The sequence below is a fragment of the Phacochoerus africanus genome, chromosome X, assembly GCF_016906955.1.
Source record: "Phacochoerus africanus isolate WHEZ1 chromosome X, ROS_Pafr_v1, whole genome shotgun sequence".
Lineage (NCBI taxonomy): Eukaryota > Metazoa > Chordata > Mammalia > Artiodactyla > Suidae > Phacochoerus > Phacochoerus africanus.
Window position 1 is genome coordinate 9114487 of NC_062560.1, and position 284717 is coordinate 9399203.

At 51.0% G+C, this 284717-nt stretch overlaps 2 protein-coding genes and 1 pseudogene across 2 annotated transcripts; 2 read left to right on the forward strand and 1 right to left on the reverse strand.

The window, feature by feature from the left end:
* The first annotated feature begins 31683 nt into the window (after positions 1-31683).
* WWC3 (WWC family member 3) lies at positions 31684-147192 on the forward strand. Its single transcript, XM_047764347.1, has 23 exons — positions 31684-31982; positions 76129-76238; positions 79764-79967; positions 87288-87364; positions 88446-88525; positions 98152-98281; positions 101435-101581; positions 105700-105773; positions 117320-117562; positions 119355-119444; positions 120572-121146; positions 126512-126632; positions 127366-127440; positions 128223-128309; positions 129405-129597; positions 130409-130573; positions 131240-131391; positions 132491-132656; positions 136957-137121; positions 139519-139611; positions 142460-142687; positions 142991-143118; positions 146052-147192. Exons 1-23 carry the CDS (start codon positions 31699-31701, stop codon positions 146116-146118), a joined length of 3654 nt encoding a protein of 1217 aa, XP_047620303.1. The 5' UTR covers positions 31684-31698; the 3' UTR covers positions 146119-147192.
* A 10326-nt stretch (positions 147193-157518) lies between these two features.
* Positions 157519-223867, forward strand: CLCN4 (chloride voltage-gated channel 4). Its single transcript, XM_047765251.1, has 13 exons — positions 157519-157685; positions 158743-159001; positions 179454-179608; positions 184065-184164; positions 187175-187362; positions 190766-190888; positions 198919-199125; positions 199238-199318; positions 200808-201353; positions 203551-203737; positions 205222-205620; positions 212385-212601; positions 221791-223867. Exons 3-13 carry the CDS (start codon positions 179465-179467, stop codon positions 221879-221881), a joined length of 2283 nt encoding a protein of 760 aa, XP_047621207.1. The 5' UTR covers positions 157519-157685; positions 158743-159001; positions 179454-179464; the 3' UTR covers positions 221882-223867.
* Positions 223868-236070: 12203 nt separating this feature from the next.
* LOC125118806 (60S ribosomal protein L26-like) lies at positions 236071-236504 on the reverse strand (annotated as a pseudogene).
* Between the last annotated feature and the right edge of the window lie 48213 nt (positions 236505-284717).

Below are 284717 nucleotides of genomic sequence, written 5' to 3' on the forward strand. Positions count from 1 at the left end.
TGGGGGATCCCCAGAGAGAAGTGGCCGATGGGAAAGGGTGATCCCCTTCGGCTCCACTGGCTCCTGCTGACTCGCTCTCCCGAATTACTGCTTAGAATTCAGCCACTGGTGAAGGAGTCCATTCCTCATGGCCTCATTGGGGTAGGAGGCGTGGCGTTAAAAGCCACTTGATTCAATAACATCTATCTTCAAGGAACACGGAACTCTTTAAAGGGTAATGGAGTTTATCCTGGCCTTAGTGTGGTGGGGCCATTTCTGAATCGCAGGTGGGGCTTTGACAAATAACAGGTGCTCCCCACCCCCCCCCCGCCGGCCCCAGCAGACCACCCACTCCACGGACCTTGGTGTCCCCTCTAGGGAGTCACTGCCCTAGAGGAATTCCCTGAAAATAAGGAACCAGACTCAAAAACTCATCATTCCCACTGACACATAAGATGGTTCCTGAAGTACGTTATGCAAGGGAGTATTACTCAGCCAGAAGAACAAAATCATGACATTCGCAGCAACATGTATGAACCTACAGATGATCCTACTAAGTGAAGTCAGAGAAAGACAGATACCATATGATATCACTTTTATGTGGACTCTAATAAAAAAAATGATACAAAAGAACTTACTCACAAAACAGAAACAGACTGGTAGATTTTTGAAACCAAACTTAGGGTCACTAAAGGGGAAACCCTGAGGGGAGGGATAAATTGGGAGTGTGGGACTGGCAAATACACTCTGCTATATACACAACCAGTAAGTAACAAAAATCTACTGTACAGCACAGGGAACTCAATAATCCGAACGGGCCAATATGGGAAAGATTCTGAAAAGGAATGGATATATGCATATGGATAACTGACTCACTTTGTTGCACACCTGAAACTAACAACACTGTAAGTCAACTATATTCCACTGATTTTTAAAAACGGATACAAAAGAACTTATTTACAAAATAGAAACATACTCTCAGATCTCAAACTCACGGTTACCCAAGAGGAAAATTGGTGGGAGGGACAAATTAGGATGAATCGAACAGCCAAACCAAGTTCTAGGTTAGCACTCAAAGAGCAGGAAAGTTGACTTAGCACTGAAAGTATGCCTGCACCCTGATCTTCAATCTCCCCTGCTCCTGAGCCAATGGGAAAGGGAGATTAGGAGTAACTTTTTTCTTTCTTTGTATTTTTGGGATCCTCTTAGTTTTCTGTAATGAGCATGGATTAATTTTTAATGCAGTTGTATAGTATCAACATGTCAAGAACACGCCTGGGTCTTAGCCATGACTCTCCAAGCAGACGCATTCTCCTACATCTCCACAGGAGGGCAGCATAAGGACAGTCACTAGCAGGAACAATTTCAAATGATTTGGTCTCAAATTGAAATTGGCTGTTTAGTGGTTCATTTTGACATGCTGCTTGCACAAATTATTCATTAGATAATTTGTTTTTCAGGAAAAAAAGGACTATATATTCAGTGTAAAAACTAACAGGAAAAAAGGCAAGTCACCTATAATTAGGGGACAATCTGGCATTTATACATGAGACAGAAATAGGAAGCTACACATTTTTAAGCAAAGTGTGCGCCCCTCATACAATTGTTTCCTAATGTACCTTTCGCATCAAATGTCTCTTGAGCATTTCCCTGTTTCCCTAAGTTCTCTGACACGGTGGATATTAAAGGCAGCCTGGTGTCCCAGCCTATGAATTCTCTGTACTTACCTGATTTAAATTGGTCCTTTCGGTGCTTTAACTGTCTTTAAACTATAAAAGATTTCCCATGTTTAAAATATACATGGAAAAGTATTTCACCCAATTCATCACCACGCAAAGCAGTGATGAATTTGATTCTCATCTATCAATTTGATAGCTGTCATTTAACATGATGATGGAGATTTATCCCTATTGACTGAGATCCCGTTGATTGTAACTGCGCTAAGCTACTGTAATTTAGATATAGGATTTTTAAACATTTTATTGATTTAGTAACGCCTTTTATTAATATACTGATAACCATCCGGGTGGTTTCTAATCACTGAGAATCGCTGCTCTTGTGCTGGGGCAGTTGGTTTGTCCAGGGGCTGGACCTACAGAAGAACTGAGGAGCTGGGGATGCCAGGAGAGGAGCAGCTGATTGGAAAGGGTGATCCCCTCCGGCTCCACTGGCTGCTGCTGCCTCTCACTCCTGAATTACCCATTTAGAATTCACCTGTGGTGAAGGAGTCCATTTCCTCGTGTCCTTCCTGGGGTAGGAGGCTTGGCTTTCAGCATCTGAGATTAAGGATCTCTCCGAAGTCAGTAGCAACACAGTTTTGTCTTTTGTGAATTTCCTATCCGAAGCCTTTGCATATTATCGGCTTGGGTTCTCTCTCTATATTTTATCTGCAGATATTTTATTCCAGGTTGGATTCATGAGGGGTCTCTAGAGGAAGCACGTGTAGAGCATAAACCCGGCAATTAAGGGAAGCTTCCTGGGAGGACTGGTTATCAAGGAAGGAGAGGTGGGGGGCAAGCTGGGTGGGCGGGTGCGGCGCCCAAGCCGGGCAGCAGAGGGCGGTGTTCAGCACCTCGGGCCTCAGGCAGCAAGGCCAGGGAAGGCGACCATTCTCCCTGGGTTTCTGGGCGTTTCTGCATGGATGGCGGGCCAGCGGGCAGCCCGGGGAGCTGGAGGGAGGGGGCATAAGAGACAGAGAACGGGGCGCTCCAGGAGCCCTCCAGGCCCCTCCACCTTGTGCTTCCTGGGCTCCCCTTGCAGGGTGACAGACACAGGGAGCCTTCCCCTGGGTCCAGGGAGTGTTGCTGCATCTTAGGACGTAGGAGGATGGCCACCAGCAGCTCAATGAGAGCTGCCTCCTAACTGAGGGCTCCTCTGCTCTGCTGCGTGCCCCACATGTGCAGGTGGACAGCGCCCTGGTCATGTGGCCCTGGGGGGACCAGGCAGCTGCTCTCAAGTCCAGACCCTGCCCTGGCTGCTGCTTTGGCTGGAATGCAGTCTGTGTCTCCACGGCTCGGGGGCCTCAGCCAGGACGTGCCCACCATACTCGGGCAGGCAGACCCCTTAGCCTGCAGGAGGAGGCACACACAGAGCCTTCGCAGTTTGGGATGGGACAGGAAAGAGCAGAGCCCAGCTCAAGCCAGCTGTCCTCCCAGGAGCTAAGCTCTGGCGCAGGCGGGAGCCAGGGCCCTCAGCACACCCCCTGCCTTCAACTCTCCCCTGGGAGGCCCGCCTGGAACCAGGGGGTCAGGAGGGCCCACCTCCGCCATCCTGGTCCCGAGGGAATGGGGGATGATGGGACCGGACAGGGCCCAGGAAGGGCATCGGGCACTGTGCATGGTTTGTGCTCTGTTCAGGTCTGCTCTCACCACGAGCCTTGTCTCTCCCTCCATAAGCTCGGTCTGTGTGATAGTGATGTTTTGCTGTGTGTTCAGACTTGCTTTGAACATTCCTAATGAGGCAGAAGCTCAGACCTTCCGTCATGGGGAGTTGCTTCCTAGAGCAAGAGAAGGAGCTGGATTTCCCTTCCCGAAGCACTCCGAGCCCTGCAGGGCTGGGTACCTGACCAATGTCTGGGTTCCCTCGGGTACCAAGGAGGCTGAGGGAGGCTGGGGAGGCAAGCCCAAGCCTTCACCACAGGGGAGACCAAACGAAAGCAAACGCTCACAACTCAACAGGGGAAACCGCACCGTCCAACCGGGAAGCAGGCAGGCGACACCAAGAGACATTTCACTCAAGAGGACAGACCGATGACAAACACATGGAATGACCGGCAACGTCACTGGCCGTATGGGAAACACAAATGAAAACCACAAGGACAGGCCATCACACCCCTGCTACAAAGGCCGAGATGAAGAACAAAACCGTGACAGCGCCAAGTGCTCAGGAGGATGCGGAGAAACCCGACCTTCCAACCATGAGGAGGAGGAAACGAGAAGAGCACAGCCCCTGCAGAAGATGCTCTGGCGGGGTCTTAAAAACCTGACCATACACTCACCGTGTGCCCAGCAGCCCCAGCCTGGGGGGTCCCGAACCAGGCTGGTTTGCCCGACGACGCGCAGGAAAGCAAAACGCTGAGACGCCGAGGTTCGCGGCCAACACAGGGGTCCCCCCCAAAGCAGCCAAGCCAGGAGACAGGAAAACCGGCGTCAGACCCACCTCCCCAGAGGCACGGGGGTAACGGATCAAGCAGCGGCGCGTTCTGAACCGTTGGAGCGCGGGGAGCGCGGAGACAGGAGCGATGCTGGGAAAAGGTGTGGGAACCCTCGTCGTGCGCAGGCGTAACTAAGCTACAGGCCCTGCAAGGGCCAAAGGGCCCTCGCGCATGCCCGGTTGCAGGGGCCAGGACCCTCTCCCCCCTGAATTAAGCAGCTCAGCTCTAACTAGACACAGCTGACTCCGAGTCCTGGCCAACGACTCAGGCAAACCCCTCATTGTTGAGGCTCCCTGCTGCCTGGAGACCCTGCAAGGCTGTCTGAGCCACAATTAAAACGACCTCGATCGCTGAAGGCAGGTTACAGGGGAAGGGGAGTTAAGGCACAGTTACACACAGGTTCCTGGACATTGATCCCAGAGAAAGGAAAACTTAGGTCCACATAAAACCTGTATGCGATTACTCATAGCAGCTTTATCTGTGACACCTAAAACCTGGAAACACACGAAATGGTCTCTGACCTATGGATACTGAAACTGTACTACATTTATACCATGGATGGGACTTAGCAGTAAAAACAACAATAGCAAATGTGAACTTCTGATACATGCGGTCACACTGATGGATCCCAGGGGCATTATGCTGCACGAAAGAAAAAATCCAAACAGTTACACGTGACGTCATCCCATTTATATAACACTCTGGACATGAGAACATCACTGAGCTGGAGAAAATAGCAGTGGTGGCCAGGCGTTAGGGATGGGGCGGGGGGCCGGTGTTAAGGGGCAGCAAGAGACAGATGTCTGTAGTAAGGGAACAGCTCTGTATCTGCTCGTGACCACACGCACGAGTACGTGTGAAGGCCGAGGATTATACACACGCACTGTAGCAATGTCAACGTCCTGATGTGAGGGTCTACTGTGGTCACGTGAGATATAACCGCGGGGGGATCTGGGACTATGGCAGGGGAGAGGCACCAGCAATTTTTCTTCCCACCTCAACAGCAATTGCACTGGCAGAGTCTATCTGATGTAGCTCTTTGGAACTCAGGTGTAGTCAAGGCTTGCCAGCTCCAGTGGACGACTCGGACGGTAAACTGTGGTTAAATTCAGTCACTTCCAGCTCTTAGTGTAGTAGCAGCTATGGGTCTCAACCCCTAGCCCCAAGGCAGGCAGCTGAGCCCAGGGTCCTAGAGCAGCTTGCACACTCATGAGGATGAATGGGTAAAACACATGATCCAATTAGATGCTGTCTCCCCTTGACTCACTTTATTTTATTTATTTATTTAGTCTTTTTTTGCCATTTCTTGGGCTATTCCTGCAGCATATGGAGGTTCTTAGGCTAGGGGTCGAACCGGAGCTGAAGCCACCAGCCTACACCAGAGCCACAGCCACTCGGGATCCGAGCTGCGCCTGCAACCTACACCACAGCTCACGGCAACGCTGGATCCTTAACCCACTGAGCAAGGCCAGGGATCGAACCTGCAACCTCATGGTTCCTAGTCGGATTCGTTAACCACTGCGCCACGACGGGAACTCCCCCTGGCAGTTTTTAAAAAGACTCAGTTTTTTTTTTAATTTTTTTTTTGTCTTTTTGCTATTTCTTGGGCCACTCCCTTGGCATATGGAGGTTCCCAGGCTAGGGGTCGAATCGGAGCTGTAGCCACCAGCCTACGCCAGAGCCACAGCAACGTGGGATCTGAGCCGCGTCTGCAACCTACACCACAGCTCACAGCAACGCCAGATCCTTAACCCACTGAGCAAGGCCAGGGATGGAACCCGCAACCTCATGGTTCCTAGTTGGATTCGTTAACTGCAGAGCCATGACGGGAACTCTGAGACACACTTTAGATCCAAAGACACAAAGAGATTGAATGTGAAATGGAGTAAAAAGATATTCCCTGCAAATAACCAAAAGAGAGCGAGAGTGACTGTATTAATATCAGACAAATAGACTTTAAATCAAAAAATGTATAAGAGGTAAAGAAGGACCTTATATGAGTTTACTCTGTGACCCTGTGGGTTAAGAATCTGACTATAGCAGCTTGGCTTGCTGAGGAGGTGGGGGGGTTTGATCCCTGGCCTGGCACAGTGAGTTAAAGGATCTGGTGTTGCTATAGTGTAGGTTGCATTTGTGGCTTGGATTCAATCCCTGGCCTGGGAACTTTCATATGTCATGGATGGGGCCACTTAAAAGGACATTATATATTAATAGAAGTTTCAATAAAGCAAGAAGATATAACAATTATAAACATTTACGGATCTAATGATAGACTATCAAAAGGTATGAAGCACACACAGAATTGAAGAGCGGAATAGCCGTTTCCATGATAAGAGTCATAGACTTCAATACCCTACTCACAATAATAGATCAAACGACCAGACAGAACATAATAAGGAAGAGGAGGGCGTAACACAAGAAACCAGCTAGATCTGACAAACCTAAATAAAACACTCCACCAAACAACAAGAGCATATTCATTCTCAACTGCACATGGAACATTTTATAAGATAGACCCCATGTTAGGCCACACATTAAGTCTCAATAGATTTGACAGTGTCACTGCTGTGGCTCAGGTTCGATCCCTGGCCCAGGAACATCCGAATCCCACGAGTGTGCCCCCCCCCCAAATACTAGCAGACTGATTTCAGCAGCATATTAATAGGATTATACACCAGGACAAAGTGGGATTTATAGCTGGGTTGCAAGGCTGCTTCAACGTATTAAAGGGAAAAAACTCCTAATGATCCCAGCTGAGGCAGAAAAAGCACTGACCAAATTCAATACCCTTTAATGAGAAAAACACTCAAACTAGGAACTGAAAAAACTGCCTCAACCTAGTAAAAGCCATGTATGAAAATTCCACAGCAAGCATCATCCTCAATGGTGAAAACCCAAAAGACTTTCCTCTTCGATCAGGAACAAGGCATGGATGCCTACTTTCGCCACTTTTTTTTTTTTTTTGGCCTCCCCCACAGCATGTAGAAGTTCCCAGGCCAAGATTCAAAGCCAAGCCACAGCATTGACAACACCTGATCCTTAACCTGCTGCCCCACCAGGGAAATCCCAGAGAATTAACTCTTTTTGTTTTTTTTTCATTGTCGTTGTTGTTGTTTTGTCCTTTGTCTTTTTTAGGGCTACACCCGCGGCATATGGAGGTTCCCAGGCTAGGGGTCAAATCGGAGCTGCACCTGCTGGCCTACTCCACAGCCACAGCAATGCCAGATCCGAGCCGTGTCTACGACCTACACCACAGCTCACGGCAGCACCAGATCCTTAACCCACTGAGCAAGGCCAGGCATCGAACCGGCAACCACATGGTTCCTAGTCGGATTCGTTTCCGCTGCGCCATGACAGGAACTCCAGAACTGACTTTTTTTGAATGAAGTAGCGTTGATGCACAAAACTGTGCTAGGTTCAGGTGTAACAGCACAGAGATTCAGTTACGCAGAGAGAGTAGAATCTGAAACTGTGGCTCTTCAAAAGCCATTAAACAGGCTAGGTCATTTAATACCACTCCTCTCAATTATTCGAAATGTTAATTATTCCTGGGCCAGAGATCGAACCCGTACCACAGCACTGTTAATGCCAGATCCTTAACTGCTAGGCCACCAGGGAACTCCTACTTTCGTCACTTCTATTCAATAAAGTACTGGAAGTTTTGGCCAGTGAAATTAGGTAAGAAGACTTCCTTCCAAATTAGAAAGGAAAATGATCTCCTTCGCAGAGGATATATGTTGAAGATTTGCAAGTTTTGTTCCAGACCACCACAGTAAAGTGAATATTGCTCAGACATATGAATTTCTGAGTTTCCTAATGCATATAGAAGTTATGTTTGCACCATACTGTAGTCTATTAAGTGCACGATAGCATTATATCTACAAAGCAGTGTTAATTACCTTAAATCAAAAATACTTTCTTGCTAAAAATGCTATCACCTGAGCCTTCAGCAAGTCGTAGTACTAACAGCGATCACTGATCACCACGAAAAAATATACTAACGGAAAAGTCTGAAATATTATGAAAATTACCAAAATGTGACAGAGAGACAAAAAGTGAGCAAATGCTCTTGGAAAATGGCACCAATAGACTTGCTTGATGCAGGATTGTCACGAACCTCCAAAAACCACACAATAAAGCAAAATGCAATAAAATGAGATCTGCCTGCATGTAGCAAACCCTGTTAGAACTAATAAATGAATTCAGCAAAGCGGCAGGATAAAAAGTCAAGTTGTGTGGTTCCCGTCGTGGCTCGGTGGTTAACGAATCCGACTAGGAACCATGAGGTTGCAGGATCGATCCCTGGCCTTGCTCAGTGGGTTAAGCATCCGGCGTTGCCGTGAGCTGTGGTGTAGGTTGCAGATGCGGCTCGGATCTGGCGTTGCTGTGGCTCTGGCGTAGGCTGGTGGCTACAGCTCTGATTGGACCCCTAGCCTGGGAACCTCCATATGCCGAGGGAGCGGCCCTAGAAATGGCAAGAAGACAAAAAAAAAAAAAAAAAGTCAAGATGTTATTTCGATACACTAATTAACCATCGGAAAGGGAAATTCGCAAAAGCAATTCCATTTGCGATGGGATCAAAACGAATAAAATACTTAGGAAATGACTAAAGAGGTGAGAAATGTATGCAATAAAAACTACAAGACACTGCTGAAAGAAATGAAAGAAGACGTGAAGAAGTGGAAACACATTCTATGTTCATGGATTAGAAGACCTGATGTTGTTAAAATGTCCCATCCCCTTCCCTGGAGGGTCCGCAAGAAACAAATTTCCTCACTGCTTCCCTGGGAGGCTAAGACCTTTCCCTAATCCCCCCCTTTCATGAAGGAGGCAGGCCGTCCTTGTCCCAGCTTTATGCAGGGGTCTCAACCCCAGCTCCCTGTCTTGGTGGGTCAATGCCATGCCTTTTTCTTTCTCCTTTTCCTTCCTTCCTTCCTTCCTTCCTTCCTTCCTTCCTTCCTTCCTTCTTTCTTTCTTTCTCTCTTTCTCTCTTTCTCTCTTTCTCTCTTTCTCTCTTTCTCTTTCTCTTTCTCTCTTTCTCTTTTTTTTTCTTGGTCTTTTTAGGGCCACACCCACAGCCCATGGAGGTTCCCAGGCTAGGGGTCGAATCAGACCTGCAGCTGCCAGCCTACACCACAGCCGCAGCATTGTGGGATCCAAGCCACATCGGTGACCTACAGCACAGCTCACAGCCACGCCGGATGCTTAACCCACTGAGCAAGGCCAGGGATAGAACCTGCGTCCTCATGGATGCTAGTCAGATTCATTTCCACTGAGCCGTGACAGGAAATCCTGCTTTTGCTTTTTAGGGCTGTACCCGTGGCCTATGGAGGTTCCCAGGCTAGGGATCCAATTGGAGCTACAGCTGCCAGCCTACGCCAGAGCCACAGCAACACGGGATCCAAGCCACATCTGCGAACTACACCACAGCTCATGGCAATGCCAGGTCCCCGACCCACTGGACAAGGCCAGGGATCAAACCCGCATCCTCACGGATACTAGATAGATTGTTTCTGCTGTGCCGCAGTGGGAGCTCCCCATACATTTTATTTCTATGCTGGTATTAAAACCCCACCCCCTAAGGGTGAGGGTCAATATGGGTACAATCCCCTTCTGACCCAGGAAAGTGATGCTTCTTCTAGCTAGTCAGCGTGTTTCGTATTTGTATTATATTTCATGCAGCATGTCATGTGTTTCTAGAAATATGAGGAGCATGGGAAGCATTACGTCAATCTGCCCAATTGCCAGAACTGAAAGTTGGAGTCTGTTTCCAATTTTTCAATATTACAAATAATGCTATGAGGAATATCTTTGCCCATTAATCTTCATGCACATCTCCGGTGATTTTCTTTGGATAAATGCCTAGAAATGGTCAAAGAGTCTGAATGCTTTTAAAGTGTTTGATATATAATGCCCCGTTGCCAACCCCAAAGAATGCACCACTTTACATTCCCTGAGAAGTCCTGTTTCCCTGCATCCTCATCGACATTTGGAAACTTAAAAAAAAAAAAATTTGCCTTTCTTCTTAGATTAAAAATATAGCATGGGGAGTTCCCGTCGTGGCACAGTGGAAACGAATCCGAGTAGGAACCATGAGGTTGTGGGTTTGATCCCTGGCCTCGCTCAGTGGGTTAAGGATCCGGCATTGCCATGAGCTGTGGTGTAGGTTGCAGATGTAGCTCTGATTTGACCCCTAGCCTGGGAACCTCCATATGCCTCGGGTGTGGCCCTAAAAAGATGAAAGACAAAAATATATATATAGCATGGACAGTTCCTGCTGTGGTGCAATGGTATTGGGGGCATCTTGGGAGCTCTGGCCACAGGTTCAATCCCCGGCCCAGCACAATAGATTAAGGATCAGGCGTTGCAGCAACTGCAGCTCAGATCTGATCCCTGGCCCAGGAACTCCATATGCCTCGGGGTAGCAAAAAAAAAAAAGTGTATATATATATATATATATATATATATATATGGCATGAAAACTGTCTTTTTTACATTTTTAACTAGTTTGAAAAAATCAAAAGAATTGTATGACATATGAAAATTACATGACATTCAAAATTTAGTATCAGTTGTGGAGTTCCCATCATGGCTCAGTGGTTAGGGAATCCGACTAGGAACCATAAGGTTGCTGGTTTGATCCTTGGCCTCGCTCAGTGGGTTAAGGATCCGGCGTTACCCTGAGCTGTGGTGTAAGTCCCAGACGCAGCTTGGATCTGGTGTTGCTGTGGCTGTGGCGTAGGCTGGTGGCTACAGCTCTGATTCGACCCCTAGCCTGGGAACCTCCATATGCCGTGGGTGCAGCCCTAGGAAGGACAAAAAGAAAAAAAAAAAAAGACAGTTGTGCTTTTTTCAGTGGTCATTTTTTTTGTTAGACTATAGTTGATTTACAGCATAGAGACAGTTTTATTGATATACAACTCTATCCATTTGTTTACATATTGCCTGTGACTGCTCTCGAGCTGCAGTGGCAGAGCTGAGACGTGGTAGCAGAGACCTATGGCTGCAGGGCCTGAAATACTGACCATCTGACCATGCAAAGAAAAGGTTTGCTGACCCATGTTTTAGATAAAATCAGCCTATACACAAATACACTCTGGTTGAGTCATACGATGACAGTAACCCAAACGGACCAAAACAACTACAACTATACACAACAACATGAATGAATCTCGCAAACACAAAGTTGAGGAAGAGAAGCCAGAAACAAAAGAACATGCGTGCCACGCATCCTATTGAGAGAATGTTTAAAAACAGGCCTGGAGTTCCCGTCGTGGCGCAGTGGTTAATGAATCTGACTAGGAACCATGAGGTTGCGGGTTCGGTCCCTGCCCTTGCTCGGTGAGTTAACAATCTGGCATTGCCGTGAGCTGTGGTGTAGGTTGCAGACGCGGCTCGGATCCCTCGTCGCTGTGGCTCTGGCGTAGGCAGGTGGCTACAGCTCCAATTAGACCCCCAGCTTGGGAACCTCCATATGCCGTGGGAGCGGCCCAAGAAATAGCAAAAAAAAAGACAAACAAACAAAAAAACAAAACAGGCCTAACTGGGAGTTCCCGTTGTGGCTCAGTGGTTAATGAACCAGACTAACATCCATGAGGATGCGGGTTTGATTCCTGGCCTCGCTCCGTGGGTTAAGGATCCGACATTGCCATGAGCTGTGGTGTAGGTCACAGTCGAGGCTCAGATCTGGCGTTGCTGTGCCTGTGGGGTGGGCCAGTGGCTACAGCTCCGATTAGACCCCTAGCCTGGCAACCTCCAAATGCTATGGGTGCGGCCCTAGAAAGACAAAAAGACAAAAGAAAGAAAGAGAAAGAAAGAAGGAAGGAAGGAAGGAAGAAGGGAGGGAGGGAGGAAGGAAGGAAAGAAAAGGAAAGAAGGAAAGACAAAGAAAGAAAGAAAAATAGGCCTAACACCCCTAACACCCAAGCCGACGGAAGACAGAGGGTGGAAGCGCTGGAACCTGTGAGGGTCGAGTTAGCGCCGGCAAAAGGCCAGCATTTCCAGTGCTGATCTGAGTGCCCATTAAATGGACAAGTTTCCTTTGTAAAAATTCACTGAGCTTTACACGTATGCTCTGGGCACGTGCCTGTAGGTTAGCTATGCTTCAGCAACAAAGGAAAAAAGACAATTTTACAAAAGCCAAAAAGTGCTGGGGGTGGGCACATCTGGTAACAAGTAGTTAAATCAAAGCAGGCCGACCGTCTGTGGTCTTTTCTCCCTTTTGTTTTCTTAGCTCTTCTTTTTTTTTTTTTTTCTTGGCTGCCCCAAAGCACAGGAGGTTCCCCAGGGAGGTTCCCAGGCTAGGGGTCCAATTGGAGCTGTAGCTGCCGGCCTACACCACAGCCACAGCAACTCGGGATCCGAGCCGCATCTGCAACCTACATCACAGCTCACGGCAATGCCGGATCCCTAACTCCCTGTGCCAGGCTGGGGATCGAACCCGCATCCTAGGGGTCCCAAGACGCCACCAATCCTGTTGCGCCACACCAGGAACTCCATTCTTTTTGTATATATATTAACAGACATGATCATGCAAATTGTCTTCTTTTGTTATTATAGTTGATTTACAATGTTGTGCTAATTTCTGCTGTTTTTGTTTATATTTCTGTCACCCTCTATCCCAGAAAATTGGATACAGTTCCTTGGGCTCCATGGTGGGACCTCCTTGTCTATCTTACCTCTTCTTCTATGGCTCAGTTTTTTTGTTGTTGTTGTTTGGTTGTGCCTGCAGCATACAGAAGTTCCCGGGCCAAGGATCAAACCCGAGCCACAGCATCAACCCTAGCCACTGCAGTGGCAATGCCAGATCCTTAACCCACTGAGCCATCAGGGAACTCCCTACATAGCTCAGTTTTCATTTCTTTCTTCGTTCCCTTCCTTCCCCTGCTTTAGGGCAAAGACGTCCTTAGCTCAGCAGACCTATTCCATGATGAAGAGGAAGAAAGTGGCTGTCACACAGGCCTGTGCCTTTGTCGCAAATATTTATTGCTTTCTGACAAATCACCTCCACGATCAATGGCCGAAACAATGATATTTTATTATCTGCTCATGATTGTGTGGGTCAGGCAGGACTCAGCGGGTTGATTCTTTGGCTGCACATAGCATTGGCTGGAACTTACCAGACGTCTGGAGCTTCCCGTGCATTAGCACTTCAGAGGATTGCAGCAGGCACCCCCTGCCCCTTTCCGTATCATGGGAAACTTCTGCCCAACTATTAATGTGACACGTTTATGTCCCAATCACCCAAGTGCCATTTGCGATAACTCATTAACAAATACATAATTTAATAATTTGTAGAGCCAGTTTACAAAATTAACCGAATTGGAACTTAACTTTTCACTTAAAGCCAACAATTGCTCCTAGGTACTCTGCTGAGCGTGAATCTCAAGGCGCACATCACTGCCACAGGGGTTTCTGTTACCCGAACTCTTGTCTAGATCAATGCTTCCTAAACATCAACGTGCAGAGGTCTGAGTGAAGCCGAATGGGTGCTGATCTGTGGACCAGAACATGACTCTCACTGGCAGGGGGGGGTGCAATTGGACCAGAGTGGGATTCGACCAATCAGAGCTCGGTACCTTCCTAAGCACACACAGGCAACACATCAGGGTGTCTTCAGACCCTCCATCGTCACTCCTTAGTCAAAGTGGCATAGTGTTAAGCTGGTCCTTTAGAAAGGACATACATCTGCTGGTTAGGAATGAAATCATTTATTCAGATGACAACCAGTCACACACACACACACACGCACACACACACACACACAAATTCATAAACAGGTTGAGAACACAACAGGGGCAGAAGATCAAGATTCCGATTATGCAAAAAACAGAAACATAAACACCTTAGGAGGAATGCATTTTGAATCATATCAGATCTTAGCTCTACCAGGCTCTGGAAGGTGGAGCAAGGTTTCTGAGTTTGGGTGAAACGTATTTGGTCAACAATGTTGGTACTGGATGGTATTATTGACATAGCGTTGCCAAAATGGATTTGTTGATTTTTTAAAAATATAAACACAGTAATTTGGACGTTTTACAGCCCTTCAGGAGTGATGATTATAGCCCTCAAAAGCGGTGTGCACACACAAAAAAGACCTATTCAGTTTATAAATTTGAGAGTCGATTTATGTGTTCCCAGTTCAAATGCCTAGTTCTCCCTTAACCCCTTTAAAACATTTTTTATTCAAGTACAGTTGCTGAGCAATATTATGTTACAGGTGTAAGTACAGTGATTCGTGATTTTTAAAGGTTAGACTCCATTTATAGTCATTATAAAATATCGGCTATATTCACTCTGTTGTGCAATATCTCCCTGTAGCTTGTAGCTTATTTTATACCTAATAGTTTGTACCTCTTACTCCCATACCCCATCTCACCCCTCCCCTCTTCCCTCTCCCCACTGGCAACCAGTAGATTGTTTTATAGATCTGTGAGCCTACTTCGTTTTTGCTATGTTCACTAGGTTGTTGTGTTTTATTTATTTATTTATTTATTTATTCTTCTTAGGGCCGCACCCGCAGCATATGGCAGTTCCTAGGCTAGGAGTCCCATCAGAGCTGCAGCTGCCAGCCACAGCAACGCCAGATCCGAGCTGCATCTGCAAACGTTGTCCCAGATTGCGGGCAACAAGGGATCCTGAACCCACTGAGCAAGGCCAGGGATCAAACCTGAATCCTCATGGACACTGTCAGGTTCTCGATCCGCAGAGCCACAATGGGAACTCCTGTTGTATGTTTTAGATTCCACGTGTAAGCGATATTATACAGTGTGTATCTTTCTGCCTGACCTATTTCACTTGACATAATGCCCTCCAAGTTCATGTATATTGTTGAAAATGGCATAATTTCCTTCTTTTTTTAGGCTGAGTAGTATTCATATGTCTGTGTGTACACACACACACACACACACACACATGTATATACATGCACACCCCTCATCTTCTTTATCCATTCGTCTGATTTGTTTTGGGTTTTTTTTTTTTTTTTTTTGCCATACCCTTTTTTTTTTTTTTTAAGTTCCTGGCGCAGGGATGGAACGCGTGCCACAGTAGCAACCCTAGTTGCTACAGTGACAATACCAGATCCTCAACCCGCTGAGCCCTCAGGGAACTCCTATGTGGTAGTTTTATTTTAGCTGTTTTGAGAAAACTCCATACTGGCTCCGCACTGGCTCACCAATTTACATTCCCACCAACAGTGTAGGAGGGTTCCCTTTTTTTCACACCCTCTTCAGCATTAGTTAGTTCTGTTCTTTTTGGGGATAGCCATTCCAACAGGTGTGAGTTGATACCTCATTATCGCTTTCCCTTAACTTTTTAAGTTCAGCCTAGAAAACTTGTTACTCTTTTATTAAAATTCATTTTTAAGTCTAGCAAATAATAGCAACCAAATTTAAGACACTTTTGGAAAGTACTCGATCCCACTTGCAAAGTTAAACACTTTCATGAATTTTATTTATTTTTTTTTGTCTTTCTGTCTTTTCTAGGGCGGCACCCATGGCATGCGGAGGTGCCCAGGCTAGGGGTCAAATCGGAGCTGTAGCCACTGGCCTACATCACAGCTCACGGCAACACTGGATCCCTAACCCACCAAGTGAGGCCAAGGATCGAACCCACAACCTCATGGTTCCTAATCAGATTCGTTAACCACTAAGCCATGACGGGAACTCCCCCTCATGAAATTTAAAGTACATTTAAAATCCTTAGTATACTGGGAGCTCCCTTTGTGGCTCAGCAGTTAACGAACCCGACTAGGATCCATGAGGATTCGGGTTCGATCCCTGGCGTCATTCAGTGGGTTGGGGATCCGGCCGCTGTCATGAGCTGTGGTGTAGATCACAGACGTGGCTCGGAGCCTGTGTTGCTGTGGCTGTGGCCGGCAGCTGTAGCTCCGATATGACCCCTAGCCTGGGAACTTCCATGTGCCGCGAGTGTGGCCCTAAAGAGGAAAAAAAAAACAAACAAATAACCCCAGAAAAACAAAAAAAAACCTCTTAATGTACTGCACACAGTTCCCTTTTTAATGACGTCAATTGTCTCAATTAACAAACACATTCCCAAATATACAAATAACTTTAAAATCGAGTAAGTTAAACTTACAGTGAAACTTCAGTTCTCTTAAAATATTTCAATGCCATGTAAAATGAGCTTTTAACTAAAATCACAAGTTTAGGTGCATTACCCAATGAGATGTTTTACAGTGGTTTCCAAAAGTCAGAAACTCTTTGAAACTACAAATGCATAAAAATACCACCTGTGCCTGGATTCCTTCTTTCCCCCAAATAGGAATTCTATCGTTTTGATTCTCTTAAAAGTCTACTTTTCCCACATGCTCCTGGAGCAGAGAGCTTCATTCCATTACAGATGGTAATTAGCATCCCATGATCAAGCCTGCATACATTCCCACGATTCAGGCTGGCCCCTGGCTAGATTCTTGTCAGTGACCCTAATGAGACGCTTGAGGCCTGTATATGATGCTGTGTCCAGGATGCTATGCTTCCCGGGAGGTCCTCTCGAGACCCCGACCCTCCATTTAAAGCGGTACCCATTACTGAGTCTTCCATGTACCATGGACCAGGACGCTTGTGGGACTGGCAGCTGGATCCTTGATTGGATTTTGCTTGTCTGTGGTTCTCAAAACATGTACTTTCCTCTCTCTCTTGCTCCAAAGACCTTTGCACTTGAGGAATCCTAAGATATGTAAATACCCCTTTATCTGCTAATAAGATCTTTGGAATCCATGGAATCTTTCCAGAGGCTTTGATCAGATTGGGTTCAGATTTTAGGGCAAACTTGCTTCATAGGGTGGCGGTGTTTTCTTCCCCAGAGGCACATCGGGGCTTTGGTGTCTTCTTATGATTTCAACAGGAACACATACTTATTTGGATATTCTGAATTATATTCAGTTTTGGACAGCTCACATGACTTTATCTCAGCTGTGGTCACCGAATTTGAGGTCACTATCTTGACAGGAAGGTGTCACGTACATGGCTAGCAAGCCAACTCTTTATTCATTCAACAAATATGTGTTGATTTCTTGCTCTTTGCAGATAGACATTGGCGAATATAACCTGCTCTTTTCCTTCTGTTGCTTCTTGCCCAGGGTGGCTCAACCTCAGTACAATGGACCTTTGGGGACTCGGTAAATCTGGGGTCCTCTGCAGCCTACAGTGTATGGTCTCTACCCACCTTACCCTCAGTCTTGACAGTCAAAACATATCTCCATGGAGTTCCCACTGTGGCACAAGGGGTTCAGGATCCATTGCTGCCTCTGTGGCAGTGCCAGTTCCACCCTCGGCCCGGTGCAGTGGGTTAAGGATCCAGTGTGGCCTAGGTCACATCTGCAGCTCGGATTCAATCCCCAGCCTAGGAACTTCCATATGCCTCCGGTGTGGGAGAAGAAATAAAACTCTCCAAACATTGCCAGATGTCCACAGGAGGCCAAATTGCCCCTGTTGAAGTATGTAGAAATCATAACAGGATCTCTCTGTGGTTTTTTGTTTTTGTTTTTGTTTTGTCTTTTTGCCTTTTTCTAGGGCCGCGACCGTGGCACATGGAGGTTCCCAGGCTAGGGGTCCAATCAGAGCTACAGCCGCCGGCCTACACCACAGCCACAGCAACTCGGGATCCGAGCCGCATCTGCAACCTACACCACAGCTCACGGCAACACCAGATCCTTAACCCACTAAGCAAGGCCAGGGATCGAACCTGCAACCTCATGGTTCCTAGTCGGATTCGTTAACCACTGTGCCACAACGGGAACTCCTTTTGCTTTTTGTTTTTATTGTTTCTTTTTTGGCCGCCCAGCAGCATATGGAGTTCCCAAGCCAGGGACCAGATTTGACCACAGTTTCGACCTACACCACAGCTGCGGCAATGCCAGATCCTTAACCTATGATGCCAGGCCAGGAATTGAACCTGTGTCCCAGTGCTCCCAAGACGCCACCTATCCCGTTGCACCACAGCAGGACCTCTGGGATCTCTCTGTTTTAAATAATAATAATAAAAAAATGTTGGCAAATGTCAATCTGAGATACCTGGTGTGAATGAATCCCATGTCATAGGCAGAATGATGCCCCCGCCCAAGGATGTCCAAATGTGACCCAATCCCACAGATCGATGTTCCCTTACACACATGTTACTTTACACTGCAAATGAACTTGGCAGGTGTGATTAAATTAAGGCTCTTGAGAAGAATATTCCGGATTATTCAGGTGAGCCCAGTGTAATCAGACAGGTCCTCTTATGAGGAAAGCAGGAGCCAGAGTCAGGGAAGAAGAGATAAGAGGTAAGCTGAGCGTGGGGGAGGGACATGAATGCTGGAAGGGGCCACAAATCAAGGAATTCAGGTGTTCTCTAGATACAGGTACAAATGAAGACTCTCCCCTTGAGGAGTTCCCGTCGTGGCTCAGTGGCTAACGACCTAGCATCCATGAGGCCTCAGGTTCGATCCCTGGTCTCGCTCAGTGGGTTAAGGATCTGGCATTGCTGTGAGCTGTGGTGTAGGTCCCAGATGAAGCTTGGATCCTGTGTCGCTGTGGCTGTGGTGAAGGTCAGCAGCTACAGCTCCAATTGGACCCCTAACCTGGGAACCTCCATATGCTGCAGGTGCGGCCCTAAAAAGACAAAAGACAAAAAAAAAAAAAAGAATCTACCCTCAGGCCTGCAGAAGGAATACAGCTCTGCCGAAGCCTTAATTTTGTCATAGTAAGACTCATTTTGGACCTCCAGTAAATTTCTGTTCTGTCTTTTTTTCTTGTTTTTTTTTTTTTTTTTTTTTTTTTTTGTCGCTGGGGCACATGGAGGTCCTGAGCCAGGGATCAGATCTGAGCCGCAGTTGCCATCTAAGCCATAGCTGCGGCAATGCCGGATCCTTAACCTGCTCTGCCCGGTGGGGGATTGAACCTGCATCCCAGAGTTCTCAAGATGCCGCCAATCTTGTTGCACCGCAGCAGGAAGTCCAGATTTCTGTTCTCTTAAGTCACCATGTTTGTGTTACATTGTTACAGGAGCTATAGGAAACCAATCTAACATCCAAAATTCAGATTCTATCCACTCAGCTGTTTTTTGTGGAATTCCAGTGGAATTTTTAAACCTGTACAGATTATATAATTTCTTTTTTTTTTTTTTTTTTTTTGTCCAGCTGCACCCTCAGTATATGGAAGTTCCTAGGCTAGGGGTCGAATCGCAGCTGCAGCTGCTGGCCTACACCACAGCCACGGCAATGCGGGATCCTTAACCCACTGTGCGAGGCCAGGGATAGAACCTGTGCCCTCATGGACACTAGTCGGGTTCGTTACCACGGAGCCACCATGGGAACTCCCAGACTATATAATTTCTATAACGAACAGCCATGACCCATCACCAACTTCAACAATTATCATTTTATGATGACATTGTCTCAAATCCACTCACTCCCACTCTCCAACACCCTATTATTTTAAAACAAATCTTAGATACATCACATTTCCCATAATTATTTCCAAATGCATTTCTAAAACATATGGACTACTTCCAAAAATAACTGAAATACTATTATCCATTCTAAATCTAAAAAAATATTGCGTTTGGAGTTCCCGACATGGCTCAGGGGAAATGAATCTGACTCGTATCCATGAGGACGCAGGTTTGATCCCAGGCCTTGCTCAGTGGGTTAAGGACCCAGTGTTGCCATGAGCTGTGGTGTAGGTCGCAGATGCAGCTTGGATCCCAAGTTGCTATGGCTGTGGTGTAGGCCAGCAGCTGTAGCTCTGATTCAACCCCTAGCCTGGAAAACTCCATATGCCATGGGTACGGCCCTAAAAAGACCAAAAAATATATCGGGGTTAGTAGATACAAACTATTACATTTAGAACAAATAAGCAAAGAGGTCCTACTGTTTAGCACAGGGAACTATATCCAGTCTCTTGGGATAAAACATGATAGAAGATAATAAAAGAAAGGGAATGTGTATATATATATGATTGGGTCGCTTTGCTGTACAGCAGAAATTGGCACATTATAAATCAACTATATTTTAATTTAGAAAAAGCTTAAAAATAATAATTCCTTAATTCACCTATCAGAGAAAGTTTGCGTTTCCAGTTGCCTCATAAATATCACAGATTTTTTTTTTCCAGGTGGTTTGTACGAATCAAGATTTAAACACAGCTCACACCATGCTATTGGTTTCTATGTCTCTTTAGTCTTGTTTTGTTTTGTTTTGTTTTGTTTTCTTTCATCTGCAGGCTCCCTTCCCAGCTCAATTTTTTTCCCCCTTAGAGTTTATTTCTTGATGAAACAAGGTCACTTGTTGGGTATCAGCTGGGACTTTGCTGATAGCATTCCCGAGATGGTAACTATTCCTCTGATGTCTGTATTTTGTGGAAACAGGTAATCAGATCCACAGGCTTTGATCCTACATAGGTCTGACTTCTCGGCAAGACTGCGTCATAGGTGGTGTGTTCTTCTGAGAACAACATCAGATCTAGCTGCCTATCTTTTTATGATCTTAGCAGCCAATGAAGCTCAGCGCCAATATCCAGTCAATCTGCAGGGGAAAGGGCTTCACTCTAATTCTAATTCCATCACCCCTTCTCCAGGCATAGCTGGAATGTTTCCATGTAGAGACACTTCTCGCATCTCCAGGTTGGAGACCCAGTGGTCCAAGCTACACCTGAACTTTGGGCAGCACGTGGTAAAACTGGACACTCCTGGTCTACACTAGACGTCAGCCATTATTGTTTCTGGAGTCAAGCGGGTCATACCTGGGGCTCCTGGATTTGGTGGGACTTCTGGGGGATGTCATGGCAGGCTTCTGTTTTCTGGGGTTTCCTGGCACCGATTAGGACTCTATGGACAGCTTCCATAGATTCCAGTCGGCCCTGAAACAACAGCAGAGGCTGGGGACAAGGTTCCAGGTGTGTTAGCTTCCCAGGCCCACCGTCAACAAAGTGCCACAGACTGAGTGGCTGAAAACAATAGAAATTTATTCTCTCTCAGTTCTGGAGGCTAGACGTCTGCCCTCAAGGTGCCAGCGGGGCCACACTTCCGTTGACGGCTCTAGAGAAGGATCCTCCTAGCTCCTGGTGTTGCGGCCCATCTGCGTTGTTCAATGGCTTGGGACACATCGCTCCAGTCTCTGGCCCCTTTGTCACCCAGCCTGTGTGTGTTTTCTTCTAAGGACACCAGTCAGATTGGGTTACGGGTCCACCCGACATCACTATGACTATTTCCAAAGAGAGTCACAAGTGCAAGGGAGAGGACTTGAACTTGAACATTACCTTTCAGGGGACATCGTTCAACCCACGACGGCAGGGATCCCAGGGCCTGGGAGCGGTGGATGTTCGTCCTGCCGGCAGGGTCATGCTGACCTTGGGGCGGTAGCTGGGCTGGCCGAGAAGTCCTGGGGCTCAAGTGGTCTGACTTGGGGGAACACAGCCTCTTTCCTCCAAAGGATCGTCTGTGCTGTCGCTGAGAATTGCTGTCCTTTCGGAATGTTTAAAGGGCACAGTGACTAGACGTCAAAGGTATACACAGAGCCCTCTTCTCCGAAGGGGTCGTGCTTCTTGGGAGGGTCTACCACTGCCACCCTGAAATTATTATTTTTTTAAATTTAATTTTATTTAATTTTTTTTTTGGTCCTTTTGCCTTTTCTAGGGCCGCTCCCACGGCATATAGAGGTTCCCAGGCTAGGGATCTAATCGGAGCTGTGGCCACCAGCCTACACCAGAGCCACAGCCACGCGGGATCCGAACCGCGTCTGCAACCCACACTGCAGCTCACGGCAATGCCGGATCCTTAACCCACTGAGCAAGGGCAGGGACCGAACCCGAACCCTCATGATTCCTAGTCGGATTCGTTAACCACTGCGCCACGACGGGAACTCCAGAAATTATTATTATTTTAAACAAGGGGTCTACTATGGCCTGATGGTTGAGTGCCCTGCCCCCACGCTCATACACTGAAATCCTAACCCCCAATGTGACAGCGTGAGGACATGAGGCCTTTGGGAGTGGCTCAAGTCATGATACTGGAGCTTCATGAATGTGATCAATGTTTGTTTCAAAAGAGACCACGCAGAGCTCCCAAACCCCTTCTGCCACATGACGACACAATGAAAAGTCTGCACCCAGAAGGGGACCCTCGCCGGACCACCCCGGCACCCTGATCATGGACTTCCCAGCCTCCAGAACTGTGAGAAACAAATGCTCGTTGCTCATAAGCCATTCTGTCTGTGGTACTTTGCGAAAGCAGTCTGCAAGAACTAAAACCGGATCCCACCTTTTCATTTGGCCCTGCAAAATGTAGACCCCAAATGCTGTAGCCAGTCCTGGGAAGGGATATCAGGCAGAGGAGAGGCAGAGGAAACAGGTAAACAGCAAATGCTGCTGACACGTGGTTCACTCGGGGCTGGCTTTTTGCCAATTTCTTCTACTTTTTTTTTTTTTTGGTAGGGCTGCACCCGAGGCGCATGGAATTTCCCAAGCTAGGGGTCAAATCGGAGCTGTAGCTGCTGGCCTACACCACAGCCACAGCCATGCTGGATCTGAGCAGTGTCTGTGACCTACACCACAGCTCATGGCAACACGGGATCCTTAACTCACTGAGACCAAGGCCAGGGATCAAACCTGCGTCCTCATGGATGCTAGTCAGATTTGCTTCCACTGAGCCACAACGGGAACTCCTATTTCTACTTCTGTGCCGGGTAAGCCAGGCTGAACTTCATGGAGAGAGAGCCTAAAGTTGAATGACAAACAAATCCAGATTGTTTTTTGTTTTGGTTTCCTTGTTGTGCCGTGGCATTTGGAAGTTCTCGGGCCTGGGATTGAACCTGCGCCACAGCAGTGACCATGCTGGATCCTTAACCCACTGAGCCACCGGGGAACTCCCAAATCTGCATTGTTGAACACGCTTATCATGCAGAGGAAGTGCGAGTGAGGCAGAGATCACACTTCCCCTCAGTGACTGGAGCAGCGCTTGGTACTTCTTCAGTGATAAAGAAACCCCTATCCATGATGAAGTTGAGTAAGGAAAAAACTATCCAGATGGCTCTTTGAATCAATATTGCAAAACCATTTTTTTTAGATGCTCACACCCCCGCACCATCCCCCTCCACGTGTGTAATACAGGGCTTCGCAGACCAATGGGTCTGTGCTGCCCATTTCAATGAGTTCCCCCAAGAGGCTGCTGCTGCTGGTCCATGAGCTTCCAGACGTGTAGAAACAGGAATTCCCATTGTGGCTCAGCAGGATAAGAACCCGACTAGGATCCATGAGGATGCGGATTTGATCCCTGGCCTCGCTCAGTGGATTAAGGATCTGGCATTGCCACGAGCTGTGGCGTAGTTCACAGACACAGCTCAGATCTGATGTGGCTGTGGCTGTGGTGTAGGCCAACAGCTGTAGCTCTGATTCGACCCCTAGCCTGGGAACCTCCATATGCCATGGGGACGGCTGTAAAAAGACAAAAAAAAAAAAAAAAAAAAGAATTGCAGAAACACAGAGCGACTGACTACAAAGTCAGGAGGTGTAGTAGGGGAGTTTGTGTGTCAACCTGACTGGACCACAGGGTGCCCAGATGTTTGGTCAAACGTTCTGGGTGTGTCTGTGTGGGTGCTTCTGGCTGACAGGAACGTCTGAATCAGTAGACAGAGGAGAGCAATTGTGGGTGGGCCTCATCCATTTCATCAAAGGTCGGAATAAAACAGAAAAGACTGACTCTTCTGTGAGTCAATGTGTAAGGGGGGACTCCTCCCGCCCAACTGACCGAGCTGGGTCATTTTTTTTTTTTTGTCTTTTTTAGGGCCGCTCCTTTGGCATATGGAGGTTCTCAGGCTAGCGGTCTAATTGGAGCTGCAGCCACTGGCCTACACCAGAGCCACAGCGACTCGGGATCCGAGCCGCGTCTGCGACCCACACCACAGCTCACAGCAACGCCAGATCCTTAACCCACTGAGCAAGGCCAGGGATCGAACCTGCAACCTCATGGTTCCTAGTTGGATTCGTTAACCACTGAGCCACGACGGGAATTCCCATCCGTTTTTTTTCCTGCCTTTGGACTCAAAGTGAAACCCCAGCTGTTCGGGGGTCTCCAGGCTGCCGGCCTTGGACCGAAACTATGCAATTGGCTCTGCTGGGTTTCCAGTTTGCTGACTGCAGAACTCAGGAGTCGTCAGCCTCCATAATCACTTGAGCCAATTCCTTACAGTGAGTCTCTTTTTGTAGGTAGCCTATTGGTTCTGTTTTGCTGGAGAATCCTTTTTTTTTTTTTTTTTTTTGGCTTTTTAGGGCTACACCTGAGGCACATGGAGTTTCCCAGGCTAGGGATTGAATTGGAACTACAGCTGCCGGCCTACGCCACAGCCACAGCAATGCAGGATCCAAGCCACATATGCGACCTACACCACAGCTCACGGCAATGCCGGATCCCTAACCCACTGAGCGAGGCCAGAGATAGAGCCGGAAACCTCATGGTTCCTAGTTGGATTCATTTCTGATGTGCCACGACGGGAGCTCCTGGAGAATCCTGACTAATAGAGAGGTCAGATGGAATAGCTGAGGTTTTTTGTTTTGTTTTGTTTTGTTTTCTTTTTGGCTGCACCCACAGCATAGGGAGCTTTCCAGGCCAGGGATCGAATCCGAACAGCAGCTGCCACTTTCGCAACAGCTGTGGCAACACCAGATTCTTAAGCTGCCATGCCACACTGGGAACTCCTAGGTAGCCGAGCTTTGAGCTCAGGGCTAATGCTTTTTAGCAATAGCCAGATCACATCGAGTTAATTACTTACACCCTCTGGGCCTTGATTTCCCCACAATAAAGCCTAAGGAGGAGTTCCTGTCGTGGCACACAGTGGAAACGAATCTGACTAGAAACCATGAGGTTGCCGGTTCGATCCCTGGCCTTGCTCAGTGGGTTGGGGATCCGGCATTGCTGTGAGCTGTGGTGTAGGTCACAAACGTGGCTCGGATCTGACGTTGCTGTGACTGTGGCGTAGGCTGGCGGCTGCAGCTCCAATTAGACCCCTCGCCTGGAAACCTCCATGTGCTGAGGGTGCGGCACTAAAAAGACCAAAAAAAAAAAAAAAAGAAAGAAAGAAAAAGAAAAAAAAAAGCCTAGGGAGAAGAAATGTTATCATCAACTGCACATATATTATAGAGCTTCTCCACTTTAGCATTAGTGACAACATTTGAGGTGGGTGATTCTCTTGGGGTGGGGGTGGGGCCCTGTCCTATGCCCTGTAGGATGTTGAGCAGCAGCCCTGGCTTCTACCCCCTAGATGCCAGTAGCACCCTTCCATCCAGTTGTGACAACCACAAATGTCTCCAGATTGTGCCAAACATCCCCTGGGAGCCACACTCGCTCCCGGGTGAGAATCACTGATACAGACCAAACGTCTTGGGGTTGTTGTTCCAGGATCTAACGATGTTACCCGCCTTGCAATACTGTTCTCGTCCTGTTACGAAAGAGACTGATTTTTTAAATTTTTTGTGGCACCCATGGCATGTGGAAGTTCCCCGAGGCCAGGGATTGAACTCACGCCTCAGCAGCGATCTGAGCTGCTACAGAGACAGTGGCGGATCCTTCACCTGCTGTGCCACGGTGGGAACTCGGAGACTAATTTATAACTCTGGGGTCATCCAGTGAGAAAAAAAATCTTTAATAACCCAGAGCCTGCTCTTTTCTATGTCAGATAAATCTGCCTTCTTGTTTCTGTTAAGCCTGAGACTTCCAAGCTGCTGTGCTTGGCTCATCAAGCTGGGGTCTGCAGTTTAAGAATCTGTTTTTCCAAATACCCAGGGGAGCAGAGTCGTAATCCTAAACAGGAGAAAACCCAGCCAGGAGTTAGCAGCGTGCAGTATGCTGGCTCACGGCAGCCGTGTCTTCCGAAAATTATGGTTTGCCTGGAATACATTTCCATTTGGACTGTTGACATTTTGTGAAAGGTAACCCACGGATCGGGGAAGGAAAAGAAGTAAAAATATAGCCTTGGGAGGAGAGACCTGGAGAGGAAGGAAGTCAGTGACAAGTGTTCTAAGTTTGGGAGAGAAATTGGTCTCACTTTTTTTTTTTTTTTTTTCTCAAACCTGACGGTTAATAATCCAGGTACGAACGGAGTCTGCCTACAACTTGACAGCCATGAACCAATTCCAAGGACACTGCTATGTGCTGAGAAGGCAACATACGGCAGAAGAAAGCACTAAAAGGATCAAGCAGACTGCCTGGTTTATCCACGCAGCGGATTCTTACGGAGGAACACTCTGCATCTCTTTGGGGTGGAAGAATCGGAAATGAGAGAAACCTCGTCTCCAAACTGCACAAAGCTACCCCAATCAAGGAAGTTCCCGTTGCAGAAAGATGCTCCCAGGCCCCCGTCTGCACTCAACATCTAAACAAGGGCTTTTCCGATCCCCAGTCAAATAAGTGTCTAAAGCTGAAGACAAAGCCCTGAAATAAAACCTCAGGGAATCGTCCCACCCCGCCCCTTCCTGTTCCTGAGCCTGGGAAGAGGTCTCTGGTTAGAGAACTCGGCCCTTCGCTCTTCCTTTGCAACCAGCGGCCAGGAATTAGCCAGAACTCCACACCTAATCTCCTGCGCAAGTGTGTGGATTTGCATTATTTAAATATATGGGGAAGCGCCCATAATTGAGTAACTACTCCAGCATGTAAAGAATGCCAAACAATGAGCCATTTCTTCTTCAGACCCACTCTGGCCAGTTTCCGTTTTCCTCTTAGCACATTGTGTAGAATTACTCAGTGTGTCACTTCCTAGAACACGCGATTGTTTATACAAGTAAGCAAGACTTCTCTGGCAGTATTTATTTCTCTCAGTTTAGATATGGTGATTGCAGCCTTCACGGTGCTCCCTTTTCCAGAAGCTTCTCCTGGATTCACTGTGGACAGAGGCAATTTCGTGCCTTCCTTTATATAATTCAAGGTTATCCCCTGGGAAGAGGGGCGGGAAGCGAAGGTGGACTCTAAAATCAGAGAGTGAAAAAGCTTCAGATTCTGTGCTAGCGTGTCTGGCCTGCGAGGAGTGAGCTGGATTTGCTCCTTCACAAGCATTTTAAAGAAAATATCCTGCGAGCTCTGCTGGAGGGCATTTGAACCGTTTGGGAGAGGGATTTTCCCAGAGGGTCTGCTAGGAGAACAAGTATCTGCATCTCGAGTGCTCCAGAGCCTAAGTGGATTTTTCCTGAGCTGTTTTTCCATCAGAAATCTCGGTGGGAGGAGAGGTCACTACAATGTTTGTACTTTTGTTGTGGGCAAGGCTGTGGTTTTAATATGGAGGCAATAAAGAATGCAGAATTGTGCATTCAGCTCAGACTAAAGGCTCCTCTCCCTGCAGTGTTTTGTGTGTGCCTGTGTTTTTCAGTCCAAGATGGAAAGCCCCGCTTGACTGTAAGAAAGACGCCTTATTCTCCCCAACAATTAACACACACACACACACACACACACACACACGCACAAGACTTTATGGCAAAGCTGGGGCCCAAGAGTCCCTTCGTTCCCCACCAACTTCTCTTGCATCTCAACTCCTTGCACAGGTCTTTTGGGACAATCAGCTGTTGCCTGGGGCACATATTACAAGTCAAAAAGGACCGATGGAGCAATAAACAGAGCTCGGTCGTTCCAAGATCTGGCTTCTTCCTTTCGCTGGCTGATTTTAGGAAGACAAATGCAATGGGCCTACTTCATTCCTCTGAGTCAGAGAGGTCCAGGGGCCATGGGTGGGCATGTGGATAAAGCTTTTCCAGGATTTCCTGCTGTGGTGCAGTGGCTTAAGAATCCGATTTCAGCAGCTCAGGTTGCAGTGGAGGCTCAGGTTCCATCCCCAGCGTGGCCCAGTGGATTAAAAGATCTGGTATTGCTGCACCTGAGGTGTAGGCCGGCAGCTGCAGCTCTGATTCGCCCTCTAGCCCGGGAACGTCCATATGCCACAGGTGTGGCCATAAAAAGAAAAAAAAAAAAAAAGGAGGAATTCCCGTCATGGCACAGAGGAAACGCATCTGACTAGGAACCATGAGGTTGTGGGTTCGATCCCTGGCCTCGCTCAGTGGGTTAAGGATCCAGTGTTGCCGTGAGGTGTGGCGTAGGCCACAGACATGGCTCAGATCTGGTGTTCCTGTGGCTGCGGCGTAGGCTGGCAGCTGTAGCTCCAGTTTGACCCCTAGCCTGGGAACCTCCATATGCTGTGGGTGTGGCCCTAACAAGCCAAAAAAAAAAAAAAGCTTTTCCAGTGAGGGGTTCCAGTTGATCACCACTGGCATGCCAGGTGACACTCCTTCTGAATTCTCCTCCATCAATGTGCCAAAGAAGTTAAGAATACCTGTAGGTAGTGTTATGATTGCTATTTGCTCAGTGCTTGGAAGAACCAGCAGAGCAGACTCTCTTGGGTCAGGCTCCCTGGAAGCAGTGCCTGAAGTGGGCACTGGGGGTGTGCTGACTGATGCAGGTATGGGAGGCAGGCTAGAGCAGGGGAGGAACTGGCAGAGCCATGGCAGCCTCTGGGGAGCTGCGGAGGGTGAGCTACACTAGAGTTTGTCCCACCCAAGTCAAGGGGGCTGGGCTGTCCTATGGCAGTAGTCCCTGGGGGCTGGGCATAATCCCTCAGACATCTGTCAGCCAAGGGTCACCCACTAAGAGGGTGTGCGCCCCAGCCAAGAAGATCTGGGTGGGGCGTCCCATCTGCCAGCAAATCAAGAATTTGGTGAATGCAGCACCACGTGTCAGGGAGCAGGGGCTAAGGTTTGAGAATCGAAAGACCTGAGCCTCATTTTCCTCACCCAAGCTGTCCTCCTTTCCGTCCCACAAGGCCTTCTCTGAGCTCCCAGTTTGAAGCCGGCACCCTAGCTTCATTTGCAGACAAGTCACAGTGATAAGCGCTTACTTCTTTGTTCCGTCCCCGACTTAGTGGGTAGAGGGTGCACAGACTCTTTCCTGTTCTCTGCAGCATCCCAAAGCCCAGCACGACCCCAGCACATAGTTGGTCTGCAGCACAGAGCCACTGCCAGTCTGATGTACACGAGAAGATCTCATTGTCAGGGAAAGACCGGCCAACACTTGCCTCTTAGCTCTTCATTGGGTGTAGCTCCCACCGCCCCTTTACTCTATCTGATACGTTTTCATCTTGCCTTTCCTTTTGTGACTCCTTTGATGTGTGTGGGTGTTCTCTTTCTGCAGAGGCTGGCTTCGCTCCAAGGCACTGCAGCCCCATTCAGGGTAATTTCGAGGGATAGCGCCCAGATTTGTGAAATTCTGAAACAAACTTGCTACCTGGGAGGGTGGGCGGGAATGCAGCTTCAGCTGGGCCATGTTGGGTGGCAAGGTGACTGAATGCAGGGTAGACAGGGAGAGAGGGACAGGCAGTGGCAGCCCCCTTGGTAATAAATCACACCAACCAGAAGGAAAGATGGCAGGGCCAGGATACGCAGCACTTGGGTATTCTCTGGAACGGGCCAAATCACAAAGTATTGGCTCTTTTGATATTCTACCTCCCTTTTCCTTGGACATCGACTGTCCATGTTTAAAAGGATTCTAGTGAGGAGTTCCCATCGTGGCACGGTGGTTAACGAATCCGACTAGGAACCATGAGGTTGCGGGTTCGATCCCTGGCCTTGCTCAGTGGGTTAAGGATCTGGTGTTGGCGTGAGCTGTGGTGTCAGTTGCAGACGCGGCTTGGATCCCGCATTGCTGTGGCTGTGGTACAGGCCGGCGGCTACAGTTCGGATTCGACCCCTAGCCTGGGAACCCCTGTATGCCAAGGGAGCGGCCCTAGAAAAGGCAAAAAGACGAAATAAATAAATAAAAGGACTCTAGTGGTGGACTTTCCGGCATATGACATTCGGATGGGGACAGGTTCTTGGGGAACAAGGAAGTTTCTGTATTTTGCTGGGAGGAGGGGAGGAAAGGCCTCACTCAGATATGTCCCAATTACAGTCTTGATGCCTTCACATTCTTCTTTTTAAAAACAATTTCCCCCTTTATAAAAGTAATGGAACCGTTTTAACAACTTAGCAGGTAAATACTGAAAAAAATCATCCCACTGAAGGAATGCAAAGTACTGCGAGCCTTTTGGGAGGTTTTGCCCTGGTCTCTCCCCCAACGTAGCTAGACGTGGATCGCTGCGGATTGCTGTTTGGGTTTTTATTAGATATTTTTGTATCGCTGTAGGAGTGCTTTAAAACCTCCCTGATACTTGCCTGCATTTCCTGGCATTAAGTCTTGTGGCCAGGGACCTGGAGCACTACGTAGCTGGGGGATCTGAAGCAAGAGAGAACCCCATCTTTGGACTTCAGTTTCTCCAGCTATGAGCTGTGAGTGGAACATAAACTACCAGTTCCCACAGAGGTTTCATGTTTTAGGAGTCGAGCTGGCTTTCTTCCAAGCAGTGGCCTACTTGGGTCTCCACTCGAACTATTGGATCCTCCTAACTGGAAGACGGAAGGGCTCAGGGCAGGTCAGGGGGCCTGGCCCAGAGTATGGACTTCGGATCAGCCCTGCTGGGGCTCTCGTGGAAGGGACGAAAAGTGGCCACCTGCCCAACTCCCCACTTCCAGGTGCGGCCTCCAGTTGCTACCTAACAGGATTGGCCTTGGATTCCTCCTCCAGCTACCCAGCTACTGAGCTTCTTCGGTCTCCCCTCACGGGCCTGACCCACCCTCGGGGGTATTCGGGAGACCCAGGGCGCAGCTCCCTTCCACCACCATGCGGGCAGAGGGGAGGACCCCAGACATCCAAGGCCCGAGTGTGGGTGCAGTGAGGTGACGTCCCTCTCCTGGGAAATCGGTTGGGCCCCAGGAGTCAGGCCCAGGGAGGCTGCGCCTGCAGCCCGGGTGCGGCGCCGTCCTCCTGGCTCTCTTTCCTCTCCGCGGTGGCCTGGGGGCGGACGGACGCGGCGGCGCCCATCCTGGCCTCCGTGCGGTTTCCCGGCTAGGCCCAAGGAGGTGGTGGAGCGGGAGAGAAGAGGGAGGAGCGCGCGGAGCTGGAGGGGAAGATCGAGGAGCAGTGGGGTGGGCGGGGGTGGGAGGTAGGAGCAGCCGGCCGGGAAGGAGGAGGAGAAGCGGCGGGCGGGGGTGAGTCCGGGGTGGGGGGGCGAGGAGCCGGGAGCCGAAGAGCCCCCAAGGGAGACTGGAGGCAAAGCAGCCGAAGGAGAGTGAAGGGTTTGCAGCAAAAGGGGGAGGAGCCGCCGCGGGAGAAGGGGTGGAGGGAGGGGCGAGGACCCGGGTAGGGGCGGGGCCTGCGTACGCCCCGCCCCCCGGCCGCGCCGAGGAACGAAGATGGCCGGGCGTGCCGCGGGAACCGAGGAGCTGCCGGCAGCAGCGGCGGCGGCGGCTCTGGGGCTGTGACTCCACGCGCGGCGGCAACCCGAGTGACCCAGGCAGCGAGGGCAGCGGAGCGCAGGGCTAGGTGGGCGGCGGGCGGCGGGCAGCGGGCGGGCGCCCGTGCGCGGGCGCCGGGCGGAGGATGCATCGGGCGCGGCGGGCGGCTCCCCGCGACCGCCCCCGCGCCCCGGGCGCCGGGCCTTAGTGCTGGCGGAGGAGGCGGCGCGCGTGGGGCGGCCGGGCGGCGGCGGGGCCCGAGCCGTCATGCCGTGGTTGAGCGGCGGCCGCCGCCGGCGGCGGGGACAGCCGCGCGAGGCCCCGCGGGAGCCGCCGCCGCCCGCGCAGTCCCCGCGGGAGCCACCGCCGTCCGCGACCCCCGCCGCGGCCCCCGCGACCCCCGCGCCCTCCGCGCCGCCACCGCCGCGGGCCCGAGAGAGCGCCGAGCTGCCGTTGCCCGCCGGCTGGGAGGAGGCACGCGACTATGACGGCCGGGTCTTCTACATAGACCACAACACGCGCCAGACGTCGTGGATCGACCCCCGGGACCGGTAAGGGGGGCGCGGGCCCGGGCTAGTGTTGGGGCACCCCATTCCTTGGCCCAGGGAGAGGATCGAGGACACCGGGAGGCCTCTGGGTCTGGGCGGAGATCCGGGTGCCCCTTTCCCCGGGGCCCTGGACGAGGATCGAGGCGCCCCCTCTCCGGGCCTCGAGCCCCTGGAGCGCGGAGCCCTGGCCTCCTCCCGGCCTCCACTGCGGGGCGGACACTCTGACTTGGTTCCCTCACGTCACCCGCTGACCGACGCCTGGGAGCTGGGCGCCTGGAATTTCCTCTCCAGGGGCTGACGGATGGCCCTCTCTTCCTTTTTCCGCCGCGGCCTCGCCCATCCCTGCCGGGCCTCTGCGGCCCACCGCCCCGGGCTATGGCCCCACAGGCGCCCCCCGGCCCCGCGGTGGCCAGATGAGCTGTCATCTTGGAGCCCAAACGTGCGCCCCAGCTCCGTGGTGTGGGTTCCTTGTCTGGCAGGCTCAGCCTAGTTTCCATTCGAAGACTCTGCCAGATGGGATGGGACACTTCAGGGATTCCCGGTTCTTTGGAGGAACCACCAAACTGGGTTGGTTACTCTTCAGCACCTTAGAAACAGAGTAAAAATTCTGATGGAAAAAGCCTTGTGTACTGCGGCCAGAGTGGACTCTGATTAGACCCATATGCTTTTGGAATAAATGGAAAACAAAAGTTGAATTTTCGCTTTCCTTTTTGTGCAAGATACGAGTAGAGCTTTAAAGTTGTCTTCTGATTCATGTAACTAAATCCTCCGGAGTGAAAAACCGATGCTTCTAAAATCGAACACCAGATTGCGATTAATTAAATTCGTGTAATGACGGTTTCCCTTAACTTTTTGTTCCATTGTCTGTTGGTTTCAGTGGTTCAGCTGCTCTTGGAGAGATGCGTTTTTTTTGTGCACTTGGAATTTTGTTGAAACCGAGCGTTTCCAGTGATTTTCTGATATCTTGTCCTCTCGGAGCAAGTTCGCTCCACGCTGGGCCTGAGTGCCAGAAAGGAAATACTGCGAGCTTCCCAGTGATTTTAAGACATGAAAAGGCCTAGTGTGGTGACATGCTCCTGTTTCCTCTTCCCTGCACAGGAAAGGCAGCGCTGCATGGCATTGGCGTTTGAAAATAAACTTTTGAGGAGGGAAGCCGAATTATTGTTTGAAGATTTATCTGGGTTTGGATAGGGAAAACAAAGAAAGGCAAAAGGATCATGGTTCCCTAACAAAATTCTCTTTGAACATTGCAAACTTCTGGACTCGGAGACTTAGATGAGTTATAGCACAGTTTTTATGGCTTAGAAAGATGCTTAGTTATTTTGAAAATCAGGTGAGATCATATTATAATTTTAACCAAAGGCTCGAGCCACAGCTGTCTGATCAAGCCTCGGATGGTTCTGGAGTTGGTAGACCTGCTTGGAATGCGGCGCCCTTTTATGCCGTATGTCTGCTAAAAATCCAAACAACTGGAAAATGAACCAATTAAAAATACTCTTTTGCTTAGGAAAGGCGAAGACTCATTTCATGAGGATAATATAAAACAGTTGGGGTTACGGTGGAGTGGGGACTCAGGCTGGAAAGCACACATGTAAGAATTTCCATTTTTAGCGGTCCCACCGGGGACCTAGGTGAGCAGGCCCTCCAGAAGACAGCTACCAGAATCTTCCTTTCCGGGCATTTCGTATGCATTTCCGCTGTGCCTCTTTCCAGAAATCTGTGTCGCTGAATGACACTTTCACCCTTTTCAGACATCGCCTATGTTACAGATTTTTAAAAAGTCCTGTTTCTCATGCTCAAAGTGTCGATTGAGTGGAACAAAAGTGGATATTTTCCTTTTTTTTTTTTTTTTTTGGTAAAGTAAAAACATGTGTACACTTTTATGAGACATTGTTTTTATAGCGAGTGAGAATTCAGCAGGGGACAGCTTGCACTTCGGCTCCCATAATACCTTGCCCGAAATATGTATGGAATGTTCAGCAAGCCACAAACATTTAAGTGGAGCCTACGGAAGGGTGTAAATGGTGTAATAGTCATTCTTCTTCTTCTTGCAAAACAGAGCCCTGCTGATTTTGATGGGTGACTGGTTATCCTGTAAAATCCTAAGTGATTTTCACTATATGGGAGAAAACTGTGTGTGTCACAGCACAGCCTTTTCTCCATGTGCATCTGACAGTGAAAACCCTTTTTTTTGAAGTCGAGTTTGGCCCCCCCCACCCCCCATCAGCAGACAGTACTCAAGACGTGAGGACTTTCCCTGGTTGTACGGCTATAAATACCATAACATTCCTTGCATTAATAATTCGATTCTACAAAAATGAGGCCTTTCCCCAAACAGCTTCCAAACAGAAACCTGACAAGAGAGGCAAATAAATAGGTTTTTAGGGGAAATGAACATACGGAGGAATAGATGAATGTCTTAGGCGAAAATTGTGACTTGACTGAGAACCTCGTTTCATATATAATTTTTTCAAACCGTAATAGCCTAAAATATGCTGCCGTAAGCCAGGTAACCAACCGAGGGCCGAGGGTTGTAAACAACCTCTTCCAGCGTTTTAGAGTAATTCCATTCAATGCCGTGGTGAACATTTCATGTTGCCAGCTCGGGACGTGTTTGGTGAATGGTTGTAGCTGTACTTTCTTTTTCGAGTGACAACCAAGAGAGGTTGCAAGCCTGAGGAACCGTCTTTACAGATGTGGCTACAGATGTGTTAAAAAAAAAAAAAACAAAAAACGCACAACCAAAACACCTCAGTATTTTCAAAACAGAATTTCTTTCGTGTGATCATGAACCCACCTGAGGTTTAAATTCACTATCTCTGCGGATCAGAATTGTGCGTACGATTTTCCCAGTTCTGGGGTGGGAGTCATACCCAAAACTTTGTTAAAAAATACCAAGTTAATTTACCATTTCCGTGGCTGGTCGTTTCTAGCAGCGAATCGTGTGTGGTTTCCATTAGTGGCACACGTGCCTTCTACATATATGAACTCGCAGATCAATGGTCACTTTATAAAAAGGTGGTTACCATGTAGGTGGGAAATACGGGAAGACCTTTTTTGCCGCTTTTGGAAACATTCGGTGCCTTCGACAGTTGTGTCTCTGTCTGCTTCTGGCGGGGTGGTGTTGACAGCCTCCTGTAGATGGGCTGCGTGGTCGAACCTTCCTGTTCTGCTTCCGAGAGCTCAGTGGGGATTGTGCGTTGCTGGAAATGCCCACCTGGAGCAGAGTGCGAGGGGTGGGCCCCATCACACCGGGGACCAAAGCAGAGCATAAATGGTCAGGATGCTGCTGGGAGGCCCCGATCCTGTCATGACAAAAGCTGTCAGGGAGCCACTTGTTCACGAGATGGGATTTGACCTGCGCCACGCGGAGGAATTCTGTGGTGTATTTAAAAAGTCCTTTGAACCATTGCTAGTGCTTTAAGGAGAAAACAATCCGTGGTTCTGGAATTTGCCAGGTTGGAGCCCCACATGACAGGGCCCGCTGACATCACTGCTACCTTCTTGGAACCTTTATTCAGTGTTAATTAATAGGAGGTTTCCTATATTTACCACCACAGAGTCTATTTTGGGATTTTTGTAAACTTTCTGATAAACAAGTAATGATTCCTCCACTTTTCACTCTTTAAGATTATAGGTAGTGTTTGTAAAGACATGGGGGAGCGCCTGGCTTTTAAGGCCATAAGCTGTGGGCTTCTGTAAGACTCTTCCATTCAGATGATCAACACCCACTTCCTGGTTTATTCTTGGTCTAATATCTTTCTTCTCTTTTCTTTTCTTTCTTTCTTTCTTTCTTTCTTTTTTTTTTTTTTTAAGAAAAGTGAATGGAAAAGTCATTCATTTCCAAAAATAGCTCTCGGATGTTTAGAAATCTCTGTTTCCTTTTCTTCCCTTTCAGTCTGATTTTGGAAGTGGCAATTATGGGTTTCACCTTCTCTCGTAGGCACTGTTGTTGCAGAAACCCTTGGGTCAAGTGTCCTGTCAGAGGTCACCTGCTGGGCCCGGTGAGCTTCTTCTAGCCTGGGTCCTTTTGCTCATGGGCTGCCTTTCCAGTAAATCCAGTAAAATTAATCTGATAGAATAAAAGAAGAGCTAAATTCTTCGGAGTTCAGTTGTTCCCATTTACATCCAGTAAAATGAAGTAATGTTTCTAGATTCCTGGCCTTCTGTGTGCTGGGATGGTAGATGGAGCCCAAGTGTGTCTGGGAGATGGGAGACACAAAACGGAGACTGTGATGGTTGCCAGGCCCCATTATCAGGCGGCGATGGCTTCTGAGAAAAGGAGGAGGGCTCTCTAGAGCCTGGGGGTTCTTTATCGTTTTCCACGGTCTCCTTGGTCGAGTCCTTTCTAGTGCTTTCTCAGTGCTGGGGCGGGAAGGGGCAAGGTGAGAAAAGTGCTGCAGCTGCGGAAGTGCTGGGTGTGTTTGGTCCTTAGAGAGGGACCAGGTCAATTTGACTGACCCAGCGTCTTCGTGTATGGCAGGCCAGACTCGGGCAAGGCCTCGCATAGCTTGAACCCTACAGCTTTGGGGTTGGAAGAGTCAGGGCTGTCTCCCACAAACTCCTCATCCCATACTTGAGGGCCACAGCCAAGGGGTGCATCCCTGTTGGAAGGACAGGGACTTGAGCTGAGTCTGACCCTGATCCAGGGCTCTGTCGCCTATGCCACCCAGCTGCCCAGCCCCTGCTCAGTTGTAAGCATACTGCCTCTGTTCATTCGCTCCTGCATTTAGTCATTTGGGAGCTGTTGCCCAGCCTCTCCGTCTTAGGGTCTCTTCCAGGGTTCAGGGTCCCAAGGGCGGAGCCCCAGTGGACAGGCCCCTGCCTCTGGGGGGGCTCACACGTCCTTTCCCCTGCGGCCTCCCATGCTGTTCCTGCCTCCAGGGTCTCCCCGCTGGGATCCTTGGGTCTTAAGGGCACATGTGGGGTGCATAGCATGTGCCAAGCAGTCTAGGCACTTGCACGGGTGCTCGACCTGAAAGCCCACGACGACTGTGTGAGCTGTAGGGCGACAGGTGATGGAGCGGAGGCCCAGAGGGGGGCACTTAGTAACCTCGCTTCCCAGAGCCTGCGAGGAGCGGCGTCTTTCCGATCCACTGCTGAGGCCTGACTCTCCCCTGGCTAAGGAACTGCGTGCCCCTTGTACTGTGTTATGCCCACCGGCTCCTTTTATCTTGTGTTCCTTGTTGTTAGATATTTAACAGACCCCCCCCCCCCCCCCGCCCGCCCGCCCCCTCCCCCAGATGGAATAATGACCTTCCAAAGATGTCCACATCCTAGTTTCCAAAACCTATTAATGAGTTACCTTCCAGGCAAATGACATTTGTAGGTGGGATTAAGTTAAGAATCTTGAAATGAGGTGATCATCCCGGATTATCTGGGTGGGCCCAGTGTAATCACAGGAGTCCTTACAAGAGGGAAGCAGAGGGTTAGAGTCCGAGAAGGAGATGCGACAGCAGAAGCAGGCCTTGGAGTCATGTGACCATGAGCCACAGAGTGCAGGCAGCCTCTTAGAAACTGGGAGAGCCAAGGAAGTGGATTTTCCCTTCGAGCTTGCAGCTGGAACACGGCCCTGCCGATACCTTGATCTTGGCCACATGAAACTGATTTTTGACTGCCGGCCTCCAGAAGTGTGAGATCATAAGTGTGGGTTGTTTTCCCACCACGTGGTTTGTGGTGGTTTGTTACAGCAGCAGTGGGAAACTAATACAGCCCCGATGCTGTTTTCCCAGAGGGGCTGGGAGCGTCTGGCGAGCTCGGTGTCTTTGACAACAGCCACACCAGCCCATGTCTGTTGGGTGCTCGGTGGGGGGACTGTGCTAAGCATTTTACATTTTCTGCCGGGCTCCTCACCACAGCCCTTAGGAGTCCTGTTCCTGTGGATCGAGTCCGGAGTTTCACTCACGTTAGGCCCCAAGTCATATATATATATATATATTTGCATTTTTAGTTTATTATTATTATTATTTATTTTAATACTTATTTCCCCAATACATTTTTTTTTCTACTGTGCAGCATGGTGGCCCAGTCACACATTCTCTTTTTGCACAGTATCCTGCTCCATCATAAGTAACTAGGCACAGTTCCCAGTGCCACCCAGCAGGATCTCATGGCTCATCTATTCCGAAGGCAACAGACTGCATCTATGAACCCCGAGCTCCCCAGCCATCCCACTCCGTCCCCCTCCCCCTTGGCAACCACAAGTCTATTCTCCGAGTCCATGCTTTTCTCTTCTGTGGGCCCCAAGTCCTGTCTGATGAGCCAGCCAAGTAAGCGTGCGGGGCAGGGCGGATTTCTGAGAGAAGAGGCCACGTAGGAACGTGTCGGAGCTTTTCACAGATGCTGACGGCCCTGAGCCGGAGATATCCGGGGCACCAGGACTAGAGAAGTCAGGGACTCTGTCGGAGAAACTGTGAAGGAAACAAGCTGCGCCCGGGACGTAGCCGATGCTTGAATTCAGGCCGAGGATCGGGAGCGGGGGCAGAGGAATCTTGCTGACTCACCAGAGGCCAACCTGGAGGCCGCCTGTCAACCGCGCTCAGAAGCCGTCACGGTTGCCGCCCCCGTCGTCGTCGTTGTTGTTGACCGTGCGCGCTCGGGGTCTTGGTGTCATCGGGGAGCATGTTGGGCCGCTCGGCGTCCTTTGTGGCTGAGGGGCCGTGTCCTCGAAGGTGTCCAACCCGGGCAGGTGCCCCTGTAGAGCAGGCTCTCGCGGCCCCGCACTGTTAGCCCCCCCCCCCCCGGCGGCGGGGGGCGGGGGGGGGCTCTGTCTGTGCTGTCGCGCTGCCTGCGTAGCGCAGGGGGTTTGGCCGCAGCCCTGGCTTCTACCTGGGGCCTGCCAGCCGCACAGCCCGCCAAGACACGACCCCCGAAGGTGTCTTCAGACGTGATCAGACGCCCGCTGGGGGGCCAGCCGGCCTGTTTGAGACCCGCTGATCTCCTTCTGTCCGCCCGGTTGCAATGACGCCTGTTGAGGAGCTGGGTTTTCTCAAGTGGATGGGCGGTTCCCGAGGTGTTCCTCAGCAGAGGGTGGGACCACAGAGACCCGCTGTCTGTGTTTCCACGAAGAACGGGTGTTATACATGTTTTTGTGCAAATCCCTGCATTTACTAAGCATGCAACTAGGAATACCAGTACATGGAGCTTTGGGAAAGTAATATGAATGTATTCTTCAGTTGGTAGAATATTCTCCATCAACAGGTCGTGACTAAATGCCAAGTGTATATGTGTGTGCAGGGGACCAGAAGAAAATGAGTGTGTTAACACTTCACTGTTCCACAGCGTGCCAGAGAGCCGGCCTGGCCTCCTGAGTGTGTGTGTGTGTGTGTGTGTGTGTGTGTGTGTGTGTGTGTGTGTGTAGATTTCAGGTTGCCTGAGACCTCCCTAGAGACATACCCATTCCCCCCATCCCTTCTCTGGATGAAGGAGCCACCAGAGAAAAGTGCCCGTCTCTGGTGTGGGGAGCCCTCTGAGTGTATGGGTCAACTGGCTTTGTCCTGTTTTTAAAAATTGAAATAGACCTCATATACTGTAAAATGTACCATGTTATTTTATTTTATTTCAGTTTTCAGGGCCGCACTCGCGGCACATGGAAATTCCCAGGCTAGGGGTTGAATTGGAGCTGTCGCCGCTGGCCTGCACCACAGTCACGACAACGCGGGATCCAAGCCACGGCTGTGACCTACACCACAGCTCATGGCAACGCCAGATCCCCGACCCACTGAACGAGGCCAGGGATCAAACCCGCATCCTTATGGATACTAGTCGGATTCGTTCCTGCTGTACCACAATGGGAACTCCAAAATGTACCATTTCAAGTGCACAGTTTAGTCGGGTTTTTTTGGTACATTCACAAGCTTGTGCAACCATCACTACTGTCTCATTCCAGAACATTGTCATTGCCTCAGAAAGAAACCCTGGGAGTTCCCACTGTGGCTCAGTGATAATGAACCCGACTAGTGTCCATGAGGATGTGGGTTCGATCCCTGGCCCTGCTCAGTGGGTTAAGGATCTGGCATTGCTGAGCTGTGGTGTAGGTCAAAGACTCGGCTCGGGTCTGGCCTGGCTATATGGCTGTGGCTATGGTGTAGGCCAGCAGCTGTAGCTCCAATTCGACCCCTAGCCTGGGAATAGCCTTGCATAGGCCACAAGTGCAGCCCCCCCAAAAAGAAAGAAAGAAACCCTGTACCCATGAACAGGTCATTCCTCATGTCCCCCTACTCCTGGCAGCCATGAAGCTCTCCTCTGTCTCTGTAGATTTGTCGGTTCTGGACGTTTCATGTACTTGGAGTCACGCAGTCTGTGGCCTTCCATGTCTAGCTTATCTCACTCAACATCATGTTTTTGAGATGTGTTTGTGTTGCAGCCTGGAGCAGTGCTCCATTCCCTTTCATCACCAAATACTGTTCCCTGGTGTGGCTCCACTGAATTTTTTTTTTTTGGCCTTACCCATAGCATGCGGACACTCCCGGGCCAGGGATCAAACCCGTGCTACAGTTGCCATCTGTGCCACAGCTGCAGCAACGGTGGATCCTTAACCCTATGCGCCACAAGGGAACTTCCTCCACTGTGTTTTGGAAGCCACCCTGAGGTGCCCTCCCTGTCCAGGTGTTCCCTGCAGAATATAGGAAGTAGCTATGTCTTTAATTCCATTATGTCAGCTCCCAACTATTTTACTCGAAGGAAAATGACCATGCATATATTTACAATGTCAAAATATAAACATGACCTCGTGTCCTCGGCGAGAAAAATGAGGTCTCGGGCTGGCCGTGATCAGCTGTTGTCTGTTCTTCGAACGCTGCTTGTTTTGGCTCCTTGATGCCTGGGAGCAGGCTTCTCCACTAGGATTGTACACAGACGAGCTGGCCGGGAGCTTCAGGAATCCTGGCACCTGGCACGTGGGCCAGGTAGCCCCGTGTTCTAAGCTGCTCTAAAGATTGCACTGTGCAGTTCGTTTGTGCCAGGGCTAGTGCGAAAGTGAGTTTGGAGATGGGAATCACCATTGAGAGACTTGGTGCATTTATGAGGTTTTCCCTGCAAACTGCACCAAGCCCGTTGTCGTCGTCGTCTGTCCAGTTTTGAGGAAGAAAGTGCTCTTGTCCTGTGCCCCAGCTGGCCAGACCTGCATTCGGGTCCTAGCTGTCGTTTAGCTGGCTGCACCTGCTTGTAACATCAGTTTATTGTGGCCCTCTCACATAAACTGGGGCCAGCGTGGGTGGTGGCCAGGGTTCAGGAGCGAGCGGGCTGCGTGCGGAGCCTGTGTCCCCAGCTACAAGGCAGCTTAGGTTGTTGGCATGTGGAGCGCAGCGCTGCATTGCTGCGAGGTTGGAAAGCCGCCAGTCTGGAGGACCGAGATGAGGAAGCCCTCGGCGGCCGTGGGTGTAGGATGGGTCCAGTGTGTGCCTTAAGAGAGAGGGGTCAGTGTCTCGGTTCACGTTTGTTTGTAAGGACTTTGTGTTCCTCTTTGGGGGAGATAGTGGTGGGAACCATGAAGATAGAGTCAGGGGTGGCCAGTATGTCTTCTTATCCCTGTTGCTCTTTGAACTCTGTGGATTTATTAACTCTTCAGATAATTAAATGAAAAATTCCGCACAGAACAGGGTGCTGTAGGAGTTCCCTGGTGGCTCAGTGGGTTAAGGATCTGGGGTTATCACTACTGTGGCTCCGGTTGCTGCTGTGGTGCAGGTGCAAAACAAACAAACAAAAAACCCCAGGTGCTATTATAGATAAAAATTTCAGAAGCCCTTCTCCTGCCTCTTCTCCCTTCCCCTCCCCCCCCTTCCTTCCTCGACCTCTATCCCCTGGCAATTTCTATTCCCTAACTTGAGCCTAGAATACTTTCCTGTTTCTAATGATGATATCACTACCCAGTATAGTCAGCCGGTGTTGCTCTTAGGTGGATATTTTCAGTTCTGTCACTGCGCATTTGGAATTTCAGAATTGTGACACATGGCTCTCATGGCCTACTGCTTGGGAATTGCCCTTCCTGTCTTTTTTGAGAATTTTCTCCCGCCCCTTTTCCCTGGGTGTCCATTACTTTTTGGAAGCATCAGTTACATGGGGACAGATGGACGCGTTGGGTGAAGTGCAAGAGGATTTGGAACGGGGGCGTTTCAGGCTTCCAGCCCAGGACGACCGGCAGGGCCGAGGCCTGGCTCCCGTCTCCAGGATGGGGCCTGGCGTTCTGAGCGCAGTTCGGGGACGGTCTGGCCGCAGCCAGCCGCGATGGCACCCTCTCTCCCGTTCCGCTTCCGTCCAGAAATGCCCCTTGCGCACAGGGGCCTGCTTCTCAGAGGAAACGTTCTGAAAGAGGGCAAGACGCTGTCCTGACAGTAGGCCCTTCTGAGGCCTGGTGCTGCATTTATGAAGCTTAACGTGCTTCATGGGACTGATCACCCCATCACGGCAGCCAGAGGATCGGTGGCGTTGGTAAAAATGGATTCTGGGACATCCTGGTGACCAACAGCGCTGCCTGGTTGAGTTTTTCTCTGCACCCAGCTGTGCTTCTCTCCCGCAGACCCCACCGTCCAGTCTCGGTTGGCGCGGTGCTGTGATGCACAGGCGTGCGTGGTGCTGATGGTCAAGGCGCTTTAAGATGTTCAGGCCCAAGGGGAGCTCACGGAAGCGTTCTTGCCACGTGAGCATGACCGCCTGTAGAAATAGGCAGAACGCACGAAAATGCCCGCTTGCCTCTTCCTCAGGCACCCGGCATTACAACAGCTGGCCGTATGGCCTTCTGGTCCCTTCTCGACACCTCTCCCGAAGCGTATGTGCAGAAGCCCGGACCTTCGTTTTGGAGGTTTACGGAAATGGGATCGTGCTCTCCCTCTCTTCGCTGTGCCTCGCCGTTTTCATTTAACGGTCTGCCTAGGTGCTCCTTCCACCATCAGAAGACGTGGATCCACCACCGTTCTTTTCAAAAAACGTGTTTTTATGGAGGTACAATGAAATTCACACAATGTAACTCCTTCTCAAAGAAAACATGGTGCCACCACGCCCTCTGTCCACTTCCAAGACATTTCCATCTCCCCCGAAAGAAGCCTGTGCTCATTAAGCCCTCACTCCCCGTTCTGCCTCCACCAGGGCTGGCAGCCACCAAACCACCCGTGTCCTCTCTGTCTCCGTGGATTCGCCTGGCCCGAGAAGTTCAGGGAGGTGGGATCAGGTTTATGTATGTGTGTGTCTGTATACAGATGCCCTTTCGTGTTTGGCTTCTTCCACCTCACCTGATGTTACTGAGGTTCATCCACGAAGTCGGGATCTGGTTTGGGGCTTCTGCTTTTGTTTTAGTGCCGAGGACACACATGCCAGCATGTGGTCCTAACTGAGGGCAGCCATGTGAACTCTGCACATGGGAGCAGCCGTCACCCTTGAAGAAAAATCAATTGCGGATCAAAGAGATCAACTTAATGTAGCTTTTAGTTTGTTGGCGAAAGAGAGAAGTAGAGAATGTTTTGTAGTTTCTTTTTAAAATGAGGGCTAGGAAGCCAGAAGTGAATGGGGTTTTTGTTTGTTTGTTTTGTTTTTTTTGTCTTTTTAGGGCTGCAGGTGTGGCACATGGAGGTTCCTAGGCGAGGGGTCCAATCGGAGCTGGAGCCGCCGGCCTACGCCAGAGCCACAGCAACGCCAGACCTGAGCCGCATCTGCGACCTACACCACAGGTCACGGCAACACCGGATCCTTCGCCCACTGAGCGAGGCCAGGGATCGAGCCCGCACCCTCATGGTTCCTAGTCGGATTCGTTTCCACTGCGCCACAATGGGAACTCCAGCGAATGGGGCTTTTAATAAATACAAAAAAAAGAGATGCTGCATCTGTGCCAGATGTGCTGGAGGATAACACATAATTAATATCACCTAGCTCTTTTCCTCAAGGAGATGGGAAATGAAAAGACCTTATGTAAAGTAGTAGGCCAGCGACGCAGCCGTTGCCAGCCTGCTGCTGGGGGAAGGGTCAGCCTTGAGGTCAGAGGGTGCCGAGGGTCCAGGTCCATGCCTGTGCCGTGCCACTGCGCACGTCCCCGATGTACTTGTGGCAAGATCTTCTTACACAAACAACAAGAATAACAGTACTTGTTGTCAGTCGGCGACCTGATGCTTGCTGAGTGTAAACTGTTTCCCAGATGTGGTGGCTGGCCCCGGGAGATCTTAGGACAGGAGTTGGCTAATAGCAGCCTGCAAGCCGAATCCAGCTGGCCACCTGTTTTTGTACAGCCTGCAAGATAAGAATGGATTTCCATTTTTAAATGGTTGAAAAAGAATCAAAAAGAGAGTAGTATTTCGTGAAAGTTATGTGGAATTCAGGTCTCAGTGTCCATAGATTAAGTTTTATTGGAGCACAGCCATGTCTGCGCAATTATTTATTGTCTGTGGCTGCTTTTGAGCTACAAGGACAAAGTTGAGTTGCTGGGCAGAGACCATGTGGCCTGCAAAACTGGAAATATTTACTGTCTGGGCCTTTGCAGAGAACATTTGCTGACCTCTGGTCTTAGGAGAATACGGGGTCTAATCCAGGTAACTATTAGTCACTGAGGGTGGGGTGGGTAGGGGCCGGGGCAGGGGGAACAGGCTAGGAAGACTCCAGCTGGGGAGTTCCCTGGTGGCCTAGTGGCTAAAGGATCCAGCGTTGGCAGTACTATGGCACGAGTTTGAGCCCTGGCCTGGGAAATGCATGCCATGGAAGTGGCAAAATAAAATAAGAGAGAAGACCTCAGCCGAAAGTCTAAGCAGCTGGAGGGAAGGAGCTCAGAATTGTAAAATGCAACTGGGGACCTTTGAGTCAAGGAACCCTCAGAAGAGGCTTCTTTCCTCCCCCCAGAAGGATGCTGCATCTAACTGTCAGGAGACAGCCACGGCAAGTTAGATTAGCTCATTTAAACAACGTGCAAATTCAGGTGACAGTTGACCCTTAAACACCTTGGGTTTGAACTACGTGGGACCACCTGTGGGTTTTATTTGTTTTTTGTTTTTTGTTTTTTCCCCAATAACGAATACTCCAGAACAAAACTGTGCATCCGGAAGAGCCACAGGAACAGGGGGCTAACTCTACGTTATACGCAGATTTTCAACTTTGTGGAGAGTGGGAGGGTGCACATCCCAGCCCCCGTTTTGTTCAAGGGTCAACTGTACTTTATGTAAGGCAGGAAAATAATCACTTTTAGAATGATTTTCATTAAAAAATACACAGCTAATTCTGGGGATCTAATGCACAGCATCAGGGTTACAGTTCATGGTACTATAGTTGCGTACCTGAAAATTGCGAAGAGAGCAGATCTTACATGTTCTCATCACAAAAAAGAAATGGGGATTATGTGATGTCATGTTGGAGGTGTGAGCTAATTCTGCGGTCATCAGATTGTTGCCCTGTGTATGTGTATCAAAATCAACACATTTGTGCACCTTAAATTTACACAATGTTACAGGTGTTACATGTCAATTCTATGTCAGTAATACTGGGGCAGAATACACAGTTAAGAAGCCAAGGTTTAAAGGTATGAAAAATTTCAGTTCCTGGGAGAGTTCAGGTATGGGACTCTCATTCTTTTGTGCTCCCAGGCAAACAAGCCTCTTCCCCCGCCCGCCACCCCAGCCCCACTGTGTGTTTAATGAACCTCAGTGGTTCAGTTACAGGAATCCTGCATGTACACATATGTGCCTGCTCAGAGCTCATGGAAGGACAGAAGAAACCCAGCTGCTCTCCACCTCTGTCTATCCCCCTTCACAAACCTGGAGACACAGGGAGAGCCCTTCTTTAGCCTGTTCCCCTTCAGAGGAAACCCCTAAACCACTGTACGAGTCCAGCCAACAGGATATGATGTCGGGGGACACTGTGCGAATGGTGCGTGCAGCTTCCCTGTACAGTTCTTTGCAACTTTCTGTGAATCTATAATCATTTAAAAATAAAAACAGTTTTAAAAAAAGGAAATGGGGAGTTCCCGTCGTGGCGCAGTGGTTGACGAATCCGACTAGGAACCATGAGGTTGCGGGTTCGGTCCCTGCCCTTGCTCAGTGGGTTGACGATCCGGCGTTGCCGTGAGCTGTGGTGTAGGTTGCAGACGCAGCTCGGATCCCGCGTTGCTGTGGCTCTGGCGTAGGCCGGTGGCTACAGCTCCGATTAGACCCCTAGCCTGGGAACCTCCATATGCAGTGGGAGCGGCCCAAGAAATAGCAACAACAATAATAACAACAACAAAAAGACAAAAGACAAAAAAAAAAAAAAAGAAATGGGAAAATGAAGAAAGCACGCGGAGATCTAGTTATTTATATAATGTTTTTACATTAAATGACCTCTTCCCTTTAACTCAGTTATTTACGTTTTATTCTGCTTTTTCTGGACAGTACCTAGCACATAGCAGGTTCTCAATAAATGTTTGCTGAATGTAGTTATGCATGTAGAAACAGGTTTTCTGTCTTTCTAATGATAATCTTGTATTTGTGTTTTGCCCTGAGTCTTCCTTATATACAGTTCCTCCAGAGCAATGTCTTCTCGCCAGCTGTCAGAGCCCCCATTTTGGTGGGGTGGCCCCCTTTGTAGACCTTCTCTGCAGCTCCGGGTGAAGTCCTGGTTGCTCAAAGCCAGTGGGTCTCAACTAGGGGGTGATTTTGCCCCCTAGAGGGCATTTGGCAGTGTCTGGAGACATTTCTAATTGTCATAACTGGAGGTGGGGATAGGGTGCTTCTTGCATCCAGTGGGGAGAGGCCAGGAATGATGCCAGATGCCCTGCAATGCACAGGACAGCCCTCGCCCTAACAAAGAATGATCCGGTCCCAGTCAGTAGTGCCTGAAGTTGCTCTAAGCAGTCATAGAGCAGCTAGGCCTGCAATTGGCTGAGGCAGGAGCACATGACCCAGAGCTGTCCAATGAGCTGTGAGGGGAGATCCGAGACAGGCATGGGTGCGAAGGCGGCTCCTGGTTCCCATAGACCTACACGGAAGTAACTCCTATTGATGTCTTGTCTCTACCTAAACCTGGAGCTGGGCAGAAAAGTCACTTCCATGAAATCCAGTAGGGAGCCGGCTGAGAAGCCGAGGTTGGCTGAGTGGAAAGCCTGCATCCTTGATAAGGGGCATGGGTGGACGATTTAAGGCTCTGGAGCTGCTTGTCTGCAGCACCTTTTCTTCCGTGAAATGTAACAAAATCTCCTTATCTTTTTTTTTTTGTCTTTTTGTTGTTGTTGTTATTGTTGTTGTTGTTGTTGCTATTTCTTGGGCCGCTCCCGCCGCATACAGAGGTTCCCAGGCTAGGGGTCTAATCGGAGCTGTAGCCACCGGCCTACGCCAGAGCCACAGCAACGCGGGATCCGAGCTGCGTCTGCAACCTACACCACAGCTCACGGCAACGCCGGATCGTCAACCCACTGAGCAAGGGCAGGGACCGAACCCGCAACCTCATGGTTCCTAGTCGGATTCGTTAACCACTGCGCCACGACGGGAACTCTAAAATCTCCTTATCTTTTAAAGTCAGTTGAATTGCAGTTTCTGTTATTTGAAGCCAGTGGGGGCAATCCTCGCTTATGCGTTTCTATGCTGTGTTGCCCTGTAGTTCTCATCAGCGACGTTCTTGTTGGGAGCATAGGCTCCCACTGAGCAGCTGTACTGTAGTTTATTCAATATTCCTCTGTTTTTGACCGTTTAGATTGCCCCTAATATGTATGATGTGTAAGTACTATTATTATAGTACTGCCAGTGTGCAGTTATTTTTCTCCATAGCGTTTTGTTTTTGTTTTTTGGTTGTTTGTTTGTTTGCTTTTTAGGTAGGTTCCCAGGCGAGGGGTCTAATTGGAACTGCAGCCACAGCTACACAGCTGGGGCCGTAGCAACATGGGATCTGAGCCACATCTGTGACCTGCACCACACAGCTCACAGCAACACCAGATTCTTAACCCACTGAGCGAGGCCAGGGATCAAGCCTCATGGATACTATTTGGATTCGTTTCCACTGCACCACACAGGAACTCCCTGGAATATTCTATTTTGGAATGTTATAGAATTACAGAAAAGTTGCAAAGCTAGGATCGTTTGCCCCATGGGTAACATCTTACATCAGCATCATACACTTGTCAGAACTGAGAAGCCAACCTTGATATGTTACTATGAATCCACCTCCAGACATTATTTGGATTTCACTGGTTTTCCCACTAAGGTCGCTCTCTTTTCTATTACCACGGTCTTTGGAAGGATTACATTGTTGCTATTTGTATGGTCGAAACCTAATATTTGTACGTTTTCCCTCCATCTCTCTCTTGTGGGTATTCACCTCTCCTTCCTGCTTTTGACAGACCTGCTAGGAGTGCTCTGAGGCCGGCTGGAGGGCAGGGCTTCTAAAGTGCGGTGGAGTCACTGACCCCAGGAAATCCGATGCGTGGTAGAGGTTCTGGCTTTGGAAACACATGCAAACACACAGAAACCCGCCTGTGCTTTCAGGAGGAGTACAGACCCCTCCAGCCCAACCGTGGTTCCCAGAATAACAGGTTCGGTGTGAGATGGGCAGCCACCCCGAGAGGTGCCTGCCTCGCCCACTGTGCGTGTCGTTGAGAGAAGGGGTGCACGCACGTGTGTTCTTCCATCACTAGCCCAGGTACATCTGCATCACACAGCAGCCATGGTACAGTGATTCGTGGAGAACCTTCTCTGCTTTCTCTGACCCTTCTCGGTCTCACACCCAACCCACCATTAAACTCTGGTGGTCAGTCACTAGATAGGAGCCCCAAGTCCTGGATAGGTTTCCCATGGGAAGGGAAGTGGTGGACGTTTCTCCGAGACACCCTGCCAAGTGAAGTAAGCGGACGCAAAAGACAGCTTGTTAGACAACACGTGTGATTCGATGGATGCAAGGTGTCCAGAAAAGGCAGATCCAAAAAGGTAGAAAGTGGATTAGTAGTAGCCTGGGGCTGGAAGTGACTGCTAATGGGCACCAAGGGAGTGATTGGGGGTGACGGAAAGGCTCTAAAACTGGATAATGTGTTGCGCAACTCAGTACATTTACTAAAAATCATTGAGTGGTACACATAAAATGGGGAGATCTTATGGTTCGCAGATCATACCACAGTAAAGCTATTTTGAAGAAGATCCCGAGTTCCCGTTGTGGCTCAGCAGGTTACAAGCCCTACTGGTATCCATGAGGGTGTGGGTTCTCATCCCTGGCTTTGCTCGGTGGGTTAAGGATCCAGCATTGCTGTGGCTGTGGTGTAGGCCTCAGACGTGGCTCCAGTTTGTCCCCTAGCCTGAGACCTTCCATATGCCGCAGGTGCGTCCCTAAAAAGCAAATAAATAAATAAATAAAATATCCCGATCTGGAAATTCAAGGGCTTGCGTTGCCTTGGTAGTTGGGCACACCGGGCTACATAGATTAGACTTGGCAGCCTCCAACCACGCAGAAGCCTTCTAGGCAATGTCTGTACCATCGCCAGGGACTCTTACCAAGAAGCCACATGTTAGGTTCACCCAGTCGGGGGAGTGTACCACCATGCGACACCCTGGTGATCATTACTAGGTTGCAAATAGTAGTTGCTTTCACGGAGGCAGCTGGCGCTTTCATTCAGAGGGGTTTATCTTATAGGGCGACTTCTTAGCACAGCCGTTCGTTTTAGAAAAGTCAGCGTGGTATCTGCTGGTGTGGCAGTGTGTAGAGTACAGTGCCATTTGTGGATAAAGGGTCATTGACACTGCGGCCTTTCAACATCAGCATTGCTATCTTTCACATCTTTAAGAGGAAGACCCTCTTAAAATTGTATCACACGCTTTTGATTTTTTCTTAGATATATTCAAATATAACATTTTCGTGATAGTTATGGTTTGTACAAGGGCCCATGGGTCTTGATAGGTTTTTAAAATGCGCCAGTAATCCCAGGGGCCCGAGTGTGGTCAGCCTTGATTTTAGACATAGGTGGTCCCGTGTGTGACGCAGGGCTCTGTGTTGGATGTGTGCCCCAAGGCTGTGTTTGGCCTCTGAGCCTTGCTTTCTTTCCTCTCTGAGAGCATAGGGGCACTGAGGGCAGTGTCTAGTGTGTAGTGGACATATTTTCCTTGTTCTTGTGGTCCTACTAAATAATCAGTCCACTTGGTGGTTCTTCAATGTCTTTTCTGTTCTGCGTATCACAATTTCCCCCCTCCATGCTGTCACTTCTGCTTCTGAGTCAATTCCTTAGTTTCCTCGTAGTTGTGAAGTGCCAGAGACCCACCAGTGTAAAGACAGGCGCTCTGAGTATGTGCTAACTATTTTCCCTCTCTGTTTGGAGCTCTTTTTGTTTGTTTGTTTGTTTTAGGGGCCGCACCTGTGGCCTCTGGAAGTTCCCAAGCTAGAGGATGAGTTGGAGCTGCAGCCACCGGCCTACACCACAGCCACAGAAACTCGGGATCCAAGCCACATCTGTGGCAATGCCGGATTCCTAACCCACTGAGCGAGGCCAGGGATCGAACCCGCGTCCTAATGGATACTAGTCGAGTTCGTTTGTGCTGAGCCACAACGGGAACTCTCTGGAGCTATTGTTTTCATTCCCTTGGGTTTTGGAGCTGAGGAAGGGAAGTTAGTGGAAATGAAATGTTACTAACAGATTAGAGCAGAGCCACCAAGCTCTTCTGGTAAAGCTAATTGTAAATATTTCAGGCTGGGCGGGCCTCAGGGTCTCTGTTGCAACCGTTCAGCTCTGATCTAGTAGCAGCTCAAAAGCAGCCATAGGCGATACCTTACTGTGCCTGTCCCTGGCTGTGTTCAATAAAAATGTATTTACAGAGGCAGGAGGCAGGCTCGATGTGGCCCTTGGGACCTAGTTTGTTGATGTGGAACCGATACCATGCTTATTTGTATACTGCGTTCGCACACCCAAAGCTTTTGCATCTTGGCTTCTCGTTATAGTTGTATTAGCCAGGGCACAAATCTGAGAACACCCTGAATACGTATAGAATGACTGATTTCCAGGTATGGAGGTTATCTTGTTCTGGAATTTGGTATTTGAGGTACTCAGTGATATCAGAGATTTTTAAAATTCACATCATATGACTAGATCTTGTTCCGTAATTAATCGACACGTAATATGGGACAGATACTGAGAATAGAAGTTGATCAAAGGGTAAGATCTTCAGCTACATCTTTTTGGCTCCCGTGTGCAATACCGACAAGAGAGTTTTCATATGTGCATTAACAGCTTTTGGATGTACATTTAAAGTCACAGGTGAAAGGAGTTCCCGTTGTGGTGCAGCGGAAATGAATCCGACTAAGAACCATGAGGTTGCGGGTTTGGTCCCTAGCCTCGCTCAGTGGGTTAAGGATCCAGTGTTGCCATGAGCTGTGGTGTAGGTCGAAGATGCGGCTCGGATCGTGCATGGCTGTGGCTGGGGTGTAGGCCGGCAGCCATAGCTCCGATTCGACCCCTAGCCTGGGAACCTCCACATGCCGCGGGTGTGGCCCTAAAAAGCAAAAACAAACAAACAAAAAATAAAGGCGCAGGTGAGGAGTTCTTGCTGTGGCGCAGCAGGTTAAGATCCAGTGTTGTCTCTGTGGTGGTGTGGGTTCAGTCCCCAGCCCAGAGTTTCCATATGCTGTGGGTGAGGCCAAAAAAAAAAAAAAAAAAAATAGCACAGCTTAACTTATTTTGGAGTTGAAGTTACAGTTACCCAAATCACTCTGCTGTTTGGTCTGTCAATGGAGCTTGAGGAACGCACGTCCATACTGATGGCTCTGGAAAGTCCTGGCTCTGGTGGGGCTCGCATGCCGGTGGTGGGACATGGCGCAGCTGGTGAAGCGGGTTAGAGGGGTGGTGGGAGCTGGTGGGTCCCTTGGGCAGTTAACTTAGACGTTTTCCTAGCAGCCCGGAGCCAGGGCCCAGAGCCGTAAGAGAGATTCACCCTCGGGCTCAGGGATTGTCCCGGCACAGTCGGCACCTGCGAGCAGTCGTTTGGCCCCAGGAGACGTTCGGTCGGCCCGGCTCGTGGCAGGGCCTGGGACGGACCTCTGGTATCCTAGTCGCCTGTCTGCTTCACCCGCCTCCCAACCCTTGCCACTGGGAGGGCGCAGGGTCCTGCCAGCGGGGACGGTGGGGCTGTAACGTGGGCAGCAGCACGAGGGGGCCGGGCCTTCCCTGTGCTGTTCCTCAGCGATGCTGTCGGGGCGGCGAGGGACGCGGTGGAACAGGAGGTGCCATGCCACGAATGGATCTCCGTCTTGCCATTTTAGCAGCTGAGCTCTTTGTTTGTTTGTTTATTTGGGGGTGGAGGAGCTGCATCAGAGACATGCCGGAGTTCCCGGGCCAGGGATCAAACCTGTGCCGCAGCAGTGACCCGAGCTACAGCAGTGACAGTGTCAGATCCTTAACCCACTGAGCCACCAGGGAACCCTGTGTATTCAGAGTATGTCTGTAGAGGAGATTTACCTATACTTTGGAATGCCCGTACAACGTGGTAAATTCTTGTGTTTAGAAACCAATTTTTACTATTATTATTACTGAAAAGAAAAGGGGGGGTAGTTGCTTTCTTTTCTTTCCTTTTTTTTTTTTTTTTGTTATTGTTTGTTTGTTTGGGGCCATGCCCATGGCTTGTGGAAGTTCTCAGACCTGGGACTGAACCTGCGGCACATCAGTGACCTGAGCCACAGCAGTGACAACCCCCAATCCTTAACCCGCTGTGCCATCAGGGAACTCTGGTAGTTGCTTCCCAGTGGTTGGGTGGTTGGGATCTAACATGATAGGGCTGAAGCCCATGGTGGCCGGTTCTGCAAAGCTCTTTCCTCGGGAAAGTCACATCGTCTGTCTGTGGTGCCGCTTTCTTTGCTGCAGACAGATTGCTTCTGAAGGCATCTCGCGTAGATCATTCTGTGATTGGTGGGCCCAGGTTAACCCAAGATTGCCATCTCATCAGTCTCAGGATTAAGCGCCAAGACACCAGCAACCAGAATGCCCCCCATCTCCATATCCCAAACCTCTGAAATGCCACCAGGCAGATGGCATATTGACAAAAATGTCAAGAAGAATTACCAAGAATAGCTTCTTGCATTCACATGTACTTGTGTGTGTTGGGGGGGAGGGTGGACGGAGCACCATTTGCATTTTAAGTGCCACCGTGGTGGCCAGAACCAATCATTCCTGCTTGAGCGACTCTCAACAGTCAACTCTATCTTGGGGCTCTAGACAGACTTTCCATTTCTGAATAAGCTCCCATGTGCTTATTTTACCTTGAAGATTATTCATAGAATTCTTTTTCTTATGCCATTTATAACCTGGCTCCTTTCAAGACATGGATCACGATAAAGTTTTATATATAAACATGTAACTGATAAAATACTTACTTTTCCTGAGTCATTGGCAGCATCTCAGTTCTAAATCCAGTGCCAGCTCAGTAAATATTTGGAATCCAAAGTCTGCATTTCCTTCACATGGGCTAATTTTTACCTTGTCATATGGAGAAGCATATGCTTGCTCTCCATCTATTTCGGGGCGCTTAGGAGCCACTCTTTTCATCGGTGGGAGTGGACCTCATCCCTTTTTTGTACCAGTGAAAATAACCACCCTCGCCTGTCACTTCGGAGACAAGTGCTGCTTTTTGTCATTTTCAGTAAAACCATGTGGATTAATCCCAACCAGGTTATGGGGTAGGAGGAAGAGCTAAGCTGGTTCTTCCACCATCCTGAGCTGCCGGATTAGTTTGTGGAAGGCTCTCCAAACTCCTGGCTAGTTCAAAGACAGCTTGGAATCCGCAGAAGCTGGTCCATGTCGGCTGGGAGCTGCTCATTAATCGTGTAACAGAAAAACCAAGCACGCCTCTGCGTCTGCCCTCTCTTTCCCGTGGTCTTTTTTATGTTTCAGTGGTGTTTGGTTGCTTTACCTCTCTCCCTGGAGTTAAAGAAGGCTCCTTGGCATAGTCCAACCTACTAAAATAAATGAAAATTGGGAAATTTTCCGAGAAGCAAACCAGTGACATAAGGGTACCCCTGGCATTCGAGTTACTGGCATTGGTTTTGTGAAGCAGTTGGCTGGTACTGTTTGCAAAGCTGGGAGGTGTAAGAAGTGGGTTGGGGGTTTTTTCTCACCACAAAGGTAGCGCTCCATCAATCATTTCCGTATGAAAGTTCTTTTTTCTTCCCTTGAAAGGAAAGGGGAACCAGAAGTATGACTTTAAAGCCATCGTTCTTTTGATTATCAGGTCTTGTATTTACTGGAAAGATAGGCTCAAAGTCAGAACTCGCCAGAAGCAGGGAAAAGACAGTGCTGGAGAAAGAGCTGCCATTGCAGCGCAGTTTGTTTATAAAGGAGCCAGGAAATATATGTACTCAGGGTAACCACCTCTGCTCCAGTGGAGTTGTGTAGTGGAACAGCAGCCCACCTTCTCTAATCAATATTCCTCAAGCCGGAGTTCCCGTTGTGGCGCAGTGGTTAACGAATCTGACTAGGAACCATGAGGTTACGGGTTCGATCCCTGGCCTCGCTCAGTGGGTGAAGGATCCGGCGTTGCCGTGAGCTGTGGTGTAGGTCGCAGATGCAGCTTGGATCCCGCGTTGCTGCGGCTGTGGCGTAGGCCGGCAGCTGCAGCTCCGATTCAACCCCTAGCCTGGGAACCTCCATATGACGAGGGAGCGGCCCTAGAAAAGGCAAATATATATATATATATATATATATATATTCCTCAAGCCACATTTCTTCAACACCTCCAGGACCTGACTCCTGTGGCTGCCATCTCTACCAGTGGCTGGTCTGCCAGCTCAGGGTTAGATGGTTCTTTCTTCTGTTGAACTGGCCGGGGCGGCAGCTTCAGTTTCACCTTCCCTCTGCTCCTCGTCTGGGCCCGTGGTCTCGTTAGGGCGCATTAACATTCCCCTGTTTGGGTGTCCATGATGAGCGCCCCACGGGCCCTTGATGCTGAGGACACCTCTCTAGTTTGTTTTGTGTTCATCTGTGTGGACCACACTGTGGGTCCGTCCATCATTTGGGGGACCTGATTTTGAATCCATACACTGTCTTGGCTCTGTTGCTCTTGAGTGCCTTGTAGCTATGATTTCGCCGTTATCTTTGTTTCTCTGAGTGTTACACGGCTATTTATATTGTTTTATTTCATTTTTTCCTTTTTAGGGCCGCACCCGTGGCATATGGAAGTTCCCAGGCTAGGGGTCGACTGGGAGCTGCCCCTGCCAGCCTACACCACAGCCACAGCAAGGCAAGATCCAAGCCGCATCTGCGACCTACACCACAGCTCGTGGCAACACCGGATCCTTAAGCCACTGAGCGAGGCCAGGGAATCAAACCCGCATCCTCATGGACACAATGTCAGGTTCTTAACCTGCCGAGCCACAATGGGAACTCCTGTTTATGTTGTTTTAAAGGGTACAGTTTTTTTTTGTTTTTTTTTTCCCCCAGAGACAGGGAGGGCAGCATGTCATACTCTTGACCCTTGATGAGTGAGGCGTCAGATAAAACCCTGGGGTCTTAGCCACAGAAATGCTCTCATTTTTATATTGATTTAGGGTTGCGTGTGTCTATGTGTTTATATATCCCCACCCTAGGAGATTTGGGTCAGCAGGGCCCAGGAAGTTGCCTGATAGCCACTTTTCTGCCGTCTTTAAAGACGGAGGTACAATTCATAGAACATGACATTAACCACGAACCATTTTAAATGGTTAATTCAGTGGCATTCAGGGTGTTGTGCAACCGCCACCCCTATCTAGTTCCAAGATATTTTCATCACCGAAAGAAAACCTTGTACCCATTAAGCTGTCACTCCCCCATTCCTCCCTCTTTCCAGCCCCAGGCAAGCACCAATCTGTTTTCTGTCTCTCTGGTTTGCTGATTCTGGACGTTTCTTGTGCATAGACTCGGGATAGTTGGTCTTTTGTATCTCGCACAAGGTTTCAAGGCTCATCCGTGTGGCAGCACCCATCAGGACTTGATTCCTTTTCAAGGCCGAGGCCCATTTCACAGCACAGACAGAGCGCATCGTGTTGACGCCTTCCTTTGTTAGCGGGCATTTGCCTGCTGTCCCCCCTTGGCCACGGTGAGTAGTGCTGCCGTGGCGGGCATGTGCAGGTATCTGTTTGAATACCTGCTCTCAGCATTCGTGGGTATGTCCCTCGGGGTGGAATGGGTGGGTCGTAGGGTCATTCGATGTTTACCTTTCTGAGGACCCACCAACCTGTTTGCCCAGCAGCTGTACCATCTTACATTCCCGCCAGCAGGGCAGCAGGGCTTTCGTTTCTCCACGTCCTTGCCAACCCTTGTTATTGTTGTTGTTGCTGTTGTTGTTGTTTTGTCCATTTGGTTTTTGAAAAAAATGGCCATCCCAGTGGGTGCGAAGTGGAAGCTCCCTGTGGCTTTGACTTGCCTTTCCCTGGTGGCTGATAACATCAAGCCTCTTCCCATGTGCTTGTTGGCCATTTGTATGTCTTGCTGCAGTATCTGTTCAGTTCCTTTGCCCATTTTTTCATTGGGCTGTTTGCCTTTCTGTTGTTACATTTGAGGGCTTGTTTATACATTATGAATACTGGACCCTTATCAGGTATATGATTTGCAACTGGGGTCCATTTTTGCAAAGTTCTCCTGATGAATGCGGTGAGCAGCCAGGCTCAAGAACACTGATCTCTGGACCAGTGATTCTTGGGGCTGCCTCCAAAACCCCTGGGAAGCTTTCTAAAAACAGACACATGCAGCCCCTCAGCCTCACATGAGCCGTGGGGTTCTGATAAGCTCCCTTCCCACCCCGACCCCCACGCAAACAGCTCCTTGGTGAAGCGGTGCTTCTCAGGTGACCGATGACCTAACTGAGTGGCAAGTATCATCCAAACAGAGACGCCAGCAGTTCCACGGAGAATCAGCCAGCATCCGCTGCCTGCTTCCCTTCCTTCAGAATGTCCAGTGCCGCGCATCCTGCTCGTTCCCATCCCAGGACAGCCTGGCCCTCCCCGGAGGACAGACTTGCCACGTGGTCAGGCCTCTCAGGAGGGAACATTTCATCTGCCTGTTTCCTCTGTGCCCCTGGGAAGAGCCCCCAGCATTCGCCTGTGCAGTGTGGAGCTCTGAACTGAGTTTTCTCGGCTCCTTCTGACGGAGAGAGCTCTGTTGGTGCTTGCTTGCAATGTTTCCACTTTCATCACGATAAGCTGGAATGTTGCGGTTTTCCACTCTGCGGAAAGATGTTGTCAGTGTGTCTTCTGCGCCCTCATTACCCTTCATTCCGCAGGAGGCCGAGAAGGTGGGATGGTTGAAGGTGCTGGGTGGGGCTTTCGGGTGAAAGTTCTCCTCCGCTGGGAGGCTGGGCGCCGGGGGCAGGAGCCGGCGTGCGCTCCGGGGATCTCTGCTCCGCAGGCCTCCTCCCCCGCTGCTCTGGCCGTTTCCCGCGGCATCCCTTATCACCCGGGGGGGTCCCTTCTTGCTCCTGGCTTCCTAGGGGCTGGGTCCCCGCCTCGTTCCAGGGCGCCGCCTGGATTCCCTGGGTCTCCAGCTGGTCAAAAGTGACTGACTTCCGTACGCACTTGGGGACCCGTGGAGTGGCGTGGCTGTGGCGTCCAGCAGCTCGATGTGGCCACAACCACAGCGACTTGGGATCCTTAACCCACTGAGCAGGGCCAGGGATCGAACCTGAGTCCTCATGGATAGTAGTTGGGTTCGTTTCTGCTAAGCCACAGTGGGAACTCCTCAGTGACTCTTTTAGAACCACTGTCTTCCTCTGAAAAAGGAGAAACCGACCCTGGGATGAGCGAGGCCTTTTACTTTTTACCCTGCGCAGAAGCGTATCGTCGTGAAAGGTTTTAGTGCATGTATTGGGTTGGCACTTTGCCCTTCTCTCCGCTTTGCCAGACTGTACACTGTCCGGGGCCTGCCCTCATCTGTCTTGTCTCCCAGAGCTTTTCATGCACTCGGCAAGTGGCAGTGCCATCACCCACCCCTGGGGTTGGATAAATAATTATTTGATTGCAGCTCTAAACATATTTTAAATACTCTAGGTGGAATTCTCAGTTTGGAAAGTAGATTAAAATAACTGTGCCCCTGTGCTCCCCACGGATAGCTCTGACTCTGCTTACCTCCCATCTTCCCGACCCCTGGAAATGCCCCTGGCACCACCCCCCATGACTACCTACCTGTGAGCCTCATGTAGTCAAGCTGGACTTCAAGTTAAAGTTAAAGAGCATTTAAAAGCAGCTGCAGGAGTTCCTGTTGTGGCGCAGTGGAAACGAATCTGACTAGGAGCCATGACATTGTGGGTTCGACCCCTGGCCTTGCTCAGTGGGTTAAGGATCTGGCGTTGCCGTGAGCTGTGGTGTGGGTTGCAGATGCGGCTCAGATCCCACGTTGCTGTGGCTGTGGTGTAGGCCGGCAGCTGCAGCTTCGATTCGACCCCTAGTCTGGGAACCTCCATATGCCGCGGGTGCAGCCCTAAAAAGACCAAAAAAAAAAAAAAAAGTCTGTGGCTCATACCCCACCACAGATCAATAAGGTCCACCTTCTGGGGTGAACCCAAAAGGGGTTCTGCTGGCAGCCAGTGTGGAAACCCGCTGCCGTCGGACTCCATGTTGACAGTAATGAACGGATATTTGTGGATGATTTCAAGCCCAATATGAGACTGGGGCCCTTCAGCCCTGACATTAGAAACCAGAAACATCGTTGTAACGACTGGAGCTGTTATAATATAATAAATGTGATATCATTATTAATAGTATTATTATATATAATATGTGGCATAGCTGTTCGACCTTTGTAAAGGGGAAAGAAAGGTTGCCTAGCTAGACATGCCATCGCAAAGGGACGGGAGGGTTCGGTGTTGTGCTCCACCTAAAAATCATTCATCTTGATGCTGCATCACTGCCTCCCTCTGAGCTTCTGCCGCAGCCCTGCTGCCATCGAGGGAGTTTGTTAGGCAGTGGCAATTTGTTAATTATTTGCTTCCTGGCGGAGCTGAATTCCTGGAGGTTAACTCCTGGCACGTAGCATCTCAGATAGCTTTCCTGCAGTGAATATTTAAACAGATGAATAGCACTTGACAATTTTCGTAGAGCTTCTCCTAGGGTGGGGTGCGCAAGCTCTCTCATCCGTAGCCAAGATTACATGCCTGAGACAGTGAGCATCATTTAGACCAAGCCTCGTGCCTGCCTCTGCTTGGCAGGAGCTCCCTGTGCATTCCGTCTGTTTGCTGGGCCCCCTCTGCTCTCCTCCCCTTGGCGCGGTGATGGCAGACTCAGGTGCCCACTGGGGCTGGCCCCCCCCGCCAAGTGGCCCGATGTCAGAAGTCATGGCGTGGCGGGGACGGTGGCGTGCCAGGGAGGGGCCCTTTCTAAAAGGGGGTGGCCCTCATCAGCTTTGGCCAGTTTGGTCTTTGGGGACTCGCCTCCCCATGTGCCCAGCTCTTCTGTTTCTCAAGAGGGTTCGAAACACAGGTGTGGGAAGTGAAATCTCCTGGGGTCAAATGTCGGCATTCCAGCGGGGTTTGGGTGGAAAATCCGAGGCCGAGCAGTGCCGACCGGACGGAGCATGTCTGCGGGCTGAGCTGGCCCCGGGGCACCTTGGCGTCAGGTGCCTCCAGCTCACTGCCTGGCTTGCCCTTCCCCTAGACCCGGGAAGATTGCAGTGACGGCCGCGCTCGTTCGCAGGGCTCATGGAAAGAGGAGAGGAGAGGATTCTGGGTCAGCTCTTTCTCATAAGAAACGGCCTATTTTATTTGCATAGACATACCACAGTCCCATCCAGCCCTCTACCTGCAGTTATTGCTGTGTTCGGGTGTCTTTTTCTGGCTAGTCTTTTTTCTTTTTGTAAATACAGAAACCGAAATGTGATCCTGTATCAGTAATATAGCCACCCTTTCTCCCTGACCCGTAGTCACCAAAGCACTTCCAAGTTATTCCAGTGTAGCATTAAACATACTTAAAAAATTATCCCAGGTAGGCCTCACGAGGAGGGGCATTCAGGGTGCTTTGTAGGCAAGGGGCCACAGTGCCTAAGCGCCTGGCTTGTAGTAGGTACTGGGGACCAACCACGGCACGATTGTTGGCAGGCGGTCATTTTTTGGATCCCATCTTTTTTTTTTTTTTTTTGTCTTTTTAGGGCCGCATCCCCGGCATATGGAGGTTCCCAGGCTAGGGGTCAAATCAGAGCTGTAGCCACCAGCCACAGCCACAGCCACAGCCACTCCAGATCCAAGCTGTGTCTGTGACCTACACCACAGCTCACGGCAATGCAGGATCCTTAACCCACTGAGCAAGGCCAGGGATCGAACCTGCGTCCTCATGGCTCCTAGTCAGATTCGTTTCTGCTGAGCTGTGACGGGAACTCCGGATCCCATCCTTATTGTTGGCCACTTGGCTTATTTCCTTTTTCCTGGTATTGTACGTGGTACCGTGATGCACCTCTTTCTATGTTAAGCTCTTTACCTGTTTTAGATCATTGTCATAGGTGACACTATTGACATTTTGGCCTGGGTGATCCCCCTGTCCTATGCCTTGTAGGATGTTTAGTGGCCTCCCTGGCTTCTGCTCACCAGCCTCACTTGTGACAACCAGAAATATCTCTGGACACTCCCGCATGGTCTTGGGAGGCTCATTGGCCCCTGGTTGAGAACCACTGCACGAGTGGGATTAGGGACCCGAAGAGTATTAGTGTATTTTAAGATTTTGGACCTTAAAATATATGCTGCTCAGAGAAAAGACTCCAGTGAGCTGCTGTCTGCTGCCTGTCTCTGCTCTGGTTCACCCCGTCTTCTTCCCCCGAGGGATCTTCTTCCTCCCGCTTCCCTGTGACCGTCTCGAGCAGTGCTGTCCAGTAGTAGAACATTCTGTGGTGACGGAAGGAGTCAGTGTCTGCTCTTGTGTGGCAGGCATGGGCCACATTTGTTTCTTGAGTACTTGCAATGTGGCTAGTGCCCCCCGAGGAATGACCATTTTATTTAATTTTGACTAATTTCACTTTAAATAGCCACACGTGGCTAGCGGCTACCACGGTGGATGGTGTAGGAAAGCCCCCCTCTGTGGCAGCCCCAAATCACCCACCCTTTCTCAGAGTGGCCCTGCTCTAAATCAGATCGATAGGGAATTTTGAGGTGACTTCTCCTTGGTTGGTTGTGTGAGTTCAGCTCCTTCTTTTGTTACCTTCCAGCATCCCAGTTAGACAAGCAGTTGAAGGAAATAAGGCCTAATTGCAAAGCGAAGGAACTGGGGTGCCCTCTGGCCCCCGAAACCTGCCTGGAAGGTGTTTGCCCACAGTTCCTAAGGGACCTGATTTGGGAATTCTGGCTTGAGAGGAGGACAGTTTTCCCTTAACTCATTCCATCCGTGTCTTCCTTTTCCAGAAATGTCCTCACTGGCCTAGACAGATGGAGGCTCCACGTCTTCATCCCTCCCTTTCTCCCTTCATCTTCGTGTCCGTTCCGCAGCCATCCCTCCCTCTCTGTGTATCTCTCCTCCCTTCCTTCCCGCCTTCCATCTGTCCATCGACCTCTCTCCTGATCCAACTGTTTGTCCATCTTTCCATCCGTTTATCAGGCCCTCTGTCCAGCCTTCAGTCCATCCAGCCCTTCCTCCATCCATCCTTCTCCCCGTCCAGTCTTCCCTCCGTCCTTTCGTCTGTCTCTCAGTCCATCCCTCTGTCCGTCCATCTGAGCACGGTGCACTCCTGCTGGAGGGTGCGGGTCTGAGCCAGGGACCGGGGGAGGCAAGACCTCTGTGACCTTGACTTTGTGATGTGCACAGTCTAGTGGGGGCATCCCAAGATGCTTTCCCTTCCATGAAGATGCAGAGCAGAGTCTTGGGCGGGGGGCAGGATTTCCTGGGCTCGAGGGGAGGTGGCTTCTACAGGGAAAGGGGGCTCTAGAAGCTTAGAGTGAGAAGATGAGTTAAGGTCGTTTTAGGACTGAGAGCCCTGGGCCGCTTTCGGGGAGGAGAACAAAGACAGAAGGCCTGAGCGCTGTGGTCTTGTTCCCTGCACCTGGATTGCTGGGCCATGGTGTCCCAAAGCTGGGCAGCCTGCGCCCTTTGTTCCTCCTTGGTTTCCGGTCCTGGGGAGAACTCCTTAGCTCACTTGCGTCCCCTCTGCTGTCGTGAGGCAGAGCCCAGCACCTGAGGCCAGCAGTGTTCCGGCGACGGAGGGGCCAGGCACGTCCACGCGTGCGATTCAGCCGGTCCCGTTTACCTTAACAATGTGCTTTGGGGACAGTTTAGAACTCTGCTCGGGGGGCACAGGCTCTGCGGGCTGGCGGCTTGGTCTTGGGGACATGCACTGACACGCTGGACAGAACAGGTGTATTTCAGAAAAATCCCGGGTTCCTTGCTCTAGCTGTTGCTCTCTGCCTCAGACATAGGTGGGTGTCATGCTTTTGGCCTCCACGGCTCTCCTGGCCAGGGCTCCAGGTGGGGGCGTGCTCCAGCCATCAGTGTCCCCGTTGGCAGGGCCAAAGGGATGATTCCACAGGCTTCCCGGTAGTGGCAGGAACCTCTGCAGAGGGCCTGGTGTGACCTCTGAGGGAACTTGCTGGAGTCTAGCCTATACAGCTGGCCCAGGGGCTGCACACACGTTTCGGCGACAGGCCTTGAGAGGCTCGGGGTGGACACGAGTGGCCTTCTAGAGGCTTTGGGATCCAGAAGACTGAGCTTCCAAAGGGTGGCAGGGACGCAGAGGCGGGAGAGCCACAACTAGAGCTCCTGGGGTTCACTCTGAAGCCACTTCAGGGGACTGCTCAGGTATCATTACCCCCAGTCCTGCTCTGAGGATTTTTTAAACAATTCTTAGAGTTGGTATTGAGCAAAATGACAGCATCCCTGCACCAGTGCCTGCAGCAGTTGGCAGAGTAGCGGGGGGCAGGCAGGGGTAGCAGCTTCCTAGGTTCCAGGATATCCTGTCTCCAGCCTGGCCGCGCCCAGACCACCAGCGCCCAGTCCCCATGTCATGCCGGGCCCGCTGGGGATGTTGCCATAAAGGCAGCAGTGACCGTCCCTGCCTCCTCGGAGAGTCTCAGGGAGCCTCTACAGCGGTCATGACTTTCCCCTTGGGCCGGCCCCCGGCAGTGCAGGTGCTCCACAGAAGGCCTTAAGCGTGGAGTCCTCCCGATGTCACTGAGAAGGGGAAGCAGCAGGCCCCCGGAAACAGCTGAAGTGCACCGAGCAGCACCGGTGCTCCTGTCACCCTTTCAGCTCGCCTCGCCTTTGGCAGGGCCCTGGTGACTGGCTTCACCGGCGCCAGGACCTGCGCTGCCGCTGTCCCCCTGGCCCAGCGTTTCTCCGGCCTCCGCCTTCCCTGCCCACACCTCTGGCCCCCTTCCTCCTGGCACTCTCCCCGGAGCAGAGCTGATGACCCCCGCCCGGCCCCATTCCTCAGGCCCCGGAGCCCCTGTGCACTGCGGTAGCCTTGTCCCGTGCTGGGTCACCTGGGTCTTCCTTGAGCCACACCCGTTCTCACCCGCGGCCGCCTGAGCCTGGGGCAGGTCCCCAGTCCCTCGGGCGGCCTCTCGTGCCCTCCCTGGTGCTCCTGGCTCCTGGGCCTGGAACCCACGGCTGGTGAAAGCGGCCTTTCCCCCAGGAGCCGTGCTCGCTCCCCTGTGCCTCTTCTCCTGGGCGGGGAGCTTTGAGAACAGGCTTCCCGAAACCGGACGTCCCGGACAGGCGACATTTTGTGTCTCCACGAGGGCGGCATTCGGGGTATACGTGTAAGCACATTTTTCTAGGGAGGAGATCCGTGGCTTATCTCAGATTCCCACGGAGATCCAAGACCTGAAAGAACCGCTGTTTCTGAGAACTCGCCCTGCCCTGCGCCCTTTCCTGGCACGTGTTCCCTTAATGCGTGACTGCGCGGCTTAGATGTTCCGGCATCTTCCCCCGCGCTTTTAGTTCACGGACTCGGATGGGGATACACGCGAAGATGCATCTGTGAAGAATGGAATCCTCCTGCCAGAAAGAACACAGACGAAGGGACTGCTGCAACGTTGTGTGTGTCGTTGGTGGGGTGGGGGTGGGAGGGAGGCAGTGAGAGGAGAGAATGAATCCCAAAACGGATGGCTGATACAATCCTTTAGCTCTTACTCTTAGAAGCCTGGCCCAGGACTTCTGCACCTGGGAACAATACGCGGGGGAGAGCTTGATCTTGGCAGTGTTTGCAAAGCTGAAATGGAGATCACAGAGCCCAGAGTCCTGGGCCGTATCTGCCGCCGTGTGCCTGTGTGCCGCTCGGCTGAAAGGATGGCCAGACGGTACCGGGTCGCCTCCCCCTGTGATGCCATTTCTAAAGAATGTTATTGTTGGGTCCCTTCGCTCGCCTTGGCCAGTGGGGTTTTCCTCTCCTATTTCAGTTGAATTTTCTTCTTCCGTCAATTGTTACTATTTGTTTCTTTTTTTCCCCCAAATCCTTCCTTAAAGACCCCCCCCCCTGTAATTTTTAAATATCCTTTCCTGTCTGCTGTGTTCCGTCGTAAGTTAAGACCAAACTTTTATAATACTTATTTATTTTTTATTTTTTCGGCTGCACCCGCAGCATGTGGAAGCTCTCAGGCCAGTGATTGAACCGGCGCTACGGCGGTGACCTGAGCCGCTGCAGTGACAACGCTGGATCCCTAACCCCCTGCGCCACAGAAGAACTCCAGTGTCGTATTTTAATTTAATTTAATTTAATTTTTTTAGGGCCATACCTGCGGCATATGGACGTTCCTGGGCCAGGAGTCAAATTGGAGCTGCAGCTGAGGCCTACGCCACCGCCACAGCCACACGGGATCCAAGCTGAATCTTCGACCTGTACCACAGCTTGCAGCAACGTCAGGTCCTTAACCCCCTGAGCGACGCCAGGGATTGAACCCGCATCCTCATAGAGACAACATCGGGTCCTTAACTCACTAAGCCACAAACGGGAACTCCTTGTATTTTATTTTATTTTATTTTACTCGCTGAATTGTATTACATTTATAGGTGTACAATGATCATCACGACCCAGTTTTATAGCATTTTCATCCCAAACCTCCAGCCGATCCCCCCCCCCACCCTCCTCTTTGTATTTTATTTTTAAAGGAGTGTTTGAACCCCCTCATCTAATGTTTTGGCCATATTAAAAATAAGATGGCCATAAACTTCCTGAACTGGACTCTCCTTGGACTAATCATCATTAGCAATTTGTCAGGAGAGTAGGGGAGATAAAAATTACTTAAAATCAGAATAGGGTGCGTCTTATGCCTGTTCTTTTAGCGGTAACACAGCATCTCTCTCTCTCTGATGTCTTCCTCAGGGCTGGTGGTTCCGGCTTGATGGGCTCTTGAAACCCTCTCGTTTTTGCCCGGCATCCCTCCTCCGAGCTGGATGCGACCCCAGCAGGCTTCTTCCCCTAGTTTTGCCGTTTCTAAGGTGCCGGCCCCTGAGCTCACTTTCCTCCTAGGTCAACTCGGGGTGGGGATAAGGGTCCCATCTTTTAAAAATCGTTGTGTTGATTAAAGGAGATTCTCCCGGTCCCTCCCAGCACAATGCAGGCTCTGCCCCGGGGCTGGCGGGTGAGCTGCTCACTTTGGTGTCTGCAAAACCCGCAGGAGGGCTGGCGGCAGCCCTGTGCATTGAGCATGCCAGTCCTCGTGTGACCGGGTGGAGCCACCTGTGGGATGTCCTGCAGGGCTGCCTGTCTCAGTACTGCTGACCGCGCCCTGCTCCGGAAGGAAAGGAGACGATTTTGTGTCACGCGTGCAAGCGAAGGACAAGTTTCATGACATAGTATCATACTAACCTTGTGATTGTGAGGTGTGATGTACTCCAGTATGTTCTTTTTTTTTTTTTTTTTGTCTTTTTAGGGCTGCAGGTGCAGCATATGGAGGTTCCCAAGCTAGGGGTCGAATCGGAGCTGCAGCCGCCAGCCTACACCACAGCCACCTGTCTAGTATCCATGAGGACATGGGTTCAATCCCTGGCCTCACTCAGTGGATTAAGGATCCAGCGTTGCCATGAGCTGTGGTGTAGGGCGCAGACGCGGCTTGGATCCTGCGTTGCTGTGGCTGTGGAGTAGGCCGGCAGCTATAGCTCCGATTCGACCCCTAGCCTGGGAACTTCCATATGCCACGGGTGCGGCCCTAGATGACAAAATAAATAAATAAAAATAAATAAATAAATTTTAAAAAAATCAGAGCAGAGTATGTGGGAGTCCTCAGGGACATGTCCTCCACTCCGTGGCCTGCTGAGCTGCCTTTCTCCCCTCCAAGCAGGTACCTGTCCAAGAAGAGCTGTTCTGGGGAGGAAGGATCCCAGAGCGCCTTGGCCTCCGAGCCCTGCAAGCTCACACGGTTCAGGCCTTGCAAGCTCAGTCCGATCCTAAGTGCCCTTTCCTCTCTCCAGTCTGCCCCCTTGCAATTGTTCCTTGACTCCCGGTGGGCTCCGTTCTGGTTTTGATATGGTGTGTCCCTTTCTGAAATGGGCCTGATTAGTTTATCAGACCGTCTAATGAAGGCCTGTCGTATGTGAGGCTTCAAAAGTCGAATTAGAGAAACAGCCTCCTTTCTTTCTGGAAACTCACAGACCAATAGGGGAGGCAGCCGTGTCAGATAATGACAACAGACAGAGTAAGTGCTGTCGCGAACAGAAACGTGGACGGTGGTCCTTTTCACCCCTTCCGCCTGCAGACCCCCTGATGAGGAAAGGACAGAGCATCCAGTCCTCTCCAAACAGTGTCTGTGCTCGGCTCACATGCTCTGAAATCGCTCGGGATGCTCACGTAACCAAGTAAGATTACATATTCAGACTTCTCGCAGATTCTGATTTCGCCCCTTTTTCCCCAGTGTCAGCCAGCTGACTGTTCTAACCAACAGCTCCAAGTAGGCGCGGAACAGAATAGCAGTTTCTTGTTCGTTTCTGTGTGGGCCTGTGGGGGTGGGGAAGGGGCTTTGCAGACTCCATGATCTAAAGAGTCACTCGGGGACCCAGGCTTCTATGGTTTGACTCTTTTCAGGCTTCTGACGAAATAGCACAGATGGAGTAGGTCACAAAGAATAGGAAAATTGTCCTCCTGGTCCTGGAGGCTGGACGTCAAAAGACCAAGGCCCCAGCGTGGTCGGGTTCAGCGAGAGCCCTCTCCGTGGTTCAGAGCCAGTGACTCCTCACTGTCCTCAGCAGGACACTTTATAAAGGCACTCATCCCGCTCTGAGGGCCCCACCCCTAACACGATCGTGTTAGGTATTAGTATTTCAACACACGAATTGAGGATGGGGGCGCAGGCATGATGCAGACCACAGCAGCCGTCCTCTCCTGGGTTGGCTGTTTTTAGCCAACAGGCGGAGGACACGACAGGGCGTGGAGGGTTCCTCAAGGAGATGATGGGACAAGCCCGGAAGGGGTGTTCGTTACCTCTGCCCACGGCCCAGCCAGCTGAACCCTGGTCACGTGGCTCTACCAGCTGCACGGGAGGCTGGGAAATGTGATCTTTCTCTGGGCCCAAGAGGAAAAGAATCTGGGGCTTGGTAGAAATGTTAACATTGTTGCTACTCCACTGCTTTGGGTGAGGAGTCCTGCCTTACAGGAGGCAGCCTTGAAATATTGGCTCAGCTGCTAAAGCAGGACTGTCTTACTGCGGCTCTTGAAAGATGCACTTGGCATGATTTTCAGTGGGATTTTGTGACCCGATGGGTATCCCTGTAGGGATTTCAGTGACATTGACCTTCAAAGTGAGGTGAGTTGACTGTGCTCAGGTTCTGCCATCTCCTCTCAGGCTAGCCGGCCCATTTCTCCCCTCTGAAAAGCTGTGCCCTGCAGCAGGTGCTGGCACCGGGCTTTGCAGTGCAGGAGTTCGGGAAGATGAATGCATCCCTAAATGATGTGTTGTTCCCGGGAATGACACAGAGACAAATGTCAGTAAGATGTGCCTGAGGGAGGCATAAAGGGCAGTGGGAAAACTTGCTAACGCGGAAGCAGTGAGCCTGGCGCTGAGCCTTTTGGTTTTTAATTCACGGATGGAGGACACTGGAGGCCTCCTGCAAACGCAGTCTTGCAGTTGCCGGGGAAAGGGTTCACCTGCGTCTGATTCTCTGCGCTCTCTTGTCTTGTGGATTCACTGCTAGTCATCAAGCCCCTCCCCGTCTCCTCTTGCCCTGAGATATATGTGAGGAGCTGTTTGCTCTTCGGATTAGTCTGGGAATTTGTCCGTGAACCGTAACTGTTAGTTTTGTGTTGGAGTCAGTGAAAAAACTGGTATTATAATTTTTTTTTCTCCTAAAGAAGACAGTCTTTTCACATGGAAATCATGAGTGTAATTCAAGAACAATTCTAAGACTCATCACTGAAATCGGATCACTCATGCTCCCTTAATACACTGAGGCGTTCCCTTCGTGGCTCAGCGGAAACGAATCTGATTAGTATCCATGAGGACGCAGGTTCGCTCCGTCGCCTCACTCGGTGGGTTAAGGATCCGGTGTTGCCGTGAGCTGTGGTGTAGGTCTCAAACGCGACTCGGATCCCGTGTTGCTGTGTCTGTGGTGTAGGCCTGCGGCTATAGCTCTGATTAGACCCCTGGCCTGGGAACCTCCATATGCTGTGGGTGCAACCCTAAAAAAACACACCAAAAAACCCCCAAAAAACAACAACAACAACAACAAAAAACCCACTGAAATGTCAGTCGCAATATCTGGACTGAGTTCTAGGTTTGACTAGCCTTTACCCTAACTTCTAGAATTGGGACTCGATGACAGCTGCCCAGGCAAGTACGTACACGTTCTAAACACATAATCAGTGTGATTGAGTGACTCGTCAGGACTAATGTGGCAGGTTTGCGGTACATGCAGTGCTGTTTTAAACGTGACAGAGAATTGAGGAATCGAGCTTCTCACCTTCTTTTGGGGGGTGATCACCCTCTCAGGGGATCGGCTGGCAGCCCTGGACTGTGCTCATCAGTGTTTTTGTGTGATTTCAGGGAGTTCAGAGACGCGCTCCCTGCTGAGAACCTGGCTGTCAGGTGTCAGCGTTACACCACTGAAGTTGGAGAGGCGGGGGCACAGCAAACAGGGTCCAGCTCTCCATGTGCCAACCCCGCACGCACAGGGTCCGTGCTCTGGTGGGCTCTGAAACTCCCTCCCTGTGAGCCACGTGCGGCAGAAGAGGTGAAGGGAGTTGCCCTAATTTCTTGAGGATTGCTTTGGAATGAAATGGAGATAAAGAGCGTTCTGTCTGAATCGCATCTCTCAAAGAAGCCTGACCTGGAAATAGGAAGACTGTCTTGTGGCCGGAGACTGGAAAGCATAGACCAAGGCATCACAGGATTATGCAGGCCTCCTTTTCACAAAGGAAACGTGTTCCCCATCAGTGTGTGTCCATAGATTCAGAGAACGGAGTACTGGTTACCAGAGGCAGGGCGTCGGGGAAGGGCCAGATGGGTAAAGGATGTCAACTGTACGGTGACAGACGGAAGCTACACTTTTGGCGGCGAACACGCTGCAGTGTATACAGAAGTCAAAATGTAATAGCATACACAGGAAACATATATAAGGTTATCAACCAGTTATAACCAGTGTTACCCCATTTTAAAACAAAACTTTCCCCATTGGAAAGATTGTAGGTCATCCAAACAGGTTCACTTACCCTCATGGGCTGAAAAAAAAAGTCCGTGTCTATACTCTTCTCTCTCCTCTCTGCTCTCCCCTTCGGCTGCCCACCTTTACTCTTCTGCGATTTGAGAAAGTGGGTGTCAGATTTCCCCGCCCCTGGGAGGGAGGGCGTGGCTTTCGAGGTGCTGGAACGGTGGCCCCCAAGATGTCCACGTCCCACTCCCTGGAGCCTGTGACCGTGTTACTTGCCATGGCACATGGGACTTTGCAGATGTGCCTCACCGCAGGGAGCTTCTCCTGGATGATCTGGGCGGGCCCGGTGGGATCACGAGGTCCTTTCTGAGTGGAAGAGGGATAGAGGGATGCTGGAGAGGGAGAACCCGGGAGCTGGCATCCTGAGAGAGACCCCGACCGAGGTTGGCTTCGAGGAAGGGAGGGGCCGCCACGGAGCACCCCGCAGGCCTGAGGAGCAGAGAGGGGCCGCAGAGGGGTTCTCCCCTGGAGCCTCCAGAGGCGGTGCAGTCTCACTGACATTTCGGTTTTCTTTCTTTCTTTCTTTGGCTGTGCCCTCGGCATGCCGAAGTTCCCCAGGCCAGGGATTGAAGCCGTACCACAGCAGCGACCTGCGCTGCGGCGGTGACAACAGCAGATCCTTAACCACTAGGCCACCAGGACAACTCCTGACACTTTGATTTTAGTCCAGTGTCGGATTTTAGTTCGTTCCAGTCTCCGGAGCAGTTAAGATGATCAGTGCGTTAATGCCACCGAGTCTGTGGCCGCTCATCACTGCCGCGAAAGGAAGCTCCTGCGGTCTGAAGCAGGCCTCCTGGAGGGGGAGGCGGAGGCAGGTGGCGGGTGGAGCTGATCTCCCCACGGTGACTGAAGAGGCCGCCCCCCAGCCAGCCTGGCCCTGTGAGGTTCATCGGATCATGCCCATTTGAAAGAGAGGAAAGTGAGGCAGACCCTGAGAGAGCAGGAAGGACTCCGAGGTTTCAGGGCAGTAAATGGCTCTCCTGGCACGGGCACTAACCGAAATGGCCCAGGGCCACTTCTTAAAGAGCCCTGCAGGCTGCAGCAGGCAAAGGGGGCAGAAGGAAGCCAGCGCATGTGTCCTCCAGCCCTCTCCCCCTTCTTGCCGACCCGCTCTGATAGGAATGGCCAGCAAAACGGACCCGCCGGGGCCAGGAAGAGCTGTGTGTGAAGGGGAGACCTCCGCGGGGAGCTGCGGGCTAGGAGGGCCGGCGCTCCGGGCTGACGTTGCTCGGATAGGAGTCGTCGGGGGACCGGGAGAGCTGGAGCTGGCCCCGGGGGCCTCCCGATCCTGCGTGGGATCGCCAGGCGCCCTGCTTCTCAGTTCGTCACCCAACTCCGTCCCCCCCCGCCCCCGTCCCCAAAGCGCCGTGAAACTTAGGTTCTCCTCCTACCCTACTTGTTCTTGGAAAGTCCAGCGTGCCCGTGCCACACAGATGTATCCCCGAGCCCTTGAACACGTGCGATCAGGATATTCCCAGGGGGTGACGAGAAAGGCCATCTCTGAGTGGCTGTAGAGTGTATGCTGCTGGTAAAGCGCTTGCGCGGTACGTGTCCCGTGGGCGCCCTGAGCCCATGTCCGTTATTTACAATAAAGAACAGAACGTTGGAACATCCTTAAATAGCTGACTGGAGGTGCCTGGTAAAATAATTATGGTTTACTGCCTATGATGGAAGGTTCTAGCACGACAGAAGGCGATGCTGACAGAGACCTAAAGGACCTGAGGAAATACACAAATGAAAAGAATCAGTGTATGAAATTGTATCCAGTATGATATCAGCTGTGGAAGAATGCAGGCAGATGCACTAAAACACGCATCCAGGGCTTCTGGATCATAGGGGATTTTATTTCCTCTTCTTTATACTTGACTGGCTGAATTCTTTACATCAAATTTAAGTTCTGGAGAAAAGAGCTTCATATCCTTCAACCTTGTAAATTTACTTCTGGGAATCTTTCAAGGAAAGTAATGTAAATACAGATTATGAGCTTTATGCACAGAGATGTTCCTTTCATCATAGGTTTAAAAATTGATACATGATTCACGTATAACATAAAAGCCACCATTTAAAGCATCCAGTTTACTACTTTTCAGGATAATCTCAAAGTTGTGCAACCACCAACCACTATCTAATTCCAGAACATTTTAATTATCTCTGAAGGAAGCTCCATACCTCTTAGCAATCATTCCCCATTCCCTCTGTATCTCCAAGCACTGCCACCCACTGATCTGCCCTCTGTCTCTATGGATTTGACTGTTCTGGATATTTCTTATAGGTGGAGCCATACAACATGTAGCCTTCTGTGTCTGGCTTCTAGTGACTTTAAGGTCCATCCATATTGTAGCATCTGCCAGTAATTCATTCTTTTTTCTTTTTTTCTTTTTCTTTTTTTTTTTTTGCATTTTTCAGGGCCACACTCAGCCTATGGAGGGTCCCAGGCTAGGGGTTGAATCAGAGCTGTAGCTGCTGGCCTACACCACAGCCAGAGCATTGCCAGATCTGAGCTGCCTCTGTGACCTAAACCACAGCTCACGGCAACACCGGGTCTTTAACCCACTGAGTGAGGCCAGGGATTGAACCCGCATCCTCATGGATACTAGTCGGATTTGTTTCCACTGTGCCATGACAGGAAACTCCCCTTTTTATGGCCGAATAATATTCCATTGAACGGATAGACCGTGTTTTATTTATCTGTTCATCAGGTGATGGCCCTTAGCTGTTTTCATCTTTTGGCTACTGTGAATAATGCTGCCGTGGACATTCTTTCATGTAGACATGTGTTTTCATTTTGCTTAGGTACACGCCTAGGTGTAGAATTACTGGCTCAGGTGGAAACTCTTTGTTTAGCTATGTGAGAAATTGCTGAACTGTGTTCAAGGCAGTTCTCATGAATATTTATACTAGTGGAAACTCGAAATAATGTAGCTACCCATAGTGCTTAGGTTGCTTATATTAATCCCCTTAGCCAACTCTTTGAAGACATGCAAGTTATGTATTCTTAGATCAGGTGCCGGAAGTCAAAGGCAGTTGAGACAGGGTAATTGTTCTCGAGGAGCTGACTCTGTTCAGTGCTGTTCTGGGTGAGGTTTGCACACAATTTAAAACAAGCAGGGACAGAATACTTTGGCTAAAGTGTTAGGCCGTTCTTGAGAAATTTTTGGAGAGACTCAAGGTCTGAATAAGTAAACATGTTACAAATGGACAGAGAATTATACATACTGTGTGATCATGACTGTGTCAGGGAAAAAAAATAAATAAAAAATGAAAAGAACCTAGAAAAAAGACGGAGGAAAACACCCCAAAATAGGAAGAATGGTTTTATTTGAGTGGTGGTATGGAGGGATCCCTCTCCCCTATTTCGATATATTTCCAAAACTGTGCGATAGAAACAAAAATACCCTGGAGTCTGTGTGTCGTGACCGTGGGAAGGAGTTGGTGGGACAAATCTAGCAACAAGTTTTTGGGGGAGGTGAGAACTCAGGGGCCTGGACTGGCCCTCCAGGGGGTGAAGACGGGACCTGGCCTTGCCTCGGGGGGACGTGTGCAAACTCAGTGCACGGCCCTGGTGTAGAGACCACTCTGCTTGAGGACAGGCCCCTGGACATCAAGGTCTCAACCAACTGGGAGGATGCCCACTGGCAGGATGAGGGGTCATGGGATTGGCCACCTTGCCAAGGGTGCTCACTGTGCCAGCCACGTCTGAGCTCACTCCCTGGTGGCTCCTGGCCTCCCCCTGCCACGCAGGGGTCATGCTCTGTAGCCAGCAGCAGCCAGAAAGCCCTCCTCGCTGAAGAACAAACAGCAGAAGAACGCCACTGTCGCAGACTCCCAGGCACTGCCCTTCTGACAGTAAAAAGGGAGTCCAGATTTCTTCAGCTCTCCTCATCGTGGCAGTGAGATCCAAGGGATTCTGAAACCCAGTACGTCACCTGGAGTGATGGGGCCATTACTCAAGGCATGTTACCCACCAGTACCCTTCTTGGGGGGGCGTCGTCGTTTTGATACCGGGGCGGTTTTGAATACCCACGGTGGCTTGTGCGGTACGACGGAAAACCCCAAAGTCTCTGTCCCATAAATATTTTGGAATGATAACGAGGACAGTCGATGTAGACGTTCTCAATGTCGTTATTGAAAACCAGGGCAAAATGTGTCTGTGTTCAGTGACGTCACAGCTCTCTGGAGGCTGCATCGTCCCGATAAATAGACGGATGAATCAGAAGAGCAGCGTGTAGATATTTATGTGCACGTTCTTGAATAAGACAAGAAAGCCTTCTCTGCACTTCACTGGTCCTACTAGTGGGCGCACATGTCCCCTGCCATGTCCGATGCACTGGGACAGCAAGTCAGGGCTTACGTCGTTCATGCATTACCCATTGCTGTATCACACGAATTAGCCTGAGATTTAGTGGCTTCAGGTGACAGTGAGCATTCAGTCACACGATGTCTGTGGTGCAGAGTTCAGCTGGTGGTCCTCGCTTCAGGTCTCACGAGGCGCTGTGGTCAAGTTGCTGGCTGGGGCTGCTGTCGCTGAAGGCCTGACTGGGGCTGGTGGATCCGCTTCCAAAGCCATTAATTCATGCTTCGTTTAGAGAGGAAGTGGAATCAGAGACACGTGGATTCTTTATCAAGCCCCAAAGAACATTCACCAAAATGGTAGCTCCGTCACTTTAATTTTTTGGAACAGTGAGTCTGGAAGTGTTATTTTAATGACTTGCATTGTTGTGGGTCGGAAATCGAAAACTGTGAACTCGCCATCATTTTATAACAGTTCTGCGCTGTAAAGGAAGTGAGCTGGGCTCAGCGGTGCTGCCAGGTCAGGCTTCCCACCTGCGTTTGTGGACTGAACGAGCTCGTGTGGGCAAACGTGCTTCTTAGGCTGCGCCCGCCTGTGCTCGGGCAATTTTCTCGAGGCTTCCCGGTGAATCTAGAAGAGCAGGGATGTGCTCAGGTCGCAGTTTATCTTAAAGCAGCGCTGCGTTTGATGGGGTCTGGTCTCGTTCAAGACTTGAATCATGCCTCACACCCAGGAGCCGTTAGCGATTTGCCTTGGGCCGGTGCCACCACCACCTCGTTCCCCACCTGTAAGGGAGCCGTGGCCCGGACGTTGGTGTTTGGGGAGGGGACAGATGGCAGGCGGCAGGCTCATTTTGTGATGCTGTGAGCTTCTGAGTGCCTCATGTTCGAGAGGATTATCCACGGTGTGTTTTATCGTCTGTATGAGCATTTCTGTTTCGCTGTTGACTCTCACTTTTAAAATCCTCTGTTTAGAATGAAGACGAGCTCCGTCAGTGCCTTTCTGAGGGTGTCGATCAATTTCTAAGTGCTCCTGGGAGAGCCAGAGCCTTGTTGTCTAACCAGTTCGGGGAAATAACATGTTGAGAATGCATCCTGCTCCTGTGGGCTTTGGCGCTGGTTGTGGTGTCTCCCATTCCTGGGGCCAGAGGCTCCAAGGGAGATGTGGGAAGATTGAGGCAGTGAAATTTAGGTTATCAGATTCCCATGCATACCAGCCTGTGTGCATTTATAGAGACAACTGATTAGATAGCTGCCCGGACTCAGACAATTATAGGTGTGGCCTGTTTTCTACCACAGCTGTCTTGTCAATCAGCGTGATCATGGGGGGGGGGGGAGGGAAGGGGGGGGGCCTCCTTAAAGAAACCCATCTGGAAAACCTGTCCTTGATCCATCTCTGTCAAGCCGAGGTTTCCAAGATCAGATTGACTTCAAGGAGAGAGGGCTGTGGACAATGCACTTGTGTTGGTTTTTCTCCAGAAAGCAAAGAGAACGCTTTGCAATTTCTGATTTCCCCATTGTATAAGGGAGACAGGCCGTATTTAGTTAAGCATCTCCTTGCATTGTTCCCAGCCTTGTTTGGCTTTTTGCATTTGGTCAACGGTTAATGTTTAACTCCCTGACCTAGGACCGCTGGTAGATGAAACTCCCAAGTGCATTTTATTTATTTTAGTTTTTAATTTTTTAATTTTTTTGTCTTTTTCAGGGCCGCACCCGCGGCATATGGAGGTCCCCAGGCGAGGGGGCTAATCGGACCTGTAGCCACTGGCCTCTACCACAGCCGCAGCAACGCCGGATCCGAGCCGCGTCTACGGCCTACACCCCAGCTCACGGCAACGCTGGATCCTTAACCCACTGAGCGAGGCCAGGGATGGAACCCGCCACCTCATGGTTCCTAGCCGGATTCGTTTCCACTGTGCCACGACGGGAGCTCCCCCAAGTACATTTTAGATAGATTTAAGCCAGAATGTACGGAAAGCGAAAGCTGTGATGGGGGAACCTGTGTCAGGGAACGAGAGCAAAACACAGGTGCTCGCCTGTTGTGGCAGAGTTATATTCTGTTGTCATCACCTCGGTAAACATGCTGCTTGGAAGAAGATGCTTGTTTTATGTGTTTTGTGACTGTCCATGTCTGTTTTCGGCTGGTATGTAAAGTTGCATGTTGAGATAGCGATGCTTTGAACTGTGAGTGCATTGAAATCATTAGTGATTACTGTTTAGGCAGAGGCAGTGAATTCATTTTCCAAGCCAACAGGTGGAGCAAAAGCAGTCCGATAAGATAACATATAACTTCGTTAGTGAAACCTAATTCTATAGTCGATTCAGCGAACATCCGTGACATTGACCTGACTTTCACATTTGCTTTCATAATTTTATTTTGCAGGATAACAAAGCCATTGACCTTTGCCGATTGTGTTGGGGATGAACTTCCTTTAGGATGGGAAACTGTGTATGATAAACAAATTGGAATTTATTACATGGACCACATAAATAGTAAGTAGAGTGCCGCACTGGAGTTACTATCTGTGAATGAGTTTTCATGCTGATCTCGAAGGTGCAAGGAACTCTTTTTGTGGAGTGAATCAATTGTTGCTTCCTAACACTCCGTTCCACTGGCTTTTATAAATGGCATCCAAAGTGTTCCCTGGCTGAGCTCTTCACAAAGCGAAGCGGTTCTGTAGCTGCCGGGCTTGTGTGGTGCTCAGGACTGCCTGAAATATGTCCACTGGGGAGTTTCCCTACCCAGTAGAAGGTAAATTTCCCCGGCAGCCTCGTAATAGAAACTGCTCTCAAAAGGAGAAGGAGGAGTTCCCGTTGTGGTGCAGTGGTTAACGAATCCGACTAGGAACCATGAGGTTGCGGGTTCGATCCCTGCCCTTGCTCAGTGGGTGAAGGATCCGGCGTTGCCGTGAACTGTGGTGTAGGTCGCAGACGCGGCTCGGATCCCGCATTGCTGTGACTCCAGCGTAGGCCAGTGGCTACAACTCCGGTTCGACCCCTAGCTTGGGAACCTCCATATGCTGCGGGAACGGCCCAAGAAATGGCAAAAAGACAAAAGCCAAAAAAAAAAAAAAAAAAGAAGGATGTTCCCCACAGAGTTACTGTTTCTGAGTTCTTGGAACAGTAAATTGCCCAAGTGGTTGCCCTAGCTCCATTCTGTCTTAGGCCTTGGATTTTAACTTTAATATACCAGTCCTTTGGGGGTATGGGAAGGGAGAGAATGATGTAAAGACCAGAGCTGGAATAATGGGTCCGTGCCCACCCCAGCCTTCTTTCTAGAATTGATGAGAGCAGTGGGCCTCAACCCGGGCTGCTTTTGCCTCTCAGGGACCCTCGGTGATGTCTGGAGGCATTTTGGGTTGTCGGGCCCGGGAGAGGGGCAACCGGCATCTGGTGGACGGAGGCCGAGCTGCTGCTCAGGGTCCTCCAGTGCCCAGCACGGCCCCCACGGAGGCCGAGCTGCCCCGAGTGCCAGTGGCGCTGAGGTTGACATGCTGGGTCCCACGCTACATTTGGTTCTAGGCCTCTTGTCCGCGCCTCCCTCCTGGCTCTCTGCCTCCTCCCCAGCCTTCCTCCATCGGGTACCAGCTGGGCATCCACTTCCCTTTCAGATTCACATTTTCTCACTCCCCCATTTCCTTCTGGCTGCCCCCAGTGTTTCTGTCATTGTCATTGCTACCGGCGATAGAAGTTGCCCCTAAGTTACACTTCTGTCGTAAGTGCCAGGGAGGCCGGGAGGGCCCGAAGATGCCCATGCCCCCCCTCGTGAGTGATGAAGCCCCTTCCTCCCTCCGTCCCCATGCTGAGACCCACCCAGGCTGGTGTCCTTAGGGCTGATCCCCACATTGTCACTTGCCAGTGGCCTCCTGAGTTCAGGACTCGCAGACCCAAATGGCGAGGGGTCCTGTCGGGCCTGGGGCGGTGGAGTCCTGATCACGCTCTTGCCCTTTGTGTGCTTGCCGCTCATACCCAAAGCATGGGCAGGGGCTGCGGGCCCTGCTGCCTTCCCGGGCAGTTGTCCACATGGCAAGAGGGCTTCTAGGTGGATACACCACCTGCTGGACTGGGCTTGGTGCTCAGTGAGGCCCCCCTCGAGGGCAGCCCTCCCCTGGCGCCACCTGACCTGGTGCCTCTTGTCTGTGCATGCAGGGAGTCGAGGTGTCTGGGCTGCTGCGCCATGGGCTGCGCACATGCACTGGGCTTTGGGCGCTGCGGGCCCTCGCGGCATCCCTGGTGGGCACAGGGGTCCGCCTCGCACAGCCGCTCTGGAAAGCCTGCCTGTGTGCCCTGCGAAAGGAAGGATGGAAGGAAGGAAGGAGGAAAGGAAGGAAGGGAAAAGTGGTGCCTTTGCAGAAGGACTTAGAGGATGATGGAGTTTCCTGGTGGGCAGAGGAGGACAGAAGCAGCCCAAACACATGGATGAGCATTTCCAAAAGATAGGGACTGTGAAAGAGCCAGTCTGTTGAGAGGATGTTTGTGGGGGAAAAGACAGAAACTAGAAGTGAAGCTGGCAGGTGATGCTCCGTGGGACTCAGACATCACGTGGAGGATGTCAGGCGTTGTCCCTTAAAAGAGGTGCATGTAGGGAGTTCCCGTTGTGGCTCAGCAGGTTATGAACCCGACTAGGATCCATGAGGATACAGGTTCCATCCCTGGCACTGTTCAGTGGGATAAGGGTCCGGCATTGCCGTGAGCTGTGGTGTAGGTCGCAGACGCGGCTCGGGTCCAGTGTTGCTGTGACTGTGGTGTAGGCCGGGAGCTGCTGCTCCAATTTGACCCCTAGCCTGAGAACCTCCATATGCTGCAGATGTGGCCCTAAAACAAAGAGACAGAAAAAGAGGTTCGTGTGTCACAGAAGTGCAAGCGGTGTCGGGAGGGTGAGTGGGAAGCACACTGAGGACGGCCTTTGGTGGGACGAGGCGGGAAGCCCGCGTATTTTTGGAGAAGGGATGACGAGGATGCTGAACGAAAGGGGGATGGAGAGAAGGCACAGCGTGCCAGCCGCTGCTCGGTGCAGGGGCAGCAGCCACCCGCTCTGGATGACCCACAAAATGTCCTGGCTGCGGGAGAGGAGCAGGGGTTGGCCGAGGGTGAGTCCCAGGTTGGCTCGGTGGCTGGGGCCCCGTGACGGCGCCCTCCCCTAGAGGCCCAGCGGGAGAAGCAGGCTCGTCGTGGGGCTTCGTTTGGATTGCGTTGAGTTTGGGTAGTGAAAGGGCGCTGTGTGAGAGCGACTTCTGCTTTGGACGGATGACTCAGAATTACTTTGCATCCGTCCAGGTGGAGATGCACCTAGGAGGCGGGTGGAGAGACAAGGTGGGCGCTCAGGGGAGAGGGTGGAGCCGGAGATGGGCCTGAGCCCTCTCACGGGAGCTGGTAGCGTGAGAGAACCGGAGTGGAAAATGCGGGAATTTGGAGCGGGGGAGACAAGAAGTCCACGGAGAATGCACAGAGACACGGGGTGGTGTCCCGGAGGTGGGAAGGGGCGCGTCCCGGGTGGAGGAAGTTGGAGAGAGGAGGGTTGGACGCATCTCTTAGGTTGACAGTGACGAGCCCCTTTGGCTTCATGTCCACCAACATTGACTTGCAGCCTGAAAAGTTGTCTGGTTTTGTCTTCCCCTCCATGGATCTGTTTCTTGTCTCCAAATCTTTCGTCTTATCCCAGGCATGGGTATGTAAATAGGAGGCGATCCACACTTTGGGAGGGTTTGTTGTGTAGACACTTCCATAATGTGCACCCTGGTAGTTAATTAATTCTCATATCGGCTGGTCACATACCTGCATGATTATTGTCCATTTAAAGATGTTACTTTGAGACGTTTCCCTGGTGGCTCAGCGGGTTAAGGATCCGGCGTTGTCACTGCTGTGGCTCTGATCACTGCTGTGGCACGGGTTTGATTCCTGGCCCGGGAACTTCGGTCTGCCGTGGGCAGGCCCCCACCCCCCCCCCCCAAAAAAAAAGAAAGAAAGGAAAAAAGAGATTTTTATCTTGAAGTTATTATGCTCTTCTTTTCATTTCAGAGCTCACCCAGATTGAGGATCCCAGAGAACAGTGGAGACGAGAGCAGGAGCGGATGCTGAAGGAGTATTTGATTGTAGCCCAGGAGGCTCTCAATGCCAAGAAAGAAATCTACCAGATTAAGCAGCAGCGGTTCGAGCTGGCCCAGGAGGAGTACCAGCAGCTGCACAAGATGTGCGAGGACGCCAGCCGCTCGTACGCCAGCTGTGAGTTCCCACACGTGACTTTGAAAGCCATCTCCTGGCTAGGTTTTCTGCAGACACCAAACTTGACTCGGGCGAGACAGCTTCATAAAGTATCAGGGCGCACACTGTTAGGCAGTTAGCCTTCCCGCACTGGGATCAGATGGCCATTTACTCTCACTCTTTATATTGATCAAGTGCCTACCTTGGGCCAGGCACTGCGATGCGCCGGAGCTAAGAAAGGCGAGGTCCTGGAGTTCCTGTTGTGGCTCAGTGGAAACGAATCTGACTAGTATCCCTGAGGACACAGGTTCGATCCCTGGCCTTGCTCAGTGAGTTGAGGATCTGGCGTAGCCGTGAGGTGTGGTGTGAGTCGCAGATACAGATCAGATCCCACGTCACCGTGGTTGTGGTGTATACTGGCAGCCGTAGCTCCAGTTAGACCCCTAGCCTGGAAACCTCCATATGCCACGGGTGTGGCCCTAAAAAGCCAAAAAAAAAAAAAAAGGTGAGGTCCTTGCCCTCAAGGAGCTTCCATGCAGGTGGAGAAAGGAGGAAATGAACACACACACTTCAGGTAGTGATACGAAACAACCTCCTGACTCACACCTGTCAGCATGACAAAGGGCTGCAGCCAGAGACCCCTGTCGTTAATACGGCTTGTCTTGGGTGATCCTTGGGAGAATTTCAGGCCTCCCAGTTTCTAGGAGGGGCTGGAGATGCCAGGGCCTCTCGTTGTAGCCCCGCTCTTCTGGGGGGAAGACTACGAATGGAATCTCGGAGTTAATCCAAGCAGTTTACAGGCTGTCGCTGTCCCTGGGGTTTTGACCAAGCTCTTTCAATTTGCCGTTTAAGCGAAACTCCGTTGAGGAAAACTGTTAGATGTGACTCAGATGAACTATTTCTGGCCACAGGCTGAGGTTCACGACAGGGATCCTCTTGGCTTGTGCCCTAACAGAGGTCACCTACAGAGGCCTGGGCCCAGGTCAGGAGCTGCCGGTGGCGGGAGCCATGGCATGCCCGGGCTCCCGCTGGCCACGTGGGTCTCACACTGCCCGGGTCACCGTCATGGCTCATCGGCTAAAGCAGGGAGGCATCTCCTTGCTCCGCTTCTGGGATCAGAATCACGCGTGCACTCACTTCCCATTGCTTCTTTCCTTGGCAGTGGCTCCCCGCAAAAGGAACCGACCTGGCACCGGCTAGAGTTTTCTCTGCAACTCTGATTGCAACATTGGGAGGCCTTGTAACATGGCGATGTTATTTTCCCTGTAGCCTCAACAAACACTGTTGGGTCGGCGAAGTTACTTTTTCAAGGTTGCATCGCCAGTAAATGGTACAATTGGGGTTTGAACCCAGATCCCTTTGTGTATATAACCTCCAGTGCCATGTACTGTTTCCAAGATGCTTAAGAATCAGCTCAGAAGAACTGATCATGGTTTGGGAACACTTGCCTGCCTCCCATTGTGCAAGTTTCCTGGAAATAAGGACCGATTATAAATTGACATATTGGGGGCCACTTTTGCACTAGTGAAAGGGGCAGGTCGAAGGCAGGGGCTCCCTCCTTCCTGACTTTCTCATGACTAAAGTCTTCTCATTGCTAAAGTATTCATTTACTTTTCGGTGGATATTTTCTTCGCACCCGGGGTTGGCATCTACTCAATGCTGGGGACACGATTTATCCCCGATGGCTGATTGCAGGGGAGAAGGAGGCAGTCGCGGTAAACAGAGGCATTAGCTAGAACAGCCGTTTCTGACCGTGGGACGGAGCAGGCCGGGGGAGGAAAGCGCTGCCTTCCCCTCCCTTCACAGAGTTCCCCTGAGTTATGGAAATCACCAGAAGATGACTCTGTTCATTGGAGAGGAAGGATTGCGTCTCACTATCAGGCCATCTGGTACCTGAGACTTTCTAAGCCTTGACCTTTTTTTTTTTTTTTTGGTCTCTGAGCACAGCGAAGTCCTGCTTTGCTGCATTTGCACACACGTGTCCCCGTGAGACTAAGACCCCCCCCCCTTTATTTCTGTGAGCTCATCGCTGGTCCCCCCGCTTCCCGCACGGAGGCCGGACTTCTCTGCCCGAGAAAGTACACCAGTGCTTTCTCTCCAGCTCCATTGTCTAGCGTTTTCTCCTCCCTTCTTCAGTGCAACGTGCTCTTCTGTTTGCCTTCTTTTTATCAGCGAGTACATTTGTTATCTCAGAACCTTTTTTTTTTCTTTCCTCCTCCCTGAGAAACTCTAGCCGCCACATGCATTCAGATGAGGTGACTGAGCCTCTGCAGGATCTTTCGGAAGGAGTTCTCATGTGGGGGAAATTATGGTCTGAACCACAGGCCGGCAAGTCATGGCCCCCAGGCTGACTCCTGTCCACTCCGGGTGTTTGTAAACAGACTTTTGCTGGGACCCAGCCACGTGCCTTGTCGTCTAGCGCATCATCAAGACAGAGAGTTGCTGGCCCACAACCTCTCTGGTCCGTGGCAGAGGAATCTGCAGCAGTGGCTCTCAGCCCTGGCTGTGTTGGGGGGCAGGGGAGCTCCCAAAGGGTCTTTAGAAACTCTTACTGCCTGCCCCCCCCGCCCCCCCCCCAAGATTTGGATTTGATTGGCCTCGGGTGGGGCCGCTCTTTTTTAAAGCTCCCCAGGTGACTCCCAGAGCTGTGACCCTCTCTTGCAGCCGCAGGAATACGACGTCGTCGTTAGCCTGGCTCCGAGGAGTCCCCAGGCATCTACACCCAGGAGTCTCTTCGGGTGGCTGGGAACGAGGCAGCCTTATCTGCCGTGAGAAAGCGCTGACCCGCCCTGGATTCCTGGGTCAGGTGCTGGGGAAGCTTGACCTCGGCAGGCAGTCCTCAGGCGGCCCGCATTCCTTCCGAGGCTCCAGGCCCATCCCACAGAGCCTGTCTTCCTTGTCTCTCATCCCCTATCTCGCCCAGGCCAAGGGCCACAGTGCATCCGTTCAGCATTTTGTTTGCCCTCGCGCGAGCATGTTGGAGCAGGCAGGGGGAAAATGGCCCGCGCAGCATTTTCCACAGGTATTAGCTGGCAGGACTGGGGCTGGGAGGTTATAGCAGAGCACACACGTCTGCCACATCGCTTTGTCTCCCTAGAGAGAGAATGCTGGCTTCGGATCTGGTGATCTGGTGGCATCTTGCGTGACTTCATTTTTTTTTTTTTTTTTTTTGGCTTTTTAGGGCTGCACCCGTGGCATGTGGAAGTTTGCAGACTAGGGGGTCGAATCGGAGCTGTAGCCATTGGCCTGCACCACAGTCACAGCAGTGCAGGATCCGAGTCGTGTCTGTGACCCACACCACAGCTCACGGCAACTCGGGACCCTTAACCCACTGAGCAAAGCCAGGGATCGAACCCGCCGCATCCTCATGGATGCTAGTCGGGTTCATTACAGCTGAGCCACAATGGGAACTCGCATCTTGCATGACTTCTGTAGGTTCCCTCTGAGTGGGCTAGTTGGATTTTTTGTTGTTGTTCCTCTACTTATGGTGCCTTTGAAAAAGAAGTCATGCCCTTTTTTTGTTGGCCTTGGTTATTCACATGCGTGCCTTGGTCGCCTGCCGCTCTGATAATTAGCATGAAAACTGTCCAGGCCTGCTGTCCTTTCTGCCAGCCGTCCTCCTGGGCTCCCTGGAGCAGCTCCTTACACGGCTGACGCCTGGGGGCACATACCTGGGCCAAAGGTGCCGTCTGCCCGGAGGACGCCTTTGGAGAAGGCCTGCTGGTTTTGAAAGCACATCGTCCCCCCGGGGTGATCTCAGGTTCTCACGGCACGGAGGCCGATGGGTAAGAGCGAGACGGAAACAGAGATAAACGGACCCGTGGATGTACATGCGTTTCCCCCTTTCACTAGCCCATAGCATCGAAATCCAAAGTAAGGACTGGGGCCAGCAGCATTTGGGGTGCTAGATACACAGATGGAGTTCACCTGTTGAGCCCTGGGGAGCTGGGGGGCCGGTTCTTCTTATGACGGAAAAGCTGATCTGATTCATGGGGGCCCAGGTTCTAGACAGAAGTCCCTCTTTCACTGATGGCACCGTGTGGATCAAGTCACTACAGACTCGGCCTTGATCTCTAAGGCGGGGAAACATAATTGTCCCCCGCTCAGAAAGATTGTATGAGAATAGACGAAATAAGTGTGAGAGGCACCCTGTGACAGCCGAGTGTCGTAATTTCCATTGTTGTCGTCCACACACAATGTAGCCTTATTATTCTAACGTCGCCTTATTGTTACATTGTCCATAGTGATGCTGTGTGCCTGAGGGGACTCCCTGAGCTATTTCATAGTTCTGCCCACGCCACCTCTTCAAGCCAGGAGAAAGCCTCAGAGGTAGGGGGCTGGTATTTGCCCTTAACCTGGAGATGGGCGACTTGCCTTCGCAGAGGAGGCCAGTTGCTTTTCTGAATATCGTGGTGCCCGGAGTCCGGAGCTCTTCCTTGGACTCTGCCAGTGGCTTCTATTACACCTGCTGGCGGACGTCAGGAACTGGGAATTTGTCTTTATCCACTGAATTATATCATCACCCGTTAGGCCAGGAGTTCCTCCGTGGCTCAGGAGGCTGCCGTGGCACGGGTTTGATCCCTGGTCCGGGAACTTCTCCCTGCCGCGGGTGCGGCCAGGAGGGAAAAAAAAAGTCGTGCCAGTGTCCATCACTCTCCTTAGCATTTGAAGATAAAATGTCCTCACCGTCTTAGGAAAACTTGAGCTGCCTTTTCCCTCATCCCAGTCCTGGACTTTTTTGATTTTAGAGACCGTCGCAAAGGTAACATGAATGGTATCCCTGAGTAAAACCTCTTTGATCGTTTAGGGTGGTCGCAGCTGTGAGTAGCAGAAAAGTCGGACTCCCCTGGGCCTGGCCGGTAAGGCTGTCCATTGTCACCTCACAGTGACAGTGTGAGGCTCAGCCTCCCCATTGGTGGACTCGGCCGCTCAGGGATGTTGTGGTTTATCAGGATCCCGCTCCAGGACTGGCCCAGGCTAAGTGTCCTGGGGGAGAGGTGTTAGTTAGTCTGGGGGCAGGTTGCCGTATGTCCGTCCTCCGTCCGAACCCTCTGCACTTCCCGTGTGCACTGCGAGTCTCTTTGCTAATTGTGCCTGTGAAATTGCACAGCTGGAAAGGTGGGCACCGATTTCAGGTCATTGTCACTGATGTTTAGCGTTAACTTCTCTGGACTTGGGTGATGGGCTTGCTCTCTACCTGGAATGGGAAAGAGCCCAGGCCGTGACTGTTGGCATTGTCGTCACCAGCTGCACGGTGACAAGTGGACACAGGTGGAAGTGAGGAGTCGGCAGACTCTAGGCTCATTTGCATGTCATCTGGGCCCCCAGTGGAAGCCCCTTAAACCCAGGCCTGGGAAACTTAAGTCCCCAGAGTTTAATGTGGCGATTTTATGGACATAATTGCTGCCTCGTAAGGGCATTGTTTGAGAACGTCGCTTTCGTTTCTGGTCTTAAATGAAGCCAAGGAGTCAGACAAGATGGAGGTTAAAGGATCTGGAAAGAGCCATTCTTCATCTCAGGAAGAATTCTGTTTTAAAAACATTTTACTCCATGTCTTTGAAAGATTAGGATTCTAAATATAAGAACATTTGAAATAAAGTTGGCAAACGCTTAGCTCCTCCAGATATTTATTCCCCGTAGATTCTAGTAATTTGAAATTCTGAATGATGGGGCCTTAAATAGATTTTCCATAGAACTGTTTTGTTTTTGTTTTTGTTTTTTTTTTTAAAGGCGATATCTGAACAGCTCAAATTAACTTTGGACGTGGTTCTATTTGAGGATTTTAAATAATCTTGCTGTTTAAACCACTCGATGGCTTCGAGCCATCTTCTCTAATATAAAATCAGGGCATGATTATAAGCTAGTTTCTAGGTGTTGTTGGCACTTAAGATTCCTGAATGACACCCCTTGGTACTCAGATCAAAGGAGTTAAAGAATGGGTGCGGGCGCCACAGATGGGTCCTGTGAGCAGGTCAAGTTAGTGAACATGACCTGGAGGCAGATGACACCAGTGTGGGGTGACGCAGGAGGAGCCTCCACAGCTCGGGAACCAAGTCACCACAGCGTGGAAGCCTAAGAGAAAGGGGACAGAAGCATCGAGAAAAAGCGATGCGGGGCAGTGAACGGGGCGACAGAAATCAGAAGTGGCCACGCGCTGTTCCGGTCGCTGAGACACCGCCAGGGGCCTGGCTGCCCTGATACGGGCGGCCGCAGCGGCGATGCTGTCGGTTAAAAGACTTCAAGTCCCGGGCGCTGCTCGGCTGAAAAAGGCATCCCGCTCTTTGATGTCCTTTGGCTAAACATCCGTCACAAACAAGCGGCTAGAATAAAAGCGAGGGTGCCTCGCCTCAGCTTTCAGGGAACCAGCATCGTGGAAGGATTGTTTTTTCTCAAGCCTGCCGGATACTGACACATTCTGGAAAGTTGTCTTTTTCATTTTAGGACTCTTTAGTGTTTTTTTTCGTTCTAAGGTCAAAATCGTTCGTGTCGAGAATGTACATGCGAAGAGAGTGAAAAATCACATCTTTTGCAACGAAACCACTGGGAATAATAGTTAGCTCTGGGACTCTCTCCTTCCAGTGACTTCCCTGGGTGTGTGCATTTTAAAAGGAAATAAAAATGGACTCATACTAGAGTTCCCTGGTGGCCTAGTGGGCTAGGGATCAGGCATCGTCACTGCTGTGGCTCTGGCCACTGCTGAGGAGCGAGTTCCATCCCTGGCCTGGGACCTTCTGCATGCCGCGAGCTTGGCCGAAAAAAGAAAAAAAAAAAGTGGGTTCATACTGTGTGTATTACTTACATAGCAAGGACCAGTTTCTATACCACAAGCACACCTCCTCAACCCCCGCCTCCTGCATATATATGTTTTTGGCTTTGTTTTTTATGGCCACATCTGTGGCATATGGGGGTTCCCGGGCCAGGGATCGAATCCAAGCTGCAGCTGTGGCAATGCCAGATTCTTTAACACACTGCACTGGGCTGGGGATCAAACCCGAACTTCCACAGTGACCCAAGCTGCTGCAGTCGGGTTCTTAACCCACTGGCCACAGCAGGAACTCCTCTATGTGGTTTTTAACCCTAGTAGTTTTGAAGTCGAAGTAAATAGAGTTGTGTTTTGCCTACAGCCATATGTCTTAATTTGTGGAATCACATAGAAAGGCCTCATGCAAAAATCAGACGTCAGGATTTGAGGTTGTGAAAGTTCATTCTTTAGGAGCCAGTCCTAACTTGTAAATCTCAGACTTAGAATTAATTACTTCATATGGTGAATCAGAAGTTCTTCTCTTTGTGTATTTATTTTGAAGGATCCATCGTAAAGTAAAATATTTTCCTTCTTTTTAGCCTTTTCTGGATATTCAGCAAATACAAAGTACGACCCATACCAAATAAAAGCAGAAATAGCAAGTCGCCGGGATAGGGTGAGTAAAATGAATATTTTCACAGCTTGAAGTCTTGTATGTATTTTTATGTAACATCACCTGTCATGGTTCATTTTATGGCCGTCAGTGTGTCTAACAGTCATGTTTTAATAAGATTTTCAATTTCATGAATTATTATTACATTTGGTCATTTGGTTTTGCTTTCCAGCTTTTTTTTTTTTTTTTTTAAAGTTCTGACGCTCCTTCTTGGTGTCGCTGGGTTTTTTATGTGCCACCTCATCCCCGGGGCGGGGCTGCCTGGGAGGGGGATGGGAGACATGTCAGAGACATGGTCTGTGCTGGTGTCTCAGTCTCTTTCAGTGCCATGCTTCTCACATTCTAGCGCACCTACAAGAAACACTTGGGGAGTCGGTGCAAAGTATGAGCTCCAGGCCACCACCCCCGCCCCCCCCCCCCGCCCCCGAGTTTTGTGCAGTGTATGCAAGTTCCCAGGCTAGGTGTTGAATCAGAGCTACAGCTGCTGGCCTACACCACAGGCATGGCAACTCAGGATCCGAGCCGCGTCTGCGACCTGTGCAATAGCTCATGGCAACGCCGGATCCTTAACCCACTGAGTGAGTACAGGAATCGAACCCACAACCTCATGGATGCTAGTCAGGTTCATTAACTGCCGAGCCACGATGGGAACTCCACCCCCGAGTTTTAACACTGGCCCAAAGTGGGCCTGGGATCTGCTTCAAGAAGCACTCCAGGCCCTGCCTTCAGGGAGTGGGAAGTCATGGCTTGAGCAGCGGGATCTCATTTGTGGAATCAGTGGGGAGTAAGTGGAAGAGAGGACGAGAAACGTGTGACAGTGGCTCACGGCAACGTGTGAATCCATGTCTTGAGAAAGAAAATCGGCGCCGGTGGCAGGGTTGCACGCGGGAAGGAACCTGCCAGGGCCCCGGGCCTTGTGCTTCAAGGCGACCCAGCTCCTCGGGCCTGGCTGTTTAATGGAAGTTCCCGGAGAGCTTGGGTGATCCAGCCGGTTGCCAGCTGACCAGAAACATAGATGCTCACAACTCTAGACGTCATTTTTCACAGCTCGCTTTTGGAAAAAAACCGTGTCATTTGTTTTTAGCTTTCCAGATTGAAACGAGAGCTGACCCAGATGAAGCAAGAACTGCAGTACAAGGAAAAGGGGGTGGAGACCCTGCAAGAGTAAGTGGCCTGCAGTGACGGAGGGGAGCAGTGCCTGTGATTTCCAGTCGTGCTGACCTGTTTGGTGCCTGGTCCTCTGCCCTAAAGCTTCACGGGTGGTGTTCGCTTTTGTGCTTTGATCGATGCTCATTCCTCGCTGACCCTGAGCATCAGAGCGCTCTTTTCCCCGAAGATGCTTTGTTCCTTTAAATGGAAATACTTGGGAAAGAAGACCTTTATTTTCATATTTACACACATCCTTGATTGCTGTACTGTCCAGAACACCCATGGCTGTTTAAATTTCAGTTCCTGTTTTGGACTACCAGTCTCGTATGTTTTTCACTTGAAAATTTACACTTAAACTACCTAAAGTTAGTAAAATTAAAAATTGAGTCCCCAGTCTCATCTGAGATGCTCCGTAGTCACACGGGGCCACTGCAGATTTTCTCCCACCTCGGTGCTAGTGGCACTTTGGACCAGATACCTCTTTGTGGCTTGGGCTGTGTTTTGCATCGTAGGAGGTGTAGCAGCATCCTTGGCCTTGACCCCCAGATGCCAGTAGCACCCTCTCACCCAGTTGTGACCATCAGAGATGTCTCCAGCTCTTGCCAAGTGTTTCCTGGAGGGCACATCTGGTGCAGGCTGAGGACCCCGGGCTAGTGGCCCCTGCATTGGACGACACAGACAGGAGGACACTTCCATCATCACAGGACATTCTGTGGGGCAGCCTGATCTGTAGGGCTTCCTCCTGGTGACATCTTTCCAATTGGAACTTTATCCCCAATTAGAGTTGGGGGATAAAGTTGTTGTCATTTGTGAGTTATATATGAAGCGAGCAAATTGAAGGAACAGCACTGGTGACCCCCAAGAAGGAGTTTTCCTAAGAAAGGGCGTCGTGTGGCTGCTGGTCCAAGGTCCGTTGCCTTGAGACTCAGAGCCTGGTTTCACTGGCTGAACTGGGACCTGTGCGTCACACCTTCAGTGCCTGCTTTTCTCACGTGTCATTGGGGATTCTCTCAGCTCGGCCACTATGACAAAATACAGAAATAGACTGAGCAACCTAAGGAGCAGACATTCGCAGTTCTGGAGGCCGGAAGTGAAGCTCAGGGTGCTGGCAGATTCACTGTCATAGGCCTGCTTTTTTGCTGTGTCTTCACGTGGTAGGGGGCGGGGGGGCCCTCTGTCTCTGGTGAGCCTTCTTTTTCTTTAAGGTCACTCATCCCATCCTGGGGGGGTCCCACTTATTTCTCTATGTGAAGCCAAAGCTTATATGGCGACGTCCGCGTAAGTCTGAACACTCTAGAAAATAAAAGCCATCAGGGCTCAAGTGACGGAGCAAACCCCTTTCCCTTGGCATCGCTAGGAAGTAAGGCCATCTCTTGTCGTCAAGGGACTTTTCAGAAGAGGAAAAGGCGGCCTCGGTTTCTCTAGGTTCATTGGAGGGGAGGCAGAAGCCAGCGCAGGAGGAGCTGTAACGTCACACCTGCAGCTGGCGGAGAGCGTAGGTCCTGCTCCTGCCCAAAGAAGGGCCGCTGGGGTTTGATTGTCTTTCTTCCTTCGTGAGATCCCACACGTGGGGGTGGCCGTGGTACACATCCCCCCGCCCCCGGAGCCTGTGGGGACGCTGGCCCTCCCCGGGGAGGCTGAGCCAAAGGTTCTGGACCTGGCCTTGGTCCTGGGGGGGCCCACCCCAGCTTTCCAGGTGGAGCTACCTCGAGAGGCAACGGTGAATGGGCTGCTGTGTTGTCACCGCACATGTTCACACTGTGCTGTGACAGCATCGCAGGAAGGAGAGGGAACCTGCCAGGCTTAAAATGCTCCGAATCAAAAGGAGTCTGATGCCTTCCGCTGAGTTTACGGGCCGTGCATGAGAGGGACACAGCCTCTTTATTTCGCTGCTGTTGAGGGCTGGCTCTCGTGTTCGGATCGAATCACGCAGCCTGGTGTTACTTGTTGAGAAAGTTGGAAACCTGGGGTAAGCATCGCATGCGTGACTGCCCCAGCCCTACTGTCCCAGGCCAGCTCTAAGCACAGACGACTCGTGAGCAGCCATACGGCAGTGGGCTCCTCAGATGTTATCACCAACCTTTGACTTAAGGCAGAGACCCTAGATTTTCCTCCAGAAAATTTTCTGCTATTCTTGCTTCCCAGAATATCCCGTGTATTTTTTTTTTTTTTTCCCAGAGCACCTCACCAAGAGTTTGGCTACTTATAACATTTTAAACTTGACGTGTTTATCTTGGTGAACCTTCCTGGCTAGCAAGGAAATCCATCATTACGCTTGGGTCCAAGCGAGGAAAAAAGAACCTTTTGTATTTTTTTTTTTTTACAAGTCTGTGTATGTTGTTAATTTTTGTAGATGGGGGCTGGCCGTGAACACAGTCTGTGGGTTAATGATGGAATGTGTACGTGTGTGTTTGGGGGGGGGGGGGATAATATGTGTAAAGTTTTAATGATGGAAAATGTCAGGCATACACAAAAGTAGAGAGAATAGTATATTGGAACCTGCCTCTGCCCCTTAGCCCATGTCACCGGCTGACCACACAATGGCCAGTCTTGTTTTGTCTGTCACGTAGCCTCGTCGCCCACGTTACTGAAGCAAATCCCAGAATCATATTTAATCCAGAAATATCGCCTGTCAAGTTAAATACCTGTACCGCTTAATAGTAATCTCTTCACGTTGGTCCTTCTCCAGCGAGTTTTTTCCGTTTCCCGGGTCTGTTTGGGTCCAGGTTCAGACAAGGCCCGCGCAGTACGTACATTGGGTTAGCGTGTCTCTTCATCTCTCTGCCCCTCGCCTTTTTTCTTTTTCTCCCCCTTCCTGCTGACATCTTATTTGCCGAAGAGGCTCATTTGCTCGACCCGAAAGGATTGCCCTGGTACTGGATTTTGCCGTGTGACCGCGTGTGGCATCATTGAACACGCTCCTGTGTCCCCTGCTGGGGATGCAGACTGGTCTCATGGATTCGAGAGGACTCGAGTTCATTTTCATTTCCTCTCCTTTTGGGGAGGATGTGCTCTCTCTCGTGGGCGCGCGAGAGCATCTCGGCGTCCTTGTACTTGGCGTTTCTCTGGAGACCCTTTATGAGAGTCTTCGGGAAACAGGAGCGATGTTGACGAGTAATGGAAATCTTCAGAAAAATCGGGCGAGAGCTTCCTAGGCACCGCAGTCCCAAGGTTTCTGAAGCTTGTTTTGAAAAAATTAGCTCCCTGCAACTCAGGACTAGAGTCCAGGGCTGAGGGGGGCGAGCGAGGGTGTCTGCCGTTTCCAAAGTGGGTGACGGCCAGGGATGTGCCGGGTGTGCTCGTGGGTGGGGAGGGTCCCCTCTCTAGTGGCGCTAGACCTCCTGGGCATTTGGAAGGTACCTCCTGGTGGACCGCGAGGTGTCCTGCAGCCAGGAAGCTCGTTTAACACCGCTCCCCCCCGAGTTGCCCACGCTTATGTGCCGCCTGTGACGTCCCTGAGTGCTGAGGGCCTGGACGCTTTGGGGGGAGCCTTGTTCTGGCGACCTTTTTCCTGTCCATGTTCGCTGTGCCCTGCGCCCACACCTGGCACCCGTCCCCTCCTCAAGCCAGCTTTGGGGATTCTTTTTTTTTTTTTTTTTTTTGATGTGATGTGTCTCCACTGTGTGTGGCCCCCAGTGGCTCATTGTCACTTAGAATACGATCCAGACTGCAGACGAGTCGGCCCCCAGTCTCACCTGCATCGCCCCCTTCCCTGGCTCTCTGCGCTGGAACTTGGCTCTTGTGCCTGTCCCCTCCCTTCCATGGTTCTCTGGACAAATGACGTCTGAAAAGAAGCCCTCTCCCCAAATTCTTTCCCCACCCCCAGCTTCATGTTCCTTAAACAAGCCAGCGGTGGCCTGACCTAATGGTTTCCTTCTTGTCTGTCTCCTGGCCTAGCGGGACGCTGCTGCTCGGGGACACGGACTTGGCTTTGTTCCCTGCTTGGTTGGCAGGACCCACGCAGCTCTGGGTGTAGTGCAGGGCTCGGTGGGATGAGAAGACTGGCCAGGGTCACTTCAGGACTCTGGGACCCTCTGGGCAAGGGCCTGGGCCACGAGCATCGTGGAGAAGTCCCTAAATCAGCCCAGTCGCCTTCTTATTACCTGCCCTCCAGCGTTTCCTTCTCTGCTCCTTGCTGTATTTGTATTGTACTTAACTGTACTTAGGTTGTGTGTTAAAAAAAACCTATTTCTATCACTGCCGTTCAGAGCACAGAAGGGAGTGTTCCTGAAACGTTCCGATCCCCACTTTCTGTGCGGCACGTTCTTCGCCTCTAGGTGGGCTTCTCCGCTTTGAGCCTTTTAAATCCTCGGATGGTGTGATGACGCTAAGCCCACGCGTCTCCTTAAAGAAGAGCGGCTGCGCTCTCCTGAGCCTGCAGCACCAGAACGAGGCAGCCTTCGATCTTAGAATGAGTGTTTGCCGTCCGGGGGGATTTAGGGGTTTCAGCCAAGAACGGGGTTGTTCACCGTGAGAACACGCTCAGACCAACACTCTGCCGTGAACGGGGCACACGAGGCACAGCCCGTGCTGAGAGGCCGGCGCTGCTCAGAGAACAGTGCGCCGGACGCCGGACGGACGGAAGCGGGGGCGGCAGCAGGGCCTTGTTCTCGGCGGAGGGACGGGTCTGGCGTCCCGCCCAGGACCGGCTGCCGGCCGCCTTCCGAGGCTCGCCCCAGGCCCCCTGCCGGCGCTGGTAGTGTGTGGTGTTGACGTGGGAGAGCTTGAGCCGCTGGCGGCCCTGTGCTCCGAGGTGTGGGTTTAAGGGCTCACTTGCGCGCAGTCGTCTCGATGCCTTCAGCTGGACGGCAGGGGTGGACACCCGCGGGCAGCGGCAGGCGAGGAGGATGATCGATGCCTCCGCGGTGCCTTGTCCACGGCGCTGCGGTCAGCGTTGGACGCGGTGCCGTCTCCTCTTCTCTCTGAGCATCCCTTTCAAAGGCAGCCCGTACGGGGCACCGGTTTACATTGGGACGACATCTGACTGGCTGTGTGGGTGGCCGTCAGATCGGACGTGGCGTGGGTTCGGCGGCCTCGACCCCGAGTGTATTGCTAGCCTGGCGACAGGAGAGGATGGCTCTGGTGTCCACGTCGCTCTGTGCCTCCTCCTGGCTGTGCCACCTTCAGCAAGTCACTTAGGCTTCGCAAAGCTGCTGCGGCACATTGAGGGTTCAGAAGACTGTGTGGTCTGCGTACTGGTGTTTGTTTGTTTTTTCACACTGGGTCTTAGTCCACTCGGGCTGCTGATAGCAAAATAAACTGAGTGGCTTGTAAACAACAGAAATTCATTTTTCATAGTTCTGGAGGCTGGAAGTCCAAGATCAGGGTGGCAGCATGGTCAGATTCTGTGACTGATAAGAGCCAGCTTCCCAGTTCATGAATGGCCATCTTCTCATGGGGTCTCTCCTTTTTTTTTTTTTGCTTTTTAGGGCCGCACCCGCTGGCATATGGATGTTCCCAGGCTAGGGGTCCAATTGGAGCTGTAGCTGCTGGCCTACACCACAGCCACAGCAATGCGGGATCCTTAACCCACTGAGCAAGGCCAGGGATCGAACCTGCGTCCTCATGGTTCCTAGTTGGATTCGTTAACCACAGAGCCACGACGGGAACTCCTGGGGTCTCTTTCCTAAGGGCCCTAATCCCATTCTGAGGGTTTCTCCCTCATGACCTCCCAGAGGCCCCGCCTCCTGATACCCTTGCTCTGAGCTTTAGGATTCCAGCCCGTGAGTGTTGGGGGGACAGAAGCATGCCCATCATGATGCCCTGTTCAATAACTTCTGTCCTTACTATTACTGCCTTTTGTTGAGCCCTCATCACCTTTCCGTCATCTTATTTGAGATGCGCAAGCACTGTCTTGGGCTCTTCATTAAAATTTAAAAAGTAAAAGTTCTTTTGCAGTCACAGATGTTATTTAATGAACTGGAATATATCAGTATTTTAGAAAATACCAAATCATTAAGTATATCCTCTGAATTTGACTAAGGTTCTAGAGGGAATTTGACAAAAGGGAGAAAACTCCCAAATAAATGAGTTTTGCTCTTGTGATGGAAGAGGGTTCCTGTCATTTGAAGGTTTTGTTAGACGAGGATGTATCAGTTGACCAATGGAAGTGGTTTGAATTCTGTGGGCCCTTGCTTCCCCGTATCAGAGCATAGGGACCCCTCCCTTGGCCACTCTGCGCAGGGGTGCGCCCAGGGCGTGGGTGTATCAAGGGCCTTCACTGCACCTGGGGATCCAGCTCGAATGTGAGAATTGGGAGAGGTTGAATCTCGGCTCTGCCAGATCTTCGCTTGTCTCATCTTGGGCCGCTTACTCTGTCTGAGCCTGTCTTTTCATTTTAAAATAAGAGATTATGCCTATCCTGTAAAGCTGTCGAGGCTACTAAATGAAGTGGCAGACAACCTACAGCAAGGCTCTGTCACCTAGTAGGTGCTTGATACATTGAACTGTCTTAATGTGCTAGTTATATAATTACATAATTTACTCAGTTGCTATATATTATATACGATATGTCTATAAACTTATATAATATCTTTTACATAACTATATACTTCCTAGAACTTCGAGATGGTTGTCTCTCATAGCTTTCACACTTTCTTTTTCTCCTTGGCCACACACCTGTGGCATGTGGAAGTTCCCGGGCCAAGGATCGAACCCACACCACAGCAACAACCTGAGCCTCTGTGGCGACAACACTGGATCTTTAACTCCCCGAGCCAGGAGGGAGCTCCGCTTTCATATTTTTTCACAGGGAAGTCTTTTCCGCTTCCCTTGCCCTCACATGCCATCTTCTGTGGGAGCAGATCACCCGAGACGGAGCGAGGCGAGGGGCTCGTAGAAGCACGGCTGAGGGTCCTCGAGCCCCGAGCCCCGTGTGGGCTCTCCCCTTACCTGCCCCAGCCCACCATGCTGGGACACCCTCAGGACAGAGGGACAGCAGCTGCTCTAGGTCAGTCTTCCTTCCATTTCAGGGTCTCAGAGCCGCTTGGGTAGATCGAAGGTCAAAGCCCAGGTCCGTGGCCTTGAAGTTGAACTTTTCCTTCTCCGAGGCTCTCTGCCGTGTCTGCCGATGGGAAGCATTACAGGGTGGCCGGTCCTCTCCTGATGGGAATTGGGGCCATTTTTCCTCTAGGTGGCAGCCCTTCCCATTGTAGATGCCGGGCCTTGACCGGCGGCTGGCTCAGTCCCTGGCTTTGCTGATGGCTGGCTTCGGCCCTCCAGCAGCCGAAAGCCGTAAGAAAGGCACGGCACCTGAGTACAGAGCTGGAGCTGATGTGATTAGCGCCTCACGCGCAGCCTTGACACTGGGCATCTGTCTGCACTGCTGTGACTATTTGCTTAGCACTGATTTTCAAGCCATTGAAAACATTTTGTTCAGTGCGGTAGACTTTCATTTCTCTGTGTCGGTGTCACTGTCAAGTGATGATCCGTTTGCTCTATTTTTCCTTCTGGAGGAGCCAGTAGACCTGGTTAGCAAAGGCGTTTGGGCATTCACCGTTACCAAACAGACTTTTCTGGCCTTGGGGTTTTTGGTATCAAAATGGTGTAAACATTTTCTGCAGACGTACTAACCAGCCTCTGCGGGTTGTGATGTGTGACCTTCGATGAGATGGATTAGAAAGCCTTTTATCAGAGGATGGACCCAAGCAGACATTATTCTATAAATGAGTCTAGATTCCCTCTGCCAGAAGAGTTGGGCCACTTCCTTGGCAGATGTAGTGCTGTGAGTGGCCGGCCTTCACTTCTGCCTTGCGTTAGAGACTCCCGGGTCTCCATAGGACAGCTGAAACGGAAGAACACGTGGCCAGGCCGTGTTGGGATGTAGGGGTGTCAGCATTCAATGTGTGCGGTCCTACAGAGCCTCTGGATGCGCCTCCAAGGAAGAGGACTCGAGGGCTCAGGACTGCTTTTCCCACACACTTGACTTAGAGCTGACGGCACTCACAGCCAGGCCGGTGAGCCAGGAAGCCCTGATCCAAAGGGAAGGAGTGTTTTCCTGCTTGTTCCTTTTTTTTTTTTTGCCTTTTTTTAGGGCCACACACAAGGCATATGGAGGTTCCCAGGCTGCCGGTCTACGCCACAGCCACAGCAACTCGGGATCTGAGCCTCATCTGCGACCTACACCAACAGCTCACAGCAACGCCGGATTCGTAACCCACCGAGCGAGGCCAGGGATCAAACCCGCATCCTCATGGTTACTGGTCGGGTTTGTGACCACTGAGCCACAGCAGGAGCTCCTCCTGCTTGTTCTTTTTGTCCTTCTCTCCTGCCAGTGGTGCTGATGGCTCACGTGAGCTCTGATGCTGACTTTTGCTGTGAGTTGTGATATCTGAGGCCAGGGGTTTGTTCATGACAGTAAAGTAGCAGAGTTGGTGAGTGCTTTACTTTTTCTCCAGGAGGAGGTAGACGCGGCATTATCCTGATAGCAGCCATCACTGCAGACGTCACCTGCCCGGCCTCTGCTAAGCAGGCCCTGGTCTCCCATTTTCTCGTTCAGTAGGCGAAACATTTGTAGGGTCCCTGTTTGAGGCAGGACGAAACTGAGGTTTAAAGAAGGGCAGTGACTTGCCCGGGGTCCCACTCCAGAGCTGGAGTGTCACTGGCATCCACCAGCCCCCCGGATGCTTTTGTGAGTGGAAAATAAGGGAGTTTGGGCTGGCCGTTAAGGGTCCGGGTGTTCCGGAGACACGGGAGAAACAGTTTAGAACCAGAACCTGCGTCATGGGGGATCTGGAAGCTGAAATGCAAGCTGTGACCTTCCAAAGGAGTCCCTTCTGTTCCCGGAGCCAGGTGTCTTCTTCAGCCCCGAGGGCTTCTAAGGCTTAAGACGTGGACATGGAGGACGCGAGCAAAGATGTGCTTCGGGAGGCTGCCTGCTCTTTGAAGGCCAGAGCCAGCCTGCTCCTGGTCCCTGCTCTGCCTCTGGTACCCAGCACCAGGCCTTGTGCGCCCGCCCAGGGGTGGGCTGGCTGGGGGGAAGGATGGACAGAAGGGAGTTCGTTTGAAGGGCTGGGACGAAGAAAGGATGAACGGACCTTTGGCTGGAAGGAAAGCGTTGAGGAGCTGAGCAGGAGAGAGAGTGATAAGTTAGAACCAGAGTGAAAGACAGGAAGCTCCATAGAGGAGCCGGGAGCAAAGTTTCCAACTTTTGCACGCGCCGTCACTCTTGAAAGCTCACTCCTTTTTGCCGTTTCCCAGAGACTCTTCTCGCCCATCGGTTTCATTCGTCTGTGTTTGTAATGGACACTTTGGGCCACTGCCCCAGGTGCTGGGGAGAAATGAATAAGACACGCTCTTCCTCTCAGGGAAGTTTAAAGTTTCAGGATATCATTAAGCCAGTGATGTTGCCGCCTCACTGTTAGGAGAGGACCTGAGAACCCTGCCTGCACCCCCCCTGCCCCGGGCACAGGGTGCTTCCGGAGCAAAGGGAGCTGCCCGCCCGCCCAGCCTCATCGCTGTGAGTTTAGCACCAGCAAGGGAGGTTTTGTGGGATCTTTCTCTTTGCCCAAACATTGTTTTCAATAGTTTCCCGCCTCTCTATGAAAGCTTTTGAGGGTTTGTGTGTGTGTGTGTGTGTGATTCTTGTTTAATGGAACGTTATCATCTCGCACGGAGTGACTCATATTTCTTTTTTAAACCAGGATTGATCGTAAGATGTCAAGTGCTCACACCAACTACAAACTGGACGAGGCGCAGGCTATAATGAGCGAGCTCAGGACCATCAAGAAAGCCATTTGCACAGGCGAGAAGGAGAGGCGGGACCTGATGCAGGTAAGAGCCTGGGTGCTGTAGGAGCCCACGTCCGTTCATCTGCCCGCCTGCTTGTCTGTCTGTCTTTTTCTTTTTTCTCGCTTTTTTAGGGCCTCAGGTATGGCCTTTGGAAGTTCCCAGGCTACGGGTGGAATTGGAGCCGTCACTCTGCCAGCCTGCACCACAGCCACAGCAACGCCAGATCCTTAACCCACTGAGTGAGGCCGGGGATCCAACCTGCATTCTCATGGATACTAGTCGGGTTTGTTACTGCTGAGCCACAATAGGAACTCCTTCAACTGTCTTTTATTTAAACATTTTAAAAATGTATATATTTATTATATATATGGTTATGCATATTTAAAACGTGTATATAATATATATGTATGATATCTTCTGTATATGTGTGTGCACATATATATTCATATGTGAATATTTAAAATATGCCTATTAGTTTCCTAGGGCTGCGGTAACAAAGAACTACCACCCAGGTGGCTTAGAAAAACAGAAATTTATTCTCAGAGTTCCTGCTGTGGTGCAGTGGGTTAAGGATCCATCATTGCCACAGCTGAGGTGTAGGTCGCAGCTGTGGCTCGGATTCAGTCCCTGGCCCAGGAACTTCCATATGCTGTGGGTGTGGCAAAAAACGGAAAGAAAGAAAAGGAAGGAAGGAAGAAAGAAAAAGGAAGAAAGAAAAATGTATTTTCTCAGAATCTGGACGACAGAAATCTGAAGTCAGGGTGTCGCCAGGCCAGGCCCTCCCTGAAGGCTCTAGGCGAGGGTCCTTCCTGCCCCTTGTGGCTTCTGGGGGCTGGCTGCTGGCCATCCTTGGCTTGGGACTGCAGCACCCCCTGTGTCTCTGTGTACATTTGCACTTCTTAGAAGAACACCAGGTCCTGGATTAGAACCCACTCTGATCCAGTATGACCTCATTCGAACTCCATCTGCTGACTTTGCTTCCAAATAAATGCATGGTCCCAGGTTCTGGGGGTCAGGACTTAGACGCGTCTTTCAATTCAAGCCACAGCCATGGGCGATACATTGATATTGTTCAAGAATCAAAATATTTCAAAAAGTCTATCGGAAACGTCTTGCCATCACCCCATTCACTCACCCCCCATAACTCCCCGTGTTAGCCTCCTGTGGAGCCTTCTGGTGTTTACACGGACACATCTAAGTGTGACGCCGGGCCTGCCCCTGCTGCCTTGCAGGAGCTTCCTCATCTGACGGTGATGCCCTGAACCCTCTCCCGTCTCTGTCCTCCTGGACCCTCCTCCTTCCTTGATCCGGCTGCATCCTATTCCACCCAGTGGATAGATGGGTTTCTGCATTGCAGCTTTATATTGCTTTGTGGTTTTTTTTTTTTTTTTTTTTTTGCCCCTTGAACTCCTGTGGTTTCAGTTATTTTTAGAAAAAGCTGCGTTTCAGCAGAGGAATGCCCGCGGGCCTCTTGCTCCCTGCTGGACTGCATCGGATGCTCTCTGTCACGGCTTTTCTTTGCGCCTCCGCACACTAATTGAGCCCCTGGCGCTGGTGGCATTTGTCTCACTTCTGCGGTGTGTAAGACACAGGAGGACACGGGCCAAGTGAGAGAGGTGCCCGCATGAGCGCTTTGTGCGGCAGTGCTTCCCGATGTCAAGGACACAATACTCTAGGCTGTCCCCACGGTGTTTGTTCAATTGCAGGTTCCCGGGCCCCACCCCAGGGCTGCTGGATTAGGTGGGGCCCAGAAATCTGTGTTTGCACACGCCCTGTATTTCCAGGTCTTGGCGGCAAGGACAACAGCTGCCCTTTGCTAGAGCCTCTGTGCGGTGTCGGGCAACATGCTCTTTGGCTGTCACCATGCGGTCCCTGCCCAAACCTTGGCCTGAGCCAGGTGCCACTGTCCCCAGGGATGTGGGGGCCTCAACCCAGGCAATGGAGCTGGACTCCCTGCCCTGTTCTTTCTGAGCTTGCAGAGCTGGGCAGGCCACCCCAGTGCCTCGAGTGGGTTCTGCACGGTGCAGGCTGGAGCTTGACTTTCTAGAAGATGCTTTAGACCCCAGCATCTTCTCAGAGACGCTCCAGGGAGACTCATAAGCAGCGTCTTATAATAAAAATCACGTGAATTCTTTTGTCTTTCTTATACAAATGTAAAATCTTGGCCCATCCCAAGCCACCTTTGGCTACGTGCAGAGCCAGCTGCGTGAGTTGTGCTGCACCTGCGCGTGCCAGTGCCTGCGGAAATGTCTGCCCAAGATGACACATTCACAAATCTCTAAAAGTCTTAGAAAATCTACTCTCTCATACGCTTTTGCTCAGAGGAGTTCCATGTGCCCGAAGACATACCTACTCTGATTTTTGGCAAAGTGACATCCATGTAAGATGACTGCTGACCGTGTAGAGTTATGACTGAAAAATTGGGTTACACACATGTGCTGTGAAAGGATTGCCACGGTAAAAGGAACACGTCCACCGCCTCACATACTGCCCTCTCTTTTTCTCCGGTGAGGATTTTAAGATCGGCTGTCTCAGCAAGTTTCAAATATGCAGTGTAGCACACTGTTCATGGCACTCACCGTGCCGTGAACATTAGGTCCTGGGGACTTGTCCTTCTTGTAACTGGACTTCTGTTCCCTCTGACCACCACCTCCCCATTTCCGCCAGCCTTCCAGCCCCTGGCAACCACCATCCTACTCTGTCTCTCTGAATTTGGCTTTTTTTGGAGGGAGTGCTTATTTTTTTCTTCAGGAAACACAAAGGTTTAAAAAACAGTAAAGGAGTTCCCTGGTGGCTCAGCAGGTTAAGGATCTGGTGTCGTCCCTGACTGTGGCTCTGGTCACTCCTGTGGCGTGAGTGCATTTCCTGGCCCGGGAGCTTCTGCACACTGAGGGTGCAGCCAAAAACACAACCAAAACCAAACAGAAAACAGTGCAAATGTGCCACACACGGTTGTCCTCTATATTATCCACACGCTGCCAAGAGGACTCAGTTGCCATCTGACTGAAATTACTAGAGTTCTAAGAACGGTGCGGACGCTGCCAGACGCATCCGCTAAATCTAAGGGGGATGGGGTCGGGGCGGGCCAGCCCTCCAGCTGCGAGGCTGCCGACCTGGACCAGGAAGGAAATGCGCGCTTTCCAAGGGAAGGGAAGCAGCATCACCGTTCAAGCCGCTTGTTTCCTTCTGTTCCAGAGCCTGGCCAAGCTCACCGATGGCTTCAAGAACAGCTTTTCTCTCAGCGACCCTCTGCAGGAGTTCCCGCACAATCCAGGCACGCTGGGTGACTCTTTGCCCCAACAGTTCTGTGACGCCGGCTCTCAGACCGACATCATTGGAGAGGTACGGCCGCCGGGCGGGGGCAGAGCCCCGGGCACCGGAGACGAGAGGGCTGTCTTGGCGCCCTGCCGCTCATCCGCTTCAATTGCGCACTTTCTCTTCAAACACATTTTGGCTTTTGTGCCATGACGTTTGTAGAAGGACTCCTGTTTCGCACATCCAGCTGTCCTGCAGGTTCACTGGCCTGGGATGCGGTAGAATTGCTCATCACCCCTATGCCGGGGATGCAGATTCTCAAAAGCACCTGGAGTTTAGATGCTTTGGGACAGACAGGTGACTTTTTAGAGCAGGGATCAGCTGCCTTTTCCTGCCAAGGTCCGAGATGGTGTTTCAGGCCCTGCTGGTCACGCAGTCTCTGCCATGGCTCCTCGGCTGTATCGTTATAGTGCAGAGCAGCCACCGGCCATGTGTGAACAAGCGGGAGGGGTTTGTCCCATTGAAGTTCCAAGAAAACTTTATTTACAGTAAGAGGTGGTGGGCCAGATGTGGCTTGGGGCCACAGTTTGCTGAGCTCTGGCTTAGACCAGTGATTTTCAGAGGCTTTGTGGCCGTGTCACCCTTGGGTTATACTTTGATGCTGCTTCTTATTCTTCTAAAAGAACGTCAGGACATTGAATTGAATTGAAATTGATTTTTATTTGGGACTTGGAAGAACTTCTGAATGCCCATTTTGATCAAGAGTGAAGCCTTGAGTTAGCCACAGAAACAAAGTTGACAATTACCCTTCGAAGCTGGGCAATGAATATGTAAAGGCACGCTTATGGTAATGGCGTTGAGTGAAGTTTTACATTTATTGGTTACAAATTGAAAAGCAATGTGGACGGCTTCTTTTTCTTTAGGCTTATTAAGTAAAGATGAGAAACCACTGGAATGTAGAATGCCCCCCTAAAATTAAATAAAAGAAACAAAGGAAAAAAGCCACTGATTCAAAAACGCTGAGGTTTTTTTTGTTTGTGTGTCTATTTGCCTTTTCTAGGGCCGCTCCCGCAGCATACGGAGGTTCCCAGGCTAGGGGTTGAATCCGAGCTGTAGCTGCCGCCTACACCACAGCCACAGCAGCGCGGGATCCGAGCCTCGTCTGCAGCCTACACCACAGCTAAGGCAACGCCGGATCCTTAACCCACTGAGCAAGGCCAGGGGTCGACCCCGCAACCTCATGGTTCCTAGTCGGATTCGTTAACCACTGCGCCACGACAGGAGCGCCTAGAAACTCTGGATTTTAAATAATTAGCTAACCTTTTTAAATGTTGACAAATAGTGCCTCTTTGAGGAGAGTATAATATAGAAAATAATGACTCTGTGTCTTGGATGCCCTGAACTGTCCTGTTTTCAGTGTTCCCCTCATTGTTCTCGGAAGTACACCTGGGCATTTTTTGGACCAGGTATCTTTGGTTTACACGGAGAAGAATGTGTAAGTCAAAAATGTCTGGCATTTTTGCCTAAAGATTTTGGCATGAGAGAAGGAAAGAAGCACAAGACTTACTGAATTCCATGAATAATTCATCGCTACTTAACATAAGTTTAGAATTCCATTTGAGAGAAACGGGTAAGATTGAAGGTTCTCTAATAACCTGGGTAAGACTTTCTAAAAATGTCAGGTGGGGAGTGGCTGGTTATGCTGCTCTAATAACTTCAGCAGTAAATTATCATTGCTTATGAGTTTACTGCCACTGGCCCTGGGTTGGCAGCGTCATGGCTGTTATCTCGATGTAAATAGTTGTTTCCATTCTCTTTTTTGACAGATGAGGGGATCAAGAAGCCAGGTTACCTAAGGGCATGTAGCCAGGAGTCAGTGTCTCTGATCCCTAAACCCTCATGCTTTCTGCTGTATCATGTTGGTGTAGAAAAATATATCAAAAGGCTCTAACTGTGTTGGTCAGCCTTTTGCCCCATAGCAAGACACTCTCAAACCTAGCATTTTAAAACAGCCCACTTGTATTAGCTCACACGAAAACCGTGGGTCAGGAGACGGGGCTGGATCCTCTGCTCCAGGGGCTCGCCTCAAACTGCAGTCAGGGTGTGTTAGTCAGGGTTCCAGTCTCATCGGAGGGCTTGGCTGGGGAAGGGCCCACTTCCAAGCTCACGTGATTGGCCGCAGGATTCCTTTTCTCACACATTGTTGCACTGAGGGCTTCTGTTCCTCACCGTATAGACCTCTCTAGCGCGGCAGCTTGCTGCCTGCACGCCAACAGAGTCTCCAGTACGAAGGAAGTCACAGTCCTTTGTGGTCGAATCGCAGAAAGGACTTCCCACCGCCTTTGTTGTGTCCTATTGGTCATAGTCAAGTGTAGCTCGCTCTTGAAGGGAGGGGATTTCACATGGGGTGAATCCCAGGAGGTGGAGGCCACCGGCGGCCGTCTTCGATGTCTGCCTGCCTCACCGAGGTGTCCCTTTGAGTTAGCTTTGTGGGATGAGGGCTGATAGAACCAAACATGCTTTTCAAGCCCGCAGCTGTGCAGGCACAGATTTGTAAGCAGTCAAGTCCTCACCTTGGACTTTAGCAGTTGGGGTACATGCTCTGGGGTACACAGGAATTATAAAGCAGGAACCTGTTTGGCTGTAAGCTTCTTTTCTGACTACAATGTTCATTTTATTCTCAAAGAAGAGGACAAAAATAGAGCTTGGGGGTCCGTAAATAGCATTGAGAAGAGGTTTAAGAGATGGTACTTAGTTGTCTTGATGAAGAGTCCGCTTTCGGGGTCTCTAATAAAGAAGATGACAAGGTGACAGCTCATGTCCAGTGTGGACAGTTTCTGGAGATGTGATGCTACAGCCTGAACATATCCATAGTGGGGAGACCGTGGAGAGAGGCCTTGGCTAGGGCTGCTGAACTGTGTAAAATTGTGTCACATCTCACTGGCGAATGCATAGTCCCTTAGGAGGCATTTCTTCTTTCTTCTTGCCATTCAGGGCATTAAAGATGGAAAGAAATTCCCCCACTGACCTGTCTCCAAACTCAAATCAGTAAATTCATTGCTGATCATTCAAGTAGACTGTTTTCAAATAATTTGTTGACACGAGATCATTTCCAAAAAAATGAAGACTTAGTGGCCATCATATATGGCCTAGATCTGGTCACATCTCCAGATGGAGCCGATTTACTGAAACCAGAGTCATATATTTGCAGGAACGAAGGAAGAAGTATCCAAGGGGAGCTCCAGTTACCTCCCATACAGGTCTTGTACTTTTTGTGGGCGAATTTGTTGGCTTCAGTGCAATTGGTGTGACAATATTTAGGGACAGCTAGTGATCACATCGGAGCACTGCATTTCAACTTGAACTCCTAAGGTGATGGGCCTCAATCCCAGGCTTTTCCGTACCTTCTTTCCTTTTACCATTTTTGTTTTTTTAAGTTTTAATTTTTTGGCCACGCCCACGGCATGCAGAAATTTCCTGGGCCAGGGATCAAACCCATGTCACAGCAGCGATCCCGGCCACTGCAGTGTCAATGCCAGATACTTCAACCACTGCGCCACACGGGAACCCTCTTACCTTTGGTTCTTTAACAGCCTGTATAACAGTTGAAAGGGTCCTGTAGACCAGGCCTCACAGGGCTGGCCGGTTTTAAGGAGAACACCATTATTTTGTATTTATTGAGGAATAAGAGAATATGCTGCATAGGATGAGATGCATTCTTTTGCTTTTGTATCAACTTGGAGTAATTCTCTATTTCTTTTAAAACTTAATTTGTGGAGTTCCCTTGTGGCTCAGTGGGTTAAGGATCTGATATTGTCACTGCTGGGGCTCTGGTTACAGCTGTGGTGCAAGTTCAGTCCCGGGCCCAGGAACTTCCACCTGCCATGGGCATGGCCAAAAAGACCCCCTTAATCTGTTGTTGCGGTTTGGAATCACACAGTAGATGAATATGCCTCGACTGTTTTAAAGAAAAATCCACCCGTGTTGGGAAAGCAAAAGTCTTTCCAGCCCCGCTCCCAACCCCTATAATAAGAGGTGGCAGCTATTATTTGATGTCTTTTCTTCTAGACCTTTGAAAAATGGAAATTAGAAGATGAATTAAAATATTCTTCATAGTTGCTGAAAATTCTAATGAATTTTCTAGTTTGAAAATATGTTTTTAATATGTTTCCCTTTTTTTTTTTCCTTGCTTCTGTTCCGAAAAGTTTGTTTTCGATGATAAAACAAGACTTGTGGACCGAGTCAGGCTTAACTGGCAGTATGAGGAAGCCAGAAAGAGGTAAGCAGCTCCTTTTTCAAATCTTGCCTTCCACGTACTTTCTTTCTCCTGTGGAAAGAGGTTTCGTGGAGTCCCAATGTGTGATTTTATCCACTTTTTATCAGAAAGCAGTGTCTGATGGGGCACAGAATTAAGGATCTCCCTTTATGCGCTGCTTCTGAATCATAGGACAGAATTTCACGTGCGTTGGAAATGCAAAACTCCCAGTATTGCAAACAGTTATAAAGACAGAATTTAAGAAAAAGAGAGCCTTTTCCATCGCTCCTCCTCCTCTTAGCTAGCAGAGAACCCCCTCCCTCCGACCAGCTTAAGCAAAACTTCTTTTATATATGTGGCTTCTCATTCCACAGGTTAATGGGAGAAGCCACACGTCTTGGTTTAAAAGACAGTTTAATAAGGATTAGGTCAACAGGTGATCCCAGGACCTAATCTCCTCCATTTTGACGGACAGAATTGAAACGCAGTCATTTCTCTTGACCTGGGTTGTAAATCGCCTGCCTTCTGCGAACTTGACCTTGTTTGTGCATGTTCGACGGGTGGCCCTCCCTCCCGCCCTCCCAGCCTCAGCCGGGTTTGTGGGCAGCATCGTGGGGCAGGATGTCGTCCCCCACAGGCGCTCAGTATTTTTAGCCTGTCACGTTTGTCCCCATGTCTGCCGTTTCCAGTCCAGTCTTCTGGCCCAGCCCTCCCTAACTTGCATGTTCTCTCTCTCTCTCTCTCTCTCTTTTTTTTTTTTTTGGTCTTTTTAGGGCTACACCTGTGGCGTAGGGAAGTTCCCAGGTTAGGGGTCAAATCGGAGCTGCAGCTGCTGGCTTACACCCCAGCCAGGGCAATACTGGATCTGAACCACGTCTGTGACGTACCCCGCAGCGTGTGGCAATGCCGGATTCTTAACCTACCGAGCAAGGCCAGGGATCGAACCTGCTTCCTCATGGATACTAGTTGGATTCTTAACCCGCTGAGCTACAACGGGAACTCCATGTCCTCTTTTTAGAGACTCTCTTTTGTGCCTTCTGGAAACAGTCTTAAATTATTTCAAAATCTGTGCTTCGGACAGCTGCGAAGGCTGTCTTTTTCAAAAACTTTCTTGAGTCACCTGTGAGCTGCTCTCAGGGGAGGGGGTGCTTGGGGGTACGGGAGAGAAGGAGCACAAAGCCCAGCAGGGCGAGGGGGTCCATTCTGGGAGCCGAAGAGTTGGGCCCACCCAGTATCCTGTAGCATTCGTGGATGTCTGCAGATCTGCTTTGCTGCCTTTGCAGCAAATGTAAAAATAGCAAGCACAGCAGCTCCCCTGTCCCCTGCTGGAGGGCCACCTTCAGCTGTCACGGGCCCTGCACTCAGGGCCTCTCCACCTGGTCCTCCCAGCTCTGCCTGACGTGCGCGAGGCGGGCTCCACACCTGCACACGGACCTGCTGCTGCGCCCCTTCCCTCTGCGCTCTGTCCTTCTCTCGCTGGCGCTTGGCAGATGCCAGTGTCTCTTCTCAATAAGCCTCTGCTCCTTCGTGCCCATTTCTGCCGCGCCCTGTGGGTGTTGGAGTTTGCTGTGCTGTATTAAAACGCAGAAAATAGATGCTTGCTACATTTAAGAATGTAATTGGTGTGCATTTTGCTGTGACATTTACTAACCAGAGCAAGAGATTTCTTTGTTTTCTGGCGATGAGGTCGGTACCCAGTGAGTAACCTTTGAATCATGGAGAGAATACGTTTGGGGAGAAAGTCCAGTCTTTAAAACCATTACTCTGGAGGACACTGAGCTTCATCAGGATCTTTTTAAATGAAGGGAGTATTTAAAGGACACCAGAAGCTTGTTAGCAAATGCAGTGCAGCTGCACAGGAGGGTCCCAGCCCTTTTGTGGGACAGCAGGGGCTTCCAGAAACGCCTCCCTGAGAGTTCCCATCATGGCTCAGTGGTTCACGAACCCAGCTAGTATCCATGAGGACGTAGGCTCGATCCCTGGCCTTACTCAGTGGGTTGAGGATCCAGCATTGCCCTGAGCTGTGGTGTAGGTCGCAGATCTGGCTCGGGTCTGGCAGTGCTGTGGCTCTGATTAGACCCCTAGCCTGGGAACCTCCATATGCCACGGGTGTGGCCCTAAAAAAAAAAAAAAAAAAGAAAGAAAAGAAAGAAGGCAGCGCCTTTCTGGGCTGCACTGGCAGCATTTAGAAATCAGAGCTGCGTTGTAACGACGTCCTGGGTTGGCTCACACAAGCACTTCAGCTCCCAGTGGGGCAGGGTAGGGGGATGAGAAGGCAGGACTTCCCCCCTCCCAGGGGACTTCTGGCCATGTCCAGAGGCATTTTTGGTTGTCACACCTCTGGGGGAGGTGCTGCTGGCATCTCGTGGCATCTTGACATCCTACAGCCCCCAGGACGGCCCCCAACAAAGAACGTTCCAACCCAAATGTCACATGTGCCAAGGCCAAGGACACCCACTCTGCGCTGGAGGACTGTGACATCTTAGTAAGGCCATCTCTCCCCGATTTCCCGATGGCTGATCTCTATGCGTGACCCCACCAGCTTCATCCACACCCCGAAGCTGTGGGCAGAGAAGGCTGGGGGGTTGTACTTCCATCCAGCACCTGCCCTGTTCCAGATGATTCAAAAGAAATTGTGTGGTTCGTGTGATGCCATAAAGACGTGTGGGCTTTGAAGGTCCCCTGTGGCACAGTAGGTTAAGGATCTGGCGTGGGTTGCAGCTGAAGCTCGGATTTGATCCCTGGCCCAGGAACTTCATATGCTGCAGGTGCAGCCAAAAAAAAAAAAGGTCTTTAACCTGCTTGGGAGATAGACTCCCCCACAGCCAACAGAAATATGTGAGGATGCCAGTGGTTCTCTCTGGGGGTGGGGATACCCCCAGGCAGTCCCTGTGATGTGTGTGTGTGTGTGTGTGTGTGCGCGCGCGCACGTGCGCATGCGTGTGCATATGCGCCCACGCACGTATGTACCCACATGGGCCAGAAACATGCAAATATATGCTTGTACATCTATGCACACCTGACACATGCACGTTTACATATATATGAAAGCGCTGTTTTTGTCAAAGGCACAATCGACAGAGACCTCCTCTCTTCCCCCCTCTTCCCACCTCCTACCATTAATGAGGTGTTTTTGTTTAAACATTTGAATATATTCAGCCCAGTGTAGTTCAATGTAGTACATGATGCGCAGCTTTGAGAATGGGTATCACTGTCCTCTGGACGGACATGTAGACGGTCCAGTTTCTCCTTGTCACACATGATGCACATCTGCTTACAAGCCGCAGCCTTGCGGAAATGGCTGTTGCCTCGGACAGAGACCTGGCAAGGGAACACGTGGGCCGAGAGATGTGTCCTTGGAAAGTGCTGCCACATACCACCCAGTCGCCTTGACGCTGCCACGCGGGCGATGAGAGCCCGGACTTCTGTATCTCTTCAGCGTGTTCAGCATCACTAGGCTTTGTAAACTTTAGAGAAACGGACAAAGACGTGGCCTCAGCCGTCATGCGCAGAAAGGTGTACTTTTCACCGGTGATGCAGTTGGATGGAGTTTCGGTTAAGTTGCCGAGTCTGAATTTTTTCTTCCAGTCAAGCGCCACATCGCAACATCCCATCCACATTAGATCCCATCAACCACTTGGGGCGGGGGGGTGGCCTTGGTCCCCAGAGGCTCTCTTTGATTCTCCTGACCAGAGAGAGGGCACTGCTGGCCTCCAGTGCGTGGAGGCCCAGGATGCTGCCAAAAACCCTCAACACACAGGACGGGCCCTCAGCAAGGACTTCGGTGGCCAGAGGTTCTTGCTGCCCTTGGGAAACCTGACTGTTGGACCTCCTGTTTTGCTCCGAAATCCCTGCTGGGGTGTGAACAGCAAGGGCCCAGGAGCAGGGTGTGAGCGTGTTCCATCCACGTTGGCCCTTCAGAGTTCCTCACCCATGCGGGGCCTCAGAGCTGGCAGGCACACGTCTGATTTAATGCTTGGAGTTGGCAGGACAGTGCCCTCCCCAAGACGGCCACGTTAATCCCCAGAACCTGTGACCGTATTGCCTTCCATGGCGGAAGGCGCTTTGCAGGTGGCATTACGTTAGGACCTTGAGATGGAGAGATGACCCTGGATTATCTAGGCAGCTGGGTGTTCTCCCAAGGGTCCTTGAACACAGAGGGAGAATCAGAGAAGGAGACGTGCGGATGGACGCAGAGGGCAGAGTGACGCAGGGCCAAACGCCAAGGGTTGTGGGCAGCCCTAGAAACTGCGGTGAAGTGGCTTCTTCCTTAGAGCCTCTAGAAGGATCACAGTCCTGCCCTTCCACTTTTTACTTGACATCTTTTTTTTTTAATTTTATTTTTTTATTACTCAATGAATTTATTACATTTGTAGTTGTACAATGATCATCACGATCCAACCTTGGAACTGTAAGATAATAATTGTGTGTGTGTGTGTGTGTGTGTGTGTGTCTGTGTTTGATTTTGGCCGTACTCACAGCTCATGGAAGTTCCCGGGCCAGGGATCGAATCTGAGCCGCAGCTGCAGCCTACACCACAGCTATGGCAGCGCCAGGTCCTTAACCCACTTTGCTGGTCCCGGGACCAAACCTGCACCACCACCGAGACAACACCAGATCCTTAACCCACCGTGCCACAGCGGGAACTCTATACTGTGTGTTGTTTTAAGCCACCAAGTTTGTGGTAACTTGTTAGAGAAACAAAAGGAACTAACACCGTGCCCCTGGCCCTCCGCACTTCCTCCACCTGCGGTGGGATGCTCAAATGGTCCTGTGGCCTCTGCCCTCCTTCTGGTCACTTTGTCAGAGACACTTCTGCGATCATCCTGGACAAAGTAGCACTGCCCCATCCTGACCCCATCACCCTGATTGTCCCAGCAAATGTCACCACCCGACCTGCTGTCTACTCACATGTTTGCTCTTTTGACGCTTGTCTTTCCCTGCAAGAACGTAAACCCCAGGAGGGCAGGGATTTTTGTCTGTTCAGGCCATTGCTGTAATTCCAGCAGTGAATCACCCGGTGAATATTTATCAACCGAGTCAACAGGGGTCCCCTTTGGTCACACTTGCTCTTTGGCCTTCACCCCTGCAGGTGGCTGAGCGCAAGGAGCCCTGGGGCCCAGGTGCGTTGCAGGCCAACCACTCTGCTCCTGGCTCCCTTCCCCAGGGCCCCCGTCCTGCTGCGAGCCGTGGGGTGGTTCCCCTTGACCTAAGGAGAGAAAGGGCGTCTAGACATGTGTGCCTGGAGGGGTCCGATGGAGAGAGGGCACAGTCTTTCCACTCCGGGACCGTGTCCACTGGGAACACCACCGCCCCGAGCTCGGGTCACCCTGAGTCTTCGTGGTCACTCCCAAGGGCTTGTGGTCTTGGAACCGGAACCCCTGTAACAAATCCTCTCCTTGGATGCTGGAGAAAATGGCCTGGGAGCTGGGCCCTGACGGATGCTGGAATTGCGTCTGCCCATATATTGTGGAAGGGCTTTCTCAACTGAGAGGAGAGCGGGGTTGGGGCAGAAAGTTGTAGAATGGCAAGTTTCTTGGGGGCAGGGGAGACTAGTCCCCGAGAGAGTTCTCTGAGGTTCGTTATATGGTTGAGCAGCACTTCAAAGTTGGGATCCTGATTTTTTGATAATTAAGTTTGGTGCTTTCATTGGACTTTCACCTGCTTAAAAACATCCTTGAAGCATTTTTGTTGCCCAGTGGTTGATCGCTGTGCCCTCTGTTGGGCGCTGTGGGTTCTGGTCCCCTGATGTGGTGGCACTGTGGGCGCCAGTCCCCGTGGAGTCATCACATTCTGCCTCTGTCCCTGCACTTGCTTATGGTTAAGGCTGAACTGCAGAGCGAGTGCACTCCTGACGTGAAACCTACTCGACAGCGGGTCCCACAGGTGCCAGCTGCACCTGGCAAGGCGCTGGACTCAGTACACTTTGTAGCATAGTCAGGACCACCCTGCGTCCTCCCGGCCCCCGGAGATCTGTGACACTTAGGGAGGGTCCGTGTCCTCAGGTCTCGAGCGCAGAGCCACCCAGCACCAGGTCAGGCATTTCATTCCAGTGGCCTTTTCCGTGTGTTTTTTCATGCATGATTGGAACAGCCTAGACCTGGGAAGGGAGCTGCAGCAGGCAGGTCTTTGCCAAGAACTAAATCTAGCACCAAGACGTTCCTGTTGCACAACCCAGGTAACGAGGACCACAGTGAAAGCACAGTGGTTTTGAGATTCTGTCCAGGGACTCTGCACGCGGCTACTTCCACGATGAGCATCGTTGGAGAAGGGTTTCCCATACACAGGAAAGCGTCACGTCCCCTGTTACCCACTAATGTGTGGAAGAGAAGGCGTCATTTATTCCCCGCAGCCCGCCCCCACGGCCACACCCGTGGCAGGTAGAGGTTCCCAGGCTAGGGGTCGAATCGGAGCTACACCTGCCAGCCTACAGCAACATCAGATCAGAGCTGCATCACAGCTCACGGCAACGCCGGATCCTTAACCCACTGAGTGCGGGATCAAACCCATATCTTCATGGATGCTAGTCAGGTTCATTTCCGCTGAACCACGATAGGAACTCCTATTTTTAAAAAAAAAAAAAATTTTTTTTTTTTTTGGCTGCTCCTGCAGCATGCATAAGTTCCCGAGTCAGGGATCAAAACTGTGCCACAGCTGTAACCAGAGCCACAGTAGTGACAGTGCCCAATCCTTAACCCACTCGGCCACCAGGGAACTCCAAGGTGTCACTTTTAATGGCAGTGTTAACAAAGAAGAACCTTGCATATCTAGATTCGAGATTGTTTTTCAGAGTTGGGAAATCTTCAAAGTGCAATAAATATGCTGGACAATGAGGGCTTTTGTGTATTTCAGATTTGAAGGAGGCTTATGCAAAGTGAACCTCATAATCCCAAGCATTGGTAGGATTTCTAGAGAATTCTCTAGACCAAACCACCACTCTCATGGTAACTCGTTTTGTGTTTTCAGCTCTAGGTCACGTGTAACGTCCCCAGACAAACACTTCTTCCTCCCTTCAGGAACAGTGCCTTGGATTCCGAAGGCTGACCTTCCGATAGGAATATTTTCACATTATTGGTTATAAATTTTAGAATTTTCCAAAGCCATTTTGGAGGAGGCAAGCCTTGTTGAAGCAGTCCTGATGACGCAGATGGCTCCTTATTTTTAACCTAAGAGCACTCATTCCAGAACTGTGCACAAACTTTAGCTGTTTCCATGGCAACACTCGCGGGTCCGACAGGAACAAAACATTCGGCCTGTCCAGCTCCGCTGTGTCTTAGCGTTTGTTGCCAGGATGGGTCCTGCTGTTCCTTTGTCGTCGGGAATTGCTGCCCTGCTAGGACTCCAGCTGAACTTGATCAGTCCCTTGGATTTTCCCTTCATTTCTCAAGTGACCTTGGATCTGGGTTTGGGAGTGAGACGGGGCTGGGAGAAACCCAGGAAGGCATCCCTAGTCCCTGCGTCTGAGCTCCGCCTCCCTGGGTCAGGCCCAGAGGAGGAAGCCCGGAGATGCTTTGCATTTGCAGAAGTCTCTCTCTGCAGAGCTGTTCTTTCAGAGGGGGCGAGATGTGAGGGCAGGGAGGGAGAGTGGGGTAATCGTAGGCCCGTTTTCTTTTTTCCCCCACCCTGCGGCATATGGGGCTCCCCGGCCAGGGATCAGATCCGAGCCAAAGTCTCGACCTAAGCAGCAGCTGCAGCAACACTGGATCCTTAACCCACTGTGCCGGTCTGGGGATCGAGCCCGCGTCCCAGCACTCCCAGGATGCTGCCGATCCCATTGCGCCACAGTGGGAGCCCCTCGTGGGCCCTTCTCGTGCCACATGCTCCAGATTCAGACGTCTCGAATTTCCAGTGTCGAGTGAGAGATGAGCCGAATGGCCCCTTGGTTCAGTGAGCTGATTTCACTGCCCCCCCTCCCCCCGAGTCAGATCTCCGCTGAGACTTTTTTGAACTTTGACTTTTCATTCAAATGGCTGTGTAGAGAAAGAAAACTAAGGAGAGGAAACCTAACATCAGACCTGCAGCTGTCGTTGACATCTGAGGATGCGAGGCTCCACGCTGGCACTGCGTCCAGGAAGGTGGCATTGGGACCCATCACGTCCCCCCACTGTCAGACGGGGCCATGGCTTGCCTGGAGTGCCCTTTCTGCTCCCGAAAGCGGCAGTATTTTAGCAACAGATGTTCTATCGTTGATCACAGAACTTAGGCATAAATCCAAGTAACTGGGGAGTGTTCTGGATATGCGAAACAGGCCTCAAAACTGTGGAATAGTCAAAGTGCATTTTCTTCTTTGAAAAATGCAAGTCATGTTTGCGATTTCCATGTGAAAGGCGAGGGTGTGAGCAGTTTCTGCAGCCCAGATGCAAGTTTCCACTCATAGTTGAATGGCGTCTGGGTTATAGCAGAAGAGGTGTTCGGGCAAATACAGGAAGGGAAAAATGATTCAGATTTGACTTCTGCCTACATGAGGCCCACTCAGGGGACGGAACTTGGAAATCACACTGTGAACATGACGCCGGAAGGCTTGACTGGGGACTTGCTTTCATTTCTTCAGGATCCTAAGCACACGGACGATGCGTATTTTAAAGCCTTAAGGGCCTTCGTGAGAGATTATGTATAGATAGGCCATAAAAGCGGTCACCTATCAAAAATAAGAGGGCTTGATCCCTGACCTCGCTCGGCGGGTTAAGGATCTGGTGTTGCAGAGAGCTGTGCGGTAGGTTGCAGACGCGGCTTGGATCCTGCGTGGCTGTGGCTGTGGTTAGGAACCTCCATATGCTGCGAGTGTGGCCCTAAAAAAAAATTAATTAATAAATAAATAAATGAGAATCAGAGGAGTGCCCTGGTGGCTCAGCAGGTTGGGGCTCTCGCATTGTCACTGCTGTGGCTTGGGTAGCTGCTCTGGCATGGATTTAATCCCTGGCCCGGGAACTTCCGCAGGCTGCAGATGCGGCCAAAAAAAGTTGGAGGGAGGGGATTGCTTTTGAAAATATGTCTGCTTGTAGTATGACAATGATTAGTGTGTATTCATTACAAGGCCAATATTACTCACTTTAGCTGAGCCCAAATAGGCTTTCCTGTGGATCAGATAGTTTGCAGTTGCAAATTATGAGGACACAGTGGATTTGCTCATTATCATCCATCTCTTTTATGCTGACTCCTTACCTTTGGCGTGACTTGATCTGTGGTAGAATATTCTAGCAGTTTCATTGGGTCTCATGTCTGGTTTGCTGCTAACTGCTTTCTGCGTCTGCTGGGAGCGTTTGCTTGGGCTTCAGTTCTGTGACTGCCACGGATTTTAATTACACTAATTAGACATAGATGGACCTTTAAGCCCACTTGGACTCCTAACCTTGTTCAGCTGCATCTGTCATTAGTCTTTTCGGTGACATGATTGGGCACCATTTTCTACCACATTTGCAGGACATTTGTTTTAAGTTAGAAGAGAACTTGCTTATTAATAAAGCCACTGACATTCAGCTGTTTTCTTTACCTTCTTGTGGGGGGGGGACTGGGCTTGAGTACAATGTGTACATTGAAACGCTACCTCGTGTACTCTTTTCATGACTGTGGGTTTTCTGCTTGGTTTAGCACTCGAAGAAGGAGCCTGGGCCTGGTTCTCTAGCTGGGCTGACTAGTCCCTGCACTCATGTCTAGTCCGGGAGGAGGAGCCTGAATTGGTTCAGGGATGGCCGGGAGACTTTAACACCCGCATGCATGCCAGTTGATGGGCAGTATCTGCAGGAAGCACAGTGTTGAGAGGGATCCTGAAGTCTGATCCGGCTTTGATGAGAGACGTGTGTCCAGTGGGGGCAGCCTCAGAAGCACGTTCCCCGTTCCCATTTCAGTGGGGATCATCATGTGGGTGCCTCGGGCAAGCCCCTTAGAGCTCCAGGGCCAATGAGCATCCTCCTCACCACGCCGGGCTGCCTGAAAGCAGCGGTCAGACTTAGGCGAGCATCAGAAGCGCTTGGAGGGCTTGTCAGAGCCCAGGTTGCCCAACTCCATCCGCAGAGTGTGGCCTTCGGCAGGTCTGGGGTGGGGCCTGAGGTTTGCACACTGAGGTACCCCACTTTGAGAACTGCTATCTCCGAGGCTAGAGGGCTACATGCACCTGCCACTCTCCTGCCCCCACAGCTCTCTGGGGATTTTGGTTTGGGGCCCGAGGGCCTGGCTCCGTCCTCCACAGCACAGGGTTCAGGTCAGGTCTGGAGTTCCTTCTTTCTGCCCAGAAACAGCCCCCATCTCTAGCCACATATGAACTTAACGGGCTTAAAACATCCTGCCCCTCTGAAAGGATGCTCTGAAAACGCAAGCCGCACCTCCTCCACTCGCTCTCATTCAGCACCGCCGCAGGACACCAGCGGGGCTACGGTGTGTCTGCCAAGCAGACATGGGACATTTCAGCCCGTGGGTGGTGATGAGAGCCGTATTTTCACCCCTGGGGGGGGCGGGGCGCGGGGGTCGAGCTGACAGAGTTAGTGCGGCTGACTGGTTCGCATCCACCCAGATGTCCCCCACGCCGCACCCACGCTCGCCAGGGCCGCCTCGCCGTCTTTCATGTATTTGCTGAGTCGTTTGTTGCTCGTGTCCCGTGTTCAGCTCTTGTTGTGCACCTGCTCTCCGCGAGGCGTTGTGACTTTCCCGTGTGGTCAGGACCTGCGGCACTGTTGAGCCTCACATGACGGGGGCGTTTCTCTCCCCGGACTCTCTCAAGGTGGGGTCAGCAGTTGGGCAGGAGGCTGGGAGCATCTGGTGCGTGTCCAGCCACCAAGGAGGGGGCGCAGAGCGCAATGAACTGGCCCCATCCTGCTCCGGGACAGCCCTGCGTAGGAAACCCCAAATCTGAAATAGCGCCTCACCCATGGGCGCTGCTGCGAGGACTGCCAGCCTTTTTGTCAGGTCTTTGAAACAAACGGGATACGGTTACTGCCATCCCAAATCTCACAGGCCAGGGTAGATTATGCAAAGGACTTGCACGTCATTTTTATTACACCTCATTTCCAGATCCTTTATTTATTTATTTATTTGTCTTTTTAGGGCCACTCCCGCGGCATATGGAGGTTCCCAGGCCAGGGGTTGAATCGGAGCTGTACCTGCCGGCCTACACCCCAGCCACAGCAACGCCAGATCCCAGCCACATCTGCAACCTATACCACAGCCCACAGCAATGCTGGATCCTTAACCCCACCGAGCGAGGCCAGGGGTTGAACCTGCATCCTCATGGATGCTACTCAGATTGGTTTCCACTGAGCCATGACAGGATCTCCTGGGGGGGGGGGGTTTATTTTATTTCATTTTATTTTTTGGCTGTGGCATGCAGCTGCTTGATGTGGGATCTCAGTTCCCAGGGCTGGGCTTCATCCCTCGGCGGTGAAAGTCCTGAGTCCTCACCACTAGACCACTGGGGAACTCCCCCAGATCCTTTATTTTTGTCGTTTGGGGTTTACTCAGTGCAGTGATTCCAGGATTTGTCAGAGTGAGTTTCTAGAATCGGGGCGATGGCGTGCAGAGTGTGTGAAGACGCTCTTTTAACCCAGTCTTGTGGATGCTTCTGCCTCCCTGTCTCGCAGGGTGTCGAGTATCCAGCAGCAGCTGGCCCAGCTCGAAGGCGAGTCCTGGCCGGGCATGGCCGAGGCCGACAGGGACCGGCTGCAGCTCGTCAAAGAGAAGGAGGCCCTGCTTCAGGAGCTGCAGCTCATCATCCAGCAGAGAAGGCCGGCGGAGGACGTGGCGCGGCTGGAGGAGGAGCGGCGGCGCCTGGAGGAGGAGATCCAGCGAGCACGGGCCACGTCCGCGCAGGGCGCCACGGAGAGGTGGGCTGGCCGCCGGGGTTCTGGGGTGGTCCGGGCGTGCTGGGGACTGGCGTCCAGCTCGGGGCCAACTGGAAAAGCTGAGCCAGAGCTGAACTGCTGGATTGCATGTGGTTATTTAACCTCGGGCAGCTCTGGCCTGGCGGGTTTCCTCACCAGGGAGAGGGAGGCCAAGGGTGGAGGGAGCGTGCACCTCCTTCCGCAGAGGTGCCAGCTCTGCCCAGGGCTCCCGAGGCTCCCAGGGCCTGTTCAGAAGTGGGAGAGGGGCGTTCCTGCTGTGGCACACCAGGATCGGTGGAGTCTGCAGCACCGGGACGCAGGTTCCATCCCCGGCCTGGCACAGTGAGTGGGTTAAGGATCCCCTGCAGCCTAAGTTGCAACTGCAGCTGGGCTCTGATCCCTGGCCTGGGAACTCCATATGCCACGGGGTGGCTAAAAAAGGGGAAAAAAATGATAGAAGTGGGAGAGGGTCGAGAAGGGGACAGAGTGAGGGAAGATGGAACCTCTTCTTAGAGCCCACCTGCACCCTCCGCAGGGGCTGCATGCAGCGCGCCCCTGTGTTTCAGGATGCCCCCCAGACAGGTGGGCTCCGTGGCCTGGGTCTGGCTCCCAGGAATGGGCGGAGCTCACAGTCGGCCTGGGGAGGAGGCATTGCACCCGTCACCCCACTCGGAGCAAAGCCTACTCAGAGCAAATGCGGACTTGCCTCCACGGCTGACGAGGGACTATGCAGTGGACGTTTCCGTCTGTCCTCTGGTGCTTCTGCGTTGTTCCAGCTTGTCGTTACCTGCCGTTCGCCCCTTGGCCTTCTCTTGTGCCTGTTCCGGGTGGGAGAGCCTCGGCGTTCCGGTTGATTCTCCCTTACGGGGGTGGATTCAGTCCCACGAATACCAGCTGCTTCTCAGGACCCCACACCCTTGATGGTTTCTGCCACCACCGTCTAGAAATCCCAGGGCACACATCCAGGGACCCCCACGGAGCAGGTGTTATGCTTGATGCCTGGCTTCAGGACCTGGTCACCTAAGCTCGTTCCCTTGATGTCTCTTGTGGGACCCGCCCAGGAAGCTGCGACCTGGGGTACAGCGCCCTCAGCTGGGACTGAATTGGCCCAAGGTGCCCCCCCCGCCGCCACTTCTGGCCTTGGGTAAGGACAGGGGTGTGCACAGCTGCTGATGAGCCCCTGTAAACACTCAGTCTTCCACCTCCAATGCCGGGTGCAGCCAAGTGCCCCGTAGGGTTCCCTGAGCAGTGACGGTGACATTCTGGGCCTGGCCCAGGCAAGCGTATTTCTCTCTGCTGCCTTTGTTTGAAGCCTGTTGGAAGATTGGAAGCCTGGGGTCCTGAGGTGGAAGCTCCCCCCGCTCCCACCCCGGGCTCGGGCTGTGGGGTGTTAAAATTTAATCATTCAAACCTAAATCAGTTTGGGGGAGTTTATTTATTTATTTATTTATTTATTGTCTTTTTGCTATTTCTTGGGCCGCTCCCACGGCATATGGAGGTTCCCAGGCTAGGGGTCGAATTGGAGCTGTAGCCACCAGCCTACGCCAGAGCCACAGCAACGCGGGATCCAAGCCGCGTCTGCAACCTACACCACAGCTCACGGCAACGCTGGATCATTAACCCACTGAGCAAGGGCAAGGACCGAACCCGCAACCTCATGGTTCCTAGTCAGATTCGTTAACCACTGCGCCACGACGGGAACTCCAGTTTGGGGGAGTTTATAGCTGAATTTCTTCTTAGGAAAATAGGCTTGTTATCTTTGAAATCGACCAGCGGATTGGTTTCTTACCCACAGGATTCTCCTTCAGGAAAAAAGAAACTGTCTCCTGATGCAGCTGGAAGAAGCTACCCGCCTAACGTCTTATCTCCAGTCCCAGTTAAAAAGGTGGGTAATTGGAAAGGAGAAGACCATGCTTGCTTGGCACCACAGAAGGACGTGTCCCTGAACTGCCCCCTTCCCTTTAGCTTGCTTTTCTCTCCCCGAACTTAGAACCCGCAGGGGTTGTGAACACAGGACAGAAAAGTGGAGACATGATCTCGTTACGAGTTGCTGCTGATTCATGATCCAAGGATGGTGGGGAGAGCCCAGTGTGACTTCAGAACAGCAAATCCGAAGTCAGACTGAGCCAAGGACTTGGTTACAGCTTCAGAAGTGTATATATCCCTCCGCATCCATACACCCATATGTTTTTATTTTGAGCATTTTTTAAAAAAGGTATGAATATCTTTAAAGTCACATTTAGGAGTTCCCGTCGTGGCTCAGTGGTTAAGGAATCCGACTGGGAACCACAAGGTTGCAGGTTCGATCCCTGGCCTCACTCAGTGGCTTAAGGGTCCGGCAACGCCGTGAGCTGCGGTGTAGGTCACAGACGCTGCTCAGATGCTGCGTTGCTGTGGCTGTGGTGTAGGCTGGTGGCTACAGCTCTGATTCGACTCCTAGCCTGGGAACCTCTGTAAGCCGTGGGTGCGGCCCTGGAAAAGACAAAAAGACCAAAAAAAAAAAAAAAAAAAAGGTCAGGTTTCAGATTTAGATGCTCTGGGGACTAGCTCCTGTTTTCAAGCCCTTCTGTGTTGTGCAGCGTAGTGTGAAGGGCTTTCTGTGTGTTGCTTTCTCAGTTACCCTCCACGGAGTGCCTTGAGGCAGGAAGGGCTGTTATCAGGGCGCCCAGTGAGAAAATGGAAGGCCCGCCCAGAAAGGGCGCAGCGCTTGCCCAGATGCATTCAGCCAGTCTCAGTTCGACCTAGAACTTGAACTCGGGCTTGAGGGCTTGCTGGTAGCCACGGCTCTCGACTGACCCTCAAAGAGACCGAGGAAGTGGTTACGAAGGTGCCTTCCAGCGCTCACGGGTGCTCGAAGGCACGCCTGGGCTCCTGGGGCCGCGAGGCGGGACTTGGTTCTGTATGGAACCGAACGGAGCGGAACCGAGGCCGGGCTTTGCAGCCTTGGCAGCTCGGCAGGCCCGGCCCCGGCCGCAGGCCGCCCTGCTCAGCTCGGGGGCGCTCTCGTTTCAGCCTGTCGGCCAGCACCCTGACGGTGTCCTCGGGGAGCAGCCGCGGCTCCCTGGCCTCCAGCCGGGGCTCCCTGGCCTCGAGCCGCGGCTCCTTGAGCTCCGTCAGCTTCACGGACATCTACGGGCTCCCGCAGTACGAGCGGCCCGACGCCGAGGGCGGCCAGCTGCTGCGCTTCGACCTCATCCCCTTCGACGCCCTGGGCCGAGACGCCCCCTTCGCCGAGGCCGCCGGGCCCTCGGGCTTCCAGAAGCAGCGGCGCTCCCTGGACACGCCCCAGTCCCTGGCGTCCCTGTCCTCGCGCTCCTCCCTGTCCTCCCTGTCCCCGCCCAGCTCCCCCTTGGACACGCCCTTCCTCCCGGCCTCGCGCGACTCGCCCTTGGCCCCGCTGGGGGACGGCGGCGTCGAGGGGCCCGGCCTGGGCGCCTTGGACCGGCTGCGGGCTCCGGCCTCGGCCCTGGGGGAGGAGGAGCTGCCGGGCCCGGCGTCCCTGCCGCCGCACGGGCTCCCCGGGGACGCGGAAGGACCTCGCGAGAGACAGCCCCAAGCGGCGGCTGCCGCTGCTGCCGCGGGTGCAGGTACGGGGCCCCCGGGCCGGGGGAGGAGGGTGTGCCGGTGGGGAGACCGGGTGCGGGGAAGACCCGGGAGCTCCCGGGGTAGGACTGCGCCCCTCTGCGGGCTTCTTCCTGGGCCCTCGAGATGCCACCATAGATGCCACGGCTCCCCAAACTGGCAAAGGAGTCTCTCCCAGGTACCGGACCTGTTTTCGGAATGTGCTTAACTGTTGAAAATGACGGTAAGAACCACGCATGGTACTTGGGCCTCGGTGAACTCCCTCTCCAGGGTGTGTACCAGATGGAGCTTTCTCTGTGTGGCCGCATCTCACCAGCTTGGGGACGGTGTCTGGCTGGGACTCTGCAGAAATCTCTGCTTCCTTTGTCCCTGTGGCTTCATCTCTTTATCCTTCGACCTTGTGATTTTCAAGGATGTAACTCCATCAAAGGGGAAGACGAAAGTAATGCATTCAAAAGACATTTGGCATACATTCAAAAGACATGCCAGCGAGTCCAGTCACGGCTGCTGAGTCAGTTTCTCTGCTGCTCTGGAAATCGAGAAACATGTAGCCGTGAGAATTGCATCCACCCAGTCGGTGGTAGTTCAGCCTCCGTTGGGTGGCAGGCCCTGGCTGCTTGTAGCCCCCGTGGAAAACCAGACTGCTCTGCTGGAGAACAGTCTGGTTGATGGCTGGTGCACAAAGCGGGACCTGGGCTCCAGCCCTCCCTATCTTGACCCCGTGCGCTTTTGTGAGCCAGCCTCCAGCGACCTTGACGTCCTTGATTTTTAGAGAGGATCGGGCCCCAAGGCACCTCCTCCCTGGAGTTGAGCCCCTTTAACTTGTACTCTCACCACCAAACTGTTTGAACGTTCCACGTAGGCTGGCACTCGGGGATTTGTGTAGCATAGTGCTTTTGGCCCCTGGGACACACGTGGCAGTGTCTGGGGGCTGGTGGGGAGGTGCTCCTGGCATCTAGAGGGCAGAGACCAGGGACACTGCTCAACATCTTACAGTGCACAGCACGGTCCCCCCCCCCCCCGCCCCGCCCCCGCAAAGGGTGATCCGCCAAAATGTCAGGAGCGCCGAGATAAGAAACCCTGGTTGGAGTTCCCATCGTAGCTCAGTGGTTAACGAATCCGACTAGGAACCATGAGGTTGCGGGTTCCATCCCTGGCCTTGCTCAGTGGGTTAAGGATCCGGTGTTGCCGCGAGCTGTGGTGTAGGTCGCAGACTCGGCACGGATCCCGAGTGGCTGTGGCTCTGGCGTAGGCCGGCGGCTACAGCTCCGATTCGACCCCTAGCCTGGGAACCTCCGTAGGCCAAGGGTGTGGCCCTAAAAAGACAAAAAAAAAAAAAAAAAAAGAAAGAAAGAAGAAACCTGGTCACTGGCTATAAGTCGTTTAGCAGCAGCAAAGGGTAGACACATAATGCGAATACAGAGCCAGGGTGGTGTCGTGGAAATGGCTTCAAACCAGCAGCTTAGAGACTCAGATTCTGTTCCCTGCCCTTTTGACTCACTAGCTGTGTGACCTTGAGCTCATCTTTGGACCCGGCTGAGTCTCAGCTTCGCTGGCCTTGAACGAGGTGGTCTTTATGGACTCTTCCATTCACCACATTCTGTTACCTGTCAGGTTTTTTTTTTTAGTGTATAACCATGATGGAGATAATGCAAAAGAATAGTCCTTTGTAGCATTTATGTGTTTAGCCAGAGATCCCTTGTGTTCTGAGGCAGCCCTGGGCCTTTTGGCATCTCTCTTAGTTTGGTATCTCCCCCTCTGTTTGCAGACACACCTTTCTATCCCTAGATACATTGTTTCTGTAATTCGCATATACAGAGGAATTTCCTTCACTCCGATTTCTTTGTTATAATCACACGTTCAGGGCTCCATGTTTACTTCTTTCGTTCAAAAAGAAAATGGAGGAGTTCCCGTGGTGGCTCAGCAGGTTAAGAACCTGACTAGTATCCATGAGGATGCGGGTTTGATCCCTGGCCTCACGAAGTTAAGGATCCAGCGTTGCCGTGAGCTGCGGCGTAAGTCATGGGCCTGTCTCGGATCCCGTGTCGTGGTGGCCGTGGTGTAGACTGGCAGCTACAGCTCCAAATCGACCCCTAGCCTGGGTACTTCCGTATGCCTCAGGTGTGGCCCTGAAGAAAAAAAGAAAGAAAAAAGAAAATCCAAAATAAGGACTCAGTTGGGCATCTGTTGGTGCTTGAGTTTACTTTTCTCCCTGCCTCTTCTCCCCCGCCCGGTGCCAACCTTTCTTTTGAGATGGAGGAGTTATCGGTCTTATGCGGGAAATCCACACGAGGCCCAACGCCCCTTCGGGGCCAGGGGAAAGCTCGGGTGGGAAGGAAAAGAGCTGACTTGACTTCTGCTCCTGATTTCCTTTGCTTTCCCACGGTCTGGCCAACAGTAGGATGCTTAGACAGAGAGGTTGTGCAGCAGTCTGATACTGCCGCCTGGTGGTGCATTCGTATATGACACTCCGTAGAGGGGGCCCTTGCAAACCAGAGATAATCGATTCAGTGAGTGAATCCTAGGGGGTGCTCCCAGGGGGCTCGGTTGGGTAACCAGCTTTAGGCATGGACTCAGGGTGACCCCTTGCCTTGATGCGTGTGGTAATTCCTGAGCCCAGAGTCATCGTAGCTTCAGAAAGTTGGCAAGGATCTTCGGACTCATTACATGAACCCTGCCCTCCCGTATGATGCAGTTCCTTCCACCCTCCACCCTCCACCCTCCACCCTCCAGTCTGATGGCGATCAGCGCAGGCTAAGTTTGACTCAAGCGAGGTTTAGCCAGATCAGATTTTAGTAATCTGCAATTCAGAATTGCCCAAACCTGTAAGGAGGGCTCTAGGAATGAGTTCTTTCACTGCCTTTTAAATCAGCTTAAGGGGACTGAAGGTGGGACAGGGGACAGAATCAGTCTAAGGGGACAGGGGAGTGGGGAAATAGAGTATAGGCATTAACAGTTTTTACATGTTTCCTGCAGGTTTATCTTCCCCAGATTTTACAAAGTCAGATGTGTCGCGATTTTGAAATCCATTCCCGTTTTCATTTCCCGTTGGTATTTGCTAATATAAGTCCATAAATATCTTGACTTTGTTCTTGTGTTTATTGATGTTTTTATAGCATTCATGCCCTGTTGAAAACTGTCGACTTCAATTCTACGGTTTTTTCACCTTGTGCCTCTTTTTCCCTTTTCTCTCTTCTCTCACGCGGCTGGCCAGAAACGTTCACTGTAAGTGACCTTGGACTCCTGCTTCCCCTCGTTGGTCAGGCTGTGACACATCTCCATGCCGTGTATTTAGGATGCTCGGGGCGAGGTCACGAAGGGCATGGCTCGCGGCTGTTCTGCAGTGTAGCGCAACGGTTACTTCTTGTTCTTGTTGTTACCGCTGCAACAATCTTCATCCTGGCTACAGAAGTGGTGGGGAAAGCTTTTTTCTCAAAGCTTGCAGTATGTTTTGCCTCCTTGCCTTTTTTTCCCCCCAGACTTCAATGCTTTCATTGTTTGAGGCCAGCCCCTGGCAGCTTTGCCCACAGTGTGGTCTTCACCATGCTTTCTTCCTTTTCTTCTAGCAGCGTCGCTGTCCTTCGGTCTCGGTGTCTGTCTGTCTGGGGTGAATGGTGGAACGGTCAGAGGCGTTAAAGGCATGTCTGGAAGACCGTGGGTTCCTTCCGTCCCTGGCATCGCTCCCCACCATCCGCCTTGTGGCCTCGAAGCCCGAGAGCAGACTCTTGGGGCGTGTGGTGTGGGCTCTGCGCTGTGCCTTTTTCGCATCCAGGGAAACTGCTGACTGTAGCTCTTCCATCGCCCCCTGTCCAGTTGCTCCGTGGATGTGCTAAGGCGGGAGTCCCTTCATTTCCTTGCTCTCTTCATCCAGCTTCACTGCAGTGAGAGAGGAATGTCCGAGTTGCAGCACTGGCTTGACCGGCAGTTGCCTGGATCGATGGGTGGTGTTGGTTCCTTAAAAGCCCGTCAGGCCGAGCCTCAGAGCCAGGGATGGACGTAGTGAGCAGTCGCGTTTGCTGGGGATCCGTGCAGCAACCCGAGGGGTCCCCCTGCGCTTCGGAGCTGGGGGCTCTCGCTCCTTCACGGGGCGGGGGTCACGAGACGAGCCGGGCGCATGGGGGGGGTCGGGATCTGGATCCGAGCGTCTCTGCCTCTGGCCACCCCGGAATGGAGCTGCTCTGTCCGTGCTGAGGAGGGGCCGGTGGCCCCCAGGCTTGGCGCTGCAGGCCTTGGGAAGGTCAACTGTTGTCCGCAGTTGACACCGTGAGACCGAAGGCCACGGCCCTGCCGGTTTTGTACCCTGCTCCACATGTTTGGGTTGAAATGTTGTGTGGATGTGAGTTGGTTGGAAAGAGGCCTGCGCGTCGGAGGACTCGCGCTCCCCGCCCCTCAGCCGGGCGCAGACACCTGCAGTTTCAGGGTCTGCAGCTGAGGTGGCTGAAGAAAGTGGGAAGACAGGAGGGGTCTGGATGCTGAGCCTGGGCTTCGTGGTTCCAGCCTGAATTCTAACCGTGCACGCCCCCCTCGAAAGCGTTCGGGCTCCCGGGTCCGCTGTCACATGGGGCGAAGGCAGATGGCCCGCCTCTTGTCACTGCTTTTGTTAAGAGGAACTCGTTGCGGTGAAGGACGGAGTAGAAAGAGTCGATGAAACGGCACAAGGGAAAATGTCACTGGCTGGCTGTCTTTGGCTCTTGATTAAAATAGACACGAGACGAAAATAAGCTGCTCCGAGACGGGCCTTTCCGATCCCAGAAAACAGTTCCGGAAGCAGAGCTGGGCCCAGGGCTGCGGCACAGGACCCTGCAGTTAGACGGGGTCAAGGAGATGCTGCAGCGGCCGAGGCTGGGTGCGCCTGTGTCCTCTGAAAGTCACTGCCTTTGTGTTAGCGTCTATTTTGATGGTTTCGGAAACTCCTGTTTTCTGATTATAAAGTAACGTGGTCTGTGTTTATTGTACAAAATGTGGAGAATACCAAGCGGCACAAAGAAGGAAATGCCCCCTCTCACCTCTCGGAGCGCGCCCTGCTGTCCCCATTCCAGGGACGTCCCTTTCCTGGGCCTCGGGTGTGACAGGTTCTCAAAGTGCCACGCCAGGGTCCTGTGTCCTGCGTGCTCATTAGGGAGGCGAAAAGCGATTTATGACCGTTTAAAGAGCTTTCGGAGAAGGATCCAGAAGCCAGTCCGTCCTTTCAGTTGTTCACTCTAAGACAAGGCTTGGGCACAGCGGGTGTAGACACATCTGCGCACGTGGTGGCCTGTCTGAACGCTCAGCCCCCTTGTGCTCCGATGTACAGTGTTCATTTCTTGGCCTCATGGTCCCTGGCCTCCCCCACTGTCACCTTCTGAGCCCGGCCATGTCCCTTCTTTGCAGCAGTGACTCTTCGAGAAGACAGCGCCAGGAGACTGGAGCGGAGGGCGCGCCGTGTGTCCGCCTGCCTGTCTGACTACTCGCTGGCCAGCGACAGCGGGGTGTTCGAACCTCCCACCAAAAGGTTAGAAGCTGACCTTCTCCCCGCCCTCGCCTAACTTCCCACAGTGTCCCTGGTGAGCACACCCCAGGCCCCTGCTGAGACCTGTCCAGAAACTGCGTGTCCCCAGGGGACACCTTTTGGGGTGGCGGAGCTGTCGCAGCCCGCACAGAACCTCTGCTCCTGGGTGGCCTTTGGAGGCTGGCCTGGCCCCGTGCTTCCAGGACCCCTGCTTTCCCGCTGGCCATGGAGGGTGTCAGCCCAGTAGAGCTGGAAGAGGGGGACCAGTCGACAGCAGAGAGCTGCTTTTCTAGAAAGGACATTCACTAGAAATGGATTCCCCTGCTTCTTTCCTTAGCCAGGGGAGTCGCTTTGCAAGGACAGAGCAGCCTTGGCGATTCTGGGCTTTATTTCGTTTGATACCTTTGATGTCTTTATTTCACCTTAGGTTTCAATACACCGTTTACTTATTGCAGAGCTTTTAAAAGTTCACCTTTGAGTTTTGTCCTGAGTATCACGTGCGGTTTTGAGACGTACTGAGTTCATTCCCCAGCACCAGCACTGTTCAGCCGGTGCCCTCTGAGGTGACGTCATGAATCCAGGGGACCTGCCACGCCCTTGCAGTCGCTTAGAGTGTTGGCATCGCACCTTAATAAAACTCTTCTGGGCAAGAAGTGCCCCCAAGTGACAGGGCTTCTGCCAAGCCCGCGGTCTTGAATTCGGCTTGGTAACGGGGTGTCTTTCTGATTGTGTTCAGGAGTGAAGATGCTGAGGAGCCAGCACACGGGGACGCTGGCGGGAGCGAGGGCCCCCAGATCCACGTTGGCTTCCTGTGAGTCCGGGGGCTCCTTCCCCGCTGCTGCTGAAGGTGGTGGGTGGACTGAGGCCCGCCTGGCGACTCACCTCCGCACACAGGCGGCGGTGGGCATGGGGGGGGGTGGCGGGACCCACGTGATCTGGCTGTTGCTCCCCAGCCTGAGGACCCTCCACCCCATCTCAGCGGCCTCAGGGAGCGGACAGGGTGGCGGAAGGAGAGAGGGCGAGAGCAGCTCCGCTGCTGTCCTCCAAGCCCGAGTCCCAGCTGGGGACCGTCACTCCACGGAGCCAGGGCTTCTGGGCCGAGACGTAGGGGGCAGGGTCCGGGCGTCAGGAAGTTACTGAGGGAGCCGCCTGAGCTCTCCCCCTCCCTCGCACCAAGTGCCAGGTGCTTCATGGGCCGGGCTTTGGGTTTCTAGTTACAGTTGCCGTAAAGGCAGCAGCCGGTGGTGTTCAGACCAGCAGCTTTCTCCTGCTGACTTGGTCATTCCAGCGGCATGTTCTCAGTGTGGGCTCGGAGGGCACTGGGGCTGCATGGTTCTGGGCGGGGGATGGGAGGAGCAGCACCCTGTGCGCCCCAGGGTGTGGAGCAGCAGCCCTGGTCTCCCCCGACTGGAGCCAGTAGCAACCCCCCCTCCCCTCAGCAGGGCATGAGATGTCCCCCAACTTTGCACGTGTTCCCTGGGGCGGGAGTGGGACAGAATCACCCTCCGTCGAGGCCCACCGCCATAGCTCAAGCAGAAGAATTTCTCCACTGTGGGGAGTTGGCAGTCCGTGAACTTGCATTTTATTTTCTAGGCACGACAGTGCCAATGAGTGTCTCCTTGTGAACGTGCTGCAGCTGAAGCACTTGGCCGGGCTGCTCGTGAGGGAAGACTGCAAAATGTAAGCTCCTTCGCGGGCTGGGCCCGCACGCTGGCCTTCGGAGGCCAGGGCCACGTCCCGCCGGTGCTGGCTGACGTGTTCTGCTTGGCACTTTGGGGAGGAGAAAGACTGTTTGGAACCTGAATTTAAGCCACCAGAGAATGTCTGTCTGAAATATATGGATTGTAACCTCAAAGAAGAGTTTATTAGCTGAGGCAGGGGGACCTCATGGAGCCAGGCCAGTCATGTGCGGCGGCCGTGCTGAGAAAGTGCCACGTGCCCATCGGCGGCAGCATCTGGGCTTAAAATGTCCATCCTGGTCACCAGGCTGCGGGGTGACACAGCCACACTAGGGTCTCGGGGTCCAGTGAGGTGCCTGCAGAAGCCCCAGGCTGGGATCCAGGGTCCTTGTCGAGCAGGGAGCAGGAAATGCGTATTGTCCCCAGCTGGGAGGCGCTGCCTCTGTGGGTGCCACAGCCCAAGATGGGTGCCCGACAGAGGGTCCCACTTACCTGGCGGGTCAGCACGCCTGTGACGGGGGTGCCGGCCCGGCAGCGCCCTCCCCTTCTGACTTTATAAATGGCCTCTCAAGGCCGTAGAAGCGGCCCGGTTTTTAGTGGCCGAGGCTTGGCCCTGCGATCCCGCTCACCCTGCTGATGAATTTGCCGCGTTCGCCCATGCTGAGCTGCTCCTGGGTGCCGGCTTCTTTGCCGGGGGTGGGGGGGGAGGCCAGGGAAGCCAGCCCGGCGGTGCCTGGCGGTGCCCGGCGGTGCCCGGCGGGGCGCGCAGAGCTTGGAGAGGGAGCCGAGCGGCCGTTCCCCACGAAGACCGTGAAAGCAGAGCCCCTGCTGGAGTCCGTCTCGAGTCCTTCCCCCTGCTTGAAAGTCCTCTCATTGTGAGAGCGTCTTTCCCGCTCCTCTCCGGGGCACGGCAGTTCTGGGGGCTTGCTCTTAACTGAGAAAAGGGCCTTTTTGAGAGACCTGACGGTTCTGCCCCGGGCACGGGCACGGCTCGGGGGCGGCGTGTCTGGGTGCGGGTGTGGTCCTGCGGGGTCCGCGCAGATGTGGCAGTGAGCGCCGCCTCCGTCTGCCCTTCCCTCCCTCTCTTCGGTTCCAGACACATCCGCGTCTATTTGCCGCCGCTGGACTCGGGCACGCCCAACACTTACTGCTCCAAGGCTCTGGAACTCCAAGCCCCCCTGGTATTTAACGAAGTTTTCAGAATCCCCGTGCACTCGAGCATGCTGACGCTGAAGTCCCTTCAGTTGTACGTGTGTTCCGTGAACCCGCAGCTGCAGGAGGAACTCTTGGTACGGTGCCCTCCCCGCCCCTTCCCGTGGCCTGCGGTGGGGCCCTTAACATTTGCCCTGATGCCCGTCAAGTGCTCTCTGTAGCTGGGACTGCGGAAGGGGTCGATAACACCCCTGCGCTTGTCAGGGGTCCTGTGCTCGAAACATAATACCTCCGCGAGCACCTGCAGAACCCCCGTGCGGCAGCTTCTCAACATCCCTATTTTCAGTCACGAGAACTAGTGAGCAGGGTTGATGCATTTTGGCAAATCGAAATACAGGATGGGCAGTTAAATTCGAATTTCACATAACGTGTGGATGCATCCTCAAAATTTTAAAAGCTCTTGTTGTTGACTTGAGACGGAAATGCACCCGGACGCCTTCTCTGGGATCTGGTAGCCCTCGAGCCGGCCAGCTCAGAGGTCCGTCTCCCTCAGCGAGCGACTGCGGGGCCAGGACTTGGAAGCCAGGGTGCTTTCTCTCCAAGGCTGGAATTTTCCCCCCGGGCCCACCCCTCAGTGGCAGAATGCCGTCTAGTCCTCTGTGAACCTCAGACATGAAGAATGAGCACCTCTTGAAGTGGCAGAGCCTGAGCTTGGCCCAGCGTGCCGCCCGATTGTCCGCTCTCGGCCCCTGGTCCCCCTCTAGCACTTTCTAACCGGGCTGAGCAAGCAAGCGAGGGGCTGCCCCCATTGGGATCCTTGGTGATGACTTTCATCAGTGACACGTCGTGTGGTCTTTCTGATTAAGATTAAAGGGTGTCCTTGATGCCCATTGCTTGTTAAGGTGAAATCCCTCCGGGTCTGTCCTGCTTTTCTTCAACACCTTGCAGGGCATCGCTCAGATTAACTTGGCCGACTATGACGGTTCGGGCGATATGCAGCTGCGCTGGTACCCGATCCAGGTGTTCACCGGCCCAGAGCCGCCCCGGCGGGAGGATGAGCGGCCAGGGGACGGTGCAGCCCGGGACTCTGCACCCGCCACCTCTGGGAAGACGGTAGGTGGCCCGGCCTTGAGACCGGCTTCTGGGGACAGCGATGCTATGAACCGTCTGTGTGGACTTAGCCTTAGAGCGGGATGGAGAAGCAGGAGTTGAAAGAAGTCACAGAAATGGATCATAATGATGTGCACGGCTGTTCGTGGTACTGTTTCTTAATGCAGAGTGTTCATGAGCAGTTGCTTTTTTTTTGTCTTTTTTTTGTCTTTTTGCCATTTCTTGGGCTGCTCCCCACGGCATATGGAGGTTCCCAGGCCAGGGGTCTAATCAGCGCTATAGCTGCAGGCCTACACCACAGCCCCAGCAACGCGGGATCCCAGCCGCGTCTGCGACCTACACCGCAGCTCATGGCAACGCCGGATCCTTAACCCACTGAGCGAGGCCAGGGATTGAACCCTCAACCTCATGGTTCCTAGTCGGATTCGTTAACCACTGAGCCACGACAAGAGTTCTCTTTTTTTTTTCATGAGCAGTTGCTTTAAAATCCGAGTCCTCAGAGCTCCACGAAAGGCCACGTGACTGTCTTGCTGTGCGCGGTGGGGCGAGCTGCTTCCCGCTGGAGAACAGCAGGGCTGGCCTCAGCCCAGCCGCAGGGATGCTCGGCGCTTGGCCGCCCGCCGCCCTCGGCCGAGGCTGCTCCTCAGCGGTGCCCCTGTCGTCCCGCAGGACGCTGTGACCGTGCTGCTGGCTCGAACTACAGCCCAGCTGCAGGCGGTGGAGAGAGAGCTGGCCGAGGAGCGGGTGAAGCTGGAGTACACGGAGGAGGAGGTCCTGGAGATGGAGCGGAAGGAGGAGCAGGCGGAGGCCGTGTCCGAGAGGTGGGCGCCCTGCGGCGGGCCGGGAGGGGAGGCGGCGGCCGCGGTGGTAGCCTCTGTAGGACGCGCTGGGCCACCCTCCGGCACCTTGGTCCAGAAGTCGGGAGTCTCACGGGGGACTGTAGGCTGACCTGGACGAGGGGTGCTCTGACCCCAGCTCTAGAGGCCGCTTTTCACCCTCTCTTCCCAAATTTCTCCTGAAGAGGACCGTTGAGTGACTGTGCTCTGCGCAGAACAAATGCAACAAGACCCTTTAGGTTTTATTTGTTTTTTAACTGCCTTGCTGGGATAGAATCTCCCGGCCGTGCAGCTCACCCCTTGAAGCGCACAGTTGGGTGGTTTTTAGCACAGAGTCGTTCCCCCTTCCCCACGGTCAGTTTTGGGCGGTTTTCATCCCGCCTTGAAGAAAGCCCGTAGCCATGAGCAGCCAGGTCAGTCCTCCTTGCCCAGGCCCTGGCGAGCGCGCCCCTCCATGCCATCTCCATGGGTTTGCCTGCTCTGGGCATTGCCTCTCACTGGAATCAGGAGGTGCTCCTTTACGTGTCACCCGGAGCCGGCTGTGGGTGAACCCTGGACCCGGTGCAGGTGTGTCTGCAGTAGAGGAAGAGCTCGGATGAGCCAGCACCTCGAGGGAGGGGCTTTCTGTCGGATCCTTTCCGGAGGCACTTTCATATTCCTTTGCTTCCAGGTCTCTCCATAAAGCGCGTCGTGTGTCCGGAGCTGGCCACCTCTTCCTCATAGCTTCCTCTGGATTTCTTTTTGAGAGGAATCTGTTTTCGGGAGGGAGAGTGCATGGCAGAGGGGAGGCTGTGCATTCAGGGACGGGCGGGAAGCTGCGAGGGCTCCAGGAGGGACTCCCGGGGTCCTGGCACCTTCGGCGGCTGCAGTGGGTGATGCAGACAGACAGACCCGCTTTATGAAAGGCCTTGTAGCACCGTCTTCCCCAGAAAACACAGGTGCCCTTCTCCTTATGAGAAAAGCCAGTGTCTTCAGGCACTGGGAGCAAGGATTGGGTGTCTCTGCTTCCGTGCTCTGAGCGCGGCCCGGAGCTCCATCCTACAGTGGCAAATGTTATGGGGGCTTTTGCCGTGTCCACCTTCAGGAGCTGGCAGGCTGACTCAGTGGACAGTGGCTGTAGCAGCTGTGCCCAGACCAGCCCGCCGCACCCAGAGCCCTGCTGCGTTGGCGTCGACTCCATCCACGGCCACATGTTTGCTGGCCAGACAGATCCTTACAGCCCTGGGAAACTTCAGCCGCCACCGCGTAAGGTATGTAGGACAGGTCGCGGGCTTTGACAGAGGCCCTGGCGGCCTGCCCGCTGGCACCAGGCCCTGCCCTGCAGGGAGAGGGGGTGTGCTGCCTGAGGGGACTGGTGGAGCAGCTGATGGACTAAGGGAGCTGACGCTGGTAGGCGTGGTGTAGGTGCAGGGTGATGGGCCTCCCTGCGGACATGCTTGATGTCCACGCAGGGGCTTGGGTCGCTGCCATGGCTTGGGTTTGGTCCCTGGCCTGGGAACTTCCACATGCCACGGGTGTGGCCAAAAAAAAAAAAAAAAGAAAAGAAAAGAAAAAGAATTGAAAGCACGTCTCTAAGAGAGAATTACACATCCGTGTTCATAGCATTATTAATCACAGCAGCCAAGACGTGAAAGTGGCCCCTGAGAGATGAACAGCTAAGGAAGAGGTGGTGTGTATATTATATAGAGTGGGAGTAGGAGCCTTAAAAAAGAGGGAGGTCATGTCACGTGCTACAAAGCAGATGAGCTTGAAGACCTTGTGCCAAGTGAAATACGCCAAGCACTTAAGGATGAACACATGATTCCACTTACATGCGATTCCTAGAGTAATTTACAGTTGCGGAGTTCCTGTCGTGGCGCGACAGAAACAAATGCGACTGGGAACCATGAGGTTGCAGGTTCGATCCCTGGCCTTGCCCCATGGGGATGAGGATCCGGCATTGCTGTGGCTGTGGGGTAGGCCAGCAGCTACAGCTCCGATTTGACCCCTCGCCTGGGAACCTCCATATGCCGCAGGTGCAGCCCTAAAAAGCAAAAGCAAAAAAAATTTTGTGGTTGCATCAAAAAGAATAAAATATCAAGAAATAAATCTAATCAAGAAGGTAAAAGAGCTATATTCAGAAAACTAGAAGTCATTGATGAAAGAAATTGAAGCCAACACAAACAGATGGAAAGATAGGCCGTGCTCATGGGTTGGAAGAATTCACGTTGTTAAAAATGACCTTACTACCCAAGCCAGTCCACCCACTGAGCACTGTCCCTATCAGATACCAAAGGCATTTTTATAGAACTGGAGCAAATAATTCTGAAATCTGTATGGAAAAACAAAAGACCCTGAATGGCCCCAACAACCTTGAGAAGGAAGAACAAAGCTGGAGGTGTCATGCTTCCTGATTTCAAACTACACCACAAAGCCACAGCAAGCAAAACAGCATGGTACTGGCACACAGAGAGGCGCATAGATCAATGGAACAGAATAAGGAGCCCAGATTTATAGGGTCAACTACTCTACGACAGAGGAGGCAAGAAAATTAAATGGGAAAAAGACAGCCTCTTTGATAAATGGTGTTGGGAAAACTGGACAGCTATATACAAAAGAATCAAACTGAGCTGCTTTCTCGTTCCATCCTAAAATGGATCAAAGACTTAATTGTAGTACCTGAAACTATAAAACTTCTAGAAGGAAATATAGGCCATGTGCTCTTTGAAATCAGTCTCAGCAATGTATTTCAGAATCTTTCTCCTTAGGCAGGGGAAATGAAACTCAGTGAGACTTTATCAGACCACAAAGCTTTTGCACAGTGAAGGAAACGATCAGCACAACAGAAAGGCAGCCTACTGAGTATGAGAAGTTACGGGAGTTCCTGTCGTGGCTCAGTGGATTAAGAACCTGACCTAGCCACTGTGAGTGTGCAGGGTCCATCCCTGGCCTCGCTCAGTGGATTTGGGATCCAGTGTTGCCACAAGCTGCAGTAGAGGTCACAGATGTGGCTTCGATCTGGTGTTGCCATGGCTGTGGCGTAGCCCCGCAGGTGTAGCTCCATGCAGCTATAAAAAGAAAAAAAGATTAGGAAGTAAGTAAATGAAGGGGATAAGATATTTGCAGACCTTATATCCGACAAGGGCTTACTATCCAAAACATACAAAGATCTGCAATAACTCAACATGAGAAAACCAACCAACCAACCTTTTTAAAAAACGGGGCAGAGGACTTGAATAAGCATTTTTCCAAAGAAGATATCAGTATGACCAACACACACGTGACAAGTTGGCCGGCATCGCTAGTCACTAGGGAAATGCAAATCAGCACTACAAAGAGGCATCGCCTCATCCCTGTCAGAATAGCTGTTATCACAAAGGCTACAGGGAGTTCCCATCGTGGCTCAGCAGAAAGAAACCCAACTAGTATCCGTGAGGACATGGCTTCGATCCCTGGCCTCGCTCAGTGGGTTAAGGATCCCGCGTTGCTGTGGCTGTGGTGTAGGCCAGCAGCTGCAGCTCTGATTCAGCCCCTAGCCTAGGAACCTCCATATGCTGCAGGTGTGGCCCTAAAAGACAAAAAAAGAAAGAAAATGACCACAAATAACAAGGAACTCTTGTGCCCTGTCGGTGGGGAGGTAAATTGTTGTCACTATGGAAAACAGTATAGAGGTTTTTCAAAAATTAAAAACAGAACTACCATATGATCTAGCGATTTTACTTCTAGATATTTTTCTGAAGAAAGCAAAAATGCTGATTAAAAAAGATATATGGGCCCCTATGTTTATTGCAGGATTATTTACAGTAACCAAGACATGGAAACAACCTAAGGGTCTATCAATAGATGGATGGGTAAAGAAGGTGTGTGTGCACGTGCACACGCCCGCGCAATGAAATGCGAGCCTTAAAGAAGAAGGAAATCTTGCCATTTGCAACAGCACAGATGGACCTGGAGAGTGTTGTGCCAAATGAAATAAGTCAGACAGAGAAAGACAAATACTACATGATTTAGAATCTAAAAAGCATGGGAGTTCCCATCGTGGCGCAGTGGTTAACGAATCCGACTAGGAACCATGAGGTTGCGGGTTCGGTCCCTGCCCTTGCTCAGTGGGTTAACGATCCGGCATTGCCGTGAGCTGTGGTGTAGGTTGCAGACGCGGCTCGGATCCCGCGTTGCTGTGGCTCTGGCGTAGGCCGGCGGCTACAGCTCCGATTCAACCCCTAGCCTGGGAACCTCCATATGCCGCGGGAGCGGCCCAAGAAATAGCAACAACAACAACAACAAAAAAGACAAAAGACAAAAAAAAAAATAGAATCTAAAAAGCAAAACAAATGACAGGAGTTCCCGTTAAGGCTCAGAGGTAATGAACCCGACTAATATCCATGAGGATGTGGGTTTGATCGCTGGCCTTGCTCAGTGGGTGACGGACCCAGTGTTGCCGTGGCTGTGGTGCAGGTTGGCAGCAGCAGCTCCGATGCAACCCCCAGCCTGGGAACCTCCATGTGCCGCAGGTGTGGCCCTAAAAAAAGAAAGGAAAAAAGCGAAACAAATGAACAACCATAGCAAAATAGAAACAGGCTCGTAGATACAGAGAACAAACTCGTGCTTGCCCGGGGGATGGGAGTGGTGTGGGGATGCGGGAAATAACTGAGAGAGATTAAGAGGTGTAAGCTTCCAGGTATAAAATCGGTCCGTCACCCGGGAGGTAAGCTTGGCATAGGGCGTGTAGTCAGTAACACTGGATGAGCTTTGTGTGGTGACAGATGGCAAGTACACTTATCATGGTGAACATTTTGAAATGTATACAAGTCGCGAATCACTCTGTGGACCACCTGAAGCCAATATGATCCCGGGAGTCAGTTCACCTGGAATAACAGCGAGCGAATGAATAGAATCAGACAGTATTTGGTCTCTCGTGATTGGCTTCTTTCACTCAGCCTCGTGTTTTCGAGGTCCGTCCTTGGGGTGGAATCTGCCAGCACTCCACTCCTGGGGCTGCTTCCACCTGTTGGCTGTTTTAGATGTGGCCGCTGGCAACATTCGTGTGCAAGGATTTGTCTGAACCCTTGTTTTCAGAGCTCTTGGGTACACACCGAGGAGTGGAATTGCAGGGTCTGACTTCAGCTTCGCCAGGATGTGCCTGGTTGCTGTGTTGAAAAGCGTCTGAAGGGAGGAGGGCAGCATGGAACCCGGGGGGTGGCTGAGAAGCCTCCTGCACTGATCAGGCACAAGGTGATGGGGACACGGAGGGCTGGTGGCAAGAGGTCAGGACACTCTTCACCTTGAACACAGAGCCAACAGCATTCGATTTGGGATCAGATAATAGGGCGTTTGAAAGAGAGCCGGGTCCAGAATGACTCGAAAAAATGTCTTGCGAGAACACACGGCAAGTTGAGATCTTTGTCCGAAGAGGAGGGCTTTGCAGGACCCTCCGAACTTGCGTCTGGGGCACGTTGTGCGTGAAATGCCAGCCGGTTAGATCTCCAAGGGGAGAAGGGAGAACGGCCCACATGCAGTTTCCCGCTTGTGTTCTCGCAAAACATCGTGGTGAGTAGATGAATTGCTCTCCAGGTTGACAAGGAAACCAACACGGAAGACCTCTTCCCCGAAGACGTAGCCAGTCTTCCGAAGGAGCGGCCCGGCCGCAGGGCCCGCGGCTCGCCCTTCGTTCGGAGCAGCACCATCGTCCGTTCGCAGACTTTCTCGCCTGGAGCCCGAAGCCAGTACGTTTGCAGAGTAAGTCGGAATTCCCTTGCCCTTGGACTGGAGGTTTCCTTGATCTCCCCTCGGTTTGTTTCATGTTTTACTTAGTCGTGCTTAGAGACGCATGTGTTCCCACAAATGACACCGGGAAATGACCCCAAGCGGAGTGGCTGTGGAGCTGCTCTTGGTCTCATCTCCCTGGCTTGCCCCGGGCGCATCTAACCCTGCATTTCTCCAGGATTCCAGTCTGTTTCCCCCCAGATTTCCAGGGCCATGTGTGCAGCGAGTCGTGCTCAGGAAGCAGGGTGGATCATTTCTCTGTCCGTCTGAGGGCTAACACATCCCAAGAGGGAGCCTCCCGAATTGGGTTGAGATCAGGAAGTCGGGTCACCGAGTGGTTAGAAGTCCTGCGGTAGGATGGTACCGGGGTCCCCGGGGGATGGCAGCCTTGAGGACTCCCACCACACGGGTGGTGGCGGCGGACGCTGGCTGGTTCTTGGCCCTCGGCTGCCCCTGGGCCGGCAGCCGAGGGCGGGGAAGCTCCCGGCAGTTCTGCAGGCACACTGGCTGAGAGCTCTGGAGTCAACGGAGGGGGAGACCCCACCCGCTCCGGTCCTCGGAGACAGGACAGCAGACTGTGGCTGTGTGACAGTGACCGCACAGACTGGGAGAGAGCCGGCATCGTTGAGATAAGCGGTCCCGATGCTGTGGCCTGGAGGGGCCGCTTGGGCTGAGGAGAGACCCTTCCCACTCCTTGGAGCAGGGCCTGGGGAGAAAGGGCTGCCATGGAGCTGTCCGCTAGGGCGGAGTCGGATCCTATGAGTGAAGCAGACCCTAGACCTGTGCAGGAGACACCGGGGTGCGGTCCAGGGGTCCCCAGCCCACCCTCGGGCTCAGAAATTGACTAGCACTCAGGTAACTCTAAAGAGCCACGCTGCTCCCGTTGCTGGTGCACCAGACTGCAATGCTGGAGTGTAGACCGCGGTGGAGGGGTATAGACCACCGCACACAGGGAAAAGCCACGTGGGATGGCATTCCTGAGATCCCAGGCGCCAGCTGCCAGCCCTCCTCCCCCAGGGGCTTGTGTGGCTGCTCTGCCGTCCCCGAGCAGTGACAGCACGCACGGAGTATTGCCAAGCCAGGATGCTCGCCTGAGCCACCGTGTCAGAGGTCTTGTAGGGCTTGGTCACGAGGCACAGCTGCTTGCCTCTGTGGCTGACCTCAGTCTCCAGCCCCTCCAGAGGCCAAGCCGGTGGCCCAGCCTCTGTCCCCCTGCCCCTCGGAAATCACAAGGTCAGCAGAGACTGTGTGACCAGGGTGAGCTCCCCAGGTCAACAGGCACTTAGGGCATTGCAGGGACTTACAGGTCACTGCCCAGGAGCTGAGCAAGGAGCTGGGGTGGCCATGTGTGCAAGGCCTGTGGCGCTTGTCCCCACACAGCGAGGTGTCCAGGTTGTGCGGCCCGGGGCAGCCCAGGGTGAGGCCCGGGCCCTCACCCTCCATCAGGCTGCAGCCCTCTGGGGCCCCATGCTTAGTGGAGCAGCCGGAGGTGCCAGATTGAAGGCCATCACAACCCTTCCTGACCCTAGACCCTTGCCGAACCCCTGGGAGGGGCCTCAAGCCTGCTTCTTGAGAAGGATGGGGTGAAGGAGGAGGAAGCCCTGCCCCAGAGACAGGCCTCCGGCTCCCGCGCTCTGTTCTGCGCCCCGTGCAAAAGCACGCACTGACCACTGATGCTTTCAGAGGCTCTCTGTCTTCATGTGTGTTTGTGATGAGACCGAGGGTGTAAACGGGGTGCTGCGGCATTTCCTGAGACGCGGGCTTCACCGGCGTGGGCAGTGAGGCCGCAAAGGCAAGCACTTTGCTTTCACACGGATGCACGATGCTGGAAGGAGGATCCTCCGCCAAGTGAAATACAGAATGTCTTGGCTCCGGTGAAGCTGGCATTATTTAATTTTCTTTTTAAAAGCGTTTCCCTCGACCGACAGAGTGGGTGTCAGGGGTGTGGGCTTGTCCTGCAACCTGGAACCCGTTTCCCCCCAGCTCTTGCCAAAGCTAGAAATGCGGCCAGTGAGCTGGGTTGCCAGTGCAGGCTTTCATGCCCATCACACCACATCACGTGGCAGTCGGCACTGATGGGACAGGAATTGTGTTGACTCGATTGGCCTGGAAACCTCGGCTGCTTGGGTCAATGGACGTGAGGGAGGGCTGGGGGCCGAGGGGTGGTCTGCTCATGTGGTCTGTCTTCGTTCTACTTGAAACTCTTGTGTAGGTTTTAACTGAAACCCGTAGTTTTTGTAAAGGCTCTAAAAGTCCTAAGTGAGTTTGAGTTCCTGCGAGGAGAAACACAGTCATTTGGTTCAGAGGACACAGAGGAGGAATGTCGAATTCTTGATAAAGCACTTCCGAACCTCTGTCTTTTTGGTGCAGCTTTATCGTAGTGACAGCGACAGCTCAACGCTGCCCCGGAAGTCCCCCTTTGTCCGAAACACTTTGGAAAGACGAACCCTTCGCTATAAGCAGGTATGTGCCTGGTAGACTGAGGTGCAGTCTACGTGTACCCTGGGAGTTATTTCTAAAAACCTGAGAAGGTACTATTTTAGGTAATATTAATTAAAGAGTAATATAGTTATTTCCTTGTTTAATTTTTAAAAGTGTGTGTAATGTCAGCATGTTACCAATCTCTCTCAATTCCCTAAGATAATGTCATAATCTAAGATAACACTGGGAGTTCCTGCTGTGGCTCAGTGGGTTAAGAATCTGACCAGTATCCATGAGGAGGCGGGTTCGATGCCTGGCCTTGCTCAGTGAGTTAAGGATCTGGCATGGCTGCAAGCTGCGGCGTTGGTCACAGATGTGGCTCGCATCTGTGTTGCTGTGGCATAGGCTGCCGGCAGCTGCAGCTCCAACTCGACCTGCGAGTCTGGGAACTTCCATATGCTGCAGGTGCAGCAGTAAAAAGAAAAATAAAAATAAGATAATACCGAATCTTTACATTTTTAAATATAATACATTAATAAACACTCAGCCATTCTGTATAAGAGATTGTTTGACAAGGGAGTATTTGCAGTTTAGAAGATTTGAGTCTTTGAACGTAGAGCGTTCTTCTGCATAGGACTGTTCTCCAGTTTTCATTTCCTTTATACACTAGGGTTTTTCTCCACATTAGGCCGGTTTACAAAGTTGGGCTGCTTTCAGTTTGCAAGCTAGTGGTTCCTTGTCTTTCCTGGGCAAGGTTTCTTTGAAAGAAAAGCAATTCCCAGATTTCCTTGTGGCACTTTTATTTAGAGTAGCTGCTGACCGAGGATGATAAAGAAAAAATACATAATTCAGCTATGAAGGAATCGGCAGCACTGCTGGTGGCATTCGGGACTAGAGCATTCTTTGTCTTTGGGGCGTCCTGTGCACGGTGGAATGTTGAGCTGCATCCAAGGTCTTGACCCATCAGTTGCCAGTAGCACCCCCTCCCCCAGCTGTGGCAACCAAAAATGTCCCCAGACGTTGACAAGTGTCCCCTGAGGTGCCAAGTCACCCCTGGTTGAGAATCAGTGAGCTCTGCTTACGAATACAGCAGTACTTTTAAATGAACTTGTATTTGTTGAATCACTTACTTAACTTTAAAATAGTGTATGTGTGTAGTCAGTCCTCTGAACTCTGCTGATGGCTGGTGGGCTTGTGATTTGGGGGCAGTAACTGCCTTCCCAGGGTTGTTTGCAATGGGGTGGGCAGTACTGCTCTCAATTCCAACTACCACATTCTTTTTTCGGGAGTTTCCATTGTGGCTTAGTGGCAGTGAATCTGTGTAGGAACCATGAGGATGCGAGTTGGATCCCTGGCCTTGCTCAGTGCGTTAAGGATCCGATGTTGCCGTGAGCTGTGGTGTAGGCCGCAGACATGGCTTGGATCCTGCATTGCTGTGGCTGTGGTGTAGGCCGGCAGCAGTAGCTCCGATTGGACCCCTAACCTAGGAACCTCCATATGCCTGGAGTGGGGCCCAAAAAAGCACACACACACACACACACACACACACACAAAATCTTTTCTCATGGTAGGAGTTTTGTTTTGTTTTGTTTTGTTTTGTTTGTTTTTTTGCTTTGTTCCCAGGAACGGGTTGAATCCGAGCTGCATCTGCAACCTACACCACAGCTCACAGCAACCCCAGATCTACTGAGCAGGGCCAGGGATCAAACCCTGGTCCTCATGGATACTAGTCAGATTCATTTCTGCTGTGCTGAAAGAGGAACTCCCTCTTTCTTTTTTTAATTTTTTTTATTAGCAGGTTTTTTTGTTTGTTTGTTTGTTTTGGCCATGCCCATGGTATTCGGAAATTCCCAGGCCAGGGATCAAACCCACGCCACAGCAGTGACAATGCCAGATCCTTAACCCACTGAGCCACCAGGGAACTCCTGTGGTAGATCTTTCTTGAAAACAGCAGACTTGCTTACATCAGGCTTGTATGGGGAGGAACTTTTTTGACAGCTTGTGTGTCTGCGTATTTGTGCGTGCGTGGGTGTGTGTGTGTAAAAACAAAAAGCCTTCGTGTGGCTTATAACATGCTTTTTCCCCCTTAGGCAGTAGTTCATTAAGATTTTACCACATCAGGAGTTCCCGTCATGGCTCAGTGGTTAACGAACCCGACTAGCATCCATAAGGACCAGAGTTCGATCCCTGGTCTCGCTCAGTGGGTTAAGGCTCTGGCGTTGCTGTGAACTGTGGTGTAGGTTGCAGACACGGCTCAGATCTCGTGTTACTGTGGCTGGGGTGTAGGCCGGCGGCTACAGCTCCGATTCGACCCCTAGCCTGGGAACCTCCATATGCAGAGGGTGCAGCCCTTAAAGACAAAAAAAAAAAAAAAAGAGAGAGAGATTTTACCACATCACTGTATTTTTTTCCCATCATTTTACAATGGCTGCATTTTGTGCTGGCCTTGCAACATATTTGATCAGTTTTCTCTTGTTAGGCGTTTGGGATATTCTCTGTTAAAAGCCTTTTCTACGTCATCATGCGCCTTTCAAATGCAAGTCAAAATGACATTTTGGAACAAAAGAAAAGGCACATTTTGTGGCTTTTGCTGTATTCTTGTTCAGTAGCACTTGAGAAAGATTAGGCTTACCTGCTCTGCATGCGAGGGTCTGTTTCTTCACACTTTTGCAAAAGCCGAGGTCCTCGTTGAAGCAGTTGGCTGCCTCTGACTTGTTATGAACTGGAGCTTTGAGCTCCTCTCACTCAGATCGACGTGGTCCATGTCCCATTAGCCTCGGCAACCCTGGCGGGGGGGGTCTCCCCGCTGGTGACTGCTTCCCCCAGTGGGTCACTGGCGGAGGAAGCTGGGCCAGGGCCGGGTGGGGCACGCTCACGGCCTGTCTCCCAGCCCTGCAGGTCCCCCCTGGCGGCACTGGCAGCGCGCACGTCTCTTGACCTGGAGCTGGACCTCCAGGCGTCGCGGACGCGGCAGCGGCAGCTGAACGAGGAGCTGGGTGCCCTGCGCGAGCTGCGCCAGCGCCTGGAGGATGCCCAGCTCCGAGGCCACGCGGACCTCCCGGCATGGGTGCTGCGCGATGAGCGCTTCTGGAACCTGCTGCGGGAGGCGGAGAGGCAGGTGAGGCCGGGAACTAGTGAGCCTTGCCCCGGCTGATGGACGGATGGCCCGACGGACAGTGGCATGGGGCCCGGAGGGAGAGTCCCTGGGCAGGCACCCCGGTTCCCCACCTCGGGTGGGGTGTTCAGGGGGCCCGATCTGCTATCCAGGACCCCAGAGTCGCACCGAGGGTATGGGCGGGGGAGATGGAGGCCTGGAGGCCTGGGGGCCTTTCTCCCCCTCTGAGTGCCCAGAGCTGGGCACTGCCTCCGTTCTTCAAACTAGAAGTAAAACCCTCCATTTCATCCCCTGTTGCTATTCCAGACGAGACAGACCAAACTTGACTTCCATCAAGAACAGGCAGCTGAGAAGATGCTGAAGAAGGCCTCCAAAGGGGTGTGCCAGCTGCGCGGGCAGAACCTCAAAGAGCCCATCCAGGTGCAGACGTTCAGGTGGGGAGAAGCCAGGCCTCGATTTCCCGCTGGCTCTATTGCCCCGCCTTTGTCACGATGAAAGTAAAGTGAATACTGAAAAAGACCCACAGGCGGGCAGACCAAAGTGGGGAATCCCACTGCTCTTGGCCTTGTGGGGTTTTCTTCTCATCTTGCTTTTCTCCTTTTTGGCCGCACCTGCGCACGTGGACGTTCCCAGGCGAGGGATCGAACCCACGCCACAGAAGCGACGGTGCTGGATCCTTTCACCGCTAGGCCCTGAGGAACTCCTGATCTTTGTTTTCTTTTTTCTTTTTAAAATATTTTTTCCTTTTTTTATCTTTTAATTTTATTGGAGTACCCACTGGGAACTATATCTAGTCACTTATGGTGGCGCATGACCATGTGAAAGAATGTATATACATGTGTGTGACTGCGTCACCTTGCTTTACAGGAGAAAATTGACGGAACACTGTACACCAGCTATGATGGAAAAAATAAAACTCATTTAAAAAATAATAACACAGGGAGTTCCCGTCGTGGCGCAGTGGTTAACGAATCCGACTAGGAACCATGAGGTTGCGGGTTCGGTCCCTGCCCTTGCTCAGTGGGTTAACGATCCGGCGTGGCCGTGGGCTGTGGTGTAGGTTGCAGACGCGGCTGGGATCCCGCGTTGCTGTGACTCTGGAGTAGGCTGGTGGCTGCAGCTCCAATTCGACCCCTAGCCTGGGAACCTCCATATGCCGCGGGTGCGGCCCAAGAAATAGCAACAACAACAACAACAACAAAAGACAAAAGACAAAAATAATAATAATAATAATAATAACACAGTCCTATTGGAGTATAGTTGAGCTACAATGTTGTATTAGTTTCAGGGGTACAGCCGAGTGAATCAGTGATGAATGTAAACATATCCATTCTTTTTTATCATATAGGTCTGATCTTTCTTTTCTCAACACTTTTTGTCATGCTACTTGTAAGCATAATGTGGAGTTCAGTTTTGCATTTAGTTATTTATTTTTTTGCTTTTTAGGGCCGTGCTCATGGCATGTGGAGGTTCCCAGGCTAGGGGTCAAACCGGAACTACAGCTGCCGGCCTACACCGCAGCCACGGCAACGCGGGATCCGAGCCGCCTCTGCGACTTACACCACAGCTCACGGCAACGCCAGATCCTTAACCCACGGATTGAGGCCAGGGATCGAACCAGCAACCCCATGGTTTCTAGTCAGATTTGTTTCCGCTGTGCCACGACGGGAACTCTGCATCCAGCTTTTTTAAATTAAGATATCCCGTGTTGTCACATACTCTTCTATCTGTAGTCTGATATAATTTACCTATTGTCTTCCCTGCTTTTTTCCAAATGTTTGCTATTGTAAATAACATAGTGATTGACATACATATTTTTATATGCATACATGTACAGATATGTACATATATTGGAACACATGTAAATACATATTTACACGCATATATATATACACACACATATGTGTATCACCTTTGCCTTTTTAGGTTAACTTTTGATTAAAGCATGCTAGATATATAGGAAAGTGTACATATCATATATAGGAAATATTTCAGTGAATTGTCATGCACGCTCCATGGCAAGAATCAAATGTTGCTGGCACCCCCAGATTGCCCACACCAGAATACCCAGCCTAGATTAGCTTTCCCTGTTTTTTTTTTTTAATTTATTTTTATTGAAGTATAGTTGATTTCTGTTGTGCTCATTTCTGCTGTACAGCGAAGTGATTGTTATACATATAGATGCATTCTTTTTAAAAATATTCTTTTCCAATTATGGTTCATCACAGCAGCTTTTCCCATTTTTATTTATTTATTTTCGTCTTTTTAGGGCCACACCCATGGCATATGGAGGTTCCCAGGCTAGGGGTCAAGTTGGAGCTGTAGCCGCTGACCTACGGCCACAGCCACAACCACTCCAGATCCGAGCCACCTCTGTGACCTACACCAAAGTTCACGGCAACGCCAGATCCTTTATCCACTGAGCGAGGCCGGGGATCGAACCTGCATCCTCATGGTTACTACTCAGATCCGTTGCCACTGAGCCATGACGGGAACACCCTGTTTTGATTTTTTACTTGAGGAGAATTACATAGTTATATCTATTTTCTTTTATGTCTGACTTTTAAAACAAATCGACATACAAGTCACGAAGCATAAATTAACTAACCATTTTCAAGTGAATAATTCCATGGCCTTTAGTACAGTCACAACTGCTATCCAGTTCTAGACCATTTCCATCACCCCAAAAGGAAACCCCGTACCCACGAAACAGTCTCTCCCCATCCCACCCGCCCATCAGCTCTTGGCATCCTGCCTTCTCCTTTCTGTCTCTATGCGTTTGCCTGTTCTGGACCTTTTAAGCAGAGTCGTACAGTATATGGTCTTTTGTGTTTGGATTCTTTCACTCAGGATAATGTTTTTAAGAGTCATCCATGTCGTAGCAGGAATCAGTGAATGGTTCCTTTTTAGGGCTAAATAATATGTGCCAAACTTTCATTCATCCTTAAATTTTTTTTATTAAAAAATTATTTTTTTATTTTATTAAAAAAACTCACCCTGAATTTTTACCTCCCCATCATAAAAGAATATAAAACACCACAACTGTCTTCTCTTCAGTTATAACTTAGAAGTCCTTAATCTGTATAGTTTCTCATTTATTCATGCATTTATTAATAAAGCAAATAGTCACTGAGTGTCTGCTGTATACCAGACACTCTTCTAGGCACTGGAGACAAACTCTTGCCCTCATGGGGCTTCGTAACTTCTATTCAAATTTAGAGAATCTTTGTTAAAAACATACGCGTTCCTGGGGATCGAAAAGCAATGTGTTCTATGAGTATGAAAAGCAATCATTGATACCAGAGCCTCTTGCCAGCTCTCACTGCGTCTCTATCAGCCTGTAACCTGTCTTTCTTTCCAATCCCAGGGAGAAGATAGCATTTTTTACAAGACCAAGGATTAACGTACCTCCTCTGCCCGCCGATGATGTTTGATGTAGTACTTTGTACACATGAAGTATTTATCCACCTGTTTTATTTTCATGAAGTTCTTAGACTAGCTCAATTTGTCTTTAAAATATTTGTGCAAAGCTATTAATATACACATTTTGTAAAAAAAATAAATAAAAACAAAACATATATCTATACATATATATTTTATAATAGTGACGGCAACAGGGCTTGGTTTTTCCTTGTTGTGAAATTGACATCTCTGAAGACAGGTTATTTTATAAAAGATCAATTATCACGTTAAGAGTGTACAGTTTTTACGCTGTTTTATTTGACTTAAAGGCTGGAAGACAGAAACGAAGTGAGTTCAGGTAAATTCACTGTATTGTAATTTATTTATAGTACTTTTTTTCCTTGAAGGAAATTACCGACTTTAAGATGTATTTTAAGACTGAGATTTTGTTCTTCAGTATTTGTCATGCAGTAGAATGGAACTTTGGGGCCGGTTCTGTTTCTCGCCCAAAAGGCAAACGGTCAGTGCTCGATTGGTCACTCTCCCGTTTCTCCTCTGTGCATTGATCATGTGTGTCATACAGGCTCACCCCTCTGTGTTCTGTTAAGAGGCCGCTCGCAGGGTCCTGGCCCTAAGTCAGTGCCATGGGCGCCTGGCAGAGCCGGGTCTCCACTGCGAGCTGCGCCCCAAGGGCCCCTCATTTCCATCTAGTCTCATTGCGCCCCTTTGCGTGTTCACCCCGAGTCTGGAGCCGGTCATAGAGCCCCCGGCAGCCTGGCCCAGTGGACACCCCCACCACTTGCCCTCACCCAGCCTCAGGCAGCCTGGCCTTTCGAGTCTGCTCCGTCTGATCCTGAGCTTGACAAAGGAGGTGGTGGTGGAGCTTCTGCTCTAGTGCTCTGCCGAGAAGGAGAAGGAAAAGAGACATGGGAAGGCACAGTCTCAGTGACTCAGCGGATCCGCTGACAGATAAGTCACAACATAGACCCCATAGCCTTTGAAGGCGCTTCTTTGAGGAAGCCAGCTTACGTGGGTAACTGCGGTTACCCAGCGAGTCACTTTCAGGAGAGTGTTTGCTTTCCATCAAGCCCCCCACCCCCACCCCATACTGGAGTCTTCCCCATATTTCTTCAGAAATCATAGAACCAGCTCATGAAGACAGAATGTTTATGTCATCCAACTGTCCCAGCCCTCCACAGTGCCCCCCCCGCTGTGGTCTGCCTCCTCCCCGTTTATTACCATGCAGTGCCCTCTCCTTCACGAGGCCCTGGGGAAGTAAACGAGGCAAGGCACAGCGAATGGAAGAGGAAGCGGAACCTTCCTCCTCCGTCTTTCTGCCCCTCCCTTGGAAGTGCACCCCCTGCCCTTAATCAGCAGCCTCTCTCCTCATTAGTCTGTACCCTCCCCCTTGTATAACCCACCTTCCTTTTCACGTTTATTACAAATGAATTTTGTAAAAGCATTTCATTGACATGCGACCTATCACGGACAGTGACGTTGTCAGTCGGTGATGGTAAGACTGAAAACTTTGTGCTTTTTTCACAGTCGTCACTTCTTGCTATGTATTTCTGCCTCTAGTCTTGATTTTTTTTCCTTTCTTTTTTTTTTTTTTTTTTTTTGCTAATTTCCCTGTATACAGACCCACAACAGAGGTAGAGAGGTAGGTAGAGACACACACGCAGCATCAGTGCTTGCCAGGAGTGCCCCGTGGGAGACAGCATTGCTGAGCAGGTCAGGATGGTGGCAGGCCCTCTCTGTCCCAGCTGTTGAGACTTTAAACTTTGATGAAGTGTCTGCCACTGGACTCTGGGGTGTGTGGAAAGCAAATTATTGCTGTCTCAGGTGCTTGGCTTGCGGGGCATGGGAGAGGCCCCTCAGCTGCGACGCCTGGCTGCTTTTTAGCCAATGTCACAAGAAGCTCTAAGTGGGTTGGAGGGTTGAGGCAACTTTTCCTCCCAACCCCCATGAGCTGGCACTGTGGAGAAACCCACCATGCCAATACAGAAAGCCCACAAGGGTTTTCAAATAAGCGTCACTGCCCAGTAGATAAGAGATTTCTGTTTGAAGTACTTCCTTGTCCCAGAGTTTAAAAAGAAAAAGAAAGGAGGAGATCCCACCTTCCCGCCCCCGCCCCCCCACCCCCCCGGAGCAAATGCAGCTCCTTCAGCTCAAGGAATGCTGTGTTTTTGCCTTTCCCTTCTGCCTCCGTCCATATCTGTCTGCTTCTGCACCTGGGTGGGACCATTGCAAGCAGGGAAAGAAAAGCCAGACAGATGAAGGCAGTAGGACACAAAGCATCCTAATTGGCTTCTTTTTAGTGACTTGGTTTTGCAGCTTCCAACTAGTTCAGACCGCCACCTCCTGGAAAATATCCCACATGTCAGAAAAGTGAAGTCCTAGAGTCTTAAGGGATATTTTCTTAGGTTTAAGTTTGTCCCTAACTGTGCCTTGTGATAAGAAAACTGCCATGTTTTATCAGCAGTTTTAGTCCAGAGACAATCTGAGTCTGCCACCAGGGCCCTTTAGAAACAGTACAATGAGTAAAAGGGAATTTGATTTTCATCTTGACACTGAATTGTCCCCGTTGAAATGAGTGATCTTCTGTTGTGGGAATGAGTTATAATCAGTATTCATCTCTATTTTTGTCACTGTTCTAATTGTGTCATTTGTATCGTTTGAAAATATTTCTTCTTTCAAATTAAACTAACCTGCCTTAAGAACAAAATGGAAATGTGTGTGATTTTTTTTTTTTAATTAATCACAGGGAGTTCCCATCGTGGTGCAATGGTTAATGAATCTGACTAGGAACCATGAGGTTGCGGGTTTGATCCCTGGCCTCGCTCAGTGAGTTAAGGCTCTGGCATTGCCGGGAGCTGTGGTGTAGGTCGCAGATGCGGCTCAGATCCCGTGTTGCCGTGGCTCTGGCGTAGGCCGGCAGCTACAGCTCCGATTGGACCCCTAGCCTGGGAACCTCCATATACCGAGGGAGCGGCCCTAGAAAAGGCAAAAAAAAAAGTAATTACAAAGACTTAAATATATTAAAATGTATATCATTTCTTCCAGCATAAAAGTAGAGGTATGAAAATAGAATTCTACAGTGAACACACATGCCGCACACACGCCCCCCAACATGGATTGGTCGCAGCCCACTTCATTTGGTCTACACCTGCACATATTCCCTCTCCCGTGTTCTGAAGCAAATCCCATATGCTTCGCTTCAGCTATAAAACATCAGTACGCATGGCTGAAATAGAGACACGCACTGGATCCTTACCACATCCTGATATTTCGTGTTTTTTTTTTTTTTTTTTTTGGCCACCCCATGGCATACAGAGTTCCCTGGCCAGGGATCAGATTCAAGCTACAGTTGCGACCTATGTTACAGCTGCAGCAATGCTGGATCCTTAACCTGCTGTGCTGGGCCAGGGATCGAGCCCGTGTCCCAGCACGGCGTGGATGCCATTGCACCACAACAGGAACTCCAAATCTTAATGTTTAATGACTCCTTAGGGCATTCGGTATCCACGGTTCTCCTTTTCACTTTTCTCAAAAGACATTTTGTTTTTTTAAGTGTAAGGATGGACTTTATTTTTTTTAAAAGTCTTCTGAGGATTACAAAGTAAATGCAGATCACTGCGTAGAATGCAAGTGATTACACTTTGCCTGTGAGTGAAACCTTTATCCAAATTACTCATTTAACAGTTTCACACCATTCGCAATGGTATTGGTTAATTTTTTTTTTTTAGGGCCACACCCGCAGCATATGGAGGTTCCCAGGCTAGGGGTCCAGTCGGAGCTGTAGCCTCCAGCCTATGCCACAGCTACAGCAATGTCAGATCCAAGCCGCATCTGCGACCTACACCACAGCTCATGGCAGCACCGGATCCTTAACCTGCTGAGCAAGGCCCGAGATCGAACCCACATCCTCATGGATACTGGTGGGGTTCGTTACCGCTGAGCCACAACTGGAACTTCTTCACCTATTTTAGGAAGGCATCTTTCTGGCCTATTTTTATTATCTTGTAGCAATCTCATTGTGTTTCTTATTTTCTCTTTTAAAATCATTTTTTAAAAAACCACTACTGTGGCCAGATCAAACTGGCCTCAATACCGTAGCATCCAGTAACCCCTCCTGGCTGCCTCTGGGCTCACCCTAGCCTCCCTCAGGCCCATCCTCCTCCTGTGGCCCCTCTGTTTCATGTGTGTCCTATTTGTCAGCTCAGGCCGCCGTCGCAAAACACCACAGACGGGGTGGTTTAAACAACAGGAGTTGATTTTCTCACAGTTCTGGAGACTGGAAGTCCAAGGTCAAGGCGCCAGCAGGATTGGGTTCTGCCGAGGCCTCCCTCCTTGGCTTGCAGACGGCCACCTTCTTGCTCCCTGTTCATGTGGTCATCCCTCCGTGTCTGTACCGCCCCTGCCTGCTCCCCCTTCCTGTTCTTCTAAGAACACCAGTCAGATTAGGGCCCCACCCTCATGATGTCATTTTAGCTTAATGGCCTCTTTAAAGACCTTATCTCCAAACACAAGGTGTGCTCTGAGGGGGGTTGGGGGTTCACCAGATGGATTTGGGGGGACACAACTCAGCCAACAACAGTATGTCTACTTCAGCCAGCCCTTCTCTCGTTAGAACACTGCCCACCGTTGATTGGAAAAACTTGTGTCCTAGCCGTGTGCCCATGGACTGTAAGGTCTGAGGGCAGAGGCACCAGGTCACTCCAAAGCGTTGCTGGCCCTCAGGCCTTGCACTGTGGGCGCACAGTCTATACAAACCTGGCCACCCAACGAAGCCAGGTACCTCTTGCTGCTGTAACCAATGACCATGAACGGAGTGGCTTAACACAATACACACTTACTCTTACCTTTCTGGAGGTCAGAGGTCTAAAATGGCTCTCACTAGGCTAAAATAAGGGTATCAGCAGGGCCGCGTTCCTTCTAGAGGCTCTAGGGGAGAATCTGTTTCCTTGCTTTGTCCCGCTTCCAGAGCCCGCTTGCATTTGCTGGTTTATGGCCCCTTCCTCTAAATGTGATAGGGAAGGACAAATCTGACTCCATATTGGATCTGTTTCTTTTACTTTAACCTTTGTATTCTATTGCTTTTGCTACGAGTTAAAAATGTTGCCTAGGAGTTCCCATTTGGGCTCGGCATAATGAGCCCGACTAGTATCCAGAAGGATGCAGGTTGGATCCCTGGCCTCACTCATTGGCTTAAGGATCCAGTGTTGCCGCGAGCTGCACTGTAGGTCAAAGATGCAGCTCAGATCTGGTGTTGCCGTGGCTGTGGTATAGGCCAGCACGTGCAACTCCAGTTCAACCCCTAGCCTGGGAACTTACCTATGCTGTGGGTGTGGCCCTAAAAAGACATAAATAAATAACTAAATAAATATGTTGCCTATAGGATTTCCCTTGCGGCGCAGTGGGTTAAGGATCTGGTGGTGTCAGTGCAGTGGCTCGGGTTGCCTCTGTGCTCAGGTTCAATCCTTGGCCTGAGGGTGGCGCCAAAGAAAAATGTTGCCTGTAGCCTGAAATATACAGGATAGCCCATTCTCAAGGCTCTGACCTTTAAAAGTATAACACGTTTCCATAAATATATTGATAAGTTGCAGAACAGACAATAACATTTGTCTTGTTGGAGGTTTACTGGAACATGATGACCTGACCTAGGGGGACAGCGGCAAGAACAAAGGATTCTGACACCAAGAGATTTGCAGCAACCAACCATACCTCCTCCCCTTTTAGTAGAAAAGAAACCTGAATTCTAACTTGAGTAAGAGAGTTCTTTGGGACACCAGTCCACCATTCTCTCCATCTGTTGGCTTTCTGAATAAAGCCATGATTCCTTGCCCCGAAAAACACATCTCCTGATTTTTTTTTTTTTTTCTTTTTAGCGCTGCACCAGCAGCATATGGAGGTTCCCAGGCTAGGGGTCAAATCAGAGCTGTAGCTGCCGGCCTACCCCACAGCCACAGCAACACAGGATTCAAACCACGTCTGCCACCTACACCACAGCTCATGACAATGCCGGATCCTTAACCCACTGAGCGAGGCCAGGGATCAACCCCGCGGCGTCCTGGATACTAGTCAGGTTCCTTTCCACTGAGCCACAACGGGAACTCCCAATACATCTCTCGATTTATTGACCTGTTGTGCGGCGAGCAGTAGAAACTTGGACTCAGTCACACAGCCAAGGCCAGCAATGTAGCACCTTCAGATCTCTGTCTCTCTGACTTGTGTTTCTGTTGTCACAATTTCTCTGACTCCAACCCTCCTGCCTTCTCTCTTAGAAGGACTCTTGTGATCACACTGGGCCCAGCCACATAACCAAAGATCTCCCCGTCGCAGGAACCTTAACCTAATCACAGCTGCAAAGTCCCTTTTGCCAAGTAAGGTAACATATTCACAGGTTCTGGGAATGAGGGGCATTGTACAGCCACAGAGACGTTCACCTTTGAAAGGTGTGTTGCTTTATTCCAATATGTGTAAGCTTTTGTCACGCATCTCAATTTTTGCATAGAAACAAGTGACCAGACACTCCCCTGTTAATTTAGAACAAGATAGGCCGGCTCCCGGTTGCATCCAAAGGCAGCGGCTGTACATTTTGTGACATTTGAAAATGTCTTGCCTGGAACCTGTGGCCAGAGGCACGCAGCCTTCTGGAATCTGTGCTCCACTGTGCTCATTAGGCCAGTTTGAGGAGATAGGTCTACCGAATTGCCTTGGCACAACCTGAGTTTCCTGGCAGCCAAAGAGAAAAAGGGGATGCTGTCAGCTACTAGTTCTTTTCAGAGAGAAAGACAGCATAATGGGTTCTCAGAGGGAAGCAAGGGTTCTCTGAGCCTGTAGTGACACACAGGTTCTGCTCTCAGGTGTCCTGGAATGACACTGTCCTTGACAAGAACTCCACTGCCAGAGTGCAGAGGGCTTCCAAAGCTGTCGTTTGTCACAGCGAATGGGGTGGCACGGCCCTCATGTGCAGCTTTCAGATGTCCATTGCGCTCTGCGACCACAGCAGGGGGTGCCTGGGGAAGGCTGGATGGAATCTTCCTATAATCTCCTTCATTCACTTATCCCCACATCTTTTAGGTTGGCCACGGGGACAGCACCCCCCTAGGTGTGGGGGAACGCATTCCTTTGCCCATTGGGAGGAAGTGTTTGGATGCACATGAGCTCACTGCGTAAAGACAGATGAAACATGGTCCTCACCTCCGGGTTTGTATCAGACACACCGTTTCCAGGATAATTTACCAGACCCTTGGGGCTGGAATTTGGAGGAGGTGAGGAAGGTACTTGCCCTTGGGTGCGACATTTAAATGGGCCCCACAAAATTCAGTAATCAAGATACCATACCAGTCATAAAAACCAAGATTAATGCAAACAATTCACGAGGAGCAAAATGTCACATTTTTCAGTAGACAGGTTGTGGTTTGACAACCTGCGTTATTGTGTAAGCGGAATAGTCATTTCCAAGTGGCCAGGGGTTACATGCCTTGCTCGTCCCTGTGGATGGGTTTATGTGAGTAGACAGTGGTGTGCAAATAAGCTGGGCCACGTGGGGCTTTATGTCTGGTTGTGTGTGTGTGTGTGTGTGTGAGTCTTTATTAGCTTTTTCCACTTGGCTCAAAATATGGGAGGATATTTTGATGAGCACATATAGGGGTACACATGTTTCCTTGCGTCTCAGGTTCCAGGAAGGCTCTACAAAGCGCTGCTGTCTCTTTCCATATCTCTCACTTTAGCCTCAGAGCGCCCCCAGGTGGTGGATACTATTATCACCACCACTGCTCCCCACTTTACAGAAGGGAAAATTGAGGCTTGCAGAAGCTTGGCAAATAGCACAGACAGTGATACTATAATATGGTCATGTAATATTTTAAGATGCAGTATGAGAATATTTGGAGACACTTGGTTCTGGTCTAACATTGTATCCCAAAGAGTTTTTTGGTGTTTTTTTTTACCATGCAATGTATTTCCGTGTCTATGAAAACTTCCTTTCCTCTTCTGTGTCCCAGCCACTGGGTTTTAATCCCTAGGGATTACTGCCTTTCCCAGCTTCCTGTGCATTGATTCTGGAATAGTCTAGGAACATACAGGCAATTATACTTCACACGTGCCAACAGTATGACATTTAAAGGATTGTAATGAAGCAGAGCTTCTAGCATGTTATACAATGGGGAACTCTTACAAATGGCTAGGAGGAGTTCCCTGGTGGCCTAGCAGTTAAGGACCTGGTATTATCACTGCTGTGCCATGGGTTCGATCCCTGGTCTGGGAACTTCTGCATGCCCTGGGCACAGCCCAAAAAAAGAGGGAGGTGCTGGGGAATGGAAGATTTGGGGCATCAAATTACACTTTATAAGGACCGCTAAAGTAGGGTTTCTCCACTTCAGCACCAATGATATTCTGGGCTGGAACATTCTGTGTTTCGAGGCTGTCCTGGGCGCTGTGGGATGGTGAGCAGCATCCCTGCCTTCCAGCCACCAGATGCCAGAAGCACCCCTCTTCCTGAGTTGTGGCGGCCAACAATGTCCCCAGACATTGCCAAATGTCCCAGCAGCAGTTAAGAGGGAAAAAAATGTGAACGATTCAAAGGGATTAACAAGGAGAAGTCTGTGAAGAAACTAGAAGGCGCCAATACAGAGGAATCAAAACTCAAAGGTTACTGTGTAAGCGAAGAATCTTTTTAGGAAGGATGGTAACAGGTGACTTTCTCTCAGAGCAGAAGAGAAAGTGAATTTGAAAGGAAGAGAAATTGAGGCTGGATCTACAGATGATTAAACAGTAACATCAGTTCGGAGTTCCCATCATGGCTCAGTGATTAACGAACCTGATCAATATCCATGAGGATGTGGGTTTGATCCCTGGCCTCGCTCAGTGGGTTAAGGATCTGGTGTTGCTGTGGCAGTGGTGTAGGCCGGCAGCTACAGCTCTGATTGGATCCCTGCCTGGGAATCTCCCTAGGACGTGGGTGTGCCCCCCCAAAAAAAACCCCCAGTAACACCAGTTTCAGGCTGCCATCTTCTTTCCTAAAGATTTTTATGACTAGGAATTGTTCTCTCAGGGCTTTAAGATTTGTGAATCTTCAAGTTATGAAACCTGCATTAAAAAAGTAGCAAAAAAGGAGCTCCTGCTGTGGCACAGCAGGTTAAGGATCTGTGTTGTCTCTACAGGGAGACTTGGGTCCATGCTGAGGCTTGGGTTTAATCCCTGGCCCTGGGAACTTCCTTATGCCCCGGTTGCAGCCAAAAAAAAAAAAAAAAAAAAATCAAAAGAGATATATTTCATAATCATGTCTACTATGGTGCTTTTAAAAAACAAGCAAAAACTGTTTCTTTTTACAAAAGCAATGCATGTTAGAGAAAAATTAGAAAATGCAGCTAAGCTAAAAAGAAGAAAGTGAGAAGTACCCTTAATCTCAAAAATGAGTGAAACATTAAGGTTGATACTTTAGTGCATTTGCTTCTGAGTTTTTCTATGTTCATAGATAAAGGTATTTGCGTAGGTACAAATATATTAAACTGTAGGGGCAGAAAACTTTTCCCTTCTTCCCTTCTAGATCTTTCGACGGGCCTAATAATTCAATTGACATAAAATAGATGGAATGGAGAGAAACCAAGTTAATTCCCTCCTATTTGGGAGCCCAGAGAAGGACGATCGGGAGAAGTCACCAAAGCAGGCAGTTCTTAGACCTCCAGACAAGGAAACGGCAATTGGGGGAATCAAAGCGCTTTGGGTTTGGGCTAGCAAATTAGTGAAGTAACAAGATTTGTGTAGACAACCTTCCAAGGGGTCTCTGGTGATAAGAAGGTCTTCTATCTGCCTGGTACAGGAAGGGTACCTCTGCCAGCGCCCATTCGTGTGCCTGATGCACAGTGAGGCCAAACAAACTGAGACAGGGTCTGGAGCAGAGAAGGGTTTATTGCAGGGCCAAGTGAGGAGCCGGGTAGCTTGTGCCCTGACCCCCCCCCCCCAAAAAAAACCCCAAACTCGCCAAACCAAAATTGTAAAGCATTTTGAAAAGCCAGGAGAGGGACGGGGTTCGCAGGGTACGCGATCAGCTCATGCCTAAGTCTCTGATTTGCTGATGGGGAGCTGGTGCCGCCGAGTCCGAGGCCTTAACCGCGGTCCTTAGGCTCCAGGAGGTCTGGAGGCTGTGTGCTTCCGGTCATCCAGAAGTTAACCTCCTCCATTTGGTGGGGGCGGGGCGGGGGGGGATTTTCACCTGCGTAAAACAACTCTGGAAATGCGCATCTGATACTGTTATTGGTGATTTAGAGCTGAGCTAAGCCTAGGATGCTGGAAGGGCCTGCCCTGGGGAAGGGCCCTAGGGTCCTGCTGGGTTATACTTCCACGGGCTCTTTTTTTGGGGTGGGGGGACAATGCCTAGGCTGTTTCTTAAGTAATTTTAATGTACAATAACCAATAGGCCAAGCGGCATATTCTGCTTCCCCTCAATACCTACATCAGCATTGGATCATTCCGCATCTAATGCTTTGGGCCTTGTTTGTTTCATGTAAGACACTGTATGTCTTTAAAGTATCTACCAGCCTATCAGTTTTAATTCTTCCACTGGACCAGTGTCTTATGATTTAACCCATCCTATGCTTTTGAGGTGCTTTGAGGTCCTAAATAAGAGCTTCTGGTGCTTCGAGGTCCTAAATCATAGCTCAGCAATTTTTCCTTGCACGATTCGTTCCATTTCCTTCCTCTTTACGTCCAGAAGCAAGTTCCCGGAGAAAAAAAAAAAATGACCTGTCCGGGCCCAATAGTGTTTTCCAGTCTGCACACATTCGGAAGGCTTTTGGTAGGAATTGCTCAACCAGCCCACCGGGAAGATTGTTCAATTTACATTCTTAAGGGTGTTATCTGGGGGTTTTTGAAAGTCTTTGCCAAAAGGACAATTTCGTAGGCGGCGTCGGGAAGGATCTCATTGTGCTGAAAATCGCCTTTCGGCCTTTTCTGAATTGCCTGTTTGCCGTCGTTTTTGTTTGTTTGTTTTGCTTCTTTTTAAACGCTGGGAACAATCACCTGGAAGAGAAAAGGTGAAGCTAACCTACCGGCCAGAAAATCGCCCCACCCTAAGGGAGGTGCCTCTACTTGAGCCGTTTCCGTCCAGCGGGAACGCAGAGCAAGTCTTTTCAGACCTCGGGAGGGCACTTTATAGACCAACCCCCCGCCCCGCCTCCCATTGATTCTAGGAACTCCCAGCCCTGGACTCCGTGCAGCCCAGCCTCCCGGGGCAGCGCGTCCAGGGTCGGGGACACAGGGTTCCCTCGGGACTCGAAGGCACCGACTGCAAGAGGTGAAGGGGATTGGCAGGGCCGGCCTCCGGAGCTGAGAGGTGACCGAGCCGGCGGGGCGGGGCTGAGTGGCTGGGCGCCGCACGTGACCCTCCCAGCCAGGCTCCGGGCTGGGAGGTTATGGGGCGGGGGGGGGTTTGAGGGCGGGGCCGGCCCTGGGCGCCCGCTGCTGAAATCGACATTTGCCTCCCGCCGGAAAATGAATTTGTCAGTTTCTGTCTCTGTCAGACCCTCAACCCACTGGAGCCGGGGATCTCCGTAGCTATTTTTAAATTTTATATCTCAGGCATCTGGAGCAAAAGGTAAGTTGCTTATCAGAAAAACACATGAGAGGACGGACCTAGAATGCCACAGGGCCACTTTGTTGATTTTTAAAATCGAGCTGGAAATGATCGATCGCTAGGAGAGGCAAGGGCCGTTATTTATCCCCCACTTAGAGACTGACCTTCTGAACAGCACTTTGGTTAATCAGGAGGGAATAGTGGTACAAAGGGCCTGGGTTAAATATAGGACATGAAAGCTGCGGGAATAAATAGCAAGTCTGTAACCCTGGCCTGCTTGTAAAACAATCCATGTCACATCTTTTTCAGGGGCGCGTGGGAAGGGAATGTTAAAATTGTAATTTAAACTCAAAAGAAAGGAAACGAATCTATACTACGAATCTATCTAGACTACAAAGAGAAAGTTCCCGCCTTTGCCCTTTCACATTTCAAAAAGGTTCACGTGCTTTGGCAAGAAAGTTGGTATCTTCACTGTCCATATTTCCTCTAACAGTAAGATGACTCCCTTCCGCAGGTGATAAAAATTAGAAAACGTGAAATAATGAATTGGTGTGAGTTAACTTGCATGTTTGAGAGATCAGGTTCTTTGCCAGAAGACTTGAGAACACAGACACAAGTACAATCATGTTGATGCAATAGCGCTTTATTTTAAGTAACCCGATGTTCAAGTAAGTAGTATCCATATGTGATGTCACGATTTTTTCCTTTAGCAAACACACGTTACTATTGAAATAAATTGAGCGTGATTAACTGAGAGTAATTGAAAGGGTTATTCGTCAGTGCAATGAGTATACTATCCACAGTGAATATGCTTCACATTGATATTTGATCTCGTATTTGATAGACGACTTGAAACACTGGCCCTCTTCAAAGTAGCTGTGTGCGCTCTGTATTTTAACTGCCCCAATGATTTGCACAAAATACGTTTATTTCTTTCTCCACTGTATTTGGTGTTAAAAATAAACAATGATTTCCTTTCATTACTAATCCCCTTATTGCTAGCTCTTTGGAAATCCTATTACCTGCGTGGAGGCTGGAATCATCTGGGTCTCTCCTGCGTGCTCTTTGTTCCCCACAGTCGGTGCAAGGCTACACCAGGTGCCCACATCAAACCGCGCTGAAAAGAGGCCGGAGCGGGGCTTCCCGGCCACCGGCTCCCCACCTCCCGGGACTTCCAGGGTCTTCCCACCCCGCCCCTCCCAGCCCCGAGGGCGTCACGTGGCGGCGCGGGGCCCGCCTCCCCTGACGTCACCGCGCTCGCTGCCGTCGCGCTAAAGAAAGGATGCTCTAGGATGCTGTGCAGGTGGGCGGCTGGCCTGCGCCATGCGGCAATGCAGGTAAGGGACGCTGCAGGCGGGGCCCCTGGCCGCGGGCCTGCAGTCCGTCGGCGCCCCAAGGGAGCGAAAGCGGGGTCTCTGGCTGCTGCGGCCGCTGCCTGCGCCAGGCGCCAGGGGGGCGCGGGGGCGGCGGGGGGGGGGGGCTCCCGCGTGACATGGGTCTTGGCTTGACCATCCTGGGAAAGTGGGCAGGGGCCTGGGCTTCCTGCACAGGAGGGGAAAAAAAAAATGGAGCGATCACAATACATGCATTATGAGGCGAGAAAGGGGCTTGTCAGAGATAACTATCAACTGTTTACCAGCTGTCATTGTGCTTCTTGAATAATGACACATTTGCTAAATCTCCCTGCACGGATTTGTCCTCAGTATTTAGCCTGGTTTCTTTTGAAGCAAAAGCTGCTTTGCTGGAAACTTCTTGGTTAGCAATTTAAGAACTAGATATGCAGTCTGAATTGTTTTGCGTTATTTTGCAAGGTTCCAACATTTAAAGGGGGTATGTCAGAAGGGCGGCTTTTTTCCCCCTCCGCATCGTTTAAGGAAATTAAAAAATAACAGTATCTGATAAGATAAAGCTTCCAATTCGCGTTTAAGAGAGGGCGAACCAGCTACATCTTTTTAAGCACAAAATGGTTTTTAGAAGGGGGTGGAGTTGGAGATGAACACCCAAACCCATGATTTCTCAGTGTTCTTTTTAATTCCCTTGCTGAATAATTTGCCTGCTGAAGGAAGGGGCTTGATGACTCAGCAGCAGATGGAGGGGGGGATCAGGTGACTTCAATTTTAGCAGAACAGGGGGTGGGATTTTAATGGAACTCTCCTTCCCACCTGGGTTTGCATTCCTTTCTCTGGTTCACATTCCGACCTGAGGCCAGGACCTGTGTGGACACCCTTAGGAGGAGAATGTGGCGTTGTTTCCTGCAAAACGTGACGGCTCTGGAAGCCGTGGTGTCACTTAATTGTATTAGAACCCGCCATGTGAGTCGGCCGACCCCCCGTCAGCAACTGTTGGAAGACCTGTAAAGCCATGCTATTTACGTTGATCATTAAAGAAGGCGTTTCTTTCCGAGTCTGGCCACCCCAATGTGTTGCTGCAGTAAATGCGTCGTTAATTTCCTGCCGTTTTCTTCACTTGGTTCCGGTCGGCTGGGAAGGTTAATGTCCTTAGGTCTTCACTCACCCTTCTCCTCCCTGCCCCCACCTTAGAGCAGAGCCGACGATAGAGACCTGTTTCCGTTTCTGACTGTGGGACTGTGGAGCCTGGGACAAGCCACATTGGGTCTTTGGGCCTCAGTTTTCCTGTCCTCAGAGGAACCAAGGAATTTAGATCAGAGTTTCTCAACCTTGGTGCTGTTGACATGTGGGGCTGCGTGAGTCTCTGGTGGGGCCAGCAGCTCCGCAGCATCCTTGACCTCTACCCTCTAGATGCCAGGAGCACCCCCCCCCACACACACACAAGTTGTGACAACCAGAAAGGTCTCCAGACCCTGCCAGGTGCCCCTCGTGGGGCTCTGTTGAGTGGTTGGGAACCCCTGATTTGAATGATCTGGAAATATTCTTCTGGCTCTGGTAGTCTAGGGATCATTTTCCTGGGACGTGTTTAATGCTGAGCTCTTGGTGGGAGATCTGATTCCCTTTCAAAACGTGGGCTATATGGGGAAACACAATGCGAAGCCTTTTTTTATGCTGTGGGGTTCCAGAAATAGTTTCTGTTAAAAGGGAGGGGGCCCGTTGGTGTGCCAGTTGTAGCAGGGAAGCTAGCTTGGCAGAAAGCGTGTCAGGGAAAGAGGAAAAAAGTGTGTTTGGAACTGGGATAGACCAGAGTCCCTGTCTTTTGTGTATTGTTTTGTTTTGCTTTTTAACTGACGTGGGCATAGCAGGACCTGCGAGGAGGTGTTTTAAGGAGGCAAAAGGAGGTACTGATGCCCACTGTGGTGGGGAGATGGTGGTGGTGTGTCCTGCAGCGGTGTTGTGGGGTAATTTGTGTGTGTGTGTGTGTGTGTGTAGACGAGCCTTATTTTGTGATGCAGTGCTGAAGTATTTAGAGGTAAAGTGTCAGGATAACAGTAATTTACTTAAAAATTTTTTTTTCTTTAAACATTTTTGGAGATCTCTTTAATGGGCATGGGTGGCTGAAGAGAGGACAGATGAATTCTCAAACTTGCTTCAGCTTTCAGTCTGTGACAATAGCATGTCAGGTAGCCTTTGGAAACTGCCACCGGCCACTCCTAAGAGAATGAAAATGGAAAAAGGCAAATACCAATTTAAGACGATCATACAAACAGTTTTGGGAGTTTCCTTTGTGGCTCAGCGGTAACGAACTTGAGTAGTATCCATGAGGACACGGGTTTGATCCCTGGTCCTGCTCAGTGGGTTAAGGATCTGGCATTGCTGTGGTGTAGGCCGGCAGCTACAGCACTGTTTGGACCCCTAGCCTGGGAACTCGCATATACCAGCAGGTGCTACCCTAAAAAGACAAAAAAAAAAAAAATTTTTTTTTTTTTGACAGTATGGTTCTGCTTAAAAGAGTCTTGGGGAACCTCAGGGTGAAACCAGACCACATTTTGCGAATCACAATAATTTACTTTTATTTTTTATTGTATTTATTTAGTTGGCTTCCCTGTGCAGCGGCTTGATGTGGGATCTCAGTTCCCAGACCAGGGAATGAACCTGAGTTACAGCGGTGAAAGCGCTGAGTAGTCCTAAAAGCACTAGACCACCAGGGAACTCTGTTCAGTAATTTTCTTTTAAATGGTTCAGTTAAATGGAGAGTGAGCGAGCAAGATGAGGGAAATGCCATCAAATAGGAAAACCCTGGCTTAATTTGATAGGTGTTATTCACTGGCCTCTTCATCATGTTCTGTGCATTTGAAAATGTGCACAAGAAAGAGTTAAAGAGAAGGAAGGAGGGGAGTTCCTGTTGTGGCTCAGTGGAAGCGAATCTGTCTAGGAACCATGAGGTTGTGAGTTCGATCCCCCGCCTTGCTCAGTGGGTTAAGGATCTGGTGTTGCCGTGAGCTGTGGTGTAGGTCGCAGACGCGGCTCGGATCTGGCAGATCTGGCGTGGCTGTGGCTGTGGTGTAGGCCGGTGGCAACAGCTCCAATTCAACCCCTAGCCTGGGAACCTCCATATGCTGCGGGTGCAGCTCTAAAAAGACAAGAAACAAAACAAAAAGAGAAGGAAGGAAAGATAGACTTGGGGGCATGTGGGGGATGCTGATTGAGATGTGGGGTGAAGCTCAGGTACCCCCAAGTGCAGGGACCTGAGGCCCCAGCCAAGACCTGCTGGCTGGGAGGTTCCCCGATGAATCCCCCGCCAGCCCTCCGCCCTCCTGGGCCAGGCCCAAGGGGGTTAGTTCGTGGCCGTGGCTCCTGTTCTCTCACCACCGAGGCGGGTGGGGGAAAGGCTTCAGTATCAAAGCCTTGCCTGACCACGTTGTCAGGGCACAGCCAGGCGGAAATTTTCCTTTCTAAGGGCGGGAGTGGATTTCCTTTATGGAGCATGATGATAAGTATTTTTGGTTTTCTTTTCCTTTTTTTTTTGTCCTATTTTTTAAAGTTTTATTGAATTATATTCCATTTCCAGTGTTGTGATCATTTCTGCTGTACAACACGGTCACTCAGTTATATACACACATACGTATTCTCTTTCGGATTCTTCTCCCACGTAGATGCTCCCAGAATATGGGGTAGAGTTCCCCGGGCCACACAGCAGGTCCCTGTCGGCCAGTCATTCCAATGCATGTGTGCCTATGCCGATCCCAAACCCCAGGTCCATCCCTCCCTGCCAAAGGTTTTTTTTCTTTTCTTTTCTATTTTTGCTTTTTAGGGGCGCAGCTTCGGCCTATGGAAATTCCCAGGCTAAGGGTCGAATCGGAGCTGTAGCCGCCGGCCTACACCACAGCCACAGCACCGCGGGATCCGAGCCACATCTGCGACCTACACCACAGCTCACGGCAATGGCGGATCCTTAACCCACTGAGCGAGGCCAGGGATCGAACTTGTGTCCTCATGAATACTAGTTAGGTCCTTAACCTGCTGAGCCACAATGGGAACTACCCCCCTCCCCCCCGCAACACCCACAAAGTATTTTTCGAATTACTTTTTCACTGAAGTAGTAATAGATGCAGGTGGTGAGAATTTCAAGCAGGATCAAGGTTATGCAGAGAAAGTGGAGTCTCTTTCCCATTCGCAGTCCCTCGACTCCCTTTCCAAAGGCACCCACTGGCCGCGGTCTCATATATTGTTCAGAAAATGTCTGTGCAAACACACCCCTGTGTGGAATGCCTGTGGCGCTCGCCTTTGCCTTTTCTCTATTGGGATGCAGTGGACACGGAGTGATGTCTTCATTCAGTTGCTTTTGACAAACTGAGACGGAACATTCTCGGTCCTCACCCAGGGCCCCTCATGCCCTCCTTTGGCCAAATCCTCTGTCCGGTCAGCACGGTTTCCTTGTGCCTGTTCTTAAACTTGATATATATGCAGCCCTACCACCTGTACACTTTGCTATCTGGCTTCTATGCACTTGTATTTCTGGCTTCTTCTTTTTTTTTGGGGGGGGGGGGGCGCTACACCTGCGGCATCTGGAGGTTCCCAGGCTGGGGGTCGAATCCGAGCTACAGCTGCTGGCCTCCACCACAGCCACAGCAACGCAGAATCCGAGCTGAGTCTGAGACCTCCTACACCACAGCTCAGGGCAACGCTGGATCCTTAACCCACCGAGCGAGGCCCGCAACCTCATGGTTCTTCGTCAGATTCGTTTCCATTGCGCCACTGTGGGAACTCCTGGCTTCTTTGACTAGGCGTGATTTTGAGATCCATTCATGCTGTTTCATGTAGTGGTAATTCATTCTGTCCATCTTCTTGTGAAAGTACCTTTCGAGAAAGAATGGGAGCGCTTGCCATATCTCGTTTCTCTTACTCCTGTTGTTCAGGGGCTATTTGACACGAGCTTGCTCACAGTGTGTTCCAGAATGTGGCTGGTGTGGGAGTCTGACGAACCAGTCCCTTCCTGACGGCTGTGTGGATTACTCAAACCTTTGTCATCCGTGTTCAGGGTATGAATGACATGCATGTGACAATGCCAAAGAGAAAAGGACCTGTGGGATTAATGAAATGCATGGAATTTTGATGTTGGAAGCCAGCTTCAAAATCAAAGCAACCCTTACATTTTCCATGTGACAGAGATGTCCCGGGGAGTCAGGTGACTTGCCTAAGGTCATGTGACCAATAGGGACAGCGTTGGGGAAGCCCTCAGGTCCCCAGATGCCTCATACCAAAGGTTCTTTTTTCTGCTGTGGGTTCTGTGAGGGCCTGGTGAGTGCTCGTTACATATTTGTTGGAAGAAGAATTAAGTGAAATATGTGTACCCTGAGAAAAGACCGCCAGTATCCCATGAACTGCAAAGGCATCTCCATGAGACGTGAGCCCCAGTATTCCTTCCTTCCTCACTCCTTCGTATCCTCCTTTGTTCAGCCAGTATTTGCTGGGTCCCCGCTGTATGTCTAGGCCAGGGTTTCTCACCCTGGACACTGTGGACCGTTGGGCTGGATGGTCCTGTGCCGGGAGCTTGTCCTGTGCTCTGTAGGAGGTTTAGTGTACTCGATGCGGGGGGCAGCCTCTGCCCCACTCCCACTCGTGACATCTGAACTCTAGATGCTGCCGCGTGTTCCCTGGTGGGCAAAATTGCCTCCCTCCCCGCCACCCTGGCTCCTTCTGTTGAGACCTTCTGGTCTAGGCAGGGGGTTTACTGGGGAACCAAACGGACAAGGTTCGACATTCAAGTTGAAGAAAGAGAAAATAACTGTATTTTGTAGGCTGTGAACTCTAGCGGGAGGCGGAGGGCGGGCAGTGGTGGGTGAGGATGCCCAGTACACAAGGCGGCCACGGAGGCCTCTCTGAGGGCTCACATGTGGACAGGGATTCAACGGGCGCCATGGGAACATTGAGAGGGCAGAGAACTCAGGGCTGAGGGAACAGCCAGTGCAAAGGCCCTGAGGCAAGCCAGGGCCGAGGGCATTGGACAGACAGCAAGGAGGTTGGTGTGTCTGGAGAAGGCCAAGTGGGAGAGGTGCACAGAGGGGGAACTGGGGCGGGCCACTGGGGATGTGGCCGGAGTGGCACCAACCCTGGGTGACTCTTAAGTAGGATGACAAGCCACCGGCTACGTTTGGGTGGGAGGGTGACACGTCGGGACTCGTGTGAAAGGATCACTCTGGCTGCTGTAAGGAGAACCGTCAGAGGTGCGAGAGAAAGGGAGCAGTGTGGCCAGCGAGGAGGCTGGGACGGTGGCCAGGTGAGCTGTAAGCTTAGAGATGGAGCCCCCAGCTCATTGAGCTCTGCACCTGCGGGCCGTGGCCATCAAAGGGGTCCGGGAGGTCTGGTCAACCCGACCGTGTGATTACAGCGCCTCAAGGTGGAGGCCGCCTGTGCCACCTCTCAGGACAGGGTCCCTGGTGATGGGCAGAGGTGCGCAGAGACAGCAAAGGTGACAGCACATGCATTGCACGTCTGACACCAGACAGGCTCCCTTTTGGCCTTGGGGCTGAAGGTACCCAAGCTTTCCCTCCTCCCCTGGAGACCAGAGCCTTCCCTTTTGGAGGTGACTGTCCCCTTCCTGCAGTCCTGTGCGGGGAAAGCCCTGTGGGGCGGGGCTGGGCCGGGCCTCTGACCCCCAAGAATGCTGTCTGCTGTCACCAGGGTGGGTATGGGGTGTGGCTGCAGGGAGCATCACGCAGCGGGGCTTCATTCTGTGTGTCCCCTTGGGAAGCCCACTCCTTGCTCTGGTGGCCGGGGACCTGCTGACTCACTGCTGGCAGTGGACGCTGCTTCCTCCGTGCTTGCCCGGCACTTTTTAACGTGTCTCCGGGGTGGACGGAGCTTCCCTCCTTCGGGGATCGAGGCCCTTGCTGGGCTGGGGTAGCTCAGTATGGAGCTGCTCTTCCGGTCCCCAAACCCTGGGAGGCGTAGGTGGCGTAGGAGAAGCGCCTGCTGCGACATTTAAAGACCCGCTGTTTTTCCCCTTTGCACAGTCAAACCTCTCACCTCTTTTGCCCAAAACAAAGGAATTGACTGACATTTCCGGCCTCACCTTGGCAACCCCCCCTGGAATACCGTCAGGCCCCCTGGTGGCCAAGTTCCTGCCATGGCCTTGCTCTGAGGACACGTGGGAGGCCGTGTCGAGGCCGCGTTGAATGGCTCCCTGCATTTAACCTTCACGGAGGTGCCACTTGCGAGTCTGTGACTGTACTTTCATCCATGAGAGCGAGCAGCGCATGTGAGCAGAAAGTAGATGGTTGCGGCAGAAGACGGTCTGCAGGGGTCCCAGGAGAGGGGGCGATGCTGGGTGGCCTTTCTCACCAGCAGCGTGTCTTCAGCCGCTGTTAGGGGCAGAAACGGCATCTCTCCAAATGCACATGTTGAAGTCCTAACCCCTGGTGCCTCAGGATGTGACCTTCTGTGGAGAGAGGATCTTTAGAGTGGGAATCAGGTTAAAGTGAGGCCGTGAGGGTGGCCCCGCTTATCCTGGCTGGTGACCTCAGAAGCAGAGGAAGTCTCTGCACAGACAGGCGCAGGGAGAAGATGGTGCGAACGGACGCGGGGAGAAGACGGCCGGCTGCAGGCCATGGACAGGGGCCTGGGACCCATCCTGCCCTCGTAGCCCCCTCAGGCAGCACACCTGCTGTCCCCTTGATGTCAGGCTTCTGGCCTCCAGAACAGGGAGATGAGAAGTCTCTGCCATCTGCGCCCCTAGGGGTCAGAGGGTGGTCCAGGGGGCCCTTCCTCGAGCTCCTTCCACACAGTTGGGGAGAAGCGTGGCAGTGGCACCCTCTCTGTGGCAGCAGGTGGTGCTCGGGTCCTGAGGGGAACGAGGCCTGTCCCATCCTCTCAGGACCCAAGAGGAAGGGCCTTTGGGGCCCCAAGGGAGTCTGGGTCCCTGCTCACTATCTGTGGGACTCGGCCTTGAGACCTAACCTCCTTTGCCTCAGTTGGCTTATCTGTAATGTGGGCCCGAGGGGGATGGTATTGAATTCAGAGAGTGCCAGGAGCCCTGGTGGTGGTGGTGGTGGACGCGTCAGGTGCCGAGTGGGAGCCCTGTACCGAGTCGTCGTTAATGTTGTTATTATTATTGTGAGGGGAAGTCTCTGGGGAAATCCGCAGTCCTCTGCCCTTGGCGCCAGGAGCCAGGAACGCAGAGACCTCGTGCCGGGCCTCCCTGCCCCCCCGGGGCGGGATGTGCGAACACTGGGTCCATTGTGTCACCCGAGGCCACGGGCAGTTTTCCTCCTACCCTTCCCACCGCGCAGGGTGTGTTCCAAAAGGGGACAGATTGCTGCCCGGCGGCCTGGGGTCCCAGGAACTGTGCCACTGAGGGCGGTCCCCAGCCCTGCGGAAGCAGAGGGGGTGCGGGAGGGCTGGATGCAGGGCAGGGGCCAGGGGAAGGAGGAAGGGGAGGGGGAAGTGACCCACCCGCTCTGCCCGCTCCAGGCAACATTTTCAAATGGGCCGAGTTGAATTTTCCTGTCGCTTTTTGCACGTCCCGAGACTCTGAGCTTGTTTTTCTTGGGGACTCCTGTTGGTTCCCTGGCCCTTGGTTCCTTGCCACGTGGCCACCAGGGGCCCCTCTCAGGGTCCGTGCCTTGGGTCTGATCCCCCCACCGGAGCCCCGCTGGGGGCCAGAGGACTGGCTTCAAGGGGCAGGTGAAGCGTGTCCCCTCACAGTTCTGAAGGGGTCTGCATTTTATTTATTTACTTATTTTTGCTTTTTAGGGCTGCACCCGAGGCATATGGAGGTTCCCAGGCTAGGGGTCCAATCAGAGCTGCAGCTGTCGGCCTACACCACAGCCACAGCACAGCCAGATCCGAGTTGTATCTGTGACCTACAGCACAGCTCATGGCAACGCCAGATCCTTAACCCACTGAGCGAGGCCAGGGATCGAACCCGCAACCTCATGGTTCCTCGTCGGATTCATTTCCACTGCGCCATGACAGGAGCCTCCGGTGTCTGCATTTTAAAAGGTGAGACTCCATCGTCTCAAAGGAATTGGAAGTTGGCAGGGTTCCAGATAAGCAGGCGAAGGGAGGCAAGGAGTGTTGACTAGTGGGGGACCCGGCCTCCAAGGTGCCCCATGCCTCTGCCTCCTGTGTTCACGTCCACGTGCAGCCCTTCCCACACTGAGTCCCTCCAGGCTGACCGTGCCACCAGCGGGTACCCTAGAAGGGCCAGTGTGTGGCTTCCGAGGTCAGGTCCCGAGAGACTGCTGCTTCCACCTCGCTCCTGTGGATCGTCTGTTCTGGCGGAAGCGGCTGCCATGTCCTAAGGATGCTCAAGCAGCGCGGCGGAGGTGCAGGGGGCAGCGGAGCAGAGACCTCCCTCCAGCAGCCAGCACAGCTGGCCAGCTGTATGTGGGCGCCGCCTTGGACGTGGGACCTCCTGCCCCCGTCCAGCCATCAGATGCCTGGCCAACGGCTGGACCACAACCTCCTGAGGGACCTGGAGCCGGAAAGACGCAGCCAAGCTGCTCCCGGATCCCTGACCCTTAGGAGTTGTGTACGATCGTATGTTTATTGTTGTAACTTGCTGAGCTCCGAGGTCGTTTGTTCTGTAGCATTGGGAGGAGAGGAGCTCCAGGCACGGTTTAGGTTATTGATTATAAGTTAGGACAAGCGGATGATCTCTTTCAGGGTATTGATTTTAAGTGAGTGGACACCTGCCTGTGTTTCAGGAAAACGTCTCCTTCCGTGTCCGTCTTCATAGCCTGGCGACTTCAGTCCAGTAGCCCCCAACTGCCAGTGGGGTTTGGATGTCTGGCTGTCACTTTGAGTACCCAGCATGGCAAGCCTGGGAGGTCCTGTCTGCAGGACCATCTTCCCTTTTGTCCCTGCGCCAGCAAAACACGCTCCGGCCTGGAGTAGAGCTTGGAGCCCACGTCACGGTGGGTTTGCCAACCCCAGGGCCTTTGCTTGGTCAGAGGGTTCAGACCTTTGGCCTGAATTATCTCGGTGGGAGATCATTTTTCTAAGACCTGATGCAATAGGTCTTTTAAAAGTGTTGCACGGACGTGTCAGAGACGTGTTGCAGCACGCCAGCTAAAAAGGGAACTTTTGTACAGCGAGGCAGTGAGATTGAATGCGAGCTGATGGCTCTTCGGGATGGGAGTGCCGTTGGTGAACCTTTGATTGAGATACATGTGCAGGAGCGCGTGGCAAGCGTCCGTGTACAGCTTGACCACCTGCCACAAGGTGATCCCGCCTGGGTCACCAGGGCCCCGATTAAGGAACGCACCGTGACCAGCCACCAGAAGCCACCCCCTGTCCTTTCTGGTCCTTCCCCAGCCCCAGGGTGACTGCTGGCCTGATGAGGGCCGTGCCTCCGGCTTGCTTGTTGGAACCTGGTGTTAACGGACTCAGGCGTTGCCGTGTCCGGCTTTCCCTTGACCGTGACTTTGCAAACTTCATCCGTGTCCGTTGTTCGTCTTCGTGGTTGTGTCTAGACGCATAGTTTTCTCTGTGTGTGTGTGTCTCTTTTCTCTTGCCGCTTGGAAGCTATCCTCCTTTGCACTGGGTTGAACAATTCAATTAGACGACCCCCCTCTGTTGGTTTTATTCAGTTCATTTATCCGGGGGCTTGGGGTGTGTAGATTCGCCGAGCTTCTTGTTTCTGCGGCACCGTAGGCTCCGAGTGTGAATCTCTGTGTAGAACAGGGTGTCCTATAGTAAAAGCTCTGGGCCACCCCTCAAAATTTATTTCAGAGAAATTTCTTGGGAGTTGGGAGGGAGTCGTAAAGCAGTGTCCGCCTCCCCTCCCCTCCTGTTGGAATTGTGCCGAAGAAGGGTTCGAAGAAGGGTTCGGCCCGCCTGGCTGCCACATTGCCTTTGTTTGTGATGCCTTTACCGCTGGGCCGGGTCCAAAGTCCACTCCCTGCAGCCCTGCGATTCTGGGTCAAATGCCGATGTTTGGGTATCAGCCAGGATGCTCGCCGCCTGCTCGGAGGAAGAAATCTGGCTTTATTTATTTAGTCTTTTTAGGGCCGCACACGCGGCACATGGAGGTTCCCAGGCTAGGGGTCGAATCGGAGCTGCAGCTGCCCGTCTATACCACAGCCACAGCCACGCCCGATCTGAGCCGTGTCTGTGACCTACACACCACAGCTCATGGCAACGCTGGATTCCCGACCCACTTGGTGAGGCCAGGGATCGAACCTGCAACCTCATGGTTCCTAGTTGGGTTCGTTACCACCGAGCCCCAATGGGAACTCCAGAAATCTGTCTTTACATTTGTCAGCCCAGCTTTTCCCCTGGGTGAAAAGCAGTAAGGGCAAAATCACGCTGGATCGAGCCGTTAAAGAAACCCCCGAGTAGGGGAGAGAAAGTCGTGCCCTTCAGACTTGTGTTGCTGCAGAGGGTAAAGCTGCGGACCACGGTGCCTATGATGCAGTTGCAGCAGCGTGTCACCACCTCGTGGTTTCACTCTGAGTGACCCCAGTGTGGTTTGCATGTTCTTTTCGTCCCATATGTATATATATATATATATGCACGGAGAGGCTTCCTGGAAGCTGGTAAGAAATGCAGATTCTCAGGCCGCGCCCCAGTGATGCCGCAGCTGCGTGTCTGCCTGGACCCTGGCCCCAGCCCTCCCGATCGGCCGCCAGCATCCCGTTGTGGCCATCGGTGCTCCCGTGTCCTGGAATCGCCGGAGGCCTCAGCACAGCCTGGGCCTTCTGGCTGCCTGGGCGTCTGTCACAGTCAGGAGCGTGTCGGGGACGTTTCCTGCGCTCTTAAACTGCTGGCGCGTTTGACTTTGCCCGTTAGGAGAGCTTAGCCAGTTTGTTTCTTCTGAGGATCATGCTTTGGGGTCATTCCTAGTAACTCCGCCTCGCCCTGGGTCATGGCGGTTTAGCCATAAAAGTTACTCATGGGTTTTCACGGGCAAAGGTGTCACTGGCTCAAGGAATGGGACAGGGCACCTTTGTGGCAGCAAGGTGATGCTGCCTTCCTTTGAGTTCTCTTAGCAGTGGACCCCCAGACGAGGGTTCCAGTGCGAGGCGTTTCTTGGGCTCTCAGGGACTCCTGGGGGGAGGCGCTGGGGGGCCACCAGCAAAGGCAGGTGGCACCTGTTAGAGGCTGGGCTGGTATCTACCTCCCTCCCCGCCAAGGGCAGCCGGAGCTTCCCTCTGCGCTTCGGAAACTCCAGGAAGCCGTGCTTGTTGTGTCATGAGCCCCCACTTCACCTCTGGGAGGACTCAGGGGACTCAGCACATGGTTGTCGTCATGGCTGTGACTTTCTGCTGTGCAAGGATGTGGGACAAACTCAGCAAAGGGACAAGGCGCACGGGGCGGAGTCTGGAGGAAACCAGGCTTCGGCTTCCAGAGTCGTCTTCCCTTGGAATCAGGCGGGAATTTTCCCACGGCGAGGTGAGACGCCGCGTGTGAAGTGCTGTCTCCCTGGGATGCTCGTTAGTCTCGGGTTTTTATGGAGGGCTGGTCCCGTGGACTCGCTTTGTCCAGCTTGTGGCAAACTTGGGGACTCCCGGAAGGGAGAGCAGGGGTTCAGTCTCCGTCACTGTGTCTGGACGGCAGCTGAGGCCGCATGCGCCGTTCTTCGCGGTTCTGGGAATAGTGTGACCCTTGCTGAAATCCAAGTTCTCAGGTGCCAGCTAAGGCCCACCCTCGCCAGCAGGCCTTCCTGAGCAGAGCCGTCCCCGGCCTGCAGTGGGAAGTGTTTTTGGCACGGGTACCGAACACATGCCTTGAAATGATCCCGTGCAAGGGTCCGAGGGAGTGGGGGGTATTTATGCACCTGTTCTGAGAGTCGTCTCTTAACACCTGCTCCCAGGAATGCACTTCTGGCAGGCCTCATCAGCACAGCCGCCCCCTTTGGGTCCAGAGATGCAGTTGGAAATCAACTGGAGCTCACTGGAAGGCTTTGCGGGTCATGGGTGGGACAGCATCGGCTGTAATAGTTATTCTTGGAGTTGGGTGGAGACGACGGAGCCATATATGCGGGGCAGGTCACGGGTGTGTGGTCCTGTGGCAGCCTTACAACCCAGAACTGTGCATGAGACCAAGGTCCAGGCTTCCTTCGAACTTCCTTAGGTGCGGCAGGAATGCCGGCCAGGAGGCCCAGGGAGAGCCATACATGGCTACCTCCTCCCCGCGTCTGCCTTTTCCTTTCTCTTCTTCTGAGACTCCCATATGCATATATTTGTTTACTTGATGGAGTCCCGTGTGTGTGTGTGTGTGTGTGTGTGTGTGTGTGTGTGTGTGTGTTGGGGGATCATTGTGGGGGCAGAAAATACTGGTATGCTTGTTGTGTGTGTGTGTGTGTGTTTTGGCTGCGCCCCTAACATGTGGAATTTCCCCGGGCCAGGGATCGAACCCACACCACAGCAGTGCCCCAGACGGCTGTAGGGACAAGGTCAGATCCTTATGTTTGTTGTCGTTTAAACTTTCTCTTTTCCTCTTCGAGTTTAGGGCAGCAGAAGTGAACAGATAGACAGATGTTTGCTCTAGCATCACACATGGATGGCCAAAACATTTCTCTTCTGGAAGCCCATGAGCAGATGAAGAGAACCGCATCTGTTGTACAATTCGAAGCTAGCTCTGAAAGTATATTGCCTTGCATTTCCCAAGGGGGTCGTGGGGTTGTGTGCACAGAGGTTCAGGGCGTGAAGAGAGGCAGTCCGGGGGCTCCTCCTCCGGTTTGAGCTGCTCATTTCCTCCCCTGGTCAGAGAACTGAGCGACCGGATGGGGAGCTGGCCTGGCCGAGCCGGGCGGAGGGGCCGGGGACTGCCCTCTGCCCCACCCCGCCTCCAGGATCGGAATCTGCCTTTTAATAAGAGCCCCCACCCCCGCCCCGGATTCATGGGCACATCCCAACCTGAGTCAGGGTCTCATTCGAGAGGCTGTACATTGGAAGCAGCTGGGGAGCTTTAAAAATGCTGGTGCCTGGGCCCCCAGTCCCTGATTGGACTCCCCTGGGCTGGCGCTGGGGGGTGGGGTTTCCGAAAGGCCGCTGGCAGCTGGGTGGCACAGCCAGGCTCGGATGGGCCTGGGCCCTGCTGAACGCGCCTCCGGGAGGTCTCCTTCCTGCCAGACGCCCCCCACCCCCCGCCCGGGCCACTTACTGTCCTGGTGCCCTGGCTTTTTCTCTGGCCCCTGCTCCTGGCCAGCTCCCCGGGTGTCTCACTTGAGCCCATGGCCTCTTCTCTACTCAACGTGCCGTTTGCGGACCTGTGGCGGTGGCCTCGCCGGGAGCCAGTGAGAAGGGCCCCACCCTGGCCGTGCTGGATCGGAAGCTGAGTTTCAGCCAGACGCCCCCTGCTCCGGATGTGCAGAAGGGTGGGCGAGGTGCTGGTCCTGCTGCCAGAGCAGGGGACCTCAGCTGGCCTTGGCCTAAGGGACAGGAAGGCCCCTGTGTGTTTGTTCAGTTTCTCAGGTGTCGCCCTTGACCCTGGGGCAGGTTGTTCTTTGCTGCACTGCTGTCCAGCCCACTGCTGCTCCACTAGATGCCAGGAGCACTCTCCCCCGCTCCATGGTGACAGTTTAGAATGTCCCCAGGCATTGCCACATGGCCCCTTGGGGACACAGTTGGCTTTGGTAGGAACCACTGCTTCAGAGCAAAGCTTGCCCATAGTGGAAAGCCACCCTGGGGAGATGCGACTTGCGGATCTGCATGGTTCAAAAGTCGTCCGTTGGCCCTGGGGTCCCCAAACAACCCTCACAGGGAAGTGCCCAAAAGGCTCATTGGATCCATTTTTGGATCAAGGCAGAGTTTCTCTGCCTCAGCACTCCTGGCATTGGGGGCCGCCCTGGGCCCCCAGATGGTGAGCAGCCTGCCTGCCATGCCCTCCAGATGCCAGGAGCACCCCATCAGATGTGACCCATGTCACATCTGTCCCCTGGAGGCAGAGTCGCCGGTGGGGAGCCACTGGTCTCTTCGTCTGTGGTCTCTGCTGCCTGGCCTCATCCCCGCTGCAGACCTGTCATAGCGGCGCTGGCTCCCAGGGGACCTCCTTTCCTTCTTGTCCACACATGCCTCTTTTTTTTTGGCCACCTCATGGCATATGGAGTTCCCAGGGCAGGGATCAAATCCGAGCTGTAGTTGCAACCTAAGCCGCAGCTGCAGCAACACCGGATCCTTAACCTGCTGTGCTGGGCCGGGGATCAAACTTGTGTCCCAGCGCTGCCAAGACACTAACGATCCCATTGCGCCACAGCAGGAGCTCCCCCCATGTGGTTGTGTGGGTCCCTTTCTCACCCCACGGCCAGTCACTCTGCCTGGTGGCTGCAGACTGTCACTGATCAGCGGGTGGCAGCTTTGGTACCAAATCGGGGCGGGGGGCCTTCTGGGGAGGGCGGGGGATGCCTGCTCGCGCTCGTGCTCACAGCCCTATGTGGAGCTCAAGGCTCTGCTGAGCTGCCATCCCGGTGCCCACCTTGCCCACCTACCCCCAGGCCCCCCTTAGAGGGCACTCCGCCCTTTGCCAGGTGTGCAGCCACATCTGCCTGCAGGGTCCAGGCATCCTCGCCCCCACACCCCCTTCCCTTTCTCTTCTCCCCGGCGCCCCCCCCCAGGCCCACCCCCCCGCGGCTGTCAGGGCTGGTTCTTAACGGTTCCAAAGAAAGCGTGGCCGGGACTATCTGCCTGGCTGACGGGAAGTGTCCTCCCAGCATAGTCCGCTTGGACCTGAACCTCCAGGACCGTGGAGAAGGGAGCAGGGCTTGTACTCCACAGAGCAATGATGCTACTGTCGCCAGAAGAAGGCAGACACCCCTGGCAAAAGCCCCAGATGAGAATCGTGCCCGAGAATCTGCGTTTACCAGTGGGCAGGTCACGTTTTCAATCACTGCTTCAGTTGAGAAGGGTGACAGACAGGTCCCCGAAGTGCATACCACCTAACTGTGTGGCTTACTGGCATGTAAAAGAAGCATCCATGCCACCACCCGAGGTAGCACTGTTCTGATTCCACGTAGACGGAGTCTCGCAGTGCGAATTCAAACCCGTCCAGACCTTGGTCAGCAGGCTGGTGTGAGACCTGCCCATTGCAAGCCTGTTTTGGGAAGCCCCGGAGTCACAGGGTGGTGAGAAGCAAAGGAGCCACTGAAGGTGACAGGAGTGGCGATGGGTTTGAGCAAGAATTGCCCCTGAGTCTCTCAGGGCAGAAAACCCAAGCCTTGGACTGTGAAGACAGGAGGTTCCTGTGACCTGAGGCAGGAGTCAGGGCTAAAGGAGGCCGAGGGAAGGACCGCAGGTGAGGCCGGGCGAGGAAGGCCACCTGCCTTCCCTCTGGGCAGAGGTGGGAGCGGATGGAGAATGGACTCCCGGTGCTCCAGGCAGCAGGGCTGCTCGCAGAGCACCCTCTGGTGGCCTCATCGTGCAATGACACCCCCGCGGGGCTCAGGCTGGTGGCCTTCAGAGGAGCAGCCAGCAGCCAGGAGCTGACAGCCAGCAGACATCAACCCTGAGCTGGGTGCCTGGTGGAATCCACGCAGGTTGCAAGAAAAGGGACTTCATGGAGGCTGCTTGTGATTGATTGATGGAGCTTCTGGAAAATCCGTAAGACAGGAAGCTAGTTTTTTTTGTTGTTGTTGGTTGCACCTGAGGCGTGCAGAAGTTCCTGGGCCAGAGATCGAACCCACACCACACAGCAGTGACAACGCTGGATCCTTTAACCACTCGCTTTTTCTGTGTATTTTTTTTAGTTGCCCGTCTAATTAAGGTCTGGCTCAGAGCTCGGTGTTCTCGGATCCTCTCCTCCTGCGTCCTATTCCTTTCACGGTGCTTTGTGAACACAGGTGACCTCTGCCTCTGGTGGCCTTGACCGCTTTGTCAGAGTCTGCTACAACCATATATATATATATTTGTCTTTTTGCTATTTCTTTGGGCCGCTCCCGCGGCATATGGAGGTTCCCAGGCTAGGGGTCCAATCGGAGCTGTAGCCGCCGGCCTACACCAGAGCCACAGCAACACGGGATCCGAGCCGCGTCTGCAACCTACACCGCAGCTCACGGCAACGTCGGATCGTTAACCCACTGAGCAAGGGCAGGGACCGAACCCGCAACCTCATGGTTCCTAGTCGGATTCGTTAACCACTGCGCCATGACGGGAACTCCCCTACTTTAGTAATTTAACTATTTATTTAAATATAAATATTTCAATGGAAAAATATTTATTATTATTAATGATAGGCATTTATTTCTCGCAGCTCTGGAGGCTGGATGTCTGAGATCAGGTGCCTGTGTGGTACAGGGGGAAGGGGCCCTTCTCCCCATTGGATTTCTTGTTGTGTCCTTTCATGGTGGAAGGGGCAAGGGGGGACTCCCTGGGGCTCTTTTTTTTTTTTTTTTTTTTTTTGGCCACACCTGCGGCATGTGGAAGTTCCTAGGCTAAGGATTGAACCCGCACCATAGCAGTGACCCGATCCACTGCAGTGACAACACCAGATCCTTAACGTGCTGAGCCACAAGGGAACTCCGCTGGGGCCTCTCTCTCTCTCTCTTTTTTTTTTTTTTTGTCTATCTAGGGCTGCACCTGGGGCATATGGAGGTGCCCAGGCTAGGGGTCTCATTGGAGCTGCAGCTGCCAGCCTACACCACAGCCACAGCCAGATGTGAGCCACCTCTGCGACCTATACTGCAGCTCACGGCAAGGCTGGATCCTTACCTCCCTGAGTGAGGCCAGGGATTGAACCCACCTCCTCATGGACACTGGTCAGGTTGTTAACCTGCCGAGCCACAGCAGGAGCTCCCTGGCGCCTCTTTTTTAAGGGCACTGCTCCCATGCATGAGGGCACTGGCCTTATGACCCGGTCACCTCCCAAAGACCCCACCTTCTCATACCAGCACGTCGGGGGTTAGGATTTCAGTATCCAAACTTGGGGGAGGGGCACACCAACATTGGGGCCGTGGCATGGCTCACGCGGCACGTGGTCCTGCCTCCTCGCGCATCCCCCGGCCGCCCCCTGGTGCGGAGGACCGCCCCTCCGCCCAAGGCCGTGGCTCCTACCAGCCAGTTGTCTTGTCAGCATCTTCTCTCAGCCGTTGTCGTGCATCCACGGTGACCGCCACCGAGGCTGCCCGCCTGCGTGATCCGCCTCATCGCCCGGGAGAACTGGTGTCCGCTTTGGCTCCAGGGATTGGGTTTTGAGTGCTGGGCCTCAGCCCCATCTCCCCTCCACCCTCTCCTGTTGACGGCTCGCTCTGGCAGAACGTGAGGTTCTCCAGACACGGCGCTGAGCTTCATTTTTAGCTAAGGGTTCTGTACGTGTGAATTGGGCTGCTCCCCGAAATGTATCTGGCACCCCCGGGTCGATGCAGGTGGCCCTTGCCTGGTCATTCACAGAGTGCACGTGCAAGGTCCCGCAAGTTCAGGTCCTCGGGAATGCACGTTTCCAGCGGAGGTTGGAGAAGGCCTTCTTGTTTCCGTTTGCAGACTGGAAGCGTGTCCTTTGCACAGTCTCTCTCTCTCTTTTAAACATTTTTAAAAATTAGAGTGTAGTTGGTCTACAGCGTTTCTTCCGTTTCTGTTGTACAGCAAAGTGTCCCCGTCCCACACGGGTCCCTGTGCTGTGCAGCAGGGCCCCGTTGCCCATCCATTCCAGATGCGACAGTTGACATCCCCAAGCCGAACTTGCCCGTCCATCCCCCTCCCCCTCCCCGCTGGCCACCACCCGTCTCTCCTCCTTGGCCATGATCTGTTTCTGTTCTGTAGATGGCAGCATCTGTGCCACAGCTTCGACTCTACGAATAAGTGATGGCGTAAACGGTACTTGTCGTCTTCTCTCTGGCTCACTGCATTTAGCGTGAGAGTCTCTAGTTCTATCCATGTTGCTGCAGATGGCGTTAATTTGTCTTTTTCGAGGCTCCATAGTATTCCATTGTATTTCATAGACTCTTAGGGCTGCATTTTTGTGCTTTTTTTTTTTTTATTGGTAATTTCACTGGTTCCACTGGTTCTGAAATGCAGGGCGGGAGTGCCTGTAGCATTTCTAAGCACAAGAAGGCTGCACTGTGCCTGACAGAGAAAGTAAAGGTGTTAGACAAGCTTCCTGCAGCATGAGTGACAGTGTAACAGTGCTTTTGGCTGTGAGTGCAGTGTGGATGAATCAACAGTATATATATTCAGTGGAGTTCCCGTTGTGGCACAGCAGAAATGAATCCGACCAGGAACAATGAGGTTGTGAGTTCGATCCCTGGTCTTGCTCAGTGGGTTAAGGATCCGGCCTTGCCGTGAGCTGTGTTGTAGGTCGCAGACTCGGCTCGGATCCTGTGTGGCTGTGGCTGTGGTGTAGGCCAGTGGCTACAGTTCTGATTGGACCCCAGCCTGGGAACCTCTGTATGCCTTGGGTGTGGCCCTGAAAAGCCAAAAACAACAAACAAACAAAACAAAACCCCAAAACAAAAAACCACAATATATATTCAGTATAGTGACTTTATTTTTTTTGGCTGTGCCTCTGGCACGTGGAAGTTCCTGGGACAGGGATCAAACCCACACCACAGCAGCGACCCAAGCCACTGGAGTTGCAGTGCTGGATCCTTAACCCACTGCACCATAAGGAAGCTCCTCATTAAGGTGTCTTTAAGTGGAAACACAAAAAACAAGGTCATGTAGTGATCGCTTGATGAAAATGTGACCAGAGCCTTGAAGGAACCTCACCCTGTATTTCTCTTGGGCACAGGGCTTCCGTGCTCACCAATTAGAAGTCCATGGTGACTTTATAGCGCTTCACTACTGCAAATAATAGGAATTGAATGTACCCCCCCCAGCCCCGAATTCCTCTGTCGAAGCCTAATCCCCAGTGTGATGGTATTATTAGGAGGTGGGTGGAGTCTTTGGAGGTGATCAGGTCGTGAGGGTGGCGCCCTCATGAGTGGAATTAGTGCCCTCGTTAGAGTCCCCAGAGCTCCACCAGGCAGGGGTGGCCGTCTTTGCACCAGGAAGTGGGCTCTCACCAGACACTGAATCTGTTAGTGCCTTGATTTTGGACTTCCTAGTCTCCAGAACTGTGAGAAGCAGGTGTGCGGGTTTTTTTTTTGTTTGTTTGTTTCGTTTTGTTTTGTCTTTTTTGTCTTTTTACAGCTGCACCCATGGCATATGGAGGTTCCCAGGCTAGGGGTCCAATCCGAGCTGCTGCGACGCGGGATCCGAGCCACGTCTGCAGCCTACACCACAGCTGGGGGCAACGCCAGATCCTTACCCCACTGAGCGAGGCCAGGGATGGAACCCGCACCCTCATGGTTCCTAGGCGGATTCATTTCTGCGCACCACAATGGGAACTCCGGGTGTGTGTTGTTGATAAGCCACCCCGGTCTGTAGTGTTTTTGTTTCAGCAGCCGGCGCTCAGACGGACGCCCACGCCGAAACCAGTCTTTCTTGCACGAGGCAGTAGCTCCCGTGGATTGTTCTGTGCTGCTGTCCTGCTCACGTTTCTAACCACAGGTTTCCTCTCCCAGGTGTAAGTAGCATGGTCCATGCGGGAGTGATGAGCGGTTCTGGAAACCTGATGGATTTCCTCGACGAGCCATTCCCTGACGTGGGGACCTATGAGGACTTCCACACCATCGACTGGCTGAGGGAAAAGTCCAGGGACACTGACCGCCACAGAAAGGTCGGTGCTGTTGGTAATGATGCGTTGAGGGGCCGTCCCTTCAGAGGGCTGGGCCGTGCTTTCATTGGCCAGTTGCTGAGCACGTGCTGGGGTTCCCAGGGCACGTGCTGGGCTGGGGTCCAAAGAAGAGAAGGCTGGTGCGCGGGGCGCGGCTGCGGAGAGGCAGGTATGATCCCGGGTGCGTGGGGCGGGAGGCTCTGTCGTACAGGGGGGCGGGGTGGAGGACATGGAGGGGACGCTGGGACCAGACAAATCGGGTACATCCTGCCCCTGACGCCAGCAGTCTGGGTGACTCTCAGGGTGCCATTTCTGGACCTGTCTTCTCATCTGTAAGGATGGACTTCATTATACCTGAGGATTAAATGAGGCACACACTACAGTGCCTGGCATCTAGTTGGCAGTCAGTCTCTCTCTCTCTAGGTGCGTGTGTGTACTTTTTTTTCCTTTCGGCTGCCCCACAGCATATGGAATTCCCGGGTCAGGGATGAGATCCGAGCCACAGTTGAGACCTTTGCTGCAGCTGTGGCAGCACCAGGTCCTTAACCCACTGTGTCAGGCTGGGGATCGAACCTGCGTCCAGGCGCTGCAGAGATGCTGCTGATCCTGTTGCACCACAGCTGGAACTCTTCACTATATATTTAATGGGCTATGATAAAGTTACATATCATGTGCTGGGGAATCATTTAGGGGGGATGGTTAGGGAGAGGGTTTTTAGAGAGGGTGACATTTCAGCTGGGTCTTGAAGGATGACTTGGAGTTCGCTAGACGGAGGGGAAAGGATTCTAATCAGGAGGAGCTCCCATTCATTCATTCATTCACTCATTTATTTATTCATTGTCTTTTTGCCTTTTCTAGGGCCGCTCCCGCGGCATATGGAGGTTCCCAGGCTAGGGATCTAATCCGAGTTGTAGCCGCCGGCCTACGCCACAGCCACAGCAATGCAGGATCCGAGCCAGGTCTGTGACCTACACCACAGCTCATAGCAATGCCAGATCCTTAACCCACTGAACAAGGCCAGGGACTGAACCTGCAACCTCATGGTTCCTAGTCAGATTCGTGAACCACTGCGCCACAATGGGAACTCCAGGAGCAGCTCCCTTTTAGGTCACAGAAGCATGAAAGACCGAGACACATTGAGGTAATTCAAGGTGCGGTGGCAGATTCATGGGGAGGGGATGGTTAGAGATGCATCTGGGCACGTGGATGATGGTGCCACGTAGAGAGTGACCGCATAGACCATGCAGAGGAGCCACAGAATTCGAGAAGGATGCACTGCCCAGGCTGAGACAGGGGACTTGGAAGTCAGCTCAGGAGGAGGCAGAAGATGTGACAGAGGGCAGTGAGGTGCCAACAGAGAGAGGCTCAGGGTCAAGGTTCTTCCCAGAAGCCACTGCCAGGACAGAGGGGAGAACTGGGGTCCTCATGACACCCTGGCTGTGGCCAGAAGTGGGTGAGGCCTTGGATGACAACGGGGCAGAAAAGGGGAGCGGCGGATTTTGGAGAGAGCGGGGTCACTGAATTCGGGTTCAGCCGCTGTGAGTTGGAGCTGTTTGTCCGGCGTGTGGTCGGCTAGAGGGGAGACCCCTGTGCAGTTCAAGGGCAGGGCCAGGGCCGCAGTGGAGAACGCGGAGCCCTTGGCGGGCGAGTGGACGCTGAGGCTTTAGACGTGGCCCGGTGGCCTGGGTCTGTAGCGGGGGAGGGAAGAGCGGGCGGCCCTGGGGCAGTGCCAGGATTCACTGGGTGCAGTGGGAGGGGCCTGGGGCCAGTGACGGACACGAAGAAGCAGGGAGCGGTGGAGGGGGGCCAGCAGCAGTGTCCCTAGCGGCGGGGGAGAGAGCGGCGAGGATGAGGCTGCCGGCCAGGCCCCCTCCACCCAGAGGGAGGTCGAGTCGGAGACGGAGCGGCCGCGAGGGGGCTGTCGCGATGCTGGGAGAGCAGCTTCAGAGAGGGCGCCGCACAGTGAGTGACCTCGAGAGTGTGACTGTGTCACGTCGTTGCACGCGAGTTGGCCAGGCCGGAGGCGGAGGGATGTGTAGGGAGCGAGGTGGGGTCGAGAAGCTGATGCAGCTGCTTGACTCCAGCTTGGAGGAGCAGGGGAGATGGGGCAGCCTTGGGTCCGAGCAGGGGTCGTGGAACTGTGGCCCTCGGGCACGTTAAGCGTGGCACATGTTTGTCCAAGGACTATTTCCTTGGCACACAGCCACGCCTGCGCATGCGTGGGCTCTTCACAGCCCCTTTTGTGCTGCGACGTCAGAGTCCAGGAGTTGTCCTGGGGACCATCTGCCCTGCTGAGCTGGAAATACTTACTTTCTGTCTTTTTACAGAAAATGCTTGCCAACCTTTGCTCCAAAGGGTCCTGAGGGGAACGGTGATTTCAGAGGCATGGAGGTTTCTTTTAACACAGGGAGGCAAAGAGATGCTTTTACAGTGTGTTTATTTTTATTTTATTTTTTTTCCTCTTTAAATTTAGTTTAATGTAGGGAATCAAACTATTGGAAAAAATTTTTTTCCTTTTTTTTTTTTTCCCTGAAGATTATTTTCATTTTAGCAACTATGGTACAAAGGAAAAATACGCCTTTGATGACACACTGGCAGGGGGGAAAATGGAAAAAGAGAACGTCTCATGATTTTTTGAATATACTTGAATATCAAATTCAGAAAGGTATTTTCGTGAAAGAGGCAGAATTGGTCTCGAGCTGCTTCAGTCTATGTCTGAAGGTTTTCCTGAAATTCTGGTCCAGTCTTAGGAGGAAAATTCAAAAAAGTCAGATTGTAGATTTTGAGAAGGAAACTCCGAGGTGGTCTTACAGTGTGTTTAGATGTAGCCATCTGCCCAGAAAATGTGGTCCATGCTGGCGCATTCAGAGTTCTTGCCGTCCGTCCAGACTGCAATGAGGCGCCCCCCCCCCCCCCGACACCCGTCAGAATGGCCATCATCGAAAAGTCTCCAGATAATAAATGCTGGCGAGAGTGTGGAGAAAAGGGAACCCTCCTGCACTGTTGGTGGGGATGGATGTAAGTTGGTGCAGCCACTAAGGGCAACATTATGGTGGTTCCTTCAAAGAACTAAAAATAGAGCTAAACATGACCCTGCGATCTCATGCCTCGACATATATATGGAGAAAACTCCAATTGGAAAAGATACCACAGTGTTTATAGCAGCGTTACTTATAATAGCCAAGACGTGGAACCCACCTAACTGCCCATCAACAGATGAATGGATAAAGATGAGGAGGGTGTGTGTGCGTGTATACACGTATACATGTGTATACATACACCACATATGCAAGGGAATATTACTCAGCCATAAAAAAGGATGAAATAATGCCATTTGCAGCAACATGGATGGACCTAGAGATTATTATCCTAAGTGAAGTAAGTCAGACAAAGACAATATTTGGTGCCACTTATATCCTTATGGAATCCAAAAAGGGGCCCAAATGAACTTATTTTCAAAACAGACGCATAGATATAGAAAACATACGGTTACCAAAGGGGAAAGGAAGGGGGAGGCGTAAATTAGAGGGGTTTGGGATTAGCAGATAAAAACTACTGTATATAAAATAAAAAACAAGGACCTCCTGTATAGCACAGGGAGCTGTATTCAATGTCTTGTAATAAACTATAATGGAAAAGAATCTGAAAAAGGATATGGGTGTACATGTGAATGTATCTGTGTAAATATGTATATATCTGAATCACTTTGCTGTGCCCCAGAAACTAACACAACATTGTAAGTCAACTATATTTCAATTAAATAAAAAAGTTATTGCTGGTAACATTTTACCTGAAAAACAAAAGAGGGAAATGAAGTCTTTGTTGAAGAGGGTTTTTTTGTGAACAGACCTTACGGTATAAGCTAAAATAGTGGTTCGTATTCAAAATAGTGACACCGGAGTTCCTGTCGTGGTGCAGCGGAAATGAATCCGCCTGGGAACCATGAGGTTGCGGGTTCAATCCCTGGCCTCGCTCAGTGGGTTAAGGATCTGGCGTTGCTGTGAGCTGTGGTGTAGGTCACGATGGGGCTCGGATCTGGTGTTGCTGTGGCTCTGATTGGACCCCCTAGCCTGGGAACTTCCATGTGCTGCGGGTGTGACCCTCAAAAGCAAAAAATAATAATAATAAAAAAAAAATGGTGACACCAAATCCGTGTCCCCCTTTCCGAAAGGCTGTGGAGGAATCAAAGGTCACATCACACTTGCTGAGGTGTTTTAATGGAATGCATTGTTTTGGCTTCTCGTTCTTCCGAGGCTCTTCCGGCGTCTTTAGCGCTCTGTGAACTAGAAAGCCCATTGGGTCGTTGCGCTCTCGGGTCGGAATGGCTCACGGAAGCGGGAATCCTGTTGCCTCATCACCTTCGTCTTCTCACTCACCCTGTTGGCCGAGGCAGCAGTTTCAGGGAAGGAAGCGCGAACTGGAAAGGATTGCCCTCACCTGCTGTGTCCTTGGTTTCCAGATAACCAGCAAGAGCAAGGAGTCCATATGGGAGTTCATCAAGAGCCTGCTGGACGCCTGGTCAGGATGGGTGGTGATGCTGCTCATCGGCCTGCTGGCGGGTACGTGCAGGGCAGGCCCACGGTGGCGCTGGCACGCGCGCCGGCCCTCGGCGCCCACAGCCTGTCGGTGGAGTGTTGCTCTCTTACTTCAGGCAGAGGGGGTTGTTACTTGAAGTATCTGAGCGCAGAATACCCGCCCCTGCACTTAACAGAAAGCCTGTCATCAGCGCTCGGAGAGCCCTGATGAGAGAGCCGGCCGGCCCTTGCTGCACCTGCAGAGCTCTCGCTGTGCTGGATTCTAGCAGAGGCGCACATCTCACATCCTGTAGTTCTTCTTGGCTGTGGAGGAGGCCAGAAAGCACGGGGAAGTTTCCATCTCCGGTAATGAAGCATCGTGTGATCGTGGCCGTTCCTAACACTGCCAGGCCCTGGCATGAACTGTGAACAGCGCGAGATGCTCCCCGTAACGGCAGTCGCCGTGGGGTCCCCGGTAGGCCACCCCTCGGGAGGGACCTCCAGCCCAGATGCTGCTGTGCCGACCCTCAGGGACGCTGTGTCCTTCATTTTTCCAATCCCAACACCCCATTTGTGAGCAGGAGATGTTTCCCGAGTGAACAAAGGAGTGTCCGGAGGGGAAGCCTCCCCTTTTAATGTCAACCTCACCCGCCCTCCACGGAAATTGTTTCCTGAAACTGAACTTCCTTAGGGGAGGCTGGGGAGGTTAATGGCTAAGAATAGAAAATTCGATCATGCTAAAGAGAGTCCCTTAGTAAGACCCCCTGCCTGTAATAACATGTTGCTTCCGGCTGTGGGACTGGCCGCGAGAATGGCGGTGATACGGGTCGGATGTAGTCCCTGCCCTCAGACAGAACACTTCTGGGGCCCAGAGAAATTGTCCGGTCCTGGCCGAGCTCTCGCACCTTCGATCTACAGTGGTAGGCGGGGTTTACTTGTCGGCGAAGGGCCTCATCTGCCCCCGTGTCCTCAAGGGCCGAGAAGAATGCTGAAGGGGATCCTTCTCCTTGGGGTCACAGTAGCGGCCTGCTCATCCCCCCCCCCCATCCCACCCTCCCCGCTTCTTGTCCTTCCCCTCCCAGCGGCACTTCCGGTACATGTGGTACCCATTTGTTTGGCTGCTTCTGTGAAGACCTTTAAAGGTAGGCAGGGGTTTGCTGTGAATTTTGATGTCTTTACTTAGAATAGGCTTATAAAACCGTGCCCTGTATTACTCTCGGCTCCTCGGGAGGAGCGATGAATCCGGGAAAGGAAGGGATCAGAGTTGTGTCCTGGCGTCTCGCTGGTGTACACAGCTCAGCTCAGGTGTCTGGACTGATCTGAGAGCCCGGCTGGACTGCCCTGAACAAGTCAGACACCGGCCAGCGGGCTTCCTTATTAGCCTGATTTCCCTCAGTTCCTTCAGAAAGAATCACCGGGGGAATTAACGACAAAAATACTGCCGACCAGGCTTCAGTTAAAGAATCCCCTGGGGATGATGCTCTGAGTCATGCCCCCTCCACCTGTGGTTCTCATGTGCAGCCAGAGGTGAGGACCGCTGGCGAAAGGCGAGCCCCGGTCACATCAGCAAGTGACTCTTGGCGGGAGGCGAGAATGGGACGGTCTTGACAGTGAAGGTGGCCAGACTGTTCTTTTCATCTGGATAGACCTGGAAGGGAGAGCCGGAAAACTGTGCCCCGTTCACCTTCCTGTTCCCCAGCTGTGGGGAACTCAGAGACTGTAGAGAAACTCAGGGGGTGCAGCGGCCTGGCCTGTCACCTCCTTTGTGGCAGCCCAGACGTTGTATTCTGACTCCCAAGGAAGAGAAGCCCAAGCTGTGGCGCCTCTGCCGGGCATTAACTGGGAGCCACCACTGGGTGTCGCTGTTGCTCCACGGACCGCAGCTCAGACGGCCCGCCTTTCAGAGGCAGTCAGCCCAGCAGGTTGGGGTGAGGTGATGTGATTATGAGTGAGTGAATGACTAGCGATGCAATTTGGGGTGAACATTGGTTCTCATCCCTGGATGTCTTCAGGACCCCTCTCTCCCCCTCTTTAAGTTTTTGTTCAAGTGTCACCTTAGGCTTGAGGCTTTTTCTCGGACCACCTTTTCCAGAAGTGCATCTCTCCCTCTCTGAGCCTTAATCCCCCTCGCCCACCGTATGTCTGTGTGGACGTATGTACGTAACGGCTTGATTGAGCTGTAACTCACATACCGTACAGTTCGCCCAGGTCGAGTGCACGGTTCAGTGGTTTTTAGTGTATTCACGGAGTTGTGCAGCCGTCACCCAGATCAATTTGAGAACATTTTCATCAGCCCCCAAAGAACCTCCCCGCCCTTGAGCTGTCAGCCCCGGTGCCCCAGCCTCCCGCCAGCCTTTGGCTACCACTTACCTACTTTCTATAGATTTGCCTGTTCTGGACAGTTCAGGCAAATGGAGTCATACAATATGTGATCCTTCACGACTGACTTTTGTTCGAAGTAATGTTTTGAGGGATCATCCAGGCTGTAGCCTGTGGTATTACAGATAGGATTCCTTGCTGCTGCTAAATACTCTTCCTTTATCAATAATTGAAAAAAATCCAGAGACGTTCCCCATGTGGTGCAGTGGGTTAAGGATCCGGCCTTGTCACTGCAGCGGCTGGGTCACTGCTGTGGTTTTGCAGGGTCAGTCCCTGGCCCGGGAATTTCCAGATGCTGTGGGTGCTGCCAAATAAAACCCTCAAAAGCCTAAACTTCGGAAGGGCTGGAATCTGGAAGCCACTCGGCCCCCCGGGGCTTGTGATGCCCTCAGACCTGTGGTCTCTCCCTCCCGCCTGGTTGAAGCCCCCCGAGGGCTGCAGGTCATTGGCCTTTGTGTTCCCCTGAACTGGGCGCTGCCTTTGCTGCGGCAGGTGCCTTGTCGCTTGCTCAGGTGACTTGGGGACGGATGAAAGAGGTTTCCCGGGTGCGCGGTGGCCCGAGGCGTGGCGTCTCCGCTTGGCCTCCCCGGCCCTCGTGCTGCATTGGCCGCTGCGGCGCGTCCTCAGCGCCGCGCCCCGGGCTCTTCCTCTGAGTGGCTCTCGCTGCTTCTTGCAGGCACCTTGGCCGGGGTCATCGATCTCGCCGTCGACTGGATGACCGACCTGAAGGAGGGCGTCTGCCTCTCTGCCTTCTGGTACAGCCACGAGCAGTGCTGCTGGACTTCCAACGAGACCACCTTTGAGGACAGGGACAAGTGTCCCCTGTGGCAGAAGTGGTCGGAGCTGCTGGTGAATCAGTCGGAGGTGCGTGGGGGGCAGCTCGTGGCGGGGCCCCGCCGGCGTCGGGGAACGTCCGCCCTCTCGCCGTCCGCTTTCCTTCTCTTCGGACTGTCGTCCCTGACAAATGCTAGTCGCACGTGCCGCCTGGCTTTTCCCAGCTCTGGTGTCCACATGTCACCTTGAAAATCCTTCCCCACTGTTTCAAGTGCATGATGTTTGTGTTTTTGTTATTAGGGCCTGTTTCTTTTTAAAATTTCTTTTATTTTTTATCAAAAACATTTTTTTTCACCACACCCACGGCACGTGGAAGTTTCCAGGCCAGGGATTGAACCTACGCTGCAGTTGGGGCAATGCCAGATCCTTAACTCACTGCACCACAAGGGAACTTCCTGTATTTTTTTTGTCTTTTGTCTTTTTAGGGCCGCACCTGTGACATATGGAGGTTCCCAGGCTAGGGGGCGAATCGGAGCTACAGCTGCTGCCCTACACCATAGCCACAGCAATGCCAGACCCGAGCCACATCTGCGACCTACACCACAGCTCACAGCAATGCCAGATCCTTAACCCACTGAGCGAGGCCAGGGATTGAACCCTCAACCTCATGGTTCCTAGTCGGATTCGTTTCTGCTGTGCCATGACGGGAACTCCTGCATTTTTTTTTTTTTTTTTAAAGCCTTGTGTCTGGCTTTATTTTTCCTACTGAGAGTGGTCTGTTGATCATGCTGAATAAGTAGGGTTGATTTTTATACCCTCTGATCAAGGAGAAAAGATACTATTTTTTAAACAACCGCTTTAGTGAGATGTAATTCACCTTCCAGATGCTGTACACATTAAAGTGTATAACGCAGTGGCTTCTAGAATATTCTCAGAGTTGTGTCACCATCACCGTGTTCTAATTTCAGAACCCCTTTATCACTCCAAATAGCAGCCACTCCCCCTTCCCCTTCAGTTTGCCAGCCCGAGGCAACCACTGGTCAGCTTTCTTGTCTCTAAATATTTGCCTGTTCTGGACATTTCATGTAAAAGGAATCATACAACATGTGGTCTTGTGTATGGCTTCATTCACTTAGGCTTGTGTTTTCCAAATTCATTCCTGTTGCAGCCCAAGTTGGTACTTCATTCCTTTTCATGGCCAAGTAATGTTCCACGGTAGGGAGAGAGCGCGTTTTATTAATTCACTCATCGGCTGATGAACGTGGGTTGCTTCCACTTTTGTGCCATTATGCAGGATTTTGCGTTGAGCAGTAGTACTGAGGTTTTGGGGAGTCCTCTGGCTTCGTTTCTTTTGGGTAGCTACTTAATTGCTGGGTCACATGGCTGCCCTATATTTAGCCTTTTGAGGAGCCGCCAGACTGTCTTCCAAAGACAGTTTTACATTCCACCAGCCGTGTTCATGGGTTCCACTTTCCCGCACCTCCTCTCCACTCTGCTTGTGACCTCGCTTGGATTGCAGCCCTCCAGGCTGGCGTGGAGTGCTGTCTCATGTGGATTAAGTTAGCATCTTCCAGTGCATCCCAGGAACACAGCACCCAGGGTGCTTGGGGGCCTTCCGTGATGCCAAGATCCCAGGCCCAGGGCACGTAGCGGTGAAGCCCAGATCGGGTGCTCCGAGCCTCGGATCCGCATACAAATCTCAGTTCAGGGGAAGGGTTAATTTCTAACTGAATCCAGTGGTTGCCCCAGTGGCTGTGGGTCGTTGACAGATCAGAAACCCAGGGGATGGAGTTCCCGTTGTGGCGCAGCGGAAACGAATCCAACTAGGAACCATGAGGTTGCGGGTTTGATCCCTGGCCTCGCTCAGTGGGTTAAGGATCCGGCGTTGCCGTGAGCTATGGTGTAACTGCAGCTCTGATTGGACCCCTCGCCTGGGAACCTCCGTATAGCGTGGGTGTGGCCCTAAAACGACAAAAAGACAAAAAAAAAAAAAAACCCAAAAGAAAAGAAACCCAGGGGAGGGGGTTGCCTCCATTCATAGCAGCAGTCCTCTGGGGACCCTTCAAGCTAGAACTGTTCTTGGAAGACAGGTGTCACCCGTTTACTCCTGTCCCCTCCCCACCCCGCCCCGCCCCCTTTGGCCCGATTGACTTACTGCAGCTGAAGATGGCGAGAGGGCGCTCTGTTCGTCTGTGAAACCTCTTTCTCGGTGGAGTCCAACAGTAATTCCTGGAAATCTCAAGTCGACGGGGGGCGTGAAACCCCACGCCCCTCCATTCCTTCCACAAGTAAATTCTCCCCTCGGGTCGCTGGAGGCGGGCGGGCCGACGCGTCGGGCGCGTCGGGGCGCCGTGGTTTCTTTGCGCACCTGCTTGAGCGGGAAGCCCCGCCGTTCATCTTCCCCCCCCCTTTCTGATTTGTCCTTTGATTCAAAGAATTACCGTTAGCAAGAGGGAGACGTTATTTCGGGTCTCAGGGCGAGTGCATGTTTTAACAGAGTGAACTGTCTTCCTCAGTGTGATCCGTCCCCGCAGAGGAGGTGCGTGTCTGCGGTGGCGAGGCCAGAACAGCCGACTGGAGCGTGTCTTTGCGTTTTATAGGCGCACACGGGGCCGCCCATGTCCACGGCCTGGCTCGTAGGTGTGCTCGCTTTCCTTCCCCGCTCTCTTGCGGGGTCCCGATGGTGGCAAGAAGCCGAATTGTGGAGAATCGGGGTCTCCACCTGGCGGGCCAAGTCCCGTCCCCAGCCTTGAAGACCGCAGACTGCGTGTCCGGTTCAGAAAGCACCCCCCGCTCCCCCCCACCCCATCAGATATTTTGGATGGTTCAGTGACTCATCCTGAAGGAGGTGCTCAGAGGTGCTGCCTTGGGAATGGGAACTGCAGCCGAGTCCCTGGAGGGCTTGTTGAAGCATTTGGCCGGGCCCCCCACCCCCCCGGGCGTGTCTGTCGACCTCCCCAGGTCTGGGGCGGGGCCTGAGACTCTGCATGTCCAGTCCTCGCCCAGGGGATGCTGAGGCTGCAGGTCCAGGGACCACATTTGGGTTGAAGCATTCTGAAACGCAGTTCCTGCGCTTGCATCGCGACAGTGCGGGCCCCTTGCTGCACGGGCGTGGCCTCCAGAAACCAGAGGCCGATCCCGCCACAGACAAGACCAAACAAACGTTGTGGCTGCTCCAGGGCAGAAAGTCGCCCTCACACCTTTCGTGAACTCGTGCTCAAGCAGTGATTAAATCCAAGCCCCTTTTGCAGTGTCCACGACTGCTGAGGTCTCCGCTGGTGGAAGGGCGAGCGCGCAGGCCCTGGTGCCGCGTCCGTGTACCAACCGGAGCCGAAGCAACCGCTGAGAAAACCACTGCTGCCCTTTTGTTGATGCAGGACCAGGCTCCGGAGCAGTTGCCCAGTCCGGTCACAGCTTCTGGGGAGGGGTGGGCACATGGGTCGCCCAGGCCTGTGACGGCTCACTCTTCTTTCTTGTTTGCTGTCCTATTCAGGGAGCCAGTGCTTACATTCTGAATTACCTAATGTACATCTTGTGGGCGCTGCTGTTCGCGTTTCTGGCCGTCTCCCTGGTACGAGTGTTCGCGCCTTACGCCTGCGGTTCTGGTATACCAGAGGTGAGTGGCGCCCCACTTCTCTAGGGCTCATGAGAGTAGCACATGCTTACGTTGCCCTTGGATGCCAAGCACAGTTCCAGGCCCTGGACAGCTATTCATTCATCTGGTCCTCGCGAGGAGCCTGTGAGGTAGGTACTCGTGCTCTTATGCTTCATTTGATGGGAAGTCGCGTAACCTGCCCGAGGTCACTAAGCATGTAAGCTGGGAGGCGAACGCAGCCGTCTGGCTCCAGCGTTTATGCTCTGTTGCCTCTTCGATGCTTAAGTTCTTTTTCAGTTTTTTCGGCCATGCCTGCGGCATGTGGAAATTCCAGGGCCAGGGATGGAACCCGCACTACAGCAGTGACAACGCCAGATCCTTAACGTGCTGCGCCACCAGAGAACTCCTCGAATGCTTCAATTCTTGTCTTTGCAAACCAGGCAGAACTCTTAAAACCTGTGGAGTCGGAGTTCATCAACACACACACAACTACGGCACTCGAGTAACTTGTAAGAGCATCTGTGACGGAGTGTGTAAAGGACAACAGTGGGGAGTTCCCGTCGTGGCTCATTGGGAACGAATCTGACTATCAATCATGAGGTTGCAGGCTCGATCCCTGGCCTTGCTCAGTGGGTTAAGGATCTGGCATTGCCGTGAGCTGTGGTGTAGGTCGCAGACGCGGCTCGGATCCCGCATTGCTGTGGCTCTGGCGTAGGCCGGTGGCTACAGCTCCGATTCGACCCCTAGCCTGGGACCCTCCATATGCCGCGGGTGCGGCCGTAAAGAGCCAAAAAAAAAAAACAAAAAAACAAAAAACAAAAAAAAACAACAAAAAGGACAACGGAGGTTTGTTGCTCACAGAGTTTCCTGATGAGTAAACTCCCTGCCACGGTTTGTTCTTCTGGTGACAGAGTAAGAGCAAACTTTAAAAAACAAATTCCGGAGTTCCCGTCATGGCGCAGTGGTTAACGAACCCGACTAGGAACACATGAGGTTGCGGGTTTGGTCCCTGCCCTTGCTCAGTGGGTTAACGATCCGGCGTTGCCGTGAGCTGTGGTGTAGGTCGCAGACGCGGCTCGGATCCTGTGTTGCTGTGGCTCTGGCGTAGGCCGGTGGCTGCAGCTCCGATTCGACCCCTAGCCTGGGAACCTCCATATGCCGCGGGAGCGGCCCAAGGAAATAGCAAAAAGACAAAAAAAAACAAACAAACAAATTCCATGTTCAGTGCATGCGCCATGAGCGCACCCCTGTAAGTTTAGCGTCCTTGCAGGTATTTTTCAGCACTTTCTTGTAACCAAGGGAAGTGACCTCATCTGTCCCAAGCAACACCTGAGCCCAAACTTCAACCAAGGAGGATCTGCTGGGTTAGAATTACTGTCTTTGAGCCAAAGCCCGAAAAGCCCAGACATGGAAACTTTTAGCCAGACGTGGTTTGCAAGGTTCTTAGGGGCTCGCCCTCATCAGTGCGCTTCCCGGCTCCTTCACGTTGGTGCCGCAGCGATGCCCATAGACAGCGGAGGTGCTGAGCTCAAAGACGTGCGCCGTCACGGCACTGATAACACACTCTGGCCGCGCCGCCAGCGCTGCCGCCGGGCCCGGCAGTTCATGGAAAGGGCCGGGGGAATGAAAGGATTGTCAAAAGGAAAGCTTAGCATTGTGTTTATTCCAGGAAAAGATGACCCCCAAAAAAAGGCTTCCTATGAATTTTGGATGATTTATATTAACGTGTTGCTGCGGGAGCCTCAAAACCAAGTTGCGGTACCATCCTCGTCCCTCAGCGTGGCCAGCTCTGCCCTCGTGCCCCGTCCGTGTTCCTAACAATCCCAGGGCGACACAGAAGTGCCTGATGAGAAGCACAGAGCCTGGGGGGCAAGTGGGGTTGGGGGCACAGCACTCAGAAACGTCACTGGTGACACGTGAAAAAGATGGGACCCTCATAAAGTCAGGAGCAGAGGTTTACGCCTGTTCGGTGGTGAAGAAAGGGATCAACCACACTCTCGAGCCCTCGGGAGCTGGGGGGCTCCTGGGGTATGTGCCTGTGTGTGTTGCCTGTATCCCCGCCTGGCTCCGGCCACCGCTCCTGTTTCTGCCTTGTGCTTCTCCCGGATGAAATGATGCAGAAACAGATGCGAAATTGACGTTATGCTCAAGTTCTCCCCTGACGGCATGAATCACGTTGGGACAAGCTTGTGTCCTCAAAACAAGTGTGACGGCAGAACTGACTGCATCTTAATTGGCTATCGAAGACCCAAGGCACCCCGGACAGTGAAAAGAACAGATTCTTGGGAGTTCCCTGGTGGCCTACTGTCACTTCTGTGGCTCAGGTCACTGTTGTGTGGGTTCTATCCCTGGCGCCAGAACTTCTGCATGTCGCAGGTGCAGCCAAAACAACAACAACAACAACAAACTGAAACCCAAAAGAACAGATTCTTGTTGGCATCTCTATTTCTGATTCCAGTGCCCAACAGTAGGCACTTTTGGGCTCAAGCCACCTTGCAAAGTAAGGAGATGGGAGTTCCCACTGTGGCCCAGCAGTTAATGAACCCAACTAGTATCCACAATGATGTGAGTTCAATCCCTGGCTGCTCAGTGGGTTAAGCATCTGGCATTGCCCTGAGCTGTGGTGTAGGTCGCAGACACGGCTCAGATCCAGCATTGCTGTGGCTGTGGTGTAGACCAGCAGCTGTAGCTCCGATTCGACCCCTAGCCTGGGAACCTCCATATGCCGAGGGTGCAGCCCTCAACAGACAGAAAAAAAAAAAAAAGGAGATGGGAGCTCCCTGGTGGCACAGCAAGTTAAGGATTGTCACTGCAGTGTTTTGGATTGCTGCTGTGGTGTGGGTTTGATCCCTGGTCTGGGGACTTCAACATTCTATGGGCATGGCCAGAAATAAAAACAGAAAACAAATAAACAAAAAAACACAGGCAAAAAAAATGAGATGGCCGGTGGGAAATTTAGAGCAACAATAAAACGTGTGGGAAGCAAGCCCATCTTCCCCTGCCAGGAACTAGAGATGCATGACTCAGCCAGACAGGGAGGGTGCACTGTCTGTGAGGGGTTGGCTGCTCCTGTTTTTTGTCCAAGGCGGGCATCTTTATTCGTGCCAGTTCCCCTCAAAACGAGTAAAATGCCGAGCTGAGCATTGCTTCCTCTGTGACAAAGCGCAGGGAACACGCTGTGGCTGAAACTCAAAAAGGCGGTATCAAGGGAGTTCCCGCTGTGGCGCAGTGGGTTAAGAACCTGACTGTAGTCGCTCTGGTCACTGTGGAGGTGCAGCTTTGACCCCTGGCCTGGCACAGTGGGGTAAGGGATCCAGCCTTGCTGCAGCTGGGATTCAATCCACTTAAAAAAAAAAAAAGCCACTTAAAAAAAACAAACAAAAAAAAGCCACTTAAAAAAAAGAAAAAAAAAAGCGGTATCAAGTGAAAAAAAAAAGTTGCAGAAGAATATATAAAGTGTGATTGTGTTTATATAGAGTCTCTAAAACAACCAAAATGAAACACGCATCTGTTCAGCGATACACGTAAATGCGAAAGCTATAAAGAAAGGCAAGGAAATGATTGGAGGCAGGGAGGAGGGAGGTTCTATCGAGGAAGCAGACACAGGGCTTTATGAGGTACCTGCTCTTCTGTGTTGAACTTGATCTTGGGGACGTGGGTGCTTGTTTTATCAGTATGCTCTCAGCCGTGTATAATACGTAACAGATTCATTTCTCTATTTATAAAAGAGTTCACAGTAATCGTTTCAAATATAAGGAACCCAATGGAGGTTTTATAATTAGGTTTTGGTTATTATGACTCGGCAGTAGCAAATTTTTCACTGTTATTATAGTAGAGCTTGAAATTCCTAACCTAAGGGTGCAATACCTTCCCCGGTTCTTGGAGGAAAGAGTAAAAAGCAAATGCAAATAAAGTAGTTTCTGGATGAAAAGAACTTTCTTCCAGGCAAAACCTAGCTAAAACCATGCAAACCAGTGGCACCCAGTTTGAGATACAGGGCTGTTCTTCATTCCAGCAAAGATTCTCAGAAGCTCTTTAGAAAGTCACTTCTGGTCGTTTGAGGTGATGGGCTGTGAGCTGCTCCGTGGCGTGGGTGCAGTGTCGGAACAAACTTTGAATGCAGTGTACTTCCGCCCAGTTTAAAAATCACAGCGTTTTCCTCCGAAACATTTTGATTACTCGGGTTGAAAATTCCTTCGGAAACATTTTTTTTTTTTTGGTCTTTTTGTCTTTTTCTAGGGCCACAGCCGAGGCATATGGAGGTTCCTAGGCTAGGGATCGAATTGGAGCTGCAGCTGCTGGCCTACACCACAGCCACAGCAACACCAGATCCAAGCTGTGTCTGTGACCTACAGCACAGCTCACGGCAATGCTGGATCCTTAACCCACTGAGCGAGGCCAGGGATCGAACCCGCAACCTCATGGTTCCTAGTCGGATTTATTAAACCACTGAGCCACAGCGGGAACTCCCTTTTGGAAACATTTTTTAAATGCCAATTTAGGGACCTTTTTTTTTATCCCCCCCCTGCGTAATAGATGCTCCCGGATGAGCTCTGGAAAGCACACTGAGAAGTGCTCACCCGTTCTTGGGCTTCAGGATCTAGAGCGAACCGGGCAAGGATGACCCTCTGTCTCCTGCTCTCTGCCTCATTCGTAGAATCATGACTGACTACAGTGTGATGTCTATGGAAGAAATCACATCCTTCTAGAACGTACTTTGAGTTGCTGTTTCAGCCCTCCACGACATGAATTCTCTCGCAGATCTTTCTTTGCCAGAGAGGCTTTAAAGTTACCACCACTGAGTCACAGACGTGCTGCGATGCGTCTCCTTAAAGCCCTGCTTGATCAGTCTCTCTTAATTCAAATTAAAGCAAGTGATTGGATTTTTGGCATCTGCTGGGAATGAATTTGCTTTCTTGAGTCTCTAATTTGATCATGACAATTTTATAAAGTCATTTGAGCGAATTACGAAATACCTATTACATTGTTCCATTCACCACATGTCATGGCTGGCAAAGGCTCAGGTAATTTAGATGCTTGTAATTTTCCAAATGGCATTATGCTCTTAAACCGTACCCCTGGGTCCAAATCCGCATTAACTAACTGACAAAAAATTAGAGATAATTTTATTCTAGGCAACACAAAAGGGCAGGATTGTGGCAGGCCTGATAAAACATCCGTTAAATAAAGGGATCTGAGATCCCCAGAGCACAGGTTCAGATGGGCCCACGACCGCTAGTTGAAAGACCAGTTTGACCACTGCTACTTTGTCTGCCTTTGGCTAAAAGCTAGTTCACGGAATAGCATAGGAGCTTAGTGTTTTGGAAAAGGATGCCTCTATGCTCACTCGCTCTCAGTGGTTCTCCTTCAATTAAGAAACATCTCGGAGTTCCCGTCGGGGCGCAGTGGAAACGAATTCATTTCGGAGCCATGACGTTGCGGGTTCAATCCCTGGCCTCGCTCAGTGGGTGAAGGATCTGGCGTGGCTGTGGTGTAGGCCAGTAGCTACTGCTCCGATTCGACCCCTAGCCTGGGAAGCTCCATGTGCCATGGGTGCGGCCCTAAAAAGCAAAAAAAAAAAAAAAAAAGAAGAAGAAGAAGAAAGAAAAAGAAACATCTCTATCAGTAATTCCTGAGATGAAAACGGTCCATTCGCATGCTTGTAAAATTTCCGGGGTTAGTTGATTTCATGACCCTTTCCAAGTCATCATAGGTGACATGGTGCTGAAGAGTGAGTGTTTCAGGACTGCCTCTGAAACACTGAGAAATTGGAAATGCCCGCGCTGCCTTCTCGGGACTGGAGCAGCGCCTCCGCCCGGGACTGCGTTTAGAATCACCTGGGGAGGCTGTCCGCCTCAGACCAGTTTCCTCCATCGTGAGGTGTGGGGAGAGCCTGCCCTTACTGGCTTTGAATTCCCTGGGTGATTCCACTGCAGGGGTCGAGAAGGAAGCTCCTGGAGAAACCCATTTCTTGGCAGAGCAGTGCCCACGAGGAGGCGCTTTGAAGCCGTGTAAATTGTCCTGACCTTGGCCAGAGCTGAGATCGTCCCCTTAGGCGTCACACGATGGGACAACACATGCTGACCACGGATGTCATTGGCTGGCTCGCTTCGTGCTGATGAATCACTACAGGCTTGTACATTGCTAGCTCCGCGGTGAACATTGACTCCATTTCAGGCCGTGGTGGGAGGGGTTGAAGGTAAAGCGTCATTCACCCATGGGTGCTGCTTCTCTGTAAGAACGCTGTTTTGGGGGAAGAGGACTCCGGTGGATCAAGCTGATCCCTGAAATTGCCCCCCAGTTGAAGCCTAAGCGTGTTACGGAAACTCCCCTGCACCTTTAGGAAGAAAGCCCTCGTTTGGCATTTACAAAACCCGGCAGGTCTCAAGGTGGAGCGCCGGTCAGCTCTGCCTGTAATCAGGAGTGCTTCTCAGGACGAGAGGGCTGGAGTCAGTGCGAGGGCAGAGGCCATCACGGACTCAAATGTCGAGTATCTTCATTCTCCAGTATTGTATCAAGAATATTTTCAAATGTAGAGAAAACTTGAAGGAATTGGACAGTAAAACACCCACATCCCCTGGCCTGCAGTAGAGGTTGGCGCATTTTTCCAATCAAGGGCAGAGAGTCAGTGTTGTAGGCTTTGTTAGTCAAGAGGCACGATGGGAGTTCCTATTGTGGCGCAGTGGCAACAAATCCGACTAGGAGCCATGAGGTTGCGGGTTCGATCCCTGGCCTTGCTCCGTGGGTTAAGGATCCAGCATTGTCATGAGCTGTGGTATAGGTCGCAGATGCAGCTCGGGTCTGGTGCTGCTGTGGCTGTGAGGTAGGCTGGCAGCTGTAGCTCTGATTTGACCCCTAGCCTGGGAACCTCCATATGCCACAGATGCGCCCCTAAAAAGCAAAAAAAAAAAAAAAAACAACAACAAAAAAACACAGTGGAGCAACTATTCTGACCAAAAGCCTAGGAGACTTGTTTACATATTACATTTAAAAACATAAAAAGCCCTTTTAGCTCATGGGTCATTAAAAAAAAATAGGCAGTGGGCTGGATTTGGCCCCCAGGCTGTAGTTTCCTGACCCGGATCTAAAGTTCAATTGATATTTTGTTCTCTTTGCTTGGTCACATCTGTTTCTTTATCTAGGCCGTCTTTCAGTAGTCAAATATTAACAGTTAAAATCAATAGGTAGTAGTTCCCATAGTGGCTCAGCGGAAATGAATCTGATTAGTATCCACGAGGATGCAGGTTTGATCTCTGGCCTTGCTTAGTGGGTTCAGAATCCGGTGTTGCCGTGAGCTGTGGTGTATGTCACGGACTTGGCTTGACTCCTGGGTGGCTGTGGCTGTGGTGTAGGCCAGCAGGTGCAGCTCCAATTCGACCCCTAGCCTGGGAACCTCCACAGGCCGTGGATGTGGCCCTAAAAAGACCAAAAATAAATAAAATCAATAGGTACACATGTCTCTTCAACACAACAGAGAGTACAGCGTAAGCAACACAAAACGCCATCAGTAAGAAGAGACTGGTAGTTACTCTGTTCTCCTTAGGCGCTTTTATTACTCTACCAATTTCTTTTTTTTTTTTTTTTAGGGCCGCACCTGCGGCATATGGAAGTTCCCAGGCTAGGGGACGAATGGGGCTGCATGTGCCAGCCTACGCCACAGCCCCGGCAACTCGAGACCCAAGCCATGTCTGCGACCTACCCCTCAGTTCATGGCAATGCCGGATCCTGAACCCACTGAGCGAGGGCAGGATTCGAACCCGTATCCTCATGGATGCTCGTTGGGTTCTTAACCTGCCGGGCCACAGCAGCCATTCCACTCTACTCATTCTTAAGATTTACTTTGCGTTGAATTGTGTAGGGTTTCCATTAACGTCACATAAAATTGTGTGTTAATACGAATTCTGCGAATATAGAACTCTAGCTTAATTTAACCACCAGAGCAGCCGCTCTGGCAAATGACCTAGCGCACCTCACCTCGAAAGCTGCCTCTCTCTCCCTAGCTGGGCCCCGAAGCCGCTGACCCCCCCCCCCCTCTCCATCCTCGTTTTCAGATCAAAACCATCTTGAGCGGCTTCATCATCAGGGGCTACTTGGGGAAGTGGACCCTGCTGATCAAGACTGTCACCCTGGTGCTGGTGGTGTCCTCGGGCCTGAGCCTCGGCAAAGAAGGGCCGCTGGTGCACGTGGCCTGCTGCTGTGGCAACTTCTTCAGCAGCCTTTTCTCCAAGTACAGCAAGAATGAGGGCAAGAGGCGCGAGGTGAGCAGCGCGGTTTCCGTCTGCTGTCGAGCCCCACCCCTGCCCCGTCTTTCCTGCCCCTGCTGGTTTTCCCGAAAGGCCTCGGGCTGACGGGGAGCTCTTTGCCTTGCAGGTGCTGTCGGCTGCGGCTGCTGCCGGGGTGTCGGTCGCCTTTGGTGCTCCGATCGGGGGTGTGCTTTTCAGTCTGGAAGAGGTGGGTGCGGACAGCGGAGGGGCCTCGTGGGGCGGAGGCTCCATCTCCTTAGAGGACGAGATTCGAAGGCGGATCGGGAGGTTCCTGCAGTTCCTTGTGGAGCTGTGGTTTTCACCATGAAATAGCTGTTTTCAACCATTGTTTGAAAAAGTTGCCAGTGTGATTTCTGGGGGAGATTTGCAGTCTCCTCTTTTTTCCTGAGCACCTTAAGGTGAAGCATTTTCGTTTTCTGCCACCCAAATTGATTTCGCCCAGCATTGGGTCCACGTTGTCTGTAAAGGGCCAGGGGGCGGATCCCCTAGGCTTTGTGGGTGTCGGGGTTCGGCGGGGCCCTTGTAGGGTGGAGGGCGCTGCAGAAAGCACACACGTGTGCAGCGTGGCTGCCTTCCACTAAGACGCTGAAATTTGGATTTTTTATGATTGTCCCACATCACCAAATATTGTTCTTCGTTTGAATAGTTCTCATGTCACAAGATAGTTTTTTTCTCCCCAGTCATTTATTTATTTTTATTTTTAATTTTTTGTCTTTTTGCCTTTTCTAGGGCCGCACTCGCGGCATATTGAGGTTCCCAGGTTAGGGGTCGAATCGGAGCAGTAGCCGCCGGCCTGCACCACAGCCACAGCAACACGGGATGTGAGCTGCGTCTTCAACCTACACCACAGCTCACAGCAACACCGGATTCTTAACCCCCTGAGCGAGGCCAGGGATCGAAGCTGCAACCTCATGGTCCCTAGTCGGATTTGTTAGGCACTGTGCCACGACGGGAACTCCCCCTGCCCCAGTCATTTAAAAATGTAAAAACCATTCATGGAGTTCCCGTCGTGGCGCAGTGGTTAACGAATCCGACGAGGAACCATGAGGTTGCGGGTTCGGTCCCTGCCCTTGCTCAGTGGGTTAAAGATCCGGCGTTGCCGTGAGCTGTGGTGTAGGTTGCAGACGCGGCTCGGATCCCGCGTTGCTGTGGCTCTGGCGTAGGCCGGTGGCTGCAGCTCCGATTCGACCCCTAGCCTGGGAACCTCCATATGCTGCGGGAGCGGCCCAAGAAGTAGCAAAAAGACAAACAAAACAAAACAAAAACCATTCATAACTCATGCCGTCCGGGCACACTTGCTGGGCCAGGCCTTTCATCCCATGGTCTGTTCTGTGGGCTGGAGAATCCAGTCAGAAGTTTCTTTGCTTTTAGGAGGGCCTCTGTGCCATAAACAGCATTGTGAGGAGGTATTTTCATTTCGCTCCAAAAAAGTCGCTCAGATGCACCTCGGCCAGTATCCATTCCCGTTTGAGACATGGTTAGAGCCCTTTAAATACCGTTGTCAGTGCGTCTTGGCCCTAATGAAATCTGGATCGAGGGCGGGGGTACCGTCCACCTTTGGTCTTGAATGTGACTTTCACGGCCAACGCCCGCGGGTGGCTGCTGGTCCGTAGGCCTGGGGCGCTGGGCCGCTCTTCCAGTCTCTGGTGTCCCACCCGTCTGTCTGTCTGTCGCAGGTCAGTTACTACTTTCCCTTGAAGACCTTGTGGCGGTCCTTCTTCGCAGCCCTGGTGGCAGCCTTCACGCTGCGGTCCATCAACCCCTTTGGGAACAGCCGCCTGGTGCTCTTCTACGTGGAGTATCACACGCCCTGGTACATGGCCGAGCTCTTCCCCTTCATCCTGCTCGGGGTCTTCGGGGGCCTGTGGGGGACCCTCTTCATCCGCTGCAACATCGCCTGGTGCAGGAGGCGCAAAACCACCAGGCTGGGCAAGTACCCGGTGCTGGAGGTCATCGCCGTGACCGCCATCACCGCCATCGTCGCCTACCCCAACCCCTACACGCGCCGCAGCACGAGCGAGCTCATCTCCGAGCTCTTCAACGACTGCGGCGCCCTCGAGTCCTCGCAGCTCTGCGACTACATCAACGACCCCAACATGACGCGGCCCGTGGACGACATCCCTGACCGGCCGGCGGGGCTCGGGGTTTACACGGCCATGTGGCAGCTGGCGCTGGCGCTCATCTTCAAGATCGTCATCACCATATTTACCTTCGGCATGAAGGTGAGTGGAGACGAGGCCCGAGGCCAGGCCTGGGCGGGGGGGGGGGCACCTGCTGCCCTTCTGGGCCGAGACCCCCGTCCCCCAAGGGAAGGTGGGGACGGGAGCCTTGGCCCAGTGTTGCCGAGCCCTTGGCTTGCCTCTAACCAGCAAGCAGCGACGCCTTGGAATGAACAGCAAGCCCGTGGCGTAAAAATGGTAACCCCATTTTTTCTTTCTTTTTTTTGGGGGGGGGGGCGTCTCACCTGTGGCATATGCAAGTTCCCAGGTTAGGGGTCCAATCGAAGCTGTAGCTACCGGCCTACACCACAGCCACAGCCACACGGGATCTGAGCTGTGTCTGTGACCTACACCACAGCTCACGGCCACACCAGAGCCTTAACCCACTGAGCGAGGCCAGGGATCGAACCCGCGACCTCACGGATACTTGTTGGATTCATTTCCGCCGCGCCACGACGGGAACTCCGAACCCCATTTTCCAAGCAAAGAGGCTAAGGCTCGGAGTACATCCTTCACCTGGAGACGTGTACAGCTGGGCGAACTTTCACAAAACCCACGTGTGTACCAGCACCCAGGCCCAGGAGTAGGACGCTGGGAACCCTCCAGAGCCCCGTAGTGTTCTGTTCCTGTTGCTTTTGTGGTATTTTCATGAATTATTTCTTGTAAAAAAGTCTAAGAGGAGTTCCCTTGTGGTGCAGTGAGTTAAGGATCTGCTGTGGTCCCCGCTACGGCACAGGTCACTGTTGTGGCGCAGATTCCATCCGTGGCGCGGGAGCCTCCACGTGCTGTGGATGCGGCCACGAAAAGAGTCTGAGAAGCTGTGTATTTGAATGTAATGGCCAGACGCAAACCTGAATTTTTGATTTAAGAACAAGGAAGGGTGGGCTTTTATTAAGCAGCTGACTGCCTCTGATCCATCGTCTCCTAGCAAAGGGATTTATTTTCGTGTCTGAGGAAGACAACCGGCCGCATCTCCTGGTGCCTGCCGGGAGAGGTCTGCTTTGAAGTTGCAGGGGATGAAATGACTGGGGGGATGAGGGGAGCTCGCAGTGGAACGAATTCCTTAGGCATGTCGCAGGCTCTGCACATCACACCGAGGAGTCAAACTCGAGTTTGGTTCAGTACCCGCTTTAGGAGCTCCTGTCGTAGCTCAGCGGGTTAAGAACCCACCTAGGATCCTTGAGGATGAGGGTTCTGTCCCTGGCCTCGCTCAGTGGGTTGAGGACCCCGGCATTGCTGCAAGTTGCCGCCTAGGTTGGATGCAGACTCGGCTCAGATCTGGCGTTGCTGTGGTGCAGGTCGGCAGCTGCAGCTCCGATTGGACCCCTAGCCTGGGAACCTCCATATGCCGCAGGTTTGGCTCGCAAAAGCAAAAAAAAAAAAAAAAAAAAAGATCCTCTTTCGTTCTCAGGTGGATGACAGTCTAGGCATCGGGGGGGCATAAATGCAGCTGCCGGTCAGGATCCGTGGTCACCTGCGGTGAACAGAGGCGTGTTCTGTAGCACATGTCTGATCACTAGAGAAGTGAAAAGGCGTTTTCACACAGCAAAGTGCAAAACACACTCTTAGCAAGTTACATCGTCCGTTTCTTTGCTGCCTCTAACCTGGCCTGAAGACACTCAGAATACTTTTCGGAAAGTGGACTTTGTCAGGACGAGGGACCCGCCCGCCCTCTCTGTGACCGGCGCTTGGCCGCTGTATATTCAGGAGGGTAGTAAGCCTGCGAGGAGCTTTCGGGAAGATGCAGGGCAGCTGCACTGGGGCTTCTAAGCCTTTTTCTTTGACCTGGGAACAGTCGAAGGCCCCGCTTTTCCATTTTCGTGCTGCGGCTCGGCATTTAATTTGAAAAGCTAATCTGAATGATGCGCAAGGGGAGAGCGAAAGCGGCGCGTCTCTCAAGTGACAGATGGGCACTTTGAATGTTAGTTGCAGCGGGCCTTATCATTCTTTAATCCCCAGCAGGCAAACCAGGCCAGCTCTTGAGGGCGAGGAAATGAAAGCGTAAAATCGCGTTTCCTCCAAGTGACAGTAGCTCCCACCAAGCAGGTGAAGTGCCTTGTCGGGGTTTCCCGGTTGACTCGCGTGGCAGCGTTGCCCTCCTTGGAAGACGGAAGCCAGACGCAGGCTTGTCGAGGGGGGCGCTTGTCTCTCGGGGGGCGGGGCGCCTCCCCTCATGCCTCGCCCCCTGCGCTCCCCGCAGATCCCGTCCGGCCTCTTCATCCCCAGCATGGCCGTGGGGGCCATGGCGGGCAGGATGGTGGGCATCGGCGTGGAGCAGCTGGCGTACCATCACCACGACTGGATCATCTTCAGGAACTGGTGCCGGCCCGGAGCAGACTGCGTCACCCCAGGGCTCTATGCCATGGTGGGGGCGGCCGCCTGCCTAGGTACAGCCGCAGAGGGGGTGGATGGGCTTGGGGCGGGGGGGGGGGGGCAAGGAAAGGGGAGGTGGACCGATGCAGAGGCTGGTGTGGTGTGGAGGGCTGGCCAGAGGGAGGTGTTTGCATTCTCAGGAGAGGCAGGGTTGTGCTGCTGTCACAAGGAAACCCCTCCAGTTCACTGGCCTAATGCACCGAGGCTCGTGTCTTGCTCACGTAGGCAGCTGCCGCCCCGCGTTCGTGTTTTCCATTTGAGGAGCCCGCCTACTTGCTAAAACCGGTCTGTAACCCCCAGTCAATACTTGGGGTGCTGTGCGGTCATTCTGGGATGCCTGCAGTGTGGTGGAAAACTGGAGTGTGTCCCACACACGTGTTCCCAGCCGAGGTGGATGGCGGCAAAGGCCCACCTTCTCGTTTCGGCTCCTAGACTGTACATAGGTGTCCGTTTGCTGGCCTCTTGAGGACTGGGTGTTTTTGTGTGTGTGTGTGTGTGTGTGTATATGCTGTTTGTGAATGATTTTGCCGTTCACAGCAGCCCCCAAGTGCAAGGCTGCCGTGTTGTCTTGTGTTCTTAAGCATAGGAAGGCTGGGATGTGCCTTCCGGAGAAAATAAGTGTGTTCGAGAAGCTTCCTTCCAGCCCAGGTGTGAGTGCTGCTGGCTGTGAGGGCAGTGTTATTGAGTCAGCTATGGTTATCAAATAAATAAGGTGTCTTGAAACACAAACACACATAAAAGAAGGTTTTGTGTTGATTGGTTGACAAAAATGTGTCCAGAGGCTCGGAGAAACCTAACTCTCTGCCCTAGGGCAGTGATCCAGTATTGGCTAATTTATTGTTTGTGGTGACTTTATAGATTGTAACTACCTCGAATAATGAGAGTCAGCATGTGTGTGTGTGTGTGTGTGTGTGTGTGTGTGTGTAATGTGAGTAGCAGAAGGCATTTCTCTGTTCAGGCATCCAGGGACCCAGGTGGATGGATGGGGTTTCTGGCATCCTGCTGCCGTACTGTCTAGAATAGTGATTTTCACCTGGGGGCTGTTGGTGGCAATGGAGGAGACATTTTTGATTGTCCCACTAGGGGGTGGGGGTGCTACTCGCATGTAGTGGGTGGGGGACAGGGTTGCTGCTCAGCATCCTGTTGGATCCAACACTAGATTGTACGGGACAACCTCCCCCCCCCCCCGCCCCAACAGAAAATGATCCCGCTCCAAATGTTCCCCATGCTGGGCTCCAGATACCCTGGTTTCAGCTCATTGGAAGGTGGGGAGTTGGGATGGAGTCTTCTTTTGAAAACCAAGGGGCGCAAGAGTGGTCCAGGTCCGTCGCCTGTCTCTGGCCCCTAAAAATCGCTCCCGTTTTCCAGCCAGTGGGGTTCCGGAAGAGAGCCGCCCTCGCTGAGTTCGAAACCCGCGGAGCCCACCTAGGATCCCCTCGACATCCTCTCGAGGCTGTGGACTTGAGCCCCGCCCCTCCCTCGCCCTCTCCTCTTGCAGGTGGAGTTACCAGGATGACGGTGTCGTTGGTGGTTATCATGTTTGAGCTGACGGGTGGCCTGGAGTACATCGTGCCTCTGATGGCGGCGGCCGTGACCAGCAAGTGGGTGGCCGATGCCTTTGGGAAGGAAGGCATCTACGAGGCCCACATCCACTTAAACGGGTACCCGTTCCTGGACGTGAAGGACGAGTTCACCCACCGCACGCTGGCCACCGACGTCATGCGGCCCCGGCGCGGGGAGCCGCCGCTGTCGGTGCTCACGCAGGACAGCATGACCGTCGAGGACGTGGAGACGCTCATCAAGGAGACGGACTACAACGGCTTCCCCGTCGTCGTCTCCAGGGACTCGGAGCGCCTCATCGGCTTCGCCCAGAGGAGGGAGCTGATTCTGGCAATAAGTGAGTGAAGCTGGGGAGGCTCTCCTTTCCCTGGGAGCCGCGCGCGTGTGGCCCTGGGTGTGCCCCCAAATTCTCGCAGAGCCTAGAGGGAGTAGGGGAGGGTCGGGGGGCCTCACGCCAGGGCCTCTGACGTTTTTTTCATGCTGGATCGTATCACCGCTGGGATCTGGCCGTCATGCAGTGTCTGAGCCTGGGGCCTGAGACTCTGCATTGCTCCCAAGCAATTGTCCCCAGGTCACACTGTGAGGAACAGGGTCTTGGGAGAGGCATTCTTGGCTGGAAAATGACCACCGTGTTGCAAGCAGCCCCCCGGACCCCAACTGCTGGGAGGCAAGCTGCCGCCTTTTTTTTTTTTTTTTTGGTGGTACCTGTGCCATGCGGAAGTTCCCTGACCTGGGATGGAACCTGCAGCACAGTTGTGACCCAAGCCTCAGTAGGGACAGTGCTGGATTCTTAACCCACTGAGACCCTAGGGAACTCCTGCTGCCTTCTCTTAGGGCCTTGTGGGGTGATGCTGAGTGGGAAAGATGGGAGAGCCTGGGCCGGCCTGGCCACCTGGGTGCAGAGACAGACTTCCAGGCAGGCCGATGGACTTAGATGCCCCCCAGGCACTGCGCAAGCCCAGCGCTTCACTTCGTGACGTTATGTCTGGTTCTGTCAGTTCGAGGCCCACGTGGGTCAAGCCGGTTCCTTGGGGTGCTTTTCTTCCTTGTGTGCTAACAGGGTCAGCTGGGCTGAGGGGCAGGCTGCTGAGTTGGGAGACGAGAGGTGGGTAAGGCTCAGGTGAGCGGTCCCAGGGACAGGTGGCTCAGAGACGCAGGCCTGCGGCCCGTCAGCCCGGGGATGACCGGCTTGGCAGGGGAGTGGGAGGTTGGAGGATTCCTAAGACGGAGGCCCAAGCAGGATGGAGCATTGAGCCTCCGGGGGCTCCTCTCCAGGGGTCCTTCGTGATGCGGCAGGGCAGGGAGCCACAGAGCGCCTCCGGGGCGAGTGGTAACACAGATGCCCTCCCGCGCAGCAGCCCTGCCTCTCACGGTGGGCCGGGGCCCGTGACATGGCACAACTGTGCCCTGGGTGACAGTGCCGCACGTCCCGTCTTCCAGAGCGTTTGTGAAGTTTGTGGGGGGGATTGCGGGGAGGCGGCGTGGGGCTGCGTGGCAGAGCCTTCGCCGATCCCTGCCCTTTGTTAAGTGGTTCTAAGGCTCTCCCTTTGGATTTCTGAAACTTCTTTGAGGTGTTAAATAGCCTTTAAAATATTTTTAAAGTATCTTCATCAAAGGCTTTATAACAACAATAAGTTTAAATGCGCTGCAGCCTCTATTTTTTGCCTGTTGCCCCAACATATTTATCTCCTCCAAAGCGGCCATCGATTTTATGTTTTAGACACGAAAGCACATTTGTGCTTAAGTGCCCCGTGGTTCTTCTCTTTATTATAGGTCCCATCGCTTAACAGATAGGTGCCTTTAGGCATATCTCTTGCCTTAGAAATAACGAGATTTTTTTTTTTTTTTAAAGCTGCGTAGTGGGGTTGGGCTTGTTTGAAATTAATGTAATCAGCAGCTTTTAAAAAATGTATTCAACCCCTAAAATCTTTTAAGCCAAGGTTGAAATTTCAAAACTCGAGTAATAAATGTCACGGAATCCATTACCTATTGTGTAGCTGCAGGCGCACCTGCTAAGAGACAGCTTACTCATTTTGCTGAAACCCATTACTGTAATCAAGTGGGAAGCAGTAATTGCCATCAACCGGTAAGAGAAGAAATGTAAGCTTGCCAACCGAGCGCGCTCCTCGAAGCTATGTTTGGAATGTCTGAAGAGGCAACACGCGGCGTAAATAATACCTGTGCGCTTTCAATCAGACCGATAATAGTATAGAAGCTGCCTCTGACGTGGTTCGAGGGAAGGCCGGGCGCCTTCTGCTGGGGCCCTCAGAGAAGCCGTCCTCCTGCTCCGTGGCTCAGACGAGAGTTCTGTGCTCTGGTGGAGAAATTCGCGACCTGTATTTGCGGAACGAGCTGCCCTTTCAGGAATATGGAAATCAGACCGTAGCACTGAGCTAATGATGTGGCGCCCGTCACACGTTCGAGGGCATCAGGAGCAGAGGTGTTTGACGGGTCCAGGATAAGAGAGGAATACCAAATGAGGCAAATAAGGATTTTTACTTCTCACAGGTCATCCTTAAAATGGTATCAGTTGCTCCCATGACGCTGAAAAGGTGTTACTTTCGCTCTGCCTCTGGAAAGCCGGCCCATGGCTGTTGTCTTTGTCGGCGAACGTTCAGTCTCAGCATCTAGGCAGCGTGGCCCTCCTCCCCCATCCCGGACTCGCACGTGGGGCCCTACGTGGCCCTTCCTCGCATTCCCGGGAGATGGGACGTTACCTCTCGGGACTCTTGGCAAGTATGAGGCCCTTTCTGCACTCGGCAGGCCCAGGCTCTCGCAGGCTTGCGTTCTGCAATTAGGTGGGGACGGATGCAGAGCGGACTCAGCGGGAAGCCGCAAAGATGATTAAAGGGATGGAAAGTTAGAGTTACAGGCAAGAGTGAAGGGAGCTCTTGTTTTTTACGTCTGCTAGATGATTTAATGATGACTCTCCAGCAGGCGAAAGAGGCTTACTTGCAGAAAGGGGTCTCCGTCCGGGATTGAATGAGCTGATTCGTGTCAGATCTGATGGGTGGGCTCTTGAGGGGTAAAGAGTCTTCTTCCTGGGAGAGCGGTTAATATTGGCATAGGCCGTGGAGGACAGTGGTGTCATCTGTTTGTTTCTGCAGGGGATTAATTAGAACATCCGTGCAGGGGGACTTCTGTGCCTTCGTCAACTATAACTTGTCATCAAGTAATCTACCTTTTCTTCTAAATTGTTCTTTTAAAAATCACATCACCTTTGTACTGATCATCATGATAGTTGCTTTCACTTTTCCTTTTTTTTTCTTTTCCTGCTTTTTCAGGGCTCTACCTGTGGCATCTGGAAGTTCTCAGGCTAGGGGTCGAATCGGAGCTGTAGCTGCGGGCCTACACCACAGCCACCGCAACACCAGGTCCAAGCTACATCTGCGACCTACACTACATCCTGTGGCAACGGTGGATCCTTAGCGCACTGGGCAGGACCAGGGATCGAACCTGTGTCCTCATGGATCCTAGGTGGGTTCGCTACCGCTGAGCCATGATGGGAACTCCCCAGTTTTCCATTTTAACCTTTCTTGTCAAGAACCTCTGTTTTAGGGAAGCATTTTTAATGAACAGGATGGTAGAGTATTACCTCCCTAAAAAGCTGATTCGAGTTTCTCAACCTGAACACCATTGACATTGAGGCTGGATCAGTCTTTGTCCAGAGGGGCTGTCCTGTGCACTGTAGGCTTGTCCCTGGTCCCTACCCGTTAGGTGCCAGTAGCAACCCCATCCCGAGAACCGTCGCTCTAAAACCATTGTAATAACTTACTGGATATGTGATAATTTCCGGTCTTTTAAAATTTCCTGGCCTATCTTAGTTTGTGAAATTCCCTTGATCAACACTTCCCGAATCACCCTTTCTGCACCCGGCATTAGGCTCATTGCTGTTAGCGTGTGGAATGTCAAGTTGAAGGACCTTGGCAGGTGCTCATAAAACATACACCATTTTTCAGGAGTTGCAGCCAGCGAGAGTAGTTCTGGAAGAACACAACAGCAAACCTCCTGTACCGGCAAGAATTTTGAAAACAGTGTAACCAAACACGACCTTTATTGCATTTCGTCAAGTAAAAGTAATACTGCTCAGAGTTTCTGCTGTGGCACAGTGGGTTAAGAATCTGACTGCAGTGGCTCCGGTTGCTGCAGAGATGTGGGCTTGATCCTGGCCCAGCGCATTGGAATAAGGATCCAGCATTGCCCCACCTGTGGCGTAGGTCACAGCTGCAGCTCGGATCCGGTCCCTGGCCCGGGAACTTCTATATGCTGCTGGGGCCACCACCACCAAAAAAAAAAAAAAAAAAAAGTAATACATAATCATAGAATGTTGGGGAAATCAGAAGCAAAAGGGAAAATAAAAAAGGTACCCATATTCACACTGTCAACACTGTAGAAAACCCCGATTAACACGTAGTGCCTTTTCTTCTTGTCTTTACACGTAGTCACTGGGACGTCTTTCTTGTTCACTTTTTTAGGGCCATACCTGCAGCATATGGATGTTCCCAGGCTTGGGGTCAAATCAGAGCTGTAGCTGCCAGTCTACACCACAGCCACAGCAGTGTGGGATCTGAGCCATAGCTGTGGCCTACACCACATCTCACAGCCACGCTGGATCCTTAACCCACTGAGCGAGGCCAGGGATCAAACCTGCGTCCTCATGGATACTCGTCAGATTCATTTCTACTGACCCGTGACGGGAGCTCCTCGCTTCTTTTCTGACACAGGCTCTCATGAGTCCCTGGGTTCTGGGCGCCTGTACTGTGGATGTAGCCTTTAGCTCTGGATCGTGCCCTGGGTGAGGTGTCGGCTCACCCTTTCACACAGGAAGCGTTTCTGTCATGTAGCCCCCACAATGCACTGTGCTGTCCTGGGGGCACAGGGCTGGCAGCAGCCAGTGCCTGCCCTCTGTGAATGTACATGCTGGGGTTGTTGCAGGCATTTTGGTGACTGATGAGTTCTTGTCCAAGCTGGGAGTAGATGCTTCACCCTGGTAGAGAGATGCGAAGAGCTTCCTTGCTGGTTCTTCCGTTCCCCAGCTTTTGGTCTGTATGTAGCGCTTGCATCCGCAAAGTCCTAGGCTTTAGGATGGGTCTTGCTTTGTCTAAAATTTTTTTTTATAATTCATTGAATTTTATTATGTGTATAGTTGTGCAGCCGTCATCCCAGCCTAAGTTTAGAACGTCTCTAATAGCGCTTCAAAGTTGCCGCTCTTGGGGTAGCAAGGGGTATAGCTCAGGTTTCTGGCTCTGCCTCCAGCTGATGCTGGGACAGTGGCTGGCTCGGGGCTCTCCTGCCCCAGGGGCTCTGTTCCCCAAGGCCGTCACAGCCACGTACCCCGATGTTCAGTACACCCTCTCATTCGTTCACTCGTTGATGGATTGACACAGGCGTGCATCTGGCAGATTCCTGTTTTGTGTGTCTGCCTTGTTCTAGGCATTGTCCTGGCACCGGGAACACACTGCTGAGTGAGAGTTCACAGAGCTACGTGCCGTTAGAATCAGGGCTTCTGACCCCATCACTAGATGCAGAGGAGGTGGGAGCTTGGGATTTATTTCTGCAAGTGAATCAGCAGTTGGCCAAGTTGTATTTGGTTTCATCAGGGCTTCAGCACGTCCATGTCATCAGTGCTTGATTGGGGCTTGTGGCTTGACCTGATCCTGATGTTCAGCTGGATCATTGAAACAGATGGGATCCCTGTCACGTGGGACTTTTTTGAGAATCAGCTGATCCATGGACGTGAGCGGTGACTGTGTTCGGTGCTTCAGGACAGAACCATCTCGATTTAGGAGAGAAGCACACAGTGTGTCTCGTGCAGCATCTGCATCTGCCAACATGTTGCGCATCAGTGTCATCTGGTATTTGAGGCCGAGTCTTACTCCATTTGATGGAACTCGATTGAACCTGACCCACATACTGTGCAGGCATTTGCCCGGCGGGCCCTCTGTTCCCCTTTTAAACAGAGACCCCTTTTCAAACTCAGTCTGACCCCGAATGCTGCCAGTTTTCCATTAGAGGACTCTGTTGCAATAAATGGCCTTCGAGCCAACAGTTAGAATTTTATTTTTCAAAGAACAATATAGGTGAATAGTCGTCTTTGAGAAGGCAAAAAAAAAAAAGTATTATAGAAACCAGGATCCGTTTTAAGGCAAGCCTTGCTTGTACATTTTCCCTAACCTTTTCCCATGAACCAAAAGAAAGATTAAAATTCCAACAGAAGGAAAATCGCCTTGGAGAAATATCTTGAGACCGATGGATTTATTTCATGTGTGACTTAAAATAGCCTGGGTTTCTAGTGCGGCATAAAGCTGTATTTCTAATGAGTTCCTGTTACCCTACTTTTCTTCAGCTTTCGTTCACGTGGGCTTGCCTGCAGATAGAAAGCGGCTAATTGTTCCCATAACAGTTTTACTATCTTTCTTTGAGAAATCCACAAAATGGCCCATTTTTAAGAGAGGCCATCCAAGGGGTAGGAGGGGAGAAATGCAGCTTTCCTAGGGTTGTTTCTTTGCTCCCAAGGGTCATATTTGGGATTGGGCTGCATTTCTGGGCTGTGAGCCTGGGATGGTCCTATGGCTTGCTTGTTCCTCTCAGGATGCAGAATGCCATTTGTGGGCCAGTGGTAAGTTAGCTTGTGAAACAAACCAAAAAAAGCAGCAATGTGTCAGGGTCCTTGGGCAGCTAAAGGAGGTTTCTTTGCACCTCAAACTTGAGCCCCTGATGAGGTGAAGGCCTTAGGAAAGCAGGGGCGCGGGCCCTGGGCCAGCGGGGTGCCCTGGAGGCTGGGCAGAGAGGCAGCGCTCTCCCACCCAGGAGCCAGCCTGGTCAGGCCCGTCTTGCAAGACTCTGGCAGTGAAGGATCAGGTCCCGGCAGGGGGGAGCCTCGCACGGCCTTAGCTTAAGAGAGAAATGCCAATTTCACAGATGTTTGGCTGAAGCCCCTCATTAAGAATGTGGAGTTTGCCCTGGGGCCCCCTTCTCCGTGGGATTCTGGGCTGTGCGGGGGAGGGAAGTCGGGGGTTGCCGTGCAGATGGGGTTGCCGGGAGGGACCCGGCCCGGGGGTGGGGGGTGGGGGGGCTCACGGCGCTGCTCGCCCATTGCAGAGAACGCCAGACAGAGGCAGGAGGGCATCGTCAGCGACTCCGTCATGTACTTCACGGAGGAGCCCCCCGAGCTGCCGGCCAACAGCCCACACCCTCTGAAGCTGCGGCGCGTCCTGAACCTCAGCCCTTTCACGGTCACGGACCACACGCCCATGGAGACGGTGGTGGACATCTTCCGGAAGCTGGGGCTCCGCCAGTGCCTGGTGACGCGGAGCGGGTGAGTGGCCGGACCCTCGTTCGTGGGGGACAAGACGAAGGGGACCGGGGGGGGGGCGTGGTGAGTGCGGGGGAGGAGACGCCCTCGAGCCGGGACTCGGGCTTCTGGGTGGGGATGCGGTCTCCGCCCTGAGGCTGAAGACGGAGTCCGGAGGGGAGGAGCTACCGGGGAGGGGCTGGGGTCCCCCCCCCCCCCGCCGCCCCACAGGGGTCCTGGCTGCTGGAGAAGGTCCAGCCTGTCCTGCTGCGACATCGAGACATGGCCCAGGCGGTCCTCCAGATCAGGGCCCTGTGCAGAACTGAGCAGCCGAAATCTCAGGGTCGATGAGAAACACGGGGGCAGGCGCGCAACCGTCACTTCATCCGGGACACATTCAAAACAAGAGATGCCGGGGTTCCCGCTGTGGTGCCGTGGGTTAAAAATGCAGCTGCAGCGGCTTGGGTCACCGCGGAGTCCCTGGTTCTGTCCCCAGCCCGGCACCGTGGGTTAAGGATCTGGCATTGCCACAGCTGTGAGTGGGGCCATTAAAAGAAAAAAGAGATGAGAGTCTAATAAAATTAGATGCAGTGGGTTCATTAAATGAACCCATTGAATGGTTGAGAAGTCTGTCAATATGACAGTAAAGCTGGGAGGAAGCCTTGCAGTTGGCTTGTGGACACGGGTGTCACCAAGGCTGCGGCTGGGTGATCCCATGGCCCTGGGTGTTCCCGGCCGCGTGCAGGGTTCCGCATTCTCCCGGAGGTTCCCATGGACGGAATCATCCGTTAACAAATGCGAGGTTTGGGGAGTTCCTGTTGTGGTTCAGCAGAAACGAATCCAACTAGTACCCACGAGGAGGTGGCTTCAATCCCTGGCCTTGCTCAGTGGGTTGGGGATCCTACATTGCCGTGAGCTGTGGTGTAGGCTGCAGATATGGCTCAGATCCCGCATCGCTGTGGCTATGGTGTAGGCCAGCAGCTATGGTTCCGATTTGACCCTTAGCCTGGGAACCTCCATATGCTGCTCTTGTGGCCCTAAAAAGCAAAAAAAAAAAAAAAAAAAAAAGGCAAATGTGAGGTTTGCCTCATGCTCAGATTGTTCCCTAATATATATCAATCTGTTTGAAACAACCTACTGTTTTTTTTTTTTAATTTTTGCCCATTTGTAAAATGTATGGATTTGATTTATTGATTTATTTTTTTCCTCTCTAGGGCCGCATCCACAGCACACGGAGGTTCCCAGGCTAGGGTTCTCATTGGAGCTCCAGCTGCCGGCCTACACCCCAGCCACAGCAACATGGGTTCTGAGCCGCATCTGCGACCTACGCTGCAGCTCGAGGCAACACTGGATCCTGAACCTACTGAGCGAGGCCAGGGATCAAACCTACATCCCCATGGATGTTAGTCAGGTTCTTAACTTGCTGAGCCGCAACGGGAGCTCCCAACTTCCCGTTTTCAAGTGTTATCACACAGCTGGGAGATTGGGTGGGGGCCCATGGCATCGTCTCTGCCACAGCAGAGTTGCTTTCCTTGGTGTTAACACGAACCTGGACACCAGCACTGCGGCCGTCAGAGGAGCCTGATGATTTGAGAGGGGCAGTGCCCCGAGGCCCATCCCTTGGGCTCAGGGGCTCTGCCTGAATGCCAGGACCTCAGAAGCGCGGGTGGAGGAAGAGGTCGGCTTGGTCCAGGTAGCCTGGAACCTGGGATTCTCTCTGCCCAGTTCAGTCCTCCATGGGCTGAGGAGACCCTGGAACCTTAAAGAGAGTTTCGGCCTGGATAGAATCTGGAGGCTTCACCTTCTGACGTGGTTGACGTTTCCAGAACTAGTACAGTCCTGTGAGCCCAGCACTTCTCCACCCAGGGTGATGGGTCCTGCAGAGAGGAGGGGCGTCATGAGTGGGGGGAGGGGATGCCCCCGCCAGCTTCGGCGGGTCGAGGACAGGGATGCCGTTTAATATCTCCTGGCGCCCAGGACTGCCCCCATCAACACGAAGAGCCGTGTGGCCCCCATGGCACTTGGCTTCCAACCAAGTGCCCTTAGCCTGGCTGCCTGTGGGTGGCCGCAGAGCAGCCCTCAGGCACTCGGCCCTCTTCCTGCTGCCCTGCTCACCGGGGCGCAGGGCTGTGCAAGCGGCTGGATTTGCACTTGACCCAGAGAACTCCTGGCCAGGGGCACGAGTGTCCTCCTGAGCTCTGACTGTAGCTCGAGGGTGTCTTGCTCAGGGGGAAAGGCTGTCGATGAGGAGCAGTTAAGTGTTTTGAGGCTAGAGGTCCTTTCTCCTGGTGGGTTTTGAAGGAACCCAGTGGTTCGCCACCTCGAGTGGGCGTCAGAATCCCCCGGGGCTTAAACCTCCAGGTTAAACCCGGCCAGCCAGACCTCCCTGCAGTTCCTGAGCCCTCTGATCTGGGGCGGGTCCCGAGAAGGTGTACTTCTAACCAGCTGCCAGGTGCCGCTGCTGGTCGGGGGCCCCACGTTGCGAACCCCTGAAGCCCATTTCTGTACTTGAATTTCCAGTGCTCGGCAGAAATACCACCGCGATCACCCGTGTCGTCTCACGTGTGTCGCAGTTTCTCTTTTCCTTTAAAATAATAATCCAATGTCGGTTATCATTGGAATTTCCCGTTCTGGCAGGAAATTCTGCCCTTAACGCCCGCTCACACCTCACGGAGCCCCATGAGGTTTTCCTGTAAAGATCTGGGTGCCGAAATTGGCTCCGAATGTTCTGCGAGAAAACAAAATCGCGCTCACTCGCTCACTCTCTCACTCTACGTATTTTAAACAAACACAGATGCTGATACGTTCGTGCTGGCAAGAGATCCTTGTGTGCGGGGCCTTTCATCTCCTCGGGCGCTCAGCCAGGGCAGGCACGGCCCAAGCCAGCTCGTGTTTTTGATGTGTTCTGTCGCCATGTGCCTCCCCTGCTCTTGGCCGAGAAGCCCAGCCTGTGCCCTTGCCTTGGGTTGCCTGCAGGATTTCTCAGGGCCCGGGCTCCCAGGTGACGGTGACACCAGGCCAGGAGCCAGCGAAGCCTTCGTCTCCATCAGGCCGGGGTCTGGGAAGCCTCCAGTGGCCAGGAGTGAGCGTGGGATTCCCGCCCCCCCCCCCCCCCCCCCCCGAGGATCTAGAAAAAAATAGCGAGCCGGGGAGATGGGGTCAGCTAGGTGGGCCTCGGGGGCCTGCCCGGGGCGGCCCTCTCGCAGGAGCCCGGCTGCTCTAATCTGACTTATGTTCATGGTCCTAGATCGGCCATTTATCATTCCCCAGATTCACTTGAGCTGCTGCTCAAAGGGGCTGGACGTTGAAACACCTGCTTCAGATCAAATAGGACATTTGACACCGTGGCGAACCCCGCAGGATTGAAGGCTGCCTCCTCCTGGGAGGAGGTGCCGCTTTCTTCTTTTTCGATACTTGTTGTTGCAGGACAGGGCGCGCTGTGGGCCCGAACCCAGGCAGCTCCTGAGTACCTATTTCCCCAGAACTGTTGGAACCAGCCTGACTTGGAGACATCAGCGTTGCTGAGCTTTAAGATGGGCCTGCGAATGGCCTGATCTTTTGATACAGTCTCCAGGATGAATATTAGGAAACAAAACCCAGGCTTGTAGATCCGGGCGGGCGGGGTGTCCGCCTATGTTACAGTAAAGTTCGGGTTGCTTTGCAGACACGCACAAGTCGTGTTTTTTGCCGAAGCGACCCTGTCTTCCTTAGCATCGTACGGAGCAGCCGTGCGAGTGAGACCTGGAGGAGGCACCTAACGTGTGGACCAAGAAATCAAGGCGCATGTGCTCTACCGGGGCTCGTGGACGTGACCCGATTTCAGTGGTGTCCGCAGGTGGTCCGGAGGGGAGGGCCCGGAGCCTGGTTTCAAGTAGAAAATGAATGTCCCCAAGGACAAAAGAGCATTTTAAGCTGAGGGACTGTCTGCCAGTTGGTGGCAGCCAGCCTCAGGACCCTTCCCTCCGCGCGGGTGGGAAGGTGATCCCTCTTTGTGGCCCCAGCTGCTCGCGTGTGCTGCCACTTCTCTGATGGTGGCAGCTTTCTTTGTGGCTTGCCTTGTGCCTCTTCCTTTTTGATCTTAAAGGGAGTGGAAGGACTGTTACCGACCGAGGTGTGTCCCCGCACCCCCAAATCCATAGGTCAAAGCCCTAGCCTCCAGTGTGACCGTGCTTGGACATGAGGTCGTTAAGGGGGGATTAAGGTTAAGGGAGGTCATGAGGACGGGGCCCTAATCCGATAGGACACCAGGGGTGCTTGCATAGAGAAAAAGGCCACGCGAGGAGGCCACAGCAAAAAGGTGGCCGTCTGCAAGCCCAGGAGAGAGGCCTCTGGAGAAGCCAAAGCAGCCAGCCCCTTGATCTTGGCCTTTCAGCCTCCAGAAGTTGCCGGGCCAGGGCTTGAATCTGAGCCACAGCTACGACCCACGACACAGCTGTGGCAAAGCAGGAGCGACGCTCACTGCGCCAGGCTGGGACTCGACCCTGCGCTTCCGCAGCGACCCCAGCTGCTGCAGTCAGGTTCCTGACCCACTGCACCACAGCGGGAACTCTGAGAACGTATGTTTCTGTTGTTAAGCCACCTGGTCTGTGGTGCTTTGTTCCAGCAGCCCAGGCTGACTCCGTCGGGACTCAGACTTGGCTTGGCAGCTTTAGTATAGCATCTTGTTTTATGGGGCATCTTTGATTTTACTGGATTTTTATAAATTTTAGAAATGTGTTTAATCTACGAGCACAGTTAAAGTCAAGTAGCCTGAAACAGCTAGAAGGGAACACAACAATTCCTGGCTCTGTCCTCTCTCACCACCACCCGCTCCCTTCAGGCAACCACTTTCTTCCCCCGAAGAATTTTGTGTTCTTCAGTTAATAGACTTTATTTTTTGAGTAGTTTCAGGTTTACAGAAAGCCTGAGCCGGACGTACAGAGTTCTCTCTCTTGTCCTCTCTCGGGTTCCTGCACTGTGAACATCTTGCATTTTTGTGTTACGTTGGTTGCCTTTGATGAGCCAGTATTGTTTCGTTGTTGTTGTTATTGTTATTATTTTTGGCTGCACCCATGGCATACGGAAGGTCCCAGGCCAGGGATCCTGAATCCACCGTGGCAGGCTGGGGATCGAACCCATGCCTCGGCAGTGACCCAGGCTGCTGCAGAGACAGCGCTGGATCCTTAACCCACTGTGCCACAGTGGGAACTCATGTTATTATCAACGACGATCCGTCCATCGTTTACATTAGGGTTCATTCTTGGTGTGGTGCATTCTGGGAGTTTGGAGACATGCGAAATGACGTGTGTCCACCATTGCAGCGTCTTAGGGCGCAGTCTCACAGCCCCAAGAATCCTCCGTGCGCTGCCGGTTCATCCCTCCCTCCCCCACCCCCAACCCCTGGTGGTCTTGTTCCTGGCTCCATCGTTTTGCCTTGGCCAGAATGCCCTGGAGTTGGAGTCATCGCGTGGTATGTAGCCTTTTCAGACGGGCTGCTTTCATTAGCCATGTGCTCTTCGGGTTCCTCCATGCCTTTTCCTGGCTTGATGGCTCATTCCTTTTTGGTGCTGAGTGATGTTGCATTGTCTGGATGTACCATTTTGTTGATGCACTCACGCACTGGAGGACATCTTGTTGCTTCCAAGTTCTGGCGATTATGTGCGAAGCACCTGTCTGCTAAGAGTGAGGACAGTCTGGTACGTAACCACTCTGCTGTAATTACACAGACCTAACAATAACTCCCTGTATCGTTCACTATCTAGTTCATGTCAAATTTCAGTCCAGGAGTTCCCGTCGTGGCGCAGTGGTTAACGAATCCGACTAGGAACCATGAGGTTGCGGGTTCGGTCCCTGCCCTTGCTCAGTGGGTTAAGGATCCGGTGTGGCCGTGGGCTGTGGTGTAGGTTGCAGACGCGGCTCGGATCCCGCGTTGCTGTGGCTCTGGCATAGGCCGGTGGCTGCAGCTCCAATTGGACCCCTAGCCTGGGAACCTCCATATGCTGCAGGAGCGGCCCAAAGAAATGGCAAAAAGACCAAAAAAAAAAAAAAATTCAGTCCAGAATTCCTTCAAGGTTCACACATTGCATTTGGTTGTTTTGCCTTTTTAGTTTTTTGGCGGTGGTTTTTGTCTTTTTAGGGTCGAACCCACGGGTGTATGGAGGTTCCCAGGCTAGGGCTGGAATTGGAGCTGTAGCTACTGGCCTACACCACAGCCACAGCAACACAAGATCAGAGCCACGTCTGCGACTCGCACCACAGCTCACGGCAACGCTGCATCCTTGACCCACTGTGCGAGGCCAGGGATTGAACCTGCATCCTCATGGATGCTAGTCAGATTCGTTTCTGCTGAGCCATGACGGGAACACCTGCCTCTTTAGTCTTTTGTCTGGAGTCGTTCTGTGCCATTTTGGTTTGTTATTTATAACAGATTATTATTACTTTCTAAGCGTCCAGACCAGTAGTCCCACGTTCTCAATTTGTTTGATTGCTTCCTCGTGGTTTGATCTGGTTTAAATAGTTTTGGGCACTGTTCCAGCGTAGATGATGTCACAGCGTCAGCTTTTCCGCATGGTCGGCGATAGGCTCTGTCGGTGGCATGAGGTGCTGGTGGCCAGAGCCCTCCGTTGTCGAGGGACATTCTGCTCTTTGTGTGTCATCTCTGGGGGATACTTGGGCACCATTCGGACTTGCAGTTTTCCAGCAGCCGTGGTTGGGGAATCCATTACTAATTGTCGACTAAACTCCTTAATTACATTGGGGGTTGCAAAATGTTAATTTCCTAATCCTATGCTGCTTGCTGCATTTTCTCATCGTCTTTTGTTTTGTTTTGTTTTCATGATCCTGTTAGTCATGGCGCTTTCTTTGAGCGTTTTGTCATCTGTATTGTTATCATTCCTCACGGCCTGGTTTTAAAGGCCCTTTTTTTTGCCGTTTCCGTCTCTCCTGAAGATGTTCCGCTGAGACGGATGGAAGGCGTGGTATCTGCTGTCTCCCCCGGCGTGAGAGATGGGGAGACGACCCCAAGGCATCCATCCCTTTTTCAAGGTTAAGGTCCAGCGTGGTGAGGGACAAAGAAATCAGAACTCTGGCCTGACAGTGTCACTGACTGGCGGTCACATTTCCCCAGCTGTGACCTGCGGGAATACTCCTCCGTGTACCCACCCTTTCTCCTCCGGTTCACTTGCTCTTGGGGAGTAAGAGATGCGTTTGACAGCTCGGCTTTCATGAAATCAGTGACAGTGTATTTTCAGATGCATTTTCTAAGTTTTTGGACTATCATTGTTTTCTGCAGGTATAGCATAGGAACCTGGCAGTTGATTAGCCGTATGGTATTCCAGGGTGAGGCTGCCATCCTTCCCTTCCCCTCTCTTCCCTTCCCCTCCCCTCCCCTCCCCTCCCCTCCCCTCCTCTCCCCTCCCTTCCCCTTCCTTCCTTCCTTCCTTCCTTCCTTCCTTCCTTCCTTCCTTCCTTCCTTCCTCCTTTCTTTTTTTTTCCTCGCCTTGCCTGCAGCATGGGCAAGTTCTGGGCCAGGGATTGAACCTGTGCCACAGCTGTGACCCGAGCCATAGCTGCGATGACGTTGAGTCCTTAACCCACAGCGCCACCAAGGCAACTCTATCCTTTACTTTCCTCTTCCCCTCGTCTTGGGAACGACGGCCATACGGTGAGCAGCATTTTGCAAACTAATTTGGCAATAGAACGTCTTTCTTTGGAAAAAGTTGTGTGCCCCCGCTTCTTTGACATCTCTCGCTTTCACCCCCCCCCCCCCCCCAGGGGGGGCATGGTTTGAGTCCAGCGGGTGGTGATGGAAGTATTTGGTGAAATCAAGAATGAAGCGAGGGCTGACGTGGACAGTGGTGCAAGCGTGTATGCATGATCCCGGGCGCTGCTTCCGCTATTGTGTTTGTGAATGGAGTTGTGTGGCACACAGTCTAGGAGGCTCTACACCAAGGGCCCTGGGAAGTGACATTGTTTCTGTACATTGAAAGCCATGACATTTTAGAAGACGAGGAAATTTCCATATATGGTCGGAGATGAATGTCAAACGTTACCCTTCCAGTAAGATAAGTTTAAAATAGAACTGATTGTGGAGTTCCCGTTGCAGCTCAGCAGGTAGCAGACCCGACTAGCATCCAGGAGGATGCCGGTTTGATCCCTGGCCTCGCTCAGTGGGTTAAGGATCCGACGTTGCCGTGAGCTGTGGTGTAGGTCGCAGACGCGGCTCGGATGTGGTGTGGCGTGGCGTGGCTGCAGCCGTGGCGCAGGCAGCGGCTGCAGTTCCAGTTGGACCTCTAGCCTGGGAACCTCCATATGCCGTGGCTGTGGCCCTAAAAGACCAAAAAGAAAAAAAAAAAAAAAGGAAGAACTGATCGTTACCTTATGCTTAAATTTTTTTTCTTCCTCCCTCCCTCCCTCCTTCCTTTCCTATTTTGGCTGCACCTGCGGCACATGTAAGTTCCCAGGCTAGGGGTCGAATGGGAGCTGCAGCTGCCAGCCCACACCACAGCAACTCCAGATCCGAGCTGTATCTTCGACCTATGTTGCAGCTCATGGCAATGCCGGATCCTTAACCCGCTGAGCGAGACCAGGGATCAAACCTGCATCCTCACAGATACTAGGTCAGGTTCTTAACCCACTGAGCTACAGTGGGAACACCGAACTTTCTGAGATTTATAATGGCTTATACTTGGAAGTTCTGTGGTGTCATCGAGTCTTGACAGTGGCTTTCATAAGCTCTTTTAAATTTATTACAGTCTTGAAATTTAGTGGAGCGTGTTCGTCGTCATAGGCTGACGGCTGTAATAAAGAAGCCTGCAATCTCAGTGGCCTAACACATAAGAGGTTCATTTTTCTCCCATGTCACTCATACCCAGTGCGGGTTGCGGCAGGCGTGGGCTCTGCACCACGCAGTCACTCAAGGACCCGGGTCTTTGAACCTGGTGGCTCCTAATTCGGTCCCCTGTGACCTCAGAGTCCTTCACTAGCTCCTCTGTCTCGGGCTGGCAGATGAGGAGAGAGATGGAGGAAAGGTGCAGGTGACCCGGGAGGGGCATCGCAAACCACCACTCTCCCGCCGCTGGCCAGAGGCCCGTCACTTGGCCCCAGCCACCGCAAGGGAAGCTGGGAAATGGTGCGCTCTCTGTTGCCTGCGTGGAAAGGGGGCTGGGGATGAGGGGCAGGCATGAATCAGTATTGCGAGGCTGATCTCTCTTCTCTGTTTTGTTTCTTCTCCAGGAGACTTCTTGGCATCATCACAAAAAAGGATGTTCTGAGACATATGGCCCAGATGGCAAACCAGGACCCTGAATCTATCATGTTTAATTAGAAACAAGATGGCATTTACTTTGTGAAAAACACAACTGTGTCATTTTAAAAGAAATAAACAAGTGACGTGTTATTATCCTAAGGAACGATCATGTGCTGGGGGCAGTGGAAACAAAAGCTTTGTTTGAAAGCATGGGAAAAAGAATGAAACTTAAAAAAAAAACCAAACCATCATCGAGTAGGCATTTTATAGCTTTAACCCCTTGTGAATTTCAAGCTGTGTCTTATGCGTTTAGCGACTGCCGAGGGGGCATGGGGGTGGATATGAACAGTGTGGTTTGTACAAGGACATGGAACACAGTTGCTGAGTCACGACACATTTGCCCCTTCTGTTGAAGGCTGATGTTGGCGAAGCTTTGAGTCTGAAAGGCCAAGGGGCAGTGGCTTGTCAGCATCCTTATTTATTGGTCCCTGCAGTTTTGCTGCTATGTTACTGAATCAGACTAAAGATATTTGCACTTTGTTGGAAAAGAAGAAGAAGTTCAAGGCGAACACAGTGAACGCTGCAAGCGTGCCCGTGGATTCGCTCTCGACCATCCATTGCTGGCTCCTGTTCTCAGCCTGTTACTTCGCTGTTTCTGTTTCTGTATCTCTGTTTCTGAACCAACATCGGCTCATCTGCCGTGTTGAGCATGAAGAAATCCTTTCTCTCAAGACCAGCATCTTGGGACTGCACGTTGCACTGTTGGAGCATTCAGTGTTGCACTGTGTTTCTTGCCACAAAAAGGGATTCATCTTTGTTTGGAGGGTGTACGTACCTGTCCTAGATTCACCTCCCCGTTGCATTTGCTCCATTTATTTATTGCTCTTGCCTGTGCATTCTTAAATATTGATCAGTCCAGCATTTTTCACGGGCCCTGTCCTGTATTCTGCCAGCTTGCCATAGTGGCTTTAATTTCCAAATAGCATATACAAGAGTCAAAACAGGCTATCCAGTGTTACTACTTATTTTTCCGCACAGCTCTTATTAAAGACGGCTGCAGAGAGAGTGAGGCAGATGAGTTCTCAGTGGGAACTCCTCCAAAATCTAAATCTGTTCCATTCTTTTCTCTGTAGGATGCAAAACATCCAGCTTTAGCGTAGAAGCATGCATTTTCATATTCGCAATCAAAGCACAGAAGGACAGAGTTAAATTTGAGACAGCCAGTTCGAGCTTTGGGCATCATTGTATTGAATGTAATGATACATTTATTCTTTTAGTCAGGACTTCTGTCTTGTTGGCGGGCAGAGAAGTAAGCTGTGTGTTTTTGGGCCCCGTGTGATCTCTGGAAGACTGAGCTTGCTTACCCTTTCACTCGAGTCTTTGTTCTTCCCTCTCACTGAGTCAGCCTCATCCTTTCCAATCTCATTGGATATCGATGTATTCTGTGTGCATTTGGCTGCAGATGTTAGAAAACCGAACACTCGATGAAGAGCTAAGGAGCCTGGGAGTGGGCACTCGGGCCTGTCTCTATGATGTAGATGACCCACTCTCTTTGGCATTTTTTCCTCGCCCTCCTTACCCCTTGTCCTTTGGCCTATCCTGCCTCATAGTCCCAAGATGGGTCATGGAACCGCCAGGTCTGACGTCTGCCTCCTAAGCAGAAAGGGAGAAGAGGCAAGTGACAGGGTACAATGTCTGTGTCGTGAAAGCAAAGCTTTCCCAGAGAGGCTCGGCTAACCTCCATTGGTTAGAACCTGTCACGTGGCTCCCCCAGCCGCATGTGAGTCTGGGAAGGGAAATGCTTACCAGGTAGGCACATGCTCTGAATGGTGTTCTCTAAATAAGGCAGGGGTTGGTCCTTGGGAGGGGAACATTGCTCTATCAGATGTTCTTGTGTATCCCTGTCATTGTCCTACCTGCCTCCTTCCCTCTCCTGCCCACCTCCTCCAAATACTCTCTTAGGACCTTACAGTGGCCCACCCCTCCCCTTGGATTTGACATAGAACTCCCAATCAAAATCATTTCTCAGCCCTAATAAAAATGTTCATTCTGTTTGAAAACCTACCTCTGAGTTTCTTGGAACTTCTAGTTGATATCAGAAAGTATATTGATATGTTTAACCTGACTTTGATCTTTTTTTGCCACACCCCCAGCATTTGGTGACTTCCAGGCCTGGGATCCAACTGACGCCACAGCAGTGACCCAAGCCACAGAGTGACAATGCCAGATCCTTAACCACTAGGCTACCAGGGAATGCCGTCTTGACAAATCTTTTTCTTTTTTCCTTTTTAGGGCTGCCCGCCTGGCACGTGGAAGTTCCCAGGCTGGCGGTCGAATTGAAGCTGCAGTTGCTGGTCGACACCACAGTGACAGCACCCTGAGATCTGAGCCGTGTCTGCAACCTACACCACAGCTCGTGGCAACGCTGGATCCTTATCAACCCACTGAGCCACACCAGGAACTCCATGACTTAACGAGGTTTGGGTCAGGTTATGCTGACAAATTATGGAAAATTCGTTTCTATAATTAATCGGCCTTCTCCAAAATAGTATCAAATTGTGGAAAGGTCAGTCTGTAGTTGAGAAGGTCGTCTTTGGTGCTACAGTGGAATGAACTTGGTCTCCTTCACAACACGTAAGTGCTGGGTAATGGGCCCACAGGCTCGTGTTGCTCTTGGGGTTTCGATGGAACAACGCAAGTGAGGCTGGATCCTCTTGGACTCTGTCTTAAAAAGGTTTTCATGGAGTCCCCTCCTCCTCCTGCGTGGGCTCCCGAAAGAGCCTTAGTCATAGTCTGGATTTATATACTCCAGAACACTCTGTTAGCTGAAACAAGGAGCTTCAGAAGGGAACATGCAACAGTGGACAGAGAGCCGAAGATCAGTGAAGCCACAGAATTCCTCCTCTTCCAGCTGAGGCCTGGGAAGGGGAGGGGAGAGTGACGCTGGCCCAAGGTCACCCAGGCGACTTGCGTCCTCTCCTCAGTGCTCAGCATGGAGTTGCCCTCAACAGAGGGCCCCTGTCAGGCACGCAGGTCGGGGCCGGCCTGGGGGTTTGCCCCACCACTGCCCAAGCCAATTACCTGCCTCTGGAGCCCTGACCCAGCTTCCAGCGTGGGCCTCAGACAAACCTGACGGGTCATGCTGCTGGGCCCTTGGTCACGCTGCCTCGTAGGAGTGCCTGGGCGGGGTTCTCAGGGTGTTGGCTGTATCCGAATGTGGAACCTGGTCTGCTTTACCTGGTGATCTGATGAACAAGGTGAGTAGAACTGAGCTGTGGAGGCGAAACAAACATTTCTCAGAATCATATTTGTGTTTCTTTTTCCAGAACCATAGGCTGTAGGCATTGGTAGAACTTTCTGGATTCTTTGTGAATCGATATTTGTTCGTGTAAATACATACAAATACATAATGGGGAGGAAGTTCTGTGATGAGGCCACGCGAACCCACTCCTTGTGTTGTAGAAGGGCGGACAGCCAATGAAGAGCATCCTGCAACATGATGTGTGAATTGCATGTGTTTTTCAGCGCAGCCCCAGGGCAACGCGGCTGCGCAAGTGGCTTTTCGGGCAAAGCAAGTGTGCTAGAGGCGAATCAGTCTTCAGTGTTTGCTGTTGCTTGGAACCAGGGAGTCCCGGGTTCTCTGACTCGGCATTCTTCCCGACGACCTGAGAAAGGAGAAGACACGTCAGTAGATGTTTTGGGGGCCCTAATAAGTCCCAGAAACTGAAAAATTTTCGAGCAGTCTGTTTCACTTCGGTGAGACCTGATTCCTTGAAATGATCAGCATGTGTGAGTTGTGTTCAGTATTCATTATATTCATTATTCAAATGCTGAGCTGGAAAAGGTGAGAAACCCAAGGAGGAGGGCTCTTGAATTTCAAGGAATTGTTATACGGCATCTTCATTTTAATTTCATGTGGGCAGTGTTCCATCAGACCCAGCTTCAAACCTCTGAAATGGTTGACAGGAGAGAGGAGCCTGTGTCTCTAAAACTTGGGGAACATTAACCAGACTCCGTTTTCACCAGCGTGTTCGTAACTTTCTGCCGTCGAAGGACACTGAGTGTGAGTTTTATGAGACGTGTTTGCATTTGGTGTTGGAATGATGACATAGCAACGAGGGTTTTTTTTTTTTTTTTTCTTGTAACACTGTCAACGTGGGCATCTTGCTAGACGTTACATATTTGAACTCCATTGTAAGAAAGGAACCAAGCACGGTGTCCTCGAGAAGCGCCTTGCAAATGGGCGACCAATTGCTCAGCTTGTGGAGCCTCTGGGAACCTGATTCTGGTGCCTGCTGAGGTACCTGGCAAAGTTAAAATCCCCTTAGGGTTGCGCAAGTCATTTTGATCGTGCAGTGTCACTTTGGTCATTTTTCAGATCCCTTGTTCTTAGTCTGGTGGGTTTGAATTACGTACTTCCTTGCCAGTTTTGTGTTTTGAAATTTCCAACTTTTGAGAAAATTTGAAAAACAGAAAACCCACAACAGGACAAAGAATGCCGCCATAACTTTGACCTAGAAGATGCAGTAAGAGGAGTCCCTTTGGGCGGGAGGAGGGCGTTTGAAGTTGGTTTTGTCTTTCCTGTGGGGGCGACGGGAGGCACAAAGAGCTGCTTCAGGGTCTTGGGGGGGACATAGGAGGAAGGACATGGTTTGATTTGCATTGCACGTGAGCCCTTCTGGCTGTGGCATAGCAGGAACTAGAAGCCGGGAGTCTGGCTGGGTGGCAATTGCAAATAGGTGAGTTCTGATGGAGGCTCGCCCCAGAGAGAAGTTCTTGAATTCTGGATGTATTTCCAGGGCTGAACTCATAGACTGGCTCGTGGAACGGATGTGAAATGCTAAGTTGCCATGGACCGAGATGGGCTGGTAGAGGTAGAGGGGTCCGTTTCGGAAGTACTAACACTGGAGAGAATTGTTAGACATTCAAGTTCAGAGTTGGGGAAGATCTTTAGGGTTGGAGATGGAGAGCAGGCCACTGGCACAGCAGTGGTACTAAAGCCACGCTTGGAAATGTCTGTGGTTTGATGGTGTCTGAAGGGCAGACGGAACCAATATCCTGTTCTTCGGGAGTCACACTGACTTGGGTGCCTGGAGGACTGCCCTTGGCTGCGTGACATTGTCAAAGAACCGCCCCTCTCCGAGCCTGGCTTTCCCCATCTCGGCAGAGTGAGCTAATATTCCTGACCCAGAGGCGTGGCTGTGAGAGTTAATCACGAGATAATTACTGTCAAGCACTTGGCATGGAAAAGGCCATGCAAATGGCAGATGCCATCATCTTCTCACATTATGCAGCCCTCCTAGGAGCTTTAACTGGAAATTAATTATTTTGTGTGGTTAAAGGACATATTACACTTCAATGACAAGACCGCTAAAAGGAAAGACAGTTTGAGCCAACTGATTGCTTTTCTTCCCAACTCTTCTTGCAGTCATTGCCCCCCTAAAACAAAGTGGAACAAAGCCAACAAAATGAACAACATCTCAGATGTCTTAAGGGACGTCAACCCTCCCCCGCCCCCCCCCCCAAAAAAAACCCCTCACCGACTCCACATTAATGGGAAATTATTAGGAAATAAACCACTTGGTAGGAAGTTCCATTTCTCTCTGGCTTCATATTGACTTCTAAACAAATCAAAGTATAGTGATTTAGAATGTTGTGTTTCAGGTGTACAGTGAAGTGATTCAGATACCTGTTTGATACTGACTTTTGAGCATAAAAGTGTCCATACACACAGATGCTGAACTCTCGATGAGCTTCAGGTTGGGAGCGAGAGTTCGTGAAGCCCAAGACTGGGTGTAACTTGCTTACACAATACCCACTACCCTTCCAGACTGAGAAAACTCTGGCATGGGGTTAACGGAGAAGTCAGTCTCCTCCGTAAAACTCATGAAGCGCAGCCTTTTCAGGGTCTTGGGCATGTCCCTTGGACATCATGTGGTTCAAGGCCACAGGGGGAGAACGAAGAAACAGGATTTGTCCGAAAGGCGACAACCCGTCCATTTTAATTCTGGGGGCTTGGCTCGAGCTATCCGGATGGCCTTGCAAAGTAGTGTCCAGGTCACACAGGCTTCTTCCTGGGCTTCTGGTTGAGACAGGACCAGAAGCTTCCAGGTCCCCCCGGGCCTGCGTGCTCCGGCTGAGCCCGGGGAGCCCGGCGTGCCTGTTGTTGCAGCGCTTCCCCAGTTCATTGGTAGTTAATTGGCTAGAAAGAAGCTACCATATGTGAGGGCAGATAGGGAGCATCTCTTCCTGGCAGTTCCTCAACACTGCATTTCATTAGAGAAACGGCTTTTTCTTTCCGAATGAGCAATAACCAAAGAGCACCTTGCAGGGATTTCCAAACCCCTTTGGTTGGGCTTTGGCTCCCAGAACGGAGGGAGCAATTGCGATGTGATTCCAGCGTTTGTGATGGAACACATATTTCAAAGATTAAACAGCCGTGCTCAATCCAAACAGATTCTGTCAGAGAAATTGAAAACACACACGTGAATTCTCGTCCCACAGGCTGCCTGACAGGCTAAGTCCCAAGGATGCTGCTGCAAGTAGAGCCTCCCTCCCTCCGTCCTCCCTTCCTCCCTTCCTTCCTTTCTTGGGGCCCCATGTACATTTCCTGCCCTCGCGCCCACTCGCTGGGCTCCCACCTTTCTCCTGCCCATGACGCCGACTGACCGAGGAGAAACCGGCTCCCTTCTGATGACCGCTTCCTTTGCTGCCATTTCTCAACCTTCAGTGGGTCCCCAGAAAGACTAGGGCGTTGCCAGGACTGGCGGTGGGTGGTTTGCATGATCCCGGAGGGACTCTCGCCAGGCAGTTGCTCCGCGCGGGGTCGGAGTCTTGGAGGGCGCAGAGCACGAGCCTGTCTGCGTGCAGTGGGGATGCTCTTCCCAACGTGTCTCTAAGGCACAGTGTTTCTGCAGGAGGCTGCCAGCGAGGACAAGGGTGGAATCCGTGCTTAACTAAATTGGGACGTTCCATGTCGTGGGAGGGGGGTTCCAAAGACCAGTCCTGGGGAGGCACTGCCCTAGCGGCAGGAGTGGGAGAGTCCAGAGGCCAGGAAGTCTCTCTTTGGGCTTCTTTGCAGAATTTCTCTCTGAGTGACCTGGAAGAAGCGAAACGGTCTTCATGAACTTCGAGCACATCATCTGTGAGGCTTGATAACCAGGGCGATGTCTAGGGACTCGCCGTGTCTGACCCCAGAGCTGGTCCAAGCCCCACCTGTGTCAACTGAGTCCAAATCTGCATCTTTTTTTTTTTTTTTTTAGAGCCACACCCATGGCATATGGAGGTTCCCAGGCTAGGGGTTGAATTGGAGCTGCAGCTGCCAGCCTACACCACAGCCACAGCCATGCCAGATCCAAGCCACGTCTGCAACCCTCACCACAGTTCATGGCACCTCTGGATCCTTAATCCACTGGGCAAGGCCAGGGCTCAAACCTGCATCCTCACAGAGACAATGTTGGGTCCTTAACCCGCTGAGCCACAATGGCAACTCCAGAATCTGCGTCTTAATAGGATCCGCAGGGGGTCTGGGTGCAGCATAGTTTAGGAAGCACTACCTTAGGTGACAGGTCTGAATGAAGTGCCGTCCTTGAGCTTACTTCTGGCTCTCAGATTCAGAGTTGTGCAAGATTCCCTCACTCCTAGAGTAAGAGAGCGATGGCTGCAGTGATTGAGTCCCTGAAGGAGCCTATCCAGAGAACCGAGGTGGAGAGAGACTTGGCCTGAGATCTCTATGTTCCACTTCTCAGCCCCCAGCCTTCCGAGGTCCCAACTGCCCTGAGTGTGATGCACCATCTCAGGATTTCTCACCATCAGAACCAGTGGCATTTGGGGCAGGGTCATCCTTTGTGTGGGACCGGCCTGTGCCCTGCAGGATGTTTGGCTGCATCCCTGGCCTCCACCCACTAGGTGTCAGTAGCAGCTATCCCCCCAGTGCTGACAACCAAAGTGTCTCCAGACATTGCCAAGGTGTGTGTGTGTGTGCGCGTGGTGGCAAATCCCCCACACACTCTAATTGTACAGAAGGGAACAAACACCAAGATTTACCAAGTATGGACAAAAGGACCGTGCTTTGGTGTCACTTTGGTGAGTTTTTCCATAAAGTGGGATGAAAATGCCTCGTGTTGGGCAAGGACACGGTGGGGAGTCCAAGGCCTGGGGACAGGCTTTGGTGTGCCAGGGGGCTGGGGAAGAGTGTCCCCCACCTTTAAGCAGAAAGCCACTAGGGACGGGGGACGTTTGCCTCTTTTGCCTCATGAGCACATAACGTGGCCCACCTGGGAAGGCCCTGGTCACTTTAGCTGGGCACACAGCACGTACAGTGACGATCGTGAAGCAAGTGACTTGCCTTCCAGGTGGCCGTGTGATGTCTCTGCCATCTTTCCTCACTTACATCCGCCTTCCAGTTCACGCCCGTGAGTGTGACTAGAAAACCATTCTTTGCTTGTTGCATTCCACTAGATTCCCAGCTGTTTCTTGTGTTGACATTGAACATTTTCGCATCTTGATGGGAAGTTTAGAGCAAGGGTTGGCAAACTACTGCTCATGGGCCAAATCCAGCCTGCCACCTGTCTTCGTTAAATAGTTTTACTGGCGCACGGCCATGCCCATTCATTTCCGAGTTGTCTGTGGCTGCTTTCAAGCCACAAAGGCAGAGTTCAGTTGTTGCAACATAGCCTGAAAAGCTTAACATGTTTACTGTTTGTCCCTTTACAGAAAAGGTTTGCCAACTCCTGGCTTAGTGTTAATTAGGGTCACCAAGCCACTGGCTAGCCACCAAGAGTAATTTCCCTTTCTTACAACAAGTGGAAAACATGGAGAGATGCTTTCAAAACAGAAGCGAGGAGGAGTTCCCATGTCGCTCAGTGGGTTAAGGATCTGGCACTGTCACTGCTGTGGCCAGGGTTCGATCCCTGGCCTGGGAATTTCTGCACGTCGTGGCCATGACCGAAAACAAACAAACCAAAAACAAAAAGAAGCAGGGAGTGGCAGGTATAGTGATGGAGTAAGAGGAACATGTCGAAATGCTTTTCGGTTTTCTAAGTTTTCCAAGAGTTTAACTTGTACCAGAACTATGTCCTGACGTAGGTATTAACAGAGGTCTTGGTGATTTCAATGAAAAAAAACTGTTTAAGTCTCTCTACATTCTTTAATTAAATTAATGAATTCATATAAAATTGAAATATTTTAAATAAAGATTTATAACATGTTAATTTCTTTTTAGGCCCACACACGTGGCATATGGAGGTTTTCAGGCTAGGGTTCGGACTGAAGCTGCAGCAGCCGGCCTACACCACAGCCACAGCAATGTGGGATCTGAGCTGCATCTGCAACCTATGCCACAGTTCACGGTAACGCTGGATCCTTAACCCACTGAGCAAGGCCAGGGATCGATCCTGCATCCTCATGGATGCTAGTCGGATTCGTTAACTGCTGAGCCATGACAGGAACTCCTATAATGTGTTAATTTCTGCTGTACAGCAAAGTGACTCAGGCAGATACACTCCTTTTTTCCCCCCCTTTTATAGCTACACCCACAGCATATGGAAGTCCCGGGGCAGGGATCCAATCTGAGCTGCAGCTATGGCCTATACCAATGGCCGTGGCAATGCCAGATCCTTAACCCACTGCACCACAGTGGGAACTCCAATATATATACTCTTTTTAAAAATACTCTTTTCTGTTACAGTTTATCGTAGGACTTTTAATATGGTTCTTTGTGCTCTACAGTAGGGCCTTGTCTATCCCTCCCAAGTATGGTAGCTTGCATCTGTTAATCCCAATCTCCCCCTCCATCCCTCCCCCAACCTCCTCCCCCTTGGCAACCACAAGTCTCTTCTCCTTGTCTGTGAGTCTGTTTCTGTTTTGTTGATAGATTCATTTGTGTCATATTTTAGATTCTACATATAGATGATATCATACGGTCTTTGTCTGGCTTACTTAGTATGATAATCTCTAGGTCCATCCACATTACTGCAAATGGCATTATTTCATACTTTTTTATGGCTCAGTAGTATTCCATTGTATCTCTGTACCACATCTTCTTGATCCATTCATCTGTCGATGGCCATTTAAGTTGTTTCCATGTCTTGTCTACCGTAAATAGCGCCGCAGTGAACATAGGGGTGCATGTATCTTTTTGAATTATCATTCTGTTTGTATATATGCCCGGGAGTGGGATTGCTGGATCATATGGTAGTTCTATATTTAATTTTCCCATGAACTTCCATATTGTTTTCCATAGTGGTTGTACCAAGTTACATTCCTACCAACAGTGCAACAGGGTTTTCTCCACACCCTCTCCAGCATTTGTAGACTTTCTAATGATGGCCATTCTGACTGGTGTGAGGTGGTACCTCATTGTAGTTTCGTTTTGCCTCTCTCTAATAACTAGTGATACTGAGCATTTTTTTTATGTGCCTGTTGACCATTTGTATGTCTTCTTTGGAAAAATGTCCATTTAGGTCTTCTGCCCATTTTTCTATTGGTTGTATTTTTATTTTTGTATTTTTTTTGCTCTTGGGTTGTGTGAGTTGTTTGTATCTTTGGGAGTTTAAGCCCTTGTCGGTTGCATCATTTGCAACTATTTTCTCCCATCCCGTAGGTTATCTTTTTTTTTTTTTTAATGGTTTCCTTTGCTGTGCAAAATGTTTAAGTTTGATCAGGTCCTATTGGTTCATTTTTGTTTTAATTTCTCTTGCTTTTGGAGACTGACTTGAGATAATATTGGTATGATTTATGCCAAAGAATGCTTTGCCTATGATCACTTCTTGGAGTTTTATGGTGTCTTGTCTTAGGTTTATTCCTTTAAGCAATTAAAAAAAAATCTTTTGATGGCTACACCTGTGGCATATGAAAATTCCCAGATTAGGGGTCGAATTGGAGCTGCAGCTGAGGCCGATGCTACAGCCATGGCAACACTGGATCTGTGCTGCATCTGTGACCTATGCTGCAGCTTGTGGAAACGCCAGATCCTTAACCCTCTGAGCAGGGCCAGGAATTGAACCTGCATCCTTACAGAGACAATGTTGGGTCCTTAATCCACAAAGCCACAGTGGGAACTCCTTCAAGCTATTCTGAGTTGTGTATGATGTGGGGATGTGTGGCAGTTAAAATTTAAGTAATTTTCTGAGAGGGAGACGAACACCTAACATTCAACGGGTACTTTGTCATGTATGAAGGCGTTTTAATATTTATTTGTGTTTCTTCCTCTCAGTGGTTCTGCCGGGTAGAGACCATTCTACCCATTGCTCAGAAGATGAAGCTGAGGCACAGAGAGGTTAAAGCACAGGGGAATCAGCTCTGGAGCTTTGATAATATTGATATCGTGTGCTGTGTCCCAGGGTTCTGATTCGGTCCATGAAGGGTAGGGCCTGGCATTAACTTGATAAAAGGCTGCTGGGGGATTCCGGAATGTGGTCAAGGTTGAAAAGCCCTGGCTCCACGGACTTGACCAAGTTGACACAGCTCATTGGTGATGTAACGAGAGCTCAAACTTGGCTTTTCTTGGTGACTTTAGGTTTTCCTCACATGAAAACACACTTTAACTCAGATTCGTCTCTCACTTGAACTGGTCGGTGTAACCCAGTTGTTCTCAAAGCGTGCTCCCTGGATCCGCAGCATCAGGATCCTGCAGCAGTTTGCTGGAAATGCAACTTTTCTGCCCAAAGCTGGACCTAGAGAATCAGAAAGTCTGGGGCGGGAGCCCGGCCATCTGAGTTTTAACAGTTGACTCAGATGCAGTTCAAGTTTGAGAACCGCTGGTCTAAAGTAGTGGGAGAGTTTTGATGGCGATAAGATGTTAAAACCAGGGAGTTCCTATTGTGGCTCAGATTAGTATCCATGAGGATGTGGGTTCGATCCCTGGCCTCATGGATACTGGGTTAAAGGATCCAGCGCTGCCGCAAGCTGTGGTGTAGGTCACAGACGCGGCTCGGATCTGGTGTTGCTGTGGCTGTGGCGTAGGCTGGCAGGGACAGCTCCAATTCAACCCCTAGCCTGGGAACTTCCATATGTGCAGGTGCGACTGGACGAAGAAAAAAATTAAAAAAAATTAAACGAGATGCTAAAGCCAGAACACACATACACTCTCTCTCTCTCCCTGGAACAGGCACTGCCTCTGGGAAATTAGCCCTGGGTAACGACAGGCAGAGGAAGCCTGAGAGGGAATGGAAAAAGTGGGAATCCATGGGCGTCTGGGGTGGGAGGAAGACACCAGGGCAGCAGAAAGGAAAAAAGATCCCACCGTTGTCCTGGGATGAGCATCTGCGAACTTGATTTTACCCTGGGTGGCCCCGAAGGTGTGAGCAAGACTTCCTCCATTGCTTGGCTGTGCTGGCAAGTCGGTGGGTTAGTTCTGTTTCGTTGTGTGGCCTTTGTGTTTTTTAGAGTTTGGGGTTTTTCTGAATCAAGCCCTTTTGCCGAGATGAACATCCTTGTGTGATTAAATGAGCCCCCTTCTGCTCGGAGCCAGAGGCCCCTCCTTTGCTTCGGCTTCAGCCCAGGTGCTCCTTCTTAATTGCATTTCGTATTCCACTGCTCGGCCACCCCCTTTCCCAGAGAGGGCTGGCCTCCTAATCACTCCAGTGCCTTTGCTCCTGCAGCTGGGACATCAAAGGCCCCAGAAGTCCGATTGTAACGTGAGCTCCACATTGTGCCCGAGATGGAACACAGAGAGGCGGCATCAGTCAAGGCCCGTCAAGGTCAAGGGCCACCTCCTCGGCGTGGCAGGGGGGTGAAAGACTCCAGCCCCACCCTCAGCCCCTCTCAGGCTGTCCTCCCCCAGAGCCCTGCCGTCCCCAACTTGAAAACCGCACCAAGGCATGCATCCCTCAAGGCTGTGCACTGGTGGCCCAGAGCGAGGGGACAGACGTTCAGGCCCCAGGAAAGAATGTTTGTTTCAAGCAAATGTTCTCACAGCGCCAGCTGCCAACGGGAGAAGAAAAGCAGAGAGCGGGACTCCCACAGACTGACATGGGAAAGTGTAAACAGTGACTACAGACTCGGAGAAAGGGCTCTTGTTGGGTGAAATCGCATCATCCGATTCGGGGCTTGTTTTCGCAATCCCTGGACCTAGAGAACATAACTGCAAAGCGCATGCTCCTCCCAGGATGGGTGGGACCACGTGAGCTTACGATGGCTTCAGGTCTTGTGCTTTGACATTCAACGTGGACGCTAAGCGGTAAGAGCAAGGCTCGCGTTCCATGGGGGCTTCATTTGAAGCTCCAAAGCACAGTCTCTAGGAACAGATGCAGGGACTTGTGGTTCTGTTTGATTTCTTTAGTCCAGAACGGACTTTTTATGTCAGAGTATCGAGTCCGAACGGGGGCATCCTTAAGGCGAAACGCTGGGATTTGGCTTTCTTGGTTAAATCTATGAGTTTGTCAAGGTCAAGGAGCTACACGGCCATTGTCTTTCTTCAGCGTCAGTCCTAGTATCTTGTATATCGGATGCTCTTCCCCTGTTTCTGAAGGACAGATCCGTTCTTTCGTTGTGACCTTTTAGAGTAAGTCGAGAAAATAAGTCCTGGCGGACTTTTTCTGGAGACACGGAGCCTGTTCCCAGAAGAGACCCATAAAAATGTCATCAGAAACCCTTCGAGTCAAAAGAAAATGGCAGGGAGTTCCCGTCGTGGCGCAGTGGTTAACGAATCCGACTAGGAACCATGAGGTTGCGGGTTCAATCCCTGCCCTTGCTCAGTGGGTTAACGATCCGGCGTTGCCGTGAGCTGTCGTGTAGGTTGCAGACATGGCTCAGATCCCACATTGCTGTGGCTCTGGCGTAGGCCGGTGGCTACAGCTCCGATTAGACCCATAGCCTGGGAACCTCCATATGCTGCGGGAGCGGCCCAAAGAAATAGCAAAAAGCCAAAAAAGAAAATGGCAATTGACTTGGTGTTTCATGGCCTGAGAAGGGCTGCTGGGTTGAGAGATCCCGACCTTACAACGAATGAACCTGAAAAAGGAATCCGAAGACCCTATGTGCCCTGGTGTATCTTTGATTAAACTGACCCTACAAAGAAGTGCGGTGGGTGCTTGATGCCGCAGAGACTCACGGCTTGGGAAATCCATGCCCATGGCTTTATCGAACATGTCACATCAAAGGAAAAAAAATGCACTGCTGTTTGGAAAGTTCTTCTGGGGTTCAGTGTCGAGAGAGAATAGAAATGAGATTAAATTTCAGTATTTCTGGATGTAGTCCGTAGACTCTCTGTCTCTTTTATTGTTTTTTGTGTTACGTTTTTAACGAAAGTTCGATACCAGATTATTTTATTCCTGCATCTCCTCAATTGTTTCTTCCTTATATTTGCCCTTTGTCTTGCCTACTTGGCGAGAGTCGGCTTTACGTTCGAGGATCTTTTGCTGGTCCTGGTCCAGTTTTAGTGTCGTGATTGCCACCTTGCTGGGGTGAATGCCCACTGACAGTCATGATCGTAGCCTTCTCCCGCTGCCCTCGTTTCATGTCGATGACAATATTTCTTCCTGTAAACCTGGATGACTTTGCCAACCCACTGCCCTTTGTAGTGCCCTCGTGCAGTGCCTTCATCGTCCTTTCGGATGGGCATGGATTGAATGTTGTACTTCTGGCTCAGCTCTTTGGAAAGAGGGGCAGACACCATCTTCCTGCGAATGTGGGAAGATGCATTGAAGTGCCTTTTACGGTTCTTGCTTCGGTCAGCAGTCACAAAGGAAGTGAACTTCATTTCGGCCGCTGGCATTTCGGAGATGGCCACAAAAGGGAAGAGCGATTTTCTTTCTCTTTTAAGTGGGAGAACTCGAAGCGATTCTCTTTGCTTTAGTAGAAAAATATCCCCAAAGTGCATCTCATAGCCATGGTTGGAGGGGAATAAACAGATAGCTGTAGATCGAAGGTGCATGGCCGTCTTTAGAGAAGTGGTTCCACAAGTTGTTTTCAGCTGGGACAGTCAACATGGCTGAAGTTCAGCGGCACAAATGCTCCCCCAGGGAGACTGAGTTTGGGCAAATCCCAGGACACCTGTTTGCAACCTGACTCGCTTCGTAGGGATTCAAGGAGGCTGAGGCAAAATGTTGGGGAATAATATTGGAGGTATAAGCATGCTAGTTTATATCTCATAAGAAAAAGAAATACTGTGTGTGCATGAGTACTTCATATTATTAACGGACTGCTTGGACCCCACCTCCAAAACCAGGCAGCCTGATTGTCGAGCCCACGCTTCTAATCGGCAATGGTACCGTCATGCCTCTGGGGGATCCAACATCATTGTGATGTTTAGCGGCCTATTTTCAGTTAGTTTGGGGGATCAGCTTTCGGGGTTAACTGCCACCCAGGTCAGGGTTGGCGTGTCTCTGAGGTCTGCTGTCACCTGTTCTTTCACTCATTGCCCCCTGAGACTCTCTTCACTCTTTGCTTTATCAGGGGTGAGCCGGTTCCCTTACCATGACCCCTCAGTCTGGACTTCACCTGTTTTCTCTCGGCTGCCCTTGACCGCGACTTTGATCCTACAGGCACCCTGACCTCTGTATGTATTCGATCCCCTCAGTGCCTTCATGTAGAAGAAGGATGATCTGAAGAATCATTTGATTCACTGTCCTAAAAATGACCAAACTGGAGAGGTCTTCTCTTACCGTCTAACGTGATTCTAGTCATCTTGGATCAGATGTATAGTTCATCAGATCGTCTCTGCTTGTAGTGGCTCCGAAAATTGCCTGCAGAGATGTCCACAGCCTGATCCCTGGAACCCGTGAATGTTTTTGCAGGGATTTTTCAGGGATGACTCAAAAGGATCTTGAGATGCAGAGATGACCCTGGCTTATCAGAGTGTCTTGTAAGAGGGAGGCGGGAATGTCAGAGTCAGAGAGGGTGATGGGCTGAAGGAAGCAGATTGGAGTTACGTGGGCCTGGGAGCCAAGGAATGTGGGCAGCCCTTAGAAGCTGGAAGATGAGGAATGGACTCTCCTCAGAGCCTCCACAAGGAATGCAGCTCTGCTGACACCTTGACTTTAGCCCCTAAGACCTATGTGGCTGTCTACCCTCTAGAGCTATAAGAGAATACCCTCTGGAGTTGTTTTAAGCTACTAAGTCTGTGGTGGTTTGTTACATCAACAAGACGAATATATTCAAGTTTTGAAAATACTATATATATATTTTTTATTTTTTTTAGGGCTGCACCTGCGGCATATGGAATTTCTTGGGCTAGGGTTCAAATCGGAGCTGCACCTGTAGGCCTGTGCCATAGCCACTGCAACACTGGATCCGAGCCACAGAGGTGGTATGTGGTAGCTTGTGGCAACGCCGGATCCTTAACCCACTGATTGAGGCCAGGGATCAAACCTGCATCCTCATCGAGGCCACGTCGCATTCTTAACCCACTGAGCCACAATGGGAACTCTTAAAAAGTATATATGTTTTTTTACATTGCCTTTGGGGGATCCAACATCATTGTGATGTTTGGTAGCCTATTTTCAGTTCGTTTTGGGGATCAGCTGTCGGGGTTAACTGCCACCCAGGTCAGGGTTGGCGTGTCTCTGAGGTCTGCTGTCAGCTGGGGCATCTCAGGGCAGAGACCTTGACCGGGCACATAGGTAGGTTAACCATTGCCAGAAGGGAAATCTGCGGGTGACGGTGGCTGCTGATGGTGGTCTGGTTATTTCTGGGTTAACCACTGCTTTTGATCACCTGATCTATTTGTAGATCATCCCTCAGCCGGATAATTGAAAATTCTGTGCCCGAGCGTGCTACGTTTTTGGCCACTTGGGGTCCTCAGGTTTGGCGGCTCCGCATTTCTGGTGGGGCCTCCCAAGCACCAGTGAAAATGTATGTTCTCGCCAGACTGGTTGGCTCATTCCAGAATGTGCTTCATTCCAGATGTGAATAGCACCTCTCTCCTGAACCCTTGTCCAGTCGAGCTTCAGGCTGGGCACTTTTTAGGATGGTCATGTTTTTGGAGACTCGCTCTGAGCGGCGTCCCGCATGGCTGCCCCACTTGTACACAAGAGGACTGGCGGCTCTCGGTAGCTCACTTAACTAGTGCACGGCAGAGCCCACCTCCGAAACCAGGCAGCCTGATTGTCCAGCCCACGCTTCTAATCGGCAGTGGTACTGTCACCCTCTTTTGTGGAAATGGCTCAAGTTTGTTCCTGGACATAGAGCTGAAGTCAGCATCTCACTTTAACGGGTATTGGAAGAGGCCACCAGCCAGGGAGCAGGTTTTTGTGAAGGGAGGGGCTCCCTGGGTGTGATGGGTGCTGGACTTCACCTCCCACGTCGCAAAAAAAGTGAAGATTGCAGGTCTCTTAATGTTTAGTGATAAAAAACGGGTTGAAAAGCGTTGCTCGTGTCCACTGGTGGTTCAGCGAGATTGTCTAATCAACAAAAAAGCAAGGTGCTGGTTAGCCTGCATTTCAGCCCCCCCACATCCAGTGGCCATCCGCATTTTTCTAGCACGTCAGTGGTCTCAACCTGGGTTCAATTCGTACAATGGTTGGGTAGCATTTACGGGCTCAGGAATTCCTTTTATTTTCCTTTTTTCTTTTTCTGTTTTCTTTTTATGGCTGCACTCGCAGCATTTGAAGGTTCCCAGGCTAGAGGTCAAATCGGAGCTGCAGCTGCCAGCCTACACCACAGCCACAGCAACGCGGGATATGAGATGCATCTGCAACCTATGTTGCAGCTCGCAGCAACGCTGGATCCTTAACCCACTGATGGAGGCCAAGGATCGAACCTGCATCTTCACAGAGGCAATGTTGAGTCCTTAACCTGCTGAGCCACAACGAGAACTCCTCCTTCCTTTTACATTGGAAAACTTCTCTTTCGATTTTCTGAAGTGTAATGCTAACACAGCGGTTCTCAACCAGGGGCAGTTTTGCTCCTCATGGGACATGGGGCAATGTCTGGGGACACTTTCTGATTGTCACACCTGAAGGAGGGTGCTACTAGCAGCTAATGGGTTGTATTAGTTTCCTGTCCCTGTTGGATCAAACTGCTATGAGATGGGTAGCTTAATAGAAGGGAAATTTTGAAGTTTCTGTCATGGTTCAGGGAAAACGAATCTGACTAGTATCCATGAGCATGCAGGTTCGATCCTTGGTCTCGCTCAGGGGGTTAAGGATCTGGTGTTGCCGTGAGCTGTGGTGTAGGTCACAGACACAGCTCAGATCTGGCATGGCTGTGGCTGCGGTGTAGGCCAGTGGCTACAGTTCCAGTTCGACCCCCTAGCCTGGGAACCTCCAGATGCTGTGGGTGCGGCCCTAAAAAAAAAGAAAAAAAAAAAGAATGGAAATTTCTTCCGCCGCGTTTCTGGAGGCCTGAGGTCCAAAAGATGTCTGCAGAATTGGTCCCTGCTGGAGGCTCTGAAGGGGAATTCAATTCATGCCTCTGCCTGAGCTCCCAGTGGCTGCAGCAATGGCCATGTGACTCCATTCTCTGCCTCCACCTGCACAGGCCGTCCGCCTTGACAATTCGAGTCCCCCTTTCCTTTCTCTTCTCAGGACCCCTGCCGCTGGACTTGAGGCCCACCCTAAATCTAGAACGATCTCATCTCAAGACCCTTAGCTTAAAAAATTTGTTGTATTATAGTTGATTTACAATGATCTATCAATTTCTGCTGTACAGCGAAGTGACCCAGGCATACCTATGTATACATTCTTTTTCTCATAATATCTTCCATCGTGTTCTATCCCAGGAGACTGGATAGAGTTCCTTGTGCTGTACAGCAGGACCTCACGGCTCGAGACCCTTCACTCAATGACATCTGCGATGACACTGTTTTCAAATAAGTTCACAGTTACTGGGGGTGAGGACTTGGACATAATTTCTGCGGGGGGCACAGGTCAGCCCCCTGCGTGAGTCGAGTCCCAAGAAAGCTGGGATCCATGCTGTGATGCACAGGACAGCCCCCACCACAGAGGGACCGAGAGAGCCTGCTCTGCCCCGAGCGAGAAGTTGAGCTGCGGCGGAGCGCACCTCTGAGCAGCCTCCATGCCATCCGCCCACTGTCACATGCTGTGTGGCCCAGCCAGGCGATGCGGTCATGTGCCCACATCCCCGCCCAGTTTGTTGCCAATGAGTGGAGGTCATTCGTGCCCAGCAGGTGGCATTCCAATACCCAGTATCGCCAAGGCTGGCGTGCCCGTGACGCGAAAGTTAAGGAAATTAATGCAACTTTCCGAAGTGTGTGTATTCCGGTGTATAAGTATATGGTTTGCGGAGTTCCCGTCGTGGCGCAGTGGTTAATGAATCCGACTAGGAACCATGAGGGTGCGGGCTCGATTCCTGGCCTTGCTCAGCGGGTTAACGATCCGGCGTTGCCGTGAGCTGTGGTGTAGGTCGCAGACGCGGCTCGGATCCTGCGTTGCCATGGCTCTGGCGTAGGCCGGTGGCTACAGCTCCAATTCGACCCCTAGCCTGGGAACCTCCATGTGCCGCGGGAGACGCCCAAGAAATGGCAAAAAGACACACACACACAAAAAGTATATGGTTTGCACCTCTCTTTTGGATGCCTGTTAAGAACCTCTGATTTCTCAGCGTCTATTCCTGAGGCTATCCCTTCTCCAGCCCTCTCATGATTAATATCTTGCAGAAAATGTTTTATGGAAATTTACACCGATGGTTCCCAGCTTCCTCTGTAGCGGGACAGTAAATATGCCTGATCTTGCTGGTTCAGGTGCAAAGCTGAGCACATTCTGTCGGTTCAGACAGAACCAGACAGAGGGTCCTGCCCCGCCCTGCCCCCTTTGCCCAGGTGGCTGGTCTTGGGTGGTGGGCAACTTGGTGCCCAGTGGCCATCTGCTGGGACCTCCAGAGCAAGGGTGGGGTGTGGGGAGGGGGACCCCACGTCTCCACACATTCCTCTCTCCTCTTGAAGAGCCAAACCGTCTCAACTGGGTGCCTGCTCAGAGGGCTGGGGCTGCTCACTGCTCGGCAGTTGCCCAAAGCGGAGGCCCCAGGGTGTGGGTGGCGACTGGTGTGTGAGGGCCCTGAGCAGTGGCCACTGGCCCCAAAGGCAGATTATGGGTGCAGAGGGGTGAGTGGGTTGGAGGGTGATGCCCTGGCTCACAGGGCCAGACTGCTTCAGCCATGTCCGTGGGCTGCACAATACAGGCCAGGGCACTGGATTTGGCCCATGGGCCTTACTTTGCCAGTCTCTGGTCTGACCTTATGGCAGATGCTCAGTAAGTCCTTTGTTGGCTTGAACAAGTGCATCCCTCTTTCGCAAAATCATGATGTTGAAAGCAGCAAGGACCAGCCGATCCCCTTATGGTAAGGTAGTCCATGGATTTTCTTCCCCCTTTTGAAGACTGCATCTGTGGCATATAGAGGTTCCCAGGCTAGGGGTTGAATCAGAGCTGCAGCTGCTGGCCTACACCACAGCCACAGCAACGCCAGACCCGAGCTGTGTCTGCGACCTATACCACAGCTCACGGCAACGCTGGATCCTTTATACACTGAATGAAGTCAGAGATCCAATCTGTATCTCACAAACACTAAGTCGGGGTTTTTTTTTTTTTTTTTTGCTTTTTTAGGGCTGCGGGTACGGCATATGAAAGTTCCCAGGCTAGGGGTCAAATCGGAGCTATAGCTGAGCCATGTCTGTCACCCACACTACCGTTCATGGCAACGCTGGATCCCCAACCCACTGAGGGAAGCCAGGGATCAACTCGCATCTTCATGGATATAGTCAGCTTCGTTACCACTGAGCCACAACAGGAACTCCCTAAGGCAGGTTCTTCGCCTGCTTAGCCACAATGGGAACTCCCAGTCCATGGGTTTTTATGGACAGTGCACGGAGGCTGTGGACAATGGGAGCTGCAAAGCTTCCCTGTGCAAATGAGTGCGTGTGGCCCCGGAACTCCCCAGCATCGGGGTGGTGAGCGGAATGGGCCTTTTGCATTCTGAAGTTTAGTTGTTTCTCTCCATTTGCACCCCCAGCCATCGTACTGGAGTACATATTCCCGCACAACAGCAGGTGTTAGGGGATCCGATTCTGTTTAGTCTTGTAGCTTCATTTGGGCAACTAATGCTTTCGGAATGGTGATCAGGGACTTTATCTTGCTTTTTACTGGATAGTCCTCCAAGGCGAATATTACAAGCAGTACGTTTGGAGAGAATAAAAGAGCAGAGAGCCGTGTCATCCCAAGTTGCAAATGTCATTAGGACCTCTGTGCTGCGCGCATGCCAGCTGTCTGGCATTGGCAGTATGGACGTGTTGGTTAAGACAAGATGCCTTCTTAGCTAAAGCCCCAGAAAATTGTCTGCTGTCATGGTAGCGACTGCTGTCTGTCAGCAAGTATTCTCTTCCTGCTTAGAAACTTCATTAAGATGCCTTCTTAACAATCAGCTGTCACCTCCCATTTTATTCAGCTAACCTCATCCTGTATCCCCGTCCTTCTGACGTGCGCTTCACAAGCCTCTCTAAGGCAAGTTCAATCAGGTTTGTGGAATGTCAGCTCTCTCCCCATCCCCGTTTCAGTTCCTCTCGATGCCATTTGAGCATGATTACCAAGCCTGGGGACCTTTCCCAGAGTCCCACAACTTTAATTGTGCCCAAGTTTAGAACTAAGTAAATTTCAGGCCTGCCGCTCGACCACGGGAGGGACCAGCAGCCACTGGGAATGGAGCGGTTCTTAATGGGAAAACAGGAGATCGAAGATAGCATGTGAGAGCTTTGAGCCCGGGAAAGAGGGCAGAGGTTGGTTCTCAGCCCTCCAAACCACGCTCTTGCCTCAGTCAGTCGTCTCGAGTGACCTGATCGGTGCTGACAAGGGAGCCTTCTGGGAGGGAGGCTGGATGCTCAGAGATGTGGCTGAAGATGCTGACATGGCCCGCTTCCTCCCCCTGATCCAGATCCTTGGGCTGGCCAGACGGATGGGGTGCGTCTGTGAGGAAAGGGGCACTCAGTGAGGGTTCTTCTACCTCCTGGGTCTGTTTTTCTTTCTGCAGCCCTTGAAATCTTGCTCTCGAGGTTTCCTCTGGGGCTGCGTAATACGCCTGTAGTGACCGGGAGCGCGACAGCGGGCACCGACCCCCTCCCCCGCCGCCCTGGCCTTGGCCTTCCTGCCTGTCCAGCTCTTGGGGCGACCTCATGCAGGCTCTCGGGGTTGACCATCTATCTCTCACCAGGGTCTGGCCTTGACCTGTCTCCAGAACTCCAGGTTGGCTCCTTTAGCTTCCTGATTGGGTACAGCTGGAGGTCCCCAAGACCCTTCAAAGTCAATGTGCTGCCTTGAAGAGACACACTTTGTTTTTGCTTATTTACAGTCTAGTTGATTGATAATGTTGTGCTAATTTCTGCTGTACAACAAAATGACTCAGTTATATATATTCTTGTGTGCGGATATATATGCACGTATATATCCACACACAGGAATATACACACACACGCAAATATATACACACAATGTATATATATATACATATATACACACAAAGAATGTATATATATGCACATATATATATATACTTTTGTATATTTTTTTCCATCATAGTCTATCCCAAGAGATTGGATTATAGTTCCCTGTGCTGTGCAGTAGGACCTCATTGCTTATCCATTTTAAAAGTAATAGTTGGCATCTATTAAGCCCAAACTCCCCATCCATCCCACGTCCTCCCTCCCCTTGGTACCACAAGACTGCTCTCCGTGTCCGTGAGCCTGCTTCTGTTTTGTAGATAAGTTCATCTGTGTCATATTTTAGATTCCACATATATCATACGGTATTTGTTTTTCTCTTTCTGACTTCACTTAGTGTGATAATCTCTAGTTGCATCCATGTTGCTGCAGAGGGCACTATTTTGTTCTTTTTTATGGCTGAGTAGTATTCCATTGTATATATCTACCATATCTTCTCTTTTTTGTATTTTTTTTAGGGCCACACCCCCGGCACATGGAAGTTCCCAGGCTAGGGATCAAATCAGAACTGTAGTTGCTGGCCTACACCACAGCCACAGCAATGCTAGATCCAAGTCATGTCTGCAACCCACACCACAGCTTACGCCAAGGCTGGATCCTTAACCCACTGAGTGAGGCCGGGGATCAAACCTACATCCGCATGGATACTAGTCAGGTTCGTTACCTCTGAGCCCCAATGAAACTCCCCATATCTTTTTAATCCATTCATCTGTTGATGGGCATTTAGGTTGTTTCCGAGTTTTGGCCATTGTGAATAGTGCTGCTGTGAACATAATGGTTCATGTATCTTTCTGAATTATTGTTTTGTCTGGGTATATGGTCAGGAATGGGTTGGAGCATATGGTAACTCTACCCTTAGTTTTCTGAGGAAACTACTTACTGTTTTCCATAGTGGTTGTACCAACTTACATTCCCACCAACAGTGTGGGAGGGGTCCCTTTTTTCTTTTTTTTTTTTTAATAATAATTGATTTCTAATGTGCCAAAATCTGCTGTACAGCAGAATGACCCAGTCATACATACATATATATATTCTTATATTTCTTACATTATCTTCCATCATGGTCTATCCCAAAAGACTGGATATAGTTCCCTGTGCTGTACAGTAAGATCTCATTGCTCATCCATTACAAGTGTAATAGTTTGCATCTATTACAATTGGGTTCCCTTTTCTTTTCTTTTTTTTTTTTTGTCTTTTTGCTATTTCTTGGGCCGCTCCCATGGCATATGGAGGTTCCCAGGCTAGGGGTCAAATCGGAGCTGCAGCCACCAGCCTACACCAGAGCCACAGCAAAGCGGGATCCGAGCCACGTCTGCAACCTACACCACAGCTCACGGCAACGCCGGATCGTTAACCCACTGAGCAAGGGCAGGGACCGAACCCGCAACCTCATGGTTCCTAGTCGGATTCGTTAACCACTGCGCCACGACGGGAACTTGGGGTTCCCTTTTCTATAAGAGACACACTTTAGGTGCAAAACACTGAAAGGCAGCAAGGTTTGCCATCTGGTTGTTTGTGGGAAGAGATGGATGGGAAGGGATTACTGGTAACACTTCATCTTCCTGGAGCTGTCTGGGAGGGTAGAGAGGTGTTGGGAATGTGGACATGTTGGTGGTGTAATGGGGGTGATGAGCAACTTAGAAGAGGATAATAGGGTTGTGGGGATAAGTTCTCTTTTGGCTGCAAATCACAAAGACTCAACTCAAACTAGCTTAAACACACACACACACACACACACACACACACACACACACACACACACACATCCAAGAAAGAAAAAGAAAAAAGAAACTGTAATTTCATCGACTCAAGGAATTGAGAAGTCTAAGACAATGGTTTCAGGAACAGCTGAATCCAGGTGCTCATAGTGTTATCTGTCACAGACTGGGTTACTCCACAAAAGAACCCAAGACAAAGGCTTGTGTCCTAGTAGTTTATCTGGGAGCAGCATTGGAAAGGAAAGGTGAAAGACTTAACCAGAAGATGCTCGTATGAGTTACCTGGCAGTGTGGGAAACTGGAGCTCGAGCTGTGAGATCTTCAGGAGAGCCTTCCAGGGCATCTCAGGACTGTCCTTGCTGGAGACAGAGGGGGAAAGCATTGGGTCGTGGGCTTTGTCCCCCATTTATCAAGTGTGGCCCGTGGGCATTGATGCCACACACACTGATGGATGGCATGTGGTGAGGAGGTTCCATGGGTGTCCTACCAGAGAGAACCCTCCGGGTAGAAGGTGAACTTGCTGCAGCCACTGAGAAGTCCTAGGGCGACACACACCATGAGGCTGTACCTGCATGAGGCTGACCGAAGCCTGCATGCTGTTGATAGCAGTGGCTGGAGCAAGGGCAGAGGCCAGGGAGATGGGAAGTAGCTCCTACAGGGATGTCCCTCACCATCAGTATGTCTTCATCTCCCCATCTCTTGTTCTAGCTCTTGGCTGTGTTTCATCTGATCCTCAGACAGGCTTATCCACATGGTGGCAGGACGCTCCCGAGAAGCCCCAAGCCGCTATGGTCCTTCGAGTTCATCGCTGCAGAGAAAGACCCTCGCCACCTTCTGCCTAATGTTCAAAGCTGATTCTGATCATCCTTCCCTGGGGCACGTGCTCATCCCTGTGACCAGGAAAGCAAAGGGTCTCAACTCCTTGCCCGGCTAGAATTACATGGAGTTGGATGTGGCGTGTTTCCCAGGGCAGACCTGTTGGCTCTGGCAGATGCGAAGATGCACTGCTCAGATCTTCCTTCAAGCTTCAAGGGAAGGCTGGCAGAGTTCCTGTTGTAGCTCAGTGGGTTAAGGTCTTGATATTGTCTCTTTGAGGATGCGGGTTCGATTCCTGGCCTCACTCAGTGGGTTAAGGATCTGGCATTGCCGTGAGCTGTGGTGTAGGTTGCGTGGCTGTGGCTGTGGCTGTGGTATAGGCCTCAGCTGCAGCTCTGATTCGACCCCTAGCCCTGGAACTTCCATATACCGCAGGGGCATCCATAAAAAGAAAAGGAAAAGGAAAGACTGCTGAGCTGCGGGAAGTATGCTTGGCCAACTGCCTCTGCTTCGGAGCCGGGGTCGTGGTCCTCTGTTCAGGGCCTGAAGAAAAAGGCAATGCTACCAAGACCTTAGCCATTTCTTCCCAATGCTGGCTCCTTTAAGGATGATGCTGGCTCTGGAGTTCCCTTTTGGGTTGATGGAGAAATTGGCAGGTTAACGTCAAAGTCTGGTGCCTTCTGCCCATCTCTCCTTCTCCCCGCTTTCCCCTCAGGTGTTGCTCTCTGACGCATCTTTTGCATTCCCAAGTCCATGTCCGTGCCTGCTTCCTGGAGAACTCAACTAACACACGGGCAGCTGAAGAACTAACCCATGTTCACCCAGGGAAGAAGGGCCCTCAAAGGAGGAAGAGGGAAGTGCGAGGTGAGAACCCCAGACTTTGAGTGGGTACCAAAAGGGCTTCCAATTGCTGCCTTATTGGTGTTTCTTTTTTCTTTCTTTCTTCTTCTTCTTCTTCTTCTTCTTTTTTTTTTTGTCTTTTTTAGGGCCACACCCACGGCATATGGAGGTTCCCAGCCTAGGGATCCAATTGGAGCTGTTGCTGCTGGCCTACACCACAGCCACAGCAACACTGGATTCTTAACCCACTGAGAAAGGCCAGAGATCAAACCCTCAACCTCATGGTTCCTAGCCAGATTCGTTTCCGCTGTGCCATGATGGGACCTCCAGGGATGGAGTTCTTTTGTTTGGGGATTGGCTTTACCCTTGCTAAACTGCAAAGCCGAGGTCCAAGGAAGACTAGCAAAGTAGGTTATTACCCAGACTCATCCTTTCTCTGGGGCCACTCTGTCTAATACGTCTCCAAACACCTGGTTTGCACGTCATTGGCCTCGGGTTTACAAACTGGGAGTGAATTTTATGGGAAGGTGGCACATATAATTATGGGTCTATAAATGGCCCTCGGAAGCCAGCCAAGTCACAGGCATGAGTTCCAAGTCATATGGTCTGAAGAAACTGAGCTGCAATTACTGTTATTTTTGCTGGCAGGCAAACAAGAATGAACGAAGCCCTTCTTTTTCTGAATGTACAAGAATCATAACACATTGCCATAGTGACATCTCATGACCTGCATTCAAGGGAACAAAACAGAAGGTCAGGTTCACCATTCTGACTTCTAATCACTGAGCTTCGATAGGAAAACCAATAACCATGGTTTTCTGTGGTACCTTCATCGTGGAAATCCCGTAAGGCATCACTGGCAGTGTCGTAAAACTTTCCCCATGGCCCTAAGGGGCAGATTTAAGGGCAATGCTGTTACAAGCCTGTATGTAGCTGGATCAATTTAACAAGTGAAGGATTATATAATTGCTACTTTGTAGTTTAAAGAATGGAGCTCCTTTTGCATCCATTCCGGTTAAACCATAAACTACAACAAAGGTGAGTGACTTTGTTGTACTGAGTCCCAGTGGTCAGGAGAGAATGTGGTTGCATCCAGGGGAGGAGTCTTCGCTGGTGCAGCTCAAGACATGAGATGAAATGAGATGATGAGATGAGATGGAGTGATGGGCTGGCAGTTTAGGCAACGCAGGGGCTCACCGTGTTCTGGGTTTTCCAGAACAGAGAGTCTATTTTATCAATACTGTCAGTGGCACTGGGGTCTTGGGAGGTGACTGAAACTAGCCAATCACCTAAGAGCCTGAGGGATAACACAGAACACAAATGCAAGCTCTAACTGTGTGCCGGGCTGGAGTATTTCTGTCTTGGTGTCTAGGCATCTGGAGATGTGGTTTAGAAATGAGAAGACTAGGTGGATCGCAGGGACTTAGGATGAAGGCTGATGGATGGTCCCAAGGCTACTCCATCCAGGTCATAGTGACTCTTGATAAACCACCCAAGTTTCTCAGTAGCATTTATCTCTAAGAATGAGAGCATTTACGTTTTTCAGATTCAGTGACCAGTAACCTCTCCTGGATAAACACTACCATATTTTGCTTCTATTATGCACCTTTTTCTAGTCTACAGATAGACCAGTATCATCTTAGCTGAAAAAAATAGCCTTTCAAGAGTTCCCTGGTGGCTCAGTGGATTAAGGATCTGGTGTTGTCATTGCAGCAGCTTGGGTTGCTGCTGTGGTGCGAGTTTGATCCTTGGCCCTGGGAACTTTGCATGCTGCAGGCGAGGCCAAAAAATAGACTTTTTTAAAAAAATGCATATAACACAACGGAATAGTTTACAGTTACCTTCTAGACATGCCTAAATTGACACTGGTGTAATTATGATCTTACCAGGCTCAGGGACAACTTCTTACTAGACCCAATTATCTCATTGGATTTTGAAAGTTGGATAGACATTTCAAAACACAAAGAGGTAAACAAACACAAGGAGAGTTTTTCTATCATTTCTTTTTCCTGGGACGGTATCAAGTAATAATCGCATATTAACCACATTGGGTTTTTCAGCCCTGTATGTGAGATTTTCTTTCTTTTTTGCTTTTTTTTGGGGGGTGGGGTGGGGTGCTGCACCCATAGCATATGGAAGTTCCAAGGCTAGGGGTCAGATCAGAGCTGCAGCTGCCAGTCTATGCCACAGCCACAACAATGCAGGATCTGAGCCATTCTGCAACCTATACCACAGCTCATGGCAACACCGGATCCTTAACCCACTGAGCGAGGCCAGGGATCAAACCCCTGTCCTTGTGGGTACCAGTCAGGTTCACTACCACTGTGCCACCACGGGAACTCCAAGGTGAGATTTTCTTTATCTTTCAAATGTTGGAACTGAGAGTGCTGATACTAAGCTCGGCTGGCATGACCCAGTGATTCTGTTTCATTTGGGGCAGAGATGGTGAGAATTGGTGTTTTCTGCTTGTGATTTACTCTTTTCATTGGGAGGCTTTCCCTTTTGTCTCATAAGATTATCAAGCTACCGAGTCACACTTTTGGAAGAGGAAGTGCTATTTTAGGAATCTTAGACTTGTATCTGCAATTCTCTTCCCTTTCTGCAGTATCTCTAAATTATATTTGAGTCGAAATGAGAATCTGGTAGCACCTTGCCTTCTTGACAAAAGTGTCAGTTTAGGAATGCCTTCTTTCCTGGGCGAAGGAAAAGTTGATACACTGCCAGCGACTGGAAGCTCCATGCCTGTTAATCTCCAGATTAGCCACTGATTTTCCAGAGCTGCAAGGTCTTTATGGGGTTCTGGATATCGCCCTGGCCCTCAGTCACCCATTTACACACATGCTCCTGATTCCTAATTATATCCATGATATGTGACTGTTGTCCCTTTAACTTTCTTTTTTCCTTTCTTTTTCTCTTTTCTTGGCCATGCCCAAGGGATGTAGTAGTTCCCAGGCCAGGATCAAACCTGTGCCACAACAGTGACCTGAGCCACTTTAGTGACAATGTTGGATCCTTAACCCAGTGCGCCACAAGAGAACTCCCCCGTTTAACTTTCTAAAAGTAATTTTATTTCTCCTCTGAGGTGAAGATGGTTAGTTATCAGACTTACAGTGTGATCCCCTATTTTTCGTAGCCATTCGGGAAGTTAAAGTGGGGGCCTTCTGACAACTTTGAGTGAGTAAACTAGGGGTGGAAATGACATGTGTCACCTATGGGCCAGGGAAGTGAAGAGTTGGCCCATAAGTGGCACATCCTTCTCTTTCCCAAGCATGGCAACCTGGGATATCACATATTGTGAGGGCGGCATTACCAGATGGAAGAAGCTTGGATCCCTGAGTCACCAGATGGAGACGAGCTCTGGCCAACTTGCATTGGACTTCACGTAAGTGAGAGGTAAACTTTGGTTGTGCTCAGCCTTTGAGATATTTATCGCTGTTGCATAGCCAGTCTTATACTGACTAACCTTAATTTCCACACTCTTATAAACATACACACTGTCTTCTCTGGGAACCGACTCCACATATGTTAAAAAGTATGGAACTCTCATCCTCAACTCCCTCAAGTAGCAGAAGAGGCTAGGTAGAGAAGCCTTCTGCCTTGACTCCTTTAGGACTCAAACTGAACAAGTAAATAAAAACAAACAAGCAAATACGAACCCAGGTTTTCTGTTCCAATGAGTCTCTTCTTCCAAAGTACCCAGGACCTCAGAAATGAGGTAGTTTGTCAGTGCAGAACTGCAAAATACAGCCTCTTGAGAAATATCATTATTTACCAGGTGGGTCAGAGTAGGCTTGAAAGTAGTGTGGAGGAGTGTCCCCCGTGGGGCAGGGAGGGCGGGGACTGTGGAAAATCGTGCATTTACCAACATCGGCTCTATTCTCTCTCTTTTGGCATTCATTCTTTAAGTACTGGGCTAGATGTGATTACCTGATAGGTAGGCAATGATGTTCTTGGGATACTAGTGACACACACACACTATTCAGGGGTGGGGAGAGATCAGATATTTTGAAACAATAGTGAACTAATAATCACAGGAAAATCTGAAACTTGGAGTTCCTCCCATTGATTCTTTGGGGCTCAAGTATTTTTATGTAGGTTGACATTGGGAAAGAGGGTTGGAGGTGGGTAGAGTTTCTGTCATATCTCTTAGAGCTTAGAGCCTCTAAAGCTCTTCCTAGGACAATTGTTATTAGAGTATAGTTGATTTACAATGTTGTGCCAATTTCTACTGTACAGCAAAGTGACCAAGTCATACACATAGATACAGTCCCTTTCTTATGTTATCTTCCATCATGGTCTATACCAAGATAGATAGTTCTTCGGAATTGTATTGTGTATCCGATTCTTCGCAAATGGCTGCTATCAGGCGTTAAATACAAATTAAGCATTTATTATTATTTGTTTCAGTAACAGAGGGTATTGACACCTTTGAGAGGTAGGGACAGGTTAGTAAGAGTTTGTGGCAGAAACTGACTAGTTGATCTCCAGGTTATTTTCTTTCTAGGGCACAAGCTTGACAACATTCCCCAGGATTCCTTGTAGCTGGATGAAGTGTTATAAGCCAACTCCAGGCACGGCCCATCAACAGTTTCCTCATTATTTTCCTTACTTTCTCTTTCCCTGAGGGTTCTAGAATAACTGTGTGGAGCAGAGCCGATGGGCTGCACTGAACTGTGATACGCATGAGGATTAAACCTTTAAATTAATGTCAGACCACTGAGATCTGAGATCTGGGAGTTGTTTGCTGCAGTGGTTAACCTACCTGACTAATCCAAACCTCTTAGCCAGCCGTGGTTTATTCTTCCCTAAGACATGTGCACTGTACGAAGCCCTTCAGGTGCCCTAAACACCTCTGCTGAAGCTCAGGGGGTTGAGGATTAGCAAGCACAAAGGGGTTCCATGTTTGTGGAGGATTTCTCAATGCATCCTTCCAAAGTTACTGTTGATTAGTTCCTCTTTCCTGACAACATGATAACAAGTTTTTAGCCTTTCTTTTGTCACCGTTATACAGTATCAAAATTTACCATTAATGGTATAACTTGATAACCTTAGCCAAAAGGGGGAATAATTTATTTCCTCTTAGAAAGTGGGGGATGGAGTTACCGTTGTGACTCAGCGGTAACGAAGCTGACTTTTATCCATGAGGATGTGGGTTCGATCCCTGGCCTTGCTCAGCGGGTTAAGGATCCGGCGTTGCTGTGATTGCCGTGAGCTGTGGTGTAGGTCACAGACACGGCAAAGATCCCATGCTGCTGTGGCTGTGGCATAGGCCGGCAGTTGCAGCTCCGATTCGATCCCTAGCCTGGCAACGTCCCTGAGCCACGGGTGCGGCCATAAAAAGAAAAAAAAAAGTGGGGAGAACGTCTCTGAAGATGGGCACCATCAATTCCTCTCCTCCCTGTACACACATGCTGCTCTGTATCCTCTCCCCTGGTATCTGAACCGTGGCCTTGTGACTTGCTTTGCCCCGTGGGATATCACGGATATGACATTCTAGGACTTCTGAGCCTGGGCTTTAAAAGGAATGGCTGCTTTAACGCCCTCCGTCTGGGAAGCCAGCTGTCATTTGAGAGGTCTGACTCTCTTGGGACCCCCATGCTGTGAGAAAGCCCAAGGCAACCACGTGGAGCGCCGGCTTAGGCACCAGCAGGGGGTGAAGGCTTCTCGACCTTTCCATTCAGCTCTGATGCCTGCTGAGTACAGCTGCGTGAGTGACTCCAGCCCAGCCCAGAAGAACCACCCGCCGAGCCCAGTCAACTTACAGATTCATGAGAAAAATAAATAAATCATTGCTGGCTTTAGCCACGAAGTTCGGTGTGGCGTATTCCACAGCAACAGGTAACTAAAACAGGAGAGACCCTGGATGTGAGGTTCTGAGTGGTTGAGGAAAGTCTTGTGAAATCTCCCGTGGGATTGTTTATGGTTGTGTTGTAAGTTATGGGGGTGGAAATACGACTTTCAAAGAGGTCCGATCAAGGCTGCTATGGTCAGGGCGGGGGAGGGGGGCGTACACTGGCCACTTTCCCGTGCTCATACTTGAGTCTCGGCAAGTATTTCTTTCACAGAAGCTTTTTGAATGAAAGTAATCCTCCCCCACCTCTCTGTTCCCTCTCTTAAGCGGTGCGCTTTCACAGCGGTCCTTGTCTGGGCATGGAATAGTGCTTTTGCAAGGGTGCAGGCTTTCAAGGTTTATTGACTGAGTTAATGGTGGGCTTGGGAGAGGACCTCATCCTTTCGGAGGATGAGGGCATGAGGAGGAACCCTCGCCTCACCCCTGATGTCTCACCCAGAGGTCAGAGGAAGCGCTCAATGGAGAAAGCTTCAGTGCATCTAGACTGTTGTGGTCAATCAATACGACACGCCCCTCCATGCTGCAAAAAAGAGTTCGGATGCCATGCCATAGAAAAAGAAAAAAGTTCCTTATCATTAGGCCAGAACCCACTCTCTGAGGATAAAGATCCATCAGCGTGCATTTGAAACACTCTCCTTATTGCTCTCAGGGCCCTGTTCTTGAGTCATGATGTAGCGCTCGCTATAGACAGCGGGGTGACCTCCAGGTGCAAATGACAGCAGAGATGGCCCTGAACTAGAGAAAGCAGAGGTGTCTGATGGGGACAAGATGCGCAAGCGCTGTTGCTTACCTGGTTTGCCTTGCACGTTGGATATCGTTATCTTTACTTCCGTAGCCAGAGAGAGCCTGTTCCACGGACTTCCATTTGTAACACAGCAAGAGGGGTTCCTTAACCTGGGACTTGGTGAAGATAATAAAAGGATTGGCTGAGAAGAGATGAACCATGCCATGGAAAGAGAACTATATCCATTTTAATATTGTTAGTTACCACAGACTCTAAAGAATGTGCTGGAAGGTTGTGTGATAACATCCGGCTACTATCTTTTAGGGAGCTGATCAGAACTTCTGCAAGGACCCAGGATATTGTACTCAGGATTTCCTTGATTCCTTCCTTTCTTCCACCCACTCACCACCCACCCATCCATCCACCTATCCACCCAACCACCCATCCAAGGGGTGAGCTTCTACGATGTATCAGGCACTGTTTAGGGGGCTGGCACATTTTTTTAAGCAAAGTGAAAACAGTCTGTTACTTTGTTCCTTATGACTTAGATGTGCTTTTTAGAATTTAGTCACTCGAGCCTCAATCAGTTCGGGGGAGTTTATAGCTGAATTTCTTCTTAGGAAAATAGGCTTGTTGTCTTTGAAATCGACCAGCGGATTGGTTTCTTACCCGCAGGATTCTCCTTCAGAAAAAAGAAACTGTCTCCTGATGCAGCTGGAAGAAGCTACCCGCCTAACATCTTATCTTCAGTCCCAGTTAAAAAGGTGGGTAACTGGGAAGGAGAAGACCATGCTTGCTTGGCACCACAGAAGGACGTGTCCCTGAACTGCCCCCTTCCCTTTAGCTCGCTTTTCTCTCCCCGAACTTAGAACCCGCAGGGGTTGTGAACACAGGACAGAAAAGTGGAGACGTGATCTCGTTACGAGTTGCTGCTGATTCATGATCCAAGGATGGTGGGGAGAGCCCAGTGTGACTTCAGAACAGCAAATCCGAAGTCAGACTGAGCCAAGGACTTGGCTACAGCTTCAGAAGTCTATCTGTCCATGTACGTGTATGCACAGTCCCATTTTTATTTTCCTTTTTAAAAGGATATGAATATTTGAGAAATGACATTTGGATGCTCACCTTTCTGAAGCCCTCCATGAACCCCCCCCCCCCTGGATTTTTAGTGCTTATTTAGAGATCTGTTCACATCGCAAGTGCGCGTCCATTTCTGTTTGTGAAATTGTTGAAATGTGCGGCATTTGCTGAAGCCCCGTCCTCTGGCACAGTCAGGAGAGGCGTAATAATCATTTGAAAACAGATGACTGAAGACTGCGCTTTGTGACTCTTCCTATCTTCGATGACTTCTTTTATTTTAATCACAATTTTATCTCCTTCTGATCCTGACATTTAAGCTCAGCTTTCTCTTGATCGGAGGGGTCTTGGAGGTTCGTTTTAACCTGATTTCTCCTGAGGAAGTATATTTCAGGACTAGAGGACTGGGTTATCTCATGTGACTTGCCCCAGGCCCCAGAGCCCTCTGGAGAGCCTAGTTCTTTGCAAACACACAGAGGGACTTTTAATGCACAGTTAATTGGAAGGTTTTACTAACTTCTGCCCTTCTGCTTGCCCAGATAGCACAGTGTTTACCTTAGAAAAAAAATTTTTTTAATTGCAAAACTAAAAAAAAAAAAATAGGTTGTGGCTTGTCATATGTTCTTGCACTAGAGTCTTCATCTTTATACAAGATCAAAAATGAATGAATGGGAGTTCCCATCATGGTGCAGTGGAATGAATCCGACTACGAGCCATGAGGTTGCAGGTTTGATCCCTGGCCTCCCACAGTGGGTTAAAGATCCGTGAGCTGTGGTGTAGGTCACAGACGCAGCTTGGATCTGGCATTGCTGTGACTGTGGTGTAGGCTGGCAGCTGTAGCTCTGATTATACCCCTAGCCTGGGAACCTCCACATGCCACGGGTGCGGCCCTAAAAAGACAAAAAAAAAAAAAAAAAGAATGAATGGGAGTTCTCTTGTGACACAGCCGATTAAGGCTCTGTAAGGATCTGGCATTGTCACCGCAGTGGCTTGGGTTCATTCTGTGGCCTGGGAACGTCCACAGGCCACAGGTGCGGCCAAAAAAAAAAAAAAAAAAAGGAAAAGGAAATGAATGAATGAATGAAAATGAATGCCTTTATTTAGATTTTCATTTTTTCTGCCTTTCTAAAAATTTGAGGCCGCCTGCTAGAAATGGGAGTTATCTTTGAAACATTACTCTGAGCCACGTGAAAGAATTAGAACTTGGCCATAAAGTGGACAGTCACTCATCGCACTTTTCGTTCAAGTTGTTCACTCTCTTTGGGGGTTTAAAAGAGGCCTCCACATTCAGAAATGTAACATGCGCATGATTTTCCTGGACTCTACCTGTTGCGTAAAATGAGACGCACCCATAGATGATAAAAAGGGAACCAGCCTCTTCACTGGACCTTGTAGTCAACGACCTGCTCAGTGGAAACCACGAGGAAGGCTGAGCTTGCTTTCTTTCGGATAGTGAGTCATGGTATCCTTGCAATAAACACAATTACTGAATCGTGAATTCTGGTGAATTCACTTGCCAGGGACTAATGACCCGTTATTTTACTTATGGAAGATGGTGCCTTCTAGTTCCTGGTGCAGAAGCTGCCAAATGACAGGTGCCAGCATCTACTGCTCTCTGCCCATGACTAATGAGTGTGTTCTGCTCATTCAGATCCTGCATTAAAATGGGGGAAATAGTAACAACTCCCTCCAGCAGCTGTGGAGGCTGATGTCTGACCCACAGCAGCCACGAGCTTGGAAGACGTGATCTGTCGGGCACAGCTTACTCACAGTAAGCCGCAGGTAGTCTGATCCAGTCTGCCTGACCTTCTCGAAATGGCAAAGGTCGTCCCAGCCTGGATCTCCCAGAGCTGAGCTGGGCACAGTTGTTCCCCGCTGGCAAGGTCTTTCGCTGCATTCTCTCTGTATGGTGTGTCCGGGTCACCATTTGTTTGTCCATTTCAGAGGCGGAAATATTTAATGATGTTGAGTTCACTGGTCTCGCATCTATTTTGACTCTTAGATTAGAGTACATGAGAATCTGTCCCATAAACCAATTTCCCCTCTTTTTTTTTTTTTTTGGCCTTTATTTGCCATAAGAAGTGAATCACCAGATAGACAAATGTGACATCATAAAAATCATGCACCTTAAAAAAGGAAAGAAATCTATGTACACGGTTTTTAGCTAATTCCTGTTAAAAGTAATCTTTGGAGCTTCCCATTGTGGCTCAACGGGTTAAGAACCTGCCTAGTATCCATGAAGATGTGGGTTTGATCCCTGGCCTCGTTCGGCAGGTTAGGGATACGGTGTTGCCTTGAGCTGCATCGTAGGTTGCAAATGTGGCTCGGATCTGCCGTTGCTGTGGCTGTGGTGTAGGCCTGCAGCTGCAGCTCTGATTCAATCCTTAGCCCGGAAACTTCCACATGCTGCAGGTGTGGCCCTAAAAGGAAAAAAAAAGTAATCTACTTTGGGCTAATGGAACCTACAAGCTCATTCTTTCAAAACTAGTCATTGTCTCGGGGCTGATGAAGGTTTTCAGCTCACAAACAACGCACATTTCTTTCCACTTCCTGCTTCCTCTATGTTACAGCCCCATACCGACATTGGACATGCTGGCTCCTGGTCTTATCTCCAGGCTGGAAATTCCATCACTCACCTGGTGCCGGCGTTGGTATGCTAGCCATGACACATGCAGACGTGGCAAATCTTTGTCTGGAAGGCTGGACAGGAGCTTAAGAGGTAGGCTCTAGAGAGGGGATGGCCAGGGGCAAACTGGCAGGAGGCCCTGGTTCTAATGCCAGTAATTGTTAACTTTGTGACTTTGGGCAGAGTCACTTAAGATAATTTTTCCTCCATAAAGCGAAAGGATTGGCCATGTCTTCCAAGAGCCCATCACTTCTACAATTCTGGTTTCTAGACCTGCACCTCTGTGAGGTCACGCAGACCAGAGGGTCAACTTGCCTGGAACTTTGCAGCTGTCGCTCAGGCTTCCTGTCCCTGGAAAACCCTGTTCCTCCATTCGGAACACTTGACAGATAATAATGTGTTTCCCAAATATCAGGCATTCCATACGACCTTGAGGTTTGTACCGCGTCCCTGTCCTACCTAAAATTTTCTTTACTAAATATTTTTCTTTGAAGTGACTCGGTTTTCAAAGCTTAAATTTATGTAAGGAAACAGATTGGCACTGATTGTAGCAGAAATAACTACAATGACAAAAAAAAAAAAAAAAGACCCAGGGTCATGTTAACAAATTAAGAAGAACAAGAATTGTTGGCAGAAGAACTGAGTGAGGAGTCCCCATCGTGTCTCTGTGGAAACGAGCCTGACTAGTATCCATGAGGATGTGGGTTCGATCCCTGGCCTTGCTCAGTGGGTTAAGGGTCTGGCGTTGCCATGAGCGATGGTGTAGTTCACAGATGCGGCTTGGATGCTGTGTTGCTGTGGCTGTGGTGTAGGCCGGCAGGTCTTTGTCAATCCCTAGCCTGGGAACCTCCATGTGCCGCAGGTGCAGCCTGAGAAAGAAAGAAAGAAAGAAAGGAAGGAAGGAAGGAAAGAAAAGAAAAGAAAAGAAAGGAAGGAAGGAAGGAAGAAAAGAAGGAAGAACTGAGCAAAATCGTTGCTAGCGGACCTGAGCTGTGATAAATGCCAACAGTGGTTTTTCAGGCTAGAAGGAGATGAGGCCAGATTACAACATGGCTCTTCAAGGAAGAATGAAGGGCAGTTCTCGGTGTGCTCACTGATGTTGCAACTGTGTCCTTAGACAAATGTGGCTCAGATGTAGCACAGGAAGCAGTGTCCAGGGTACCATGATGGTGCTAGAGGTCATTGGCAGCTACATGAAAGTGCTGCTGTAGAATCTGGATTTTTCCCAGTGAAGAGACTGCATCCAGAGCCGCAGCCTCAATCGGCGTCACCCTCTGACTTGGACAACCCATCTCTCTTTACTGTTTCTGAGGCAGAGGTCAGTGGAGATGGATGGAAATGCCCATCCTGCACCTTTCAGGCCTTCAGTGGTGCCTTCCAATCAGTAACCGTTCCCCTGGGTTCATGGTGTTGCTCATAATTGCCTTTCTTGCTATGGAGGGAAGTCTCTGGAGCCTTCCACTCCCCTCCTCCCATGGGCTGGGAGCACAGTTGGTATTTAGCTCATGGCTGAGCATACGCTTAGGGTTTAGAAGAACTAAACACAGGTGGACCCGAGCTTCCACTGGGCTTACCACTAGGTCAACTCAGCTCAAATTCTGCTTCATTTCGGATCCTCATCAGGCCCCACCTCTGGCTAATGGGCCACAGAAACATTCCAGTTCTCTAGACGATACTGTTGGCTCAGTGTCCTGGAGGGGTTCAAATGCTGGCTGCCAAAGAGGGGAAAAAACATCCCAGCATCTACTTTCCTTGGTGTTGCATGCTCCTTATGTCTTGGATGAGTATTTTCCTTGTGTATTTAGGTCTTTCCCCACCCTCCACAAGCAAGAGCTCCTGAGAGCAGAGCCCATGCCCTGTTCTTTTTAATGCATCGCTAGCCCAGGGACAGGCTTCCATAGGACCCCCCCCCCCTCCCCGCCAATGACTGGAGCCATGCAGAGGTGAGCTTTCATGCCATTGTTTAAACCCAATGCCTTTGCCTTTAAGCAGGATGGTACCAGGGCTGTGTAACTTTGCTACGGCAGGAGGCCGGGCCAACTCTGAGTCTATGTACTCCGAGCATGAACTTTGGCTGACAAAGAACCCACATCCCAGGAGTTTCTGTTGTGTCTCAGTGGGTTAAGCATCCGGTCATCCGGCGTTGCCACAAATTGCAGCGCAGGTCACAGATGCAACTCAGATCCCAAGTTGCTGTGGCTGTGGTGTAGGCTAGCAGCTGCAGCTCCGATTCGACCCCCAGCCTGGGAGCCTCCATATGCTGCAGGTGTGGCCCTAAAAAGAAAATTAAAAAAGAACCCACATTCCAGGTGAAACTTAAGAAGAAGACAGTGACCACTTGTCGTCTTTGATGGCTTTTGGCTTTTAGGAAGCCCCCACCTATGGTCGCTTGGTGCCAAATACTATACGAAGTGGGCAGAGGCACAGGTCCTGTTCTCCAGGGCGTAGGGTTGAAAATAGACCTTCTCTGTGCTTACACTGTAGAGCATTCTAGATGCTTCCTCCAAAAAGTTTCTTTCTTCTCCATGACTTTTGGTGGTAATGTCATCTACACAAGGAAAGGACCTAGCTTCTCTTCAACAAAGCCCCACACTTCTGTGGTTTGAGCCCCAGAAAGCAGATCTCTAGAGGAGTTGCCTGGCGGACCAGGCACCCCCAAATCTGTTCACCCCGAGTTGCTTCTTCCCTCTGGGGTTCTCTCACCTGATTTCCACACTCAACACTGTCCTGCTTTCCTCGGAAAAACTGCTGGCCCTCCGGGTTCCCCTTTGGCAGTGACATTTGCCTCTGCCTTGGTTCCCCTTGACAGTGGCAAGCAAGGCTTTACTCTGCATACATTTCACACTAAAAAGCAAATAAAATAAGGGACCAAAAAACCAGAATTGTAGGGGTTCCTGCTGTGGTGCAGTGGGTTAAAATATCTGGCGTCGGTTGCGCTGTGGCTTAGATTCAGTCCCTGTCCTTGGAACTTCCGTATTCCTCTGGTGCAGCCATAAAACAAAAACAAAAACAAAGACAAACCAAGCCCTGTCTGTGGGTCTGTTTCTGCTTCACGGAGAAGTTCATTTATGTCATAATTTAGATGTGACATAATTGTAACTCAAAAGAGACTAGATCCCAAGAGCTAAAATGATGTCGACTCAAAGTACACCAGTGTGATGACAGCACAACTTAGCAAGACCAGCTACCTCCTGCATGACACCGCCGTCCTTGTCTGTGAACGCTTCCTTCCAGCCCCCGCCTCGGCAGTAACTCTGACTTTGCCCGAATTCCTTGCTCCCCCGACACGCACTCCGGATCAGGGTTTCTCCAACCTAAGCACTTGACATTTGGGGCCAGATAATTCTTTTTTTTTTTTTTTTAGTCTTTTTAGGGCTGAACCTGTGGCATATGGAGGTTCCCAGGCTAGGGGTCCAATCTGAGCTCTAGCTACCCGCCTACACCCCAGCCACAGCCATACAGGATCCGAGCCATGTCTGCAACCCACACCACAGCTCATGGCAATGCTGGATCCTTAACCCACTGAGCGAGGCCAGGGATCAAACCCACATCCTCGTGGATACTAGTTGGGTTTGTTAACGGCTGAGCCAAGATGGGAACTCCTGGGGCTGGATAATTCTTGAGGAAGGGCTGTCCTGTGCATGATGCAGTGTTGAGCAGCATCCCTGGCTTTTCCTGCTGGACACCAAGGGCCCCAACTCCCACCTCCCACCTCCACCCTGCCGAGTGGCAGCCAAAAATATCTGTAGACATTGCTAGATTCTTCTAGGGGGCCACAGGCTGGGCTGAGACCTGCTGCACTAGGTCCTGTAGCCCCTCCCCAGGGCAGTGCTCCCTCCAGTGGAAGCAAGGTGTTGTGGTTACCACGTAAGGAACCAAATTTTTGTCTGGTTCACGTTTCTGCCTTAGATGGTTGTGGCATAATAAAACATATATGTGATCTTTGTGTCTGGTTCCTGGCACAGAGCTCCTAAAACCCTTGTAATTTCTGGAGTGATAGGAGTGTCTTTTTAAAAAAAATTTCTTTTATTGAAGTATAGTTGGTTTACAATGTTGTGCTAGTTTCTCTTGTGCAGCAAAGTGACTCGGATATATATATATATATATATATATATATATATATATATATATATGTACATACATTCTTTTTCATATTATTTTCCATTATAGTTTATCACAGGATATTGACTATAATTCCCGGTGCTGTACAGTAGGATTTTGTTGTTTATTCATTCCATATATAATCGTTTGCATCTGCTAATCCCCACCTTCCAATCCAACCCCCACCCCCCTCCCCCTTGGCAATCAGGAGTCTGTTCTCTGTCTGTGAATCTGTTTCTGTTTCATGGACAAGTTGATTTATGTCATATTTTAGATTCCACATATAAGTGATATCATATGGTATTTGTCTTTTTCTTTCTGACTTACTTCACTTAGTATGATAATCTCTAGGTCCATCCGTGGAGCTGCGAATGGCATTATTTCATACTTTTTCCTGAATGAGTAGTGTTCCATTGTGCACACGTACCCCATCTTCTTTATCCACGGCTCTGTTGATGGACATTTAGGTTTTTTCCATGTCTTGGCTGTTCTAAGCAGTGCTGCCACGAACATAAGAGTGCCTGTATCTTTTTGAATTATACTTTTGTCTGGATAGATGCCCTAGTTGGATTGCTGAATCATATGGCAACTCTATTTTTAGTTTTTAAGGAACCTCCATACTGTTTCCTATAGTGGCTGTGCCAATTTACACTCCCACCAACTGTGTAGGAGGGCTCCCTTTTCGGTAGGAGTGTCTTTTGTTTTTCATAATAAGCTCCTTTCAACCCTATCTGAACTTATGCTAACGAGGTGGCTCATGAAGGAGGCAGGGCTAGATAGCTTACGAGGGGGGCGGGGGGGGGGGGAACCACCTGTGTGACTAGAAAGTTAGGCCTTTCATCCCAGTCCCTCCACCTCCAGGGAGGGGAGGGGAGCTGAAGATTGAGTTCAGTCACCAATGACTGATGATTTTATCAGTCATGTCTCTGTAATGAAACCATAATAAAAACTCTGAATGATGAGATTTGGGGGAGCTCCTGGTTGGTGAACCTATCAATGTACCAGGAGGGTGGCTCACCCTGACTCCGTGGGGACAGAGGTCCTGTACTCAGGATCATTTTGGACCTCACTCTGTGTACCTCTTTATCTGGCTGGTCCTTTGTATCTTTTACGATAAACTGTCATTGTGAGTGTAGTGCTTTCCTGAGGTCTCTAAGTCATTCTTGCAAATTGTCTACTCTGAGCAGTTGTGAGAACCTGTGTGTTTGTAGTCTGATAGGTAGAAATGTGGGTAGGCTGGGGACTTTATTTGTGGCTGGTTTCTATAGTGGGGGCAGTCTTGTAGGACTGAGCCCTTCACCTATAAGATCGGTGCTAACTCCAAGTAGTGTCTGAATTGAATTAAATCGTAGGACTCTCTGTTGATGTGGAGAATAGGAGAATTGGTGGTAGTTGCAAAAACAACATAGTTGTTGACAGGATCACTGGAATATCCAAAATGAAAGATCTCATACTTCTGAGAGAGTCAAGCCTGATGGAACACTTTGAAAATTACAGGAAATTGATGGGGCATCATGATGTCACCGAATAGATATATAATTGCACTCACCGAGATGGCAACATTAATTGTTTTGATCTTACAGATGAACTAATTGTTGAAACAACTGATAAAAATGGATGGGTTCCCTGCTGGTGTGGATTATGTAAATCTACCACAAAGAGTTCCATGGCAAAATAATACTTGATTTTTCTGAAAAAAATATTTAAAATGTTGAGACAAATTGGGAAGCCTGACCTTGTTTGTCAGTGGCAGTTATTAGTTGTAGAAATTGGGGAAATGGTTGGGGGGTGGAGTGGAGATGTGGCCGGGCTGCGGGTGGCAGGGCCTCTGGCCTGTGTGCCACTGGCAGCACATCCCCAAGAGTGACTTGTTCCTAACCTAGGACTCTGTCAGGGTGGCCACAGTTTTGCCCGCTGTGGGCTGAGGAATCTTGATCGTGATAGGAAGGTTCCCTTTATCCCCGTGTATTCGTTTCCTGCAGCTGCTATAACAAATCGCCGCAACCTTAGTGGCCTGAAGCAACACAAGTTCATTATCTTCTTGTTCTGGTGCATCTGAAAGGGGCTGAAATCCAGGTGTCGATGGGGTGGGTTCCTTCTGGAAGCTCTGAAGGAGAATCCCTTCATTGCCTTTTTGCCTTCCTTGGCTCATTGGCTCCCTTCCAGCCAGCGATGGCAGGACTCCAAAATCTCTGACTCTCCCACTTTCCTATTGTAAGGACCCTGTGATTCCATTGGGCCCATCGGATAATCCGGGATAATCTCCCCATCTCGAGACCCTTAACTGGATCACATCTGCAAAATCTCCTTTGCCATCTAGGCGAACACCTTCTCAGGTTTCAGGGATCAGGATGTGGACAGCTTTGTGGGCTCTCACTGCTGCGAACCATGCCGTGCTCTGCATGTAACAATCCGTGATGGACTTCATTAAGCCAGGACCTCAGGAACGTGAAAGAAGGATGTGGCACAGAGCCAGAAGTTACTATGAAAACTACTCGGAGAGGTCCTGTCGCCCGTCTCCAGGTGTTAGTCTTCAGTGACCTTCACCTAGTCTCTGTTTGGGGCTGGTTTGACCGTCTCTCTCTCTCCTCTGGCTTCTTCTAATCTTCTCTTCTGAGCTCGAGAGGGGGGGGGGTGTGCACTGAAATAAGCATAGATGCATGACCAGTTCACGTCTTTGCATTCCATGGTACCCTGAACCCAGAGGTGCTTAGGAAAATAGGCATCATTAGCGGTGGCGGCTCCATTCTTAGAGCTTTTATGGCAAATGTCCATTGGCTAAATCCAAATCCCAGCTGTCCAACGCGAGTGCCAAAACCCTGGGGCTCGGTGGCTGCCAGCAGCTGCCATCATCGTCGTCATCCCCCTGTAGCCAAAGAGAGTGGTGAGAACAGACGGGATCAAGTTCCGCTGCTCCTCCTGGGAACGGGGAAGAGCACGCGCGGTGAACACACGCCAGAGTGAGCTGCAGGGCGCCCAAGACAGGGCGGCTCTCAACCAGGGTTGCACCTGAGAATCACCTGGGGAGGGGGGGGATTTCAGCCGCACCCTCACTCAGCCTGCACTGCCCAGGATTCGAACCTAACTGGTCTGGGCATCAGAGCTGCAAAAGCTCCCCCAGATGATTCCAGCGTTGAGCTGAGAGCCAGGGAGCGAGTGGTCGGAAGCAGGCTGCGAGGAGGGCCCCAGGGGAGCTAGCCTTGCACCCACGGAAGGCGTCCCCCCCCCCCAGGGCCTCCCCACCCTCCACGGGCGTTGGGATGGTGGGGGTCTGGTGGAAATCAAATGCTGGTTTGGCAGGTCTGGGGGCGGGACGGGGGCGGGGTTTCTAGCAGCCTCCCAGGTGATGCTGAGGCTTCCTGTCCAAGGATCAGACTTTAAGGAGTCAGGCTCTCTCATAGCAGGAGAGGACGGAGGCCTCGGGAGCCTGGGTGAGTTTCTGAAAGTTTGTGGCTGAGTCGGAACTGACTCGGATGGCCTTCTTCCCAGGCCCCCAAACATCCCTCGTGACATGCATCTCCCAGCTGAGAAAAGGATTCAGCCACGCCAGCCGTTGGTGAAAATAGGACCTCGGCCCAAGGTACAAAACATAAATCATTTAGCCACATGGAAAGAGAGATATTGTGATCGCGTGAATCAGTCATATTAATTCCTTGTGAGCAGTGTGGGCGTAAGTGGTTTGTTTGCTTAAGGCACCAACCTTTCCATCTATTCAGGTTTTATATGTTATTTTGTTCTTTGTGAAACATGATTTTATTTTCTATTTTTTTTTAAATTTTTGTCTTTTGTCTTTTTAGGGCCGCCCCTGCAGCATATGGAGGTTCCCAGGCTAAGGGTCAAATTGGAGCTGTCGCTGCCGGCCTACACCACAGCCACAGCAACGCCAGATCCTTAACCCGCTGAGCGAGGCCAGGGATCGAACCTGCAGCCTCATGGTTCCTAGTCGGATTTGTTTCAGCTGAGCCATGACAAGAACTCCGTGAAACACGATTTTAATGAGAAGAAACCTTGATGACTATTCATGGGCCAGGAGTGAGAAAGGGGCTCTGTACCTGACTTTGGGTGAAGAAATCAGACCAAATATCTTCCAGCTGGAGGTGGCCATTGCCAGCCAGGAGCTCGGAGGGACCGGTGGGGGCTTGACTGATTGCGGCTGGGGGTTCGCTACGGTGGGTCTGTTACCAGCAGCAGCAGGTAATTTTCTTTCCTTCCCTTTTCCTTCTCCTCTTTTCCTTGCCAAGTGGGGGCGAGGTGGCTGTGCTAAGACCTTTACATCCGGGGAAAGGACTGGCCCCACCCATGGCTTTGGCCCATGGACAAGCCCCTTAGACCTCTACTAACCCCACTGGTTAAAAAGGGGCAATGAGATTGGGTTTTTTTTTTTAAGAGTCGTTATAGGAGTTCCCATCATGGCACAACGGTAATGAACCTGACTAGTGTCCATGAGGATGCAGGTTCGATCCCTGGCCTCTCTCAGTGGGTTAAGAATCCAGCGTTGCCATGAGTTGTGGTATAGGTTGCAGACATGGCTCAGATCCTGTGTGGCTGTGGCTGTGGCGGAAGCTGGCAGCTGCAGCTCTGATTGGACCCCTAGCCTGGGAACTTCCATATGTTGCAGGTGTGGCTCTTAAAAAAAAAAAAAAAAAAGTTCTAAAAGATGATTCCGGGGAAAATGGAGAATTCCGCTGCTGCTGTTGTTGGGCTAAGGTGAATTCCGATCAAGACCACCTCCATACTTTAAGACAGATTAAAGAGCAAAAAGGACTTGCTTAAGGAGTACAGAGAGGCTGTGGCTTGTTTTATCGTTAGACCTGACCCCCCTCCCCCACCCCGAGAGTCCCAGCTGGCCTGGCATGAAGAGGTACTGGCACCGCCAGGCCCTCTCCCCGAGATGACAGCCCTGGTGTTTGTGAGCCCGGACAGGTCCCAGGCAGACAGAGCTCCGTGTGGCTGGTGGCTGTGCGCACAGGCCCTAGGCCATGCACCCAGTCCGATCTACATTGGGAATGGGATTTCTGTTGCTGTTGTGTCTACTTGGCACAGCGAGACTTTATGAAAAGCGAAATTAAACCCCCCATTTCTTGGGGTTCCCATTGTGTCTCAGAGGGTTAAGAACCCGACACTGTCCATGAGGATGCGGTTCAATCCCTGGCCTCACTCAGTGGGTTAAGGATCCAGTGTTGCCGCAAGCTGTGCTATAGGGCATGGATGTGGCTCTAAATTGGCATGGCTGTGGCTGTGGTGTAGACTGGCAGCTGCAGCTCCACTTTGAACCCTAGCCCAGGAACGTCCATTTGCTACTGGTGCAGCCATAAAAAGTAAACAAGAACAGAAGCAAAAAGCTCACATTGCTTGAGAAGTCACCACTTGGAGGTGGCATTGATTCAGAAGAAATGGCTAGAGAAGCTCTGGCATTGAAAAGAAAGAGTCAAATGTGAATAGGAGCCCAAACCCTGTAGTGTTGGTGGCCACCGTCCTCAGTATCTGTGACATTGGGGAAGGCTGTGCTGCTGGATTGTTCTTTCCAGTTTATATTGACTTTCAAGTCTGTCCTACATCTGAAAATACCAATGGCAAGAAAGCGCGATATTAGCCTGAAGATGAAGGCATTGAGAGTTCATTACACAATTGTTGTGGGGCACTGTTCTTGTATTTTTCTTGCACTTCTTGGGTTTGTGTTCTGAAAAGGTGAAGTCTGGATGCTGAAGAGTGAGGAGTATCTAGGGATTGCGAGTGAGGAAATGGATCATGACACTGAGTCTGAGCCCTGCCTTACAGATGACAACAAAGTAAGCTGTATGGATGATCCCCGGCCACTACCTGGTGTGCGGGGAGGGGGTGGAGGGGGGGCTTGCTAAAAAAGTAGATTCTAGGCGTGCCCTGGTCATACGGCAAGTTAAGGATCTGGTGTTGTCACTGCTGTGCCTCAGATCACTGCTGCGGTTCAGGTTCCATCTCTGGCCCTGGCACTTCTGCATGCCTTGGGCATGGGTGAAAAAAAAAAAAAAAAAAAAGGTAGATTCCAGGGTGCTGTCCTTGAGGCTGAAAGCTCAGTGCATCTGGGAAGTTGTATTTTTAAAGCTCCCCTCTCGGTGCTACAGCTTAGCTGAATTGAACGTATGCGAGGCTGCCCAGGATATGTGATGCCCCAGGGCTCAGGATCTTTGGCCAAATAGGATTGATGGGTAATTGAACTAGATCAAGGGGGCAGTGACTTTATGGAAAAAAGTAAGTGGTTCCAGAGACAGGAAAACAGCTAACAATTCTTGACTACTTATTATGGGTCAACCACCAAGCTAAAGGCTTTATAGAGATTAATCTTGGGCAGTTCCTTGCTGCTTTATTTTTAGGAAATGAGGAAACTGACACGGATAGCTTAGGCAATTTGGCCCAACTCATTACAGTTACAGGTACTGGGGTGATGGTTTGACCCCAGGTCTGTGTAAGCCCACCGTTGAAGGCCGAAGGGCAGAGGAAGGGAAGGAGGGTGGGGGAGAGAGAGAGAAATTGAAAGAGAGATGGAGGAAGAGAGGAGGTTGCCTCCACCCCCAGCACAAAAGACATAGAATTTTTCTTTGGACAAAGTTCGATGAATTTACATATAACTACTGCAAGGAGCTGACAAAAGAATGCAAGATGATTTTAAAGTTGCTGTTAAAATTCTCCTTATGTTTGGGAGGATGAATCTGGTTCAATGTGGGCCAAACAAAGAAACATAATCTTAGGGAAAAATTATAATCAGACGCTAAACATCTGTGTGATGAATTTTTGTTTGATGGCCACCAAAGGCCAGTGTATTTTCTTGGTATATAGCCTTAGAGGTAATAAATCGATGTTTTAAATATGCTATTAGCTGTATAATTTTATTCTGCTTTGTTAGCTTATGTTAGCCCAATAAAATCTGACAATGGAATGAAAGACTCTCCTTGGGGTGATATTTTAATTGTCATAAAAATGTCATAGATTAAGGGGCCAGCTGAGCCCTTATAGTTTCTCAGGGACTAGAGAAATCATTAAAACAAATGCAGATGCTATTTCCAAGATCAAATAGTGGCCATGATTTCAGTCATAATGTTCCTTTTATGTGAATTTTGCCACATACAAAGCCATGAATTGTATTAATCCCTCATAATCATCTTCCAAATCGCTTACATGAAATATGAGCGATTTTTTTCCCCTCCTCCTCCTCCACTTTTTATGATGGGGAATTTTGAAATAATATAAAAGTGCACGGCATTCTATAGCAAATTCCTTGGACCCCAAATACTGAATTCCATAGCAATTTCTGCCCTTCCGCTTGTGCTCAACTTTGAGTCAAATGGATTCTCTGGTCCTTTATTTCTGGCAGGCATGGGACACACAGGATGGAAGAGGTTTTCCCTCTGAGCTGCGATAATCTCCTTCCTTGGGGCGTCTGTCAACCGTTGAGGCTCTGAGACCGAGTTACTTAGCTCATTGGCACAACTGCTGCCCATAGGTCACATCCAGCTGCAGCTTGTTTTCGTTTCCATTTTTTTAATGGAGGATCCCAGACTAGGTGTTGAATCAGAGCTGTAGCTGCCAGCCTACACCACAGCCGCAGCCACTCAGGATCCGAGCCACGTCCGCAACCTATGCCACAGGTATCATGGCAATGCTGGATCCTTAACTCACTGAGTGAGGCCAGGGATTGAACTGGTGTCCTCATGGATACTAGTTAGGTTCATTACTGCTAAGCCACAACGGGAACTCCTGTTTTTCTTTCCTTTTTCTTTCTTCCTTTTTTGCTTTTTTCTTTTTTGGCCACCCTGCAGTATATGGAGCTCCCAGGCCCAGGCCAGGGATCAGATCTGAGCCACAGTTGCAACCTTTGCCACAGCAGCTGTGGCTCTTGAACCCACTGTGCTGGGCTGGGGATCGAACCTGTGTCCCAGGGCTCCAGCGATAGCACTGATCCTATTGCGTCACAGCAGAAACTCCTATAAGTAGGGTTTTCTTGGCACACAGGCTGGCCCTCTCATTTAGGTACTGCCTCTGGCGGCTTCTCCAGTGGTAGGGCTGAATGGTCAGTACAGACTCCAAAGTTGAAAATACTCATTTTTGGAGTTCCCGTCGTGGCGCAGTGGTTAACGAATCCGACTAGGAACCATGAGGTTGCGGGTTCGGTCCGCTGCCCTTGCTCAGTGGGTTAACGATCCGGCGTTGCTGTGAGCTGTGGTGTAGGTTGCAGACGCGGCTCGGATCCCGCGTTGCTGTGGCTCTGGCGTAGGCCGGTGGCTCCAGCTCCGATTCAACCCCTAGCCTGGGAACCTCCATATGCCGAGGGAGCGGCCCAAGAAATAGCAACAACAACAACAACAAAAAAGACAAAAGACAAAAAAAAATACTCATTTTCTGGGCCTTCAGAGAAAAAATGGTCTAACCCCTGACTTCGGGAATTGTTTTTTTTTTTTTTTTGCTTTTTAGGCCTGCACCCGTGGCCTGTGGAAGTTCCCAGGCTAGGGGTTGAATGGGAGCTACAACTGCCAGCCTATGCCACAGCCACAACAATGCAGGATCCAAGCCATGTCTGTGACCTACACCCCAGCTCACGGCAACACCAGATCCCCGACCCACTGAGCGAGGCCAGGGATCGAACCTGAGGCCTCAAGGATACTAGTTGGATTTGTTTCCGCTGTGCTGCGATGGGAACTCTGGAGCTGCTGTTCTGACAAGAGTATTAAATTAGGTCAGTGTCTGTATTAGGCAGGGTCTAGTCAAGAAAAAATGAGTGCCAGACAGAAGAGTTTACTACCCAGGCTGAAAGAACACTTGACCCTCTGGAATTTGCTGCTTACTGTGGCTGAGGAAAAGGGCCACCACCTGTGGTTCTTAATGCTTCCGCCTAGAAGTGATACACATCATGTCTGTTCACATTTTTTTGGCCAAGGCAAATGAGATGGCTGTACCTTTCTAGAAGGTGCAAAATGCAGTTCTCCCGTAAGCTAGAGTGTTGCGTGCAGAGCGCTAATGAAATCCAAACTCTGATGAATCCTTGCCCGAAGCAGACACATAAACTTAAAATACTGAAAATGTTCTAATATTTCTCAAATAGTTGAAAATCGTTCTAATACTTTAACTGGGCTGCAGTCTTGCATTGTGTTCTATACACTGACGAATTTGTGTATTTCCCTCTGAAAACCTCGAACGCCTTCTTTCTCAACATTGTGTGTACTAGTCATTGCATTTGGGAAAAGAATGAAAACACCCATGTGTATATCTAATTAGAATTCTTTTAGTTTGACACAGGCTATTAAAAGTGATTTAAAACATAAGTAGTGGAGAGAAACAAAACAGTGGCATTTGCCTATAGTTGGAGCTTGGAGTAAAAATTCTAATGTTTTAATTTATAGGCACAGCACATAATAAGTAGGCTGATAAGCAGAGCGTCCCCTCTGCCAGAAGCAAACACCTCTCAATTCCCAGGAATGTTGACCAGAGTCTGAAATGGTTAAAAGCCTGATGGAATGTTCTCGGTGTCAGCCTGCAGCTTGTGTGAAAAGCTGTGCTCTTCCGGAGGTGGTTTTTTTTTTCACTTTGCTCCTTTTGGCAATTTCTTTGTGAAGGGGGGGAAGGTCTGTAAAGATATTAGGGTGTGAGTTCCCATTGTGGCTCCACGGGTTAAGGACCTGCCATTGCCTCTGTGAGGGCGCGGGTTTGATCCCCAGCCTTGCTCAGTGCGTTAAGGATCCAGCGTTGCCATGACCTGTGGTGGAGGTCGCAGATGCGGCTCAGATTCAACCCCTAGGCTGGGAACCTCCATACGCAGGTGCAGCCATAAAAAGAACAAAAAAGATATTAGTATGGATGAGGAGTCCTCAGATGAAGGTTCTCAGGCCAAATCTAGCTCAGCGCCTGTTTTTGTAAATAAAGATTTATTGGAGCACAGCTGTCCTCATCCACATCCAAGTCCTTGTTGGCTGTTTGCTTGCTACCATGCCAGAATTGAGTAGTTGGGACAGAGGCTGTCTGGCCTGCAAATCTGAAAATATTTATCATCTTGTCCTTTGTAGAAAAAGTTTACGGACCTTGCTTTTAGAGTCTTTCCCATCTGCTGAAAAAGGTCTCTCTGTAAATTTTGCACCCACATAGAAAGTGGTGTAAAACCTCTCAACCACCTACAGAGCATGATGCTGTAACACATGAAATTTATAAGGAGTTTAATCATGATTACTTTTGGTAAATGGAGTATTTTTTTTCCCCCAGCACTTGACTTTATTTATTTATTTTTAAAAAGTTGTTATTTCCTCAATATAGTTTTTTTTTCTACTGTACAGCATGGTGACCCAGTTACACATACATGCACACATTCTATTTTCTCACGTTATCATGCTCTGAGTATTTTTTTTTTCTTGAGCTTGCTGTTTTCCACATGACACCTTCTCTGGAGCCCATCGAAAACTCTAGAATGTTCTTGGTTTGGCCTTAATCTCTCCTTGTTGAAAAGTATTTCTCTATTTGCTCGTGTTTGGCTTCTTGTTCTCTAATGAGTCCTTCTCAGTCCCTTGTCAGCCTGGTCTTCCTTGTCACCCAGGAAACATTGGGGTCGCCATGGCTCTCTGCCTTTGGTTTTCTTATTTGACCTACTCCACTGAGGGTCAGCCAGTCACTCCTGTGGTGCTGGTGACAAACGCTCCTCTAAAACTTGACTTTACACCCAGATCATTCTCCTGAGGGCTGAGCTCTTTGTTCTGGAATCTTCTCTCTTGGACATCTCCACTCCCAGGGATCTCAAGCTGCGCACCTTCCTCATTGGGCTCACCCTTTTCTCCTGCAACCCTGCTCTTCCTTCTGTCTTTCCTGGTCACGAAAGCTCCATGACCCAAACTAGAGACTCAAGAGTCCACACTGACTTTTCTTCTGCCAAATGGCCACCAAGACCCACAGATTCTGTCATCTAAATCTCTCCCAAACACGCAGCCTCCTCTCCACGTCTGCTGTCACTTCAGACTCTCGACATGTCTTACCCGAACTGCCTCTCTGTGGTCTCTTGGTGATGTCCACTCCTGACTCCATGTTAATCAATACCCTACACTGACACCAGGGTTGCTCGCCTCAAATGCACATTTGATGGTTCTCAGACGTTCTGAAAACTCTCTAGTGGGTCCTCATCACCTTTAGGGAAATGTTCAAACATCCTAGTGAGGAATTTCGGTGCTTTCATGACATGGCTTTTGCTTAGCTTTTCAGCCCCGTCTCCCACCATCCCTTGCCCTCCAACATTTTGCTCCTTGCTCAAACCAGCATCTACTTTTGCCCATGCTGTTACCTCTGACCTGAGTGCCGTTTTCTGCGATGCTGCTTCCTTCTCTTATTCGTCCTTTAAGTTTGAGCTCAAGAATAGCCTCCTCCTAAAAGCCATCCCTGATTTCTCCAAGCTAGTAGCTAGTGCTGCCTGTGATCTCCTTGTCACCTTATGACTGTCACCACCATGGGACTCCCCATCCTAGGCTGTAGCTGTTTCTCTCCTTCAGATAGTGGTGCGCTCATTGACTATTCTCTGACACTTAGTGTTCACATGCTGTCTGATGCCCAGTAGATGCCTACAAATGAGTAAATAAACGAAGAATGAATGAATGACTCATACTGTTGCCCATGTGTTGGGTTTCTTAGCCATCTTGACACAGCATTTTATAATCATCAGTACTTCGTCCTGGGAAGAACGGAATGTGTGCCCATCCTGGGTAATAGCACTTGGCCTTTCCTTTGGGGACATATCCCTCTAACTCATTTCAGTCTGGTCGTGTAGTGGGAGGAGCTGGGCCCTCCTAGATCAGAGGGAAGGCAACGTGCAGCACCGCCAGCATCTGTGTGCACATGCGCAGTTCTGCAGCAGTGTAGCTTAACGTGTATCCATGAGCGCAAATGTCTCGTTTATCTGTACATAATCCCCGCTAACAGCAGCGTTGTCCGTCCTGCCTCTCTGTCCAGGAGAATAAGCGTGTGACTTAGGCTGGCCAGTTATAGTCTCCTAATCATCTGGTCACAGTGAATGCTCTGAGCAGGGACCAGTTAACAAGCAAGTGTAGAGTCTTTCCTTTAATTGATGCCTGGACAACTGGAGTGGAAATCCCTGTCTCCTTGGACCACTGGCTGTGATGTTGGGATCCAGTAGCAGCATGGAGGAAGCCCCCTTGTGGGAGAGAGCGTGACACCACAAATGGGGCGACATGGAGCTGGGGCTGGAGAGAGAGCCCAGGAGAGTGAGGTGGTAACAGTATTTGAATTCTGGATCAGCATGCCTTAAGCTAGAACCTATGTGAATCAGTAAACCTCTATTTTCCCCCTTATAACAAGTTTCAACTGGATTTGTGTTACTTGAGATGCAATGATTCTTGACCACTACTAAACTTGACAAATTGACGTTTTTATTTTTTCTTGTCATAGGAACTGGAATTAAATTTATATAAACCACGTCTACTCTGACACAGGGATGAATGCATCAATACACTTTTATTAAATGGCCTTGTACTGGAGTTCCTCTTGTGGCTCAGCAACTTAAGAACTCAGCATAGTGTCTATGAGCATGCGGGTTCAATCCCTGGCCTCTCTCAGTGGGTTAAAGATCTGGCATGGCTGTGCTGTGGGCTGGTAGTTGTAGCTTCAACTAGACCCCTAGCCCAGGAACTTCCATATGCTGCAGACACAGCCCTAAAAAAAAAATCTCTTGTACCACCTTATGATAAAGAGAACTTAAAGGAGTTTGCACTGTGGTGCAGTGGGTTAATGATCTGGTTTGTTCCTGTGGAGGTGCTGGTTCGATCCCTAGCCCAACACAATGGGTTAAGGTTCTGATATTGCCATAGCAGCATCCTAGGTTGCAGCTCTGGCTCAAGTTTATCCCCTGGCCTGGGAACATCCCTATGCTGCCAGGGTGGCTGAAAAAGAAAAAAAGAGACCTTAGAAAGGATGAAAAGATGGCCAATAATAATTTTAAAAGGAACTGTAAGATTTGTGTGCATGGCCAAAGACTAAGATTTGTAGATCTTAGAGAAAAGAAAATGTACTTGTGATCTTGATTTATATAAACGGTTGTCACTTGGAATATGATGAAAATGAGACTTCCTGGCCAGGATATTTGATGGAGGTTCGGGTATGGCGGAATGAAATCTCAACAGTGATCAAATATTGAAGGCACTTGTGGAATCTTCTTATTTGGAGGCTGACACCAAATTTTATTATTTGGAAAATTGTTTCTGTGGGCTTTGTCTTCCAGCCAGGTTAGGTCATTGGCTGGAATTAGTTTTTCTATATCCTCTAATGCATAATGGCTCCACTTCATAACTTTCTTAAGCTCTGAGCATTAGTAAGCACCCATAAGGCTCACCTATTGAACTTGGCTCAGGAATGCTCCTTGGAGAAGGCAGTTTGACTGTATGTGCCATGCAGCTCAGCTGTGAGAACTGACAGCATGGGCTTCCTTGTCCTTTCTCATGCATTTTTGGTAGAAGAGATTTCACTTTTTCTTACTTTCATAAAATGGACATAGTTTATGTTTATAAAAACTAAGGGGTATCTCTGTTATTTTTTACTAGAATTAGAAGTACAGTGGCTCCTACATTTCATACCTATGTACATCCATCTGTCCACACATATGTCCACCCAACCATCCATCATCCATCTAACCACCATTTTCCATCCATCCATCCACCCACTCATCTATCCATCCGCCCATTCATTCATTTATCCTTTGTAGAACTATTCGTCGAGTGCCTATGATGTGTCAGAAGTTGGGCTGGTCCTTTCTTAGGTCCTTGAACTTGTAACACACTTCTCAGCTCTCCTGGAGCCTGAATTCTGAAAATAGAGCCCCCTTCTAACATATCTCTTGACAAGTCACTATTTACCCTCACAATCAGTTTGTTCCAACTTCTGGTTCCTGGACTAGCCAGGCTGCCACTGCAAACCTCCCTCTTTCCTTATCTTGATCCCTTCCTTAGTGATCGTGGCGGACTCAGCATAGAGAGTTTCAAGTATTGAGGCAGGACTAGAGCTTAATCTCGGTGGGGAAAATGCTGCTCTCAATTCCGATTTTTTGGGGGAGGGGGCTAGACATCTCTTGGCATGGCCTCGATTTTCTCTTTCCAGGCTCTCTGGTCTCATAGTCAGTTGCTCTTGTCACCTGGGTTGCAAGTTTTCCATTTTGAAGTCGGGCCAAACACTATCTCCCCTCTGTTCCTGTTTCCATGGTGGATTCTCTGTCTGCCCTGATCTCATGAGTAAGGGTGAACTTTCAGCCCCTAATCTAGTGAAAGAAGAGGTGGCCTTGGAATGTGTACCCTTAAAATCTTCTGAGTTAAAAATTGGACAATGTTAACATTAGATATTTCTTTAACATTTTGGACACTGAAATATTTTGTTTTTAGGACGCTAAAATAATTTTGAAAATGCTGCTAAACATTTCCTGTTAATGATCTGCTTAACTGCTCGTGCAAAAAGATTAAGCCCCACAGGCTCTCAGCCAGTTCTGCCTTCCTTCCAGGAACCTATATTTGGTTTCTAACATCTGCTCCCATTGATTGATGCCCCCATCATGTAGCTGCTGGACTTCTTCTCACCACCTGGCCCCAACTCTCTGTCCCATCACATGGCTTTGAGTCAAATAGCGGCTTATGCCCTGGCACTCTCAGACACGCATGTGTGCACCTACACTGCACACCAGAGCCTTCTGTTTGGAAGCCATGCATATGGCAGGCAGACCTTCTTTTCATCAGGATCAGGTTCAATGCAGCTGTGACATCAAGGTCACCGGATGACGCCCCGATCAAAGACTGGTTTCCTGGTCACTGAGATAAGCCCCTTCGTTTCCCAACTTCAGCTTGAATCACATTCAGCCAAGCTGAAATCCTCTTCAGCAGTCGGGGCCCAGGGGCCTCAGCGTAAAGAAAATGTTCAGACAGTTCTTCTATTCCTTATCTTAAGCAGTAGAATAAATGCCTTCCCTTCATTCTCAGACTGCCGGCTGATTAGCTGGTCAGAGTAATAACTTGTATGATATTTGTCAGTAGGCATGGTCTTCACAAGACCCGATGATGTTTATCGTGAGCACACTGGGGCATGCCCTTGCCAAGGATGATCTCATTAGTTTATCCCAGGATGCCAGTCAAATGGCCAAAATGACTGTTTGAGGGAGAAGAAAGGGAAAGCTGGCTGAATTTCTCTCTCCACACCCCATCCAATTTTATTTTGAATTTTTAGGGCCATGCCCATGGCATATGGAAGTTCCTGGGCCAGGGGTCAAATTGGAGCTGCAGCTTCAGGCCTACGCCACAGCCACAGCAGTGCAGATCCGAGCCACACCTGCTGACCTATGCCATGGGTCATGGCAATGCTGGACCTTAACCTGCTGAGCGAGGCCAGGGATTGAACCTGCATCCTTGTGGATACTAACCAGGTTCCCACCCTGCTGAGTCACAACAGGAACTCCCAGTTTTTTTTTAAAAAAAGTTTATGGGGAGTTCCCGTCGTGGCGCAGTGGTTAACGAATCCGACTAGGAACCATGAGGGTGCGGGTTCGGTCCCTGCCCTTGCTCAGTGGGTTAACGATCCGGCGTGGCCGTGAGCTGTGGTGTAGGTCGCAGACGCGGCTCGGATCCCGCGTTGCTGTGGCTCTGGCGTAGGCAGGTGGCTACAGCTCCGATTCAACCCCTAGCCTGGGAACCTCCATATGCCGCGGGAGCGGCCCAAGAAATAGCAACAACAACAACAACAAAAAAGACAAAAGACAAAAAAAAAGTTTATGGTATTTGTCTTTCTCTTTCTGACTTACTTCACTCAGCATAAGAATCTTTCATTCCATCCATGTTGCTGCAAATGGCATTATTTTGTTCTTTTTTATGGCTGAATAGTATTCCATTGTGTATTTATACTACATCTTCCTAATCCAATCATCTGTCTCTGGACATTTGGGTTGTTTCCATGTCTTGGCTACTGTGAATAGTACTGCAGTGAACATGCAGATGTACTACCATATGATATCACTTATGTCTGGAATCTAATATCCAGCACAAATGAACCTTTCCACAGAAAAGAACATCATGGACTCAGAGAATAGACTTGTGGTTGCCAAGGGGGAGGTGGAGGAAGTGGGGTGGTTGAGGAGCTTGGGGTTAATAGATGCAGACTACTGCCTTTGGAATGGGTTAGCAATGAGATCCTGCTGTGTAGCGCTGGGAACTCTGTCTGGTCCCTTATGATGGGGCATGATAATGTAAGAAAAAAGAATGTACACATGTATGTGTAACTGGGTCACCATGCTGTACAGGAGAAAATTGACAGAACCCTGTAAACCAGCTATAATGGAAAAAAAATAAAAATCACTCTACAAATAAAAAAAATTAAAGCAAAAAACAAATATTTTATGGCCACTCCTATGGCATGTAGAGGAGGCCAGGGACTGACTCCAGGCTGCAGCTGCAACCTACACCACAGCTGCAGCAATGCTGATGTTTTAACCCACTGCACTGGCCTTGGGACCAAATTCTTGCCTCCACAGTGACCCAATCCATGGCCGTTGGATTCTTAACTCACTATGCCACAGCGGGGACTCCTGCATCCAAGTTTTAAAAAATGCTTTTTGGCTTTATAACTTTTTATTTTGAAAAAGTTTAAAACTTAAGAAGTTGGAAAAATAGTGCAGAGAGTTTGTGTACCATGACGTCCGCCGATGATAATACCTTCCATAAAGAGAGCTCATTGTCGAGACCAGAGAATTAACACGGCTACAATATGATGAAAATGTGTGTGCATGCACATGTGTGTGTGTGTTTCTCTGAAATCTGATCTCACGTGTAGGTTCAAATAATCGTCACAGTCAAGATGCACAATTGTTTCGTCACCGCAAAGAAACTCCCTCATGTTACCCCTTCAGAGTCACCTCTCCCCTGCCAGCCCTTTTCCCTCACTGTAATTGTGTCACTTCAGGGTGATTATATAAGTGTAATCATACAGCATGTTAAGCAACCCTTTGAGATGGGCCTTTTCACTCGGCATACCCTTAAGCTCCATCCAAGTTGGGTGGATCACGAGTTGGTTATTTTTTGCATCCTCTATTAAAATGAGACTTCCTTCAACAGTGCCCTCACTGGAGTGTTCAGATTCCACCCAACTGTTACTCCATCTGCCTGTAATGGGCAGGGTGCTTTCTAGGCAAGGTCAGCTGTGGGGCGACCTGGGATCTAGGAGGTTTTTCTGTATAAAGACGCTTCTGGCTTCAATCAAACCTCTTGCCTGTCACCTGGAACGTGGAATCTGCCTTCAGCACCTCGTCTTGTCTTTGCCTCGTTTTCTGCCATCTCTTGGTCTTAGCCCCCTGAGATGAGCACCTGCGATAAGGATTTAGGTGCAGGTTTTTAATTTGGGAGGTGATGGCAGGAAGCAGGAGTGAGGGAGGACTAGAGAGTGGAGAAAAGGATAAACCATGTGCTCACGAGTGGGTCACAGCAGTGGGCAGTTGGGGCTCAGTCCTACCAGGACTTCCTACAAAGCCATTCTGAAGAATGGCCACTCTGGAGCATGGGAAGGGAAGGCATTTACCCACTAAAACCACCTCTCCTTAGCTGAAGGTATTCCAAGCCCATGAATCCCCTGTGCCTCAGGATAGTCCCCGCACAGGTGGATTTAGTGGGCTCTGGGATTTGCAGAGAAAACCCAGTAGAGGAACTCAGCATGGCGCCGAGGTGAAGGGCCAGCAGCATCCTTGGGAGCTGGCTGTCACCATGGTGCAGAGTCAAACAGGCTGGGTATGCAGAGGTTTGTCCAAGGCAGCCTGGCCTGGCCGGAGCTCTTGCCATCTCATGTCCCGCTCCCTGCCTGCATGTCACACCCTGACTTCCCCCTTCTCCGAGGACCAGCTCAGGACCATCGGGAGGCTGGCTGGCTTCTGGTTTGCTCTCCTGAGCTGTTCACGCCACTGCCTTTGACAGCGTGCAATTATTTGGAGGGATTTATCTATGTAATGAATCTAAATCAATTTTTCACCCTGAGTAGCTTCAAATAATTTCAACAATTATTTTATCTTATTTTATTTTTTTACAAATCAGCCCTTAAGAGTTCTGATACTCCTCTTCTCAGTGGAGAAATTGAGGTTCTGCTCCTGAGACCCTAGGTCATTCCTTTGCCCTCCCAGAGGAGTCCCTGAACTCACCCGGATGTCTTATCTGAGTGTCGTTTTTCTAAACAGTTAGTTCTTTGGGCTTCTTGCGCATGCGGCCATGTACTCCTACTTGTGGCTGATGTGTTTCCCTGTGCATTCAGTTCCTTGATGTCAGCCTTGGAGTTTTGATCTCTTTGTAGCCTGCGCTGCTAGCCCAGGGCCCTGCCCACAGTTGGACTTGCTGAATGCTTGCAGCCGATGTTGGGGATGGAGGCGGCAGCTGACCCACACAAGGAGGTATCCCACTTGGGCCTTCAGGGCACATAAGAGTGGCTCTTGGTGTTGATCCTAATCAAGCAGTTGCTGGTGAAGCTGCTGCCTGCAGTGTGAGACGCACAGTGGATGATAGGTAGCCATGCCACCTGTCCAGCAAGGCTTGACACGGGTGGCTGGGGCGTTGTGTTACGTGGCTTTGAGGAACGGAAGTCCTGTCCATGAAAGGGAGGAAGCTGGATACCGAGAGAAGACCAGAGGTGTAAAAGTCAAGTTTGAATCTCAGATAAGGACTTGATGGAAGTCGTATCAACACTCTTTTCCCCAAAAGACTGACAGGCTCATCGGTTTGGGGTGAGGCCACAATGATATAAGGAGGAAAAGGTAGATTCTGATGTTGCCAGCGGTTGTTGCCTCTCTCCGCTTTCATTGATGACTCTGCTGGGAGCCATCACCTAGACCCCCATCTGGCTATTAGCCTTTCCCTGTTTTATCTTATGGAAAATTTATTAAAATCTCACTAGCCCACTCTTTTGGTGACCTTTTGCTGTGTGACAAACACATCCAAAACTTAGAGACGGTGATTTATTATTGGGTACAGTGTAGTGGGTAGGAATATGGGCAGCGCTCGGATGGCTGGTTCTTCTGCTCCATGCATGTCAGCTGGGGTCATTCATTAGGCTGCACTGCCTGGCTGCTGGACAAGGTTGGAACATCCGAGAAAGCTTTGCGTGTGGATCTAGGACCTCGGTGCTACATCCCTAGGCCATTCGGGTCTCTCTCTCTCTCTCTTTCGTTCTCTCTGTCTCCATGTACCAAGTCGGGTCTCCCTTGCCACATGGTGCAACGGCTCGGGCTTCTTTCTAGCAGGGTGGTCAGACTTCCAGGAGGAAGGAAACAGACGGTGTCATTATTATTAAGACCTGGGCTCCGAAGCCTTAGAATGTCTCTGCCATTACAAACGACTGGCCCCAGCAGATCACGGGCCAGCCCAGATTCAAGGGGAGGGGAAGTGGACTCATCTCTTGGAACATGCCCAGATGGGGGTGGGAAGACCTATTGGGAGCCCTCTCTGGACATGAGTTATCCCACTCATCTAACTTGTCCAGTGGCCACAGTGGGCTTGATGCAAGGGAGGGCAGTGCTAGGCTGTACAGGGCGGCCTGGCCTCAGAGAGCCACCAGCAGCCGTTTTCTAGAGAAACTGAAGTTGAAAGGGTGGGAGGAGGAGAGGGGGGAGGAGGCAGGGAGAGGGAGGGGGAAGGAGAGAGAGAGAACTAGAAGTAATCCTGACAGGTGATAAGCTGGAGGGCTTGGAGACATGTGGAGAGAAGGGGAGATTTGGGAGATAGACTATGACCGAGGGAGGCAGCGAAAGTTCTAGCTGCTGACTGGAGGCTTTCAGTTCCAGGGTTAATTCTAATCCGTCCACGTGCAGCATGAGATGTTCCTTTTTGCCTGGGATAACCAGGTGTGTCTCTTTTCCTGAGTTCTAACAAAATGATGCAAGAGCTGGATTTGAATCCCCAACCTGCCCCCTGCAGTTTCTGAGTCCTTGGGCGAGTTAGTTTTGAGTTGCCATCCTCCCATCTGCAAATGAGAATAATCACTGCCCCCATGTCCTGTGGTTGGTTTGAGTATTCCAGTATTTATAGTATGAGGGTTAATAGATTTGGAAACCCTGGGAACTGTGCCTGGCGTGTAACAGGCACTGCGTGAGTAATGGTTCATTTAAAAAAAGGAAGACGGTGTTTAGGAGTCTTGAGATGAGAGGACACAGAAAGAGTCTGCTTTGGAAAGCAAGGAGGATATCTTATTGGGAAAAATACATTCTTTTCTTCTGTAATCAAGGTAAGTCAGGGAACTTTATTCAATATGCTATAATAAACTATAATGGAAAATAATATGAAAAAAGATATATGTATGTGCGTGTGTGTGTGTATAACCGAGTCACTTTGCAGAAATTAACACAACATCGTAAATCATCTATACTTCAATAAAATCAAATAAAAAGGTAAGTCAGTCCTCCCAGGCGGTTATTGGGTGCCACTGAACTAAAAACATGGATCCTGAAAACTCTGGAGCCAGGCTGTCTGCAGCATAGACGGAACTCTGACTGTAGTAATTCATGGAGCCAAGCCATCTTGATCCTTATCGGGACTCGAGGGCTTCTTTGCGCTTGCTCTGCTCCCCCTCCCCTTTCCTTCTTGCTGCCTTCTCCCCTTCTCGAGATAACCCAATTTCTAGAATTGCCTCAATATGGGCTGCTTGACATGACACCCTGAGCAGAGAAGCATGCCAGAGAGACCCAGTTGTAACCTGCTGATTGATGGTGGTTCGCTCCACTGTCACTTTCTGATTTCACATCAAAAGAACGGATGAAGAATGCAGTCAGTCACGCTGGGCAAACAAATAGACTGTTGCAAATGACTTTGCAAAGAAAAAAAAATTTTTTTTTTATTCTGGCCACGTATAAAATGAACTACAAGTGGCCCTTGGTGCAATCATTCAAATGCCTTCGGGCTCTTGCCCCATCTGTTTCCTACGTTTTCTTTTATCACATTGATTGTATATTATAATACAGGGCAATTCCAAAGGGGAACCAGATGGCTGTGTGTGTTTCCTAGTTCAGGATTCTCTGGTGAAAAGGAAGAAGGAATCCGGGGCTGTATTTGGTTCTGATGAAACCGATAGGCCATTGGAGGTGATAATCAGTGTATTGAAGGGACGCTTGCATTTACAATAAGGGGTGTAAGTGCTTAATTACATCTGAATATGTCTGTAGCAGGCATCGCCTTTAAGGAAATTTCAGCATGGATTTAATGTATGCCTTTCCATCTGCTGGACTTGAATACGTTAGGACAAGCAATATTTGAAACTCGGTTTCCCTTTTGGAAATATACATGTTTCAGAAAAAGCAACTAATTTCTTGGAAAGACGGTTCACAGTATGGCCAATTTTCCACTCTTGCTCCCTCTCTGTTTCAACTGCTAGAGAGTCATTTGCTCAATAAAAAAGACTGGGCTTGGAGTTCCCAGTGTGGTTCAGTGTGTTAAGAACCCGACATAGTGTCCATGAGAATGCAAATTCGATCCCTGGCCTCGCTCAGCGGGTTAAGGATCTGGCATTGCTGCAAGCGTGGTGTAGGTTGCAAATGCGGCTCGGATCCAGTGTTGCTGTGGCTGTGGCCCAAGCTGCAGCTCTGATTTGACTCCTAGCCTGGGAACTTCCAATATGTGGCCCAAAAAAGAGAAAAAAAAAAAAAAAGACTGGGTTCAACTGGCAAGAAGGAAGCAGGGAAGGTGGTGACTTGAGAGTTTTCTCAACACAGTTGAAGGCTTCCTCTCTTCCCTCGGCCTCACAAAGGTGAAAGCATTTTGCCCTTAGAAGGGGGGGCACGTGAATTGCCTGATAGATGTTGTTGTCTTATTTGCTCTGCAGCGGTGCAAAAATGATGCGCCTCTCAACGTGAAAAAAAGAAACAAAATCTGTGACTACTTTGGACTAAGCGGATGACCACTCTGTCACTAGGCCACGTGGTCCTTGGACTCCCCTGCCCATCACAACATGGGTTCACAGGGAACTGTGTGCAGTGGTCTCTTAAACGTCGATGGTGTTCTTAGTACTCCGGAGGTAAACGACAGAGGTGGAAATAAAACACCTTTTCCAAAAAAATGATGGGCAAGTGGAAGGGCTAGGACGCGAACACCAGTTTCTTCCCTCCGAGGGCCTCCGCTGAGCCCGCTGCGTTTGACTTCTTCCCATTTCCTCAGGCATCACTTGCCCTTTGACGCCGATGCTCAGGTTGCCTCTCAGAGAAAAGCTCTTTCCTTTCTCCTCTCCTCGCCTCGCCCTGGCGATGAACCCCCACTTCCTACGTGTTCTTCCTGTGGGTTCTGATGTCCACTTGGCAGCACCGTATGAGGGGACCAACGCCCCCAAACAAGGAACATAAAGGGACTGCTCCTTCTTTCTTTCATTAGGGAAGGTGGACAAGGAGGAGAAGTGGTGGTGGGATGGAGGCTCTGAGGCCTCACGGACAGACGGATGGACAGATGAAGGGCTGTCCCAGAGGAAGGAATGAGGGCAGGACTGCACTAGCCGCACCAGCCAGCCTGTCCGCTACAACGTTTCAAAGGCCAGTCTTTGGTGGAGGGCTTCTATGCGCCTAAAAAGCCCTAGATAGACCCTGTGCTGAGCATTTCCTAGAATCGCTTCCCTTAATCTTCACAACAATCCAAGGAGTTAGAACTCGTATTAGTCCTGTTTACTTATTTGTTTATGGGAGGATAATTCACATTCTATAAAATTCACCGTTTGCAAGTGTACAATTCAGTGGGTTTTTTAGGATATTCACAATGGATGTCCAACCAGGGCCACTAATTCCAGAATA

What these genes read in the sequence shown, in the direction of transcription:
- WWC3 (XM_047764347.1), top strand. Translation starts at nt 31,699, where the DNA reads ATGCCGTGGTTGAGCGGCGGCCGCCGCCGGCGGCGGGGACAGCCGCGC. An exon ending in AGACCGACATCATTGGAGAG is followed by an intron (nt 101,582 to 105,699) that starts GTACGGCCGCCG and finishes TGTTCCGAAAAG; the next exon opens with TTTGTTTTCGATGATAAAAC. An exon ending in GCGGAGGCCGTGTCCGAGAG is followed by an intron (nt 131,392 to 132,490) that starts GTGGGCGCCCTG and finishes GTCCACCTTCAG; the next exon opens with GAGCTGGCAGGCTGACTCAG.
- CLCN4 (XM_047765251.1), top strand. Translation starts at nt 179,465, where the DNA reads ATGGTCCATGCGGGAGTGATGAGCGGTTCTGGAAACCTGATGGATTTC. An exon ending in GGGGGCGGCCGCCTGCCTAG is followed by an intron (nt 203,738 to 205,221) that starts GTACAGCCGCAG and finishes CTCCTCTTGCAG; the next exon opens with GTGGAGTTACCAGGATGACG. An exon ending in GGAGCTGATTCTGGCAATAA is followed by an intron (nt 205,621 to 212,384) that starts GTGAGTGAAGCT and finishes CGCCCATTGCAG; the next exon opens with AGAACGCCAGACAGAGGCAG.